Raw genomic sequence first — 244,806 nt, forward strand, 5'->3', positions numbered from 1 at the left:
AGATGTTTCCAGAGGAAAAGAACTCTGCAGAGGATAAAGGAGGAACCTTAAGGGGAAGATTCATAAATTAAAGGCAAACATCGATTAAACTGATGCATAGAATCATAAGAGTCTTTTCAAAAAGTCATCTGTGTCTTAAAAATGTTAAATTCAACTTTTAACACATAGAAATATCTATCATGGCTTTACAACAGATTTTAAAAATATCTGGAGAAAAATGAATTTTTTTTGTGCTTGTGTGTTTCAACATTTGGTAAATGTAGATATTTAAATTAGGGAATCTGGCTCCACTTACATATGCATGCCAGCAGCTGACTGCGGGGGCTGCTCTATCGCTTCCTGCTGTGCAAAAATGACTCTGCTGCACCACAAAATGGCCAGTTTAAATATTACTGTGACCAACTGATACCCAACACTCAAAGCCAGAAACGGAAACACAGACTGATCTCCAAAAAAACATGTACACATTTTTATTTATGATTTAAGAATTTGCTTAATGCCTCATATTTTGTGCAAGCAGATACAGTGAATGAACTCAAATCAAGACTGAGTTACAGAAATATTTCAACACGGAAGCAGACATTTGGAAATAAAGAAAGATAATTCAACAAGCCTTAAACGTACAAAACAGGGGACCCAAAATATAACCAAATAACTCAAAAATGACAGAAATCATTACAATGTAACTCCAAATACCAGTGTAACTAACGAAATGTTAGAAAACCTTTACATTTTCTGGTAAATGGAATGCTTCGCCACTCTCTCATCATCAGACCATGCAGTCGACTGAAATCTGATGGTTTTTTCTGTTTGGTTGAAGCATCCAAACCACGTTTTCAATTCCACAACAAACTCGTTAGATTGTACACCAAACCAAAGGTTTCAGCCTCAGCTGTTCTCAGGCTTGTCACAGCAGGGGGAAAAAAAAATCCAGGTAAACTTCCTGTCCTCTATTACACACACGTCCCTGGAGAACATAGGCACATCTATTCAGTCCACCCACCTCTCTGCATGGAGATAATTCAGCCATAAACATTTGTCAACAACAGGAATCATAAAGAACAAATAGTAATCTATTGCCTCTTACTCAGAGCAGCGTTGTGGTCTTGCCATTTTTGAACAGTCATGAAAAGCAGGAGCAGGTTGAGTTATTAGCCGGTAAGCTAATTCAACATACGAGACTAAACAGGTTTTTAAAAAAGCCTGCTCTCACACTGAAACTAAAAAAGATTTTATTGGTAAAAAACAAACAAAAAAAACCCATCAGTGCTTTTTATGGTGAGCGATTCGTAGCAGAGCACAAGCAAGGTCTCCTTGTGTGCCGACCGGCTACCAGGTTCTTGGGACAGGGCTGGTTCTCTAATGGCTGAGTGGTGAGTCTCTTGGGTCTGTGGTTCTGTCTGTTGGAAGAATCACTTGACTCCACTTGAATGTCAAAAATTGTCATGCACAGAGGGACATAAAACACATCTGGGTTCTGTGTACGTACGTCTCTTTACAAAAACATTCACAAGTTAGTTTTCTGTTGTCATGTTACAGCCAAGGACTTCAGTGTATTTTACTGGGTTTTATGTCAGAGAGACCTGCAAAAAGTGTAAGGAAAATAACATTCAGGTATTTTCTTTTATAATAGGCCGATAAACTGCAAACATAATTATGAAATGCATGTTGCGATTAGCTTCCTCCGTCTTCCCATTACTTATACCTGCTAAACAAAAACAACAAAAAGCTCCCCAAACATCCACAAGGCATGACGCTGCCTTCATCATGTTTGCTGTGCGCAAATGGCTCATGTCAGCCTGTATGCATAACTTCTTCTACCTGTTCCCAACAAAACCTTTCCGCTTTGTGAACTGAATGACTAACAGTTGTCTTTTTGACAGATGTTTCTCAAATGAGCTGTGGATTCCTGCAGCACCTCCAGAATTATGAATATGAACATCATATTTCTGATTAATGTTTTTTTTGGTTGGCCCGTCAACTAAAACTGTACACAAATTGACACCATTAGCTAAATATGTGTATACTCAGGGTGTATACTTTTTTTTTTTTTTTTGCAGATAAATGCGGTGCGAATCGGATTTTAACAGACCATACTTGTACTTTCAGTATTTAGACACCCCCACTGGCTGTCAGAGGAGCAGTAATCGTAGAGTTAATGTTATGTAAAGCTATTGCTGCAAATCAAGACCAGGTCTTAGAAGCTGCACCATTACATTTAAAGAGTTTCCCCTCGAAACATTTCAGGTAATTTGTAGCACAGATTTGATTTGTAATGAGAGGCGATGAGGAGAGAGTTTTAGAGCTGTTAGACAATGATTAACAAAAAAAAAAATCATGCTTGCTCCTCTCTGGTTGATGAAGAAAAGACAATCGTGCATGTAATCTGCTGGATCAACAGCTTAGATACATCCAAAGGATGGATGTACAACCAATCGATATGGACAGAGTCCTTTGTGTCTGTCCCAGCGTTCCTCGCTATCGTCAGTCAAACTTAGCCAAAGACCTTGAGAGAAGAAGTCAGGAAACTGAAGGTCACATCCAGCTGACAACCTTTTCAGTGAGAAGGCCAGAAGCTGCAAAGTGCCATCTGCATCACAGATAGTCTGCAGGAAATTATTGCACTAATTTGGTGCTCAAGTTCATTCACTTAATTCAATTAAACCTACATTGTCTCATTGGCGTCAGCCTGAAAAGTAATGTTTTAAATTTAAAGACGATGCGCTCCACAGTTTAGGATGAATTATTTTATAATCCTACAGGCTGCTGGTGGTTGTCTACTGTGCTAAGAGTCTTGGCTCATCTTGGAGAGGTGGATAGTCTATGACAGAAACACACACTCACACCTAGGGGTAATTCAGCGTGGGCTATTAACCCAACAGGCCTTCAGACAGTGAACTGAAGCCAGAGTGCATACTGATAATTCACATTTGCACATGCAAACTCCACAACCATTAGCCCCAACCAGGAACCACACACAGTATCCGCTCCCTGTGGGTGTGTGTGTGTGTGTGTGTGTGTGTGTGTGTGTGTGTGTATGTCAACAACTACTTGAGTGTGGAGCTCCAACACGTTGTCTCAAATGAAACAATTTGAGACAAACTTCAAGTTTTCTTGAAATACAGCGATGTACCTAAGAGAAACATCTTAATGTCCTTGTTAATCAAGGTTGATATCATGTAAATTTGCTACAATTTAAAGCAAACAGCCAAAAGAACATTAAAATAATTGAATTGTTTGAACTATAATAATGTACCAAATGATCGTGCCCTGTTCACATTCACTCAAATCCATATTTGCTTTTGGCTGAAAGGTGAATTCAAATAAAGTTTTTTTTTTTTTTTCTCCCCATAACGCTCCAGTAAGTAAAACTGTGAAACTATTGTTTTGGCACTCAGACAATAATTTGGATTGCTGTACAGATCAACTGGAGACAGTTAAAGACAATATTATATACAGTATATATATACATATATATATTTAAATCTTTGTCAAGTGCTCCTGACTCCCCTCAGGTTATGCTGCCCTGGACGGTGAGCCATATCATCCCGTACTGTAAACGGTCACTGAGGCTATGCCACTGCTATGTTTGACACAGAGTGACATCCTTAAGAGAAACACTCTGAATGAGGTAGTTCATGATTTTGAATGACAGTATTAGCATTTTTGCTATTTTGATTGCTCTTGCAGGTGGGCACAAAAATACCCAACCTACATTTTGAGATTTTCAAGCCCTTCTACATTTCTCTCGCTTTAGTTCTGTTACACATATCCTGAAGACAGCTTGAAACGGAAAATTGTCTGCATAGCTCCCTAGATTGATCAGTGCGGTGATTTTATTTATTTATTTTTTGCTTTTTTTTATATTTATATAAATATATTTTATATTTTTTATATTTTCAGAATATCCTTGAACAGTTTATTTTTCTTTTGTACAGTAACAGTTAAAAAAAAATAACTTGAAGGGGTTTTCTCTATATTTACAATTACTTTATGTGTGTTTTCTTGTGTGTTCTTTCTTCTGAAGCCTGTATGTAGAACAGCAAGGCTTGTTGTGTCAAAGATCTGTGGTGAACAAAATGTCATGGGAACAAAAAAATATTCCACTTGACATCCCTCCATCATTGTTCTGCCATGAAACGCAGGAACCACAAAAGTTAGCCCCGCCCGCCTGGATCCTTGAGGAATTCAAAGAAAAGCAACATCTCGACCCTCACACACTTTTCATCTTGAAGCGGTCTGAGGTCGGCCTTCCTGTTGTCTAACAAAACCACACGGCGCCTCCTGTCACACAGGTCACCCCCGAGACCCAATGGGTCACTCGCACAAATACATTGCTAACCATGCTGAAAGGAAATTGTGACAAAAGTGAAGAGAAGTGGAGCCACAAAGCACAATGATTTCCTCTCGTTAAAGTTATTACCCAGGAGTAGACAGACCCCAGGTTTTTTTTGACTATGACTGGGACAAATCAACAAACCCTTCTGCTTTGCTGATCACGCCGAGGAAATCAGATCTACGATGCGCATATTAAATCCCATGGAGGTTTCAGTGCCATGGAATCGCTTACATACACTTTGAATTTTTTTTCACATTTTGTCTAGTTGCAAGCACAGCCTTAATTTTTTAAAATTGTATCTGAAGGATTTTTGGAAACTAGATATTATCCCTCCACTTTTTAAATTTGTATTGCGTTGGTTTAATCCAACAGAAACACTCAGAGGTTGTGATTGTAATATGGCGTGGTGTGATAAAGTCCAAGAGACATGCATAGTTTTGCAAAAAAGCACAGTGTGTGTGTGTGTGTGTGTGTACAGTTGCAGCTTTTAGGTGAGTTTCAAATAATCCCAGCACATTAAATGTTTAGAAGCAGCATAATCCACACAAATTCAGTTTTGCGTGTATTGTTTGTTTTGTTTCTGCACATGAGAGGCAAAAAAAAAAGTATTCAATACACCACCGATTTTTCAAGTTTTACCACTTACAAAGAATGGAGAGGTCTAAACTTCAACGGTGAGAAATAAGACAATAAATAATGATAATAAAAAAAGGAATAATCCCATTATGTGATTTTTAAATAACAATTTTAAATTTTATTACATTTTATTGCACTAAATAAGTGTTTGACACAGAAAGAAAAAAAGACGGGATTCTGCAGTGAAATGGACAAACATTTGTGGAGCAGATGCTTTTTTTTAGCAGATGTTTTGGTTGAACAATTTTCTAAATCTCGTTGACGATTTTATTTACACTCGCACAAGAAAATACGGACTTTTGTTTTTGAAGTTTCATTAAAAAAACAGACTGTCCAAATAAAAGAGTCGAGAATAATTGGTAAGTTTGAAATACATGATCAGAAACCTACTGCCAACAACCTGCTGTCCTATACATATGTATTAATGAAAACATACAAACATACAACACGCCGACTTGTGGAATCCAGATGCATGACCACACAAAGAAAAATAAACCAGCTTAGAAAAGATTGCATTTTAAGTGCATTTAATGAAATATTATTATAGATAGTTGTAAAGATAGAACACTGATTCACCATCAGCTTTTAAGCTGAACTTTCTGTGTCAAGTTTGAAACTTACACTGCCCTCATTTTAAAAAAAACCTTAATCTTAGAACTTAATCTACGTACGCCAGTTTTACTGAGCAGAACTTCATTAAGAATATTATTAATAGCATATGAACTGTAATGTTAGCCCGCTCGTTTGGCCTTCTTTATGTATTTAAATGAAATGCTTAATAGACAGAAGTAACTTGTCTATTGTATTTGCAATAAAAATATGAGTCAACAAGAAGTTATCAGTGATTATTAGAGCAGATCTGTTAACTACATGTAAGAGATAATTTGACAGGGCGTACTTTCTAATTTGAAGAGTATACTATCGATCTACCTGCTCTACCGTGACAAAATTGAGACAAGTAAAGTTTGAACTTTTGCATCTGGGGTTACAAAGGTTCAACCTCAAATGAGTGTGGGGGAGGCAAATACGCTCGTCTTGTTTGGTACCTGGATAGCGGCCCGTCCGTCACCAAGCAAGACTCTATCCAACAGTGGTAGAGAGACATGTTGCACGCAGACATGTTGTTTATATATTCTGTTTCTCACAGCTGAGGTATGCCTAGGATAAAAATGACGTAGCTCTCTGTTTTTTTTTAGGTGGGAAAACTTGATGGGGTGTGTTACATTCTTATTGTCCCCCCACCGCTGTATCTGCTTCTGCCTGTCTTGGGTCATTGAAAGGGACAGCTGTTGCAGTGGAGTTTGTTTACCAGCAGTCCCTGTCTCTTTGTGTGACGTCTAAACAGGATGCAGTCACAACACCTGACGGCACCGCCCACACACAAGACCTGAAATTGTCTGCAGCTTAATTTCATGAATGTTGGCGGTCTAATAAGCGGACAGATAAATCCAGTGGAAGAGACAGATTTCATGTCAGGCGTCGATGCTCATGTGGTAGCTGGATGTTTTTAATTGCTGCTGACACGTTGCTGTTCGTAGGTGTGGCATTCATTCTGTCACTTCCACAGCAATGGATGTGGTCCCTGGGGACAAGGCTCCGTTTGAATGTGCTGTGTGAAATTTACACTTTTCTCGCTCAGGGGAAACATTTGTCTGTCCTCTGTAGCACCTTCTTACAGATATTTTCGATGACAAATAAGTAAGTGACAAATCCCCGTGGTGCAGATAATAAGGTGACCCCCTGCTCTTGCCAAAATGATTGCCAATATTTTTCTTTCTACAAGATATTATGTTTCTGTTTATTATGCAGGTGGGTTCCTGCAGAGGGCAACTGTCTTGAAGTACAGCGAAACATTACATTTGAACAGATATTTAATCAACTGCCAAAGTTTGGTTGGCAGAATGAACAGCTGCTTTGTAACGCAGAGTCAAGCATTAATAAATAAGACGAAGTGGGGGATTTAAAAACAGCACTACTGAGATTTATTAAGGCCTTTCTGTTTGAGATGAGTAAAATAGAACAGTTTAGAAAAACTAAACTTTTAATTTTAAACCAGTTAAAGGAGAAACAAAGCGTTAAAACAAATGCTAAATCTTTTGAAGAAACATTGATTACTTCCTGTTTTCCTGGGAAGTAAATATGACGTGACACCAAGGCCCATTTCTCCAAGTCACTCTTCAACAATACAAGAGAACATGCCATTCAAACGAGGCAGATGCATGTTCATTTTCACGAGTCAGAACGTTGCTTTGGAAAACAGCCAGTTACTGAAACTTTCAAAAATAGTGATGAATTTCAAAACAGCTGGAACTGTGACAAATAAAGCTGTAAGGAGAGACAAAAGTCCCGAGACAGAGAGACAGAAGCTCATTGTTGGAGAACAGCAGCAATTACATTTTTTTTTTATTATAACACAATAACGTTAAATTTAAGAAGGAAATAATTCTAAGACCTTTTACACACGCTCCCAACTGTGGTTGAGACTTTTAATGTCATTTTGACATTTACACATATTGACGCACTGGAATATTTTATATCATAGATACCTTCTGGATCACGTTTTAGACCTGGTAGCTACAGTGGGGTGCTAATTTTGAGTATTCTTTTCACTGACATTAACTCTATTAAAGATGTGTAAAAATTCTTACATTTTTTTATTCTAATAGCACAAATCTCACACTCAAAGATTTGGGGAAAAAAATACAAACTTTGATCAAATCCATTATTATTTAGTTGGAAAATACATCTTCAGATCCTGCACCAGATATGAGTTAGTTAGTAGTGGTGTTTCCACATTTTCACTCTTAAATTCATCTCTCTCTCTCTCTCTCTATAAATATATATATACAGTATATATAAATATATATATATATATATGCACCTAATTTAAAGGTTGGAGTTTTTCAAAAGTTTTCAATGTAAGAATTTCCTATTCCACTAAATATTTACTAGACTTTATTCTAATGGATTTTCCACTTACCAAGAAGTTTGCCTGCACCTGTATGTTTTCGTCTCAGCATGGATTTTCCCAACAAGTCATATCCATCTCTCATATTCTACTATCCATCAAAGTGTTTCTGATCTGACTTTCAAACCTCAGCTTCCCGTGATTTATCCCGGTCTTTATTTCCATTAAGGTTTTCTTTCCCCGGCAGACTGTGGCGCACGCTTTCATCACCCCAGTGTTAATTCAGCAGTTCCTTCCTGTACGTCAGCGTATAAAATGAAGCGAATTAGGGCTGTTTTCTGGGCCAGTTGTGTTCAACGACAGACAATTGCGTCATGCACTGTGGGTATTATCGAGGATTTGAAGTCATTCAATGAAACGCGCAATTACAAGTTGAACGTCTTTTTTTGAGTGTGCATCCACTTATTTCTCCCCCTCATCTTTCACCCCTCAACATTATTTGAGGCTAGAATAAAGTGAAAATCTTTTCAACTTTTGTGACCCTGCAGGCTGCTTTCAGTTGCACTAGTTGGAGTCCCTGCTTGTGATGTCTGAAGACATTCAACTGTGAAATTAAGTGGCTCCCTGCTGTTTGCCAGATGACATTCAGTCTTGGCAGAGGTTCATTACAAGTGGCAGTCATACTAAATCCTGCCCATCAGCGGGATCAGGTACTTATAATCAGTATTCTGGGTCTCATGACGGATGAAACAACATTTGAAAATTGGCATTACACTAACTTTTATAAACTTTCAGTAAACATATCCATTATTCTCTGTCCTGTAATAAAATTGCACAATAAGAAATTTAGTGGGCAAACATGTTGCTACCACATGTGGTTATATCAGTGAAGGTTTCATTAACACTTCAGAGACACAGTGAGGAAAACAACAAATAAACGCCAGGGTCAGTCATGAATGATCCATTTCAGTTGTGCAGGAAAAGCGTAAATTAAATATCTCACATTGTTTCAAGCAGGTTAGTGCCAACACAAATTCAAAGTAGCAAACTTTATCTGGAAGGAGAGAAAAAAAATCATGGATAAAAATGATTTAGTTGGAGTTATTGTAATAACATTTTATAAAACAATTGGGAACTTTCCTAAACCAATCAATACTGTAACTGGACTGGAATAAACATGTAGAACGGAAAAGGAGAAATAATTTTAAATGGCTACTGTGGCATCTCAATTACTTCAAGATGTCGCCTTTGAGTTCTTTACAAGTCTTTCCAGTTCCTACTGTTAAGCTGGTTTTTGGTGGGCTTACTGGTATCAATAAAATAGCATGATAGTGATGGAGTCTTGTCTTGTAGTCAAGTTCAGTTGTTGTGATTTTTCTTTCATGTGTCGTGATCTGTGTTTTTCTGTGTCTATTTTGAGTTTCTGTGTCTCTGAGTCTCCGTGTTGTCCTGTCTTCCCCTTGATTGTTCCCAGATGTGTCTCATTCCCTGATTACCTCCTGTGTGTTTATTGTCACCTGTGTCTCTGTGTCTTTGTCGGGTCCTTGTCGTATCTGTCAGCTGTTGTACTGTTGTCCTTTGCTTCACCAGTTGCTACCGGCGTTGAGCCCTGGCTTCCGCTCAGCCGTGCTGGCTGGGATTTTGGACTTTGTATTCCTGGTTCTTCATTAAAATCATAATTTTCTCACACCTACCTGGGTCCCCAGCGTCTGCCTCACCACCTTCCATCACCACTTCATGACATCATGTGTTTCGGTTTGGATCCTTACGTTGGTACCAGACTTTAGCTTCCCATTTAGCAAAGTCCTTCTGTCTCCCTTTCTGACGCTTCTGTGTTCATTTCTATGGTAGTGATTTTCCCTCAGCGCCTCAGTTCAGGTTCCCACCTGGCCGGACTGCACTCTGATTATTAGTCTCGTCTTGTACCAGTAATCACATCCCCGCTGTTAAAAGCCTCTCGCTGTTATTACCTCCTCGCTGGATACCTCTTTTATTGAATCCTCCATGCCTGTGGAGGCTGTCACCATTGCCCCTGTTCTTTCCAGTCAGATGCTTCTCAGATGTTTATTCCTCCAATTTATAAAGAAATAAACCTTTATTTTAGGTGAAGGTTTTAAATAAACCTTTACCTTAGCATACGACTGCCGTCCTCCTCTCTGCACTCGGGTACAAATCCTCCACAAACCATCATGGTGTGTTGCTGCATTAAGTTCCTCTCATATGAAATCAGGGACTTAATGAAACTCCTACAAAAATATTCATACACCACAAACCTGTCTGCACCAAATATTACACCTTACGCAATGCAGGGGGGCAAGTGCCTTTCTTCTGGCAACTGCTACTTCAAGACTTTTAGAAACTGTGGAGTACTCATTACTTTAGATCATTATACTTTTTTAGATGATGTTAGATTATTATCCAGAGAAATTCCTATTAGTGCATGAGGAACCAATACTTTTCTTTTCTATTAGTTTATAAATTGTGGAGTGCTTTTTGTTTTTCTTTTGCTTTTCTTTTTTTATTTTGTTTGTATTTCTTTCTTATTAATGTAAAGCACTTTGAATGGCCTTGTTGCTGCAAATGTGCTATAAAAATAAAATTACTTTTCCTTACCTTACCTGGGTTACATAGTCCTTACCTTGCCTTACCTGGGCAGAAGTTTTGAAGTCTACAACTATTCATTTAACAGCAAAACTGGAAAGCCCTGTGCATTTCTTTGTCAAATCAACAGCTGACCACACTGTGATTCTTATACAGAAGAGTCTGTATAAGAATCTGTTGCTCAAATGATGTGAGCTTGAAAGTAAGCCTAAATCCTTCTCCGATTTAGGCTTACTTTCTAAGCTATTGTGTACAATAGCTTAGAAAAAACACTATTCCTATACTCTTCAATAAAAAAAACAAACTAATTGCGTCTGCTTGTCAGACGGTTTTCATCAGGGTCTGATAAAAGAACAATTGGTCATAAGCTACAGGAGGATGAAAGACCTGGTGAAAATTAGATCTGGCAGAAACGTCCCGTAGTTTAGATGAATGCGCTTTGCTTCTTTCATCTCTGCTACAACAGAGATTGCCTGCTCAGTAGTGCAAAGCATTCCTCTGACAAATGGAAAGTGATATTACTTTGTCTCAGTGAAGAGTTTCCACAAAGCTTTCAAATCATTTTATATAGACAGCCGATATGAGGGAAAGGAAAAAGCTGCATGTGCAGGCTTAAGAAGAGAAACTCTTTTATTTATCCAATATAATAGACTGCTGATGATTATCAGTTAATGCAAGGAGAACATGTTTAAGGCTGGATCTTTATATAAGGAGAGTGTGATGAATAGAGATGGACGTCTTTGCTCCTCTACCAGGAAATAACCTCACGATGTTAGTACTTTACTGAGCTGCTGGGAACATTCTTTGCAGAACAAGAGAAGTCTATTTCTGTATCGCTTTGCAGATTTTCAAAGTCTTACCTACTGAGTCTGGAAGTACGCTTATGCCAGTGACTTTGTTTATTCGTGGGAATAAAAGGGGAGATATAGTGAAGACAAAACGTTGTGCAGGAGCTTGTTGCTGCTTGCTGCAGTGAGTCAGGAGACGTTTTACAGTGGTGCTTTGCTTAATTATTTTTTAATTTCTCTTCTGGATTAGGGCTAAGCTTACACTACAGATGAAAATTTCTTAGGTCAAAAAGTTAATTGCGGTTTTGAACATCAAAAATCGCTAAATTGAAAACCTACGTTTTTTTTTTGTTTTGTTTTTTGTCAACAAGGTAGCTACGTCTTTATATTTTGCTTGAAACAATCTGCAAACGAGTCAGACTGGATCTTCCATGAGTAATAAGCTTGCAGGAGCTTTTACCGACACTTTGAAGTTTCCTGCGTTAATACCAACTAATCCTTTGCTAAGCTTGATGCCTAAAAACGTATTATAGATGCTGTGAAGGTGCTCTCTCTTCCTGGATACCCAGACAGTCTGTGACAAACTAAGCAGGAGTGTGAAAGTTGAACCCTCAGCGGTGTAAGTCCAGGAGTAAGTTGATACACTTTGCTTCTTTTAGGATTTCCAACGTGACCACATTCTTTCCCTTACAACAGCATATTAGACTTTTATACTTACTAGTTGTAAAATATGAAAATTTTACATTTGTGTCAGCTTTTCATACAAAGACCTGCATTATACACAGAATAAGATCAACTATTAGGTTGTTTCTTTGACTTCACCTGGACTAGCCTCAGTTTACATAAAATCAAGAATCCAACTATAAAGGTTCTGATTTGTTTGGAACAAAAACAGGACTGTACGTCATGCTCTGGAGTTTCTTTTCTATGTCCAAGTGGATCCAATCAAGCCGTTTTATTTATTTTTGTTCCATTTGAATTTCACAGACCAAATATCACACATGAAAGTGGAACAAATTTTGAAATGTCATTATTTTGCTGCGCTCAGGGAGTCTGTCACCTCTTGGCTGCTGGGTTCGGCTCCAAGCATCCAGCCAACAAATGAAACAAGTAAAACCGGAAAATATAAAGAAAACAGAGGAACTCGTCTCCCACTGTTGTTGTTAGCAGTCTATTATTAAGTAAGAAGCTAAAGTTAGTCCAAAACCTTTGTGTGAAATGAGACTTTAGCTAATTTACTGTTCTAATTGTATGACTCTTTGCGACTCAACATCTTGTTGGATAAAATATCCTGATATGTACACTTACAGACACAATTATGCTGCTTATGTACTCACCATTGTTAATATGGTCTTGTGTGTTAGTCACAGTCTGGAAAAGAATACAATTTATCCACAAAAGCAGGGACCGGTTTTCCTCCTTTCAACCTCTGATGATGTTATCTCTGTCCCACCCAGGGACTCTGATGTGATGTTCACAGACCCTCTTTTCTGTTTTGCCATCTTGGGCTATTCTTGCTTTCCAAGGCACTATTTTTATTTGAATCCCTTTTGGCTTCTTTCATGTCTGACTCCTCTTGGACTTTAATCCCTTTCACTTTTCTGCGTCTCTAAAGGCTTCTCGGCATTGAGCGCTTTTGATAGCAGTTCCTTTAGTATGTTCACTCCTTGCTGATTTTCTTCTCCTTGACCGTACGCCGCAAGCTTTTCATTCCTCTTGGCCCCTCCTCAAAGCCTGAACATTTTCCAAAGCTTTACAGCCACTTAAGACACTCGCTAATTATATATATATATATATATATATATATATATATATATATATATATATATTTAACCTTATTTCTCACAGCACACCACAAGCCTTTTCCCAATGACTGAAAACCTCTGAGGGCCTCTTTGTGTTTCCTACTTGCGATATGAACTGTAACTAGGAAAACATCTGCCTACTGGTGGCAGCCTCCAGACACTACTACTGCTACTTAGCGACCTAACATGACACCATCTTTGTGCATGAAGGTGAGTGAGTTTGCATGCGCGCTTGAGCTTCGAGTCAAGCGTGAGAACAGGAGCACAGGCCCATGAGAGCAAGTGCAACGTATGTAAACACTTAACGGATCCTGTTTCCACCACCGTCTAATTAGCCGAAGCGTGATCCGTCTCTCAATCGTGCCACAACACTACGTCCTTTACAGCATCGCTATTGTTACAGAAGAATAAATGTCGGTGAGTCTGGGAAGGCAACTAAGGAAGTAGTTGATGGTAATTGTTGAAAAAGTCTTTGTTGTGTAGCTACAGGATTGCAGCATAGAGCCAGCATTAGATCAGCTATGGGTATCAAATCAGATGTTTGTTGGGTTCCAGTGCTACAGGTCGCAATATGTTATTGTAAGACGGCAGGCTTTACAGATACTGGAAAAGCAAACAGCAATAAGACCAGAAAGAAAGAGAAGAACAAAAGAAGAAAGGACACAAAGAATGAAGGGAAGTAAAACACACAACAGAAAGGAAGGAAAGAAGGACACAGAGAAGACAGTCAGGAGGAAGGAAAGAAGGGAAGAGAAACTGAGGGACAGTAGAAAGAAAGATATTCAGACTAAAAATAGGACACGGGAAGAGAAAGAAGCGATGAAGAAAGCACTTTTTTTTCCCCATTTTCTCACACTACAACAACTACATGACATTGGGTTACACAAGAATATTTTTTGGAAGTTGTCTATGTGTTTTTCAACTGAATTAGGACTGTTCTCCACCGCTGAATCCAAAAATGACCTCGATCTGGTTGAGCAAAACCAATGTGATTTTTGGGTGCAGCACATCAAAATGACCCTAAAACAATTGGAAAAACCCCAGGCAATTTTTATTTGGCTGTTGACCAGTGTTATTCTTGAATTTTGGCAACGATGCATTGCAGCAGGTAATATTATAAATGGTATTAGTTTAATAATCTTGTCCATGAATAAAAGACATGCTGAATGTGACCTCTGACCTGTGCTAGAGTGCCACATATGAGGGCCAGTAAAAATAAAAATTGAAAAAAAAAGAGCCACAAACACGACACTAAAACCACGAATGTTTCCAGCCGCTGCACTAACAGACTGACTCACTGGGATGTCAGGCCACATTGTCCCTGTTTCTCAGCTCCCTGCGGTTTGAGTTTTCAGCAACCTGCCACGGCTGTCAGCCTTTCTCCTCTTTTTCCCCACGAGGGAAGATGTTCAGCAGGTTATTGTTGAGGTGGATTCACATTTCGCTCTACGGATGCAGCTACATTTGAAAACAGATACTCTGTTTTTTTTGTTTTTTTTTTTCTTTATTGCTGATGCCGGGTTTTTTCATTTGGTGTATTCTGTCACGCATTGTTTGCTGAAGCCATTTAAGCAAAACACGTCTGTGTGTATCCATTTGAGAACAGATGCCTTTGATGAATTCATCGACTCAGCAACCCAGACCTCATCTGGTTCATCAGCACAAATAAACTTCAAATATGTACAGTAATTTATGTGTGCTGGCATAAACAATTACAAAATCTGTCATGCGTTATTTCCACCTTTGTTTTTTATTACGTTAAGCAGACTCCTGCAATATGGTGCTCAAAGTTTTTTGCAGTCGTTTTTTTAGCGTGTGCATCTTTCTCTTACTAGCTGAAAGTGGGCCACAGGTTTAAGGAGAGCAAGAGGATCCAGAACACCGCGTCTGCGGTCATCATTTCCTCTCCGCGTCCTGCAGCCTTACAGGATTACTGGTAGCAGGCTGCGCTGGACGGTCCACTCGAATTACACTGGCAGAAGCATATTATTTCCCAAAGTCTGCCACAACGATCGGGTGGCATTTAAGTCGACCAAAAAGATCGAGTGAGTAAGCCTGACCCACATGGCTGCTCGGGAGCGATAAGGTTATGCGGCAGGTTCTGCTGTCTGAGACAATGAAGAAGAGGGATGTAGTTCACCTCCTGTGGCTGAATGTATGGATCAATTTTCAAAGTTTATAACAGACACGGGATTAGAACGCTCTCAAACAGATGTGGACTTGGTTCCTACAACTTGTAGGCGTACCCCGTGTTAAGGAAGAAAATACGCTTTTGTGTAACGTTTAAACAGTTTTATATTGTTTTTATGTGGAAGATTCACAAGTTTGTTTGTTTTTTTAAATCCCCCTTATGGAGGTGATAAAGAAAATCTCTTTGACTTGAGAGATGTGCAAACTGAGTTTTTAAAAAATCTGTTTGTATTCTGTAAAGTGACACAAACTGGAAGCAATCAAGAGGAATATCAGTCACCAAGCAAACACCAGGTGGAAGTAAAACCTGCAAATTTGACCTGGGAGAAATAATCGCACCATGCACAACAATCAGGTGCTGCCTTTTCTGGTTGCATTTCTTGGTACTTTGTAGATCTTTCAAATCAGCTATAGAAAATATTTATAATTAATCTTTGTCTCTTTTTACCTAACAAAAGCTAAAGAAAGACTTAAAAACGTAGCTGCAGCAAAACAAGTGTAGTGTTTTAAACAATACAATAGTTGAAAAAGTGTTAGAGTAAAATATTACATGGCAAATAAACACCAGTAAATATATATCAGCCTGACTTGCGTGAGAGTATAATAATCCTTTGCAATTATGAGTGGCTACATAAAATAATTTTAGAGCTTAAGGTAATTAATTCATACAAGAGTTAAACAACAAGCTCAAAAAGTGAACTTACGCAAAATTGAGACAGCAAAGAACAAAGTACTAAACATAATAACCTTTTAGGCCGATGCTAATAGTTCAGATACTCACTGATCAATACATTTCACATTAAATCTAAGAGTTATTATCATGTAATTCTACTGCTTTTAAAAGCAATGTCCAATTTGAATTGGAGTTTTTTTGTGTTTCCTTAGTCACCAAAAGCACATATTGTTGTTTACACTATGATTTGAAAAGATGAAAAATTAACAAATAGCAAATGACAAAGATTGCACTTCTTTTTTTTTTTTTTTTGAATAACAGTTTTGGTTTTACATTTTCCTCATTTGTCAGAATATATGTTTCCCCCCCCCCCACCATTTAGATCTAAAGTTAAAACAAATTTACACTCAGATTTAAGGACCCCCTTCCTTGTACTTAACAGTTTTTGTTTACCTGTAAGACATTTCCCCAGCGCCAGGTGTTTTCATAGAGCGGCTGCACGGTGCAGCCGCTCTGTGGGTGGGCTACACCGTGCAGGGTGGGCAGACTGGGCAGACTGTGGGTGGGCAGACTGGGCTCGTTAGCTTTGGCTAAGACACTGAGAGCTCTGAGAACAAGCTCAGGCTAACGGAGCCCACGAGCTAAGCAGGGATTTTCAACTGGAAGAAAGACTACTTCAAATCCAAATCCCCGTTGTTCCACTGCATCGAGGCGCTAAGACTAAAGGCAGCAAATTCTGTCACTAAATCTTCAGTCGAAGCCCATAGAGAGAAATCTCTGCCATCTCAGTCTCCATCTCTTCTCTCTGAAAACCAAACAGGTGTCAAATCTGTCTTCTTTTACACAACATCTGCGCAGCCAAGAGGCAAAGTCATACATTTGGGAAGCAGAGGATTTCATTGTCCCAGCTTTATGGCCCTGGACAGCTTTTCATGAAAACTTTTGTAGATGATCTCGTGTCGTGTCATTAAATAAATACATTTTTTTTAAAAACGACCACTCTCAGCAAACCAGACGGAGCAGTAATTTGTTTGTTTGCTTTTTTTTCTCAGTGAGTGAGCCAAATGACAGAAAACATACAAGCCTTTCAACTTCCTGTCCAACCAAGACAGGTGAACCATGAGCATGAAAAGACATTTTTTGTGGCCCGAAATATTTTGAAGAAATTATGAACTGACTTTGGGTTTTTGAATAAATTGCAGCCAGAGACTTTGCCATCACTATTTTTAGTTTTGGGGTGCCTGTGGTCTTTGGTTTAAATGACTGGGTTCAGTTTAATATTAATACTGAACTTTTGGCTGCTTGTCTTGTGCTCATCTTTTTATTTTTTTTACACATATCTTGCATTGAAATAAATCTACCATCAGCAAAAGAGGAGCCTGAACAGGAAGTCACTCATTATTGTTTGAACCACTTTAGTTTATTGTGTAATTAAAAAAATTATTGAAGTGCTTGAACCTTCCGCTGACTCTAATTGTCTTCCACTGAGTTATACAAAATTACGTTTAAAATATTACCCGCTGGAAAATGAACCATAGAGTTACATTATTTGTTTGGTACAGAATGAGCAGGATTTCACCGAAAAGCATGGGGTGAGGTTTTAGTGGTACAAAATAAACAAAAAAAAAAAGAAAGGCTTAAGAAAAACAGTTCAACTGCAGAGCGTCGTCCAGCTGAGTGATGAAAAGTCGAGCCGGGAGAGGAGAAATGCACAAACATTTGACTGATGGATGCCGAGTATTTTGGATGTCTCTCTGCAGTAGTGGATGTCTTGAAAACAAAGCAAAAAGAAATGAAAAAGTGAAATTCAGTAACCTCCTTCCTGACAGTCCAGAGACGTTTGCGCTTCCCGGCACGCAGCGCAAAGTGTTGTGCTGCAAATCACAGAAGGCTCTCCTATGGAAGCCCGTTTCCACCTCTGTTAAAAAATAAAAAATAAAATTATCTCATTATGATGAGATAGTAACTCAAAATAATGAGATACTATCTCAAAATAATGAGATAGTAACTCATTATTTTGAGTTACTATCTCATTGTAATGAGATAATTTTTTTTTTTTTTTTTTTAACAGAGTGGCGGAAACGGGCTTCCATACTCTCCTCCTCTTCCAATCTGCAAAATATTTCCCTGAATCCAAAAGAGGGGCTGTAAAGCGAATGTGCTCACCTTGACATTCACTGGAATCTCCTCCTGTTGGTAGAAGAACATTAACTTTCCCATAATCCGGGAAAGCGGCCAAGCATTAAAATGACGAGCGGAAGTGATCCATCTCTTCTCTCTGAGTGCTTTATTACAAAATGTGCTTTTGCCATGAAATAGCTTGGTTTGGTAAGGTGTGGTTGCATGGGATGAAAAAGTATGAAGTCAGAATAAAATTTTAATTGGCTACACTGGTTGTCCTTCACAGTCATTCCAGAGGATCGTGTGGTGACAATTTGCCTTGCAGATCTGGGTGTCTGGTGTTTTTCCTTAACTATCGAGGTCAGTCTCATGTTTGCTGAGCGGCTCGGCGCACCCGGGTGCAAGAAGATAGAAAAAGGGACACTTTAAATTCATTGTACATGCAGGCATTTAGATCAGTGGGACACGCACAGACAAGTAGTCCCAGGTGGTGGGGACAAGAGCATAATGTGCATGTGATGGAGTTCCTCTTCAGGTGACTCCAGAATGTCAGTGCAGGATGTGCTCAGACTGCCAGGAAGAACTCTGCGTTCTATTTAGAGAGGAAGGTATAAGACAGAGAGGCTCTGGTGGACAACTCCCTCATTAAAAAGAAAAAATAAATGCATATTCAAGAGTTCAGATCTAAAAACACTGGCATCACTAATAATAATAATGTGTGAAAAGGGGGACCTGCTCAAATGAGTCACTCTTTAATTCTTTCCGTGAGCAAGCGGTATGTGACGTGCACAAAGGCAACATTATAGATTTCACTCCGCTGTACTCGGATCTGGTGGCTCTGGGCTGTTGTGTAGATGATTCTGCTTGCATTGTTCAGGTCTTAAACTGCGGTGCGGCCGGATTCGTGTGGAAATGGGCAAAATTACTCGCGAGGTGGCCGTCAAGAGAACGCCCGCCTGACGTGAGTGGTTCCGTTTGCTGTGGCCACATCCTCGTCTGCAGCGCCTGAGCTGGAGCGAGTAGGAAGAGAAACGCATGCGTCATCGCGATGCGCTGCTCACAACTTTCAGAGAATCTACTGAAAATCTTAGAGCAATTTGTTGTTCAGATCGTTATTGGTCAAAAATCGAGATTTAGAAAGAATGATCGCCTCTCTTGTGAATATCTAAAAACTTTTAAGGGTTTTAAAACTATCACAAAAGGCTCCATAATACTAATGTTACCAATAATAAATTTAGAGGTGCTGGTTGGATGATGAATTACGTCAACCTGTTGTCTGAGAGTATGAAAGCCCCACCTTTGTTTCTGTTTGGGCCTGTATATGAATACAGCAGATACAGAGACACACTTTTTGTCTTTTGCAGCTCATTGAAGCAACTGCTTGCTTCATCAGAAAAGAAAAGAAACGAATAGCTATTGTCTAATGGACTTGGATGTTTTTGGATTTAACAAATACAGCTGTGAGAAGAACTGATTTGTTATTTATTTAAAAAGAAATGCAATAAAATCAATGGACAAATCTGAGTATTTGAAAATGAGTATGGAATACACAAGAGATAGTTTATTTTATTATTTTTCCCATAGGATTGTATCAACAAATTTCTCCTTTTATTGTGAAATAAGCCTACTTGTTAAAAAAACCCCAAAAAATAACCGAAACCTTTCAGTCTTGGAGTCAATTCCAACATTAAAACAATTTCATAAGCAGATAAAAATGTCCCTGATCTCAGGATTTTTTAATTTAACAATTATATTATTTGTTGAATAAAGTACTTGACTTTAAGGTTGAATTCTGTATATTTGAGAGAAGTGTCTGTGTTTATACCATGCATGATGTGAAGCATTTTTCTGTTCAGATAACGCCAGCGCTGGGCTTATGGATTCATCTGTTATTCATAAAGCTTATCAGGCAGATATTCATAAACAGTAAGTGAGACTGAAACATTTGGCTATTATTTATTTTTGGCGGTCTTGATCCGGTGGTGCCCCCACTTAGTAATTTTGATTTAAATGATTAAAGTTAGTTTTAATTGCCCTTAGCAACTATTAAGCCAAATCTAGACTTCTGTTGCACAACACGAGGAATACCTTGTTATGTTTTCGGTGAAGAAAATTATGCCCAAGAGTTACGCTTTCATAACTGATGCAATTTTCACAGAGGTTGCAGAATAATGAGGCAAACTGCAGCACACGGCTTGGTTTTCTGTTTTTAAAAATCATTTTAAATCAATCAAAAAGTTAGTTTTAGACATATAGCAACCCCACGCCCAAAGGCAGATCTCAGGAAGTTTCACCTTTAGCCTAAAGAAGTTCCAGGCTGACTAATAAAGAGGTGAAATCAGCCGCATACTGTCACGTAACTTCATGCAAGTTTTTAGAAAGACGTCTCTCAGTATCTTTTCCTTTGATTAAGATTGTGTTGACCTATAACTCAGTCAGATCTGGGTTGTTGTTCATTTTTTTGAAGAGCGCTGAGCAAAAGGGAAAGAGAGAGACTTTTTCTGTAAACGTAAAAACTTAGATTTATTTTTTATACCAACATTTTTAAGTTGTCTATCTGTGTTTTTTTTTTTTGTTTTTTTTTTGGTACAGACAGGTGGCATTTAGTTGCAACCCAGATAACCGTGCCCTAAATCCCCGGCTTACCGTCCCTCTGAGACTCAAACACACACGTTAACACACCAACAGGACTCGGCGGCAGAGGCGTTCGGCTCCCCGGATCCAAAAACGGCTCCATCTGATGCCTCTGGAGCAAGTTTGCACGTGTAACAACCTCTTGATGATTGCTTCCTCTTAAAAGAAGGGATCCTCTAATATTTTTTTTTTTACACTTCAGCAGCACGTAGCTAGAAAGCCGAGGGAATTGTGCGCTCTGAACATTTTGTCTGAGTGTACTGCATCAATGTGACAGCTTCTTGGGATGCTGGGGGCGAGTGTGTGTCCTCTTTCCTTCCACTGTAAGCTCTCGGCCGCGCATGGAGAAACATCTCTTCAGAATGGCCCATTTTCTGTTTGTTCTGAGGAATTGGCTTGATGCTCTGTCAAACTAAGTCTCATATTACACGCAGTGTAAGCATCCAATAAATCCCACAGAGATCCCGGGACCTCCTTCCTTCCCCATGTGTTTATTAAGGTATAGGATCAGACTGTTCTGTTATGAATTTGCACGAGCTTTTAATGTTGTATTTAAATCCAGCGATCTAACGTGATGTGTGTATTTTGATATTCGTCTGATGGTCAGTTTTTGATTAGATGGCCATTTGGTTTGAACAGAAAATGACTTGTGAAGGTAATGGTGCCCTTTGGACCTGGTCAGGTGTTCTTCCCCAACAAGATGGCGCCCCGGGCAGATGCCCAAACCGCCGCTGCTCTTCATTAATGAATTTCTGTAAACTCCTCACTCAGTGTCGCTCTCAGCAGCTGACTGAATCACTCTGAAGTTAGGATTTTAGGCTAAGACAGGAGTTCTTTGAAAGGACTCTCAGAAACCTTCAGGACCTGGTTCTCCAGTTTTTCTTTCCTGGTTGTTTCCACTCCTCTGCCTGTAACTCTGTCCATGTTCCACGTCCTGTTCATCTTGGTTCATGTCCTGTAAGTTTTGACTTTCTTTTCAAGTCTTCAAAAACACATTTCTCTAGTGGCTGTCCGTGTCTTTTCCCTGCACGCCTCTTGACAGATCTTATAATTTTTTAGTCCCTGAACGATTGTTGTGAAGTCCTTTACGTCTTGAGATGATAACGGCTGTGTATTTATGGAGTCAAATGCTACTGAGGAAAAGCAAAAAAAGTTCACTGATCAAAACTGCAGCATATGTGGAGGGAAAAATTATGCAAAAAAAAAAAAACAATGGAGATCTTCACAAGGAGAACTTGGTCATAGTGTTGAAAATGTTGGAAGGATCGCTCGTGACAGAGAGAAGTAGATAAAATGCATAATGTAGATAAAACTAAATTTTAAATGTGAGATAAAGTTTGTTTTAGAAGACGACAAGACAACCATAGAAAGACGTTGGAATCAGTAAAGTGAGACGGTGCAAAAGCAGAAACAGTAGATATTTTTATATCAAACTTGTAAACAGTAGCAAAGAGCCAACCATAAACTCAGCAAAACCACCAAGAAAAGAGCCGAAGACAAAGACATATTAAGTATTAAGCATGATTAAGAAAAGATTGACTGAATTACAAGTTCTCACCAAATGTTAAGCTGTTTTATGGCAAAAGGTTCCTGTTTGTACCATACTTTATTGCATTTTCTCAGCAGGCTTGTTTGTCAAAGTGGCATTTCGGACTTTTGATTTACTTTTTCTTCATGAAGTTTCGCTGTGGGCAATTTGGTCCATAAATCTTTTCTTTTATGCTATTTTTTTCTAGACAAGCGGAACAGTGAGATGTGAAATGGCCCCGGTGAATTATTTAACCATTTTGAGAATGTGCCTTTAGAGTAACGGGGGATGAACATCCAGGTCTGCAGATGAAGCACGAAATAACCTCCATCTGCTGGCGATCACAGGGTGCATGAGTGAGGGAACATGAATAGCTTCTTAAGATTAAACAGACCTGAATTTTATTACATGCTTATTATTAAAAGGTAATATAGCATCATTTTTTTCTCTTACAATTTTTCATGTTCTCATTTGTTTGTGGGTTGCAGCTCATGAGAGAATAATTCACAATACATAAAGAAGCATCAGAAAGAAGGCGGGCAAGAAAATGATTGTCAAAATTAATCAATATTTGTATCTTATATATATATATATACATACAGTACTTATTTGGGTCAAAATCAATATATTAAGTCAGTTGGCTCACTAGCAGTGTTACGCTGATGAACAAAGGTGTTTATTGCTCCCATTATTTCCAAAGACTGTTGTGCCGCAACATTTTATATTAGCAGTCTATAGACAGTGAATAGAAGCAGCCAGAAGTCTCTCTTCTCTATACATAGACAGTTCAGTCTTTACTTGTGAGAAATTGAACAGCTCTAAAGTAACATAGCTGTTTATTTTACTCAAATAAAGTAATCTTTCCTTCCACCTAAAGTCAGTTTTCTCGTGAAAAAAATACTTGAAAAGGAAAAAGTGCAAAGTGCAAAAGTGCTTTACAAAACATTAGAAAGATTTAACATGATTTAAGAATGTTATAAGTGACTCCTTCAAGAGGTGTAGGTTTATCTGTCCCTGGAATATGAGAAAATTGCTCTTTAAATAGATTTAAATGTAAAATAAAACAAGCTGAATTGTTATTCTTTTTCTTTTCTTTTTTTTTTTTTTTTTTTACAGATGTAAGATAATTAAGATTAATCTGATTTTGCTGCCATTTTGCTGCCTGTTGTACATAAGATTTAACAGAATATTTCAATTTTTACTGTAATTTCCACCCCAATAATGAGGTGTACGATATACAATATATATTACAATAATCACTATGAAGTTTAATATTTCTTAAGAGTTTAAAAAGCTTTTTAAAACACTTTACGCAAAATAAAAGTGATATACGCTTGAACTGGAAACCCATCCCAGAGGCTACGTAATCTATAACTCAAAAGGTTGCTTGGCATTCTGCAGTCTTGATGGAGCAGAGGCCTTCCTCTGTGTTACTTGTGCTACTTATTCACGGAATATGTATGCTGTGGAGGTTAATGGCGGTCGTCTTTCTGTTCTTTCGGCTCCAGAGCTCCAGAGAGCTGTCGGTCATCCCTTGCCGGACAGAAATCCTGCTGACCCGGCGTTATGAGTTCAGGGAAAGCTTGCAGGCTCAGCAAGGTCTGATTTTCCTCATTACTGTGAAGGATGTGCCCTGCTTTTTGCCACAGTCCTGCACTCCTGTTGACTGTGAACTGTCGATCTAAAGTCGGAAGATGCTTATTGTTGAAAACATCAATGGCAACACATGTTTGTTGTGTTCTCTGTTCGGGGTATTTAGTGGTTTGAGGACTTTGGTTGATGTTGAACAAGGAGAAAAGAAGAGAAGAGATCATAGTTTGGTGAGGTAAGACGGAAACCTTCATAGTTTCAGTAAAAGGTTTGAATTACTTCATCACTGGCAAGAATGCCTTGTTAAATTTGGCCTTTCAATTACTTATTCCAGGTTTTTTTGTTTTTTTTTCTACAGAAGAATAAATTAGGTGTTCAAGCGTTCATTCATTTATTTATTTATTTTTTTATTTCTTTAATCCACACAGACAAGTAATTAGAAAGACAATGTTGCAACAAACAAGCTGCTATTTGGTTAACTATCTTGTAACAAAATCAATAAGTTTTCAGTTCACAGCAGAAGATTTATGCTGACTTCATATGAAAACATAAAAAAAAAAACAAGGCTCACAAACTGAAAGACGTTGAAACATCAGAGTCGCTGACCACAGTAAAGCAAGTTTTACACGACATGGGTTCACCAGGAGCTTAACGTGGTTTAAGAATATTATTAGTGACTCCTTCAAGAGGTTTATATGTTTATTTGTCCCTGAAATATGAGGGATAGAAATCTGAGGGTTCCCTCTGAGCTCCTTCACACTCGACTGAACCCAGTGGTACCAGTGGATTGGAAAAATGCATGGAATAACAAAAACAACATTTTACCTCTGGAGTCTTCACATTCGCCTCAAATCAGCAGCTAAGTGATTCTGACCAAGTTGGATGTTCCAACACAACAACGATCCCAAATTCATAAAAGCTGGTTTTGGGCCAAGTCAAGCAGGCCTACATTAACTATCTGGAATAACCTTCACCGAACCCGATACTGAAGGTATGTGGACTAGTCTTAGAGACCAGTAGCAGGACTGTATTAAAATATTAATGTGTGTAAATTTGAGGCTGTACAAATAATTTTATTCCAGTGTGGGTTAGTGAAAATAATATAATAATAATTTCAAACACAATTCTTGTTTTTTTTATTTTTTATTTTATAGTATTTTATTTGATGTGTTATTTATTCCTAATAGAAGACTGAGCTAAAGTGTTTTTTGTGCTTTTTTTCATTCCCACACTTTATCGCACGCACCGGCCTGATGTCTAATGGGTTTTTTCTCATCTCTGCAAAGCAGCAAACACGTCCTTAACATGCAAAAATTAAATCGCCCTCAAGACGAGTGATCCGTTTAAATCGACATAAAAATCAATTATTCGACCATAAAACTTCTAGCTTTGCGTAAATGTTTCACTTTGCTCAATTGAGTTTAATTTTCTTCCTCGAGGTTTTTATTGAACGGGTCTCAGGTTGTCGCTAGAGCTTGTTTTTACGGACAAAAGACTCCCGGAGAGGTTGAGGAGCTGCTTGGGTCAGCACATCTTCAGGGTTAAAAGAAAAGTCCTTTCCTGTTATAGCTCTGCAGGGAGCGGTGAGGCAGAATTAACTTGAGGAAATCTTTAAATAGGACATTTAGTCCACAGCACGCTCTACTCTACTCTAAATGCTCAACGCTTATTGTTCAGCCCAATGTTTACGACAACAGTGTCTATGTGGCTGAGATGTACAAAGGGAGAAAGCTGCTCCTTTTAGAGGTCCATCTCAATGCCCCTTTAGAGGTCCAAAAAACACTTCGTGAAACTAATAATACAGCTTGACGTGAGATAAGGTGCCTCAATGTTCAGTCGGTGTGTCGGTCGCCCCACCTTACCGCTGGTTGGGAAATAAAATAAATTAACAAAAAAACTGTTTTCTTGCAATCTTTAAAACAATCACCCTGAGAGGCATCATAATTTTGTGTAAACAGCGGCGGCTCGGGTTTCAGAACCGGTGGAGGGCCGCCGCTAAAGGCCACGGCTGTACGCTGAGTCGATCAATACACACTGTTGTTTTTATGACACAACAACACAAACACACACAAATCATCAGAACACAGTTAATAGAGGTCTTAAAGCTACTAGCATGACTTTTCTGTAAAATCAATCTAACTCACAATGGATAGAGTTTATGCCCTATAGAGCTACACTTCATGGCCAGTTTTTAGTTGTAAACGATTATTTATTGGAGATAAAATGCTCCAAACAAAACCTCCATGCACAAATGCCCCTGGTGTCATCAAAGGGCACCTTATCATAGTTCTTCTGCGTATGAATACTCTGTAAAACATTTGAAAGTGGTTTAACTTGCAAGTGAAACTCCGCCTACTGCCTTGAAAATGCAGTTTAAGTCAACAAGAAAATTGAATTGGATTGTAATCTTGAATTGTGAGTTTTGACTTAAAGCTGCCATTTAAAGTAAATATTAATTTCACAACATGCAAGAAAGACAAAGCTCGAGTCTAGTTAAAGAGCCACATTTCTCTATTATTTTCACTCACAATGTCCAGTTAAAGTAACTACTTGTCTTACTTTAGAGTAATTTCAATTCTTGTTTCAGATTGCATGAACCAAATTTCTGATCTGATGATGAATTTTATTGAACATCACAATGAATTCTGCTCAAAAATATTTAGTGTGAACGGAACATTATCCTCAAGATTTGCAATAAAATGAGCTTTTCCCTTAATAAGCACAAGAGTCAGATCAATGTAACGCACTTCCACCTCAGGATACAAAAACATGCCGCTAAGCATTCTGGGAAATAGTTCCCACTCTTGTCTTTTTCTTCTTTCAGTTTTTTTAAGAGCTAACCTGAAAACGCCAGTTTATTCAACTCTTGGAGGTTTGACAATATTAATAAAAAGTTATCACAGCTTAGGAATGTAAGTTTACCTTTCACAAACTCACACATTTAGGTTCAAGATCTAAAACTCGCTAAAACACTCACTCTGACTTAAAAGAGTAGACAATAGTAGACACAACTAAGTATGGCTCCAATATTTTACGGTATATTACTAATTGCGTTTGCACTTTTTTTTTTTTCAAACACGTTTACACTATTCTGTACGGCAGCAGCAAAACATTTGAGCCATACGCGAGATCCCTGTACGCTTTTTGGACAATCGGCCTCATATTTAACTGTCAGGACATAGTGACAATTTTAATTAATATGCAAAAAAAATACATCTTTAGAAAAGTTGACCTACTGCAGCTTTGAAATTGAACAGTTGGGAACATTTTGGGCATTTTAAGCAAAAATAGTTAACAGGAAATGTGATTTAATTTGTGAAAATACTGTCACTGTGGTCACAGATGACAAAGTTCACATCTGCTCTGCAGCTTCTCATCAGCAACAAATGAATGGGTTATTCAAAGTTTTTAAGTCTAGGCTGCATTTACCCAGGTATAGGTCAAAATCCTAAATAACCAAAGATATGTACAAACCTGAACTGGGTAAAGCTACACTGATCAGAGATTCTTTGAAACCAGTTAGAGATCCGTAACACCTGTTCTCTATTTTCTTTTTTTTGTAAAAGGAGAAATGTAACTCTTTTTTTTGTTTGTTTTTTGCTGTTTGGGAATGGGGCAGTAAAAACTCTATGGACAAGTTAAACCTGGAATGAATTACCAAATTATTCTACGCTAATTAGACCTGTGATTTGTGAAATTGAAAATGTAATGAAACAACATGAATTAAAAAGTGTAATTGTCCCGATAATGCTTCATCATCATTGTCATCATGAATGGGGTGTTATTTTTATACCCTCACTTATTAATGCCAACTGATCAGCTCAATTTGTGATGTCAGTGACCCAAATACTTGCACATTTCTGCTTATGATGGTCATTTTCCGCTTACGTCTAATGAAAACTAAACATTTGAGATGAGAATACATCAGACCAATAAACAAAAAAACATTTTAATCCAGAAATGTGTCTGCATATTTAAAAAATGTACTTTTTAGTAAATATCAGAACCATATTTACTGACTGTCACGGTATGTATTGTTTTAAGTTTTATAGAAAATATTTTGTGAGATGTTGTTTTACTTTTTTATCCAACATGTTTGCTTTAGTTGTTAGTTTGCATTTTTCATACAAAAAAATATACACAGCTGAAACAAAACAGCACTTGGCAATACATTGTTTTCCCCCCACAACAACTGATTTGGGATTTTTAAGAAGTTTCCATAGGATTACCATTTGAACGGTTTATAAAAGTACCTTGCAACAGTTGTCTTCAGCTCCTTTGCTGTCTTTCAATAAAGCTTCTGAATATCGTGTTCATACTTTGGGAAACATTGGGAAACCTTTCAAACTTATGGAAAGCTTTCAGGTAGTCAGTTTGCATTAGTCTCTATGGGTTTGACTGGCTGTCATTTTCTGACGTGTTTGTGTTTCTTGATGTGATGAACACACCTGATGCGTTTCTTTGAGGGATTAAAGGTGCAGCATGTGTGTTACTGATCCAGTGAACCAGCATGCATGTTATTCCCACTCTGGCGGTTTTCTGAGGGGAACATGACGAATCATCAATACACAGAAATTCCCCTGTGATTTCTGTTAGTTGGTTTAAACATCTGCTTGAAAAAGATTTCAACTCGCATCATAGTGTGTTTTAGGCTGGCCTAATGGACAAACCATCGGACTGTTTAAAATCAAACATAGTATTTTGGAATAAATTATGTTTGCTGAAATAGGACAGCATTTCCTGTTTGCCTACAAAAACCCACATTGCTGTTGGGACCCTCTGTGTGGAGATGATCACACAAGACCATAGGGAGTAAAACATCAGTCTGAACCAGGGGTCGGGTTAACAGAATATTTATCGTCTTTGACCGTTTTCTTTAAACGGCGATGGAAAGATCTCAAGGCCGCCTTTTGTTTTGACAGATTTAAATTCAAACACCTGACCTCTTGGAGTAGACGCGCCAATGTTTTCAATTTTACACCAAGAGTACATCGAGGAGGTAGTTGAAACATTCAGAAAAGGAGCATTTCCATGTAAGTATCATCTCTGGCCTGGACATTGACGGCAATGCATCTCACTTTCTGGGGGCTGACTGTACACTGAAAAGTTATGGACAAGAGCACGTTTTGTGCAACTTGATAGAAATGCTATTAACTGTGATAAATGAATTATAGAGCCAGCGATTAACTCAATGAAAACAATTTAAACGAGTCCCAACACCAGTAAAAATAGCTTATGACTGGATTTTTTGATTTATTTTTGCCTTGTCAGTCAAAATAACAGGCAAAGTCTTGCGCAGCCTCAGGTCTGAACAGACCATCCTTACTGTGTAGAATAGTGGTGACCACATAATGCTATGGGAACTCTGACCAGAAGAAATGAAAACATGAAAATACATGACAGTACTGGCAATAAACTTATTAAAATCTGCAAAAATTTTAATGCTGTGGCAAACATCCAGCTTCCAGCAAGACCATAAACAAACAGGCAGAGCCACAATGAAATGGTTTGGGTCAACGCATACTTCTGTTGAAAGGGTCCAGTCAAAGTTCCGACCTGCATCCAACTGCTAATCTGTGACAAGACTTGAAATACGGCTAACAGACGTGCTTCATGGCTGACAAAAATGAAACAATTTCCCAAAGCAATGCAGGGAGAATGAAACAGAAACAGCCTCAAACACTTGCAGCACAAATTCTACTGAAACGTAATAATGTTGATTCATGGCGGCTTAATGAAAAATCATGTTCCTCTTTTTATTATTTGCTGTTTTGGTTTATTTACCAAAATCCCTGTAAAACATATTGAAATTAATGTCAAAAAGTTGAAGAGGCAAGGCACTGTGAACTGACGTGTGTTATCCAAACAAACAAATATTAAAACCAGAAGCGCGGGGTCACCACATACTTATATGATATGAAATGAAGCCAGAACCAAGACCTTGAAAACAGCAGAGTAAACCTGACATTTACTGTTCGAACTTCACAGGGAAAAATGCAGCTGGAGCAATTTTATTGCACTTCATCTTGTTGAGGTTGGGATAGCTTTTTCCAGCATATTACTCTGTGGAAGGAACATTTGATCACTGTCATTAAATGCAAAAAGGTAACATATGACGCCTCGCTGCCTGAGGGCCCATAGATTTTGTCGATGAATCCTACCCTCTCTATCCTCCAGGTTCTTATCAAGCCAACTTGACGACAAGTTTTGCTTCGAGGAGAGAAATTAATCCACACAAAGTTGCCAGGAAACTGTTGTGAGGCAAAGTTTCCCAAACGGAAGAAGGGAAACAACTAAAACCTGCAGTCGGCCTTGAGGGAAACACTAGTCTGAGGCATCAGAGATATTGATCAAACACAGAGCTTGTTTGGGTGTTTTTGTTAACGTCTTGCTTTTTATGTTTCACTCAAGTGCAGCGCAGGGACATTTTAAAGCGATGCCTTTTGGTTTATTCTAGTCCTCACAGAGAAAGTTAAGCTCTGTGATTGTCAGAAGTACCAACTGGCTACAGGAACAATTAACATGCTAATCGTATGCCTGGAGAGAAGAAATGTGGGCGGATTTCTTAAGCTGTGAACCTCCGAAGCTTCTCGGAAGAGAGGTGAAGTGCCTTCAAGGATCAAAAAGAACAGTCAGATCAAATGTGGACCCTGAGTTATTCTGAAATAACAAGATCTTTCTATTGCTGCTCTTCAAGAAATTGGGTGCAATTTTTGACTCCTGTCTCACTGAACGCAATCAGCCGGCAGATTGTATGGAAATGCTTACATTTCCTCCTGTATGCCTTTCCGTGATTCCTTGTCAAACGTGGAAAGGAAAATATCTTCACTAATGATTTCTAGGCAGAGAAACTCCCTGAATAACACGGAGCACTAGCCGTGAACCCGTCCGATCAGGTCAAAGAAAATGCGTCACACTTGATTCAAGTTTAAGTTTTTAAAACCGCATGAAAAACGTTACGACTTCTGGCCCTCAGCAGCCGTTCTGGAGACTCGAGGGCCGCCAAGTCTTTTCATTCATGAAGTAACAGATGTAAAATTCAGTTCAGGTTTTATCTAACGCTTCTAAATATTTACTATCTACTCATGATTTACTATTTAATTCTAAAGAAACAAACATCTGTAGCAAGTAGCACATGTTTTATAATATTATTACTCTTTCAGCTAGTAATAGTTTGTATAAGTCCTACCATATATGTTTGATAGTATTGTTATTTGGCATTAGATTTTAGCAGGAAAATACTGTGATGATTGTAGGATTGTGTTTACAGGTTTTTATGATTTTCTGTTTGCTTTTTTAAAGTTTTCTGTTCCTTTAAATAAACAATACAAGAAAGAAAACTGCCTAAAGATGCTTTTTACTTTTTCCATTTGACAGAAGCACATTCTATGAATGCTCACGTTGAACAAATAAATAAGATTGTATGTTGAGAAAGTGCTTTTAGACTGATGGCAGTAAAATCATTCTCGCACCTGTCAGGCATCCTCTGCATCTGTTACACAATTTAAACATATACTGTATATATTTGTTCATATTGTCCATTTTAATTGCTGTGATGTCAGTTTTTTCCTTTGTTAGAAAGAAATACTTTTCAGATGACTGCTGCCTAATTTTCTTCGAGTGAGGGAGACAAGAATCCTGCCATTTCCTTTCAAGAGATAAATGAAAAAAATTATTAATGTTAATATCTTTCCCTTTCAACAAAATGGATTTCCATATCATCGGTCTGTCATTGTGTGCACCTTGTGTGAAGTTACTGGATCAGGAAATTAATCCTTGACTAGATTTGTTTATGAAGGGGAACAGCTTGGAAAACCTATTTGACTTCTAAACAAAGAGTCTGCTGTTGTGTTGGCCGAAGAAGAATCTGAAAACAGTCGGTTGTTTATGCCAGTCAGCATGTTTAAATGTCAAGCGGCGGTGCAGTGACATGGTGGTCTGCACGGTCACACAACTCCGAGAGTTTTTAGGTTGCACTGCAAAAGTGGAGCTGTGTTCATACCGCACTGCGCCGCGCGTTTGCTGAGACCCGGACCGACAGACAATGAGTCCATACAGTAAAAAAATACAAATAAATCAATAAAAGGTTTTGGTTTCTGGAGTGCAAAAACCAAAAACTATATTTTTTTTTTTTGACATGTCATCTTTGATGAGAAAGTCAACAAAAGCAGATAAACCTAATATTTCTTTTACTCTGTTCTATTGTCGAGATGCATTTCTTATTTCCCATTAGAAAATATTTCCCATGTTTCAACAAACATTTTGGTTGAATGAAATTAAAAATTCTAAATTTGCCTGTGCTGGGAAATATTTTGAGCTCAATTGTACATTTTTACCCTCTTATTATCCGTTTTACTCAACAGTAAAGTAAAATCAATGAACCTGCAGCCTTATAGACAACATTTCAACATTTCACCATATTTCAGAGACAGTACATCACAATAATGTAAACATGAACAAATCACCTTTAAACATGTAGGGTTTTTATGAGACATATCTTGATATAACAGGGCTAGATTATATAAAGATTTCATGACTCATATCTTCTCTTTTTCTTAACTTAATAGTTGAAAAGATATTGAGAAGCACTCAATGAAATAGTAAAGCTACAAAAAAAACAGAGTTGTGTCTATCAGCATTCTGACACACTAAGCTAATTCACTTAGGTAGCAAGCCACCTGCCTGACCAGAATGAAGTGGTAATTTCTGAATGCTGGGTCTCTATATGCTACAATGAGGTCATTATAGTAAGGTGCTCAAAATAACCAAACAAAGATTGATGTTAAGAGTCACTTTCAGGCAACTACGCTTCACCATTTGCTGAAGAGAAGAGTGGAACCGCTGCTATTCAAAATGAAAATATGAAAAATAAGACTGTGCTACACAGACCTAAATTTGGATCAGCAGGCCAAGTGACCCAAAAGCAAAGGGGGGATTTGTTGTTTAAACATTATATACATTTATAGTTTTCCTCACCCAGGATGCTGGATCAAACCCAGGATCGGGAACCGGGTGAGCATAACCCATTTAAAGTTTTTTTTTCTTTCTTCCTTTTAACTCAACAGGTTTTTTTTTAGTGCAATCCGGCACGAGAAACATTTGTTCCCATAAGTATTTCAGCAGTGTGCACACCCAGCAGTCAGAGCTGCACATGACTACAGCCACAGATTGTGTGTCTGGTGATGTTATAAAAGGACTAATTTTCTCATTGAATTGTAATCATTTCGGGCACGTTGCATGTTGCAAGGATTTAGTGTGGAGACAAAAGATAATCCGGCGTAATAACCGTGAGAGCTTCCAGTCAGGTGGTGCCCCAGTATGCAAATAATGCTCATCTGGAACAAGTAAATCATTTCAGATAAAAAAAAAAAAAGGAACTCCCAACCCCGAGTATCTGCATGTATGGAAGTGTAAGGTTTTAATTATTCATTTTGGGATTAAGGGGATAAAATGTAAGAGAAAGACTTTCAGCGCCTGGACATCAGCCAGCCTATTTGTGGAGCTGGGAGGTAGGACGTGGCGCCGCTCCACTTTAACCTTCTGTTCTTTGAGGCTGCTGCAATCAGCAGCTGTACAGATGGCGCACTGGCACACTGACACTGGAAACTTTTTCAGGAGATGAACGGTGTTATTCTCTCAAACACCAGCAGACACAGTCTGACCTACATTCATCTGTCTGTCACTGAGAGGTAGTGAAATCCTTAGCTGGTAACTCATCTTTATTTGTAATTAATTTATGTCTGTTGGTCTGTGTACAGACATGTCAGATATGGAGGGGGGGAGGGAAATGCCATTTTTAGTCTTAATAGTATTTCAGCTAAACATGCAACATATTGCAGTGACAGAAAATCTTTCTCACACTACATCAATGTAACTCGGCATCCTTTTAGGAGCCATTTAAAAAGTACTTTTGATACATAAAGCATTTTGCTGCTATTGTCCTGAAACCTGAGGTTGCACTGAAGGTTAGCAAAATTGAATTTTTAAGTAAATAACCAATATCTTGCAACTATGAGGCAAAAATAGCACTTCACATTTATCTTGACAAAAAGAGATATAATCTTCACAGCTAAAAAACAACAACAAACAAACAAACAAAAAAAACCCGTTTCCTGTCAGGACACAATTTAACATCTTTTGATTGCTCAGGCCAAGAACAAAAGCGATCATTAAATCCCATCCGGCCTTCTGGAGGTGCTGTCTTAGTCAAGCTGGTGCATCCTCTGAGCACTATTAGAAGTAAATGGACAATATCCTGGGGTGTTTTATTTTTTTGTTTTTTCTTTTTTTAAAGACTTCAATTACAGGAAAAAGGGGGTGGTATCCGTGACAGATATCTCTTTCACATAGCTCACTTTTCTGTCTTGTAACGTCAAAACCTCAGGTTTTCTGGTTTCATCATCCAGTATCAGTTAGAAAAGGGAAATTGTTTTATCTTTGTTTTTATTTCCCATTTGTCCTTCAGAAGGTTTTACTTTTATTTAGTATGTCTGCACAGGAACACCTGAACCACGTGTTTAGAACTCAGCACAGATTTCCAGATGTTTTAACAACAACAAAAGCATTAAAAAGGCAAAAAGAAAGCGGACAGCTCAACTAAATCCATCAGACGGAGGAATTTCATCACCTGCCACAGCCGAGTTCAGGCTGATACGCTTACTGACGTATTGATGATGGGTCAAAACTGGATGAATATGGAACATGATCCAAAGAATATTTCAGATTACAAATGCTATCGACCTGATTCAGTTATGCACAAGTCACAAAGTTCTCCATTCTGCTGATGCACTTTCTGGTGTGTTCAATCAGAGTGGAGGCTGAATGACTGCCGTCCCATGACAACAGAAGAATAATACGGCGTTCACAAGTTACAAACATTCATGAAAACCAACCGAGGAAAAACCTTGAACAATAATACAAACAGATTCATGCACGGTCTGATATCTGCATCATAGCTTATTTCAGCGTCTTACTGTCATCCTTCCTCATGGATCATAAGTTATGTTCTGGCTCAAACAAATTGTAAATGCAATGATGTTTCCCATGTCTGCGCTGTCTTCCTCCTGCAAAATATGTTCACACTGGATGAAGATACATCGAAAATCTACACTGGCGTTCTCTAAAAGACACCTGTCCAACAGAGTGTTCACTAAAGCCACCAAAAGATCTGTTAGCCAGCCCACCTTGTTTACGATTGTGGTTGAAAACTTTAATTTGTTGGACCTCTGCAGAATCTGTTACCTATTCCAGCAGAACAACAACAGGCGACTGTTTGTCTTCCTTGCTTGCTGACTTTCCCCCTGAGTGACGTACAAATCTGCCTATAGACCATCTGTCTGCCTTTACGACTCCTTGCAGCACTTGCTTATGTTTATTTATTTCAATTTTTTTTAGCAAACTTTTTAAAAACTGCTGCATTGAAAATGTAGAATTTGTTTTTGTTCCCTGCTTTTCTTCAACAATATTTGTTCGGCTACTGAAAAGGAAATTCTGATCCTACCTCAAAAACTTGTGAGAAATAAAATCCTGATTCTGTTTAAACACACCAGCGGACAAAAACTTCACAACATACCATTAATAATATACTGTATGTGCTTATCTTATAAACAAATGAAATGTTTTGTAAAAGTAACACTTTTTATCCTTTTTTTTTTTGGGAAGCTGCTAGATCTGTAAAAAGTTTTGGAAAGGTCAATTGCTGGTGTTTTTGTCATTTTTGAAATACAAAGCATTTCTCGACAATATTGCACTTATATTATTGTGAATTGCATAATTTCTCAATGTTTGATAAAAACCTGCACCACTGCATGCAGCGGCCACAATATTCTTCATAAGTGAAGCAAAGCAGCGTGCTTAGAAAATGACAATTTCTTCAGCTTCTCTGAGAAATGTGTGGATGAGAGCTTTTTGTAAATTGAAGAACCAGAAGTTCGATCAACAGCTTGTTGGGCTAAATAATCCCATAACCAACAGTTTAGTGGTGAAGACACTGTAATCTGTAGCACAATAAACAGACGTGAAGGCTAATGCGTATTCTTAAATCCTGCAGCATAAATTAGGGGACCGAGGTCACGGCCCAAATAGTTCTGGATTTACGAAACAAATACTCTGATGTTCTATTTCAGCCCACGTCTGAGCTGTGTCTGTGTAATCCTCTTCTTTCTTGCACAGTCAGCAGGATCCAACTGCATGAAAAAAAAAAAAAACGTTTTTGCCTGCAGCTGCAAACCACCTGCTAGGGAGAAAGAAAGAAAAAAACAGCATAATGACACACTTCCTGAGAAATCTCTTTAAATCTTCAAATGCCTGTTTTCACTTTGACCTGCTGTTCAGAGATTTGTCTTTGAATGCTTTGTAATCCTGGATCCGATGCTACGAACTCTCCTAAAAGTAGAACTTTATACGAGTTCAGTGGGGAATTATAAAGAATTTAGATTATTTTTGTTTTAAACAAATAATTTTTCAGATAACAACTTTTTTGCTTTTTCAAAAGCAGAAATACGTTGAAGCAGTTCCACTCTTAAGTCCAATTTTCGTGCACTCTGCCCACCTCTTGGTAATGTTCCAAAAAATGCATTTAGTCTCACGGATGCTCTTTCTCACTGAAATTTGGAGTAGATTTGGGGCTGAAAGCATCTCATCGCTTCAACCACAGGCACTAGATCTTTTTTTTTATTTTTTAAACTACCTCCAATGCTTATTTTCTGACATCCTGAAGCTCTGGGACAAGCCTGGCTAATTAAAGTGATTAAGAAATGCAAATCAGAGTCACTTAGTGCAACCGAAGTTGGCATCGAAAAGTGGGAAAACCACCAGATGTATTAAATAAGAGGAGATCGAAGATATAAAGCTTGAGAGTCAGACCAGTGGGAACGGCTCACCTCCGGTTTACGCATAATCACAGGACCCGCATTTATGACCCTGTCGTTACCGAGTCTTTTCTCAGCTATGATACATATTTAAGGATTTTCTCTGTGTTATGGGCCATCACTCAATGATTTGCGAAAGCACCAGCTGTCAGAGCAATATTTTAGAGTCTGCAAACATTTACATGACGTGACAAACAGGTAAACAACCTCCAGCATTTCACCGCAGCCTGAGGTCAGACAGAGTTTAATTACACAGCACTTAGTTACGGGGGGGGGGCTTTACTTTATTAATCATTTCTTGTCCTACTTGCTTTGAATCAAGTGATTAGTTAAGAGCAAACTTAACGAGCCGTCAGCTTTCATTAATAATCAAGTACATTAACCTGCGCAGTGTGAATCTGAAGCTCTCTTTGTACCAACTCGGCACCGGAATCCAAATCAGGTGTCTTCTCTTCCTGTTTCGGCTTCCAAAGGTCACCGTACAAATTGCTCTGGAATGAATTACATCCTTCTCACATTACATGCAATAAGTCACCTTAACTCAAATTCACTGACATTATGACTCCCCTACGTGGGAGAGTGCGACTATTTAAAAGTCAGTTCGAGTCGTTCTAATGAGACGTCTGCGTTGTTTTGTGTGCGCCACTTCTTTCTCACCGTCGGATGAAATTCCAAGATGTGTTTTGAATAAATTCATGGTAACCTTGGCACAGATGCAGTATTAATGATTACCTGTTTTTTTTTTCTTTTCCTCCTTTGTTACCTTGAATTCAACATTTTGGTACCGTCACGGTGGAAAAAATGTGCAGCGCACCCTGCTCTAAAAAATAGAAAAAAATTAATTCAAAGATAAACATAAAGACGTGTAATCTCATTATTTTGCCGTCATTTATACCTTTCTTTTTCCTTAAAGAAGTCTTTGGATGGGAGGTGAAATGTCAGTGAACACGACAAAAGTGGATTTCTTCAAGGCCAAACTGACTGCAGAATAAGATATGGAGGCTGAAGTTCACTGGAGAGAGATAGTAGAAGATCGCTTCGTTTGTTTTAAATGAAAAGGAGATTCTCAAGCAGACTTATTCCGCCCGTATACACAGCCTTTGAAAATGTTCTCATTTTATCGAGTACCAAACTATAATCCTGCATGCAAAAGTGTGCAATGCATTTTATTTGAAATTCATGAAAGATCAGGACAACAAGGTCTATAACTGTAAAGTACAAAAGAAAAAAAGGAGAGAAAAAAGCCATCAGTCGTCGCGTTTCCCAGCAAACGAGCAAAAGAAAAGTACTTTGGTAAGATGAGTGTTTCAGGTGTTTGGAGTCATCTCACAGTAAAACATGGCGGCGTCAAGATCTCACTGTGGCACTGCTTGTTTTTGTTGTTTGTTTGTTTGTTTTTTAGCAGAGACAGGGAAGCTGGATCAGAGCAGATAGACAGACTGATGGAGTTAAACTCAAGGCGAGTCCTGGAAGGAAAACTAAGCATCCAGCCAGAGCTACAGACTTGAGTCCAAATGAGAATCTGTGGCAAGACTTGACATGGATGTTGACAGACACTCAGCATCAGCTCTGACTGAGCCTGAGCTGATCTGCAAAGGAAATAACTAACATTTTTTTTAGCGGTAATTGCAGCACAAAACAAAATAAGAGTCTCCAAAACAATGAATCCAAATCCACATAAACTTATATTTGTAAAAAAAAAAAAACTGTAACCTGATGTATCACCATCATGTTTGTTTTTTTTTGTTTCAGTCTATCACAAATCGTCCACATAAAAACACAATGGCATCAACGACGGCACCATGAATAAATCTGCAAAGGTTTATCAAATATGAATATTTTCTGCAAGGCGTTTCACAAGAAAACATTACCTTTGTGCCAACTGAAAAACTTTGCCTCAGAGCCATGGGAAATCAAACCGAAGGCGTGGTAGAAGGACGTTCTGGCACTCAAACTCTCTGCTCTTATTTGAAACCTCATAGAAACAGTATGCAGACTCTGGGAGGCTGATGTTTTTTTCCTGCAGTGCAACAGAAACCGTCTTCTTTGGGATATTGTGATAGCATATGCTCCTCTCATCTCGTCTGTTATCTCTGATCATATTTGGATTGCAGCTGGATTCTTCTAAAGCACCTTATGCATCCAACTCTGCTTTGTAATTCAGAAAAAAAAAGTGCAGAATCCCCACAGGATCAACGTGCCACATAGCGCAGCAAGCAAAAAGATAGTTGTAAAGAAAATAATGTGGCGTTACAGACTTTCCCGTGTTGTGAAAGACTGAGGCTTGGGAGTCGGTGAATCCCTGTACGGAGAGGGCAGCCGTGCTGGCTGTGAGGAACGCTGTTGAGCTCGACCGGCTCGTCGGTACCATGATCCCCCCTCCTCCTGGTCCCACGATGGTAATGATGATTTGCTGCCTGGCTGCTCTGCCCTTGCTGCACTGTGCAAGGTCAGTCAGACATGAACTGGAGAGCACCGCCTGCCCCTCCCACCACCATCCCCAACCCTGCACACGGTACACCCGTGGAGAGCTGGGATGATGGTAAGTGATGCTTTTCTCATCATTATTTGTGAGTTTGTGTCACTGCAGGAGAGAGAGAGAGAGAGAGAGAGAGAGACGCCTTCAGGGGTTCAGTCTGTCTGTTGTAGCTTATTAGAAGGTGAATCCTTATGTGTCAGAGGCTTTCACCTCCACAGAAAGCATGGGCTTAGTGGAACAACTGGAATGTTGTGGAGCTTTATATGTTTACCTGCAGGACAGAGTTTCATTAAAGTTGCTCCACTCTGGAGAGTGAAGCCACCTATGGAGGCCTGTCAACAGCCAACAACAAGCCTGGATTTTCATTTCTTGCTGATAATGTATTCATGCCAGCTTATGTCAGCCCCTATTAGTAATTATTGCATGATAGTTTCATCTCTCTGACACCATTTCTGCCTAACACGGCCGCAGAAATCCTCTGCACTTTAAAAAAAAATATTTACTGAAAGATGTCGAAAAATATGGACGTTTCTTCTGTTATGTTTTGTTTTTTTTCCATCTTGAAATTAATTTGAATTGTTTAAAAACCGCACAAAAGGTTTGATTTTGTAAATCCTCTTACCTAAAGCCACCCTTCATGCTTTTAATGAAACTACCAATGATGTTCAGGGACGATGACTTTTACTGTAAGAAAATTACACTCAGACTGTAATAAATTTACAGTAGGACTGTAATGACATTACAGCAAGGATTCTTCAGACAGGAAGAAACGGTGCACTGCAAAAACACAAAAAAAGGTCCAAGTGTTTTTGTTGACCCTGAAATGCAAATATTGTAATGCACAAGAAATAAGACAAAAATAACTTAAAAGTAACTTTCAGCAAGCTAAATAAGTTTGTTTTAAGTCAATAGTTTTTTAACATAAATAAATATTATATTATATATACAGTAGGCCTATACTATATACTATATATCAATCAAGGCTCGAGTTAAAAAGACGAAATCCTGGGAAGCCATTGGTTTTTGACTCACTGGTACTGACAGCAGATAGCTTTGAGTTCTCCATTATCAGTAACATCTTCCACACAGAAGAGTGTTGCGGTGCGCTTCGGTCTGGTTCAGTGATCGCAAAAAGATACGATTTTTGAGTTTCCATCCAGCTGGTCACTGGTCGGGGTCAGTCGAGTTGGAATTACCACCTAATTCTTCTGTGAGGACATGCTAGTAAAATAAACCGAAAGAAAAAAGTTTCAATCAAAATGAATCACAGCTGAAAGATTTTCAAATACCGTATACCAGCCGAGCGGAGGCTTCTTCTTTTCTTCGGCAGTTTCGTCTTGTCATTAAACACCCACATTTTCAGACAGTTGTCCTGTCTCAATATTTGCTTGTAGCTGTCCAGAGTGCTGAAGCTCAGAGCGCCACAGAAACCAGAAGAGAAAGCAGGTGCTTCGGAGCACAACAGGCTTCATAATGGAGCTGCAGTAAGAAGAGCCCCGAAGCCAAATCTCTGTTTTCATTAGGAGCAGATGACGGCAGAGATCTTTGGACCTTATATCATCAAAAACACAGCTGAAATGCTCAAATCTTCATTTAAAAAAAGAAAAGAAAAAAAGCTCCCCTAAACCTCTTCTGCTGGGTAGCAGGGTTCAAACAATCAGCTCTCTGGTCAGGAAAGCAGAGAAAGCTCAGAGGAGTTTTACTATGAAGACGCTGAAATTTGCCTCAAGACACTGATGTGGGAGGTTGGCATGCAAGAGGTCAATGCTACTTTGCAAAACTGACTCTTCTTTCTCATTAAATGCCAGTAAACATTTTTAAAATGGTGCAATATGTGCTCACATATACAGTCATTTACAATAATTTGCATTTACATACATGCATTGTGGCAGTGCTACCGACTATGCCACCCACAAGAAAAAATATGCCGCGTCATCCCAAACGCTTAAGAAACACACCTGTTCCATTAGTAACATAGAGGAGCGGGGACGTTATTGCCAACTTACATGAACGTAATACATATTTTGTCACATTATGCACAGAAAATAAAATATGGTTTGTTATGTTGTTTGCTTTGTAGCAAAGCCCAGTGAACATGACGAAAAAGTTGATGCTTTCCAGCAGGAAGACATAAGTGATGTTTCACTTGAACGGCCACCGATTTCTGCCTTATGATGACCTGCAAGGATGTCACAGCTGAGGGGCTGAGTCAGACTATATGGAGGAAGAGAGAAAAAAAAACAAACAAAAAAAAAAACGCTGAATTTATCAGTGAAGTAACAGAGCTCCAGAGTGGAGAGCACTGCTGCTAAGGCAAAGCACCAGGAGTCCACAAATAAACTCTGACGCAGAGTCAGAAAATCACATCTGACCTTAACCCCGTAATCAGCAGAGACTCAGAGACTCAGAGACTTGTTTGCTCTGAGTCAGGAAACAACCGTAACGAATAGGAAAACTTTCTTAAAATCTTTCAAATCGGAGAATTTGTCCACAAAGTACAGCGCAATAACTTGGGTTTTTACCAAAAAGGCCTTCATGCTGATATCATTTCACATACACAAACTTCAGTTCACTTTAACAAGATTTACACGATAAGCCTGAGCAACAGTGCAACGTTGTGAGGTGGAAGGAAAATCCTAAAAATCTTTTCTACTTCTACAAATAGAATCAGAAGCGTTTACCGTCGTCGTATTCATCCCCACTTTACACTACGTTACCGGTAAATAAATCCGGTGCAATCCCATGTAGCCGATGTGATAGTAGTTCAAATTCAGCATAAATAAATCTGTGCTGTGAAGGCCTCAATAAACAAACCTCTCATGAGAACAAAAACGGTATCATTTTGGAAACGGTGATTCACGGTTTGATTAGAAAACAATATTCCATCCCTTGACCATCCGTGCATTTCAGTCTAAGGCATGAAGGAAAAGTGTCTCCACTGTCATCAATTAAACACTGTTATCTATCATGATGGGGCTTTTTTTTTCAGCGGGGACAGAGAAACAGATTAAAGTGGATGGAAATAAATACATGTGAATTCTGAAATAACATTTAGGGAAAAAAATCCAGACATCGTTCGCCATCTGTTGTAGTGCATGAATAAGTGAGGCAAGCTTTATGCATCGTTTAGCAGAGCCACGTTGTTTTTAAAAGTTGGTACGAGGAGAAGAGCTTTTAAGCAGTCAAGGCAGCAGCAATAAACAAAACATCTTTGAAGAACCAGTGACGCGACAAAAGGGAAACTGTGTTCGAACAGACCAGAATGTTTTGACAACTAATGGCTTCGTGTATTGATAAAAGATTTATTTAATAGTGAAGTTTTTATTTTCCCTGGCAGCTAGAGCTGTGAGGGCATTTTCCTATGTGATTCCAGGATAAGAGACAGGAGAAGAAGAAAAAAAACACATTAGAAAGAAAATCAAAGACGAGTCAATATAAGATTTTGGAAGCATAATCCTGTCAGATTAGTGCTGGATCTGTTAGGGATGACAAAGCTTCTCTGTGGTATTTGATTTAAACTAAGAAAGAAAGCAATTGACTGTAAACGGAAGCTGAATTTGATCTGTTCAGGTGAAACTGCGACAGGAGAAACGTCACAGACCACTGAAGTGACCAATCTCAACGGGTACAAGTACCGCTGGATTTACGCCTGAAAAGATGTTTTGTAGTGCAGACAAAACCAGAGATCGTTTTATCAGTTTGTATTAAAAAAAAAGAAAAGAAAAAAAAGAGTGTAAACGTTTCATAGAGGATTTTTAGAATTTAATAATGCAATACTCTAGAGCTGAGAAGTGGATGTTTTAAATTTAATTCATGCTTTTCATCCATTCAAAAAGCAAAAACAATGGTTCTTTTTAACCAGTTTCAAAACTGCTTTGGATAAGAGACATCAAACTGCTTTGATGATGACATTTGAAAATAGCATTTTATTTCCCTCCCCCTGAGGTGTGGTGGAAGGGGACGGGACTTTCTGATAAGTAAAACCCACCCAGCAGAGTCATCTGCAGTATTTACCATGCATCTCTGCCTGCTTTTTGGGGAAACCAATTTATCCCACATCCTGAGAGAATCTGTTAAGAACATGCATGAGAGCAGCAATTAAAGAAGCGCAGCATAACTCCACAGCGCATCATATTCAAAATACAGTGTAGCATTTTTCGCTGCAGATCGACAGCATCATAATTACATCCCCACCAGCAATCTTCGGTCCCTCAATTACCCACCAACTAATGCGTCTGAGGAAAGGACTCTTCAGGAGTAGGATGCTGGAGGAGAGATAAGAGAGACAAAAACCAATTACTATTCGCATCACATCCGTCTGCTTGCCAGCGTGGGAAACGTGAACTGCGGTCCCAGTCCACTGAAAACGATCTGGAGTTAAAATTGAAGCCATAGTGGTGATGAAGATGATGGGCTAAAATTCCTCCACCTTCCTTCCACAACTCGGAGCGTGAACTCAGCCGGCATCGTCGTGGCACGGTAGGCAGCACACACATCTGTGTGGAAGCGAGAGTGTCAGCTCTTAAGGAAGTGGGCTTTAAAATGTTGAGTACACCCAACTGTGGGAGCAAACTGTGAACGCTATCCAATGCCACGCTTGTCTGCTTCTGTTCAGATCAGCTCCTCTGCTGGCTCTTGCCAGCTGGTGGTTAGTAGCCCGGACCCCCTTTAAGAGCTGGAGACCCTCCAGAAAACTGCCTGGTAATCTCCCCCCCCCCCCCCCCCCCCCCCCGTATTCCTCCTTATTACTTGATGTCTTCATTGTAAAGTTAACTCCCCAGAGAACGCTTTTCTACCGACACCAATTTTTCCACAACCTTCACATCCAGTATAGAAAATGACCAAATATGAACCATAGATGTGAACCCAAAAGTTTGTTTTCTTGATTTTATTTCAAGGTACAAGTGTAAAACGGGGCTGAACACACGTTTCAGATTTTTCTTCCATTTCATAAACACTCTGTGTTGGTTTGTCAAGGAAAATCCCAATACAACACGCTGAAGTAATCAGGCTGCAAAGTGACAGAATGTGCCTTAGGAATACCTGAGGCTTAGCGACTTTATATTGTTAAGAGTTCTGACTTTTCCACCAGGCTAATGAGGACCAAACATATGACAACGACAAGTAGCAGTCAAAACGGGCAGCAATTCAAATATTTTTGTGTCCTTCAAAACTTGGCTTTCGAACTCCTCGCAACCAAACTCAAATAAATTAATAGAAATAAATCATTTTTCCCCTCACAATGTCGATGCATGCAACTTTTCTAATAGTATTTCTGCTGTGACGAGGTGATAAACAACAAGCATCATCGACCCTGTTGATGGGATTGTTCATCACTCTCCGCCAACATTTCATGATTTCTTACCAGGACATTTTAAACAGTCATCACTGCGCTCTTTACTGCGGCTCTCTTTCTCTGAAATGTATCAGATGTATTTTTTACATTTCGGATTATTTAGAGGGAGTTTATAAAATGTATGCTTGCTAATGCTGTTTGATTAAAATGTGACTCAGAAAAACGCAATTACATTGAGTTGCAGAAGGTTATTTGTTATTTACCTACATCTTGACCAATCTAAATTTTAGACAGTTTTTTTTCTAATTAAGTTCTCCAAATCAGTTCAAAAACCAAACATTCGTTGACTGTTTCTCAAGAAAACTAAACATTTATTCAATTTCAGACTACACAGCAAATTTATGAAGAGGAACATTCAGACACTTCTTTCTTTAAACAGCCCGATGTTCTTGGTTCCTCCCTTTCTGTAGAAGAGTCTTATACATGTTCCTTCATGTTTTACTTTGGAAGTGAATATGCGATGTCTCCAAATGCACCTGTGTATGGAAATGACAAAATTTGGATGACCTCGTGAATCTTTATCAATAAACAGAAACAGATCATTTGGTCTACCTCGTCTATTAAGATGTAGAAAAAGTTTTGTAATACTGTAGTTTTTTTGAATATCCTAGTCCTACAAAACATACAAACAGTACACATTTCAACTTCATTAAGAAAAACAATCAAATAAATATATGAAAACATTTCCCTCTTATATCCTCTTATATATATATATAAGTTTTTCTGTTATATAAAAAAACTTATATATATATAAGTTTTTTTCTATAATTAGTGTCGCTCGTTAGCTCATAAGGAAATCTCCGTATTTTGGACATCTGCCGCTTTCTCGCTCTCGGGCGCAATGGACAGGACCAGTTCCATCTCCTGGCCAGGTGAAAGCTCTGGCATTTTGTTGATTTTAGCGAAGCTCTGGCTGATGTCCATGAAGGTTTTGTTTTTGGTTTCAGGGAGGACAACGCAGAGGTAGATGGATCCCAGGGTGCAGACAGCCACAAACACCAGGAAGGCAAATGACTGCAGCTTTTCCTGCAGAAACAGAAAAAGATGCACAGATGAGAACAAATCATTTTTAGACTATTTTAGCTCATGAACGACTGCATCAAATCAGTTAAACTTGAGATGAGCCAACTAAATGTGACATGTAGTACAGATTTTAAAAAAAAATTTTTTTTAGGTTTTGCATTTCTTTAAACCACTTCCTTAATTACCATCCACAAAGACAGATCCTGAAACTGCTTGGCTTTTTATGCTCTTTTCAACTCCACAAAGATTATGGTGGTTATCATGCACACCAATTTAGTGGTCTGAAGTTTCAAGCTTTGGAAAACCTAAAAAGAATGACAAATTTACATTTGAAATGACATCAGACTTATACAGCACTAACAGGACACTCAAAGATGCTTTACAATGAAATCAGTCTTTCCCATTCATGCACACTTTCACACATTGATGATGGATTGTAGCCCCAGATGCCCGTGGCAGTCTGTCACAAGCGAAGCACCCATATACCGATGGCATCGGCCCTTCTGACCGCCACCAACCAGCAAGGTGGGCGATGTGCCTTGCCCAAGGACACAACGACAGAGAGCGATTGCAAGTCGAACTCCTATCACGATGACTACCGTGACCCCATATTTAAGTTCATTTTCTATTCAAATTACTTCTTTTTTGCTGATTGTGAAACAATGCATGAAGGCCAGAAGAGGATCAGTGGTTTTTATTGTGGAAAGGTAAACTAGATCTTAGTGAAGTTGGTCCACATGTGTTTAGTGGATCTGGAGAAGGCTCATCACCGTGTCTTTTTAGGAATATTGTGGAGGATCCGTGGGTGTGTGGCTGCTTTCCAGTCCAAGTGTACCCAACGCAGGAGCCGTGCGCACAAAGCTAAATTTGTTCCCAGTGTGTGTTGGACTCCATCAGGGCTGCTTCTTGTCTCCAGTCCTTTTTGTGGTGCTGATAGACAAAATCTCAAGTTTGAGTAGTGGAGAGGAAGGTTTCCGGTTTAAGACCCTTAGGATATCATCAAAGAAATTTGCAGATGACGTTATTTTCAGACTATGACCTTTTGTCATAAAATGGTTTGCAACCATCTGTGATGTCACGGTGAGTTTGCGCTGTCATAGTCGGGAGACAGTTTCATATTTCATACAGCACAGTCTTCCTCTCCAGTAATGGTGGGACAAAGCAGACATGTTGTGGTAAAGAAACAACTTACACAAAAATCTAAGCTATTGATATTTGTCCAGCCATGTTTTGACCCTTGCTGTATCTGTATCTCATGACCTAAAGAATAAAGTATCAAAAACAACTGACTGAAATAAGCTTTTTCTGCAAGCTGGACCCAGCTACCTTGCAGAGGAAGAAGATGTCAATCATCCCAGGAGGAGCTTGAAGTAGCTCTTCGACATCTTAAGGAGTCCTTCCATGTATGTCAGGCATCTCATCAGGATGCCTTCTTGGAAGCCCCCTTTCGAGGTTTTCCACACACCGGAAGGAAACCCTGGGGTAGACCCAGAGCTCGCTTGAGGCACTTTATGAAACTTCTGGCCTGAGCACGGGGTGGGATGAACTGGATAGTGTTGCTCCAGCAAGTGAAAGACAATGTACAGACAGATGAAACACGCAAAAGCTTCACATAAACAAGCACACGAGAAAAAGACCTACTCTTACATTTTTGACAGAGCAGAGCAACATTAATCCAAATAATGTTTGCTTGCCCTGTTTCATAAGTTTTTTTTAATAATGATAAAAAAGGTCAGGTGTATTTTTATGTACAGATATATTTAAATAATCAAACTACTCTCTTAGAACAGATGTGTTAAAAAAATAACACTAAAAATGTGTTATTACCTTTAACGCACATTGTGTGTACATTTTAACACACAATGTGTTAAAATTTACACAACATTATAATGCACTGGATGTGTTGAATATTTAAACACATTTTTGTGTTAACCTGTTTGTCAGGCAGAATTTACTCCCTGCTGACATCAGATTGTGTAGTTACTCTCAATCACAGTTTCCAGCATTTTTTCCCCCTAAAATCGTTTTAAAATTTTTTTGTTTTTTAAACGTTTAGTATTTATAACAATTTTTACTTCATCTAAAAACACAATTATTATTACTGTATTGTGGCAGGATTTAATGACTTTTATAAATGACGCAGTACTAAAATATGTTTGTACTGCATCTGTATACTGATATTTCTATATTTGATAATATAGAAAGAAAAGTAGGTTTGTATATTAACTCATCTTCAAAACTAATATGCATTATACATTTAGATTTTTTTACATAATTTTGTTTGCTAAAAAAAAAAAAACCAGACAACTCTTTAACATTTACAATAAATATAATTAGAAATGGCTACGAGCTACGAAAGTTTAGCTGACAACCTCACATTGGATGATAAGCAAGTTGCAACATCAAGGCACCATAACTGGGTGGGACTCAGCCACCAAATGAAGTCTTCTGATTGGAGGAAGGTTTTCCCGCAGCATGGATCGGAGTTGACAAACGAGGCAAAGATTTGGAATAACTACTTTGGTATGTATATACCTTGTATTCGTTTTAATGAATTGGTATTTTGTTACCCAAGCTAACCTTGTCCAGAGTGTTTCGCCAATAACACAGATTAGTGACAGATTTAAAATTTACACAGTGACTGATTGCCCAGAGAGAGATTTAGAAACAGAGAGAGGATTTTATGCGTGTGCGTGTGTGGGTGTGTGTGTGTGTGTGTGTGTGTTTGGATGAAAGGTTTTAGGAGGGAGGGAATGTCACAGGGATTTTAGATGAGACAGAGCTACTTGACTGCCTCTCAGCAGTGTTTCGCCAAGCTGTAATCCCTTTTCTCATACATCAACAGCCCTCAAATGGTGCAATCAACCTGATAATAGAGATCCAATGTCCGCAGAACCCTAAAATCTACTTACTGCTCTTTTTTTAGTTTCCAGTGTAGTTATTGACAACAAAAAGGGGACTTGTAAAGGGCCTGAAACAGCTGTCCTCAAGGAGGACTTGTTGTGCAAACAAAGCACTTTCCTGTCCGTGATGGTCATCATAATTTGAAAGCCCGGCAGATGGAGGAGAATTAGGCAGACGTTTTGGGTAAACCTTTGATCTGGTGCAGTGAAACAGCTGGGTTCAATTTGAGGCACACGCACAAAATAATTAACCAGGGATGTAAGTATCCATCAGATGCTACACTTATACATTAGTAAAAATCTCTCAATGTATAATCAGCAGTGATGTGAAGTCCAGATTCGATTGTTAAGATTAGGCATTAGCAGATTTACGATGGTTTTAAAATGTTACAGCAACAAAAACCGTATATATTCTATGTATATTCTTTGAACTTTTTGCCATGACCTGCTTGAGAAAATAAAACAAGGCTGCTTAAGTGTCAACATAACGCAGACCTTGATTTTTAAAAGTGCACTGTGCTGATTTTTATTATTTTGGGGTTTAGTTTTGCTCGTCCCACCTGTGCTGCAGAACAGGCATAACTACTGTACTTCACATTATTAAGAAATATTAGCACTGCTGGAACCTTTTCACGTTTTGTCACATTACCAAACATTTTGATACCTTTTTGTGGATATGTTGTGATGAACTAACAAAAAGTACATAATTGTGAAGTGGAAGAAAAATAGCTTTACTTTTTTGTTAATTTAAGACCTTTTGGTAGTTTGTTGGTGCTACTTGTTTCTTTGTGTTCTTTTTTATATCTAAATTTTACTGTTAGGTGAGATATTAAGATAAATGCAACATCCATCATCATGGGTGACTGATGGATTCATGTCAGAAACTACACATTTATTACCTTTAACACAGCCAGCTGATAATTACGTTGGTAGCTGGTAACTAAACTTAGCGCTCGCTTAAGTCACACATTCAAGTAATTTTCGATTACCACCAGTTCTACCCAACCGTCGTTTTTTTTCTGGTAATTCACAGGAAGTCAAACAACGAAACTGATGTGTTACCAGTACCTTCACAACCAGGACAATTCATGTCTTGTACCCAGTAAGCTCAACAAAACCCTTATAAAAGTCTTTGGAAGAAGATCAGGTTTTCAGGCAACAACGTGGCAAAACAAATTAGAACCGGTTGTGAAAATGGACAGAATAAAAGAGATCACATAAGTAAGGAGGAGTGTAAGGAGACTAAGTGTTTGTATCACAGCAGGAGAAGACAGAACTTAAATCTTCTCTACAGACATCCACCTAATGATGACGTTTAAAAATGACCTTGTCTACTACGTGTCCATGCTTGAAAATTTACAGTCACAAGTTTCTGGGGCAACAGTGACTCATCCTCGGTGGATGAGAGCTCTGTGCTGCAGTGGAAGACAGAATGGAGTTGTGTGTGTTTGCGTGGGTGGGTGCTTGTTTGCGTCTGCGTGTGTGTGGGTGGGTGTGTGTGAGTGTCTCTTGTCTATTTCCATCCAGAGCCCTGAACAGTGTCTCGGACAAACAGATTAGATGGAAATACACAAGATTAAAACACCACCATCCAGACAGGACCATTCACTATTTTCATGGATTATCAAATAATTATTTCAAACTGCATACATGACAATAAATTAAACATGTTGTCCTTGGATCATAGTTATGGTGGTTCTTACTCCTCACAAACTCATAAATCTTACAAAATACCCATGAAACCTTGAACAGCTCCTTGGTGTAAGAGCATTTCATTACGGTCTAATTTAATGTGGAGGTGATTTATTAAAGTCTTCATTTAGTCTGATGTTAGAAGGTAACAATTTATTTAGTGTCATTAATTAAATGAAGCTTTCTCTCCTCACTAGCATTTGTACTGTGCACCAACCTTTTCACCAAACCTTTAAGTTTTTAAGTCCAGACTCTCTCGGCCCTCATGCCCATTTCAGCTAACCAGCTGGCATTTTAGACAACATTTACAACAATATATAAAGATAACATACTGCTTGTTTTCTAATGTGTTTCTGTGACTATCAATTTCTATGCCAATATTATGTTTCTGTGTTATGAGGTCAAGCATCTTATTTCCTCTGTTGTTAAAGTAGCTCAGAAATGATCAATTTCAATCTTTGTTTGTTATACTTAAAATTCTCAATGTGAAGCTGCTTCCATCCTCTAATAGAATTATTTGTGTGTATTCTTTGTTTTTTAAAAGTGGAAACATGATTTTTCTTCTTTTTTTTTTTCAGTGAAAGATGCTCAGGCAGATCTACTGAACTCACCGTGACGTCAATCCTCATGTCTAAGTCAGAAGCACACAGAACTAAATGTCTGCCATTTAAACATGGCAAACCTTCTAAATGCTGAGTAAAAATGTCCACATGTCCATATGTGAAATGGCCTTTTTTAATTACATTTTACAAATAAAACTTTAGAAGGTATCTTCTTCAATTTTTACCCATTATTTACAATTCTTGAGTTTGTCAATATTGCCAAACTTCATATTAAATAATAATATGTCAAATACGTTGATAAAATGAATTGCCTCACAGTCCGCTGTACTTTTATTGCAGTAAAAAGTAGCAGTCACATCACAGGCTGCATTGAGTATAACCCGTTTGTATACAGACAGGAATAGTGTACCCGCTGACATGTGTTCCTCTCATTTGTTAAAAATGTACTGCTGTACTAAATAACAGCAGTGTGGTTCCCTGTGAGGTGTTTGTAGTGTCAACCAGTTAGTTTTCATGATTGATGCCTCGCCGCCTGCGCACTGAACTATAATTTGGAACGCTTTCAAAGCCACACATTTAGCTCAGTTCTGGTCCAGTAATCCACCACAGCATAAAGGGCCATCACCTCCATCTTGAGGAAAAAAGAAAAGTGCTTCGCCTGCCTGGTGTTTATATTCTAATTTATATAACCTGTGCAGAAATCGCCCCATTGTTTCTTGCCTCTTTCTTCCAAATGAATATTTGTGTCTGCAGAATGAAACAAAGAGGCATGATTAAATAAAGGAATTAATAAATAATGGGTAAGATCTCTGTGGGACCTTCGGATTAAACTTTCTGTGTGACAAAATGCGCCGAGTTGCTTGGTGCAATAACATCAAAATCTGCCCCAATGAGCAGGAAATAAGGTCTGCTGCTGCACTGCTGCAGATATTGTCGATTTATCATAACCGGAAGAAGCTGAAGGGCTACTAAACCATGAAATTATGTTCACCTCGGATGAAAACACAACCCAAAATTTATTGAACTGAATTTAGATTAATCTCCATACGGGTATTATGTCAGTCTCGCGTAACTGTGTTTGCGTATATTCAATTTACATGAAATGTACATCAATTTACATTATCCATGTCTGGATAATTGTTGTTCTTTTTTTACGATAGACCATTAAAAGTACACTAGAGGTGAACTGACTTTATTTTTAAATTATATTTTTCTTTTTGGAAACATAAAAATAAAAATATGCTTTGAAAAATTACTTGTCTTGTTTTTTCCTTGTCAGTCTAACATGTTTCAGATCATAAAATAATGGTTAAAATCAGGTAAAAATAACTTCATTACGTAAGTAAAAAAAAAACAGGTTTTCAATTTTGATTTTATTTAATTATCAACAAGCAGTGACAATAACTGGCTTTTACTCTTTCACATCACTGTAAAGTAGGTGTGGCACACTCCACTTTGCAGAACTGACTTAATTCATCCACACTTTAGAGTTTTGGAGCATAAACAACCTGATTAAGGTAACAGCACAACATTTTAATTGGATCTAAGTCCCAATTTTGACTAGACCACTCCAAAACATTAATTTTGATTTCTCTTAGACATTTAGAGGGGACTTTATTGGTGTGCTTAGAATCATTGTCCTGATGTTTTCCAAGTGCTCATAAGTTTGAAATCACAAACTACTAATGTCAGGATATTCTCCTTTTAAAGCAGTGGTTCCCAAAGTGTGGGGCACGGAAAGCGGTTTGGATGAATGAACAAAACCACAACAAAAAAACAGTTACACAAAAGTGTTTCACTGTAAAGATGGTTTATAGTGTGTTTTGTTGCAACCTGAAGTGTGAAATAAACTTCAGTGGAGTTTGAAAACAAAATATGTGTAAAGGTTTATGTCTGGTTGAACGATGTGTGTGCCCAGTTGATTCTTTTTTTTCTTTTTTGGGGGGGATTTTATTGTAATCCATATGGGGGCCCACTACCACCATTATCTTTTACTGTAGGTATAGTAGTCTTTCTATAAAATGGCGTGCTAGTTTTATGCCAGATGCAGTGGGATGCACACCTTCCAGTGAGTTTCACTTTAGTCTGAAGAATAGTTTCAAAAGGTGTTGGGGATCATCGAGATATTTTTGGTAAATGTTGTAATTTTTGACAACCGCGCTGATGTCAGAAATTGCCCTGAAGCTCCTCCGCAGATGCCGTCTCATTTGTTTCGCTAAATCATGGACCAGGCGAGTTCTGCAATGTTTGAGATATTTCCTTTTGTGGCCTGGATGAGTATTTGGTGCACTTTTGGTGTAATTTTGGTATCCATTTGGAGGGCAATGGCTCTCACTGTCATTGAGAACCATTCTTTTAAAAAACAATTATATATGTTTTTATTAATTTACTTTGAATAAGCAAATGATACCTTGCTAACACAGGGTTAGAATACTTTGCAAAAGGCCAACAACAAAATCAATCTCTAAGGGTTTATATAGCTCTATATAACTGAGCCTGACAGGAAAAACCAAAACTGATTTTCATCATCGTGTTTCACCTGGGAAGTTTGAACGATGCTAAAACAAAACAAAAAAAGGGGGCGGGGGAAAGGATTAAATAAATCTTTGAGGCAGCAATAAAGAAGTTAATAAGCTTCAAATTATTAATGCCAGCGGCTCCAAGATGAGGATGGGGGTGTTCTTCATCTAACTTTGAGGAACGGCCTCACCAGCATACAGAGGAAAAAACACATTACCATTGTTTTAGAAGTAAGTACAGAAATGGCAAGTAGAAGTTTAAATTGATAAAAAGCATCAAAATATGACCAAGGATGAAAAAGTTCAATATAAATGCAAAAAAAACCCCTCCTTAACCTGCGTACCGCTCATATTTCTATTGGTTTTTCTACGTACTTGAGAGATGTTTCGCTTCATCCCTAGTCTAAACTTTTCAAGGATCCCCTCGAACAAGAAGCCCATGTGACACCTCTGTGGCGTTCTGTCATGTCAGTATAAGGTTGTGAAAGTGCAAGAGCGTGTCGTCTGAACAGGGGTCAGAGCTGGTTTCAGGTGCAAGTCAGGGACCAGTGAGTCACCGCTGTGATCTGGATGCCCGCTCTGTGCCTTGGAGTATAAGCGGGTCCTGAACGAGGCAGACAGCAAAACGAATACTGCAATAACAGCGGCACAGGCGGCCTAAAAATAACCTTCTGTCGCTTCTCGTCTCTCACACTTGTCCACACCTCACCCACTTTGGTCAGCCTTATCTCCCGGGTCCTTCTCTTTGCCTTTGTGACTTTTACTCTTGCAGGTCGTTACTTACATGTACTCAAGCAAACTGTACCGAACGACTGTCAAAGTCAAAGTTATTTGTCTCCCTTGGGAGAAACGTGACGTTCAATTTGACAAACCCATTGAACTCTTTAGAGACATGTCTATTGGTTCAATGATTTTTACAAACAAGATTTGAATGTACAAGTTTGAATTTAGTATTTTTCAAAATTATAAATTGAGGCTCAAATAAATACATTTGACCTGCGCTGATATTTGGGTAAATGTCACTTAGCATGGTGCAGATAGACCACACACTTTTTGTAGTCATCGTGTGGCTGGTATAATTCAGGTTGGGTTGACCACGCTGTTCATCGGCTTCTCTGTGTTTCGCAAGTATTTTGCTTGGTAGGTTGTCTGTGAAAACTGGAGGAGACATCTATTTACTGTTAGACCAACTCAAGAAGTACAGAATTGCTTTTGAAAATTTATATTTGTGCTCATAAATGTGTTTTTCCAATGAGAAGCAGGGGGCTAACCTATCACTACATGAGTGCATATAATTACTGTGGTTGAACAGCACAGCTATGTGTTGTCCTTGTTGGTCTGAACCCGTCTCACTTCAGTTTTATCAGTCTTTTGAAAACGGGAAGGATTAAAATACAAATTACAAAAACCTGAATCAACCCTCTTCTCTAAGAAACCAGAGTCTGAATTTGTTTCTTACACTTTGTTTTTCGGCTATTTTAAGTTCACTTCACTCTTTACCTTCAACACACGACACTCACGGCTGAAGAGACAAAATTAGGTTTAGCTTGAGGGTCTGAAGAGAAAACAGGCAAACAGCCTTTGACAGAAGGTCAAAGCAACATCAGTATCCACTATGTCTTGAGGAAATAGTGGATACTCTCATCTTCAGGTTCTGCTTTGACTTATTTTTCCAACACTTGTTTTTCTTCTATTAAAATGTCCTTCCAGTTAAAAGGGAGTGGGAGTTTATGTTTGTGCATAAATAGCCTTTGACCCTCCAAAAGCTACTTCTTGTTTGCCATTCTCAAACTTCTTTAACCAATTGTTTAATTAATTATAACACAACTAGTTTAATTCACTGTAAATTTGAGAGGCAGTTTTGTGTGAATATAAAAGAACAAAAATGGCAAGTGTTTTGGTGACCAAAACCACACCATGTTCAAAGCAACCTAAAATCCCTTCCTTCCTCATTCTGATGCCTGCAAAATCTCCGCAAGTCGTCTTCCCACATCACGTTCTCTGACTGCTTTGAGTTTCAGCTGATTTGCTATTTGTGACAACAAATGACTAAACAGGTTTACCTAATAAAGTTTAAAGTTTAAACTTTACTATGTATTCCACGAGGTCGTCGTTTTGAATCCATCAGGAAGTAAAGGGAGGACATGATTGATGTCAGGATGCTGGTGGACTGATTGGTGCATCACTAGTTCTAATGCAAGAGCCACCTCTATTTCCCATGAAGCGATGGAAATTGGTATAAACCCCCCCCCCCAACTAATTTTCAATTTCTCAACAACTACAGCAGATTTACTGCTAAACAAAGCTCAACGGCAGATTACTAGATAGCTTAATCTTTATGTCTGTCTCCATAAATTCATGTTGGTCTTACGCTCGTAATCATGGCTGAAACACTGAGTGCTTGTGTTGTTTGTAGTTTACCTCAGTGAGGAGTGAAATGAATCCATATGGCTGAATGCTCTGAGCTAAACGCCTGGAGTGAAATACTTCTCACATCCTCTCTTGATTCATGTGACACTTGCTCAAGGCACCAAGGAGCGCTTGTAAATAAAGGAACTGTCACATTCGCATCGTGTTGGACATTCGGTTCGATGTAACATACGTGACAAACACGTGTACATATAGCTATAAATAAAGATGCACTACACACTGAATTATAAATCAGATTCATCAAGGTATCGATCCTTAAGAATTAACTACTTTTTTGTGGAGGCTTTTTTTTATTTTTTTAGCCTAAGATATTTTCAGGGTAAATAAGTAAATTATATTTGCAAAGCTAAAATCACAAATGCTACACAAGTCACAAAAGAAAAACAGGTCAAAGATAAATTTCACATGACTTAAAAGCCTGTCTGTACAAATATATTGCTAGCTGTGTTTTTAAAATAATAATCAATGGAATCAAAATGAAGTAAAAATTGAGGTGCAATGGCCAGAAACAACGGATTTTAAGCCGAGTCTGTTTAGGTATCAACAGACTCAGTGGACCAGGAGAAGACTGAGGCATAAGCATGTCAGAGACATACTGGGGGCCCGAGCATGAAGGATCCTAAAAGTTAGAACAAGAAGTTGAAGCTAAACTAACTGGTAACGAGTGAATAGAAAATAACTCAGCATGTAAATTTAAGCTCTTGAAACTTGATCAGATTCTGCTTTAACAGCAAACTGTTGCAAATCTTCACAGGACGATTAAAAATACAGAACTTATAAAGGTTTTTATTCTTATTACAAAGGCCAATTATAAGACAAATATTATAAAACCCTATATTCATGTAGAAATTGTACATTCTCATATTTAGAGCCTGACACATTAAGAAGATGCTCTGCTAGCTTCGTTTTTAAGTGGATCTTATTAACACGTAAGTGTGACTATGTTATCTTTGCCTGAAGGTATCACTGAGTATTTCCAGTAATTGGTATCATTTTAGGTCATAACAAATAGTACGCAGCTGAGCCCTGTAGATATGTTTAGCCTAGATCAGTATAAGGACACCATTCATGGCTAACAGAGTAAATTTCCTCAAATACATGTTTGAGAGTTGTTGGTAATGGCAAAATGCATTTTGAACCAAATATGTTCACCTTTAAACCTGGGGAGAGGAAGAAATTAACACTTTCCAGTGGCGCAGAATCAAATGTTTATCAGTTTGGCATGGTTTTAAAAGAACGTTTCACTTGAAAGCATATAAATACAGCTGTGATATGACACCCAAACCATCTGGATAACGTCAGACTGCTGTTTATGGTATACTTTAGGCTGAAATTTGGATCAGTTACAATGTAGCTCCAAAATTACAGTTTTGGGGAAATATTTTGTGTCTTTTGTATATTAGGTGTATAAAAAGTGCTCATTATTATAAAACCAGTAGACTATTGTGATTATTTCATTTAATTTCCTATATACCCTTGTGCAAACATAAAAGATATTTTTCTTAAAATGTACGAGAATTATTTATTACTATATTATACAAAGTTATTATACTTTTTTGTATTTTGTGCAGCACTGTGTCAACTTCACTTACGTCATAAATTAACAATTGACAATAAAATACCAACAATAAATTTTTGGGGGGTTGTTTTTCATTTCATGTTATCTGTAGTGTTGAATAAAAATGATCAAAATCACTCTTTGCAACAACAAAACAGAGGGAAAAAAGGCTCTCCAATATCACTATCAACATTTTTGACAGCAGTAGAAATCTTCACTGTTGAAAACAATCATTGAGGTATTTGTAGATGTTCAAACAAAAAAGAATGAACACCGCAAAATAAAATAAAAAATATGAATAAAAAAAAACCCAAAATAAAAGTTGTAATCAAAACTCCTCAATTGGAATTACAAGCCATTTAACTAACTATTCAAAATTAGATTAGCAAAAGGGAGATTGATGCATTGAAAAAGATCAACTCAACCGGGAATAAATAAACATGCGAAGCAGGTTCACAGGCGTCTGCTAGGAATTTCAATCAGGCTGCAGGCTAAAATCTTTCGCATCCATCCAGAATGATGGATAAAGCCGACTTCAGATTTGACTTTCAGACAAACCTTTGCCAACTTTAACACAAACAAACAAAAATAAAAACAGTATGAATCAACATCTGGATGATGCTCACATTAAGGTCAGGGCATGTGCGAGGACTACACTTGTAAGATTGTGAAATATGAAGAGCATGTTTAACTAAAACACAAACTGCTCCTTTTACTGGATCTACTTTATATTGGAGAATATAGTTCTGTTAAAAAGAAAGGGGAAAGGGCAACAGCAAAAGGAGGAGGGCACAAAGCCATTTTAATGGCGGCTTGAAAATTTAAAAGAGGTGAAGGGAGCAGGACACAGTTGAATCTGCTTAATGAAAAGCTCCCTAGGAGAAAGAATGTCAGTCTACTGCGCAGCAACAAAAGGTAGAGGGTATGACATCAACCTGGAGGAGGAAGAGGAAGAGGCTGACTAATGAGTATGTATGAAGTAGAGCGAATAATTATGTTTGGTTTTCAAATAAAACGAGCTTATTCATCCTATTCGCCAACTCAATAACATCTTTGATGCGTGTCGCATTGCGCAATTACCTTCACGACTTCACAGTTATGGCGTGTTTAATAGGTGGGTCATTTAAGAATGAATAAAAAGGTTAAAATATAGCATATTAAGAGACAATTTATCTGTCGGTTCAGTCTTTTGGATTATCTGGAAAGCTATAGAGCCTATGTTTATAGCCTTCTCCCTGAGATCAAGCAGACATGACACCAATCCATAAAGGATGATTAAAGTAGCTTCAAAGTGCGTCACAGCTACATGGATCCAGCTTGTGAACTTGCGATGAAGAACATGCCCACTAAGGACCCCTGGCAAAACATTAAAGATCACTTTATAGATCAAAGGTAAACGCGAAGGAAGCAAGAGACCAGAAGGAAACTGAGAATATCCACAAACATTATGAGGAGCGTTGTTATCTGGTCTATCTTATAGAACGCTAACATCTACTGGAGAATAGATCCTCTCCACACATTTCCAATGCAGATCAGGAGCAGTGGATGATCCAGGCTCCTAGTTGCTAATCATTCTTACTGTCTCAAAAGTAGCAAACAAGAGCAATATGTATTATTTCTTTTTCGCCAGCAAATGGGTCTTTGTCGTTTCAAACAATTATCTTCATCTCTATGTACCTAATTATATAAATCATTTTTTATTTTGTAATATTCTTCCTGAGCTTCATGATTAAAGGGTGTTACGTTTTTGTTCATTTTTATGTTTTGTTTTACTTTCCTTCTAAAGAGTAGTTTGTCATTGGCTTTTCATTTTCTCTTTCTTTGTTCAGTTAACTATCTATGTTTATCCCAAAATACATTTAAATTAAACAGAAAAGTCTTATCCGTGGTTTTTATCAAATGAGTTTAGCAGTTAAAGCTTTGAAAAACAGACTGGGCATGGACCCAGTATTGAACCACCTGCCTTTCACTTTCTCATTGCTGTTTTCTCCTGTTATAATCCTGCATTTCCAAAAAAAAAAAAAAAAGCACACAAAATGTATCTACTAAATGTGTCTTCTAAGTCTCAGTAAAACATGCTTCTAGGCCCAGTTTTGGCTCAGGGCTCAGCAGAGTTACTTGAGGTCCAGCGTGCTGAAACGCTATTGAAACCATAAACCAAGTTGCCATCTGCTCCTCCGTCAATTATTTAGTTTTTACAAGCTTACTGCAGCAAGTGTTTAAGGAAGAAACGAGTTAATAGCTCGTAAACACTTGCAAGTTTATTTTTTGTCACCTTGGACACGCTTGAAAAAATGTTCTCAGCACACAACTGAGGAGCTGTAATCAGTCTTTGCTGAGGAAATCATCTGAACTCCTGTGGGCATGAGTCAGGTTTGGCAGAGGCAATATCACTCTACGCCACTGTGATGGCTCTTTTACTGCTCTGTGTAACAGAAAATTACACACGGGTGGTACATCAATGGGGATTCCCCCCTCCCTCCACCCTCACTGCTGTTTCTGCACTTACCCCCCAGGCTTAATTCCTCTCCACTGTGGTTGTAACACTGTTGGAAGCTTCCCAAACTCCGCTGAGTTAAGCAGCGTCCACTCACACTGTGCAGCATCTTTGTATACCACAGGCATACAGAAAAATTTAATTCCTCAGCAGGGCAGTGAGCCCTCTGTGCCTGGAGTAAAAAAAAGGACTAAACCAAGAGACTGGTATTCTTCTTCCTGTATTTGGTGCAATGGTAGGAATATCATCTCCTCCCAGTGCTGCTGTGTTGACGTCTTTATTTGTCCTGCTTGACAATAACAAGCTAACAGGGAGCCATACAGGCTAACCCTTTGCTTCTAAGCTTCATTCTCTCATTCTCTGATTTTACTTTTTACAGATATATGTTTGTGTAAAATGAACATTGTTCTTTTATTCTATGAACTACATGTCTGAAATTATAAGCAAAAATGTAGTATTTATTTGCAGAAAATAAGAATTGGTCAAAAAGATCCAGTGCTTTCGGACCTGAAATAATGCAAAGAGAACAAGTTCATATTCATTTAGAAACAACAATACTGATGTTTTAACTCAGGAAGAGTTCAGGAATCAATATTTGGTGGAAAAACCAGGAGGTTTTCAGTGGGGTTCAGTGCAGTGGGTTTTTTCCAGAGCTGTCTAAGGTTAAATGACGGGTGGTCCAGCACTCTTACTGTAATTTCTGGACTGTAATCTTCTACTTTTGTCCCCTGGCTAATATATGGCTTTTTGCCAACATGTTTTGATTTGAAAGGCTGCACTGCTGCGTGTCGAAGCCCAAGAGCAAAAGGAAAGTGAGGTTGTTCAATTCCAACAACAAAGAAGACACGTTTTGGTGGTTTTAGTGAGTAAGAAAGTAACAATTTTATGTCGCTTTCACAGATAAAATCACAAAGTGCTTCACAAAGTGTGCAAGAAAAGCACATCAAACAGAATGTCGAATGTAGTTTGTTTGATGCATTCACTGATTGCAGGAGGAAAATAGCAATCAATGACTTTTCCCTATAGGCTACTGGATTTATTTATTTATTTATTTATTTTTAAAGCAGTCATGTTACAGGTGTTTGGAAAAAGTATTTGGAGTTTTTATTTCATTAAAAGTAAGGAAAAAAAAGTTCTATGTAAATACCTTATGTTACTATACGGACACCTACAACTTACAGACAAGTGCAGTCATTATATGTACCTGTTTTTTCTTTTCCAAAGTTAGAGGGTGGGCTATGTTCAGGTGCGCTTCGCAGTCCTTAAATTACGCTACTTCTTTTGGTTTTACTGGGAAGCTAATATCTGTTTCCTAATCTATAGGTCAAAATCTACAAAGGTCATGAACTTGCTACTTGGTTGGCCATGGATTTGCAGTCATATTGTTCTTGCTTCCTCTTGCTACTGATCAATCTGTTGGTAATTTAGTGAACTGAAACTCTGAATTAAGGTCAAGAGACATTTCATTTAGCAGTTTCTCATTTCATAGCCGTTTTTGTTCTTCTTATGTATGCCCACCTTTTATCTTGGATGATATTCCAAGTTGGGCACAAAGCAGGTGTTATTTCCTTTAGAAATCTTTTTAGACCAAACTAGTATAATCCAGAAAGTATACTCTCCCCAAATCTACAGGCAGAGTTTGGGAAAGGTGTCTAAGGCAGATGAAGAACTGAAATTTGTGCTTTGCTTTGTTGCTGAAATTGATCCATAATCAATGAATATCAGAAATGTTGTCTGATTTAGGATTGTATTGTTCAGAATCTGAATGATACCTCAAATTTTATGTGTTAAGTTCATTAAAATTCCCTGGTAACCTGCTTTTCAAACCCTGCATCATCGTAACTCATCCAGGTTTTGTTTAGATTTTGGTTTATTGGGTTTTTTCTGTGTTTAAAGTTTAGTACATTTGTTATTTGTTCTCCTTAGTTATTCTTATTTTGATTAGATCGGCCTTGTTTCTATTTTAGTTTAGTTCAGTGTGGTCTTAATTATTTTAGTCAGGTTATGCTTATATCCTGTATATATCTTTTACTTGTGGTTAGATTTGATTTTCCAGCTCCCCTGTTTGTGATTACTCCTCACTAGTAATCACAAACGGTGTGTGTGTGTGTGTGCGTAGGCCTGTATGCCACACTCACACACGCACACGCCCTCTTTCTCTCTCGTCTCAGCCTGCCTTCTGCTCTCCCCCCTCACACTTGCAACCTGTTAGTTAATTAGTCCGGGTCCATTGTTCCACCATTCAAACTCCCAGTATTGAACCACCTGCCTTTAACTCTCTCATTGCTGTTTTCTCCTCTTATAATCCTGCATTTGCCTGCTCCCTCAATGTTGCTCACTGTGATCTCATTAGTTTTTGTAAGTTCATGTTTATAATATTTAATTTTTTTTCCTAGTGAATAATTTATATTCACTCACTGCCTGCACCTCTTCTGCATCTTTTGGCTCCTAGTTTAATCTCCAACCATGACATGCAAATATTGGCCCCAAACTAAAGAAATACCTTTTTTGTAACTGTATCATGTTTTGTGTGTATAAATTCATCAAGGAGTATTTTTTTCCCCCCAGTTTTGCTACCCGCTGACATATGAGAGTGTTTCCTTTTTTTGTGTTTTGATTTTGCAGGGGAGAAAAAAAGTCCACAATAAAATGTGAGTAAAAGACGTTCCTGTCATTGCACACATACAGCTATCTTTGTGGGGACTTTCCATTGACTTCCATTCATTTCTACAGCCTAAACCTTACTCTTACCCTTACCCTAACCCTAACCATTACATACCTAACCCTAACCCTAACCAAAACTCAATTCACACCTTATTCTTAAATCTGACCCCTGACCCAAAAACAGCGTTTCCCCTTGTGGGGACCAGGCTTCGGTCCCCACAAGGAGCAGTGTGTCCCCACAACGTAGTATATGTCAGGAAAATGGTCCCCACAAGGTATTAGAAACAAACGCACACACACACATACACATGCAGGCAGGAATCCTTAAGTGAGAAAGCACACCAGCTCATTCTACCTCGTACTTGTAGAGCCCTTTGAGGTGTGACCAATACCTAAGCCTGCCTAAATCCTTTGGATGATATTTAATTTGATCTGGACGTGTCAATGCAGCTCATGGATAGCCGTTTGATTCTCAATTTTCTTCTGAGGATAAATTGTAAAATGAGGTGTCTGTCCAAATTTTCCGCCAGTGACGGTATGGAATTAACGAGGCTTAGCTCTCGTTGGTGACTCACCCGCCGACTTCTGGAGGATATTGATTTGGATTAAAAGGTTAAATGTTCACCTGGGCCACGGATCCGATTCTGCGACGGGTCCCGCTGCATGACGGGCCTCGCTCGAGGGAATGTCAGTTCAGGACATTTGACTCCACAAACTCAGAGAAGATTACCAAGAGTATCTAATCTCTTTACAGCTGTCTGTCCTGACAGTCTGGCCCGGATCTGAGAAAAGCAATACAGCGGCTGAGCTTATCGCTACAGACGATGAATGAGCCGAGAAATAAATCTAATTTCCGCGGCTCAGAGGTTGTCTAAATCTACTTGTTTTATTCTTCGCTCGCTGTCGAGCCGAGTATGAGATAAGACGGCAAGAAACAGACTACAGCATGCTTGAGCTAAAGCAGTTTTCTGTATCTGCTGATAAGAACATTAAACTACGGAGGGACTATCTGCTGTAGTTGATTTAAGTTCCAGGTTCTTTAGACCAAATGGGAACCGGTGCTTTTGTAAATATACTTCAATAAAAGTTCTCTCTATGTATCTGTGCCTCACTGGCTACTGTGTTTATTTATCTATGTAATATCCTACCTATCAAATATGTAGGATTATTCAATTAAATTGCCAAAACAATGTTTCATCTCTTATATTCAAAATTAAGCCCAAAATTATTCAAAGATCTGAACAATTCAGATTTAACTTGACCACCATCTTCCTGCTGACTGGAACAAAAGCTGTGAAAATAGTGCAAAATGCAGAGAGACAATGTATCGACAATGTAGACATGCCTGCAGCAGCAGCCGGTTTTCTGTCTTAAACCCAGATCTTTGCTCTTAAGCACATCTTAAGAGGCTCATTGGGAGAATGTGGAGTGCTTCAAAGAGGACCATAAATTAGAAAGAAAATGATAAATGGGAAGCGGTGACCTTTGGTGCAATCTCATATCGTCTCATATCATTTTATTAAACAGTTACTAAACCGAGACCAAAAGTCTTGCCTTCTTCCCATGCAAAAGAAACTGAAACTTTACTTTCCTGAGCATTGATGTCTAGTGATGTTTGCTGAACTGTCATCGTCTCAAAGCCTTTAAAACACACAGCATTCAACCCACACTTCTTGAGAGAACATTTTAAACCTCGGGTAAAATTAAAAACTACTGACGATTTATATGCAAATGAAAAGAAGGTCTATAAATAGCTGCACAGCAACAAAAATTTTTTAACAGATAAGTTGGCTATTGACAATTAATAGGAATTGCAGCAAAAAAAATTTCTAGGCATATTATTTTAAAAAACTGAAATAACATGGATAGATTATTTTAAGAGATTAATATGGACAAGGAGTAGAAATGTGAAAACATAAAACTTCTTTGTCACTTGGCGATATATAGATGCTAGTACATCTAGTCTGATTCAGAGAGATGAAAGCACCAGAAAAAGTCTCATTCAAGGGTTTTTGTGCATGTTTATGTTGCAGCTGAGTCGTTTCTAAAATCATAATTTGAAGATTAGCATCTGAATTGTTGTGCAGACAGAAAAAAAGCGTTTTTTCTGAAGCAATGATCATATTTATTTATGATCATTGGCAAAACATGACAATATAGCTAACAAAACTCAGAAATGTATTTTTGTGTATTTGGGGTGCACCTGGATCACAAAATGTTTTTGTTTGTTTGTTCTTTAGGTTTGAACATTCTGCTGTTTCTGTCCCAATTTAATTTCACATAGCGATTCAAGCAGATGCCTTCTTGCTGTCCCTCCATTTTTCCTAAAAAGACGTAGGTGGTAAAAAGGTTTAGAGGAAACCCATCGCTTTTAATCCTCTGAGCCAGTTAATCAGAAAGTGTAACAATCATTGGTTTGATTTTGTTTTTCTAAATCTTCTTAGTGATTAATAGTTATATTTTCATTAACGGTAAGTGGGAAATCACTACAATTAATGGACGACAAGGTTTGAAAACATCAGTCTGTGTGTAATTAATCTTTAAGAAGTGCTTCATTTAGTGATGAAGTTAAGGAAATACATAAACTTTTCAATAACACTTAAATTTATCGAATGGGAATTATTGAATTGTGCAGGTTTAGTTTTATCATTCACTGAGATATCAAATCACAAAGGACTAGTTAAACGAAATACTGAGCTGAATATAACAATTCAGGTGCTGATATAAATCTTATTAACTGCAATCAAGCAACTTGGGTAGAGCAGAGGAGTAGTTAGGAACATGTGAGGAAGTTATAATGAAAAGCATTACTGCAGCTGGCCAGAATAACATCCTTATACTATGTTTTTCTTGTGTAGCGCATTCTGAGTGAAGAGTTATCTTTTTATTTGAGCAACATGTTCCTCCTGACTGGAAATAGCATTAACTTTCCCTATGTGCAGAGAGATAAAGACTGGGGTGATGTCAAGGAGGCTTTCCAGCCTCATGGACATGTTTATTGCTATTTTTAAAGCAAAATCACAAACAAAATATAAACCCAGTATGTGTATAGCGCAGTGAAAATAGCAGGTCTCATGTCTAAGTATTAATCATCCTGTCATGTTTCACCTTTCACCTGTTTCACCTTATAAACACTCTGCAGACAAAACAGCAAATCAGCAACATAAAACCCTACAACAGTGTCCTTATTAAAAAAAAAAAAAAAAAACATCTCAGGACAAACATTGCAGCATAAATAAAGTCACAGTGACTCTGATATGAAAATTGGGCGATAATTCGGCCATTACTGATGCTAACATCCAGTAAAAAGGTAACCATTAAGACAAAGCAAACGTAAACACAAATCAGCCTTTGAGATTTGATTCAAGAACTAGTTTCCCTGCGACAATAATGATTTACAGCCTCTTTTACGACACATCTTAAACTCCTCTGACATCTTATTTTTAAAATGTAATCATCTTCCCTGAGCTGTAATATTTATTGCATAACTTATTTCAGCACTTTAAGTCTGGTGCTTTCTTCCATATAATGTGAGACCTCTGATGTTTTCTTCATTAAAAAGGCAAATAAAGTTTGTCCCTTAATCCTGGCTGGGAAATAAAAGCAAACGCCTTACTGAACCCTTGGGCTTGTTTGCTTTACCAGCTGTGCCAGTTAAGGCGGCAGCCACGGTCGCAATAATGGAGAGCTAATGTTTGTGTTTTCTAAGCTCTGGCCAGGTCGTATATTAAACAGCAGAAAAAAACAAACAAACAAACAAAAAAAACAAAGTTGTTGCTGTCTTTTAATGAAGGGTATTCAGAAAGACATCTTTCTCTTATTGTGCTCAGACTATTAAATTCAGTGTTAAGAAATCTTCTATTTGGCACAATACTGAGAGCATCTACTGTGATGTCCAGAGTGAAGTCCTGGCTGTCAAACCCCATCACATTCAGCTGCAGATAATTTCAAGAACTGAAGGTATGAAAAGCTCAGTATATTGATTCATTAACTGATGTTTTTGAAATTATTTAGCAAATTGTTTGTACCTGGTGTGTTTGTAGTTCATAGGCAGGTCAATAGCAGCTACTGTTACACAACGAAACCTTAAAATATCCATCTGAACATGATTTTTTTGTTCTAATACATGCCCCCATTTCCACGTTTTTCTCTGAATACCAATGTCTAGGTTGTCATCAGCGGGTGGGTGATCCAGACCTTGGTCTTTATTCTTCTAATGTATGCTCCATGTAGTTTTGGTACATGCTCAACCTTCCTCCTTTGCTTTCCACTCACTTCTTCTATGGTTCTTATGCAAAGCAGCTGACAGTCCAGGCACTCCCTTGCAGAGCCTTTAGTGTTCAATAAAGTGTCATGCTTGTGTACCACTCAAACAAAGCAGTCTCTTTCAGCCAAACGCCGTAGAAAACTAATGTTAAGGGACTTTTTGTAGCATTTTGAGGCACAGGCAGAAGCAAGGGTGTGTGAAATGATTTAATTTTAATTCCCAGCTTGGAGATGGTGAAACCAGTTCAACCAGCACTTCTAAAACAATAACCTCTGTATTTTCCAGAGAATGTAGATCCTTACTGTGACTCAAAGATTTTCAATAGGCTGTCAATTTTTCCAAATTGGTAACAGAGGTTAAAGGCTCAAAAGATTAAAAATAAAAAACAACAACTTTGCTTTACTCCATTTATGTAATTTTCCCATACATTTAGCCTTCTTGTTATCTGCCTGAAGTCTTGCTCTCTCTCTCTTTTTCTCCTAAATGAACCATGGACATGTTTCTACTTTTGCTGTTAATTAGCTTACACCTATTGAACTTTCTCTGTACTGATTTTTAAACACCTAACTGAACCTGGAACGAAGACTCTTTGCTTAAGTTACTGTTGTCTGCACTATCTGGTGGTGATGTGTTGTGGTGCATTTATTAATTAGTGAAAGATTGGATTTTTTAGTTCCAACATGGAACTCAAATTCTCCTTTTGGACCCATGTGTATCGAGACAAGATGAGTACAGTGGAAAAATGCAGTTAAAGAAGTTATATTTCAGTACTCAATATTTCAAATGTTGTGATTGAAGTTATTGCACTTTAAATTATAGGGTTTGAAATTTGGATAGCTAATTTCAGAGTAACACCTCACATCCTTTCACCAATCCACACACTTTCTTACTGAAAAGTAACTACAGCACATATAAATATATAGTGTGTGTGTAAACTTCACTCCATGGATATATTTTAGTGACTTTTTTGCATTTACTTCAGTCGATTACTGTTCCTTCTCTTGCGACGATTATTTTTTTGAGCATTACTCAAATCTCTGCCAACACCATAAATCATAAACAGTGAGTGCATCTTTTTGTTTAGACAGCAGATCTTACTTGAATGAAGGGGAATAAGAGGCCCACGGCAAAGTTGGACAACCAATTCACAGTACCGGCGATCATGAAAGCAGCAGGTCTGTAGGATTGTTCAAACAGTTCACCAGTCAGGATAAATGGGATGCCACCTGAGAGAGAGAGAGAGAGAAAAAAGATACATGCACCATCAGTTACAACAAAGTGCTGACAGCAACTAACAGAAACAAATGGTTTTAGTTTAGTAAACAAACAAATGCCCTTTAGGTGCTTCATAACTTTTTATTGTTTGCTCTCGCTGCAGATCAAAGACTGGTGCAGGTTATGAATTTGTTCTATATTTTCTAGCATCTGTAAAGGTTCTGCAGCAATTTATGCTGTAGGACTGAATTTTCAGCTGCACAATAAGGCACGTCCCTTAAATTTCCTGACTTTAATTTCAACTGTGCGTTGTTCTGAAACAAACTAAATGAAAACAAATAGTTGCAACTCCGCTAAAATCTTCAGAAATCAGAGCAGATGATAAAAATCCCTCCTTAATTGGCACACAACACGTACGGTTTGTCTAAGAAGGGTCTATCCAAACTGAAAACTCCAGCAGAAGGTATATTTCTGTTTGTTAGATGGCTGCTGTGATGTTTTAACAAAGCGAAAAAAATGGCTGTTTAAATGTAAAGTCATTATGTCAAAAGGTTTTATGAAGCTCAAAACTATGCAAACTCAAATGCATTTATCATTACAGTCGATACAAATTGATACAATTTACTATTTACTTTTTTTTTATTAAGAATAATCGTTCAATCTATGGGTTAACACTAAACACAGAGGAGGCTGTGTGTCTCATTTTTGTGCACCTCATTGCACCGTGCATTCATTACACCTATCAAGTAACCAACAAACCTAATTCCAATGTTGAGGGTACTGTCTGGGTGAAACCCAGACAGTGAGGCATAATTTGTTTACTAATTCAGTTTAAAAAAAAAAAAAAACTTAAGTTGTAAAAAGAGTTCAGAAAGAGAAGTAAAATAAAACACAAACCAAAACAAAAATGCGGTTTCATTATATTAATTATGAGTAAAACATTTCTTGCCAATGTCTTTTTTTTTTTTGCGGTTGGGATACTGTAGTAATAATAATATGAAGGAAATCACTGGTTTGGGTTTTATTTGAGCTCTGCAGCTGGACAGACAACAGATGCTTCCCCGTGAGGCAAGGTCAAGTCAGTGTTTTCTTTAAGAAAAGTGAAAGTTGTTTAGCAAATTTGCAGCTATAACTATTAAATAATGGTTATCAGGATTCTGAATATTTGATGCCAACATGCAGAGTTACCATAGTACAAAGTATTCCTTTGCATTATACGGAGTGATGTGACAAAGTGTCAACAAATAACAAAATTGTATTAGTGAAATAGTTTTTATTCAATAGAAAGCGCATTACAGTAACTATTAAACACGTCAGAAAGCTTTGTAAGTTGAGGTTGTGAGTTTAATACCGGGTCTCTATTAGCTTTTTCTTTGGCTGAAATATGACTCAACTTAAAATGTATAACCCCTTTGCTGGATGACCTGTATATTTCCATTATTCTGCCTTTATTGGGGCAATAGTAACACGAGCAGTCAACCTATTGTTTCTTTCTCATGCGATAAAAGAAGTTCAGCACTTTATCTCTTAGGAACAGTTGCAAAACTTCAAAAGACTAGAATAGTTCAAAGGTTTCCTATGCTACACCTTATACAAAGCTGTTGGGATATTGTCCATACTCAAGGAAAAACAAACAACAGGGGAAGATAAAGAAAAGAAACTAACAAGCTACACAGTTCAAAAGGAGGGCTGGCAACACCTACTCAGGTCTTTGACTGTAGCATCGTATCCATAAAAAAAAATCATTATTCCATTTCTTTGTTCCTTCATTTTCACATTTATCTTTGAAATATTTTAGTACTAAATTTACTTTATGTGAACCTCCATATCAAATTCGGTGTCATGATGTTGTTCCTCATGGATTGCCAAGCCTAATCCTTCATAATCATAACCAGGTCACAACCTAACTCAAAGCTAAAACCCACACCGATGTATTCAGTGAACAAAGATAAAGACAGAGAAACTCAGTGGTGGAGTTTAAAAAAGGGTTTGAGTTATAAAACAACACTCCAAGCTTCAGCCATCTTGTGGAGCACTGTTCAGTCCATCATCCCAACCTGGAAAGAGTACGACTACAAACGTACCAGAGGCATGGCTGACAGGCCTGGCAAAGAGAAACCCATCATAACACAGCAGAGATGAAGAGATCCACTGATGAGGTGGGCCAATGTGTCAACAGGGGGGACTAATAGCAATGCTCTCCAAAAGTCATCATGTGGATTCTTAACTCAAGACCGTGGCACAGCTTCACCCTCCGGTGACCCTGATCATACAGCGATCTACGATCTGCAAGACGAGACGAGGGCAGATTTATTGGTAGGTTTGAGCAAGTGGAGGACTAGAGCTAAATGCAATTTAGAAACTTTAACAAAACTAGAAGCTAGTTTCCATCCAATCTGACTGGGTTTGAGCTATTTTAAGAATACTGGGTTAAAAAAAAAAAATCTTGGCAATGATAAAGCCAAAAAAGCCTAGCAGCTGTAATTGCTGCTTAGTCTATTTCAGAAATAATCTGTTTACATGGTTTGAGGCAGTACAACAGGAAACAAACTTTGAGTCACCTTTTCACTTTTTTTTTTTATATCAGGATTTTATGTTATCTGGTGGGTTTGAAATAAGGCTGGAGAATTTTTGATGTAAGTGATGATAGTGTTTTGTGCAGAGGATTCTAACGCATGCTACGTGGCCACACACATTTTTGCTTCTAGTTGAACTCAATCCTAAATCCAAATGTACTGAATGTGTGTGTACTCACACAAGAATGTTTTATTGGCATGATAATATAAACTGCCTAATTGTAGGCTGGCCTGTAAACATTAAAGAAGCTTACAAAAAAATAAATACAATAAAAATGTATGCTTTAAATCCTGTCAGCAAATAATTTGTTGTCCTTTGTAGCTAAAGAGACAAAAACCACAAAGGCATTTTCAGCGGAACACAAGGAGCTACAATTATGACATAAAGGCTTAGCATCTCCTTGTGAGAAAAAAACACCCCATACTTTGAACAAGATGATGTTTATTAATAGAATAGCATTGAAATAGCCTTTATGGTTCCACCGTGGGGAAACTCAGGTGTAGCAGCAGCATCAAGGGATGTTGATTCTGCTTTGTATAATGGAGCTAATCCATGGTAAACAAAACATCAAAAAATGTTTTCAAAAAAATTAAAAATTGTAAAGAAAAAACAAGATTAACAATAATAATACACCGTACAAGATGATATAAAAAATACTGTGCAGTTATCAGAATAGAAACATCGTAATCACTAACCAAGGGATGTGCAACTGAGCAGGATGACTCTTTAAATTGTACATAATCTGAATGTGAACAATACAAAGACAGCAGTCTTTTTTTTTTTTTTACAATACAGCATATCAGTGTAGTACAGAAAATCAAATATGCAATAGCAGCAGAAATCTTTTTAAAAATTAGTCAAAACAGTGCAAATGCCAGCAGGGATGTAAACACCTTCAGAGTGTAATAACTGCTGGGAGAAAGGATCTGCAATAACGCTCTCTTGAGCACCTGGAAAACAGAAGGTCGGTCGCTGAAGAAACTCTTCAGTTCAGTAACAGCTTCATACAAGACGTTGCGGCTTGCTGATTAAAACCGAACATGTGCTCATTCATGCAGCATGTGCAGATGGCACACAAAAATGGTCAGCATGTCAAACACCCATCGCCTGATTTCAGCTCTTATTGATAACTTATTGATACCTTTCAGTTTTGTATAATGGAGTTAATCCATGGTGATCCAAGTAGGAATATAGGCCTATACAGGTATGTTCTGGGTGGCACAGTTAGAATGCAAATGACTGAATGAAGAGTGGCTTTCAGACAACCCCCAATAATACAGAACAATAAAAGGTAACCAAGGGGGGAAAGGAAAAACGACGAGAAAAACAGGAGGCTTAGAAGTGATATGCAGAAAACAAATGCACCAAAGTTTTCTTGCTAATGGTTGTCCCTTGGATAAAAGCAGGGATTATTCACAGCAGCAAGTAAAGAGAGCTCAATATTTGTTTTCAACAGATTCTTTGCCAGAGCTTCTAAATCTATTTGAAGCCATTAGCGACGCTGGCGGCTGACATTCTTCCATATAGGAGACAAAGTGGTGCTTCTGTTCGGAAACTTACATCCTGAAGTTGTTGCACGTGTCTCAGTGAAAAGCCACAGCATTAATGCAATGCGGTGAAATCTGCCACCGCTTATTGGTCAATGTTTGTTACAATGCAGACTAATTATGGGCTGGTGGACTGACCTTGTAAATTTGAAAGACAAGTTGCTGTGCTGCTCCCCACACAGTTACCTTGTTGATGTTCTGCATCTAACAACAAGAAGCTACTCCACTAAAACTCCTGATATGGGAATTTTTTTTAGACTTAATAAATATTTCAATAGATATTAAATGAAAATTGAATTATTCTGCAAAAAAAGAGTAACACTTTATTGGAAGGGGTGTTCAGACTGACATTATACCGTCATAAACATAACACCTATCATGAACATGACGGAGTCTTCATGAATGTCTGATTGTTGTCATGAAGTGTCATTCAGTAAATAATTTCACTTTTAATGCCCTTTTAATACAACTTTTAATGCAGTTTTGCATTAAAAGTGTTATTTACAGAATGACACTTCATGACAACAGTCATAGACATTCATGAAGACTCCTTCATGTTCATGACACGTGTTATGTCACGTTTTTGCCAGTGTAATGTCAAAGTGATACCAAAAACAAAAATGACCAGAGTATGAAGGTCAAATAAAACCAGGCAAAAAGTTTCAGCTACAGTCAGCTCAGAACTGATAGAACAAGCTTTGTTGTCAAACATTATTCATTGCTGAGCGTTGGAACTAAACACATGCAGATTGACCTTAAAGCTCTAACTTCAAGGTTTAAGCTCCACAGACATTTTAAAGAGGGACAAAAAAGGACATATTAAAAAAAATATGCACTGCACAAAACTAATTACCTTTTTTTTAAAAAAATAAATGGCAATGTTATTTACAAGTCATTTGTTGCTGAGCTGCTTTCTTGTGGATTTCTTCATAATTTCCTTGCTAAACTTGATAGATTTAATCACAACAACCTCTTTTCAAACACACTATCTATCCCTGGATCTTAAAAACATAAGTGTTTTTAATTTCCTCTATTGGTCATGAAAATAAAATTTAAATAAGTTTTGTTGCCTGAAATTCTTGGTTAACTTTTTTATTTGTAATTCAAAGAGAACATTACAAACAACTGACTATAGAAAGTAATGCATCCTGGTAACAGTGCATAAAACCTTTCAGTTAGGAAGGTCCAAAGTAAATCCCACCTCTATGAGCCATTAAGGCTCAAAGCAGGACAGACTGACTAGAAACGGCTCGTATGTGTGACGGGTTTCTCTGCAAAGCCTTCTGTTTCAGCTTGACCTCTTTAGACGCCACATTTTCACACCAACGGTGCCAAAACCATCATCTGTTCTGCCGCAAGCTGGGACCTGCAGACAACTGGAGGGCAAGGAGGAAGTGACCACCAGTAACTAAGTATTTTTTTGTTTGTTTTTTGTAATTGATTTTGACACAGGTTTTACCAGCTTATCTGCATGAGCCAACTTCACTCAGGTAATTCACCAATGTCCATCCATCCATCCATTTTCTGTACACCCTTGTCCCTTAGAGGGGTCGGGAGTAATACAACAACGTTCCAGAAATTCTTCCAATGAGGACAGGAAATGATTTTAACATATAATAGTGAATTTAGTAGAAAAACTTCAGCTCATCAAATACTACAAAGTTCTAGCAGTGACAAATGATGCAGCCGAATTATTTTTCAGTTTCTTTAAAGACGGGATATTATGCAAATTAACTTTTTTTGAGCTTTACATCATGCTATTATGTCATTTCTTCATCAGACACACTTTGACTCATTCATGCATGTTTGACAAATGTTTGAATTTTTCAAACATTTGAACCACCAAATAGGTGGCAGCCATTTGGTGCCACCTGTTTACCCAAAGCACCCACACAGACTAGCAGCAGCAACAATTAGCAAATGCTTAGTGAAATTGCACGTCTGCTGAGGTTATCATTTAAAGTACAACGCTTTTGTAAACGGCATCAATGAATACATCCTAATAACATAATAGAAGATTTATCAGAGCTGAACTTTAACCTCTAATCCTTTAAATATCCCCACCACATTAATGGCAGATTGGGCAGCGTGACAACCATCTGGACACTACAGAGACTATTACAGTACATGTATATTGATACACATTGCATCTATGATAGATGTCCCACTGATTTAGAGGAAACATAAAAAAATAGAAAATAAATAAATAACTTTCTGGGGCTGTAAGGGAAATTTGTTAATTTAGCTTTTCTAGAAACTCTTGCAGGGTGAGAATCATAGTGGTGGCACAATATCAGATGGTGCCATGTGTTGGTTCATTTTAGATTTATTAAAACATTATTTCTCAGTATTGCAATCTTTACAAGTGTCATAAAGCAGAAAAAAAAGAGCAAAACTTAAGTTGTTGGTTTGTTATTAAAGGTTTCTAGGAATAGAAGGACTAAAATTTTTATATTTAAAGTTTTAAATTTTATCAAAAGAATAGGAAAATGAAACTAATAAATTTGCACTCTCGTAGTTTGATGCATGAGTTGTCACACATATTGGACACCATTTACAGATAAACAGCTTTAAAACAAATAACACACCACCTTTAAAATCATCTGTTACTGTAGCTTATGAAAATGGAATTCCAGGTAACAGAAGTCCATGGATTTCTTTGGACATGTCTGCAAACATCAAACAACTTACAGACATTATATTTACCACACAGATACACTACTGTTGATGATTTGTACATGTACTATTCAAAGGCAAAAGTAAAGAAGTCATAATTACTTTACTACTTTACACGTAGGGACACTTTGAGACTACAGAGCGTTAAATATGCATCCTCAGATGGTCAAGTGATTAGTAAGTATGGGGGGAGCAGCCAATCATGGCTTTCTCTTTCACAGAAAGCTACCGTCTTGTGTGCTATTTCTTCACATTTAGTAAAGAAAATAACAATATCAGATATACAGGAATCAAGGCAAGATAAAAAGCCTAAACCTTACCTTGAAGTCATAATCCTGTTGCTTCCCAGTGTGATTTAAATTATGTTCCATGTTCTGGCTTTTATGTTTTGAGTTATTTCAGTTTTTATTTAGCACAATATTTGTTGTGTATTCTTGGAGTCCTAGCAATCCCATTTTTATCAGACATTTCCCTGTGCTTACTTGTATTATTTTTATTGCCATGTGTCCGTTTCCAATTTTGCCAAATCTCCTCTGTCTTTCTTCTCCCCCAGGTGCCATGTATTTTCTCTTGATTATGACTCACTTCATCCTGGTCCCACTAATCACCTCTCCAGCATTTATTAGCCTGTCATTTTCTGTTGCACGCATTTTGCTGGAGAACCTGTTTTTTGACACAAGTGACAGAATCTGTCTTTAAGATTCCTTAATAGTAGAAGTAACATTCAGTACATTGCAAAAACGTACAATTTTTGTGTGTGTGTGTGTGTGACACTGGAGAGAACAGCGCTCCAGAATGTTTAAAGGACAATCGTCTCTTTAAAACCCAAAATGTCTTACACCTACATCTACACCTTTGCTTCATTTAATATGCGAGGATCTATGAATATCAAATCACTTGCTTCTATCTGCACAGCTTGCCAAATCTGCTCACCTTCAGATGTTCTTGAATCGTGTAAAATGACCCTATTCTATACAATTGTGTAGCAGAATGTTGTAATACTGCAGTCACTCCATTTGCTTCCTGTAGACAGAGGTGGGTAGTAACTATTTACATTTACTCAGTTACATTTACTGAAGTAACTTTTTAGAGAAAAGTTAGTAGCCTTACTACACCGTACTTTTTACTTTTACTTGAGTTATATTATTATGAGGTTTTACTCTGAAAAAGCTGAAAAGCATAATTTGCAGAGAAGGAGCTGAATTAAGTTCATAAAAACTTGGTTCATACTTTGTTGACACAGACACCTACCTCTTAAATCTGACTTAATGAAACAATAAAAAAATTTAAAAAAAATCAGATTTACAACAGAGTCACTGGCAGTTTGTCGTGATATACTTAACATGATAAGGGGCCCCTTAATTATATTCCCCTCAAAGCCCCATGCCACCTTTTGCCAGCCCTGCATAACGAGCTAGAGCCACTGTGGTGCACATCTCTCTGCTGGATGAGGAGATTTAATGTATGTATCACGAGCAGGAGCAAGGTTTCTGTTTCGTTACTGCCGAGTTTTTAATAAGGCTAGTTTTTCTATTCCGGGCTTTATGAGGCAGGATTTTCTGATCTCCACTCTTCACCGTCAGCTTGCCTGACCTCTCATTCATATGCTTACAGGTTCACTCCACTCCACAGTTGACTGGAGCAGAGAACATGTAGACGAGACATTTGATACGGCGTTGTATATAAAAGAGTAAGCAGCGTGATTAAGGGGCAAGATCAGTCACGCAGGTCAAACATCTCGCCACTGAAACATCTCTCTGCCTGGATTTCTAACTATACAAACAGACAGTAGTTAATAAAGTAGTGGCAAAAGCACAGGAGGTGGAATAGCAACTCTGCTGTGGAGAGTACTATGTCTTCTCCCATCCCCTGTTTGGGGAAGCATTGGTTACATAAAAATCTCTACAAGCTGATGAAAGCCTTGCTCCGTTCTTGGGAATGCTCTGTTAGCTGATGGATACGATGAAGGCTGTTTTACAAAATGATGAAAACCTTTAGCAGCCTCTTCATGAAGCTGCCATACAACTAAGAAGTGTCTTTAGTCAAAGATTTCCTCAGTATGACAGAAGATCCTGCACACAGCTAACATAATGTTGTTGTTTTTTTGGCTTTATTCTTCACAGTATAAACTAAGACATGCCTTAGCTTTTACAACTACTGAATCAAACTGTTTTTCCCCACTCCAATTTTGCAGTTATCATTTGTACTTATATATAGCGACATAGATATTTGCACATCTAAATGACTTTTATTGTTCTACTTAAAACAAAGGATATGATGTTTGAATTATAAGGTTATTAATGTCAATAGTAACTCCATTATTTTTTCTTTAATGTTTGAAAAATGTTTTGTCATCAAAACAGCTATCTTTTATCACGATAATGTATTCATATAGAAAATTGCATTTGTAGTTTTTATTGAACCCGCAGAAGAAAATCCTATTAAAGTGCATATATCAAAGAATAATTCCATAATCACATAAATCTAACACCTTACTTGCAGCTGTGCTTGCACCATCCTTTACAATTTTTCAGTTTTTTCACCAAAGAGGCATCGCAATCAGATGGCCAAACCACCCTGGCTAACCTTTTTAAATGCAGAAGAGCCACAGCTTTGCACTGAACTCCCCTGAATAATGAAACTCTTCACCTTATGTCTTAAAATGAGCTCTGCCATCCAGAAAAGAAAGAGCGTTTCAATCGTCATTATCTCCGTCATAATGACGTATGGCCATTTTTGGTCATTCTGAGGCAGACTAGAAAACTAAGAGTTTTGCTGTTTGGCTCAGTTTTTCCTCTACAACAGTGGAGCGGAGCAGGGATGGCAATGCTGCAGAATAGGACCCTATCTGCCCATCAATCTCCCCTTCATCCTCCCATCATTGCACAGATGCTTAACCGAGAGTTAAAATAACAATTATGCCTTAACCAAATCAGATGGTAATCCAAAACAATTTGCATAATCAGATGTAAATCATTTGGGGGGTGTAGAGTCTATCCCAGTCTCATTTAAAAAATAAAATGAAATAAAATAATGCCTGCCTCACAACATTATATTTCACATTTCCCGAAATGAGAATCTAATTGTTTTGTTCCTCGCGTCTGCTTGTCAGGAAGTGTCTCCACAACAACTCCAATATCTCTCTATACCAACTAAGTCATTCATTCACACTGCTGGTCATCCAACTCGTTTATTACCAAATTCCCTGGTGTGAGGTGATTCATCTTGTTCAATTGTTTTCTGTCCTATCCACACAAGCCTATCTGTCAGCACGCTCTATCTGTTTCTCTTTGTCCTGGCAACGTCGCCTCTGCATGAGAGATGAATGTATAACACCATCCATATAAAATGAGACTAAAATGTTAAAACACATACCTTCTTATTTTAAAAAAAAAGAAGTTATCTATTTTACGCTCATGATTAATGTGCATAATCTGCTGCGACCTCAGAGAGTTAATATGATGGATTAATCCTGCATTTTCTGTCTACACAGACAAAGCCTTTAACCGTACTGTATTAAAAAACTGTAATTTACAAAAAGGTAACATCAACATTGGGTTTGTCACCTGATAACAGTTTTCAAACTGATCCGTAAAACTTTTACAATTTTAATCTCCCAAGAGTAAAAAATTATTTCTGCGGCCAGCACATCGGTGTGTTGCAGCACTGATTTATAAAACCACTTCTCAAAGCTTCCGTAAGAAGCATCCTCAGTATTTGTCTAGATTTTGTTGCCAAATGAAGCCTAGGCGTAAATTCAAACTGGAAGACTCTATTCATCTCACCTGCTCAACCAAAGACGTCGTCACATGCCTTGATTCCAACCTATCAGTGATGGTCTCCTTCTCCAATCATCAAGCGTCGCTCCCTTGATAAAGTCCAGATGTTCATCTGCTTCCGCTCGTTGGCTGAGCTTCAACCCTCCTCCATCCCTCCTCCACCTTCAGCTCGTGGCTTCTTCAATATCAATTTGGTCTTCGGCATCCTCTCCAACACCTGTGTCCGGGCCCAAGCCGAGGAAGACGTCTCTGATCTTCATACACAGCGGCTCATCCTCTCCGACAGCGGTTACCAGCGCAACGTCTTCCTCCTGGGTCTGAGCGCCAAAGACTTTCATTTGTCAATTAAACTTTCTAATACCACTCTCTCTCTCTGTGTGAGTATTTCCTGGTTGAAATAGGTGTAACTCACTCCAAACGAATGAGTGAGTTCAGTACTTTTATGGCAATATGTAGTACTTAATAAGGAGAAGGGACTATAATGCACTGAACTTATCCAAGAGGATATCAGCCAAATTGTAGGTAAATTATAAATATACCATTTTCTTGGTGAATGCATAGCAGGGATCTGAAGTACACAAAAATTTTTGATGCTTATGGACCTGCGTGTGTATGATGCAAGCAATGTGTAGTGCATCCGTGATTAGATGCAGTTTGAAATCTGCTTGATCATGTGACTCAACTGACATTCGTGTTAGATGTACTTGTTAAAGAGCTAACCAGTCTGCAGGTTTACGTGTGCTATACTGTGTTCACCATAATGTGTTCTGCTCTTATGTTTTATGTCCTGGTTATGAAGATGAGTCCATTTTTGTACGTTTATTCTCAATTTTAGTTTGCTACTCATCTACGGTTAATGTACAGTATCTGAATGTTGACAGTTTTTCCAACATATTTATTGCATCAGCATACTGAAAGTGGTCTACCTTGGTTTAGTCTAAAGCAAGTTTGGTTGAGTTGATTTTGAAATTGAAAGATAAACAAGGTTATAGCTAGAAAGCCCTAACTGTGTAACAAATGATTTTTCTTATGTTTGCTTGCATGATGATCTTTACAAAGCGGTTTTGCAAAAGCCGAGTAATAAGATGTTGGGTTTTTTTTGTCTTTCTGTTTTGTTTAGAAGTTTAATAATGAGCCAATATATGAGGTTTTTCTAATGACAGTGATGTAGTGACAATACTTTTAAAGTTGTCATCAGTTGGCTTCAGGTTCAGCCATCTTGACTTTGGTCCCATTTAGCAGCACATTCTTTTCAAGCGCCATTGTTCTCTAAAATGCCATATAATTGTGTGATTGTTGGGTTGTGGCACAGACAAAAAAAAAGTTTGAAACCCTATTTTCTGTTTTAAAGCTTTAACTTTACAGTGATTCTCAATTTGAAGACTCAACATAAAATAAACGGATAATCAGCTAATTATTTTAGTGTTTCGCCACATTCAGGTGTCAAATACTTCTCTGGGAAATAGATATGGAAGAGAAGCAATTGGAAAACGGCTGGACTTGCCAATACCTGCCTTTCAGTGGTTTGCACTGAGTCATTATCTTTGGTTGAGACTTAATTTCCATCCGGACAATGAGAGGTTCAGCATGATTTGACAAACAGCAACAATATCCCTTTCATCACCAGAGAATGAGTGTCTGTAGTGACTGCCTCAGCTGCTTTTCAATAATCAGCCTCTGGCAGCTTCTCACTGGCCTGCATAAAAGAATGCCATTTACATTTTATCGCAAAAATACATATCAGGGAAATAGAAATAAACAGGTGGGCGACTCTGAAGACACACTCGGTTGCATGTGGGTGAATATTTATTAAAACCGACTGGATATTCGAGTACAGAACATGGCTGGGGAAGGATCATGTAGATTCCTAACAAACTGATGTGTCTCAACCTTTGTGGTCAGTTCATCAGGCAAACGGGGGACTAAACTATTCAGTCAGACGCAACTGAAACTTAATTAATAAAAAGGTCAGCATACAAATGAAGCAGCAAAATATTATTGTGGCCTTTTGCTTCAATTTGGGAAAGGTTGCCGTTGAAGTGTCTGGTCTTTAGCGATGTGTTCTAACCTCCACGGCAAAGGAGGAAAATATGCAGCAATACCCCTTCAATTGGAAAATAACATCTGACTGCTTCCAAAGACGTTACATAATTTTTTTTAATGATATATGCACTAATGGCTGGAGTTCTTCTATGATAATTCACATTTGAAGACTTTTGTTCAAATTCACTGTTTCTGTTGTATCCTAACTAGTTTGTAAACTGCGACCTGAAAACGCAAAAAGAACTGACAAGAACAAAAACCCCAAAAAATCGAGATTGCAATGCAGACAGTTTATTGAAAACCAAATTTAAAATCAAACAAGTTGTTCATCAGCTGATCAAAAGCTGAAGATCATAGCTCCCAAATCACAAAACAGGACATTAAAAAAATACTCTGATGCTAAGTTAAATGAATATCTATTATGAGTTAGTAACATCACCAGCATATTCATCCGTTCCAATTGTTGCACATCTTGGCAGAGCTGCACCCAGACCAATGCTGCTGTCTGTTAGCGTAACACATCAACACTGGCTGACTTTTACACTGAGCTTCTGAAGTCACCAGTGTCACCTTAGCTTAATATTGATTAAATCTTTTTATCTTTGTCATAGCTAAAAATAAAAAAAAGAAGTCTGTTTTCTTCTCTGAAAAGAAATCTGTTCTCATAATACAGCTACAGTACGTACTTTGTCTGAACACAGGTACCCAGCTTACCGTCTGCTGTGCTTTTAATGCTTGTCATTTCCTTACATTCTAAAGAAGAGGAGCGAACAAACAACTACAGCTCAACGGAGCGGACATGTAAGGACGGAAAAAAGCAAGTCATCATGTTTTTGCAAAGGCAAAGATCTTTACATTCAAAGATGAAATCCTTAAGTCGTTTAAAAATAACTCAGCTAATAACTAAAAAGCAAAATATTACCTCACCATAGTTGCATCTAAAAACATGCAGAGTGCATTGTGTTTGGCTCTACGTGTGATTCCACATTTACAGGGAGACCTAGCAAAGTGAATCACAAAACATCCGTGGAAAGAAGAACTACAACAAAAATACATTTAAAACATCCAGAGGAGAATGTGGCTTTTAATTTTTACATGTTTGTGTTTCAATGTGGAAACAGAAACATGGTGGGAAATGGTTATAGGCTTTTATTGCTACTAGTGCCTAGCAACAAATTAAATGGCAAATCTCGCTGTTATCTAATTTGACTTACTCATGTTAATACCTTTTTGTTCAAGAGCAAAATAAAATATTTTAAAAAATCTCTCATAAAAATCAGGTTCTGAATCTTTTCTGTAATTATTCTCAAAAGGAAAAAATACGTTGACCTCGGTCTGTGCTGGTTGTGCTTTAAGTTCAACCCTCTCTTCCCCAAAGCAGTGGGGGTTCCTAATAGGATACACTTCTCTAGCATTACATTAGATTTTCTTTCTCAGCTAACTTTCTTCCTAATATAAAAGTGTGCTCATAAGAGACTTATCTTTGTTAAAATAACGTGTAAATAATGACTAATTCCTTACATGAATCTAATGAACAATAAGACATTTTCCAGATGGAAAATCAAGTAACATGGTTAACTTGATAGACTTTTTGGTAGACTCCTTAGGCTTACATCAAACCTTAATGTTACTCCCAAAAAGTTTATTTGTGTGTGGGTGAAGGTAAAAACGCTCCATTTATGTTTAAAACACAACAAATGAAAAACACAGTAAAAAGGGCTACATGTGGTCCAAAAGAATCGTTCAACTGTGTAAACCACTTTGCTGCTTAATGTTCCATCAAGGAAATAAAAATGAAAACGACTGAAGATTTGTATCTATTTTAAGGATGGAAAACTTTGAAATAAGTTGTAAAAGTCTGATTATGGTTTACCTGCCGCATTCGCATGGTCTTAATATTTTTTTCATTCCATGAGAGTAAGACCTTGCACCACTGCAGGATTTTCATCTAAGGGAAGAAATTGCAGGGATCATATAGAATGTGAAATGATAAAAAGAATAGGCTGAATAGAGATCGTTACAGTGGAGGTTATTATGTTTCAATTCCAGCTCTGCTGTGTGTTACCTTCACTTGAATCAGAAAAAGCCGAATACGATTTAGCAGCCGAGGACGTTTGAATTTATTTTAAACAAGAAACCTCCTGTTTGATTGAATTTCTTTTGTAACAGGGGTGAAGATATCTGCTATATTTCCGCTGTTTGAGATTAAATATATATTGCCGCAGTGGCTGAGAGATTGCAGAAAAAATCTTTTACTTGTTCGTTGTTATTTAGAACGGTCCAAAACGTCCAAGCCTCCCAGATAATGTCGAAACAGATGGTGTGTCCTTTGTGTACACAACCAGTAACGCTCTATATAAAACCTAATATGTAGTCTATACATTAAATTATAAATTACATTTCCATAATTTTCTACCTGTAATATACTGACAATGAAATATTTTGCCAATAAATCATATAATCTGCATGCATATGTAGAGAACTGAAACTAGGAACCAAATGCACAGCAAAATGTCGTGTAGAGTTTTAAAATGCATATAAAATTAGATTGAGCATTCACACATTTCCCATGTTTCACAGTATCACACCTCTAACACACTTATTTTGTGTGTTGTTTCTTTCTGTTGCAGATAAAGACAATCTGATTCATTTATCCAAATAGTCAGGGATTTGATCAACAAAGAGTAAATACAGTGGTAATGCTTTTGTCAGGACTCTGGGTTTTTGGGTTTGGTTTTGATCTTATTTATCATTATGTTTTAGTTCACTTTAGGTTAGCCCTTCATGGTCATTTCAGTTTTATTATTTGAGGTTATTTAGTGTGATTAGTGTTTCTAGTTAGGTTTATTCTTTAGTTAGGTTCTTTTTTTCTTGTATGTCTGAGTCTAGGTCGAGCTTCTTTAGTGATGATAGTTTATTTTTATTTAATCTAGTTCCCTCAGTAGTGTTTCCAGGTATTTTGTCACTTTAGGTTTATTTAGGTAATTCTAATTACCTAACTAGAATTACCTAATTCTTATTATTGATAGGTCATCCTTCTTTCTGTTTAGGTTTGTTTATGTTTTTCCCTCATGTCTTTTTGTTTTCTAGTTTATCAGGTTTTCTTTAGTATTAGTGTTTTCTTTTGTTTTAGGTGTTTTCAGCTCCGTGGTGTTTCCTCCTTGTCTTTCCCCAGTATATCTCCTTAGCTTCCCAGTGTTAAAAACTCGACTATTTTCACTAAGATGGGTCTAAGACTGTAACCTTGCAAACCAAATCAGTCCCATAGACTCTAATAATCAGCTCATCCTGTTTGAACAGTAAATGAATAATAAATGAATGTGAGGAATGTCTTGAATATGTCAATCATTTGCTGTGAAGCATGTCCACTAAACCATTTTAAGTGATTTTGAAGTGAGAATAGCTTAAAAGAAACATGAGTAAAAGTGAAGAAATGCAGTCAAGACCGAAAATTGATCTTACTTTAAATAAAACTGCGGGTGACAGAAAAGAACATGACAGGTATGTAGGCAAAACATCACAGGTCATTTGTGCCTCGCAGTAATTTGGCTTCTGCAGAGAGTTGCAACATTTTCCATTGTTTTAAAACCATCAGGAGCTCTGAAAGGAGGAGGAAGGTGCTGAAGTCAGCTCCTGAAGACGGAGTGAAAACCCCAGTGGGCCCTGTGGCTAATGTCTTTTGACACCTGAATACTTGGAAGTGCACAGGTCCTCACAGCATCAGTGTGTCTATTCGTAGGTAACGAGAAACCAGCCCCGAGTGGCGGTACGGTTCGCAGCATTCACTCGAGATAATAGGTGTCTCCACAGTTAGCAGAAACAAATTGTCTCACAAACCAAGTATAGAATAACTTTTGGCCTGTGAATTTGCCGTCTGTAGCAGTTTATTTAGGGAGAACGTGACTCAAAATGGTTCAGGTGCAGCTAAGAGCACAGTATTCCACAATAAATGCTACTTTTCTGTATTCGGTATGGCTCAGTTTACCCTCGAAAAGATCATTTGCTGATACAATTTTTTTTCCCCAACGATGCTGGTTAAGATCAATAAAACATATGTTTGTCTCTCTCTCCATGTGCTGTGGTTTCTTCCAGTGAGCTTTCCAACATGAGGAACTGGTAAATATAAATCGTCCAGTTAGCAATGCTTCCCGGTCCACTTGGCAGCTTGCTCAACAGCAAAGTTTGTTGGGAGTGAATTTCATCATCCCTACTCTACAGAAATCTCTCTTGAGCCAACCATGTGAAGACCAGATTTTTGTGACTGTGTCAAACGTTTGCATCAGCAACACATACGTCTATTTTATAAGTTGTGCCATATAAACGACCAGGAGAGAAAACCAGGAGCCACAAAAGCAGGAAGAAAAACTACTAAGCTCCTTTTACAAAACTGCTGTGTGACCGATACATAATATCAACACACTGACCAGACATGAGATTATGGCAAATAACCGGTGAAGTGAATAACACTGATTATTTCTTCACCATAGCAACTGTTACTAGGTCTTTTATATTAGACACCAGGTGAATGCCTTGTAATCAAACCCAATGTACTTGAAGCAATAAGAGATTTGTAAACTAATGACTTTATACTTTGCAGTAGCTCTTGAATTGAAAATGGACAAATTATGATTTTGACAACGGGCAAATTATGATGACTGGATTACTGGGTCGAAGTATCCCCAAAGTTACACCTTTTTTGGGAACTTTCTGGTCTGCAGTGTTTTTTCTTCAAAATTGATCCAAGGGAAGATAAGAGCTGACCTGATAACAGGGTCATTCAAGATTAATTTACACATGTTAGGACTGAAGGGTGAGCCATATGGTCCGATATGCTCAGATCATATGGGTCACCATATGATCTGAGCCACTGCAGCTCAGTGTACTGAAGAAATTACTGCATTCCCATTCATGGAAACAGTATTTCCTGATATTTGTGGTCTCTTTCATCATGGCAATGCTCCTGCCACAAAGCAAGAATGGTCCAGGAATGCTTTGGTAAGCACAACCATTTTGAGGCGCTAACTTGTTCTCTGAAATTCCCCAGGGTTCAGTCAGATTCAGCTTGTCAGGAACGTGTTGGACAAACAAGTCCTAAACACGTAATCCCAACTTGCATAACTTCAAGGATCTGCGCTTAAAACGTTGGCGCCAGATACATCAGAACCCCTTTAGAGGTCTAGTGGAGTCCAATCCTCTATGAATCAGGATTCTTCTTTTCTTTTTTTTCCAACAAAAGACGGATCAAAGTTTTATTGGTTTCAGTGGTCATAATGTGATGCCTCATCAATGTATGACTGCATGCTTGTTGACAAAGTCCCAACAGCTTGCAGAAATGGAAAAGTATATCAAATTTCTAAGCATGTGTTCATCTGGTTGTCTAAATCAATATGATGACAGGTTTGTACAAGAACTGGTTCTAAATCTCCTTCAGTCAGTTTAAGAATAAATTCATGTTCATAGTTCACTAGCTTAGAGTTGTGAACACGGCTCCAATTTGAAACAGTTCTCAGTCAACTAATATGTTATCTGAAATAAAGCTTAAAAATGAAAGGCCTGCCAATGAGCACACATACAGACATACAGCGGTTACTCATCGCTCGCCTGAAGGAAAAATGCTGCTGTTTGTTCTGCATAAAATATGCAAAGTCTGTTCCTAAAAACACTTTGTAAATCTTTCTCTCAGGCCCAAATAGAAGGCTACTAAATGACTCCTAGATAAGCTGTGCTTACTTCACATTTGTCACATTAACAAAAAGCATTGTTCAGTTTAAATTTCTGAAAAAATTGACATTCCAGTCATGAATGTATTTATGCACAACACTGTGTCAGTAATGACCCATCCTTAGTTTACCTAACCTCACCAGCAGGGTCAGCTGGGACAAAGTGTGGTCTACCATAATTTGTTTTCCAAATTCGATGCAAAGCATAATCAGCCTGGCACGCAAAACAAGCCTCGCCTTTGTTTTTTTCCCCCCCACCACCATCAATTTGCCCCTCTCAAAACCTCCTTTGGTGCAGAGGCTCTAACAAAACTCAAAGCACTTTTTTACCTCAATCTATAGAATAAACTGAATATTAGGAAGGCATGTTTTGATTCCATTTTTTTCAGAATTACATCTGGAGTGTTTAAGCAGAAACCGCTTTAGAAAAACAACGTCTAGAAAGAAAGATGAAGGACAGACAAGGAGACGTTGGTCCCAAACTAATGAACACTTCCTTACACATTTACGAATGTGTCTTATGACTCGCATAGAGATGGCGTCAAAAAGTATGTTTTTCGCTTTTACACAAGAGGGATAGAATGGCCTTTCCAGTCCTATCACAGACATGCTTTCAAGATATGCCATAGGTATCACAGAGAGAAGACGGCCATATCATGTTCAGATACATTTAACCTTAAATCCTGGGTCCCGTTTTGAGAGTTCTGCTAGACAATGACAGGTCAAAAATAAATTGAAAATAACTGAACTACAAGGTTTCTTTGATTCGTTGTAGCATCAAAATGCAGCTAACACTCCACAGAATATAAACAAAATCAATACTGATGTTATAGAGTGAAAGTAAATGAATGTGGCACACAACGGAAAGTTAGAGAAAAAAAATCTCAGCACAAAAAAATGGCACTCCATCTATATCATAGAAAGTTATTACATCTAAAAATAATTGTTTTGGGAGGTGGGATAAATCTCCAAAACATATTTACCCATTCAACGCAAAAGGAGGTGTTCAAACACAGAGTCCAGTAATCTGTCCTGTCTCAGTGCTTAATGGATGAACTAACTGCTCCAGCTGACGACACGCACCGCGGCGCTCCTTTGCAGCCTGCAGTTTTGATGTCACAGGTCTGTGTCAGCGGGATGTTGTTCTTGTCTCCCATCTTGTTAGTTTGTTGGATGTGGTCTTGTTAGCTTTCATGTACAGACCATTTACACTGGTTGTGGGACAGCTTGGGGGAGGTGGTGTCTTAAGCCAATATTTTTATTGTTTTGACAACGGGGGCAAACTCCACAGTCGTGACAGCAAGAAAATGAGCTACTTAATGAGGTAACTGTGTCAGACTGCTAAAGGAGGGACAAAGAAGGTCAATAAATCTAAAAGTAAATAATGTTTTTTGTTTTGTTTTGTTTAAATTGCACCTTAAGTTTTGGGCATGAAACATAAATGTTTTCTTAGCAAAAGTCTATATGAAAAAATATTTAGGTTATAAGACATTTAAAAACCTGGCACAAAGAAAAGACAAAAGAATACATCTGCTGAACAATATGTCTCTAACCAGTGATGTCAGTAACGCGTTACCTACGTCGGAACACTTTTTTCAGTAACGAGTAATCTAACGCGTTGCTTTTTCAAATCCAGTAGTCTGACTACAGTTACTTATCAAAATCACATTGCGCTACTATTTTCTTTTGTAGTAAAATTTTATTTCCTTTACGCGTCTTGGCGATTGACCAATGTTTCTGTGCGGCAGTATCAGCAGCGACAGAAATGTAAACAATGCAGGGAGGAGGAAAGTGCACATTTTGTTGCTGGAAAAACAGGAACTATATTGAGTTTCGCTCACCAAGTGCGATTATTATGAGCAGCTTTGGGCTTGTTTTTTTTTTTTTCTAAAGTCACTTGAAGATTTAATGAGTTGCGGGTTGCAGTTTTTGGGCTTGCAAATAAGCAGACATAAGCCCCAGAATTTGTCTGACATCCAGTTTTAGCTTTAGTTGTCCCGTTATGTCCATCATTTCCCAGACGATCCGTCCCGCTTTGTCAAGTTAATATAGTACCTGTGAATGACGGCGAGCTTCGCGTTGCGCTCCAGAAAACTGCAGACATCAAGACTAATATGAACAGCGCAATAAATGTGAAAACAGCCACGGGTGAACGAGTCTGTAAAGTTGAGCAACTTAACGCCATTATAATTATTAATATTAAGATAAGTGTCACAAATCTGTGCAGCGGAACGTCTGAGTTGTGGAGCCGCAGGAGGAACGCTGTGAGCTGCGCTCTGACGCCAAACGCAGGGCCGTAAAACACAACCTGGACGCTGGGGCGGAGGGAGGAGAGGTCTAAAATCCTATTTATAGTTTTCCAGACAATACAGGAACACACAAAAATACACATAAATTACTAATGTTTTTTTTTTCTACTGTTGTAACCATTTAATAATCTCTCCCTCAGTTCAACCATATAAGTGGAGACACATTGTTGGTGTTATCATTATAAAATAACTTGCAATTAAGTATTGGCAAAGATCAATGTAATTTTCACAGCTTGTTAGCAGCTGCTGAAAGTAACTAAGAAAGTAACTTTTAATGTAACTTAGTTACTTTCCAAATCAGGTAATCAGTAATCTAAGTTACTTTTTCAAGGAGTAATCAGTAATCCGATTAAAGTTACTTTTTCAAAGTAACTATGCCATCACTGGTCTCTACACAAAAACTTCAAAAGTCTCCACATCTTCCCAGCATTTTCTCCATCGTCTCCGTGGCAATAGTCTCGGGAGTTTAAACAATGATTCCCAGATGCAGCCGAAAGTAATTTAAGGACCCAATTAAATTTGGCCAGATAAATCTGCACCAAGCCAACCTGTCAATGCCTCAGTTTGGCGGAGAAATACATGCTTCAGCAGACAGCAGTTCCACTTGTCAATCATCTGAACAGCCTAAAGTTCAGGTAAGCACATGAAATTTGTCACTTATATATTAACAGTTTTGTAAAGGACCCAAGCACATCTTCTTCTTTTGAATGGTGCTTCTCAACTTGGGCCACACAATTTTAGAAAAATATTTAATATATTATTGCTGGAAGTTGTGAATCCGATAGCAAATAAAATTTACCCTCACATTTGGGACACTGTTTACGAAGTGTCACCATCAATCTCAATGAACTCTAGGATCTCAGCCACCAAGAAAATAAACCAGAGAAGTTAAACTCCATTCAAGTTCCCACATACGTTAAAAATATGCAAAACTTAAACGACTGAACATTGAAATATAGCAACCTAGCAAATATTGTAACTACCAAATAACTCTTTCAAGAGTTCAAATTGGCTAATTATGCCCGTTCATGACTTCCTGTTCCATTATGTGTTTGCCCTCTCTCATTCTGCATGCCTGTATTAAACACCTTTCCATACAGTTTTTAATGTGTATTTGAAAGAAAAAGGCTTTTTGTCTTCTCATTACAGATTCAGCAATTTTCATAATGTTGCTTGTGTCTCTTTTTCGTTTCCCATTCACATTTCTCGTTTTTTCATGATCTACACAAACTGCTTTCATACATACTGTTGCAGAATAACAAGATGACATATAATAAAATCAAATCCAGAAGTTGAATTTGTAATAGGTATACCACGTATCAAGTACAGATGCGCACAGTTTCATTTTTTTGTAGTGTAATTTTAGAACACCCAAGTGCAGAAGAAAGTAAAATGAAGTTCTCATCAAGCTGGATGTTGTCCCCTTTGGCAGCAGACGTAATAAAGCCTGCAAAAAGCCAGGAAGAAACTCCCAAAGGAATCTGATATTTTTATAGGGCAATTCTGCAAACACAAACTTTCACAGTGTCAGCACAACATCCGCTACACACTCACATCAGGGGTAAAGGGAAAGCTCATTTTTAAATATTACAGTATATTTTGAACAGTATTTTATCCATAGGACAAAATATGTGCCTGGGTCACTAACTGGACTCTGCTCTGTAACATTTCTGTAAACCCCAGGAAGAAAACGCATACTTACTGGAAATAACAATTACCAACAAAGGAAAAAGCAGCGAGCTTCAGTTAACAAAGAGAAAATGTAAAGATTGGTTCAGTAGAAAACCCCGAATGTGGTATAACGCAGCCACAAATCTGTGAACATATCGAAGTAGGTCATAGATAATAGATGGGTTCATTATAGAAAAGCAGAATTCAAACAAAAAAAACTCTTTGAAAATCAGTGAAAGAGAGTTAGAAACAGAGAGCGATGTATAGGTAAGAACTTTAAAAAAAAATAAAAATGCTGTGACCATACCCTTTGTTGTACTTAAGAAAAAATCCACACTTTTTCTTACAGAAAGAAACTAACTTCATGTTTCAGAGCATTAGTGAAATATCTGGGCCACAGTTCCCATGCTGAAGCCAATTCAGAGGTAAGGGTGGCTCCTCATTTATCCACTCAAATGCTCGTAGCACAACTGGGGCTTTCCCTCTTGTGAATACGTTCCTTTTCTCTCCCAGTGAGAAGTTTTACTCATTTCAAGGGGCTACAAATTATCTGTGTGCTACACAGCAATCTTTCTCAATGAACACCACACTTTAGCAAGACTCTGGTGACCACAAAGTTTCTCCAGAGTACGGTGGCAGTGTTGTGCTGCCTGCAGCTGAAGGTTTTGCAAGACATTTTACCTTTCTGAGTTTCCTCTCTTTCCCTTATTTGACTAAAGGACATGATCTAATGAGCTTCACCTCCAAATCCATATGTAATGAACAGGAAGACTCTTTCCTCCCATTCTACAGGCACTTTGCTGGACGAACGTTCCCAGGAGACATGAATATTACAGTGAAGGCTTCACCTTGACACAAAGAGTCAACCTCTCACCAAGACCCCACGCTCTCACATTCTTGTATCTGCAGCGTCATGCATATACAGCGCTGTATAGGTCCTGTTTAGTATGCAAATATAGGACACCATCTTTCACTGTGGCATGCTAGTTAGCTGATTATTCAGGATCACAGATGGGAAAGCCCTATTGATTAAGCAACTGCACAGAATAACTGCAGAAAAAAAAAAAATAAATCCGCCCACTCGTTCAGATCTGCACAATACTTATGCAGTTTATCATGTGAGAGCAGTTTGTAGGAAAGAGGTGGTTTTACCTGGTCCCGAGCAAAAGCCTGCGATGACAGCCAGTATGCAGCTGTAACTGAGATATGGCATCCATGAAACCCTGTCCTGGAATGACACAATGTAAATGCTTAATGTCAAATAACTCAAAGATCCTCTGACGCAGTGCAGAAAACATCTTGCTTTGGGGAAAATTCCCTCTAGTAAGAACAGGGAAACTTAAGAGTTAATGTGAAGGTGATTGGACATAAAGCCAAGCTGATCCTAGAAGAAAACCAGTTTTGAGGCAGCAAATGGTTTCAACTGAAGAAGCAATTAATGGTCCAGCAGGTCAATGACCCCAAAACAAGCATCTGTTGTTTTGACTAGGTATAATGGCCTAGTCAAAGTCTAGATTCCCATCTAATTGAAAATCTGTGGCAAGACTTTAAACTGATGTTCACAAATACCCTATCGATCTTGAGCTACACTGAAGAAAAATGTGCAAAGCTGGTAGAAACATACCCCAAAATGCTTAATTGCCAAAAAAGGAAGATCTGGAAAACCTTGACTCAGATGGGCTGACCTGAACCTCACTTTTTATAAATCGATAATTTGAATAATAAAATGTTGATATACAGATTCATATCTTAATGCTTCTTTAAGCTTGATTTTGTCATCGTCCTTTGTTGTGTCCTTCTTGGTTCTGATGATTCTATTTGATCATCAGTATTCTCTAACAAAGCCTCAAATTACTTTATGTAAATTTTCTTTTATTTCACAGCTATCATCTTCTTTTTGTGAGTATCACATAAAATCCCAATAAAAAATTTATGGAAGTCAATGGTTTTAATGTGACAAAGCGTGAGACTTCTTAAGCAAAAAACATATATTTAAGTTTTTAAGTATCTGTACAAACTCCACTCCACTCCTTGTTTCCATTAGCACCTTGATGGTGACAATCAGACTTGAGTGTGTGCGTGCATGTGGTGGTGGGTGCGTGTGTGTATTTGCTGTAATTATACTTCAGATACAATTTAGTTTGCAGAGTAGGAAAAATGGCTCACCTGGAAGTTGAGGAAAATTGTCAGCAGGCTGAAGAATACAGCCATGGAGGAGAAACCAAATATAAGGAGGGGTCTTCTCCCAATCCGCTCAATCACCAGACCCTAAAGATGAGACACGAACAGAAAATAAGGTAATATTTATTAATAACTAATGTGAAATCCAAGGCACGGCAGTTTCAAATGCTTTAAAGATAGGTAGATATTATCTATTTTGCTTCATATTGCTGTTTTTAAGAAGGAAAAGACTGAAAATCTGTTAAAAATGCAGTTTGTTATATATAAAGGAGAAGTTGAACTTTAACATTTGTTTTGTTAATTCAATGTAAAACAAACAAGCTTCTACAGTCTACGCACCTGACTCAGACTTCATAGTAGGAATTAATCTACAAAGCAGCTTTGATATGTCTAACACACAAAGAGGTACTATCATTTAGTTTCATCGAGGTTTAGTTTTAGTCTGCATGGCTGCAGAAAGAGTCTAAACCATGTGTCGAGCATAGCACTAGGTTTTCAGATACCGCTACAATAAAAGACGCCCGGTAAGAGGTCATGAAATTGACCAGGGGTAAACTAGAATGGACAGATTTTACTTTCATTCAGACATTATCCAAAACATGTTTGTCTTGCAACATGAAGACCAAGGTGAGCTGCAGTGAACCAATTACCTGATTCAGTTATGCACAAGCCACAACAGCATGTCGTCTGCTCCAGCTATGGAATTTGCAGAGTGTAAATTTTCTAGAGTTGATTTATATATTATACACTGCCCGGCCAAAAAGAAAGTCGCCACCTGGATTTAACTAAGCAAATAGGTACAAGCCTCCTATTGGATAAGTACTGCATAGGCAATTATCTGTCAGCTGGCAACAAGTTATTTAACCCCAGCTGATGCAATGAGTAACTCCTTATTTCTTAAACAACCATGGCAAAAGACATATCCTGTGGTCGTGGAAAAGACGTTAGTCTGTTTAAGAAGGGTCAAATCATTGGCATGCATCAAGCAGAGAAAACATCTAAGGAGATTGCAGAAACTACTAGAATTGGGTTAAGAACTGTCCAACGTACCATTAAAAACTGGAAGGATGGTGGGGAACCATCGTCTTCCAGGAAGAAATGTGGTCAGAAAAAAATCCTGAATGATCGTGATCGGCGATTACTTAAACGTTTGGTCAAATCAAATCGAAGAAAAACAACAGCAGAACTCAGGAGTATGTTTAATTGTGAACGCAAAAGCATTTCCACACGCACAATGCGAAGGGAACTCAAGGGGTTGGGATTGAACAGCTGTGTAGCCGTAAGAAAACCTCTAATCAGTAAGGCTACCCAGAAAAAAATGCTTCAGTTTGCTAGGGAGCATAAAGATTGGACTCTGGAGGAATGGAAGAGGGTCATGTGATCTGATGAGTCCAGATTTACCCTGTTCCAGAGTGATGGGCGCATCAGGGTAAGAAGAGAGGCAGGTGAAGTGATGCACCCATCATGCCTAGTGCCTACTGTACAAGCCTGTGGGGGCAGTGCTATGATCTGGGGTTGCTGCAGTTGGTCAGGTCTAGGTTCAGCAACATTGTGTGCCCAAAGAATGAGGTCAGCTGACTACCTGAATATACTGAATGACCAGGTTATTCCATCAGTGGATTTTGTCTTCCCAAATGGAACGGGCATATTCCAAGATGACAATGCCAGGATTCATCGGGCTCACATTGTGAAAGAGTGGTTCAGGGAGCATGAGACATCTTTTTCACACATGGATTGGCCACCACAGAGTCCAGACCTTAACCCCATTGAGAATCTTTGGGATGTGCTGGAGAAGGCTTTGTGCAGTGGTCAGACTCTCCCATCATCAATACAAGATCTTGGTGAAAGATTAATGCAACACTGGATGGAAATAAATCTTGTGACACTGCAGAAGCTTATTGAAACAATGCCACAGCGAATGCGGGCTGTAATCAAAGCTAAAGGCGGTCCAACAAAATATTAGAGAGTGTGACCATTTTTTGGTGGCGACTTTTTTTTTGGCCAGGCAGTGTATGTATGACTGCTGTGCTGACATGTCATAACTGAGGTAAAGACAGCAGATTACAAGAGGGTAACAGCTGAGGAAATCAATCAAGTGAAACAAAACAAAATGGACTGGAAATTGATTCGGACCAGAAGATTAAGTTCTGAAGATGACAATTATCTTTGTCACCACTTGTTTCGGCCTTTATTTCCATGTTGTTCTCCGTCATGGTTTGTAGATCAACACAGACTCTTTCTCACATCAGAAAACAGGCCACTAGTGGAAGAAAAACAGCCTGAAACTCAAACCTTTGTGTCTGCCTTCTGCGTTAACAGAAATAATAGCCAAACCTCACAACACCCAATGAGGTGACCCGGATGTTCAGCAAGCCGAAACATTAGTTGTTTTTTTTTTTTTGCATGCTTTCTTAAAATTTCCTATTATTTCAGTATATTGCTTGTATTTTCCTATTTTTATGTAGTAATAGTACAGTTATCACAACTGAAACATACTGTATTTCTGTCCTTTAAGTTGTTTCTCAAGGGTAAGAAGCCTTCTGAGTGAGAGTGGAGTTAATTTCTGGCATCATTATAAACAATACATTTGCTGCTTTCATGTGTGATTTTTTTTTCTTCTTCCTGTCCAATTTTCTGTGGATTTACTCATACACCACACTGTTTCCGTCTCATCAATAATTCTGAGGCCACTCCAGTCATCACCTGGCCTCCTCTCAGGATTTCAGATGAAGCAGTGGGCATGAGGTCGGGGCTTTAGCAGAGCAGAGGCTACAGCTTCTGGCCTCGTTTCATTTCTGCCTGTGAGACGTTAAGAATTTATAGCAGCACTTCAATAGTTCTGAACCTGAGGGATTTCATGAGATTGAAGAGGGAAAAAAAGAAGTCATTGCTCTTTGTATAGAATGTATCCTTCTTCCACCGGGATGGATCAGTTTGAGTGGAGTTTTTTTGGGAGGGGAGGGCATTGCTGATTCATTTCCTCCATGTTTTCCTAACACTTTCCTGCTGGTGTGCCCCAGACTGCGCCTCTGTTCAATTTGGGTTTCCTCTACATGCGATGGAATTTACTCAATTTCCTGAATGTGTACTTGTGTAGCTGTGCTCATCCCGGTGGGCATTGTCCCCGCAGACACAAAACATTTCTCTCCCAGACACTACCCACACCGCAGCGCCACGCGTTCCCGCACAAACATCAACCGCCAGCTAACACACAGCTCATTAGGGGTCCCGGAAGATTTGCGAGAATGGATATTTATGAGGCTGAACACGTGTATGTCTGTGAGAGAGAAACAGAAAGAGAGGGAGAGAGAGAGTTTTATTAGGGAGGCGACAGAAGTTTGTCTATTGTGGACCTAAATAATTTATCACAAGCTTCATACAACACGGTAGGGACAAAAACTACAGTCATCATGTGAATTTCTGCTTCATTTAGTGTTCAATCCTCCATGTACATGAAGCCGGTTGAACATTTGAGATTTCTGTTTGCATGTGTTATCATTAATTATTGTGTTTCCTAAAAGCTCTGTGACAGAAGCGGCTTCCCCTGCTACTAAAACAAAGCAGGAGAGATGACAAACACATCTTGTTCTTATAGTTCTGCTCTATTTTACCAACAAAAATAAGACAATTACAGACACACTCATCACCGGGACTCCGAGCTTTAGGTACGGCGCTGCTCTTTCCCAGCTGATTCAACGGCAACATTATTTTGTAAGCAGAAATAGTAATAGTAATAGAAATAGTCATTTGTAAGCATTATGAGTTTCTCATCATATGATAACTTTGTGTAGAAAAATAACTATGGCATAACACAACAAAAACTAAAATATAATCAAAATGTAAAACAGGATTTCATTGCCTCTTCTTTAATTGTGAAAGAAACAATAGTTGCATTGGTGCTGCTAAACTAATATAAATATTGCAATCCTAAAAATTTTATTTATGATATTTATTTAATGGTATTTTGATTAATGATTTTGTATTTTAAATTGAGTTAATTGCAGGGTTGCAATTACTCAAAATAATGCAGATTTTTATCAACAACTATTGTAGTAGCTGGTGTCATTCATCATTTCTGTTGAATTATTGAAAAAAGACATATAAACCGAACAAAAAAGATATTTATTGTTCTTAATCCGTTATTCACATTACTCAACCATCCGATTGGTGGAAACTGCAAACAGCTATTATACCCATTCAGCTTTCAAGTGTTGTTAGCAACAGTAGCAGGTAGCATGCTCCCCCCATTCAGCTCCTCAAAACTAGCGGCAGCAGGAATTAGCAAACTCCTGGTGGAAATGCCGCCAGCTGAGCTTACAAACACTTGTCCTAAGAATACTCATAAAGGACATAATAAAACGCACCATTGTGATGAGGAACCGGAGGCGAAGTGTCGCAAGGAGCGAGAGCTTCCTAAAAAGACGGAGGCTAATTTAAAGCCATCAGATAATGAAGTTAAGTTTCTGTAACGTTTTGTTTGGTGTATTCAACATTTTTAAAATAATTGAAGGTAACATAGTTACTCGATTGTGCCATGAAATAACACTTTGTTCCTGGAAAACCTGAGAAATCAACCAGATACAGATAAGCAGGTAAGATCTCAGAGAAAACTGGAAACTAATCGGAGATAAAGACTGATTGGTGCATCCCTGCCTACAAGTCAATGCTCCATCCTACTTCTTGACAGACACAACAGTCTGGTGAGTTCAGGCCTCTCAGTTGGAGGGACTAAAATGTGCGGTCACAATTCATCACATCAGGAAGCAGATGAGTCATTTTAAGACAACTGGCTGCAGCTTGAGGGAGCTCCAGCCTTCCATTTATTCCACCCCTTTAGGATTTCAGTCAAAAATCGAGCTTACTAGTGCAGTTGTGGCCATTTTTACACTCAGGTTGCATCACAGGCCAAATGTATAACTAAGTAGCTTTTTACTTTATTGCTAAATTAAGCAGCTTGTCGTTGTTGTTTCATGTCCCACTAGGCCCTGCGGTATCAGCAGAACAGATTATTCAAAACTTCCTTTCCTGCAAAATGAAGATTATTATCCTACTCCTCTCTCACTCTTTTATTTATCAACTCAACACAGATACTTTCAGTAAAATATTTTCACTTATAAGTATTTGTTTCTGAATCGCCTATTGTTTTTGTCCGTCACATAACGTGCGTCACTACCACACCAAGGTCAGTTTTTGCATCCTATTGTTTCCTGTTAGTCTTTAAACTCTGACTTGCCAGCGGGCTCCGGATTGTGACGACATGGCCGGAAGTGTGTGAATTAATGTGGAGTGGCACAAAATCCTCCGCTCTGGTTTATTATCCAGTCGAATAGTGACAAGCGTGCTGCATAGAAAGGGCTTTTGCCCAGTGGGGTATTAGAAAAGAGAGCAGGAGGTCAGTGGATAACATGTTGCATTTAGAGGTTCACAACTGTGTCAGTATTCTTTTTTTCTTGCTTCGCTCTGCTGCCTCACAATACAGCACTTTGCAAAAGTATTTATTCTCCACGTATTATGCTGGAACAAGTTGTTGTTGGAGCCACACAAAGCAGCAATAGTAACAGTTTTGGAAGAGACATCAGGAAAGGTATTAAATGTTTTTTGCAAATGAAAATCAGAAAAGTGTGATTTAGATTTAGCTCCTCTGAGTCAATATTTTGTGGACTTACGTATGCAACCTGTTCAGGGCTCCAGCTATCAGCTTTCTACATAGGGACAATAATGTTTGCTCATTCTTTTTTCGTAAAAATCAGTCAGCAATTTTCAAGGATCGCTACAGATTGCTACTTATATGGACTTAGGTGTGTACTTTGACTGGGCCACTCAAAAGCACGAATATGCTTTACTTAATCCGTTCCAGTATATTTAGAGCAGCGGTATCCGAAGTCAGTTCTCAAATGATGGTTCATTAGTAGACTTCTGCAGAATATTGACAAGGTGAGGAGGTAGTTGGACCATTTGACTCAGGTGTGTTGGAGCAGGAGGATGTTGGCCCTTGATACCTGGAGCTGGACTCTTATAGGGTCCTGCTGGAAGGTTGATCTCTGTCTCAAGTCTTTTGCAGTCTCTACAGGTTTTCTTCCCAGGTTATTCTGCTTTATTATTACCATCTACAAATCCAATATAACCAGTTTTCAATGTTCACACAAACATTGTGTGAACATTGCTGGCACCACCATGTTTCAATGTTATTTATTTTTGAGCCACACAGAGTATTTTGTACAAGGTCACGATTTTGTCACCTTCTTTATTATGTTTCCTGCTGTTTGTAAGAAGTGCCATACTACTGCTGCTGCCAAGGCCATTTTTGTCGACAGATTCTCACACTTGAAGTTTGGTTTCTTGTAGGTCCACCAGAGCTACCCTGGACCTCTGGTAGCTTATTTTATTATTGATCTTCTTCTAAGACCAGTCGTTTCAGGTGAACTGCAATGTCTTGGTGCCATACTCTTTGTATTTTCAGCTGATGAATTGAACAGTGCTAGATGTTCAAATCTTGGGATATTTTTTTCAAAACCCAGTCTGGCTTTAAACTTCTCAACAACTTCATCCCTGACTTGTCTGCTGTGTTCCTTCATCCTTTATGCTTTTATGCACTAAAATTATCTAAGAAATCTCTTAAGACTTTACCGGCAAACTGGATTTATGTTAGATTAAATTGCACACAAATGAACTGTGCTTACTTAAAAGCTGAATGGTTACACTGGGTTTATATGAAGGCTGTTACAGTAGAGGATTGAATAAAAATCTATTAAAAACTGTTGATTTTTGTGAAGTGCTTAGACTTTCTCTTCACCTAACTTTGGATACTTTGAGTTGATCCATCAGAAAATCACAGTATTAAATGTATTCAAATCTGCGACTATAAAATGGAAAAATGGGACATGATTAGTTTTATAAGTCACTGTCAGGTTACAAAAGAAGCTAAGATCCAAATTTCAAACCATAATATGAAAATGATTAACAATATGCGACAGATCCAATAAACCTGATACATGAGATAGAAAGAGCATATAAAGCAAGATTAAATTAAATTGCAGAAGATAAATTTATCTGAAATAGATTTTTTTTTAATTCACATTGTAATGTCTAATGATGTTCACAAGATTTACAAACTCAAAAGGCTGGTTTGTCTTCTTTTCCAGATGCCCAACAGCAAACTGTTTCGCTGTTGAGCTAAAATACTCAACCTTCTCAACGTGTGTCAGGAAGTTTTTACCGTTTCTTTTGTAAGTCCTTCTTACGGATGGCTGTGCTGAAAAACCAAATGTTCCACCTCATTTTGTCCTCCAAGCAGAACATATTCAAATGATCAGAGAGTTAAGAAATACAGCAGGGACAGCCCATTTCAGAGTACAAATGTGTTTTGTGGGGATGGGAAAAAAAAAAACGTTCCTGAGCGCAGAGTGAGGTGACAAGATAAATATGTGTCCTCAATCAGCCTCGAGCCACTGGCTAAAAGAATTAGGCCTCTGTGTTGTGACATATTTATACCCCAGGGAAACACGGAGTAATGGATTACTAGTAAGAGGTTCCTAGAAACGCTGATCAGCTTTGAAAGTAAATAATAAATCATAAAATGCTTCTGTTACACTTGTCTTGTTGTGGGAACAGTCGCAGCTGAATGCAAGCTTTTCTAAATCTGCACTGCATTAGATCCCAGCAAATTTCTCCACGCCCACATAAACATGTTCATGTCAGTCAGATTAACCAAAACAAAAGCAACACAATCGTCTTCAATCTCATCTGCATAACTCAAATGGGAAAGAACACTATTCAAATAGAAGTCTTATATTTATGGCATTTTGGTTCACAAATTGATGCCCATGGAACAGAAATGCTGGCGCCTCAAAATGCTATTTGATATATTTAATAATCTGAAAAGATAAGGCGGTAAAATAACTCGAAGGCAAAAAAAAATTGTATTTCTGGCAGAAGGACAAACATTGCCTACTCATAGCCTGAAAATAGTTTCCTCTTGTTGGGCCAAAACTGGCTTTTAAAAAGTTAGTTTTCTAATGAGCCTTTCCACAAATCAAATCTTATGACAGATTTGTATGGTTGTCTGAGCAAAATCATTAGAACCCATAAAGAAAAAGAACACAAACGCAATGTAAAGATCCAAAGCCTTGGCTTCTATACAAAAAGCTGTCAATGTACCAAATATAAATTTAATAGGAGGGCAATATATTAAATTTATAATTTATTTGCCCTTTATTAAATAATAAAGGGTAATCAAAGCTCACTCAAGGACACAAGAAGAAAGCAAGATAAATACACTGCAGCTAAAAGGTTTTGCTCTATTTTCAAAGACAGTCTGGTGGAAAACAAAAGGAAGCAGCCATATATTATTGTACATGATGGGGGAATACCAGAAAAAGATGGTGTGTTCTGGGTCAGCCCATATGGAGCCAGAGTATTCCCAAAGCTCATTAAATCCAAACTGGAGGATGCCAACAGACTGCTCATGTTTCCTTACAGATTGTTGGCAGTCACATTCGGGCCAAAATAAGTCACCTGACTCAGGAAAGCTTTTCATTTGCCCACAATTTATAAATTTTTTACATTTAAAAAATATTAAATGTGTGAAAGAAGTGTTTGTTGTGAATTGTGGAAGGTTCCTGTTATGGAAAGCCACTGTTTCTGGAAACCAGCAAAAGCTGCAGCCAACCGATTGTTCTGGTGTTCATTTCCAAAATCAAAAATGCACACACTGAATATTGCTATCTAAATTAAACAAAACAGCATCTTGAAACCAAGTGAGAGCTTCTGACTAATGTCATTTGAACCATCTGATGCCACAATTCAAATCATTCTCACCGAAGCTACAAGAAATTCAAGGGTTTCTCAAACAGACGACTTGAGTCAAAGCAACACTCTGCATGTGTTTTATGAGGGATTGACATTTTAACATGATGTAAAGCTAGAAAAAAATTCACAAATTTATTAAAGGGGACTATTGTAATAAATAACATTTCTCATTTTAAGTATTTCTATCTAGTGAATCATCATTTTTAGCAACATAAAGGAGGGCTGTACACATCAAAAGTCAGTCAACCTGCTCTTGAAACCAAGTTACCGTAGGCCTGAGTGACTCAGCTCAGGTTTGATCTTTCAAAGATCAAAGATTGTATCTAATGTGCAAATGTTCGCAAGACTCAAAGAAATTCTGAGAATCCCACACGAGGAGCAGCACACCTATTCAATGAGGGGAGATGACAGGGAACATTTCCCACTGCTTTTCGTTAAGTGCTTCTGTTTGAAAAAAGAAACACTTGCCTTTGGAGGGAAAAGTGCCAAAAGAAATCTGTTATACAATGCCCAACCCGTCTGAGGCCCATAGAGGATAAACTAATATCTAATTTAAAAACCATATGACTCACTTTCATTAGATCTAAATTACATAATTTATTTTGTTTGTTGATTTAATTTATTGTTAAGTGGCTCTGGTTAAAACCTCATGTTTAAAGGAGCTACTTAGTTAGATCTATTTTGTGAGAGACTCCAGTAAGGCTCAGAACCTGCTCCAGGTTCTTTGGACTCATAAAATCAGTTTTAATCCAAAGTCAGGTGTCAGATTTAGTATTTGCCATATTAGGGCTTAATCTTGGAAGAAACTATGATTGAAAATGTGATGTTAACAGCTGTTTAAAGTCACAATATTTAAGGCATTTTGGCAACCTAAAGACTAAAACATATGAATGAGAACAGATTTATTGAAGAGATGGCAGCACTTGGCTAGAGTTGTTTACACTGAGCGTAAGTAATTGGAGACAAGCAAGCAACCAGAAATTAACTGGTCAGGTTTCAGTGTTGGTGCAACCTAATAAATTATTAACCTTTATTTTGGATGAATTTATCCCATAAAGCAAATTCACTTGGTATTGTAAATATACTACCACTATTAATTGTGGTGAACTACAAAAATTAAATATTTAACTTTTTTTAATTGTTTCTTTTGAAGAGTGAATTTGGACAACTCGGTGGGCTACATCAACATGTTTATTAAAAATAATATGGATTTATGGAAGAATCTCCCTTTACCAACCATAGTAGACCTTTGGTACTCAGTTGATGGGACAGCTGAGATCCACATAATAAAAGTACTTTGCACCATGTACTTTATATTTTGCGCTACATATTATAAAAGCATTAAAACCTTGTGAGAATGAGTATTTGAGGAGCATTTGAGGTATTTGTTAGCCGTCATCTGAGAAGAATGTAAAACCTGCCGCATATTGCATTTACATCTGTAGCTCTTACCAATGGCCATTAATGTCAATCTGAAGTAAATTTAAAAAATAAAAGCCAGACGTACACTCTGTGCAATAACACCTCCCCACGCCCTCCCTTCCACTGATCAAATTAAGGTTAAATTGGATAAAAGCGAGAGATAAACTAATGTGATAGAGGATAGGGTGTCATGTGGTTTGTGCTGCAAAGAGTAAAGCAAAGAAAAGCTGTGCATAGAATTACCATGCACTAAATTGTAAAGAAGTGCAATGAGGCTTTGCCATTGTTGTGAAGTTCAATTTATTATAAAACAGCAGCTGGCTAAGAAAGGTTCTGAAGTTGGATAGCTTGTTTGTTGTCAAATGTTTGAGAAGATTCTCTTTAGTTAGATTTACAAAAAAGAGAGAGACATAAAAAAAGAAACGACACCGAAAAATGTCAAGCAAAACTTAATTAATGCAAGCAAGTTATTTTGAAAGCTGCTGAGTTTTTAAGATTTCTTTAATTCTCTGCCCAGTAAAAGGCTTTTCCTTCGCAGAAATCTCCACCTAATGGTTTGGTGAAGTCATTTTGCCGCATATTTAAAAGATTTCTTCTGCGGACTTATCGCGTTATCTTTTTTTGATTAGAACAAGCAGAACTCTCCCCAACATGAGCACATTAAACGATTCAGTGAGTTTACACACTTGGATTAAAAGCATGCTACTCCATCCCTCAGACCATAGGGAATATAAGCCTGTAAATATATAAACTCAAATTAATGTGTTAAGTTTGTACACGTCAGTATTTGCCTAAGATCATTTGCACAGCATTGATGCTAATTGTTAAGAATGGGATTTTCGAGAGATTAGCATTAACCTAGCACCTCAGCATTACCCTTTTCAAGAATTTCAAAAGTTATGTTTTGATAACATAAATAACATGAACAACATGTAGTTGTATGTAGATATGCTTAAATTAAAAGATTATTTTCCTTTTATTGAATTTCTGGATCTGTCAGCCAAACTGTGTAAAGTTGGGCATAATAACAACCTTCGGTTTCTGTAACTATGGGATTATATATTTCGATTGTGACATTAGTAACACTGACATCAATTGGCATTAATTACTTCTTCACTCTGACATCTTTGATGCCTCTTTTATTAACCTTAATATGTGTTATTGTCTAGCCAGAGCATAGAGAACACCAAACCGAATTTCTTCAGACTGTTAAGTGCAGTTTTGAAACTAAAATGATCACATTTGAAGCAGCTTGTGTCTAACTGCTGCATATCTAACAGCAGCACACTGGAGTATTCACTGGAGATGAATAAAAATACACAAGAATCACCTCCTTTCAACCTGAGTCAACTTCTTTTCACCTTGATGTTTCAATTTCAGCAGCATAAAAAGAACTGCGTTGAGTTTAAACAAGTAAAGGCATCAGGCGTACTCACTGAGAAGATGGCGGCCAGAGTCTCTATACCCCCCGTGCTCAGTGTGACGTAAGGGAGCAAGTGCTCTGCAAACCCTGCTTCCCGTAGGATCCCATTAGTATAGTACCAGATCTGCAAGAAAACAAATCAAGTTTTACTGATAGTTTTATTTATTCATCAATAAAGTGTTTGTTTTAAAAAATCATTAAAACATTAACAATGTTTTAATGATTAAAACATCATTAATCTCTACAACATCTTTGTTGTAGAGATTTGCTACAACAATCTCTGTCATGTCTTTAGTCTTAAAGCGTAGAGAATTATTCTCTGTTATGATTTTTATCACCCGTGAGCTAAGTAAAAAGAAAATGGCATAAAACCGGGCCTGGCAATGAGATTAGATCTTGCAGAGACAGATTACTCAGATGGAGACATCAAAACTCCCAGTAACACGATTAACACCGAGATCAGTGAGGTTCGAAATTAAGATAAGATGTTTGAATAGTTAAAAGCTCAAATACTGTAGATAATGCATATGATCAAAAGTGATCATCCTCAAAACTTTTGTTTTTGTTTTTTTGTTGTTGTTTTTTGTGACCTTTTTGGTGAGTTGTTGAAGCACTCTTGGAGTAATTTTCAGGCTTCAAACACATATCCTATTTTTAAAAAATAATGGATTTTTTTCTATAAGCTTTCATCATTTTTCCAAACCAACATTACAAATGATTTCAGTAATGGTTTTTGGAATTAGAAGCACAAACAGGATGAAATACTGATATTGTAGAGAACATCAAGTAGCCGGGACACAGTTAAATTATTCCAGTCTGTAGCATTTACTGGAATTACTGGACATTTATGAATACGGCATCGTGTTTCCAACAAAACCCCGTCAGGAATCTAAATTACATTCCTGTCTCTGCTGAAAGGAAATGTGTGTATATTAGGTCATCTTCTTATCCTTGACTTTTTACATCAGTCTCATCATTTCTTGCTTAAATGGAAATTACTGACATTTCCACCAGCATATCAAATATAGGAATTTGATCCTGTAATATTCAGTTAAGCACCATCCGTTTCCACTCCCACAGATATTCATCCTTCCGGTGATTTCAACAGTTTCATCCTTGATGAGAGCAATTTGGAGAGACACAGAGAGGAACTAAACTGCACCGTTCCAGATTGAACTGGATCTTATGTCCCTGGATTGAAAGGCACATCATCCTTTTATTTAACAAGGTTTTTGATCTGAAATTTTAGCCACATGCGGCGGCTAGGAAAGGTGGAGCCTTTTCACATTTAGCTATGACTAACTTCAACTCTATTGTGTTCTATTTGGATTTTATTTAACAGATTAACACAAGGTGACAAACAATAGTAAATACTTTTTTCTTTTTTTTTTTTACAAAGAAACAGCAAGGAACAAAAGTATCTGAATTTGATCTCACAGCGTTTCTCCTAAAACCCCTGGATGAGAAATTTGGTGTGATTGGCTTCAGGGATTTGGTAGTAAACATTATTGAAACACATCATGAAGATCAAGGAACACAGACAACAGGGATAAGGTGAAATTTAGAGTGGAGTTAGGCTTTTAAAACCATATATGAAGTTTTGAACATTTGGGCTAGTGCCGTTGGTGTCTGGTGTTGTTTATGCTCGGAGTATGCGGTGCGGTGAATTGTCGTACGCAAGCTGAGTTTTGGTTTTTTTGAGTATTCTCCTATCAATAAAGTGGAATGGATTCTTTTAGTGAAGCAATAGTGAAGAGGGAAATAATATTTCATCATGAATGTGGAGAGATCCAACCAAACATTTTTCAAATGTGAGGGGTAAATGTTCCCTTGCACACATAATTATTGCGACACTCATGCAGCATCGTCATGCGGAAGGAGTGCTTTTCTTTAGCAGGGATAGAGAAGCTGTGGAGAGTTTATAGAGAAGACAGATGGCGCTATATAGGGGGCAATCCTGAACTTAGACTTGTTTAGAGGTTGCAAAAGGACAAGCTTCTGCACATTTTTAAAATTTGTAACAAAGAGTTATTGTTGTGATATGAAAGTACCCGGCCTCCACCAGGCAAAAACCTTTACTGCATATCGCCTGATGAAGGTCTAGTGCTGAAAGACTGTTCAGTGCTGAAATGCTGCAGCAATAAATGTTCATTGCCAGCGTGTGGGAGTTTACTTGGCCTCTGTGTGTTTGTTAAAGAGATAAATGTACCGTTATCTTTCAATTCTTTGGGAAACATTCATTATCACTGGACAGCACTGGATCAATAGAAAGCTCATGCTTTCACCAAATTGGATAAGATTATAAACTGCTTGAATTCTGATTCATAATGATCAAACCTGGAGAGAGTACTTCCTCTGGTCAGAGGGAAAAACTGCTCCTTATCTTTCACCCTCTCATGAAAGGAGGCAAACACTTGTTTCCCAAATACACATTTTCATTTATTAACAAAGGTAAAATTAAACTGGATCTTCTTCATTCATGCTACAATTCTCCACCAAATTTCAACTGATTGAGTTTGCGTTTTTACAAAGTCTTCCTGATGGACATTCAAAGAAAATCCATAACCATAACCTATTTTATCCTTGGATTTTATCGTGAGTATAGAGCAGAGAAAGGACATATTTTGGAAGAAATCTCTCATCTGCAGTCACAACTGTGAATGTAGATTTCCCAAGGGAAGGTACGACAAAACGGTGTGCCGCTACACCTGATCCACCCCCTGACGAGAGGTTTCTGATGTTTTTGTCACTTCTAGGACATAAATTGGGCAGCACATCTGAGCAGCTGAGTAGAAAATCGACTGTCATGTCATTCTTTTGTCCAACACAGCATCTCTGGTGAATTATTAAATTGTTTGGAATGCCTATAGAAATATTGGCGCGAATGCATTTGCAATCCTTCAAAGACTGCTAAAAGTGCAACAACAGAGCAAATTATCCCTTAAAAAGAAAACACAATAAAGCTTTCATGAAGTAAAAATACATTATATTAGTCAAAATATTAGGTCACCCCTCCAAATCATTAAATTCTAGCGTTCCAGTCACTTCCATGGCTAAATATATATAAAATTGAGTAACCTGGCATGCAGAAAGTCTCTTTAAATGTCTGTGAAAGATAAATCAGCCTCAGCGATTCCAGGGCACCATGAGAGGATGCTTTCTGTGCAATGAGTCTAGTCATCATATTTCCTTGTTACAAAACACTCCACAGTAAACTGAGATGTTGAGGCTAATGGTGTGCAGGGGTTGCCAACATTCTGCAGAGTCAAAAGCTGCAGACCTTCAAACCTTGCGTGAACTTCCTCGGAGTAGCTCAAGAACATTGTATAGACACCTGCATTCAATCGGTTATCATGGCCAAGCAGCTGGATCCAAGGTTCACATTACCAAGCGCATGCCACCGCTGGACTCTAGAGCAGAGGAAACATGTCGATACAAGTGGCAAATCAGGCCACTCTGTCTTGTAATACATTAGCCGAGTCTGGGTTCAGCAATGGCTAGAAGAACAGCACTGATCTGATTGTATTGTGTCAGACGTAAGGTTTGGTGCCCAACAAGATGAAGCTATTTTACAGCAGTCTGGCTTAGCCTAGTGAAAGAAATGTAAAACTTCATCACACTGAGACATTTTGGCTAAATTCCTCCTTTGTGGGAGCAGTTAGGGATGCTCACCAGTCCGCAAAGCAAGATCCAATTAGACCTGGATGAAGAATCTTAGTTTAGAAAAATCTGATTGGCCTAAACTCCTCATCCTAAACTCAATACAACAACCTTGGGATAAATTAGAACAGAAACTGAGTAAGACCTTCTTACCCTACATCAGTGGCTGACCTCATAAATATGCTCCTGGGGAAAAAAAGGTTAAAAAAAACCCCCGACATAAACGTACTGTTAAAACTTATGGAAAATCTTTTCAGAGGAGCTGAAGCTGTTATAGCTGCAAAGGACTGGCTGACACCCTACTAAACCCTATGGATTAGGATTATGCCCCTCAAACTCATGAGAGTGAAGGCAGATGAGTGAATACTTTTGGCAATATAGTGAATCATTTCTCTTGTCATCCTGTCAGTGGACTGAGTTTTAACCTCCTGAGACCCGGGCTTTTGTTTGATGTGCATTTTTTATGTCTCCTTACTATTTGGGATTAGTATGACCTAATTTTAGTTGAAATTAAATTTTAGCTTTCTATGTGCTCTTGAACTATGTCAAAACCAATGCCCTCATATGAGGACAATGGGTCTGTTTTTGCATATACATTTCTCCTTGTCATTTGGGATCATAAGGACCCAATTGGCCTAAAAATGAAATTTCAGCTTTCTACAATAAGTGGTTTTCTCAAAACCCAATGTCCTCAGACGAGGACATTGGGTCTATCTGTGTGACGATAAGACCATTCAATCAATGTTATTATTTACATCTGTGTTTACAAAAATGTAATGTCCTCATATGAGGATGCAGGGTCTCAGGAGGTTTTAAAGCTTCCTAACATGGTGTGACAAAGTATCTTTCAGAGGTCCAGATAGAGGAAATCTTTTTTTTTTTTTGGTAGATTACACAAACGTGTTACTAATCTTTTTAAATAGCCTGCAGTTTTAGTTCACTATTAAAAATTCAGAATATGGTGCACGAAAACACCTAAATAATGGATATAAAACAGCATTAAACGGAAAACCTGATGAAACATGGGGGCCACGTCTTACAGCGTTGAGTCCGCAGAGCTGATAGCAAGCCATGGTGATGATGATGGTGATGAGCTGCCAGCGAACAGCTGGGCTCCTCAGCAGCTGCAACACAGAGACAGCGTTCACGTTGTCCTGAGCTCGTGCCTCCGCGTGGACTTCTTCCAGCTCCTGGGACACATCCGTCTTCCCCAAAAACTTCTGAAAAGCTGACACACACACGCACGCCCACACAAACATACACGCAGTCATAAACACAGAGTGAGCAAGAACCATCAGTCACAGCCGTCATGCTGGGATTAAAGATAAACGGGAATGAGTTGCACAGCAAGCGAGAACATTGTATATTCTCATAAACAGAGCTGCTTGTTAGAACTTGAACGTCTAATTGGAATACATCAAATGTAAATGTGTTTTCTGCAGCTTCTACATTCAAACATTCAATGCAATGATAGAGGAAATGATTCTTTTTCCATTTTTACAGAGAATTGTGTCAGTTTGTAGCATCTATGTGACACAGCTTTTAGACTTGGTCTGTAAATTTATTCCTCAGACATCCACAAAATTTAAGTCTACTGATGGGTGAATGAGCTACCCAACATGTTGCAGGAACACAAATTTCAATGTTTTAAATCTTCTACTACAGCATATATAAAAACATATCAAAATCCACACCATTTGTATCGGACAACAAAATGGATTCCGAGCTCCAAAATGTGTGGTCGAAATAGTCCAAAGGGTCCAGTAGAAATTAAAGGAAAGAAGACGAAAGTGAAGTTATTCTTTTGCCTTCGTTTAACTTTGAATGTGAACGTCTTCTTTGAACATAGCTGAAGGTAAGCATGTCACAGAAGTGGCAACTACGATTAGAGCAATATCATTAGTCCATCTTTAACTGCAAGCTCATCTTTTAGTACGAGTCCCAAACCAAACCCCTGCTGCACCCTGTCGGGGTTTGACCTATATATGTCATTCTGCATGAGACCATCTCCAATATATTTTACTCCACATCCATCTACTGTGAAAGTGAAAGTGTCTTTGGGTGGGACACTAAACGCCACGTTGCCAACTCATCTGCACATAGATGTATGGACATGAGTGTTGGTGTGTTCAGATAGATGAGTGTGGCATCCCTTATCACTCAGCCCAAGCTAAGACTGTGTAAGGTTGAGAGGATCTGTTCATGAATAAATGTGAATATCAATGAACTCAAAAAAAAAGAAAAAAAGGCCATAAATTCCTCCACAACTATATTACTAATAATGCCAAAAGGGGAAAAAAGGCATAGCTGTTGAGTCCATATTCCATTACATATACTTTGTTCTTAAAAACCCTTATTTATTCATTCATTTATTTATTTATATACACTCACTGGAGCAGCAAATGACAGATCATTGTGTAATTACATAAAAACGCAGTGGGATTTCTTTAAAGTATGAATATCCCGAGGCTGCATTTCACTTCTGTCATGTTCTGTGCTGTAATGCTCCTCTAAAATATCCTCAACACTAAATTAGGTTTTACGGCGGTGCAAATGACTCGGTGCGCTTCCTGCAGCGATTAGTGGAATTTAAATGCTGGGTTATGTTGCAACCCTCAAGTAAAAATCCCCTTTAATATATATATATTTTTTTTTCATATTGGTCAAATCACACATCATCAGCTGCCCTCATTTTGGAGAATGTGTTTGGAATATTTTATCCAACCATTATAAAATTATTATTATTATCATTATCACTCAGTTCCAGCAGGAGGAATAAGCACAAGTAAAAAGCTATAAATCTATTGTTGGTTCTAAATTGTGATCTCCAAGTCTAAATCCATCTGCACGTTTTATAGCCAATCTATGGAAAATGATGATTTTTTTTTTTTTTAAATCTGTGCCCACAGATTTCTGAATGAAATTGTAAATTCCTCCTTTTTTAGAGCTCATTTAAACTGCGACTGCTTAAGGGGGGATTTAATGCCATATTGTTTATTGAACTGTACTCTGAAGTCGATTTAAAGTAGACTTGATACTTGATAGGATGGTTACTTTAAACATGTCCCTAGGTTATATGCTAATCCTCTGGTTAAAATTGCACGGATTATAAACATGTGAGAACAGAATACCAATCCAAAAGCAAATCGCCTAAAGTGAAAAATCTTTTCATTTATGAATTATGTATTTTTTCCCCCCTCTCAGTAAGTCTGGAGAGGTTTCGTTAAGTTATCGACTGGCATTATTTATTATTTGCCAACCCGTTTAAATATTTTCACAGGAAATTTCCAGAAATTAACCCAGCAGATGCTCCTGCAAAATGGTGCATGTTGCTTTTCCTGCAGGATGTTAGCTTAACATACCAAACAAAGTTTTAGGGAAATTTTGTTTTTGATCTGAGTTGTTCTATAGCATTTTATCACATTAAAACAGTCAGATTTATCATATATTAACATCAAAAAATTACTGTCTACAGTTGTGCTCTTTCTAAATCCCAGGGAAAAAACTGAAATACACACTTATTTCTTATTGAGGCAGAGCTGACCAGGTTTCTGGCAGCCATTTTCACCTCAGCACTAGAGAAAAGAAGAGGGTATAAAGGGACCTCTCCCTGCGTTTTTGATCCTTTCGCCCCTATAGGTGAATCCCTGAGGTTGTGGGAAAAACTCAGGTGGACGAAGATTAAGGACACAACCCAGAATAGAAAATCTTTGAGAACAAAAGGGACCAAAAGGCAGGTTCATTGGGATGCGATGGTTTGATGGCAGACGGTGTGGACCCTGACCACACAAGATACAGAGCTGCCAACATGAAACCAGGCTCAAGTTCTCCTGGGATGTCTGGTCCAGTAATTGCAAAGTACAAGGACGGTGTGAGTGTGTGTTTAGAGTCTGACTGAATATATATATATATATATATATATATATATATATATATATATATATATATATATATATATATATATATATATATATATATATATATATATATACTGTATATATATAAAAAATAAACTACTGCAATGAGTTAAGAAAGGAACAATGTATATTTCTGACTAAAAACTATATTTTGTGGGGATTTTATGCCACAAAATATATATGCCAGAACAACACAGGTGTGATGCAACCAGCTTCAATTTTCATTGTTTGTGTTGCATTATTACTGCATATATCGACACTATAAAAGTGTAAAATGATTATAACACACGCTTTGGTGCAGTAGATGCAGATGGTCCTGTAAAGAAAACCTACAGAGGAAATAACCTCTAATCTCTCTTTCAAATGGAGAGTTTTAATCTAAAAATATCCTTTTATCAGTGGTGAATAAAACAGGCTTATGGAAAATCTTTCTTCAATGTGATGATAATCACGCATATACCGATATAATTGCTCTTCCCTGCTGATAGAAAATATGGTAACTTATCTCTACTTATCTCCAGAGTCATGTTGGGGCTGTCCATGTCAATGATGGGATATTGATGTTTGTTGGGCACGGTGTTTTTTTTCCCCTCACAGGAGGACAGTCAGGCTCCACGCTGAATTCATAAGATGAACTGATGTCACTCAACAAAGAGGTTTAAAATAATCCTACAGACTTAACGACCTTCTAATTATCCTGTATTGTAATTTAAATACATAATGAGAAGGTGGAGAAAAGTTCAACAATTTAGACAGTCGGAATAAATTGATTTATGTATTAAGGTGGCGATTGTTTTCAATCAACACCAGTAGCTGGTTAGAATAACAAAGATATTCAAAGTTTCTGGTAACTGATTTTTTTTTTAGCTGGTATAATGAGTTTGTACTTTGAGAAATTAGCAATAGATTAAGAGTGCAGAGTAACATATTAAATATTCACAAATCTAACACAATTAGTATAAAAAGCAGAGCTTCACAATGTACAAAAATATCAGATTGCTTCATTCTACTGGTAGGAATCAATTAGGGTGTAAGGTAATGGTTTGATGGTCTCGTGTTTTCCCCAGAGAAAGGAGAGCCGGCAGTACCCAGCTGTCCAATCTATGATCTTTGTTGCAAAATATGTAGTGGCGCAAGAGAGCCGACTTGGTCAAATTGAGAATTTTCTACCAACCTACAGTACAGACCAAAAGTTTGGACACACCTTCTAATTCAGTGGGTTTTCTTTATTCTCATGACTATTTATAAGGCAAGAAATCCCACTTATTAGCCTGACAGGGCAGGTTGACCTATGAAGTGAAAACCATTTCAGGTGACGACCTCTTGAAGTTCATCAAGAAAATGCAGAGTGTGTGCAAAGCAGTAATCACAGCAAAAGGTTGCTACTTTGAAGAAACTAGAATATAAGGGGTATTTTCAGTTGTTTTACACTTTTTTGTTTAGTGCATATTTCCACATGTGTTATTCATAGTCTTGATGCCTTCAGTGTGTATCTACAATGTCAATAGTCATGAAAATAAAGGAAACCCATTGAATTAAAAGGTTTTTTCAAAACCTTTGGTCTGTACTGTACGTTAAAGATTTGTATCATGCACAAAAAGTCTGTAACCCCAGCAAAAATGCCAGAAAGCGTAAACCGTACAGTTTTGTGTATTGTAGCATAAATCTATTTCTTCCTTTTGTCAGTTGTGATAAGAATGTGTTCCAAGAAAAATACTGCACATATAATCATCTTTAAGGGCTGAAAACTGAAAGAATAATGGCATGTACAGCTCAGAAAGAAATGAAGAGCCCACTGCACTGAACCCCATTGAAAACCTCTTGGCTTTTCCACCAAATATTGATCTCTGAACTCTTCCCGAGTTAAAATATTAGTATTGTTGTTTCTAAATGAATATGAACTTGTTTTCTTATATATTTATTGTAAATATATACATACAGTGTATACATATATACAATAAAAGCCGCTGCTAACAAGTAGCAAGAGTTTCAGGTAGATTGTCCCAGCTGTGCTTCAAGTGCTCACTCATCTCGTGTGATCTGAGTTCGGCATGCTACAGTCATTTATGATGCCGTTCTCAAGATTGATGCTGAGTCTCTTAAAAAACAGGCCGGATAACAGGCTTTATCACAAGGCTTGAAGTTTCTCTTGCTGCGAGCGCCGCCCGGGATGATGGCAGTTTCTTTGGAGGAAGGGAAGTGGACATGGGGTTTGACTGTCCAGCACGGGGTGGCATTATTTGCATCTTTTTTGCTATTTTGACCATTTTGCATTTTTTCCAAATAAATGTTGTCAGTAGTTTATAGAATAAAATAACAATGATCATTTTATTCAAACATATACCTATAAAATGTAAAATCAGAGAAACTGATCGTTTTAAGTGGACTTTTAATTTTTCCCACAGATGTACAGTACAGACCAAAGGTTTGGACACACCTTTCTAATTCAATGGGTTTTCTTTATTTTCATGACTATTTATAAGGCAAGAAATCCCACTTATTAGCCTGACAGGGCAGGTTGACCTATGAAGTGAAAACCATTTCAGGTGACGACCTCTTGAAGCTCATCAAGAAAATGCAGAGTGTGAGCAAAGCAGTAATCACAGCTAAAGGTTGCTACTTTGAAGAAACTAGAATATAAGGGGTATTTTCAGTTGTTTTACACTTTGTTGTTTAGTGCATATTTCCACATGTGTTATTCATAGTTTTGATGCCTTCAGTGTGAATCTACAATGTCAATAGTCATGAAAATAAAGGAAACTCATTGAATTAAAAGGTGTGTCCAAACCTTTGGTCTGTACTGTATGTGACAACATATCTACATTGATTTATTGTATTGGTGAAAATTAATCGAATGTTGAGCAGCATTTTAGCCTGCAGCACTGCTAAACATTCAAACTGAATAAAAAAATTGTCAAAAGTGTAAACACTTTTGCATTGGTAAAACCAAAATATCAGATGGACAAGAAAAAGCAAGCACTGTGAAATTAATTGGGAAAAACAGCGAAGCCAATTTCCTTGACCGACTTTAATGTAGATTTGTACTCGTGTTTAAACTCTGAGAGCATTACTCGGTGGTCAGGACCACGGCAGCTATGTGGCCTGACAGGAAAACAACTTGGGCAGCAAGAGAACATGCTGTTCCTGTCTCGCACTCTGTGATGATAATGGGACACCACGGAGTCCGTCAGCAAGATCTGTGAGCATTGACAACAAGTCCCTCATCCGCGGCGCAGAAACACATGCCAACTACCGCATGGGAATCCAGGCTGGTGCCAGCAAAATGTTGGCTGGTAATGATGATAGGGTGTCAAGCTAGATGTCCTTAAATTATAGATAGCCATTTCCAGTGATAATTTTTTTATGAGACAAAAATAAATCACAACACAGAAGCAAGCTTGAAGGTTTTCTTTTCACACTAGAAGAAAACCTTCGAGCTTGTGTGTTAAGAAAGAAAACTGAAGTATTTCAGTGAGAGCCATCTTCATGTACGGTGTTTCTGGAATTATTTAGTTCTCATTCCAAATTCTTTTTTCTTTTCAAAAGGACAAAGAGCACATTCCTTCAATTCAAATATGCTGAAATAACTCCAGGCTGGAATAATCTATTTGGTGATGGAAGCAATGAAACACAAATGGTGAGGGCGGTATAAATAAACATGCTCCACTGAGTTGCAACCAATGTCATTAATTCCAAGGGAGAAAGGTTTTAGAACGTTCAAAGGATTACACTTTCCAAAGTAAATGGAGGAGCTCTGTCAATAAGATTGCATTATTAATCAACAATTCCTTCCTTATTTCAATTTTTTTTTTTACATAAAAGCCTTGATCGTCTGTTCCAAAGCAGATCTACAGCTACAGGATTTGACTTAGCTCCAGCCCAAAGCAGCCTACACGACTAATTAGACCCAACATGCTTTACTTTTGGTATTGAAGTTTTAGATTGATTTCTAGTAAATGCTAGGATTCATTTTTGTAACACAGAGATGTCATTTTTATCCCAAGTCTAAATCAGATATGCTTTTTCCCCAGTCAGAGTCGACAAATGTAATAAACATTTTCTTATTAAATCAATAACATTAAAAGCACCTCTAACCCTGCATCGATATTAGTTATACTGTTTCCAAACCTGTACCACTTGTCCTTAGGCCTAAATTTAAGCTTTTGGTTTTCCTTGTAGGTTTCAGCTGGGTTCTCTGCCATAGTTCAACGTAGCTACGGCAGAGTTATTTAATTTTTAAAACTCTGAGTTCTTTTACTGACCTGCAAACATGACTAATGGACATTCATACCCTAAGAAAAATAAAAGAATAGATTAAAGTATGTTAATGGTGAATTTCAAAATAAATGAAACTATGTAGTTTTTTTTTTCTGTTTTTTCTTTACTATGTAATGACCAAGTGAATACCTGCTTATTCCTCTCTTTGTATTGTCCATATCTTTGTTATCGGGTTGGGAGCTGAAGAATTCTTATGAATACTGAGAAACATATTCTAAATCCACATTTAAAGTCTTTATTTTTAATTCAATTCTTCCTCAATTCTAAATAGTAGAGATTTTCAAAATGAAGAAATAAATGAGCACATAATGAATGAGTGTAGTAAGTAAATAAAGATGGCAGAAATTGCACTTGATGAACTGCAAAACTACTGAAATAATTCAGCTTACCGTATGTCCTTATGTTAATTCTGAACCTTCAAGATAGGTTTTTTCTCACTGAGATAACCGTATTATTGTTGAAATGACACAACCGTAACGTTCAAAGTTACGAAGAGCGAAGGCGATCCATGCGAGAGTTTCCATTTATAATGTATAGACACGGACATCAAAGAAGGCAAATAACCCAGGAGACAAAACTGATCAAAGTCCCGTTTCCCCTATATGCTTCTGGAGCACATGAGCTGCGAGAAGAAATCATGTGACTGCTTCACTTCAGGACTTTGATAAGTACACATTTAGAAAGCTGGAAATACCTACAAAGAGAAAGATGGACTTTCTGACTTTTAAAAAATCAAAAGTATATAAAACCTAAAACAGATCTCAAGTGCTTAAAAGTTAGAGGAAGTTGCATCAGAAAGCACCGTAAACATTTCATTAGTTTCTGGCGAGGTTGCAGTAGAGTAACAAAAAAAATATGACGTGGCGACAGAGGATCACGGTCAGAGCAAATGAATTATGATATGAATATAACTTAATTTAGTCTATATTTAGCAATGGACATCGCAATAGTTTTGTGCGAAGGGGGATGTATCCCTGTTACATTTTGAAAATTATTTGTTTGCACCCTTGTGCCATAAGATCTGAACAAAAAAAATTTAATTCACAGCACATCTCTGTAAATGTAGTCTCCAGCAGTTCCATGTTCACATTATGTGTTCTTTAATATACATGCACATCGGCATAAGGCATCTCGTCAGAGGCGATAGGCTCCTCAAAGATGTCACTAGAAAATTTTGTATGTACTGTATATAAATGTATGTATATAGACCATAAAACATGTTAAATATTACATGAGATTTTCTGAGAACAGATTTTATTTGCAATATAAATCCAGAAATCCATTTTCAGTAAAGACCTTTCTTAGTAATACCAGAAAAGAAAATTTACTCTTGAAATGGAGAAATTGATTGTACAAAATGAAAACTTGCCACTTAATTTTATGTTAACTGGATAAGCAGCCAGTTATAAAATGTCTTTTGTGAAGCATTTTATTGTTGTGTAAATTATGGTTTCATGTAGACTGACATAAAATGCAGCTTCTGTGTTTTATATTTGCTATTTTTGCTTTTTAGTAGGTTTATATTTGCCTTGCTGTAAATACCAAGTCACTACCCACATGGACATCCTTAGTTTCTGCAGACATTAAGGACATCTGTTTACCACCTGACCAGTCTTACATGAATTTGGGATCATTGTCCTTTGGGGAGTTTTCTTAAAGTGTCAGCTGTTAAACTGTTGATCTGAAAAGAAGTTGGAGTAGGTGATTCTTTTTTTTCTTATTCTGGTAGCTGTATGACCTACCTCAGCATCAGAAAAGACAGCATAATATGGTAAAAGTCACATTTACACGGGTAAACATGGTGTAACTTGAAGTAAAGTCAAGGTTACAGCCTACTTAAGTCTCTATGGCCATGACTTCAACCCAGTTACGAATGTGTATTTTTAAAAGTGGTGCAAAGAAATCAACCAACCCAAATGAACTCTGCCACTTCTGATGTATGGTCAAATATACAGCCAGATTTTAAAGCCAGATGTTTGCTAAGAAATGAAAATTGCATGTAGTCATAGTGCAACTCATATCTGTCAAACTATTAAAGGAGGTGTAAGTGGAACTGTGTTCATAATTTTGACCCCGACTGCACCAGAGAAACTCAATAAATATAATTTTCACCTAATTTTAGCATTTAAAATTCACAGACTAAATGTAAACTTCTGACTGGCACTGAATGCTTTTCACGCTTCCATATGTTTGCTAAACTAAGTCTTTGCTATGGTTCACATGTATGCGTAGAGTGTGAGTCTCTTTTTGCAAAGAATAAAATTAGAAATCTTTCAAATGCACGAGCCAGCTGTGGGGGCGGATGGGGGGATTAGCTCATTCTGGCATTGGTTGAGATTAGGTATATATATAAAATTTAAAAAAGACAATACAACTGGGTTTAAAAAAAAGAAATCACAACTTGGGATGGCTGAAATGAATAGTAATAAAAGTTTTACAATATAAGGTCATTTGTGCCTGAATAGTTCCATAAAATATGAAAAAAAAAAAAAATGAACCTAAAATACAAAGCTAGACTTCAGGAGTCACACGAAGCTCTATGAAAAAAAAATGCATTCTTCAGTGTAGTCATAAAGATATACTGTATGTGAAAGTGAATATTTCACTCTTTTGTCTTCCATCAGTTTTGGAAATAAGGTTGAGAAAAGATCATTTTAGTACATTAAAGCATAATGAGATTGCGATACCTGCTGCTCCCCTTAATGTAATGCTTGTGTGCATCATGTAAATCTATTTGACAGAGTGCTCTCTACCTTTCTCTGCTCCTGCCTCGTCCTTCTTCTCCATCAGCAGGTAGCGGGGACTCTCAGGGAGGAAGGGTAGGACACACAGCTGCAGCACTGCTGGAAACGCCAGGAAGGAAAACAGGTAGTTCCACCTGGACTCCTGCAGTCAGAACATGAACAGAACAGTCACATCAAAGCCTCGGACACGGGAGAGCGACAACAAATTAAACGCAGACATGTTGCAGAACAGCTGGACGTTGCAGCTGTTATATAACACTCCATCGAATGAGTGCGTGCTGTCAAGAAAACTGGCAGGGGGGTGTGAGATCTTTCCAGGTACACGCAGAAAAGGTGCATAAAGGCCTGAGAGAAATACAGCAATCTTGTGCTTTGATTATAATAATAATTGATTGTATATGTATGATATGGGTATAAGTAATCACTAAATAACATTCTGAAATGTATTTCTGAATAATGATCTGAAACAGTAACAACAATGAAATGATTATGTTTGATGATTTATAATATAAGTGAAAGAGGTGATTAATTCTTAAATGAATATCAAAGTTGTGATGATTTGAAAATCGATGTAAATGGTTTTTAATATAGGTTGACTGTGTTTAAGGATTAGTAACAGAAAAAATGGTGAGTAGAAAAAGAAGGGGAATTTGTGAGTTTCTGCTGTCGCAAGCAGTTCTGAACAGATGGCCAGGACGCACAGGATGGGTGGGGCGGTGTGGTTAGCTAAGATCAACACGCTGGAGAAGGACGGTACTTTCCACACTATTCAGCAGACAGGAGGGGCCGTCGGGGTTTTCCGTGAAACTCAGCAGATGTGCAGGAAGTCACGTAGACCAAAACCTTCACATACACACATATGGTGGAGAAGTGTATAAAAACAGGCTGAAAAGAGGAAGCAACCGTTCTTAGTCTGCGGCGCAGGAAGAGAGTCAACACGTAGAAGCAGATCCAGAAACAGCAACGGACCGCACCTCGGAACCACGGGAAAAGTTGAGACTTCACGCCGCCAAGAAGGGACAAGATCCGACCGCCACAGCCCGGGGTTCTGATTCGATCGTCGGTCCTGCCTCACCCAACTTTCTCAACCTCTGCAACAGACTTGGAGGAAAGACAAAGGTCCCTGAGGGATAAAGAGCTGGGTTTTCGAAGGATTTAGATCCACTCTGCTTTGTTCTATTCTAAGGAGGATTTTCCACACAAGGACAAAGACTCTGACCAAGGATTTTGGATATTCTCTGTTGCCAAGATTCACCATCAACTGGGTGTGAGTTGCATCTGCCCCCTAAATATTTATCTTAGAACTTGCGACATAAGTTAGGGAAAGGAGACAGGGTAGTATGATTGTACATGTGAATTCTATTGCACTGTTTTTGAATTATATACTATTGATTATTGATTGTATGTCGTATATCCCTGCTTAAGCTTGCTTAATAAATTTATAATATAAAATTCCACTGAGGTTGGTGGACATTGGAATTAATTGAGTGATTTAATCATTTTTCGTTCTTTTAATTGAGGTAAAACTAATGTACATGATTCTAGAAAATAGGAGGCTTCATAATTTCCTTTGGTGAGTGTAAATAATGACCCTGGGACTTACATCTAAGTCACTAAACTTAATCTAGCCGGTTCCAAGAGCGAGTTATAATTTAGAAAGTGAGCTACCGTTAACAGAAGTGGTTATTGGAATTATGCAGCTGCGAGGGCTACTCAGCTGATTGTTTCTTAACTGTAAAGGGTCGTAACTTCTGGATTGGAGGTAGTTAGAGCTAGACGAATCACTTTCGCCACCAGTTTAAACAGATTATCTCTCATAGAGTACTTTTAGGGTAATACCCAGGTCTCAGAGATTTTCCGGACCTGTTAGACGGAGAACTGGTCAGTAGTCAGCCCAAGGGAGTTGTGATGAAGAGGGCGGGGCTGGCTATTGCGCAATAACAGACAGTGCATGGTGGGCTTTGATTAAAAGACAAAGTTATTTACGGTGTTTCTACTGCATATGTCCTCTAAAATATGTTAATAAAAATGGCTGCATAAAATATGTACTTAAAAGTGTGTGCATTTGTGTCATAGATGTGAAAAGTGAGTGTGGGTTGAATGGTTTCTGCTTTTGTAATTAAGACCAGAGAGCTTTTTAGATGTAGAAGGCCAGCGATAAAAGCCTGCCTGTACATGGAAAAGTCAAGAATGTCAAGAAAATAAAAGGAATAAATGATAAGACTAAAATATCTCAGCAAATCATGGCCAAAGCTTTACATGTTTGTCTTTACATCACACGGAGGTTTGCATTTTTGTTTTATTGATTTCAGTAACTTCATTCATTCTATCTGAAATGTCTAGAGCAGTTAAATTCTGACTTATAGCAACGTTTTTGTTATGCTACGGTTAAATTAACATCTTTTCTTTCTTGCATTAAAATGTTGGTATGAAATTTATCAAAGTGCTAAAGACATATTGCAGCAGCAAAACAAAAATAACCTGACGTAATCTCATGCAGCACAATGCATAGGCCCTGTCTGCACTGATGAAGATTTACTCACCCAGTGGCACACAGGATGTTTGAAACAGGGCTACTACTATCACATTTCTGATTAATGACCAACTTTACAAATGAAATATTCAAACTGGGAGCTTAACAACAGCAGCACATACTTTAAACATGTTAAAGGCCACATTGTTCGACAAAATATACCTTCTTGTTGTTCAAACCTGCAGAATACATATATTGCAATAAGTAAATAATGCAGACCCTATTAAAAGTACTCATTACCCTTTTCTTATTGTTTTTATTAGTCATGACCAACAACAAAATTAGCCATTTCTGACTGAAAATAACCTTTCAATGTCAAAAAAGTATTTCTCCAAAATATTGACAAATACAAATGTTAAACAAAATTCCGTCAGAAACGTAATGTAGCTGAAACGTATATTTAAAACGTGCTTTCGAAATGTACTTGTAGTCTGATAAATGAGCCTCATCAGAATGCATGTCCTAATTCATTGAACAGGACACTGTCCTGCCTTTTCAAACCTCAGGTCAATTTAAAATGATCACAGCTGTAGAACCAGAGATTTGAACCGTGTGACAGAGTAGTGGTAACCACTACATCACTGTATTGCCTGCTAGATGCATACCAGCCTGTTGCCTTCCTTCCAGCACTAATCTGAAAAAAAAGTGAAGTAATTTCACATTTTCCGCCCGCCCTCTCACCATCTCAAAAAAACTAATAGACTGGTACTCTTCACAAACTAACACATAATTCTAAAAACAAAAGCAGGAATGAGAAAATATGTAAATACAAAAAGTAACAAAATACAAAAAGAAGCCTACGACATGGAAAAATATGTTTGTCTCCAGCACAGCCATTAATTATGTTCCTCAATTATGCCCATCTGAGATATTTGGTGAAATATAAAAGAGGATATTTTATTGTCTGACTGAGAAAGTTGGATTGTCTTTATTGGTAATAACACAGCTCCTACCAGTTATTTTGTGCACTTAACTACTTGTGGATGGTATTTATGTTGGCAGAGATGCTGAGGAACAGACCATTTCATACCAGCAGGAGGTGATTAAACATTTGCTGCCCTGCCAGCATTGATTTCTGTGTTAAGTTTCACAGTCAGATATACAGTATGTGATGGATGCATACTTTTTGGTATCCAGTGATACTTTTTAACAGCAGCAGGCTTCATGTGTCCACTTATCAACTCTAATGATAACGTATTCCCTCAAAATATCAGCTGAGACGAGGAGTGAGCATCGCTTTGCAGTGATTTTATGAGCTGGTTGGTTTTTTACTTAGAGGTGTGCGGTTCTTAAAACTTTATTCAAAATACAATAAAAGGATTCAAGGCCTTCTGGTGAGAATAAGCTGGTCGGATTGAAATACTTTCTTGCAGTCATGGCTTCTTTTAAAACGATTTAAAACCCAACTTGCTTAGACAGGGTTAATGAATTTGTCAGGTGGAACACATCTGCTGCGTATCCAATTATTTTAGCTAAAGCGCGCTTTTCCTTCATACTGGGTCAGTCATAATTAAATTACCTTTGCATCGTCTAACTGCGTAATGAGTCTGCTTTGTGACAAACTCCACAAAGTTTTACCCCACAGAATGGAGATAAAGTCTTCCACTCACCCTTACAGTAGCTGTACATCTCTGCACAAGGCATTTCCTTCAGTGTACTAGAAAGTAGATGAAAATAAACTTTCCCTTTATGTGGTATTCTATATGACATGAAATGCAAAAACTTGAATTGATATCTATACGGATGGCTCGTCCGTTTTCCCTTAAGCCTGCTTGTGTAGCTCCCCACAGTCCCATTACCCTGCCTGTTACCTGGGAGATAAACATCTCTGCTGAGCTGTGTTTCTTTAATAACAGCTGGAGAGCACAACTATACGGCAGAACGTCCGCAAAGTGAGAGTCTGGTTAGTAAATGTCTTTGGATGATCTTATGTGTGCATCTGCTGGGATCAGAAGAGAAGCCTATCATCCGTCCGCCCGCAGCTGTTTGTGATGAATGTCACCTTCCCTATAAGCCTATTTTGCTGATGGTCTGTCAGGGGAACAAGCTGACAGCTGGACCTTGCAGATGTGTGATGTGGTCCCATTCTTAGAATCATAAAAGCAGCACAATTTCTATTTGGAAGCAAATATGCTAGGACTCACGCCTTACAGGAGGGGGACGACATCTTGCTATTGTTAATTACAGATGATGTCTATTGTAATTTTGTATTGTTTTTGTCATCTGGAGCATGTCTGTTTAATATGAAGTCACCATCGGCAACAAGAAGAGTAGAAGCAAGAGCAACATGTCTACAAAACATAATCTGATAAGGAAAATAACTGACCTGCTTTTATCATAAGGTTTATGTTTTATCAAACCTAGAGTAAAGGTATGGTATGTTTTAGAGTATTTTCAGTGTGTTTTATGAAACAGGTTTGTTTCCTGATCCACACATAAAAATAACTTTAACCTTTGAACCTCATTTGGGCTCCCCAAAGCACTTTATGTCTTCATCAATCACAGAAAAAACACCCTACAGTTATGAACTGAGTGGAACTAAGAATAAATGTGTCATTTCTGTAGTGTAATTGTACAATCAAAGAATGGTAGGGATAGTTACAATGGATTTTCTTTCTTTTAATGCCACTTTAATGGTCCAACAATAATAACATTATTTAAGGAAAATAACTTAATGGTGATTAGTCTTTTTTTGCCCTCCTGTATAATAAAAATTCTTCATGTACCTTTTTGTCATTGGGGCCCGCTATTCCATTTTATACTATAACATGAAATGCTCTCATATGCTACAGTAATGCATATGAGAGCATTACGCAACGGCTTGCGTGGCTATGCAAGCCATTGAAATGCCTGCAAAGTTCACCAACTGCACAATTCTTGTTAAGTAGTAAGTAGTGTAAGACAAACAGTATTTCAAAGGAGCAGAAGAAATCTTATGTTTTTTGAACAATAACAATATTTGTTGTTAACCTGTTGCTAAGTGATGAGTGGTAGCCAAGTGCCACAAAGTAAACATCTGACTTTTACTTTTGCAAAATTTACCAACTGTAAATTTCTTGTGTCTAAGCAGATAAACAATATTTCAAAATAGCTAAAGTTTTCTAAACAATAATTAGCTTGGTGTTAAGAGATGAGCGTTTTTTTTTTATGGTAACGAACTGTCTGTCAGGAATTGCGGTGGTGAGAGGTGGTGAGGAAGACGCAGATAACCCAGGTGAGATGATTGATGGTTGTTTTAATGATAAATAAAGTCAATTATTTAGTAGTTTTTTGGACTAGTCCAAAACTAGTCCAAAAAACTCAGGCAGCACGACTGAGCGGAAGCCAGGGCTCAACGCCGGTAGCAACTGAATTACGAATGGACACATGAAGGACTGAGCGCACATTAGACAAGGACCCGACAAAGACACAGAGACACAGGTGACACTAAATACACAGGAGGGTAATCACAGAAACAAGACACACCTGGGAAACAATCAAGGGGAAGACAGGAGAACACGAAGACTCAGGGACACAGAAAACTCTAAATACATACACAGAAAAACACAGAACATGACACTGTCATGAAGTATAAATCAGATCTTTTGTGTTGAATGTCTTATAATATATTTACCACTAATGACAAAAGAAAAAAAAATCATTTTCAAATTCTGAAAAAAAATCACCAACAACATAATTCTTGTTATGTAGTTTAAGATAAGTAGTATTTCAAAAGAGCAGAAGAAATCTTATATTTTTTGAACAATAACAATATTTGTTGTTAACCTGTTGCTAAGTGATGAGTGGTAGCCAAGTGCCACTAAGTGAACATCTGACTTTTACTTTTGCATAATTTACCAACTGTAAATTTCTTGTGTCTAAGCTGATAAACAGTATTTCATAAGAACTTATGTTCTATAAACAATAATTAGCTTGGTGTTAAGAGATGAGTTTTTTTCTGGTAACGAACTGCCACGAAGTCCTTTTGTGCTGAATGTCTGTTGTATAATATATTTACCACCAATGATACTAAAAAAAATTGTAAAACACCAAAAAAAATAATAATTAACATTTTTCTGAAAAATTTACCAACTGCACAATTCTTGTTAAGTAGTGTAAGATAAGTAGTTATTTCAAAAGAGCAGAAGAAATCTTACGTTTTTTGAACAATAACAATATTTGTTGTTAATCTGTTGCTAAGAGACAAGCGCATTTTCTGGTAACCAAGTGCCACAAAGTGAACATCTGAGTTTTATTTTTGCAGAAGTAAAAATCAGAAGGCAGTGCATTAACATTAGCACAACCACTAGCAGAGCATTGCCTGCTAGTGGGGGAGTAGGATTTTCCTTAAAATAAGCTTCTTAGCTATTTTCTTTATTTATTAGCCATGTTTAGTACCGTGAATGGACGAAGACAATGTAAGACAACATGCTACTTATACCCCACCTGCTCTATATTTACTCTACATTTCAACAAGGTTATTTTCAACATAAAAATCAGACAAAATTAAAAAGAAAAGCTCTATTCAATATTCTAGTTCCATGAATCAGATTTCAGATCTTTGCAGCAAAGCTTGCTGCAAAGATGATGGATACTGCAGACAACCAATCTCCCAGGATATACACTGGTGTTGTAGAAAGCTTCCACAGGTCTTAACCCAATCAAATCTCACCAGCAGCACTTCTGCACGTCAAAAACTGAGCGATTCATCTCCACTGACGATGTGAGTTTGACAAGAGACAAGAAAGTGTGTGGACACACATACCAATCATCAGAAAATGTAGCTTAGCAAAGCTCTTGTGCCATGTTCAACACCATCCATGTTTCCACAGCCAACAATTTAAAGTTCAGTCACACAAAAAGTGAATCTCACCCTGTTCAATGTATTTCATTGACCTCAATGTGTAAAACCAAGAGTACTGACTATTTAGCGTGAACAAGAATAACAGTTCCCCGATAGGCTAAAACAATCCATCAACCTTTTTTGTCAATTTGCGCAACTCTCTGAAGCTATAGACTGATGGAGAACACAGAGTATAAATAAAGCTCATTAAGGCAGCTAAATTGAACCTTTGTCTTTGTCTGAGGCATGCTGATGGCCTCGGAATCCCATGGGCCATTAGTGACAGACTGGCTAAGGGCCTGCTCCTGCAAAACCTAAATAAACATGCTCTCTACTGGGAAAAGGTCAGACGCTGAGCGCCAAGGTTACATTAATTATCATTTGTCACGGCTTATCACAATTTGGCAGTCGACAACGAATGACATCTTGGACCAGCTCCCATTAACAGAAGCCGTCATGGAGAGGAAGCCTGATGGAGTTCGCGTTCAAAGGCCAACCCAGCATGTTGATGCATTTACCACATATCATCTCTCGCCTAAGTCCGAAATGGCAGAATCCATAGCAGCTTCGGAGAGACACGTGACAGCCATAATATACTGTATTTAGGAAGATAGTTTAAAATGTGACATGGGTCAAATCAATATATATAGATTAAGAATCTAGTCTGTAATGCTTCAGTCGTTTGGTTTCCATTTCTTGCTCGCCTGTGAGGCAGAAATCAGTTTACACAGTCTACCTCTCCCTGCTTGTTATTCTTCTGCCTCTCACCTGTGTTCTGCTCTATTGAGGTTCTGTTTTGTTCAGTCTTTTTCCCGTTAGACTCTACGTTTATTTCTGCTTTCTGGACACGGATTCCGACCTTTGCCCTCAATTCATCCCATCCCTGATCTCTGTGTGTCTGAGCCTTTCCTGCATTCCTACCATGTCTGACACAATACTTTATTGGACATGTGGTGCAGAAAATCTTTGGGAATCACTGATCTAGGGGTTGCTTCTGCACATTTGTGTGAGAAGTCTGTAACTCTGATGAGTTCCACATTTTTATTGCATTTTTTAAAAACAAATCTTCTGTTCTTGGTATTTCTGTCACAATAACAAATTTTGCTGAACAATAAATTGTCTCAGAACTTATTGCAATAAATTCTTCTGAGACCACTGTGAAGTAATATAATGGTAATGGCAAAATAATGCAAGTACACCCACTCAGAGCTCAATAAACCTCTAACAAACATTTAGCATTGAAACTGGAAGACATTTTAAATATCCAAATCAATCAAAAGAACAAATAAAATGCACATTACAGAGACACTAGTCTCTGTAAATTGTCCTTCAAAAAAGGATCAAGTAAAGACCAATGCACCAGACTGAGGTATTTTATCATCCAGTCTTTGGTAGAAAGAGCAAGAGACGCGAGAAAAACAAACCATTCTGTAAATGGAAATTATCGAGCTTGTTTTAATTTATCATGCATTCAATTGATTTATTGTCTATTACGACAAACTTAGTTCTTGGTTGAGTAATAAAGTCCCCTGTCCCAAACTTTAAAGTGTCTTTGATTTGATGAACTTAAAGTCAGACCTTGAATGAACCTATAAATGTGAGATAAAAACCAAATTTTGGAACAGAGCAAAATTTAACCATGTACTTTGCTTGTCATCTAAACTCTTTGTACACATATGGCAAGTGGCCTGGTGGTGCACTGTTTGTTGCCTTGCAGCCAGAAGGATGTGGGTTTTAATCCTGGCTTGAGGGTTTTCTGAATGCGTTAATTTTCTCAGGCTACCCTGACTTTGTCACACAGTCCTAACCCATGACTGTAAGGTTAATTGGTCTCTCTAAATTGCCGTTAGCAATGAATAATGTGCTTGCAACACACATTCCTGTGAGTCTCTGTGTTGCATTGTAATGGATCCAGAGACTGTTAGTCGCCCCCTTATCCGGCAAGGATAAGCGGGTATAGACGACAGATGGATGACATTAAAAAAAAGTAGAAATCAAACCACATAATTTCAGGAAAAAATATATATACTTTAAAAAGCACGTCCTCTGACAAATATGTGGCAGCTATTTTTCTCAGAGAAAAGATCCACAGCAAAATAAGTTCTTTAAAAATCAATATGCTCTGCTGAATGACAGGCAAGGCACAGCCGAGGAAGATATAGCACAAGAAAGAGAAAAAGGGTTATTCACAACCATCAGCCTTCTACATGGGCTGTCCATTGGCATAATGTAAAAAGGTGCGTCATACAAGATTCACTGGCTTGAAAAGGTGTTTGTCACTCCTATTTTAAATGCCTGAATGGGTTCAAATGCTCTGCTGGAAGCGTGCATTACATATATTTGTGGCATAAGGTTAGAAGCCATACAAAACATGAAGCAGAAAGAGGATTTAAAGGCTTATGTTGCCGCGTTCAATTTTCACAAAAATACATCAACTTCAGTTTCAGACAAATAACGAAACAGAGACCTGATATCAAAATATTTGTTCGTAATTTTAATGATGGCAATATTTTTGATCAGACGATGTACACCATGTCCTAATATTTTGTTAATGAACAATTAAGAGTCAAAAACCCCTGAATTAGATTAAAACCAGGCAGGCTAAGAGTAGTTGAGACAATAATATTCAACACACTTTCCCAAATGAATGAATTTCAAGTAGCCAAGAGTCTGACATTATACAGGTACATGGCAGTAAATTGAAATGTGCTCTGATGGCTTGTTTGTAAGATTAAACATAGGTTTTCATCAAGGGTACATTTCTGTATAAAAATGATTTTTTTTTTTGGTCTGATGTAACATTTTATTCTTAAATGTCATGTTTTAATTTGCTCCAAGCGGAAAATTCTAATACTTAATAGAAATAATGGCTTCAAATTCAGTCTGTGTGTAATTAATATGCGCAGTGTGAAAAAAATAAATTAACTTTTCAATAATATTCAACAGTGTTCTTGATAGCACGCATTATTATGTTTTAATATAATAAAACCTAATTATCGTATAAAAGTATCTTCGCTGGGTCATTGGTACCTACAGTCCTGGTCACAAGTTTGCATACAGTCGTCATGCCAACAATGTCATTTATTTTTGGCCTTCAGTGATGCATTTAAAAATGTGTTTCTTTTTTCAGAGTGCAATGATGACACAACAACTTCACTAAATTTTAAAAGGAGGAGTAGATGCACAAGTTTGAATTTATAGTACATCCTTATTTTTTCTAATTGAAAACTCCAAATAGATCTTGGATGAGCAGAAGAAAAGAGATGTACGTATGTATATACATGTACGGATCCAGGTCCAAAACATTTTAAATGTAAATTTCTAGAAATCATGAAAAGCAAAAGCTCTCTGAACTCTTTTGGGGGAACACTTAAATATAAGTTCATTTCAATTTTAGTTTTACTGCATTTTTTAATTTTTTTTTTTTTTTGCAATCATAACTGATCGCAACTGAACATCAACAAGTACCAACAGATATAATTGCAAGCTATAAAAATGGTTAATTAATTTCAGAAGACATATTCCATAGTTAATTTTTTTTTAATACAGTGCCAAAAGTAACTGGTAATCTAAAGTCTACAAAGTGTGCCAAGAGGAGAGCTGTTGATTATTAGCACTCTGTTCTCATGACATAACAGATTGGCTTTCAAAGCTCATGTGCCTTAGGCTCATGTCTGTTTCTGGGCCTAAAAGATAAACTAAGAATGCAGCACGCAAATAACTGAGCGGGCATATGATGGATCCCTGTCATGACAATCTTTCAGTGGCAAGCGGAATCAACACCGACCATACCCAATGTTTTTGCTACAATAGCCAATAAGGTGTGAAGGGACAGAGTAACACTTCCTCTGGGTTAACAAGGTGTGACTGACAATTTCTGGTGCTATCTAAACGAAATAAGACAGACAGATAGACCCAGACACGTACTGTGAAGTGAAGGGTAAAAGTTTTTTTTTTTTTTTAACAGAGGTGCCTGATGGGCGATGTTGGCAGCTAGCCTGGGAAAGTGAAGAAAAATAATTAAGTGTGAGCAGAAATGGGTTTTCTCCCTCTCGCTCTCCCCAGCACCAGCTCGGGCTTGAATGTCAAAGCCAAACTGGAACGATCTGCTGAGAGGCCGCGGAGTTGAAAAAGTCAGAGCAGAGCTGTGAGACCTCATCAGTTAGAAAGACCTTGGCATTTAAACCTTTGTGGCCAACTCTTACATTAATGTCGCAAGGAAGATGTGGAGGGGTAGCCGGCTGACTCGAGAGTCCAGATCATGAAAGTTGTCTGGATGGCCTCATAAGGTAACTCATTAGGCATAATGCCAGGGGGCCAAAAGTGGATAAGAGAAAAGTAAATATGAGTATTCTACCTACAAATAACACATGCGAGTTTCATTAGGGATGTTTAAAAGTCAAATTAAATGCATTTTAAAATAGAAAATAGATATAAAATATTAGAGATCATTTTTTCCTTTTCTTTAATAGAATGAGTTTGTTGTCTTAAATTGTTCAAAGCATTTGTAAGCACAGAATAACTCGAATATGAATCCCCAGCATCATGTAATTCATCCAAGATAGTGTACAATTTCATTTCCTTTAGTAGATTTTCATCCTTTGCATGTTCTGCTGTGTGATAAACCACAAAACAGTCATTTAGTTTTGATGGAGTAAGATTACAACTAAATGTTGTGTATTTTATGAGCAACGTTTTGTGATAGATGAACAGAAAGTAGTGTATTGATGCAGAAGGAAAATAAAATCATTGTGATTATTTTGTAAAAATTGGTCTTCACTTTTACATTAAAGGGGTACTTTTGAATTGTTTTATAATTATTTTTTTTTGTTAATCATTATTGATTTATAAAAACAGCAAAAATGGGAAAATATCCCATGGGATCAGAACTATTGTATTTATTTACTAATGTCTGTAAATACAGAATGTTAAATGCACATTTTCACTCATTGTTGTACAAACAGGATTGTAATAATTCTTGTATGTTTTAGCAGCAAGGGTTTGTGGGGAACACTTAAATATAAGCTTATATGCATTTTCTTAGTATTTGTTAAAATTGTTTTTAAACAGAAACTTCTTCTGGGAATCTTTTCACAAGTTCCTCACAAATCTTTGTTGGAATTTTGTCCCTTACTCCTGACTGAACTGCTTTATAAAATTTGTAGTTTGCTTTGCTCCCACACTGTTGCTCATGTTCTGGGGTTGACACACATTTTTGCACCAAAACACAACTTTTCACAGCTGGACATTTTTCCTGAAATCTCGGCTGATTTCAATGGAAATTTTCATGATGTGTTTGATGTTGCTTTTAAGTTGTTCCAAAGCTTACAAAGTCATGACATTCTCACTGGAGTTTTCCCAAATTGTCTGAAGGTATTATAATATTTCTTTCTGGGAATTTTTGGATTTTTAAGAAAATAAAACAAAAAATTCTTTAGTCCATTTTCTTGGGATTAAGCAAACAGAAGACAAATAGAAACCGCTATCTCAGTTGTTTCATCCCAACTGAGCTAAAAAGGAAAAAATGAGTCTGATTTTGTTTTGAGCTGTTCTGTATCTGGTTTCAACTGCACCTTCTAATGATTATTTGTAGGTGATGAATTATTAAAGCTGATGCTAAAAATAGCCACAGCAACGTGAAGAGTGGTCGTGCATAACGTTAACTCTTCTGGTATCGTGGGAAAAACTTCCTGGTGCTGCACAATTTATGACCGGTGTGCTTTCCCGACTGCAATTCAATATAAGAGATTAGGGAGGAGAGGAAAGCAAGGTCATTTCAATGCATACAAGTGAAGGTGATTTATTAGCAAAGCAGATATCTGGCTCAGCACCAAAGTGGCTGACGCTTATTAAATATAGTTCTTATAGAACAGCTAACTGTACTATAAAACAAACCTGGTTGGTTTCAATGTTAAACCAACCATTAATCCTGACAAAGTTTAGGTATCAAGCTGTGTGTTTGTGTCTTTATTTTGTGTATACTATTGACTCAGACCATTTTGACTAGCAAACGAGAAAAAGTTTGTCTTTCAGGTTTACAGTGACGTGAAAAAGTACTTTTTGTGGTTGCAGACGTCTTTTGAATTTGATTTTGTTGTGGCACTAAAATATTTCAGTAAATTTTTCAGGTTAAACAAACTCTAACATCAGACAATAACTTAAGTAAATGTAAAATACTATTTTCACATGATTTCATTTACCGTCGTGGGGTGACAGTGGATCATTAAGAGCACTTGTCTTAGAGCCCAAAAAGCTGTAGGTTCGATCCCGGCTTCCTCCTTTTACATGTTTATGGGTGAACGTGGCTGCGCTGTAAAGTCATTTGATTAAAAAATCTACAAAGTTGAGTTAATTTATTTACTCTTCTTCATTACAACAATTTCTTATTTTCAAAGTTTTGCATGTTAACACTAAGGGGTAGGGCTGTTCTTAGTGTGAAAGCTAAATGGTAGTAAAGACCTAATCCTTAATTCCTTGAAGTATAAAAGATTAAATTAATTACTACCAGCCTTGCCAATGTTTTTAATTTAAAAAAAGAACATCTCTCTTGAAACAGGAAGTTATTTGTACCATGCATGAAAATAATTTGGAAACCACAGACTCTGATGAACTTTTGTTGTACGTAGGACGTGTTCTGTTTTCTTGAAACAAAACACCTTTTTCATGGGTGTATGCTGACTGATTTGCCGCAAGGCAACCGCAGCTGTTGGTCATCTGGTAGGAAAATCTTATCTTTTACTTTTATGTGCCCTCTGTCAGAGCTAAACATCTGCTGATGTCTGCAGATGACGTTGAGTCAGTAACTGATCTCCCACAAAAGCACAGTTGCATGATTAGCCACAATAATTACCCTGAGTTGCAACAATATTTTACTATGTTTGAGCTAAATGTGTTAGAAAACGTATGCAGCGCCACTCCTTTGTCAGCAGAGATTTAGTCAGTATAACTCATTTTTAGGGACCACCTAAACATCTCCTGCTCAGCCGTGTGTGTTTTCTTTTTCAACCCAGTAGAGCTAAGAGATTTGGAGCAAATGACAAAATCCTGAAAGTGTCACGTTTTGCTGGTGGCATATGAACAAAACAGCAACCGTGTGGAGGTTGTATGAAGAAGCTGAATGTTCGCAGAAGCTGGATGTTTGCTGAAACTTATTTTTACATGAACACCGGACCATGCCTTCAAGCTTTTAACATTTTCTTATTCACACCTTGCCATATACCCTTTCAGTAATCAACTGTGTCACCAGCCGCCCTCAGCATTGTTTTCTACTTGACTTATTCAATAGACTTCAAGGGAAGTGTCTATAGCAAATACAAGAGAATGCAGCAAAATATATAAGGAGTCGTCAGTGAACTGTCAAAGCGGACCTGGAAATTAAACAAATCAACACAAAAAAATAAGAAATCATTATTAAACTAAAAAAAATAAAAAAAAATCTATGTCTCATAGTGGAAGAGGCAATTGGTAATGTTTTTCTCAGCTATAATTTGTCATGGTTCAGGTCAGGCCAGCGTGGAGGGAAAATCATTCACCGGTAAAAGGAGTCCGGAAAAACTGATTATCTGTCAGCGCGATTAAGGTTTATTGTGTTATTAAATGTTGAAAAATTTATATAATAGACTGAGAGAAAAAAAAATACCAGCAGCCACCTGCAAATTAATGCACAGACAGGCGTGTAAATGATCCAGCAGATTTGATAGATATGCTGCTGTGCAGCTGAAATCCAGATGATGTTTAAAAGGCGTTCACACTCTGCCCACTCTGCTTTTATACCATGACATGTTACTAAAGCAGACCATGAAAGGAGCTTCTCCACCTGGATTTGGAAATTACATCAGCCCCTTATCCAATCACAGAACACCGCCGTCATATGTACCACTGTACTTCAAGGATTATGTGATTTCTATGCCTTTTCTTTAATTTTCCAACTTCATCAAAGCAATAACAATCATTCATCAGTGATAAATTGTAAAAATCCACTGCTTACACATGAGGGCACATTATATTTGTTTGCTCACCGACCTGACCCAAGAGCTCGGGCAGACCCAACACTTGTCCTGTGAACACGCCCAAGCAGATCAGGATGGAGTTGAACTGGCCAATGGAGCCTCTGATATGTTTAGGGGAAATCTCTCCCAGGTACATCGGGAGGACACTAAGTGATATACCTAGAGGAAAAAAAAAAAAACAAAGGTCACGTAATAGAATCAAGTGAAAAGGGAGTAGAAACAAGTAAGAAAACAAAAAAGATCACATAATCTACGGAAGAGAATTACCCAATAACATATTGGTCTCTATTGTGTTTAGTAAACTCAGTAAAACTCTGCTCTAAGCCTTATGGGATCTTGACAGGAGCGCTAATAAACCTGTACTGGCACAAGCAGTCAGCTTGGTCTGATTACGTTTGATCTGATGTCATTTTAAATTAGGTTGTTTTGTCCAAAAATGATTGTTTTGTGTCCAAGTTAATTTGTTCTGATGGTGCTTAGTATGTCACGTGGTCCGAGTCTATTTGGTCGACACCTGTTTGGTCCGAATCATTTCACCTGACTCAGTTTGCTCTTAGTCTATTTGAGAATATACCATTAGGTCTGTGTCCCATTATTATCATGCCGGTTTGTCTGAATCCATCTGGTCTTACACCATTTAATCTGTTAACCTGATAGTTACTTTTTGTCAGCTGTCTCTAAGGTCTGAGGTCATTTTGTCTGACGTTTAGAGATGTTTTCCTGAGACCTGAGGATGTCATAAAAATACGCTGCACTAACAGTTTCTATCAAATGGCACACATAAAATCTACAACTTTTAGAAAATCAATACATTTAGTAAAGCCGATGACTTTCAAAATGTCAATTCATTAATCAAATTAAAGCAATTCCATACAAGATAGTCAAGTTTGCAGGTTTAGTTGTGTAAGAAAAAAAGTTCTTCATGATTATCCACTTGAAGTGAGGAGAGCTAGTTTTGTATTTTGTTTGTTTTGTTTTTATTGCAGCTTCAAATATATATTTTGTTTTGTTTAGGTGATGAGAGCATCCGAGCATATAGTTCCCATACTGTTGATAGTGTGAATATGTAAGGAATGGTTGTTGCCAAGGCTGTCCTGGAGTCATTCTCTGATTAAGTGCTGTTTTTTTCCCCTCTGCGGTTTGGGTGCAACTCTCAGAACAGAAGGCAATTAGAGCTTCTCTGCTCTCTGATCACCACCAAATTCATATTTGATAAGCAAGTTATTTTGCACATCTGCCTATCTTTATTGCTTTTGACTCTTGATGAACTCCGAACACTTTCTTGACTAATATAATATTTACCTTTTTTTTTTCCTTCTTTTTCTTTTTTTGTTTGTTTTATTTACGCAGACAAGCAGCCTTAGTCTTTGGAAAGATCACACTTTAAACCTGATTTTTTAAAATTATTATTATTATTTCAGGCTGGAGCATTTTGAAAGAAACAGAAAAGTGTTTCTCTGCAGATGTGTTTGGTCTCTCAGGTTTATACAGTCTGCTGCATTTGTTTACCTGCGATAAAAAGCTGAGCCATTAGGTGTTATTTGGAGGGGTATCAAAATTATCATTTAAATTATTAAATTATTTGTAGGGGTATCAAAATGTTTACATAGTTAATTAAACCTTTTTCCCCCCACTGTTGTTTCACCAAAATAAGCAAAACCTGAAAGATTTGTTGTAGACCAATAACAACAAAACGTGCTTCCTTTAATTGCACACTGACCTGAGTTCACGCCTATAACGATCCGGCCGATGATGAGCATCTCAAAAGATCTTGACATCTCACCCAGTGACAGCAACAAAGCAGCCGTCACAGCAAAGCAGTTATTCAGCAGCAAGGTTCCCTTTCTGGAAAACAGAAAGACAAGACGTGACTCTGTATGACAAAGGAAAGAGGAGAAGATCAGCAGTATAGACATGATGGCAATGAAACCCGAATAGAATTCTAATCCAGTTATTCAAGCCCTTTGTTGAAACGTCTGCAGCGCTTTAATTGTGATAAAAGAAGGAGAACAGCAAGCATATCTGACTTCTGTCAAAACATTTCCGCAAGGCACTCCAAAGCAAGAACAATCAGGAGTGACGGGACTCGAGACAGCCAAAAGAAGAAGAGAATAGCTTCACTTTTTTGTGGCTTTAGATGTTCATAAAAGGGATAAAAACCATTGGATGTGAAGGATTCTTCAAGGCCAGGGAAGCAGAAAAGGGTTTTAATGTAGGAGGCCCCTTGTGTCAAGTGGATGGAGAACAATACATGGAGGATTCATTCAAATTGATTTTCTTTTTCACAGACCAAGAAAAACTGAAAGTTAAACCACTCATTTCTGAACAGATGCTTGAATGTGTCAATGTGTGTAATCATAATCGACCTAATCATCTGCCAGAGGAATGATCCGACTAATAATGGTGTCGGTAGTTTTTTTATTCACAAATGAAATCTGAAAAGAGATCTACACAAACCGTGCATTCAGGCAGCTCTTGCAGACATGTTACAAAATCCACTTTATCAAAGAGTTTTCCAGCTAAAAGGGCCCCAGAAAAATAGTTAAAGCAAAAAGAACTTCAGACAGGCTTTTCAAATTCCCATGTCCTACAAAGCAAGCACAGACTGTCATATTATGCCCCTCCTTTCACACCTAAAATGAAATTGAAATTTCCCTTTGAAACGTCTCGGAGACTTCAAATTTAATCTAGCAGGTGATTCTTTTTGCCCCTTGGGCGACCTCACATCATTACTGAGTAATCTTGAGCTAAATCTACCCGAAGAAGCTGTATTATACTTCAATCTGTCAGCTAGTGTGGACATGGAATTATTTATTTTTGGCATGACTGAGAAGAGATCAAAGTCATATTTTCTGTAGTGGTGAATGAGGCCTGAAAAATTCAACATGTTTTGAAAAACAAAAAAGGCACATCTTTAGATGAAAGGATTTGTACCAATGCAAAATCTCTAAGGAATGTTTCTAAGCCAAGAAGAATTATTGTGGTAAAAGGAAGTCCAACTTGTACTAAAATGGTTTCATCTAGTTATATTCAACAAATTAGAATATGCTCCTGATGAGGCTCCTTAGGCAGATTAAAAATACCAATAACCTTTTATTTTTCCCTTAGTCCACATTGCTATATTAATGTCTTTGAATAGGATGTAATATTCTAATCCGAAATGTCACCTTTTGCATTAAAATGCAATAAAAATAATCATAACTATTACAAATGAAGGCTAGGCATAAATCAGTCAGTGTCTAACAGACTGCTGTATTTTTGCTTTTGACCAGTTTAATAGCGGCTGCACTGTCAGTACCATGCTCCAATCCAGATCACAGAGTAGCTGGAATAATGTACAACCTAAATTCTGATACTGTAATGAATACCTGCATTAAAACACAAAGGGCATAGTACTGATACAAGTATTTGACGCTAGTATTACTCATTGACCAGTGCAACAGCTGGTTACCATGGAGAAGGTGCACAGACTGGTGGAAGGACATTGCTTGACAACATTATTGACTTTAGAAACTGAAGTTAGCTCATTGTATGAGAATTATCTTACTTATTTCTTGCTACTTTACAACATTTTGACCTTCCACACTTGCATTAAATTATTGGCATGGTTAAAAGTTAAAAATAAATAAATAAATAACTTGAACAAATATTATTCTCCTAATGTAAGTCATCTAGGGCGATTTATTGGTATGTCTGATAGTTTTTCTGACTCCCAGCTGCCTCCAGCCCACTCACATATGCATACACCAAACTCAATCATACTGTTCCTATACATATTCAAAATTTAACAGAGGTTTGTTCATATATGATTCATAACCTCATTTATAAAACATCCAATTCTGAAAAACCTCAGAACTGGAACTTTGAAAATTGGTTTTCTTCAAAATGCCCTCCAAGAACACCTCTGAAAGTCAACAAAATGAAACAGGCCTTATGGATATGTATGAATTCATCTGCATGCACACAAGACTGTCTTGTGAAGACATTACCATTTTAAGAATCAAATTCGAAACCCAAACTTTGAACTGAGACTAAACAAGCTGAAAGACTAAAAAATAAATAATAATAATAATTAAAGCTGCAAGCAGCCTCGGGCGGCCCTCGCAGCAAGCGCCGCTCCGGCCTATTGGCCACTGCGGGGGTTCCAGCCACCGCAGAAGCTCTCGCATGGTTTCCAGAGCCGCAGCCCGCTCCCCACTGCAGAAGCTCTGCCGCAGTTTCCAGCACCGCCGCCCGCTAGCCGACGCACTAGCTGTCGCGCATTTTCCCCGCCCGTCCACCGGGCGACATGCGTGAATGTGTTCGGCAGCGCTCCCCGACGACTGTCAAAAAATCTGGTGCAGATCGGTCGATGCATCGAGGAGATACAGCCTATGTATTAACTTAGGGGGCGCAGTGGAGTCAAATTACATTTCAAGCCCGTTGGGCTCTTTAGAGGTGAACAAAGGTCATACATATCCAGTTTGGCGCCAATCGGATGATCTATGTGTGAATTAGAGCCAAACGTATGAATATGGCGAGGGACTGATATTCGCCATTTGGCCACACCCACACGGTTCAGCAGCAGCGAGCATTGACAGAGTTTATCATCCGAATCATCTTGATTAGGTCAAGAGAGCCATAAACGGAGCTTTCCAAGGAAAAAAACAGCACTTCCTGTTCTGGGGGGGGCGGGGCTTAGATGACTTCATAATATGATGACGTAGGATCGACGGGCATCCCACCAGGATCACTCAGGCCAAGTTTGATGCAGCTCGGTCAAAATATGTGGAATGTAGAGGCAAACGTATACGAACGGCGTTGCCGCCATTGAAAACTCTTGGCACTTTAAAGCAAGTGAGACCAACTTCCTATCTGTCATCCAACACAGAATCACCTTGATTAGGTCAAGAGAGCCATAGATGAAAGTTTCCAAGGAAAAAAATAGCACTTCCTGTTGTGAGGGGGCGGGGCTTAGATGACGTCATAATATGATGACGTAGGATCGACGGGCATCCCACCAGCATCACTCAGGCCACGTTTGGTGCAGCTCGGTCGAAACATGTGGAATCTAGAAGCAAACGTATGGCATCGGCGTTACAGGTCACTTTTAGGACACCTAATGATGATCAATAACTGAAAGTTTGGTGTCTCTGTGAGTTTCTGTGCAGGATATATAAGAGTTTCGTGTTTCATGGCGAGTAGGTGAACTTTGACCCCTGGCAACCCCCCTTCAGCAAGCTCATACAGTCACCGTTTTGATAACTTTAAATCAAACATGCCTTATGATCAGACTGACCGGGTTTGAAGCCGATCAATCGAAATCCCTAGGAGGATACGAAGGCTGTAAACGTCAAAATCGAGGTCAAAAATGGACCTTCAATACAAAATGGCCGACTTCCTGTTGGGATTCGACCATGGCTCTATGAGACTTTTTTGTACGTCCTGACAAGATACACATGTGTACCAAGTTTCGTAATTCTAGGTTAAAGCATGGCTTGGGGCTGTTCACTTAAAATACTCTAGGGCAGGGGTGGGCACTCCCGGTCCTCGAGGGCCGGTGTCCTGCAACTCTTAGATGTCTCCCTGGTCCAACACACCTGAATCCAACAGCTGAATCTCCTCCTAAGTGCAGTCAAGTTCTCCAGAGTCCTGTTAACGACCTCATTATTTGACTCAGGTGTGTTGAAGTAGAGATGCATCTAAAAGTTGCAGGACACCGGCCCTCGAGGACCAGGAGTGCCCACCCCTGCTCTAGGGGGTACTATAGAAAAATTAGGCCACGCCCACCAAATTTTGTTATGAATTCCTGTCGGTAGGTGGATAAGGATCCATCCTAGTGAGTTTGGAGGAGCTGAGCCCGAAATTGTGGAATTCAGAGCCAAACGTATGGCAATGGCGTTACAGGTCACTTCGCCACGCCGCCACACCCACCTGCTATCTCAAAGCCGGTCGGGGTTGGAATCCACAACACACCAACATGTCTTCTGTCTCTGGACACAGTTTCATGTTGATTAGGTCAAAGGGCTAAGATAGCGACTGTTCACAGTAAAACATGACACTTCCTGTTCTCAGGGGGCGTGGCCTAAGTGATGTCATCATTTCACCATAGGGTATTTTAGGACACCCGATGACGATCAATCACTGAAAGTTTGGTGCCTCTATGTATTTTTGTATAGGAAATATAAGAGTTTCGTTTTTAATGGCGAGTAGGTGAACTTTGACCCCTGCTAACCCCCCTTCAACATGCTCCAAAACTCACCAATTTGATAACTTTAAATCAAACATGCCTTATGATCAGACTGACCAAGTTTGAAGCCGATCAATCGAAATCCCTAGGAGGAGTTCGATCAAATACGAACGCTGTAAACGTCAAAAACGAGGTCAAAAATGGACCTTCAATACAAAATGGCCGACTTCCTGTGATAGTTGGCTTATAACATTAAATGTAAGTTCTGAGTCTTTTGGTGAGCTCTACAAGTGTACCAAATTTCATGTCTCTATGATGAAGTACGTTCATACCATTGTGTCAACAGAAAATTGCTAGTTGCCGCCGTTGAGCAATTTTTTTTGCAATTTTTGCGACAACCTTAAAATTCAAAATTTTGAAATTTTCTAGTCGCGACCGCCAAGTTTGGTGAGTTTTTGAATATGATAAAGCCCCCAAAAAGCCACGCGAAGAGGGTGGAAGAATCGTAATAATTAAAGCTGCAAGCAGCCTCGGGCGGCCCTCGTAGCAAGCGCCGCTCCGGCCTATTGGCCACCGCGGGGGTTCCAGCCACCGCAGAAGCTCTCGCACAATTTCCAGAGCCGCAGCCAACTCCCCACCGCAGAAGCTCTGCCGCAGTTTCCAGCACCGCCGCCCGCTAGCCACCGCAGAAGCTGTCGCGCATTTTCCACGCCCATCCACCAGGCGACACGCGTGAATGCGTTCGGCAGCGCTCCCCGACGACTGTCAAAAAATCTGGTGCAGATCGGTCGATGCATCGAGGAGACACAGCCGATGTATTAACTTAGGGGGCGCAGTGGAGCCAAATTACATTTCAAACCCGTCGGGCTCTTTAGAGGTGAACAAAGGTCATACATATCCAGTTTGGCGCCAATCGGATGATCTATGTGTGAATTAGAGCCAAACGTATGAATATGGCGAGGGACTGATATTCGCCATTTGGCCACGCCCACAAGGTTCAGCCAGCAGCGAGCATTGACAGAGTTTATCATCCGAATCATCTTGATTAGGTCAAGAGAGCCATAAACGGAGCTTTCCAAGTAAAAAAACGGCACTTCCTGTTCTGAGGGGGCGGGGCTTAGATGACGTCATAATATGATGACATAGGGTCGTCAAGGATCCCACCAGGGTCACTCGTGCAAAGTTTGGTGCAGAAGCTATCGACCGTTCACAGAAAAATACAAGACTTCCTGTTGTCAGAGGGCGTGGCCTACGTGATGTCATCATTTGACCATTGGATATTATTGGACACAAGATAATGATCAATAACTCAAACTTTGGTGTCTCTGTGAGTTTTTGTGTTAGAATTACAAATTATTTAATTTTTTCCTCTTCAATTCAACATTGAACTGTCATTCCGTAGGGCAATGCTGCCCTCTGGTGTCGAATTACTGAAATTACTGAAATAGTTTCATTATTTCAGTAATTCGACACCAGAGGGCAGCATTGCCTTACACATGACAAAATAATCCCCTTTGTAATTGACTGTGTAACATATTACACAGTCAATCACAGGGGATCTTTGAGCCTTGCTAACCCCCCTTCAACATGCTCCAAAACTCACCAATTTGATAACTTTAAATTAAACATGCCTTATGATCAGACTGACCAAGTTTGAAGTCGATCAATCGAAATCCCTAGGAGGAGTTCGATCAAATACGAAGGCTGTAAACGTCAAAATCGAGGTCAAATGAACTTCAATCTAAAATGGCCGACTTCCTGTTGGGTTTAGAGCATGGCTCTAAGAGACTTTTTTGTACGTCCTGACAAGATACACATGTGTACCAAGTTTCGTAATTCTAAGTCAAAGCATGTCTTGGGGCTGATTTTTTAAAATATTCTATGGGGCAATGTAGAAAAATTAGGCCACGCCCACCAAATATCGCTATGGATTCCTGTTCGGGGATGGATAAGGATCCATCCTAGTGAGTTTGGAGCAGCTCACCCCGAAACTGTGGAATTCAGAGCCAAACGAAATTCGATGGCATTCGCAACGCCGCCACGCCCACCTGCTTCATCGCAGCCGGTCGGGGTTGGAATCCACAACACACCAACATGTCTTCTGTCTCTGGGCACAGTTTCATGTTGATTAGGTCAAAGGGCTAAGATAGCGGCCGTTCACAGTAAAACATTACACTTCCTGCTCTCAGGGGGCGTGGCCTACATAAAAAAAAAATTCACTGCAGGGTATTTTAGGACACCGGATGACGATCAATCACTGAAAGTTTGGTCCCTCTATGTGTTTTTGTATAGGAAATATAAGAGGTTTTTGTTTCATGGCGTGTAGGTGAACTTTGACCCCTGCTAACCCCCCTTCAACATGCTCCAAAACTCACCAATTTGATAACTTTAAATCAGACATGCCTTATGATCAGACTGGCCGAGTTTGAAGCCGATCAATCGAAATCCCTAGGAGGAGTTCGATCAAATACGAAGGCTGTAAACGTCAAACTCGAGGTAAAAAATGGACCTTCAATACAAAATGGCCGACTTCCTGCGATACTTGCACTATGACATTACTTGTAAATTCTGAGCGTCTTAGTGAGCTCTACAACTGTACCGAATTTCAAGTCTCTACGATGAAGTAAGTGAATAGCAATGGGTCTTTTGAAAATTGCTAGTTGCTGCCGTTGAGCAATTTCTTTTGCGATTTTTGCGGCGACCTTAAAATTCAAAATTTTTAAACCGCCTAGTCGCTTCCGCCAAGTTTGGTGAGTTTTTGAATATGATAAAGCCCCCAAAAAGGCGCACGAAGAGGGGGGCAGAATCGTTAGAATAATAAGAAACAGTACAGATACAATAGGCCTTCGCAGCGCTTTGCTGCTTGGGCCTAATAATTTTGTTGCAAGAATTAAACAGAGGAGTTTCGTCGCCTAATGTCAAAGGTCAAAGGAGTAGATGCTCATTTTAACTGCTGTTGCAGAAATGCACGTCGTCTCATGGGCAGCCTCATTTACGTGATAGCAGAGCTGGAGAACAAACAACACGCGATGCTGTCTTCATGTCACGTCTTCATTATGACAGAGTGTAAAAAAAAAAAAGCCATTAACCTCAGCTTTACTTGAAAACTTTTAATGAATTCCTTGGTCACTTTTACAGAGTTGCTGTCTATTTGATCTCTGCCTGTGTCTTCTGATGCTTTTCTATATTCACTCTGACATCTGAATGTCAGCCTCTCCCGGATAACCAACTGTGACGCTAATGTCTAGCAGAGAACACAAAAGAAAAATGAGTACCTTCAATCGACACAGCAGAAATCCAGAGGAAGAAAGTCCAGGCGAATCTTAAGAGTATTGTAGTGGACTCAAATAGAAAGAAAGAATCAAAGTATCAGATACATGATTCTTCCTCTGCTTTGACAATGTCATCCTAATAACTAGTGGTTAATAGATTCTTGTGAATCACAATTAGCTTGGAAGCATAGGAGGTGATTGTGTTAAGCTCAAGTCTGTCCCTGAAGGGCACAGGACGCAGAGCTCTGCACACAGAGGATGTGAAACTATCTGACTTGTCTGAACCCTGAGAAACTCATTACACTAGCTGTGAGACTGGATCTCAGCAGGCAGAATAAGTTGTCAAGGCACCACTGCTAGATCAAAAGCAACTCCTTTCTTTTTTTTTTTTTTGCATTCCTCCCTAAACTTAAGTAGTACATCGCTGGCAGTATAATAAGTCACCAAAAAATCTTTTTCACATAATAGCTGTAGTCTTGGGCTGGAGAACACACTTGTGTTCTCCCTGATTCTCCAAACCTGTATAAGTCTTGAAGACCTGCACTTAATAGGACAAGCTGTCTGTCCAACTGAGTGTTAGCAAAAAATGAGGGGAACAAAACTCACCGATGTTGCAGTTGTAGGAGGAAAGTAATATGCTGCGATTTTTTTTTTTTTTACAACTTGCACAACATGATTATACACTAGCACTGATGACTGTAAAACATATAAATAAATGTCTGTTGTTATGGGATAAAAGACATGGAAAACAAATATTGAAACATTGCCTGAAAAGTCAGCCAAAGCAAAAAAAAAAAAAGACAAGTACAGAAAATTTCAGACACATCAAATAAAATTCAACACCAACTGCCAAAAGAATAAACATTTATCTGAAATCTGTCAATGTGAAGTATGAAGAAGCGGTAAAGATCTTTTATTGGCACTGGATGCTTTACATTGTGCTACCTTGTCTAATAAAATCCAAAAACACTGAACCTTGATGGTGCAATGTGACATGTAATGTGAGTTTTGCAGGAGTCCTGCAGTGACCTTGTTGCTGTGAGGCGAGTCTGGAATCACACAAGGCGACACCGTGAGCAGAAAACACTTTTTACATGCCGACGTCTGACGAAAGCCTTCAACATGCCAGTAAGTAGTAAGTACTCTGCAATCCTTTGATCCACTCTGGAGTCTGCTGAATGGTAATTCTGCCTCATCGGTTATGCAATTAATCATTTAACAGGCTTGTTTTTCGCAAATTCTCTAACCAACCTACAGTCTGTCCCTGGGGTGAATTTACTGGGAAGTCCATTACTGGGAAAACTGACATGTGTTCCATGTGTTTCCTTTAAGTGGATGAATGTTTTAACAGCTAAATGATGAAATACGAATTAATAGAAAATGGCTTCATGGCAACATATTTTAATTTTACCAAGACAGTCATCGGTTGTTAACACTGCCATGATAGATCTGAACGAGTATCAATTGGCTGGCAACATTTAAAATTCAACAGAGACGCTCCCCACTAGTGATGCTCAATTAAATGAAGTGCATTTACCAAACGGCACGTTGCTGCAACTTATTATCTTAATTCCTGCAAAAGCCTTAGAGACTCATCTTGTTTTTCACGTCTTATTGAATAACTGATACAACAATCATGCCCTGAAATATAAAACGCTGAAAAAATTATCTTGTGTACTCACCGCCCAGCTACTTTAATAATCAAAGAGACCGACAGAGTTCCAAGAAGGCCTCCGATGGCAAATATGGACACAGTTATGGACCATAAAAGAGTGGATGTTTCTGAAGGAATAGGTTCCCCATATCTCTCCATCCAGGTCTTATTGTAGAACTCTTTAATGTACTGCGAAACACAAGAAAACAAATTCAGCTATAGTTCAGTCAAGACAAATATATCCTAAAAAAAAAAACCAATAGAAAAACGACACTAATAGCTGCAAATGTTATGCATTTTGTTGTAAATTAGTAGGGTTTCATTCGGACTTTATGTTTCATGTTTAAGGTTCTTTTTATAGCAGAAGGAACATTCAATAAGATGCAAATGCACATTGAATTTTTTAAATGTGACATGATGACAATGAGACAGAAGTTTCAAGTGTCTTCTTTCTACAACCATCCCTCTAGTTCCTATATCCACTTATCCTTGCAGGGTTGTGGAAGCACTGGTGCTCATCTCCAGCAGTCACTGGGGGAAGAATTGGGATGCATCCCTGACAGGTCACCAGCCCATGGCATGGCAACACAGAGACACACAGAACAAACAACAGTCAGACCCATTAACCTCATTGTCATCCTTTTGGACTGTGGAAGAAATTCAGAGTGCCCAGAGTGGCAGCGGTACCATATGCATCACTGCACTCAACTTTCTACATAAAGCTGTAAATTGTAAATAAACAATTGCAGCTGTTTTGTTGTCCTTTTTTGAACTTTCTTCACGGGGGTTGGCACTTCATAACACCCACCCCCACTCCATAGCTGTGTGCACACAGACTTGGCAGGTGTTTTACACTGAACAAGATTCTAACCTCCGGGGTCAAAAAAAAAAGGTTTAGCTGTGTATAGTTTTAAAGTGATTTATAAATATCAGCTGAGTTGGTGGATTAGCTAATCGTAAATGCAGCAGGCTGATTCTCAAAAGACTAACTGATCTGGAAAGCAAAGGTCACCTTTGATGCTTCCGCACAACTGACAATCATTTCAGAAAATTACTCCTTTCTCGTGCAGAACTGATGAGACATGGTGGCCAAATCTCATTAGGAGAACTGAAATGGGTCGAGCCTGCTTCATACTCAGGTGCCAAGGTCATGTAGTTATTTGCAAATAATTCTTACAGACTCAATCAGCTGACTGGGCATGTTCATACACCATCGGAAACAAAGAAACCTTCGGGCTACTTTTGACAAAGTGGAAAAGATGGTTGATTTTGTAACAGATTGCTGTGTCATACATATGCACCCATTTTCTGTTTGAATTGTCTTGAATTGCTAATGTTAGCTAAAATTTGGGTCCTTCCATACACTCAGACATTTATTCCCTTTTAAAAATATTTAAGATAACAATATTGTATTAGAAGTAAGTGAAATGAAATGGATAAACAGCTAATTATGCCTTATTATGCCTACCTACAGGCAGAGTTTCCATTCCTATGCAGCCCACGGTTTAAACTTTCACAAAAATGGCAGTAGTTTACCAAAGACATAGTGCTATGTGAGAAATTTGTTTCTAATCACATTTTTCTCCACTTGTAGCTACCGGTCATTGATCACCACTCCTCCAAACAGCTCAGGTTTTTCAGAAAAGTTTTACGACTAAAAAGGAAAAAAGCTTACTTAGATTTGTACTACTGACATAAACTTCCATCTCTGTGTAATGTTCAAGGTTAACAATCCACTACGCTGCACACAGCAAGTTAAACTAAAAAAGAGCATTTCAGGCCAAGAAGATGGGGACTAATTATATATTTAGTTTGAGATGTCTTAACAGAATATTTCTCAAGATCTACTTCATATTTGACTCTTGATTTAAAAAAAAAAAAATCCTTCATTTATTTTAAAAAAGACCAGCTGCTGGAGATGGACCTGCTGTGCATCAAGACAACTGAATGTTGGTTTATGCATGTATGTTGTGCATGCATGCATAAACCATGCATGCGCAAACATGCTGTTTGAAGAGGTTATTGTTGCTTTGATAGATTGTTCCTAAAAAGGCTAATCAAGATCCTTTGTGAGACGGCGTGGTCTGGTGTGTGTGCATAGAGAGGCTTTCTGCTACAGACGTTTTATTGTAATAAATTCCACCACTACCTTTTTCCAGTCACCCTTTTCCAGCTGAGAAACAGATGAGAACAGAGAGTAGGCTCCCTCTGTGAAGATTAGAACCTGGTGTGGTGGGAGAACATAAACTAAAAAGGGAGCTTCATGTATTTTCCATGAGTTTTGTAAAGACAGCGGAAGCATGATGGTTCCCCCTGCAGTGATCGACAGAAGTCAGCAATACATTAATGATCAGCTGCTGTTCCTGGTGGGCAGAGACTATAAAGGAAGATAAACAATGAGCAATTGCTTGACACGCTAAAAAGACGGCGGCTTTCTTGCATCTACAGCAGGACATAACCTACTTTAGTAGCTCGGTGTTTTTGAGAGCAGAGAGCAAATTCAATGTTACAAAGAATTTAAAAAATAAATACCAGAAAATGTCAAAAGATGCTAAGGAAAAGAGTGTTTGAATAGGATTGTCCTTTTTTATTTTTAAATGAGTCCACTTGCTCAAGACAAGATGAAAACTAAAGAAGCTCATTCCACAGGATTTGAGACATCAGTCTTAAAAGAGAAATACTTCAAACTTTATTCCTAGTTCTTAATTACCAACTCTCCCCTTTTATGAAAGTTCTTGAAGACTGTATGGAGACTATATTGATGAGGAGCTGCAGGTACCCCTCTGTAACCAAAGAAGACAATCATATCAAGCACATCTGCTCCTTTTTTACAGCAATCAGTCTGCTAATTAGACTGATAAGTGGGTTCAGGTTTCCTCTTTCACATCTTCACTCAGGATTTTGATGCTAATTAATTTCTTTACAATTATTTCATATGCATCTGCTCAGTCTACATTATCTGAAAATGTGTCAACTTTTACCAAAAACATCACAAGTCACAAAGCATCGCAGAACGTATTTGTGGAACCGTCAAATGTTTTGACAATGATTGCATGTTTTGCTACCTTTCTCTGTTTTCTTAGTCAGATTGCTGGTTTCCATTCAATAAGCGCCCGTCCCAGCAGTGCTTTTTTTTTTTTTTTACAAATGGTCTTTTTATATTGTTATGCTTTGGACTTCTTTTCCCTTTTCCTATTTGTCTGCAAAATTATTTGTAAATAATTGTGCAGATTGATAATTCACCAGAAACCCTCACCAATGTAAAACAAACAAAAAAAAAACTGTTGTTTTTAATATTCTGGGTATATCTCTCCCAAGTTTCAGCTGATTTTTTCTAACTTTTGCCAAACTTCGACTTTGTTTTGTCATATTAACAAAGTATGTAGTTGGTCTCGCTCAACTCTTTCATCTCTTTTATGTGCCGATGGGATTTTTGAGCAATTCATCAAAGTGCTACAAAGGACAGAATGAAAGCACAGTGAACTATTGAACTATTTTGATTTGTTACAAGATACAAGTTTGATATTACCACCAGGAGCAAATGGAGGGTGATACAAACCCTGAGAACACTATATAACGTCACAGCACTGATTCTCAAGATTAAACTTTTAATAATCAGGCTCTGTACATAGTAGGCAGGTTTTCTTCCTTTTTCTAATTCAATCTACACAGCCCCCTTCATTACTATGTTGAATCCATCAATCACAGTTAGCATGGCAATATGTAGTTTAATCAACATATCCAGATAAGATCTAATTAAGTGAACATCACTCTTCAATGAACACATAGTTCATTTTAGACTCCATTGAAGAGCTGATAGAGGTTAAAAGCACCACTTCTAAATCAGCAGATGAAAGCAGCATGTACAGTATGGTGAAACAAACGCCTAAATATGTCTGAGACATCATAGTGGAAATAGGAAAGTTTATGAAATTACAGAGCAGAAATTACAGTGGGACCAATTGCCTAAAGGTATGTTCACAGTTTTGCTACACATCAACCTGTTGAGGCATGTACTCCACTAGACGTGTAGAGAGTAATATCTGGCACCAATATTGTGGTGCCAGATGAAGATTCTTTGGGTTATGTAAGTCCATGAATCAGATTTGTTTGTCTATTTCTATCCTACAAATGCTTGGGTGGCTTGAAATTTATTTGAATTTTAACCACCTGTTTTATTCTTCAAATAAATCATTCTTGCTTTTGGTAGGATGCTGTAGAGACCACGACCGTCAAGCAAAACTGTTTCTGTGAAACGTGGTCTGCAACAATACCTAACAATAACCGTTTGGTTATGTCACAATAACAACCAAACGGATGGCAAACTAGGTTGCTCTGCAGAACATTGGCCAAGCCCAAACAATGCCAAATGCTGTGGACCCTGGTTCCAGGTGTTCTCCAGGAAAGCAAACTACCGTCACCCATGTGATGCAAAACCAAATTTAATACATCAGGCCATGCAACTGTCCTATTGGACAAAGGAACCTGTTGATGGTTCCTTTGGCAGCAGAAAGAGGTCAACATGTGCACTTTTAATGGTGTATGACCATGTATTCCCATATGCAACAAGCGGTGATTCACAGTGTATTCTCACACCTCTTTCTTCCGTCAGAAAAAGCATTAGCTTCTTCAGCAGTATGAGCAACACTAGCTTTGTTTCTTTCGGTATGGATTTCACAGATGATCATTGATGCAGCTCCCCAGGTGCATCCATGATCCTTGACTGTTGCTTCACCCTTTTTCCTTGAACCTCTTTTAATAGACCACTACAGGAAGCATCCCACCAGGGCTGCAGTTTGTGAGATGCTCTGACCCAGGAGTATTAGACTCTTCAGCATCGTCTTAGAGAGCATTTTGACATTGTAGCATAGCACAATTTCATCGCCACATGAATCACTGTCAATGTATCCCCAGTGTAAGAACCACAGCTCTCCCACATTGCTATGAAGAATCTTTACTTACTTATAACTGCTAGATATTTGAAGTTCAAAGTAAAACTGAAGGCATAATCTACTTTCTGATTAATTTGGCTAAAGATTTTCTGACCACTTATGGGACACTGTAGCCCATTGAAATTGTATTCCTAGAAGTTCAATTGATCTGAAAGCGATATAAGAAAAAAAAACTTTTTTCACTGAGAATGTCACTGAGGACGTAATGTGCTTATGACGAAGCAAGTAACTGTGTTATACACATCCCCTGTCATAATGTTATACATGACTGATGTATTTTACCAACTGTGTAAAGGCTTTAGGTATAGTTTTGTTTGTTTGTGCTCAGATTTTTATATGTTGCAATTTGTATTTACAATGAAAAAATGTCTTGTGCCAAATACATTTTAGTACAAGACAGCACTGAATAGCTTTAGCATCACATCTTTTCTGTTCACAGACAAAAGCCATGCATGTACAGTATATGTATATTTTGTAGTTGGTATTATGAGCCTTGTATACTCTCACAACCAGTTTCACAATAACCAGTACAGAAAAATGGTTACATTTTCATCTACAGTCTTTACTACTAAGTGAAACAGCATGCTGTAGTTCTGAGGTTATAACAGACTGAAAAGCCACAACTGAAGGTTCACACACTCATGTGCTTTTAGAAGGTGCGACAAAAAAAAAAGTAATTTTGAGTTATGCACAGCGCTGCCTTTGTCTGTGTGGGCAACCAAAGAGATTAATTAGTAATCTCTGAGTACTAATTAAATGACCTGTGGGGAATCTAATTACCTTTGAACAAACACAAGGCTAAATTAGAAAGTCTAACCTCGGAAAATGCTAGGAATGTTTCTATTTCTTGGACTGGAACAGAAAAGCTCCTGAAAATTGGATTCACCAAAAATAAAAAAGACTATGCAAATATCTTTCCACTCTAAGCAATTTCTAAACATATATTCATACGTGAAAGCATGAAAGGTACCTGTCTTAAATTGAAAAAGTTGGTTTCAGGTAAATACGGAAGTAAATTTGTGTCCTTTAATAGTTTTGACATCTGGGATTAACCTTCTGATACACTGTTTCAAAGACTGCCATGTGTGCTCACTTACTGAAAAAACATGCAAGTTTATGACCTATATTGTACTAATAAGGTGGACTGTGCTCGTATTTAACTCTTATTGTGCTCTTTTCTTAGTCTGACTCAGCATTGAGAGCTGAGTTAATAAAGATAGATGATACTGTTCCTATCTATTGTTTATGTTTCCAGAGGAGAGACAGTCTCACAACAAACTGAATAACATATCACTGGCTGCAGACAGAAGCTCAGCACAAAGTTACTCGCATTTCCTATTCCAAAAGAATGCATTACGTTTTATATTCTAATGGTGATAACATATTATGAATTAGTTATTGTTTATTTTAAAAACTTACTAAGTTCTGCTGGAGCAAAATGAAGTCATTCACATAGGCGATCATCATTTGAAAGGCACTGATGTGCATCTAAATAGTCTGGGTCATTAGAGCTTCAGGGTTATAAATTGCATTGAGACATGGTTTAACGATCTATCGACCTGCATCAGCTGCAGGGTAGAAGAATATTTCAACTCTGCCAAATGTCATGATAAAGGTCTTTTTAACACTCTTGATCAAAAATATGAGAAAAGTCAGATTTTGGAGTGTCAGTATCACTCCAAAATCTGCACTGCATTGATATTTGTTACCATTATCTATGATAGTTTTCACCAGAACTGTCACTGAGTTAGCAATAATCTTTAGACATATGGGGCAAAATTTCATCAATTCATCAATGCAGCTCCCTTCTGTTTAGCTGTGCATCATAAATGGTATTCAGCAAGTTCTGTGTTTCGGCTAAGTTTTTATAGGCGAGTGTAATAAACATTTAAGTTCTATTTTTTCAGCACCATATTAATCTTCGTTCAGCTGAAGTGTTAGCAACGCCTGACTCTGAATGTAAAGCCACATCTAGATTAACATTTATTGATTTCTAGCAGTGCTAACAAGATAAGAAATGAGAAAACAAGATAAATCAATGCTGCTTTCTTTAGATAGCCAACGGGCTATCCAAAGGCAAGCTAATAGTTTAACTTTACTCACCGAAGCAGGTGCATTGACCACAGAGAGGTTATAGCCGTAAAGAAAAGATGAACCCAGTGCCCCGAAGAAGGCTGCGCTGAACAGGCAGGTTGTGAGAGCTTGCTTCTAAGAGAGAGACAGAAGGGACGAAATTCAGATTTTCATGCTACTCAAACAGACAAAAGATTTATCAAAGAAAGTCAAGTCAATGTCAAGACCAAACTCACTACAGGAAGCGTTCTTTAGACAATCAGGTCAGAAAACTGGGTTTTGTCTTTTGAGGCTTTCGTCTGTTTCAGTTTTGCCATGTTGAAAGCTCCAACTTCAGTTGAGTTATTTGAGATTCAGTGTGGTTGGCAAACACAAACTAGTGCATATTTGTGAACCTGAAGGGTCGTGACACAGGGATTTTGAATTTTTATACCAATAAAAATCTAAAAACTGACATATTTAACCTGCTTTATACTGAAATGCCACCAACATCATATTAGATTCTTGTTGGTTTCATTATTGTATTCTTCTTCAGGGATCATAGCTGTAAGCTTGTAGTTGCATTTTACCACTAAGGTTACCAGTAAGTTTTGAGGAAACACACACCAAGATTATTTGTGGGTGAGAATCAATTTGTCTTATTTCATATTTTTGCCGATTGAAATTTGATAGATAGGACATGCATTTGTATTTAGAAATAATCCAGCACAATCAATATCCTTCTGAAGTCACAATTAGTAAAAAAAAAAAAAAAAAGAGTCCCGTGTATTTAATTTGATCCTAGCTGTTGAATAAGAATCTCAACTTATTAAAGAATATTGGTAAACCTAAAATATCTTGAATACCACGAAACATACTACAGACATCAGGGGGGAAAGTTGAGAAGAGGTTTGAAGTTGGGTGAGGTTCAGTGATGTCAGTAACGTGTTATTTAGTGAAGTTTGTGGTAATCAAGTGATAACATGATTAAGCATCAAGAAGAATAAATGCCTTCGTAAGCCACAGTAAAAACCACCTGAACATGAACTCTATTAATGCTATAAACCAGCAGCCCTGAGTTTCTTATGTGAACAAGATGTGATGTTAGATGACTGATCTAATGTTTCAGTTTAGAAGTGAATGAACTCTTATGTTAGACTCAAGTGTAATCCTGTACATTATAGCTCACAAAAACCTCTCAATATCCAATGCAGGAAATCAGAATATTGTCCCACACTCCTGGACATGTTAGATGTTGCAAACCATAAACATCTTAAGATTTATTCAACAGATTAAAAGTTATAAACCGTGCAAAGATAAAAATGAATTGCCACAAAATTCTAATGTTTCTCCTAATGGAGGGTGCAGAAAGAAATGCCACAGCATCATTAGGCCATGTTGCTCTGGAGAATATGAATGTACTGAGCAGATTCATGATGCATTTACATTATCACATATTCAGAATGCAAGAATGGCATTTAGGGAGTAAAACTGTGAAGATGGTGAGGAGTATTAATGAGCATCGTGACTCATACTTTAACACTGATGTGTTAGTTATGGCTAATAGTTATGGCTCGAAAAGGCTCGAGGGATATTTAAATGTTTTAAATCTTCCAGGAACTTCTTCTGAAAAGTATTATACCTTAAATAATACTGTTAAATTGACAAAAATATAACCCTTTGAAGTCTGATATAGGTGCTGTTAGGGTTAGACATATTCTGTGTGTGTTTTTAGGAGGGGTGACCCCAGAAACTAGCAGCATCCGAACCGTCCACCGTCACGCTGTTATTATTGACTCTTCCCATAAGTTTGATTTATTGATAATATGAACACATGAAGATGCTTTATTGTTCCTATACACACATGGAACAATAAAACACACAACCTATTGGTACCTCTCTTTTAATGACCGAAAAGAACACAATGGTGACTGAACCAACTTGAAACTGACAAAAGGCAATAAATAAAAATGTACTGAACATTAACGAATGAAAATCGTTAACATTTGAAATGTGGCTCAACAGAATTATTTTAAGAAAAACAAACTAATGAAACAGACATGGACAAAAATTGGAAAAATGTTAAACAACGTGAGCTCAGGTATGTTTCTGTCATGGTTTGAGTCTTCTGTGTGTTTATTTTTGAGTTTCTTTGTCTCTGAGTCTCCGTGTTGTCCTGTTGTCGTGTTGGGAATAATCCCCTTGATTATTCCAAGGTGTGTCTCATTCCCTGATTACCTCTTGTGTATTTAGTGTCACCTGTGTCTCTGCGTCTTTGTCTCGTCGTGTTCGTCCAGTTACCTGTGGTCTAGTTTGAGAGCTTTTGCATTCGCTCTTTTGTGCTGTCTGGACTTTGTGCTTTGGATTCTCTGGATTACATTTTCATTATTAAATTCATCATCATCCATCCTACCTGGGTCTCAGCGTCTGCCTCCACCACCACTCACCGCACTTCATGACAGTTTCAAGCTTACAATCATCCAGTCAGTCTATTTATAGGTTGACAAGTCATCAGTATGCTGTTTGGTGACATGGTGTAGCCAACCTTCCTGGTTGTGACCGCAGGAGAAAATTGATGTAAACTGATGACAAATTCAAGAGAAGGATAATATGAGTGTTAACCAAAGACCCAAAAAACAGCCTCCAAAGAAAGTAAAGGTAAATCTCAAGGTTAAGATGCATCAGTGCCAGATCGCACCATCTGTTGTCATTAAGCCAAAGCGAACTTCATGGGAGACATCCAAGGAGAAAAGGACTGGACCTAGTTACGAGCCACAAAGCTTCGGAGAGAGTGTCCTTTTGACATATGAGACAAAACTCAGGTTATTGAGGAAGGAGATGAAACATGCCATTTAGAGAAAGCACCCTGAGACAACTGGAGCCCATGAGGAGTGGGCCAAAATATCTGTGGATAGCTGCAGTCTCAGTCTCATTGACAGCTACAGAAAATGGATTACAGTGACTGCCTCAAACGTTTATGTCACAAAATATAAAGTTCTTTTTTGTTCAGGCCTGTTTCATTAGTTTTTTTTAAAAAACGATTTAGTTGAACTACAATTCATAAGAAATGCCTGATTGTCATTGGTTAGTTTTCGGAAGGAAAAAAAAAACATATATTATTACTTTTGTTGGTTTCAATATATTTCAGTGACCATAGTGGGCTTTTTGGGGTACAAACAATTTTGTCCACATTGTTTAAGTCATGCACAAACTAAAAAAAAAAAAGATTTTAAAGAAACAAAACGGAGAGGTAATGAGAGATCTACAAGTGTAATTTTCTTAAAATCTTATGTGGTCGTACAGCTGCATAACATCACGCTCTTTTCTCCATGCCACAATAAACATTAATAGTCCAAGAAACAATTTCAGTATTTCCATACATGAGTTTCTGTTTACGGTTTGATCTGACCATTTTCCATCAGGGGGTCAGAAATCTAAATGGCAAAGGAGAAGTTGATGGTATGCAATTTTCCTTTCAGTCAATTGTCTTGAAACAGAAATTTCTATTTGCATTGTCAGACTCAGTGGCAGGGCAGAAGAAATTATATGTTTTTTAGAGCAAGACTAACCAAGGAACTCTCTGTGGATCATGCTACTTTAGATGAACAGCTGCTGTGGCTGTGATTACTGCCAGTACAGCCCATTCTTTACCCACTTATTACCACTGCAAGTGGGATTCCACATTGTTAGTTCCTCGAACAATTATATACACATGGGGTCGCTGTGCAGACATTCAGTACTGTGGAGAGGGTAGTTTTTAAGTAAAGCTGATTTTATAGCATTCTTGCACTGTTTTGTTTCAAAGGTCATAAACTGTCTAAATTGCTCATCAGTATGTTTAACTTCCTAGCAAATGGATTCTTAGTAAATATATATATATATATATATATATATATATATATATATATATATATATATACAGTACAGATCAAAAGTTTGGACACACCTTCTCATTGAATTCAATTAGAAAGTGTGTCCAAACTTTTGGTCTGTACTGTATATATATATATATACCTGAGAGGCCCAGGTCTGGGCCAGTTCATTGTTTCTATTTGTCTCAGAAATGCTCTCAGTTTGAATTTCAATCCTATAATTCATGGCAGTGTTTATTAGAATGCTGCGCCATCGGTGTAATTACAAGGTCATTGAGTTCTTTGCAATATTAAAGGAAGGGTCTGAATTTTGCACCGACAGACCAAAGGGGTGGTGAAACTAAGCCTGCTAGAATGAAGTAAGGTAATTAGAGATGTGGGATATGTGTGCACACTGCAAAGCAAACACAACACAATGACACACTCTATGCACTGTTGGGCACTGAAAATAAATTAAACCGAAGAGCACCTGCGTACATGGAATAAAGAATGGCTTATGGCCAGTTAGACATAAAAACTACTTATATTTTAACTTAAAAAGTCACTAAATAATCCATGTAAAGTAACATTTATAATATTTAATACCTATTTAATCAAACCAGAATTTTTAAATAAGCACAATGTGTTATATGTTGTGCATGTTTTATTGCATTTTATCCTCATACACCATACACTCTGATCAGGCATAACATTATGACCAGTATGAGACTGACTGGTCTGTGGTTCAACACTCACATACACAGCAAACTCGTCTGCAGTGTGTATTCTGACACTTCTCCAGCAGAACTGGCAATAAGTTCAGCAGCAATTTCAACTACAGTAGTTTGTTGGTTAGCTCAAACCTTCTCCTCGCTCCTCATATCAAAAGCCTTGACCGCCCCCATGACCCTTTCACCAGTTCACAGTTTCTTCTTTGGTCATCCACCTGTGGCAGGTGGATAACCCAGACATCCACCTGCCACAGTTTGTTAAACCCACTCAAATCGTTGAACCTGCCGATTATTCCTGAATCTAACACTTTGATGACATGATGTCAACTTCCTGCCTAATATATGCCACCTTTGAACAGGTGGGATGAGAAGAGATGATGACTGTTATTCACTTCAAAAGTCAGTGTTATATCAAAAGTTATATTACTCCTGACCGGTGTATTTATTCATCGGTTCTATTAATCGTTTGTCAGGCGCTTCATCGACCTCCCTGCTACGCTCACTGCCTGTCCGTGTTGTTTTACCCTTGTTGCTCTCCGTGTTAACTGGTTCGCCTTCTCATTGGGTTTATCCCAGTTTGGAATAGTGTTTCCTGAGGTCAGGAAGATGACCTTTGAGATGTAACTCATTTATCTTGTTTTTTGTGCTAGGGTTGTTGTTTTTTTTTTAATTATCCTTCTTCACGACAACTATGTAGCTTTTCAGTGGGCTGGCTTCTGATAGCAGTCTTTCAGCAAAATGAACCTAATTTAATCCAATGGAAGTAAAGCCCACTCCATATTTATGGGAGTTCGTTTAAGATTTGAATAAAGCCTGCAAATAGATGTATATTTTACTGCAGTAGCAGCATATGGCATTAAAAATGCAGAGAAATTTGGTCTTTTGTTCGAGTACATTGTTATTTGCTAGGTGAGGAAGAAGTGGGTTTTTGTGCATTAATAATGTCTGACCTTAACAATTCATGTGAACTGAATGTAACAGGATAATTTTTTTAATACATATTGAATTTGTTTCAAGGCTGTCTGGATGTTACGAGATATCTAAGATGCATTCCATGGCTGTCAGGATTTGTGATGCCCATTTCGCTTGGACTCTCTCTTTAAATTGGAAAAAAATAACCCTTTTCACTTGAAGTGGACAGTTTTTCAAAGGCCATTTTCTACTACAGGTGAGTTTTGGTGTTAGACTTGTCACTACATTGGATTTTAATGTGTCATTACACAATGCCAACTACAGACATGACCCTCAACAACAATTGCAAGTAGTTCATCAGGTAAATGGATGACATCAGTTCACTACAATGGCAGTTTTGCAGTTTTTCAAAGACTAGATTTGAAAAATCTATGTATTGGCCCATAAAGCAGCCAGTGGCCTAGAACTGAAACACATTTCTGATTTGTTTGTTAAATATGAAGTATCCTCCTTACACTTTTAGAAACCTCAGGACTGAAATTAAACAAGGTGAAGTGGCATTTAGTTTTGATAGACCTCATCTCTGGAACAAACTCCCTTAAAACTTGAGACGTACAGAGATGTTCCTCTAAATCAAGACTTAAAACACCTTTGTTTAAGGGCAATCAAACAATCTGACAACTGAATAGTTCGATAACATGAGATTAAATGTTAGATTTTGATTTAAAGGGGGCATTTAAATATTTATTACAATATTTAGTACTTTTATACAATGCTTTTAATGGTTTGACATTTGACTCTGTTTCAAGAAATGTCTTCTCTTTGCCTTTGGTGTCCTTTAGGGCAACTTGGATTGATTGCCCTCAGTAATAATGGAGCTAATAAATAAAGTTGCCTTGAATCCGTGGTAGGTGGCTTGATGGATGGATAGAATACCGAAAATTTAACTGTGAGATACTTACAGAGTGCAACCAAAAGATTTGAAGGCTGAATTTTAATTAAAATATCGTGAACCAAGTTAACTTAACAAAGGGTGCTCACATTCATCCAGTCAGGTTTCATGAAATATTTCTATTTCTCATGTTTTTCTCTCAAATGTGTCCATTTTCTTCAGATAGGTTGCACAAGACAAATAACACATCAAACTTCTGAAATTATTTATCTTGGTCTCATCTTTTTAAGCTACAAAAACCTGACATTTTAATGGGGTGTGTAGACTTTCCAGATCCAATGCAGCTTAACAGCTCCACTCAGCAACGTCCTTGGAGGAATTAATGAGCGACTGGGTTGAAGTTGTTAATAAAAAAAAGCACAGGATGTGCTCCTAGATCAAAGCTTTAATACTTATAGATGTCACAAGTTTTGGAGGCTAAGATGAAGAGAGCCCTTATGAATAGCAACAGTATTAATGAACAAACACAGATGGTCATAAAGAGAATAATAAACAAGTGTCCTGGATGTGTGATTTAATTTGCCTGAAGCAGAAGTGCATTTTGCCATAACAACAATATAATCTCATTTTGAATATTAATACAAGTCGTCATAAAAATGATCATTTTTATGATTGTGGGACAAACACTGTTCAACTTATAAAGAGCCAAATTGGGGCGAAAATATCGGGCCAAAATATCAAAAGTGCAGTACAAATGCAGAAACGTACAAACATCACTCACTGCCCATGTCAGAGTAGGGTGGCGACACACCTGAAAGATAACAGCAGCAACGGTGACCTACATAGCGCTATAGGTGCCATGCTTGGAGTCCATCAATAATCGAGCAGTAGAACATAATTCTTTGGAAAAAACATCTACCATTTCAGGTCATTTGGCGCTTATCAGAAAAAATAACTTCTACCTGTATCAGGCTCACCTTTTCAGGGGTTTTCTGTGAGTCGTTCATTTTGTGGTCATCCTGTCTGTCCTGCTTGTCCATGATGGAGTTTCAGCAACCTAAAACGAGAAGGTCACAATACATCATATGAGAAACGTCGCTGCTAGGGAACACCCACAGGGGTGCTGGGGTCATTTCACAACAACATTTGGGGAAGTAAGATTTTTTTATTTTTATTTTTTTATGCAAGCTGCTGATGGAAACATCCGCTGCAAAGGAAGTGACTGTGCATGTAGAGCTTGCAGAAAGCAGCTCAGGATTATGGAATCCTGAGTTAGTGCCCGCCGTGTAAAGTTTTAATAAGATTCAAATAAGAGATAAAACCCAACCAGACTACAGCATGAATCACTGCCTGTTTCTAACCTTCAAATAAGAGAAAATTAAAGATTTTGTCAGCAACACAGTGTGGAAAATCCACAGATGTCCAGCGCTTCGGATAACAGAGTGACTCTGCCCCCTACTGGATTTAAGTGCAACAACACTCCAACGCTGAACAGTGGAAGCTGGCCTGTCCACAATTTACAAGTTGATTTCAGTGACTAACAAAAGGCCATTTCTTTCTTTAATTCAATTCCAAGAATAAAATTAACATATTACATAGACTTGGTATGCAGAGAGTGAGATATTTTAAGCATTCATTTCAATAAAAAGGGATTTTTAATACAGAAATGCTGCTCTAATGGAAGTTCGGTTCATAAAAAGTGCTGAATACTTGGTTGGGTTTTACTGCATCAGTGTGTAGTAGCATTGGTTTCTTGCTCCGCTGAGGTCTTAAAAAACAAGGTTGCTATGATGGTAGCCTCCAGCTTGTTTGCATTGAGTTGGACGGATCCCGTCTTTCTCTTCACAATACTCCACAGATTCTTTATGGGGCCAGTTGGCTGATCAATCAAGCCCAGTGGTACCACAGCAATTAATGCAGGTGCTTTTGTTAGTGTGTGCAGATGAAAAAGTCTAGCTGCAGAATTAAAATCGGAATCCCCTAAAGCTTTTCAGCAGAGGAAACCGTGAAGAGCCCTAAAGTTTTCAGCGTTGACTTTGGATTTCATTCTACACAAACAAGCAAGCAAACAAAGACCAGCAGAAGCAATGGTTCCTCAAATCACCAATGGCTGTGAAAACCTCCCACTGGACCTTAACTTCAACTTCATTTCTGTGCCTCTTTGATCCATCCACACTCTGTAACTTTGATTTCCAAATGAAATTCAAAATGTGCTTTCATCAGAAAAGAAGACTTTGGACAATTGAGCAAGACTCCAGTTCATTGTGTCCTCAACCCAGATAAGACACTTTTATGTGGCCTTCTAGACTCTAATGTGACATATAAATAGAACTGTCAAGATAAAGGGAGTGTAAAATATCATTTTATCAATCAAATCAAAGCAGTTTTTATCTATTTACTGCCTCCAGTTTCATTCAAATTATCATGGAAATTCACACAAAACCAACGAATCCCTACACTTTTGTGAACTAATACATAATTGTGAGTTTATTGCAGATTTTTGGATCTAAGTGACTTTTTACTTTTCTTACTTCTACTAAACAGCTCCTTAAGATTTACTTGATGTCAAATTAGAATCCATAATGATACGGTAAGTAATAAAAAGCACAAATATTTCTAAATTAGTACCACAAACGCTTTGATTTTTATTGCAAAAAAAAATCACAAAAACAATCACAAAATTCTTTAGGGACTGAATATTATTCAATTTTAAGGATTTATTTATATTTTAACAACAGGTTTTATCAATACATTCTGACACAGCTGGCCCTTTAAGAACATTCGTGATCTTGATTTGGCCCAAAATGAAAAAAGTTTGACACCCCTGATCTAAAGAATGAGGCCAATATCATTTTCGTGCACCTTTGTCCTTCCACTCAATTTTTTTTTAAATAAATAATACTCGAAAACAACAATTGTAACTAGCGGTATTGTTAGGGAATTGCAATTTGAGGCTTATTCTGTTTGTTGATGGCGTCAGTGACTGTCTTCTGAACATCTGTCAAGTCAAAAGTCTTCGACATAAATGTGTAGGCCAGGGATCTGTAACTTACACATCCTAAAAAAGAATATATTCCAACTTAACAACAAACAAAACAGATCTAAAAACTTATTACTGGTATTTTTATTCTTTGTGGAAATTTAGTGCAAATGTTGCAGGAAATAATTGAAAATGGTTAAAAATATTAACTGATTTTTTTCAACTTTTGCCATTAAGAACCATTGTAGAATGTAAAAGAGGGACATCCGGCTCCAGAGTCGCAGTTTGCAGACCCCTGCAGTAGATCAAAGCAAAGCATTTCTACAGTAAAATTATTTTTTATTAGTGTTTGTAATACTGTGACCTTCAAAAAAGGAGAGTGCGGAGTTCTCATTAGCTGTAAGTGACTCAATATTAATTTAACTTTTTTTTTTATTGAAATGCCTCTGTATTTGTCAGCAGTTATTGCCTCCGTTTGTAATACCCAATTTATTTCTTATACTTGTTGCAGAGGAAATGAATCCAAACATTCCTTAAAATCTACATTTAGGAATCCCTTGCTACTCCTGGAATCCTTTTGTGTGCCAAATTGTATTTAGACACACTCATTCACATCCCTGATGAAATTATATTACATAACAAGTGAGACTTTGAACTTCAGCCATGACCAGAAACCCTCTGCTACAAAGCAGAGCAGTTAAAAGCTCATGATACGTGAGCAGCATTAAGTTTTAATTGTTTGATGAAAAACTATGTCCATAATGTAAGACTAGCCTACATTTCAAGAAGAATACCAGCCATAAGTAAAATGCTGAAACAACCTGAGAGTGTGTAACATGCGTCATTTGGCTAATGTTTGTTTAACATGAAGCGGAAATCAAAAGTCAGGAGTATTGACCTTAGCATTCCCCCTAACCCAGTAACGTCATCATGATGCTGCCAGAAAGAAAATCCATGTGCTTGAAACATAAGTGCAAAGTGACCCATTTTCTGTACACTTTACATGATTTTAATGTTTTATATTAACTTGATGATTTTTTTTTTTTTTAGCTAAACCCTGCTATTTTACATTCTAACTAGTTTACATGCAGTCAGCATGAACTTTAATGCAGTTTTTACATTGGGTTTGTGCTACATTACTGGAGCTGTTGTTTTTGTTTCTGATGAATGATTTAACAGGGAACTTCAGTGGTTGGGCTAACAAGATTTCATTTAACATGGGTTCTCTTAAACCTACAGAGGTCCAGAATTACACATACAAACTCAAATATTAATAAATATCACCACTCTAATGTCTGGATCTGGTCCCAAAGCAAGTCCTAAAGATACCAAACATTAAGCCACCAACACAGTCCTGGAGTAATTTTTGACTACAGAGTTTGCCAACAAATTGAAAAAGTATTTAAAAGGAAGACTCAAATGAATGTGGTATTTATGTCCATGTTGAATTTATCCAAACTTTAGATTAGAGCTGTAGTTTTTCCTTTAAATACAAATTCAGACTACTATACACAATAATTCAAGCTACATCTATATGAGTGCTGCATTGCAGGAGAGTTTCAGTCTCTTTAACAATGTACTAATTTGAGAAAGTAATATTCTCACCAACTCAAGCTGTAAATGCACTACTATGAAATCTCTTTAATCAACTCTTTTTAAAAAAACATCCTTTCAACTCGCTGGAAGCACAGCTGCAGCAAACCTAATTTCTCTACATCTACATTTCTAAATGCCACCTTTTCACTCTCTTTCAAGACAAAGTAAGTGATTTGTTTTCTCCTCTCAGGGGCTCCATTGACTGGGTTTACATTCAATCAAAATACTTGCAAATGAAAGGGCTCCCGCATTGACTGATGGAGTAAACAAACGACAGCGAGTGATTCAAAGTTGCTCTTAGCTTGTGTAACGCTTAGTGTGAGCAGAAACATGAGGGAGTATGAAAATGCAAAGCGCAATTAAATTAGAATTTACTGCCACACAAAAATCACACAACATGAGACATAACACGGCAACAAGAAATAAGTCTCAGTGTTTACATAATATATAAACCAGAACTACAACAGATCTAAATGACGTTAATACTGTAAATGCATCATATGCTTCCTATGCCTTGGGGGGGAAAAAAACACCATCACCTTCTAAATGTGTATTAAGTTAATATATATATAAACACATTTCATTCACTGACTCCACACTATAAAAACACACTTCCTTTGTCTGCATGACAACAGACCAGACAGTAAAAGTAAAAACATGCATAGGGACATTGTGCAGTAGAAAATGACAGAACTTCTGCAGAACAAGAGAATAATTTACCAAACTGGATCACCTCTACATAAAGGTCCCAGCCCAGGAAAGTGACTGCAATAGTTGAGATCCGCTGGGTTTTCTGTACAAATTAGAGACACAAGCCGGTGCAGCGGGTATATTTACATGCGTACAGACTGTGCAGCCAGAGCAGCAACTGAAAGAACTGCCCTCACATTACCTATAACCATGATAACACTGAGAAATGATTAACTCTGGGAATGTTCGTCCCTTTTCGTTGGGTCGTAATTGCAGTCAAGTCAGCTGCATTCCAGATAAGGGCAAAACTAAAAGCAGCATTTCCATCAGTTTACTGTCTATGAACAAATCTCTATCCCATCCTGTATAACAAACACCACGAAGCGAATAAGTAACATAAAATTAAATTCAAAGATAAATGTTGGGATTTTTATAAGATATTACATTTTAAAAATCATTGGTGTATGCTGACCCTTAGTCATAAAAAAATACATGGAACTCATTTAGTCATAGAGTTCACACTGTTAGGACATACTGTATGTGAATAAAATTGTAGAGATGTTCCTGGTTGTAAATTATTTCATTTGGTTAATTTTTTTATGTTTTCTGAGATAAAAAAAAAAATAAAGTTAGACTTGTTTTGATCTAATGAGGCTGATATTCTACTGTGTTTGCTGTTAATCAGCAACGACCAAGGAAATTTCTAAGCAGGTTTACAAGAAGTTTATGTTTTTGTGTGCGACTCCAAACACTTAAAGAAATTAGAATTGCAGTGAACTGTGGTTCTCAAAAAGCGTAGACTCGAGACAGTGAAAACAAATGCACAACACACTTTTCAAAAACTTGCAGGGAAAAAAGACCCCACAGGGAACACGGGGAGCCAGAGCAGAACAAAAACCATAAATCCAAGAAAAATTTCAGCAGGAAAGAAACTGGGAAAATAACAGGAGGAACCAGCGAAGAGTGAGCAGAAGACGGGTTCAAATACTGAGAGTGTGAACCCTGGAACGAAAGACCTGGCCTGATGAGCTAATGGGTTGCAGGTGTGAGAGAGAGAGAGAAATGGCACAGGGGGCGAGGGAGAGCACACAAGGAATTAGGAAATAAAACTGACACTAAAGAATAACTAAACCTAAGAAATATATTTAAACAAGAGAAGCAAAGACTAACCAGACACAAGAAACAAACATAATAAAAAACTAGAATCACTAAGGAAGTATTGACAAAAAACAGAAACAAGATTGATCATAAAAAAAGAAGCTAAGGAATACAAAATGATTAAACTAGAATAAAATAATCAAAACACCAATCAGACAACCCGAGATCCTAACAGTATCCTTGCATAATATTATTAGCGTATGAGCCCTGGAGCAGGCAACCTCTCCAAAAGAAGAAACTTAATGCCCCGTCAGTTATAAAGTCACTATCCAGAAAGCATTTTATTTTCTGTGTGTGACATGTTGCTGTCCAGCTACTTATCAGTTTGACCAGGGACAGACCATTAAGACTTCTTCTCAAAAAAGATAAGCAGACCAGCATAATAATAATCTGGTTTTAGGTCAAATGTATCCATGTGGCAGGCTAAAAGTGGTTACAGAAAGATTTTTTTCACCTATTTGACACTAAATCTTTTTTTAAAACGTGGTAAATTAAAGTCTACAGACACTGGGTAAGGATTAAAAACGGGGTACGTTTGTGCACACTTTGCATTTTGCTTGCAAGTAATACTAAAGCAACATTTCTCCTTTGTCAGAAACTCAGACTTGAAGAAAAAACATGATAAATTCTCTTTAATGCATGCAAACACTGGGGTCGGAAATGAGAACAATTGCTGAATCAAGAGTCACTCTAATTAAGCCCTAGTGCAGATGTCCATGTTCCCTTACCTTGCAAAACATGTGCCAAGAGCATTTTGTCACAGAGGAGAAAAAAAACAATGAGAGCCTAAAGGATGAACGAACAAATGCCATGCTGGTAGAAAGGCTCCTGTTTAGCCTGCAGGAATAATGAAGTCAGATCAGTCACTATGTCAGGAGCAGGAAGAACGGCCCCTTCATTAACACGACCGGCCAAAGTCCAGAGAAGACCCCAGGAGTGATGGCTTGCAGGTCGGAGCGGAGAAACAACAAAAGGATTACATGTCAAGACAACATGCACACCGTCACCCCACCGAAACATTGTTAGAAAATCAGCAGAACAATACGTCTGCGCGAGTGGAGGAGCTACAGAAAAGCAGCAGAACAACTAAAAAAAAAAACTTTCTCCTCTGGCAAAATTTCTCTGATCAATGGCTGCTTTCTTCTCCGTCCGTCCCACAAAGATCAGGTTCTCTGACACACGGCCAAACATGTGAACCACAATTCTCCACTGTGTGAACGCAGCAGGAGAGCGAAAGGTCAGTATCATGCACTGTATGTAGTGTGATGTTCTAAGTCGTTGTTGTCGGTCTCGTCAAGAGCTCTGTAACGAGATGCAGCTCCTCTGGGACGTCTCTGGCGTCTGGGTAACACCAGTCTTGGGTTACACTCAGAGTGATTGCAAGACTTTGAGCGAGAAGGCGGCTCACGTGACCTAATTCTGCTTTATTTTATACACGGCATTGGGAAAATATTCACATCCTTAAAGTTCCTTCACATTTTGTCACGGTACATCAAATTTCAATGTATTTTAAAGAATCTAAGATGAGTAGAAGTAGCCTAAAATTACTAAGTGGAAGGAAAAAAACGGCTTGATAGACCTAAATAAGACATGAACAACTGCAAAATCTACTGAGGGACGGTTATCTACTTCCATCAGACAAGCAGCCAAGAGACGCAGAATCTGTTGACTAGACAACTCTCGGTCCTCAAATCTGGAGAAGTGGGAAGAAGGATATAATTTTTTTTTATTTAAGTCCTGTTTGCAGTTTCCCACAAGAAAAAGCAAACATTTGAAAGAAGTTCTTTTGACTAACTTTGCCTGCCTCAGTGTTGTTGTTTTGTTTGTTTTTTTGTTCTAAGACCGCAAACACTGAATTTCTTTCCACAGCGCAAGTCTTTCATCACAGACATCATTACTGTCTGCAGCAGCGGACAGTAATGATGAAGTCCAACGCTGGGAGTTAAACATCGACTTCCCTGGGACGGCCAGAGCTCCCCTGGCTCCTCCCAGTCACCAGAAACAAAGTTTTGGTGAATTGTAGGACAAAGGCATTTGACAACAGACTCGTTGACCGTGGAACAAAACTAGATTTGAATAAAAGACAATATGAAAAAAAAAAAGGTATAAAACAAGAAAAAGGAAGCTTACCTTCCGCCGCCTGGACTCTCCCTGTCCCGTAGAAACCCCAAACAAAAACCACTGTAGGCATCTAATTAAGCAGGCAGCATTTATCACATGACAACTAGCTGGCTAACTTAATTTACTGACTCTGGATTTGAAGCAAATGTGATTGGAGACACGGTGTAACCAGAGTGCAGCAGAGGGAGCCCACCTATGTAACATTTAAGTCAATCATTTCCCCTGTTAGCACTATGCAGGCTACTGCTGCTAGCATATGAAACATAACTGAGGGCTAAAAAACCCCATTAAGCAGCACAGACCGCTGTCCAATTCCTGATTGATAGTTGCGATGTTAGCGTAACTGTTTAATTCAACCCCTTCTCAAAATGGTACATTTTTACTTGTAAAATAAAATTTTACATGTAAAAATGTTACTTCCAATTCAGTCGCAGAATACAGTTAGAGCAAAATCCTACACTCCAGCAGCACAAATGTACATTTTCTACTTGCATTTTATATGTTTGCAGGATGCAGGAGGAATCCCAGGGTGTGCATCTCCTGGTTGGAGTCAACTCTTTTATTTCAGGGAACTGTGGGAACATCCGGGTTTCAGAGAACTGTGGGAACATCCGGGTTTCAGAGAACTGTGGGAACATCCGGGTTTCAGAAAACTGTGGGAACATCCGGGTTTCAGAAAACTGTGGGAACATCCGGGTTTCAGAAAACTGTGGGAACATCCGGGTTTCAGAGAACTGTGGGAACATCCGGGTTTCAGAGAACTGTGGGAACATCCGGGTTTGACCCAAAAGAGATGCTCACACGCTGCGCTTCTCGGATTGTTTTACTGGGTCTCCTCTGGCAGCAAACTGAGCAACAATATTATTAAGATAAATAATAGGTTACAACCCTTTTGGCAAACTTGAAGCTACTTTCCACCTTGAGCAACAAAGAACCACTGCGCTGGTATTGAAAGGTTTGTTTCGTTAATGAACATGAATCTGTTACTGACCAGTGCTAAGTAAGAGATAACACAATTTGTCAGGATCATAATTTAGCATTTTTGGGATATTTTAACAGGTTATATTTTCTGTACTGATTTCTGATTGTTATTTATCACCAGTTCACTGTTGTCTCGCAGCTTACAGTCCGAAAACATGACTGCTGCTAGGTTAATTAGTCTCTATAAAAAAAAATAAATACCCTTAGGTGTGTGTTTGCGTGTGAGGTTGTACTGTGTGTGTCCAGGCTGCACCTCCAGAGTCAGGCGCCAACCTGCAACTCTGCAAAGATAAACAGGTAAAAACAAATTATTCCTAATTATTCTCATTTTTTTCCAGTAGAAATGTGTTTTTCAAACTGCACAATGCACACAAAATTCCAAGTTTTCCAGCATACTTCCGTGAGGCATGTTGTGCATTAAATATTAGTCTGTGCCTGTTGATCAGAGCATCACCACTTCAGTCAAACGCTGTTTTTGCCAGAGTCCTGAATAGAATCTGTGTGGCGGGAGCTTAAAATGACAATCCTATAGTTTAAAAAAAATGTAAGGAAAGAAAATTGATCAATATTACAATTTTATTTTAATATCATAGTAGATGTGTGTCTCGTTTGCCTTCAGTGACAACTTTCTTGGTTGAACTGAAATAAGTTTGAATGTAAAACTTTGGAAATCTTGACTGTTCTTGCTTATTCTTGCCTGCATTTTAATATTTATTGCAGCAGCTCTAGGCTGAATCCTGTGACGAAGGTAAAGTTGTTTTGAGTATTTCTAAAGCTTCCAGCTGCATTTGTTGACAGTTTTGACAGCAGAAATCTGTCGAGATACTAAGACTTTCACATTATCCTCTTGTTTTAAAAATCCTCAATTCTACAGAAGAAAAATCCCAAACTAATGAATCATTCTTTAAATGCATTTCCTTCCACAATTACAGATCAAAGATCAGTCTAAAATTACTTTGATCCCGTATTGTGCATGAATATAATAAAACTCTAGACTAAATGAACATGATGTATCCAGTTTACAGCACAGAGAGCAGCAATCGTGTTGAAAGACAGTTTCGATTCCACGAACATCTTATCACAGAGCATTGTAAAATTTAGACTGGGGTGGAAATTTATGCTGCAATGATAAAAGGTGTCTACCGTGCACCTTTCACTGTGCTTACTACTGAGTTTGGAATGAGAGCTCCTGCTGGCGTTTTTAATGAGAGCGGCGTAAATACAGAGTCACTGGGTTAAATGTCAATGATAGGTGCCGTAAATGTGAGATAATCATTTGTTTCCTCTCGATCGGGTAGGGATCGTGCCAATACAAGTTCATGAGGCTTTTCAAATCAACTGAGCCATTAAATCCCTTCATCTATATAGTTTTATCAGGCACCTCGGGTAAACAAACAAAGATAAAGGATGTCATTGATACGATATCTAATGTTCAGTTGAATAAGACAACCCCACCCTCCAAAAAAAAATAAAGAACACTGTCTTCTAGCAAAAGTAAACCTGGCGTGAAAGCAATTCAACAATAAAATATTCAGGCATTGTTACTCGTATAACAAAACATGGAAGATCCAATTGAAATTCTTCCTCTCCCCATCACTAAGTTAGCATTCCTAAAACATCTGCACAAATCTGGGTTTACAAATAAAGATGTTGGGGGCAGAGGGTCATATTGGAAAGTTGAACGGAAGAAAAACACTAGAAAATGTGTTTTGAGAGGATTCAAAACCAAATCTCTTGTAAAAGGCATGAACTTCAGCCTTCAGTACGTCCGGAGCCACCTCACAGAGGATCAAAGACATGCTTTTTGAACTAAAGTTTTCACCAGTAGCTCATAGCTTTAAGACAAAAGGGATTTTCTGCAGTTAGCAAAATGCTATGGCAGGAAGTACATGTGTATGTTGTCTGCCTTAAAGTGTTGAGAGTAATGCGTGAGAAGATGAATGCATAAAAAGTTACCTTTTATTATAATTAACCAAGTTCCTCTTTAGACACCAATTCATAAAGACATTAAAAAAAAATGAGACAAGCTACACACTAACAAGACCCAACAGAAAAGACAGCATTCTGATTGTATTCTTTGTTCTCTCATTTCCTTAATGCTTCCGATCCCAAAGATCAGAGTCAAAGTCTGAATGTTGACAAAAAAACAAAACTGTAAAATATTGTTAAAAAAAAAAAAGCACATTTGCTGCAGAGACCAATTCATTTCAGGAATGTAACCAAAAGGTTTTATTTCATTGAAACATGTTCTGCTCTGGTAAAAAGCTAATTGTTCCTCCTTAAAGGGCCCAATGCACAGAAAAGGATTTTAGTAAACTATGGAATGATTACAAACATGTTTGCGTCCATGAAGAGCTGTAAAAGCACTCATGGTTACATTTCATAATTCAACATTTCACCTGCGTGTAGACTTGCGTTAATTGTGTTAAAACTGTTTTCTGGACGCCATCACTAGCATAACCATTTACAATTCAGATGTTACAGACAGCATAGACCAAAGTTTCAATGCTTAACAGTACATTAACGGGAAAAAGAAAAAAAAAAAAAAAGAAGAAAAGCTTGATTTCTACAGTAGTCCTTGTCCCTGGAGATGTGAATGTTTTGCTTGCAGCTCAGTATTTAATTGTCCACTGCTTGACAGTGGCATCATGGGAGGTGGTGACTAGAGTGTGAGCGTCGATCCAGGCCAGGCTGCTGACATGGTGCAAGCGGTGAGCATCTGCAGATATCGGTGCAAGAAAAACTCATTACAAAAAAGGCCAGTGTAACAAAGAAACATGTTTAGTAAATCTTTTTTTTTTTTATTTATTCAGTCTGATCAGTGATGAGTTGCTATTACCTACACTGGTGTAGGTAATAGCAGCATCTTGATCCTGTGAGTTCTACAGAAAATACTACATTTTGTGGTGTTATAGCTCCATAATAAAGACTTTAAAAAACATGATTAAATTAATCTGACTAAATGTCCAAGAAGAGTTCCCTTTTAGAACCTGGGGGAAAAAATGCAAGCTTTCTTCCACCTTTAGGAGAAGATCATTTTACACCCAGGTGAATATTTGTCCTGGGTCGGGTTTAATGCTGCAGGTCGGACGCAATAATTGTATAAACAAAAAAAGAACAAACATCATTGTTTATTTTTCCAAATTCTTCCATGTCTCCAACAAATTAGATTTCATCTCCATCTGATGTTATATATAAAAATAATTCTTTTAAAGTCTTAGTTCAAGGAATTCTGAATCAAACAGGTTTTAATTGGGGAAAAACAACTAGTTCCTTCAGTGACTACATGCAGCTTTATAGATACGTGTGAGCTTGCAGAATTTACTCTGCAGGTTATTTTGCTTGCCAAGCACTCCTTGTGCTATTCACAGGCTGGAGCCGCAAAACATCAAGGTAATATGACACTATGCTATCATTTGTCATGCAAACTCAATTTTTGATGCTAATTAATTCACCTTTGACAAAGTTGTTGCAAGCAATAAGATCCGTTGTCTGACCATAAAGATCAGCTTTGTACTTGCAGGACATCTGAATACAAATTTGCGATGTAAACCCGCAGAATAAGACTAGGCAAATAATGTGGCACAACTAAATCATTGAAACACAGCTTGTAAAAAGTGCAGCAAGAAATCTGAGCAGAGTAATCATTTGAATTCTTATTTGTTTTGCAGTAAAATACGCAACAGTGGTTCCAATTAGGGATCTACTTGTTTAGTCCTTTACTGCAATGCGAAACAGCAAATGTTCATAGGTGTGCAAATAACTAGAAAAGCCTCCAAACTAAATTAAGTGTGCAGCTTAAAGTTAGCCAAAAAAAAAAAACACAAACAAACGTGAAAACGGTATTAAAAAAAATACCGCACGCATGCATGAGACTGGCATGCTTAGGTTTGCAGGTTTATCACTAACCGGGAAGTTTGATCCTTGTGTCTGCATCACCAACTGTCCAGATGTAAACCATCATGTCCATCCCACCGGTTGCAAAGTGCTCATTGTCAGGTGACCAGGCCAGACTCACTGGTTTGGCATGATGCCCATAAAACTCATTTTTTACCTGGAGGGAGAAAAAAAAAAGTATTAAAATTAACATCCCATACCGAAAGACCAACTCAGCTTTGCAGGACAAAACTAGTTTTACCGAGTAGCCGTCTGCCACAGAGTAGGCCGTAGCGACCTTCTTATCGTCGATGACAGCCAAGTAGGCTCCGTCACTGGAGTAGGCCATGTCGGTTATGGACCCTTTATTCTCAAGAGTTTTACCCTCGTCCTTCAGAGTGTTGCCTTGAATTGAGTAGAGGTGGACTTTTCCATCCTAAAGATAGGAAACATTTTAAAAAGTATTGACAAGATCTGATAAAATGGTACAGTGATTAAAACTACACAAGTCTGAAAGCATTCTCAAAAGCAGCAAAGCGTCTCTTCTAAGAAGATTTCCACTCACATTTCCACCAACAGCAGCAGTGGTGCCACCAGGATGGATGACCCCAACCTCTGCTTCATAGCCAAGATTGTCCAATGTGAAGACTTTCTTCTTGTCCTTCAGCAAGACCAGCTAAGAAGAAAAAGTAAAATGTAATCACCCTAGTCCTAAAGGTAACTGAAACAATGAGTTTGGAGGTAACCACAACCAAAAGCAGAGGACATTACCTGACCGATGCACACAGCCAGAGTGAACCCTCCTGATACGGAGACACTTTTAGGCTGGGAGTCCATCTTCACCACATCAGAGGCACTGCAAAGCCAGCAGACGGGGTTGTTACAGAGGGAAACCGGCTCTGACAGCTACACCCAACATTGGCGTACAAACACGATCCAAACAAGAGATGCGTTTCCCTTAAATGCATGCTACTGTCTGTATATCCAACACAGTTAAGGAAGATGCTAAAAACTGCAGGGGACCTTCAAAAAACAAACAAAAAACCCCCCAAAAGAAACAAACTAAATTTTAGAATCTCTTACAGAAAAACGGTCCATACCTGTACTCTTTCTTGCTGAGGCTTGTGTAGCGGAGCGTATCATCCATGCTGCACGTCACCAGGTCATTGGCTTCATCCACCTGCATCTTGCTCACCTGGTTACTGTGGCCTTTCCCTGAGAAACTGTCATTCTCACCAGTTTCTGCATCCCAGTAATGTGAAGCAGGAGTTAAAGAAATCACACTGATATTTTTGACCCTTTTAAATGAAAGTCGATGTGCATCCTGCAGCACACTTTAACCAAATCTCTGGTTCCTGTTTTGACAAACAGAAAAAATCTGCTTGCAAGTGACTTGATCCATAGTCCACATTACCAACAAGGGAGCAATTCAAGGAGTAAGACGTAGTTGCTGAAGCCATCATCACTGAAAGTATCAAATTCATCAGAGTGTGAAAATGCTTTGGAAACGAGAGCTCAGATTTTACTTCTTGCATTGTGAAGGAAAGAAACGGCTTTAAATTTAGCATAATCCTTTGAAAACAATTAACTTACTTTGACCAAAACTGGCTACAATGTCTGCCATATTTACCAGTTGATTATTTCTATCAAATCCACCATAGTGAGCTACTAAAGTCTCCTAAAAGCAATCAAACAACTCAAACAGGACGTTTATGGGCAGATTAGTTAAACCAGATTAGTTTTAAAATTAAATTTACAGCATGCTAATGTCAGCATATAATTAGCAAGGCAAGTCTTCAACCAAGTGTAAGAGCTGAAAGATGAAATGAGAAGGCAAGGTGGAAAGTAGCTGCAGTATTGAAAGCAGACTTCCTAGTTAGAAAAACGAACCAGCCTGAGCCAACATGCAACAGCAAAGCTATGAGATCATATGAAGGAAGCAGCATGTAAAATTACCATGAAGCAATGCATGACTATTTTTGACTGAATATGTAAATTTCCATTTTAGAAGACGCTCAGAACTGACGTCCAGACCGAAAACTTTCCACTGCTGAGCCACCGAATTACATCCTCATGATCAACACATAATCCAGTTGTACATGATTAAAAAAAAACTTTTCAAATTCATATGGATTTGGAACTTGAAATAAAAACTAAGAATTAACAGCAGCTCTTACAGTACAGTTTAGTGTTTTAAGAAACCTCTTCAAACAACTTATCACCAATGATTCACAAACTTGTTCGGTCCAGTGAATTAGAACTTATTTAAAGAAAAGTATGATTTCCATCTTAAAGTTTCTGATTGAAGAATTCATTTACAAGTTCATGTGGAAAGCTGGATGTTCAGATGAATCAAACCTCAGTCAAAAACTACAAGACATGACTGCTGCCAGCACATTTCTTAAAAACTACAATTGTAAATACTTAGAATACGTAGCAATAAACCAACTGCATTTCAAAATCTTACGCCAAGATTAAAGTAAAATCTCTTACGACCCTGCAGAAACCCAAATGTTTACCAGAGTCACCTTCACAATAACAGACTATGTAAGGATATTGATGTGTCCATCATGACTCCCAGAGTAGATGTATGATCGACCATCGCCTTTATGAACCGTCAGACACTGGATGGACTTTGTGTGACCCTGCAAACAGAGATATACTTTAGAGCATACACTAAATTAACTTGGCACAAATTTACCCTGGAAGGTAATTCCAGAGTTTATGGAAAACATTTCAGACTGGATCAGGCAGCTAAATTCTTAAATTAGTTTTAGCCACTCTGTACAACAATTACACAACTTAGATCAAGATATCTATTAAAATCAACAACGATTGGCAATATGGAGTCCCTACTTATTAAAAAAGAAAAATCTTAGCCTCTTTGCTACCACTTACTGAATTGGCACTGTAAAAAAAGAAAAATATATATATATTTTTTTCAGAACCTCACTATCTAGACAACATTCATAAACTCTGTAGTCTGACCTTGATGGTGCGAATGGGCCGGTCAGGGTTGTTCTTGTCCAGGTAGTTGATGTATCCTGACAGAGAGATGCTGAGGAGGTGGTTATTCTGCCACAAGCAGCCCAGCTGCTGGTCGCTCACATCGGAGCCCATATTGAAGGTGGTGACGGCCGTGCCTGCGCCAACGTCCCAGAGCTTCACGGTTTTATCCCCTGAGGCAGAGATCAGCTGGGAGCTGTCAGGGCTCCAGCTGAGCTGCACGACATGAAGCAAAGGTTAAGAAAAGACTATTTTTATTGAAAATGTTAACAGTGTTCTTGTGATCCGTCACTAGGAAAGCACATTTCCTAGTCGTTGGGGCAGAGGGAATAACAAACATTGACTTTGAAGAGGAAGAGGGGCAGTTTAAGGAAACATGTTCATAATTTGACTAGGAAATGAGCCATTCATGTTTCAAACACTTGGTGTACAGAACGGCAGGCCTGGAACACCAGCTTTGACAAAAAGCTTACACATCTAATCAAATTAATGCAAGTCAGGTGACAGGCTTACAATATAAACATCATATTTCTCATTTTGTGTTGCTACAGTAGTTTGGTTCAAAATTTCAAGTACTTACAGCGTAGATTCCTCCTTTGTGAGCCTTCTCTCCACCCAGTGAGCTGACCCGTTCACCAGTTGTTCCATCGTAGACGAATATCTGCAGGTAAGCAAGAGGTCAAAGCATCCTTTTATTTTTTAAATCAAGTTTGAATTTTGTACAAGTTATTCTATGAAGAACTCAGTTACAATAGTTTAGAACAAAGAAAGTTGAGCTTAATATTTACTGTACAGACCAAAAGTTTGGACACACCTTCTAATTCAATGGGTTTTCTTTATTTTCATGACTATTTATAAGGCAATAAATCCCACGTATTAACCTGACAGGGCAGGTTGACCTATGAAGTGAAAACCATTTCAGGTGACGACCTCTTGAAGCTCATCAAGAAAATGCAGAGTGTGTGCAAAGCAGTAATCACAGCAAAAGGTTGCTACTTTGAAGAAACTAGAATATAAGGGGTATTTTCAGTTGTTTTACACTTTTTTTGTTTAGTGCATATTTCCACATGTGTTATTCATAGTTTTGATGCCTTCAGTGTGAATCTACAATGTCAATAGTCATGAAAATAAAGGAAACTCATTGAATTAAAAGGTGTGTCCAAATTCTTGGTCTGTACTGTACATCATGATAATTTATTAACACCTAAACCATTTACTACTGCAAGCAAGTAGCAAAGCCTGAAGCCAGATAGTGGCCACATGGCTGGGAACTAACGTAGCTTTGTCTCCTTCAGGGCAGCAAAAATGTGATAAGTTATGTGAATCAGAACACAAAGAAAAACTGGGGTTACTTTAAAAGAAAAAAAAAGAAAAATAATCAGAACCACAATTGATAAACTCTGGAATTTAACTCTTCATGATGCCAGCCATCACAGACTATTTAACCAGATCAGCGTGGCAGTATATCCCTCAGGTTTACTGCCACGCTAAGGAAACACATTAAAAAGAAAACGCCACAGAACTGCTTAGATTAAGAGTGATTGTGTTCTCCAGATGCCTTTTTAATATTCCTTAGGCATTTCAGAAAACATCTTTTGCTTGACACGCTTACTGGCCTGACCGCTTCTTTAAAACTGCCCTTTCACGTGTCTAAACTTCCTTCCTCAGTTTTATATGCAGAAACATGAGAATTTTTCACTTTAATTTTAAACTTTCAATTCTTTAACTATTGCCACGAGTTTATTATTTGCACAAAGGTATGATTATTGGTTTAAGCTTAATAAAGCAGTCATGTTTGAAGTCAATTAAAATGTATTCTCTGCAAGATTCTACAGTTTGGCAAAATATCTACAGCTTAAGTCGTTTGATTAGACCGACTGCAGTACACTCCATGAAGCCTTTCTACACGGGAAAAACAAAACAGTTTTGTACTTTGATGAAATGATAATCTCAGTTTTAGCATTCAGATTTGCCTTTATGTAATTGCATGCCCACAGTCTGCACTTTGCCACCGACCTGGCCATCAGCTCCAGCTGTGACTAGTCGACTTCCATCTGGAGAGAAACGAATGCAGTTGACGAACTGGCTGTGGTCCTTCAGTCACAGGGGAGACCGGAGTGGGAAGAAGAGAAAAAAGAAAAAAAGACTCATTACTTAAATAGCAAATTGAACAAGGTTGAATGCACAAAAATATTTTGAAAATATAAAAAAAAATTCTAAAAATTGTGCTGTCTAAAGTGGGCTACATTACTTTGACCTTATGTACATAGTTAATACTTAAACATTTAAACTTTGTAAGGAATAAATCACAGAATGTGGACAAATGTAAATCTTTTCTCTCAAGTCCCCTTTACAAAAGTCCACTAACATTTTAAGAGTTCTGACTAGAGATGTTCTAGTAAAATTGATGGTTGAAATTAGACATTTATTTTGATCTTCCTTGAGCAGTAATTAGATTGTTAATTTCAAATTCCCCATCTTTTTCTGATCTGTGAACACACCATATATAAGCACTACAGAGTTGTGCTGACAAAATATATTCTGTAGTCCTCACTGAAAGAAAAGCAGACCCCCCCCCCACCAGCATCAGCGAGTCATTTCAAATTAAGTCAGGAAGCAGAGAGATACCATTTAAAAAAAAAAGAAATCCATTTCCTTAAACATTGAGACAGGTCTGCTTTTTAGTTGCAGCTACAGATTTTTCAGAAGGCCAAATAGATTAACACACTGCAAAAACACAAAATCTTAAATACTTTTGGTCTAGTTTCTAGTGCAAATATCTTATTAAATTTGAAATAAGACAAAAGTAACTTACAAGTAACTTTCCAGCAAGATATAGAGGCTTGTTTTGAGTAAATAAATCCTTAATATTGATGAAAACTATTCGATCCATTGGCAGATAGATTAACTTATAACATGAGAAAAATATCTTGTTATAAGTTAAATAATTTACAAATTCTTCATCAATATTAAGGAATTATTTACTTAAAACAAGCTCATATTTCACTAAAATGTTACTTATAAGTTGGGATGCACTTAAAAGTTGTAGGATAATAGGACATGGGCACCCCTGCATTAGAGCTTTGACCCTCTGTCAGAAAAGAGTGGGCATCCTTTGGAAAGTTTCTCCTTCTCTAGAATATGTAAGCAGTATACTTTTTGTAATGATCACATTTCTTGCATCACATTTAGTTTTTTGACCATTTACAGCAGGAAAGTCTATTCTGATCAATGAACCTCAATTTCTCACAGTTACATCCACTTCATGGCAGGGTGTTCTGAGAAGCTCGAGCACAGCATTTAACATCGACCCTTGCTTTTAATCTGTCATTTATGGCTACAGACATTACAGAAGTTAGTTTGTTGGAGTGTTTTTGCAAAGAGTCAGGAACAGCTATGCATTCTCCTACGCGGTTGCCGGCAAGCATCTATGGGCAAAAAAAAAAAAAGGCCCAAAACATTCAAAACAATGCATTTGTAAAATTGCATGCATGCATGAAGCCGTCTTCCTCATGGCAAGCAGCAAGTTGGTTCTTCCTTATTTAGGTTCACGTTTGCTGGTGAAAACTTGGGTTTCATATGACGGTAGGAAACTGAGGCCAGTGTGAAAGTAAATTATGAGGAAGACCATCCCAATCCAAAGTAGCTTCCTGTGGCTGGCATTTAGACTGATAAGAAAACCATGGGAGGAGCATGACTGGAAGACCAATTACCTGCATAATCTGAATTCAATACAGTTTAAGCAAATAACACGTATATAATTTGGGGAAAAAAGCTATTCAGATTGCAAATTTAAGACAGGAAATAATTATTCTAGGAAAAGAAGACAGAATGCTGAAACAAATGAGAGGCCTGAATGAATTTGGCCAAACACGCCCCAAGCATTTGAGTGGGATGGACGTTATATAATGTGGAAGCAGCAACACAAGGCAACACTGTTAAAAGCCACCAGGGTGTGACAGCTTTTAGATGAGTAAGCAGCACTAAATAACCAGCAGCTTAAAGTTACTGAAAGCATAAAACAAAGCTAACCGATGAGAATTCAGGTTGAGGAAGTTTTCAGAGACTTGCCTATTTCTAGAGTTTAATGTAAAAAAAAAAAAAAAAAAAAAAACCTCAATTACCCCAAATGCTGTGTTAAGCACAAATATCCCTTCACAAAAAATTCATTCAAATACTGAAGATTAAAAGAAAAAAAACATACCCTTAGCGTGAATTTAAACTTGAAGGGAGGTCCCTCAAAGAAAGAGGCGCAGGTGTCGTCGCTGGCAGTGGCAAGGCGGTATGGGCGTTTCTGTCTTATGTCTACACTGTTGATTAATTTTGCATGGCCAGAAACCTCTCCCACTGATGAGCCCGAGTCCCACAAGAACACTGCACCAAACCTACAACAGAAGACATACACACTCAGCTTTTCTGACAGAGAGGTTGTTTGGCTGGATGGTTTCCATATTTCACACAACAGCATAATAAACATTTGAAGACATCTTTAACTATCGCATTATAAATGCACTGGTACAAAACTTTTGACTCTTACTTCTCTCGTCCGTCGCCTACAACCGCAATCCTCTTGCTGTCCTCTGTCCAGGCGATGTCCTTGACTTTCCCTGAAATGGGGGTGTACTCGTACTTGAGCATGTGTTCCTTCTGGGTGGTGTCCCAGATACGGATCTTCCCTGATACATCTGAGAGGCCAGAAAAAGTTTTTGTTAAAAACAGCTAATTCACAGTACAAAATAGATTTGTAGACAGAAGTGTCTAAAAGGGATCTATACCTCCAGATGCAATGTAGAAGCCACTGGGGGCGTACTTGGCGACAGTAACTTGATGAGCATGCTCAGTGTAAATGTCCGCAATTGCTGGATTCTTCAATAAAAAAACAAACATAATATCACATAGTTTGACAGTTGGACAGACGATGCTTCTTAATAAAAAGGTCGATCTAACCCACTAACAGAATGACAAGAACATGCAATAAATGTGGTTTGATGAATAGAGGAAACTGAGGTTATTTTTATTTTATTGTACTCTGTTTAATACACACTGGGGTCAGTCTTGAGCAAAACTAAGTCAAAACAAACTTAGTTTTTTTGACTCAGTTTTAACCACTTATTTTTGGTTAAACCAGTGTGCAAGAGCACCATGGGAAAGGAGAGTGATTAAACAGAGCAGGATTTTAGAGTACAAGCAACTGCAGCATCACGTTGTAGAGGGAAAACAAACCAAACTTAAAGATACTTCTGATTTACTTCACAACTTAAAACAGACTCATGCAATGCACAAACGGTGAATAGAACAGCATCGTTTATTAGTAAGGCTTAATGAGAAAAGTAATTACCTCGATGTTTCGTATGACGACACACTTGCCGTTGGTGTAGAGGAAGTTGTTTCCTTTGGGATCGCCACCAATTACTTTCGCAACTCCCCTCTCCATCTGGGGGAGGCTGGCAAAAACATGCTCTGAAAAAAAATAAAAATAAAAGTTACAAGTGCACAAGAGATTGGTTGGGAACTTCCCCTTTGTGGTCTTCATTTTATATTTTGGGAACTGTCTGTAACTGGAAAGCGCTGGATTTGGAAATGCTGACAGCGTTTTGGAAATCTTGGATTTCAGATAAGGATCTACCTCATCAAGTGAATAAAGTACATGCAGAAACTAGTGTTTTAGTATAGCCAAGCACCAAAAGAACTAGCTAAAGACAGTTTAAAATGTCTAGTTGGTCATTTTTAATCTTAGTAAAACCCTTATGCACAGACACTGCTGTCCCATGTAGGTTTAATGACACTACTTCCATTATAAATAATTCACTACAAGAAAAAGATATTTTAATCCTATATTCTCTTATCTTCATAAAAAAAACTCACATCTTAAGTTTACTGTAGAAAGTACATCCAACTTCTCTCTAATAACTTGAAGATGGAGAATTATGGAAAAAATGCATAAAAGTGTAAAGCTACTAGAACGAGGATACGTTTTAGACATATAGGTAAACAAAAGTCCGAGTTGTCTTAGTAGGATTGAATTGCATGTTTCAAGTTAGCACAGGGTTAAACCACAACACGAGAAAGAAAACTATTTTTTTGCATTCCTAAACACGTTTATCATACTATCAGAACAAGAAATACCACTGGTCATTAAAACTGCATTAATTTCTGATCAATTTTTGGTTGCTGTAGCTCTAAATTAAAAGCTCGCAACGTCATAAATCAATAACTGGGCAGAGAGAGTTATCGGATGTCAGCATCTGAGAACAGGCTGGTGCACCCATTAGGTTTTCGCAAGCCACAATCACAATTTTAGATACGTTTCTTTTGGTTCGCACCAGTAAAATGTGACATTTGTGTGCGAAACGGTGTGTGTTCAAGCAGCCACGTCTCGTCTGACAGCTGCTGTCTGAACATGTCACAACAACACGACGGGAGCTGAACTATTTCCTATTTGTGACGTTAAAGCTCCGCTAGCTGACGCTAACTTTCACTAAAACAACCCATAACAGGCTGAAAACACAGCCAGAATACATTTCCAAGAAGTCACGATAGTCAGACGTGGCTTTCACTTTAACAAGTCGTGGCTGTTTTATTTTCACCCGGAAAATCTTAAATGTCAAAAAAAAAAAAAAAAAAGAAAACACACAAGAATGGGCGAGGCTAGCTAGCTGGGAACTACCTGGACGACTAGCCGAGACGGCGCACTAGATTTAGCTTCAAAGCAAATTTGTTTCGCTCTGTTTAACTCAGCATTTGTCATAAGGCGACGCAGACTTACTCAGTTCAAACGGCATTATTCCTGTTGGCCTTAAGCTTATCGTTAGTCTTTCCAATGAATGAATCTGTGGAGACAGAGACGCTCCTCCGGCTGTGTGCAATGCCCTGCCTGATCACACAAACACGGAAGCGGCCCCAGCTCGCGCTCTGCCTGGCTTTGCCCATATATGGTAAACTTAGATCATGCGCTGCAGCTGTCAGCCAGTAGCGGTGCGCTGCAGCGATTTGGATCAATTTCACCTAAATATGGTCTTTTAGGCTCCACGGCAATTTATGACCAACGTTGATAAAGCACAGGTAAAAGGTTATTCTCAATAGCAGCTTCCTCTGTCCTAATTTCTGATAACAGAACAATTTAATATGATATAACAGAATTTAATATGTATTGTAGAAAACAAAGAAATCAACTCCTTTGAGAATCCAAGAGAGTAGAAAAACTCTAACTACAAAAGATTAATGATAAAAAAAAAAAACGATTAAATTCATACACAACACAGTATGCGACAGAATTTTCCCTTCAAAAATGATTACTCAGAGCTAAGGAATATTGACATTGGGTTACTGCAAAAAAAAAACAAAAAAAAAAAACAATAAATTACGAAGAGCTTAACACTTGACCTATAGTTATATGCCTGAACTACATTTTCAGGAGAGGGTTTTTAAAGTCTATAATGTCATTCTGTCAGTAGAAAGCATCACCAGCCTGGAATAGGACTGGTAATCCCCCTGACCTATATGGTCAGGGGGATCATTTCAGAGTGAGCATCAACGGAAGCAAATATATTGTTACAATGATGATATACAATTTGAAGACAAAAGTAACTAGTTTAAAGTTCTGCTCATTGTGTTGTAACTGCACAATATTTTCTTTCCATAGCAAACAAAAACAGTGCACAGTATGCATAAACACTGGACAAATACGCACATATATTCACACATATAAATTAATTATGCGCACACATGGATTGACAAGTACACATGTACCAGCTATGTACCACACATGTACCATCAAAATGCACACACATCTACCATGCCAAGCAAATGGGACACACAAAGAAAATTACAGAAAAATATATTAGGAGAATCTTAAAATGACAGATGTTTATCTCTCAGACACACTCAAGTGCTACAACTGTATCCAGAGACAGAATTAATGTATTTTAAAAATAAATATAATATTTTTACATATATATATATATATATATATATATATATATATATATATATATATATATATATATATATATATATATATATATATTTATAAGTTGTACATACAATTTAATGAGAAATAATTTAGTGTGATTGTGAGAAACAAATTAATTAATACTACTACTAATAATAATAATAATAATATAAATAATAATAAATAATAATTATATAATAATACAACTTTCTTCAACATTATCTTCTTTGTCCTAAAATACGTCATTCAGTGCGTGTCCTGAAGGGGGAGGTGTTGTCTCGTGGTTTGGGGCATTGCGCCAGTAATCTGCCACAGAAGAAGTCATCCAGCTTCTCGAGGAACTATGGCGGCCGCCTTGAGAGGAACGGCATTAGCGCTGGCCAAGGTGAGTGCTGAGAGGATGCTGACAGGATAACAGGGTTATTACACCTGTTAGAACGGAGAAGTGAGGTTTGTCAAACTCAGGCAAAGGGTTTTTTTTCAGCTGTCACAGAAACGGCAGAAAACTTCAACTTGTGGCATATGTCTAATCAAGAGCCCTCCTCGGAAAATTGACAGACACACCTTAGCAAAGTTTAACAAAAAATAAATAAATAAAACGTTTTCTTCTAACTTTGGTGGTCAATAGAGCAGAGTTATCTTCCTGTATTGTATCTGTTAGTTATTAAAAGTATCTCGGCCGTTCTGGGATATCCTGTTAGCTTTATTTATTTGCTAATTGCTATATAACTGGAGAACATCAAAGTAACGGATCAATCTAATTTTCAACAGTCGAAGGTTTTCTTACCTGTTTCAAGGTTGGACTTCAAAGTCACACCCACGGCCACACCCTTCATCCCTCCTAGCATCCAGCTAACCTACCCGGTCACCCACCGAGGCTTTTTTGGATGATGATGCATCTCATAAATGACTTAAAACACTAACATTTGTGTAATTAGCACATTTGCTTGAATATGACACGTCAGAATCAGATTTATTGGACAAGATTGTGTGCACAAGCAAGGAATTAATTAGAGTTTGTTTGTTTTTTTTTTGTGGGAGAAGATGATCCCCAGTTTCACCGTCAGTTGTATTTAGTTGTTAGTACCGTAATATAAAACAGCAACGTTTTTCTATGCAAACAGAGAATTTGTGCAAGTATCCTGCAATCATATGTAAATCATTCTTTACATCTTGATGTTTCTGAACATGTTAAGTCACATTAGAGCTTCATATATTTAAAATGAAACGCAGAAAGGTTAGAATTGTTGGAGTTGCTCACTTTGGAAACAACCCTCCTGGGATTTGAGTAATTCATTGTAGGGGAAACAAAAAGGAAAATCCCTGCTTTCCCCCCCCCCTTTTTTATGCTTTGAAATTTGCGTCTGTGATAGTGGAAAAATGTAAACTATTGTTGACATTTCTTAGGGCCTGGGAGGCGCCCGCTTGCATCAGCTGGTCTCTAGACCTTTAAGTGTTTCTGCAAGTCTTTGTGGATCCGAAGCCCCACCTGCCCGTGCTGATAGTACCTTCAAAGTCACTATGATTCCAGGTGATGGAGTGGGACCTGAGCTGATGACTGCAGTCAAGGATGTCTTTAAGGTACAGCACTGGAGTAACGGCCTCCTCTCTCCTGTTTCCATATAATGTGCAGTCAGAGTCAGTTTGAAGACAAAAATTCCACAGTTTCATAGGTTCATACTGGTGTGTCTTTAATACAAATTTTATTTGTCCTTATCTTTAGGCAGGCGACATCCCTGTTGAATTCGATGAGTTCTATATCAGTGAAGTGCAGAACAGGGCGTCTGACGAAAGACTAGAGAAATTATTGGACTCGATGAAAAGCAATAGAGTGGCTATTAAAGGTAAGGTCTATTTTCTGCGGCACCGCAGTCACTAAGAATATGTGATTTGAAATGTGTAATAAAGTAGGTTCCTACGGGTCTGATAGAGCATGAAATGTCATCCACATATATTTCAAGTCTGGATCAGTATAGAAAATCTGTTTGTAGACTTTAAAAAGATTCATCCATCCAATCACACTTGTTCCAAACTCTTGCCATGAATAAAACAAGGAATAGAGTTGACATCCAAATCATGTTCACTTTATTGTGAAACGCAACAGATTTTGAATTGTTTTCCTTTCATTTTACGGGGGAGTGTAGTAAATATGTTTGAACTCTGACAATATGTTCTGTTACCTCTACCTAAGGATATTGTTGCTCTTTTAACTCTTGTCTTTGCGAAAGCTTCTTCAAGATCTAGATCCGCTCAGTTGTCTTTGAAACATCCTATAGTCTCCGATCTAGCAGCTGGCGCGGTTGTAACACTTAACACATTGTCTCAGACATATTGTGATCCACTTGAGCAGAAGGGAGGGAAAGCAAGGCAGGGATATTTAAAGCACCTGTAAGACCAGCGTTCTCCTTCAGCTGCCACTGCGCTGCCTGGCGGCTAATGGTGAGCTGGTTTACATTTAACTGGGTGTTTGCACTCTTCGTGACGTTACTAGCATGTCATTTTTATTGGACTGCCAGCATTTTATCTGAGACTGCGATTACACAGGGCAGCTAAAACAGTGACACCTTGGTCAACAAAACAGAAGCCTTTTTCATGTATAAAGCGCTCTGAACTACAAATAGCATAAATCTAATAAACACTGCTTACAACATATTCTGCTCTAAAATATTGTCTGAATTCATGTGTGTGATTAAGTTGCACAAAATAATCATGATACAAAATGTTCATACCGTTACATAGCAAAAGTGAACTTTAGCTGAACCTTATTAGGTTTTTATTGTTTTAGATTTTTTTTTTTTTGCACTACTAGCCTTTAGTAGATAGTAATCCAACAGGATTGTGATTATGATTTTACTTGCATGATTGGATTTTTTTTGTCATATCCATCCATCCAAATATCTGCTGTAACTTTATAATGCATAATAAACTTTAGCATATCTGCTTTTTATGTTTGTTTGTTGTTGTTTTTTTTTTTTGTCAACTAGGAAAGATTCACTCACCAATGGAGAACAAAGGGGAGTTGGAGTCTTTTGAAATGAAACTAAGGTAATTACATAGACACTCTTAAAAAAATTGTATCTGCTGTGTTTAAAAATTATCGTACGTCTCGGTTGTTTCCCCAGGCGCACACTGGACCTGTTTGCTAACGTGGTCCGTGTGAGCAGCCTGCCCGGCTACAGCACTCGCCATAACAACCTGGACCTCGTCATCATTCGCGAGCAGACCGAGGGGGAGTACAGCTCCCTGGAGCACGAGGTAAACTGTTCCCCTTAAGTCTACTGCTGCCAGACAATCTGAAAAATTCTAACAGAAAGGCTGGATTTAATATCTGTCATAAAATGTTTGATTCCTCTATTTCAGTGTTTTAGTTTTCTTTTCTCTTTCTCCAATTAAAACCATCACCGTGTAACTGTTCGTAGAGTGTGCCCGGTGTGATCGAATGTTTGAAGATCATCACCAGAGAGAAGTCACGACGCATCGCCAAGTTTGCCTTTGACTACGCCACTAAGACAGGTCGAAGCAAGGTCACAGCAGTTCACAAAGCGAACATCATGTGAGGGCATCTTTAGGACAAATTCATTCAAAATTTGAATTAATTTTTTTGTCTGTTGATTTTTAAAACTTTGTCAATTGCAGTGATAATTTGTGCCACAGTTATAGCAATGTCCATCCTTTTCTGTTGTGTTATTCCAGGAAACTAGGCGATGGGCTGTTTCTGCAGAGTTGTGCAGAGGTGGCGGAACTTTACCCCAAAATCAAACATGAGAACATAATCATCGATAACTGTTGCATGCAGGTATTTACAGCCTTAATATTTCACCCTGCTGTTTTTATGTGCGTTATTTCTCTCTACCTCGCCACACTACAGTATTGCCATGGTCTTTGGTGTTGTATTTTCTTTCATTTTTTTTCCAACTTTAATTTAAGATTTACTTGTTTCATTCTTACAGCTGGTTCAGAACCCCTACCAGTTTGACGTACTGGTCATGCCCAACCTGTATGGAAATATCATCGATAACTTGGCAGCAGGACTGGTTGGAGGAGCCGGAGTCGTTCCAGGGGAAAGTTACAGTGCAGAATATGCTGTTTTTGAAACTGTGAGTTTCTTGAATAAATCAATTCCTTCTGTTTGAGTCAAAGTTCAGTGAGTCTGTGACGCATCTGTCACATACACTGTAAGGGCAGAAGCTAAACATTCAAGAGTTAAAGTAACAAATTAACCTGCGCTGTTTTTAGATCAATTAAATTCCATCATTAACATAGAAGTAATATGCAGGAAACTATCCTAATTATTTTCAAAAGCAGCGACACACAGAAATGACACAGGTTCACCTTCATAACAGAAATGCAGCTGGTTTTACGTCGCAAAATATCTAGCAAAAGCAATAGATGAGAGTACATTTACTGTGGCACGTTTTATTGACACTATAGACCAAGAGCTGGAGAGATTTGATGTGAGACACATTCCACATTCTTGGATGAAAATCTTTCTAAACAATAGATATTATATTTGAATAAACAATTTTAAATCTGGTTTAATGAAGGCTCCTAGTGGTGAACCACAAGGTCCTATGCTGGGCCCTACAGATTAAAGTGTAAATGTATGAGCCTAAAGTTGTCGACTTAAAGTTTATCTGCTTGTTATCAAACTTTTATTTTCTACTCATTTGCTTTGACTCTACAAATCCTGAATCAAAAATAATTATCACGCTATTCATTCTTGCTTAAGGGTCAAAATTTGTTTGACGAAAGGGGAAAACGTGGCATTAGGGACGGTTTGGATTACTGCATTTTCATTGGTTGCTTCATTTCCTGCCTTTTTTTTTTCCTCCAGGGAGCTCGCCACCCCTTTGCGCAAGCAGTGGGCAGGAACATCGCCAACCCCACAGCAATGCTCCTCAGTGCTGCTAACATGCTGAGGCACCTCAAGTGAGCTTCCTAATCTATTTATGAACAGCCACAGGACACGTTGTTTCCTGGCCTGCCTTTTAACTTTTCCTGTATTCTGCTGCAGTCTGGAGTACCACTCCCAAATGGTGTCAGAAGCTGTCAAGAAAGTCATCAAACAGGGAAAGGTAACATAGTTGTTTGTGGTACTCGCTGAGTTTGAAGACTTCATGCTTATTAATGAAACTCATGCTCTTTAAATAACATACTTTTATGCTCCAATTTGCAGGTCAATAACTGAAAATGTTATCTTTCCAAGCATCCTGTGCATGTAGAATACCATAAGAATCAAATTCCAGCCTATGTTTTGATTGAGCAAGTCTGAACAGTTTTTTTTTTCTCTGATCAGTTTGTGGTGTAACATTAGCAGTTTTTGGCCTGCAAATTTAACAACCTGACTAACAACCTGTGTGTTGGAGAGCCTTTGATTCACTAACATCTGTGTCAGGCCTGCTGGATTTCTATTATGCTTTATTTTTCTAACATTTTTATTCTCTGCTGTTCGTAATTATTATCCTCTTTCAGGTCATATTTTCTGTCCATGACCTACAGGTTTAAGATACAAAGTAAAGTGCAAACAAAACACCCATAATGACCCAATAACACAAAATAAAGTAGTGAATAATAAAACACATACCAGTAAATTAAATAAATGTTGGTGGTGATAATTCATATCTATATATGTAGTTTGTTTTTCTAACGGTATAATTTAGATTTAAATATATTGCTTGTTAGACTTGTTTTATAATTACTTTAATATTTGTAAATGTAAATTAATAACCTCCACAAAAATTGTGCCATTTGGGAAAACAAACTGCAATCGTCTCCAAATATTGAGCTTCATTTCTTGAAACAGAAACTAAGATGTTACCAGACAAATTGGTCCGTATTATTTGAAAAGAAACAGGCCAAGAATCTAACCCTGGGGTGTACCTGGATTAATCTAAAAATATATATATATATGTTCAGTAAAACATCCTCCAGGTATAATGTGAACAAAACTTGAATTGGCATTAATTTAAATTCACTGAGTGCCTTACTAAAGGCCACAACTTTCTACAAAACATTACAAAAAGTTGGTGAAATACTTTTTCGCGGCCCAATATTTTAGCTGCCCCACATTTGGTTATTAATGTGTGCTGAATGCAAGAAGCATGCTACTGTGACGGGTACAGCATGTTGATACTGACTCCCGACAGCATTGCTCGTATTTGATGCATTCATTGCAGCTGTGCAACCTCCTCCAACACCAATTCCCACCACCCCAACCAGCTGTTTTTTTGTGAAGCTATTGGCAAATATCAAAATCCTTAAAAAGCTGACCTTATGTCATCTGTTTGCTCCTCCGCTTCTTTTCCTGTCACTCCCGTCTGTCCCTGCACCCCGCTGACCTCTGTGTGTCTGCTGTTTGCATACATGTGTTTTGTGCACATCCTAGGTTCGAACACGAGACCTTGGCGGGTACTCTACCACTGGCGACTTTGTGCAAGCAGTAGTGGAGAACCTGCGACACCCACCCACCTAATAAGATCCCACCTTCCTCATGTTGCCTTAAATGTGGACCTTGATCCTAACATGACCTGAAGGCATGTTAAGACTGAAAACCCTCCCCACTTCCATATTGTGTTCCATATGTGTTACTCTGCTTTGACATTAGTGGCCTCCAATGTTTATGTTTAATGTATGTGCGATCGAGCCGATGTAAAAGCAGTGATTTGTGACACTTTGTGGAAAAAACAAATACAGTTTATGCAGATTTCCATCCCATATTTTTTGTCTTCTGTTTCCTCTCCCTGCCTGCAGTCCCTTTACCTCCATAATCACTCTCAACTTTAGCATTTCCATTATTTGGGGTTATATTAATAGGTAAACTTATGTTACAGGTTTAATCTAGTCAGTTCCTTGCGATTTTTTTCTAAATGGACATAATCTAAGCTGCTATATAAAGGTTGCCTCTTTATTATTTTCCCAAGCCCGTGGTAGAAAAGTATTTTTATTTTCAGACTTTATTCCAGTTTCTAAAGGATTAAAATAAAGGGTTTTTTTGCCACGTCATAACTATATTTTAACATTGTGACTTTCAGTACTCTGTTTTTTCAGTTCTGTTTGAGAATCGGCACAAACACATTCCAAAATAAAATGACAATTTTAGAGGGTTTTTTTTCCATCTCTAATCTATGGTGGTTTAAACATTGATATTTTCATTTGTTTTTACAAACAGTATAAAAGCATCAGTTTACACTAAATGTTTAAAAAAACCCAAAACATTTTAATTTTAATTAATTAGAATTAGAATTCAACTTTATTGTCATCGCACGTCACAAGTACAAAGCAACAAAATGGCAAGAATCTTAGATTTTGAAATGAAACAGATCTACTTTAGTTCACATGCCATCAAAAGGAATCAATGTTATGTTATCCAAGCATTTTATTCAAATAGTTTGCACTCAGATGTTCTAAACATAGTTAAAAAACATTTTTTTAAAATTCTGAAATTTGGTATATAAAAAGTACGGAGTTTTGATGTGGAAAATGAATAGGAAGCCTTTGAGTGTCGCTACATTCATGGTAACATATGGGATATGTTTGTGCTTTTGTAGACTTTTCACTTTAGGTTTATTCATTATGTTGTAGCTTAGAAGGGCAAAACTTCCCATCAGTAATGAAGTACACATAACTTAGTAAAAAACCAAATAAAGTTCAAATTGATGTAAGGGAGATGCACCTTATGCAAAAATCCATGCTTCCATCATGTTTCTATTTCTACTGTCATGAGCTACATTTTAACTTTGCCTACTGATAAGAAATCTTTTTGTGAAGCAGCTAGATTATTACATATAATGTCATATCATTGCATTATATATAATAATTATTATATGTAAAGTACACACACACATATATATAGATATATACATTTATATATATGTCTACATAAAGTGCATTATTTGTAATGTGCTCTGTTCACAGAAACTTTACAAAAACTGACTTAATTCACTGTATTTTTATTCAGGCTATTGGTGCTTCCAACATTTCTACTCTGATGTAATTTTGCCCGATGAAAGCACCATAGGCTGAAGAAAAAGCACTGAATTAGTGTCAAGATCCATGGAGACAGCATTCCCCTGATGTAAGATTCCCTTGAGATTTTATTTGTCAGCGTTCATCGTTCTCTGTACAAAAGGCACCTCTCTGGCAGGTGATATTTTAACGTTCTTAAAATATCACTTCCATAAAACTAATTTATAAGAATACATAACCTTGACTTGTCAACATGTTGACGTATAACAGAAATGTAAAAGCAGAACGAAAAGATATCATGGCATTTCTCCATCGGCACTTGACTAGCCATGTTTTGGGTTTTTTTTCCTAAACAGAACTCGCAGAACAATATATGTCTGTATGCACATTCTCATTTTGACGAGTGACAGATTTCAAGTTTATATCTGTCGGCTTGTGTTTGGTGACTGCAGCTTACAACAGAAGAAAGCCCCACATTCAGGTCCTCTGGATGGCAAAGTATCACTAAGAATGATTTTAAATGCAAAAATGTTTTGTCAAGGCCTACAGAATCATGGGAAACTGCTGACTTCACTGTAAAACAAGCAGCGTCATTGAAACCACACGTAGGGTAAGTCACAAAAGTCCCTCGATAAAGCAGTTAACCACTCATGGTCAGCTGTTTCCAGCTTTGTCAACGGCAAGTTAAGTGGAAGGAAATAAAGGCTTGCAAGAAATGCACTGCAACGTAGCCCAGAGCAGGGAGATGTACACCACAAATATCTAAGCCAACAGGAACACTTGAAAGGCATTGCTCTGTTTCACAGCTTTGATGGACAGACGCGTTTCCAACTTATCAAAAAATTGAAGAGCGGATGTTTTCCCTGCAGCGACATTTACTCACTCGTCCTGTTCGGCTTGCTCTGCGAGTACAGTTACTGTATCAAAGGCTCTCCGACATGCAGGCCACGACACTGCAACGTGGACATGTGCTGCAGCAGCTGTGCACATGGTAACACGCTGTCCTTATGTTTGTGGCAGGTGCGCACCGGAGACCTGGGGGGCTACTCGACATGCGATGAATTCACCCGGGCCGTCATTGCTAACCTGCCAGTCATAGCTTTGTAAATGCAAATCTGTCAGCTGCTGAGACACACGCACACATTCAGTTTTTTTCTTTGCCTTCTGTCATGGACTGTGCACTGTCTCAGCAATGTACTACAAAACACAGAAAATCTGCACCGTTATGTTCACAAAACATCGTTTAAAGTGGCATTTTGAAGAAAAACAATAACAGTTGCAAGCATACATCATCTACGCCAACCTTTTGCTTTCTCAAAACTGTAAAATTCTGCCTAATGGCTTTATTTCAGGTCACTTAGCAGCAGTCAAAACGTGATGGATTTATACATCTGATTATTTATTAACGGCGGTTTTTAGCATATCGCTTCACTTATGGCGAAATGTGAATAAAAAATGAGATGTAACAGCAAGAGTGTGAAGCAGTCTCATGACTCTTAATGGAAACCTGATGCAGTATTTAGTGGTATTAAAGGTTCATCACAGCCGTGGGTGGCTTCGGTCAGCATGTGTTTCCTTGGAGCAACTAGAACTTACTTATTCCTCTTTTCCTGACACATGCCGATCAGGTGGAGCTGGAAAGTCTGCCGTGTAGGAGTCATATGAGGATCTTTGTGTTAGTCACATGTGAACTATGGCTGATGTTGCTGTCGCCCAGCAGGATTGCAGAAGTACAACACCGGACAACAGAGCTGGAGAGATTCACACGGATTACGCTGTACTGTATTGCAAGCATATTGATCGCCAGTTTTCAGAATGTCTTCAATAGTTTGTTAAATCTTTTTACCTACTGAAATAGTAAGACTAACCCAAACTCAACTTAGATAATCAGCTTTTAAAGACTTCCTTAAATATACTTTTTTCTGTATGTTTTATCACCTGGAAATTACTCATACTGTATAGGTTTGAATCCCGAAAGCTTTTAATAGAAGATGCATTAAACGTAGATTCATACAAAGGGTGTCTTTTAAGGCATTTAATGTTGTTGTTTTTTTACCATGGTTTTATTCAGTAAAACACATAGAATATTTGACAATTAGACAACATTTTACTTACTCTTTAGCAAGTATTCATTCTTCTAAAGCAGGACTGTCAAACTCCAGTCCTGCAACCTTTAGATGTTCCTCTGCTGCACCACACCTGAATAGAATAATTAGGTCATTAAGGCTCTGGAGAACTGATCTACACAAGGAGGAGGTAATTAAGTCATTTCATTCCAGTGTTTTGTACCTGTGGCACATCTAAAAACTGCAGGACAGCGGCCCTTGAGGACTGGAATTTGACATCTGTGATCTAAGGCATTAAAGCAGAAGAACACGAATAAGAGTCTGGCTCTCAAACACATTCCATTCAAAATCCTGTAATATAAACTACTTAACTACATTTATGTATACTTTTTATGTTACTAAATGTAAAGGCTTTGGGGGAAAAAAAGAACATTCCTAAGCAAAAGTAATCAACTCCAATAATCTAATACAAAATGCTGATATACTGGGCATCTCAAAAGTGTAACATCCTTGTTGCAATTATAGGCTTTTGCGAGATAAAGACATAAGATCATAATAAATTAATTATTTTTATTGTGTCGTATATGTTGAAAATTTAACTGACAAAGAGGGAAGTGTAAAATGGACAAAAAAAAAAACCCTCTGACTTCTGGGTTGCAAAAGTGTGCATGCCCTTTTAATTCAAATAAAGCACCTGTGATTCAATTTTAGTCTCATTTGGTTGAGTAAATCAGAAGGCTGTGTCTTTATCAAATTGTTGCCCTCACTTTCCCAATCTGGTCGATTTATTGCTCAGATTTTCTGTCAGATTTAGTTCTGGACTTCTGTAGTTTCTTGGGTTATGATTAGTTGATCTGAATGTATGCTTGCACTTAAATAAACTAGTTATCTTTACTTTAGCACACATTTGAAAGTTTTGGCTCAAAAATGACTGAGTTCTTTGACAAAAACCTGCTCCATTTCAAGAAAAGAGGCCTAACAAATGTTATTTTTACTGCCATTTTTATTTTATTTTTTTACCTGGGCACGGTTTATTTTGGTGATGTGAAGTTTTTTTTGTACCAAACTTGTGTAAATATTGTCAGCCTGGTTTACCACTGAGCCATGTGACACCCAGTTTGGTGACATTTGCAGGAAATGATGATGATTGCAGTTTAAAGAAACCAGACCCTGGCAGTTTAATAGTTTATTCATTCAACAAACAGCCTGGCACCTTCTCCTTCTGCTGGTCACCAGCTGTTGGGGAATGACATCTTAATCTTCAACCAACATTTGCAGCAGCCAGTCAGAAATGTTGGCAGTGTTGGATCATGCTGGCTTGAACAGCAGTTCTAGCTGGGGTTGAGATCAAGACTGCAAGCAGATCAGCCCATCTTCTCCTCTCCCAAATTCTGGGGATGTTCCCCAAATAACCCCAGAGCAAGCTCAGCCATCTTGGACGATATACAGTAGTTCAGGCCCTAAAAATGGATAGATATCTGTTTGCTACTGCTTCCAGAAACCTTTGTTGATGTCTCTCTGCACTGAGATTGCCTCAGGTGATGACGTCTTGTTGTTCCACTACTGGAAATGCTGCCCCCACATCATCATACTGCCTCCACCAAAAGATGTGTCACCATTTAATAAACGGGAAATAAACAGAAACAGAATAAACGATTAATTTCAAGCCATATATATATATATATATATGTATATATATATATATGTACGGTAATATATGGTATGTGGTAATGGTGAACCAACCAGACATTGTCGTAGTGGATAAACAACAGAGGAAAGCCGTTGTGGTAGATGTAGCAATACCAAGCAACTGCAACATCAGGAAAAAGGAGCACGAGAAACTAGAGAAATACCAGGGCCTCAGGGAGGAACTGGAGAGGGCCTGGAAGGTGAAGACCACAGTGGTGCCTGTGGTCATCGGGGCCCTCGGGGCAGTCACCCCCAAACTGGACCAATGGCTACAACAGATCCCAGGAACAACATCAGACATCTCAGTCCAGAAATGTGCAGTCCTTGGCACAGCCAAGATACTGCGCAGAACCCTCAAGCTCCCAGGCCTCTGGTAGAGGACCCGAGCTCAGAGGATAAGAACCACCCGCGGTGGGTGAGAAGGGAATTTATATACACTGCTCAAAAAAATAAAGGGAACACTTAAACAACACAATATAACTCCAAGTAAATCAAACTTCTGTGAAATCAAACTGTCCACTTAGGAAGCAACACTGATTGACTATCAATTTCACCTGCTGTTGTGCAAATGGAACTTTGTACAGAACAAAGTATTCAATGAGAATATTTCTTTCATTCAGATCTAGGATGTGTTATTTGAGTGTTCCCTTTATTTTTTTGAGCAGTATATATATATATATATATATATATATATATATATATATATATATATATATATATATATATATATATATAGTCTCAAGTTATAATTACTGGTATCCTTCTGCGTGAATAAATACAGGAAAAAAATCTTGCTAGATGTGCAATAAATGTTCTGGGACATGCCCCTGCTGAGCGCTGCAGTGTGTTGCGTCCAAAATGAAGCTCTACCAGCAGGGGGCGCTGCCTGGTATGGAGAAACAGATTGGAGAGGAGTCGGGGCCTGGCCTGGGAATTTTTTTTCTTTTTTTTTGCTCTCCTTCCCATTCTTCCTATGCAGACAGACACACAACATGGCGGACTAGAATAGTCGACCGACGCGCCCGGATACAGCGGATAAACTGTGGGGGGTTTTACCATCCAAGGAGGCAAACAAAGGAACCTCCGACCGGACAGCAGATCCTGGAGAACTGGTGCGCTTTTCAGGGGGAGCCATCTTTATCTGGATTTAGCAGGAAAAACTGACTGCGAAGTGTTGGCAGTGTGTCCCAGGTTGCGCTTCCCCCCCCCCAACCCCGCTCACACTCCTCTCTGTTCCCGGGGTGTGGAGACAGGGGCCGGGTTGGAAAAACGTGGAAAGAGAAGGAGCGGATAAAATCCTCTCCCCTCTTTTGGCCATCTTTTCTCCAGGTACGGGTTCCCATCTGTGCGCCGCAGGACTTGTGGTGAGTTAACTTGTTTTTGTTGCGCAAAAAAAAAAAAAAAAAGCCGAATCCCCACTTGTTACAATGTCGCTGTGTACGAGCATGTTTCCTCTCGCTGTAACACTGTATCACCCCACAAACAAGCACTTTGTGCCCCCCTCCCTCCCCAATCCTCCTCCTTTCGGGCTCACAGAGAGCCCCTTATATGTCAGTGGAAATGGACAAGAAGCGGGCTTGAGTTTAATGGTTGCAAACCGTGAACGTTTCAGAAGTAGCTCGGAGGCAGGGAGGGATTTATTTATTTATTTATTTTAGCAAAGGGGGCTCTCAGAAAGGGGGGGGGGCTCAACTCTTGAGTGCGACAAGCTATATAGGAAAAGAGAGGCAGAAGTGGGGTTGTTGTGCCAACACGGATGCGGTTGCGGTGGCACGGGAACAAAGAGGAGGAGGGGGGGGGGGGGGGGGGTCTCTGGACTGGCTCACTGGAAAGTCCGCTGTATTGATCAATGCTTTGTTATTACACATGTAGAGATTGAGGGTGGGGAGCTTAGCTGGGGGTCCGTGAGTGGAGGACCTATGGGTCCCCTTTGTGAGGTTAGGTCGTCACTAGCGTTCAAATGTGTTCTCCATCAAATCACTGACGCTTCTTCCGATGCTGGCTGAAACACTCCGCCTCCCTCCCACCCCCCCCCTTCTTACTGCCTCTCCCAAAAGTTTTAGTAATGATTAATACCCTCCTCTCTGTCAGAGTACTGGGTGTAACCGAGCAAATCATATCAGTTTTATTTTTATGAATTACTTTGCTTTCAGTTTGCAGAAGCTCCGGGTACAGATTATGTGGGAGAAGGAAAGAAAAAGAAAACAAAACAAAACAGTCACCAGTAATGGCAAGTCAAACTTTTTTTTTTTTTTTTTTGCCTCGCAAAAGTATTCACGCCCCTTGAACGTTTCCACGTTTTGTCGCGTTAAAAGCACACCCGTCACTGTATTTAATGTGGATTTTACGTAGTAGACCAATATAAAGAAAATTAATGCATGCTGTGCATTCAGCTAAATAAAATCCAGCTGTTCAGTGAAGGCCTCAGAGGTTTAGACCAAGGAGAAAGTTGTGGAGAGCTTTAAGGAAACCTTAAGTTGCAAGAGCAAACCTAGCTAAACCTGCCCGTCCACGTAAACTGGCAAGTAACTCACAACTATCATCTTGTCACTCTTTACGGAAGAGTTGAAGGACGTCACCAAGACGGTTTCTTTGCAGTTCTCCACAAGCCAAGTAGGCAGCACAACAAACACGTCAAAGAGTGTGCGTTGGTCTTGCAGGACACTGAAATGAACTCTGCACCCTGATGAGGCCGTCTTCGTGGCAGACATGGTGGTGGCAGCATCAGCATCATGCTGTGTGCATGCTCTCCTTCAGAAGTTACAGTGAAACCGGGTTACCGTGGAAGACAGTCGGTTTGACGATGCAAAACATTTGAGCGAGATTTCAGCTTACAGTGAGGAAAGCGATCCTAAATGTACAGCCGGAGCTCCAATGAAACGGCTTGGATCACAAGATATTCAAGTGTTTGAAAGGTTCAGTCAAAGTCCAGACCTTGCTCTCTCGGCAGGACTGGATAAGAATATCAGTGTGTAACGGTGAAACGCTAGTACAGACGTATCTAAATGGACATGTAGCTGGAATTGCAAAAAACAAGTGGTTCTACAGAGTATTCCTCTGGGAGTCTGGTTACAAATGAATGGCACGTTTTGTCAGATTTTTATTTGTATAAAATAGTCGAAAACCACTTATTTCCCTCACACGTCCACTACAAAATACGCTCTCCTTTTTTGTGTTGGTTTATCTCATAACGTCTCAATGAAATAAATTCAAGTAGATGTAAGATCGAGACAAAATGTGTAAAAGTTCAAGCCGATGGTGCGGAAGTTCCCAGCAGAATCGTTGCATCGATGCCAGGAGGAATCCCTGACTTGTCATATCTGCCGCCCGGATCTCAAACCCCCAACATCTGGTTCGGTTCAACGCACTGCAGCTCATTTATGCGATTCCTCGCTCTGCCTTTTTGTCCACACCAGCTTCACGGAGGTCGTGTCGTCTTTGCGGCTTCCAGTCGCAAAACTCGCAGCCGCACGCCCTCCCGACCCGTGTGACTCCATTTTTCAGACCCGTATCTTGACCTCTGCTCGTCAGGCCCGAACACGTTCGCTGCTTTCCCATAGAAGCTGTTGCGCCACGTCCACTTGTCACACAGCACCTTGTCATCGGCACTAAATTGCAGAACCGAGAGAAGTGCGCCTTGCCCGTATGACACAGGGAAACAGGGCTGTCATCATCTACTCGGCTATTTTAAGGAAACCTGAGTTATTTCTGACTTAGGAAGCTGAAAGCCTTTCAGTGGAGGACTGACTGATACTCGCATCACACTTTACAATTGTCCTAGTTTCTAAAAATAAGAAGTGTAGCTCGGAAAAAAACTGCCTCGTGGGATTTCTGTGGGAGATTTCAGTATGTAGATTACTTCGGTGTTGTGAAATGTCACAGTTTCAGGTTTGTGGCACAATATTGTGAGCTGGCTCTTTGGGTGGGGCTGGAGGGATGTTTTTGTTTCCACCAATAGGCCAACAGGTTTTTTAGTATGAAGCAGCACTGCAATTCTGCTTTTTACGCAGGTACAAGAAATTGATGCGTGTTCATTAGTGATTGATCGACGATGAACAGAATCAAATGCATGGAAGGAATTTATCCAGGATGATTCAGCTTTGCTCTGTCTGCAGTTGTTGTCATGTTGTTCCTTCACACGATGAAGCAAATCTTCATACTTTTGATATGGCGGGAGTTTCATGTGATCTAGTTAAAGTATCAAATTCTGGTTTTCGTCCTTCTTTCAGGGCTTTGTTTAGAGCAGCGCTGATTGACTTTTACCATATATTGACTATAAAGGAAAATTAGTTGTGTTACTCCTCACCTCTTAAACCAAGCAGTTCACAGTTGGTGCCAGACTTCACTTGATTTCAATCATTTTTGAGAGCCATAGTTGGAGAATATTTATATTTCCCTATGGCGTGAGTGTTGTCTTTTAAAAAATGGTCCGATAAGAATTTACCCTACTGGAACCTTTTTTCTTTTAAGTCTAACTAGAAGACACTGGGTTATGAAACGCTGCCAAGACGTGTTTTTTAAAGTTGAGCTTCTGATTCTTGTCTTTTTGATTAGTTTTCCTTATCTTCCTGAGGAAAATGAGGGGACATGTGCAGTGGGATGTTCACGTCTGACATCATCACTGTCACTTTTGGGTGATTTTCCCTTTTTATACAAAACCTAGGCTTGCTGAATTACTACAGCAAGCCCAAGTTAAACGGCTTCTTCTGCTCCCCGTTTAACTGTTAATTAAAATGTTTGCTCATTGCTTTTATTAATCTTAACAAATGCTTGTTTTTGCCCGTTCTGAACCTGCAGCAAAACATTTTTCTTCCAGATTTTCTTCCTTTTTCTTAATGAGATCTTCAACTTTTAATTAGGATTTTAAGTGACATGTTGAAGTTGCAAAAGGGCAGCAGTGATTAGACAGCAACAAGTTATTCAGGGCTTTTACTGAGTCAGTACGTAGCTTTTGATTCCTTTAAATACCATCTCACACGGGAGAACAATGCCAGGAATCCGCTCCAAATTATGAATGAGAGCTTCATTGAGCATGAGGCATTGTTTTTAAATGTAGAGTTCAGACGCAGTGAGTCACAGGGGCTGCGATAACTTTTGGAATCTGCTGAAGAAAACTTAAAACAGCAGTTTTACTCCACCATTTTTCTTTTTGTATTCCTGCAAAGAAATAACTGTTGGAGACAATATGACCTTTAATAATAGTAGAACTGTACCATTGCCACTTTGTGTAGCAATAAACACTGAAATGTACTTACATTAAGTTATTATCTATTTATTTATTCAAGTTTTCCTCCAGAAAACTTGCATAAAGCACGGTGGTTGGGTGCTAGGGCAGTCGTTCGTTCAGCGGCTCGCCGTGTTTTTGATTTAAAAAATGTTTAAAGTTGACAGGAAATTTGAAAATGTCACTTGATAATTATGTGTTGTTAAAAGTTTGGAAGAAGAATACCTGAACACCAACTATAAATCCTTAAAATGCAAACATTTAAAAAGACTTCAAAAAATAAGCAATACTTACCCTGGTGGAGGCGCAAGTAAAGCCTGGTGACCCGCCAGGCTTATAATGCTTATAATAATGGCTTATTAAAGGCTTTTAGGCTTATAATAATAATGTTATATTATTAACAGCAAAAGTTTGCAGAAAACAGAAATGCAGCAAGCAGGACTTCCAAAGTTTGTTTTTCTGTGTCTGTGCTTTGTCCCGCCCCCATTATTTCTATCCAGTGGGAGCAATGATCATTACCCACATAGCTTCGTTTACAAATTATAGTCCGTATGCTAAACAGTTCACAATGTGAAAGCGAACTGCACCAAATGGAAAAAAAAAAGTTTGCTTTTGGGCCGGACCAAAGGACTTTCCTGGTGAGTATACAACGCAAATGATTGAGTCCAGGACAAAATTCATTTACTAAAACCTTTTTCTTTGGTTTTAGGGATACTAAAAAGAGGTTTTAGTAAATGGGAACAAATGAAACTCAAAATTTGAATGAATTTTGGCTACAGTCACTCTGCAGGCAAAAGTAGCCCAAATCTGGCTTTCTAGGCCACGTGTGACCCATTTCATCAGACTTTTCTGTCACTTTGTGTGACAGAAAAGTCACACACTATACACTGGAGGAGGCAGGAAGCGGCATAATCAAGTGTAAACAGTGGACAAAACAAGCCTGGCAGACATTGGGACTGCTTCTCTATTTAATCGTGTCCAACAATGCTAAGTACAAGCTAATTACAGCAGGAGTCCGGTGGTGTTCGCATTAAAATCATAATGTAAACATCCACACAAAGAAAATCGGATCTCGGCCAAAAACAAAACCAAGCATGAGGTTCTGCAGTGTGAAACCAGGCAAAGAGTTTTTCACGCTCGCAAACAGTGAAAGTGAGACTCTGTTGGCTCCCACAGTTTTCTGTCTGTCACAATCTGACTGACGCGTGATTAACCGGAAATACTTTGCAGCATGCCGGAATTCAAATTACCAACAAGTCCTATCAAAGCAAAGAGAAAATATGCGACATGGTTGTCCTGCAGAAATTTCTGTTGTTTTCTGTTAGCTTGGGCTAACTCTTACTCTACACAGGGACAGCTGTTAGAAATGCTACCAATGCTAAGCACACCAATTGTGCTTAGCGTTAGCATAAAATGCTAAAGATTGCCTAAAATGTGAACTCTGGCATGCTTTCATGTTCGTTGTGAAATATGAAAGTCCTGTTTAACAGTAAGGCTGTGTGATGACTTTTGCTTTCACATCACATAGTGTGACACTGCCTCCGGTCCTTTGACAGGCTTCGCAAGGATCCCAACTAATTAAGATAAAAGGTCGCTGTAAATCAGAACCTCACAGCAGTTATTATTTCTCTTTTTAATGGGTCCTGTAGAAAAATTTATTTTCTATTGATATGATGGACTTTTATTATGTTTTATGGTGTTCACAAAGAGAAAAATTTAAAAAAAAAGTGATGCAGTTTGTCTTGACATTCATATAGAAAACTGTTTCATAACATAAAGGGTTTTGCTGTATTTATCGGTTTTTAGAGACGTAGACAGATACTGATCTGTAACACTCTGCTGTGTTGCGGCGGGACGGGGGGAGTCTTAGTTCTCTCTGAATATTTTATTGTCAGAGACCAAGTTTTCGGCTTATCCAGAAAGTAGAAAGAGTATTTTGTCATTTCTATTTCTGAAAGAGGAATTCAAAACCTCATCAGCTAGTCAAAGCTTTACAAAATCAGCCATCAGAGGTCAACTATGAATCTTTTACCTGTACATCTCTAGCTGGTTTTAAAATGACGATGCACATTTAAAGGACTGCGCATGGATTTCAAACAGGTTTGAGTTAATATAAAGATCCTGAACAGAGAAGAAGCCAGTATTTAAAAAAAAGAAAACAGTATTAATAAAGCCACCTAAAGTTGCCATGTTGGGACTGCATTCGGAGAGCCGTGTGTTTCGGAACCCGCACATTTTGTTCATTGTATGAAGTAAAATGAGATCCAACATCCGGTTTGAGCTGCATCTAGAAATCGGTTCTGGTGCTTGAGTTTCAAAGAGCAGAGGTGATTGTGAATCAAGTTTCATTGTGGCCCGGGAGCCATCGTTTTGGCTTGGAAACCCAGTTGAAGGTCACAGTGGCTTTTGTGGGGAGGCCATGGGTTTGCGCCTTTAGATCCTCTCTGTGTCCAATGTGGGAAAGCTTGAGAGGCCCCTGGCATCTCCTGTGAGAAACCCCACAAAGCAGCAGACACGGAGCAGAGCTTCAATGACTCACCAGTCTCGCTCATTAAAACAAGTGAGTTTTCTTGATCCATTCATTCAGCCTGATGGGCCAGAATCATCATCACAGGCTTAATAAGAGACAGCGCGGTCACTCTCGCCCTTGTAATTAGCCGGAATAGCAACCCCACGCTTTTCGTCATCTTTTTTATCAACTCCGCCAGCTCGTGAATGAAGCCAGCGGGAACACAAACCGCACCAGCAGGGAGTAGTATCCCTCAGAAAGGGAAGTCCAGAGGATTGTGGCTGTTGTATGTGGCACCAGGGACATATAATCTGTGGTCTGTTTCGGAGCAGGAGTCCTCGCAGGCCTGAGTTAGTCGTACTTCGGTCTCCCCTGAAGAGAAGCATTCACAGCGATCCTGTTGCCTTAGACCCCCCCCCCTCTCAGTGAAGACATAGAAACAGTATTAATATGCCATGAATGGAGACAGACAGACGGGCATTATCCAGCACTGCAGCAGCCAGTGGAGCAGGATGCCTTGTAAGAAAGCCAGAGGAAATATTTCTCTGCATGAATGGTAAGTCCCTTTGATAAGAACTGCTTGTGTCATATCGGTGAGGCGATGGAGTCAGCCCAGCCTCCATCTCTCCTGAGGACTTTCAGTACATTGTACTTTGTCTTCCAAGTGATCTTAATGTAGATCGAAAACCCTCAAATTTTCAAACGCAGGATTTTGTAAAGTTTCGACTTCGACTACTGCCTGATTTCTGTTTGAGACGATGCAATATGAAGATATGAGGATCGTCTTAAACACTTTTCTAATCTTCCTGCTGTAAGCAGTGAAAAGTTATTCATTTTATGAGCAGGGGTAACATCACATTGCTTTTCTGTCCACAATAATATTTCTCTCTGAGCCTGTTTAAACGGAAGACATGGCTCAAAATCCAGTTTCCGTTGAGCTTTTTTCATGTTTGAACTTGATTTTACTTTTTTTTTTTTTAGCTCTGAACTGAACTATGATAAAATGGGTAGAGTAAAAAAAAATCAGCTTCCTTTTGTGACAACATCTATACTGAAGAGTATTGTTGTTTGTGAAGTCTGGTAGTTCATGGTGGGCTGTGATTGGGAATAATGAGTAGTGTTGGGCTATATTTTTCTCATTTAAAACATGACCAAATGTAATCATAAGCAACAAGAAGTCTTGTCTCCAGAGATCCGTAGAACACTTTAGGACTCTAATCCCTTCAAATATAAATTTTAACCAAATTTCACATACGGTACTTAAGTTATTTACTGCATTGCAGATTTTGTCACAGTGGGGTCTAAGGTGACAAATAAATCCACAGCAACCAAAATCACCACATTTTGAGTGCGGCCACCATATCAAAAAGCATCCTATGCTGATCCCAATGTCGTGGCCTTTTTGTTGTCATGGAGATGTAATTGGACTTCCTTTATATTCGTCCTTTAAATGTTCCTTTTACTGCGTGAATGAAATGGGACGGGAAGAGCCAGGCCCTTTCACAACTGTGTGATTGCGCTCCAAAGAGCCAGAGGAGGATTTTCATCAGCCAGCGGAGCTCATTAAGCACGAGAACCCCCACAGCAGCGTGAACCTGCCGCAGACCGTTCTCTGTGTCGTTGATGAAATTACCATGATACAGGAAATCTTAAGTTTTTTGCTACTTTTAGAAGATGTGAACATCAACTGTGTTATCTCACATGGCTCATAATATGCAAAAAACATAAATTCTTCCTGAGAATTTATGATTATTGCATATTTTCTGATCCCCATAGGAACAATTGTGGGACATGAGTAAATTTGCACATTAGAATTTACCAACCATTTTGGAACATGTTTTAATTTGAAAGGTTGATCTGGACATAGCAAGATGAAAGAAATTCAAAGCTCACATGTTTTCTGACTGACAGGCGGTGGAGGAATTTTTTTCAGGAGTCACAAAAAGAAGTTAAGCATTTTAAGCTCACGCTCCGATTCACTAAATCCGTGTCGGGCCATTAAACTCCCTTTCACAATACAAAATAAGCCTATAAACATCTACTTCTTACAACTGAGAAAACCTTCAAATAAACTGAAAAGACTTTTAATTGTTTTACTTTGTGTTGCTATCAAGGTGTGAAGAAAAATCGTAACTCAAGTAAGCAAAAAATTGGACAAGGATGCATCTCTGCATTTTAAATTGCAAACAATGATTTTTTTATTTTATTTTTGCAAACAAAAGGGTTTGATAAATGGCACTCCCTTTAGCAGATGTCTAAAATTAATAATGTTGATGGCAGAGATGGGAGAAAACAGCATGCATTATATAAATCACTCTGCTAGTGACCGGAATCAGTTGATTTTCAGATTAGTTTGACTTTTTTTGTTCTTTCGGAAACTCCTCCAACCGGAGACCACTGACTGAGCTCTAACCTGCTAATACTGCCTTCACCTAATAACTAAAAATAATAATAATAACATAAAACAAATGCTCTCCTGTACTTTCTTTGTTGTAAATGTCTTAAAACTATCACGCTCTTGACATTTTTATGAATTTACAATTGCTGTAAAATCATATAGATTGTAAGATGCAAGTATCTGTACAAATAAAACCCTGAAGAAAATTACGGAACTGCTCATTTACCCCTTATCAGATGACAGCGTAATAACTTTTGTCCTTTTATTTTACAGCTCAACAAAATGCAATATACTCCGAGATATATTTTTCTTTAAGATTATTTAAAAATAAATATTTCCATGTTGGTATACTGCCATGATTGAAAATTAGTACACCGTGGAAATGATTGTGTGTTTTTCAAGCACAGCTTAACACATGAATGTTTAAAATAACTTTATAAAATATTTAAAAAAATGTAACGCATTTCAAATCTTAAAGCGATTTAACTTCTGGTGAGCAACAAATAATTTCTTCTTTATGTGCCTGAACCTCTCCGCAGGCGCCAGTGATGGGAACGCCGTCAGTCAGTATTTTGATCAAACGTCAGATGTTTAGCTTGGCGTACCTGACTGTTAAAGTGAAACTCAACATTTTGGTGATAAAAGATTAAAAAAGATCTCAAAATAAAAAATAAAAAAAATTGTTTAAAACTAATTGTCAAAAATAACCTAAAAGGTTAAAATAAAGTAACCGTTTGTTGTAACACATTCATGTTTAAAAGTGGCTCGGCTTTTTCCTTCCTCCTCTTCTCTGCAACCTCTCACTGATGCTGAAAATGACAGACATTTCTTCTGCCCAAGCAAATCCTGCCCCAAAGCATAGAAACTTGTGTTATTGTCAGCATTGCTTGTTGGCACTTATGTGCTCAGTGATCGGGAAAAAGATTGGATTTGTAATTTATGAGGGTCTAGTCACCGATCAGAGCCGGTCAATCATAACATCAGCCAATGTCCAGGTGATATCTCTGTATGCGCGTCTCATTTCAGTTCATGAAACTCCGAGTTGGACTCAGTCATATATGGCTTCTTAAAACTTTTTTTTAAATGAAGCATCTTCACAGCAAGACGGAAAGATGCAAAAACTGAATTTTAAAAAAATGCCGCAAAAATGACAAAAACTTTTTTCAGCAGTTCTGGTGGAATTAGCAGGAATTATCTGTAAATACTTAAAATTGCATAAGAAGTAGCACCTCACGCAACAGCTCTAAAATATTCTGATTAATACACGTCGCTTAAAATTATTCCCTTAAACAGACTTGAAAAATCAGGTTTTTTCTTTCTTACCCATTAAAGCCATGAACGTTTGTAGCTTAATAAGGTATATCATTTAATGCATAAATTAAGATAATCTTGTAAATCCTTGCTGTGGTATTCAATCAGCTTCCTCTGTTTAAAAAAAACCTCCAGTAGTATCTCTTTTGCATTATGTATTCTTTAGGAATTGAAAATCTAAATCAGTCAAAATCAGAATTAGCTGGTCGGACCGCAAAACCTCTTTCAAGCCTCTTTGCTGCCTATGCACAGTGCTGCACATGAAATCTGCTGCAGAAGTCTCTATTATTTTTACATCGGTAACAGCGGATAAATCCCCTGTAGTGACTTAGTTGTTGGCTGTGCAAAATGCTTTAAAATAATAATAATAAATTAAGGACAAAGCTCTGGAAAGTTGCATGGAGCTAGCTAGTGTAGTTAAATAAATGCAGACAGTTCTGTTATTCTAAAATGTTCTCTCTTATTATCTTTCTACCGTCTGCGGTACCATTAGTTACGCATCAACTATGGATTAAAAAGAGTAACTCAGTGAATAAGTATACAAACATCCATTTAATCAATGCTTTTATTTACTGCCCACCCTCCGTGTGAATTGCACAAACACCAAGAGTGCACCAGAACCTAAAAGTGTCCCAGATAGAAGCACTTCCCCAATCCCTAATAAATAAATGATGTCCTCCATCAACGTATAAGACGGCTGAAAAAAGATTGCCTGCATTTACGCTCACACAAACTGGAATATGACATCTTCTAAAGAGACCACAGCACATTAAGATTCATCTCTGGGGAGAGATACTCTTGGCGCTACACAAGCTTCTAGATGGGAGGGGGAAACAAAAAAAACAACAAAAAACAGAAACCCTCCTGGGTCCGAGCAGCATCTGGGATATAGAAGTTAGCAACAGGATTGGCACATACCTTTTAACACCAACGCATCTCTCAGCCTCAGCACATTGCACACCAGAAACAATGACTCATGGTCCCTTATGAAAAGGTGACTGGAAAAAAAGCTCGGTGGCGACAACACCCATCTGTGAGATTGAGTTTATCCTGACACTCTATAATGCTAATTTGATGAGAGGTCAGTTTGTAGAGACGGATAGTAAGAGTTGAGCTTTAGAAAACTTGTTATGAAGTACATTATTTGTCTTTCAGGGACAGTACCTCCTCTACAGGGCTTCTTTTTAAACAATTCTTATAAATGCTTTTGTTTAGTTAAAATATTTGCAAAGTTTTATACATTTTGCTGGTTCATTTTAAGCTAAAAAGAGTCAACAAGTATGTCAGCATAGAGCAGATTTACAGTGGTATTCATTCATATTCATTTTATAAGACCAAGTTTAGTGGACATGCTGATGAAGTATCCAACCAGTTTTGCTAAATCTACTTTAACTTTAAAAATAATAGTCAGACTCAAACTAAAGAGTTAGGAAAAATAAATTTTCAATTTGAGGACATGTATTCAGTGGAGGATAGAAAACCCTCAGTTCAGAAATGCATCCCTGTTGCCACATTTATTTGGCGCCCTTAAATATATTTGTAGAATGTGGTTGAAACTGGTTTCCATGGCTACTCTATTAAAGTTCTTATGGTTAGTAATAGCTCTTTAAAATGAAAATACTATTAAAACAGCATGTCATAGCTGTGAATATTTGAACTGTTTTTTTGTGAACTAATTTGGTTTCTTTGTGCAAAGCAACTTAGTGTAATCATCCAAAATAAAACTAGAATGCCTGGAAAACGTACTAATTTTTTTCCCTATTTATGTCAGAAGGCGTCCCTAAAAAAGTTTCATATTAAGAAGTATGATCCGCCGTCCAACGCTGCTGTTCTTGAATTTCTAATCCACAGTTTCAAATGCATGAGGGGTTGAATTGTTTTCTGGAGGCAGACAATTGTCGGCTAAGTGGAGGCATGGGTTAGTGATGGAGAATTGGAGAGCAGCAATTGGATTTGTAGGTTAATAGCATCCTCATTGACCACATAACTTGCTCAGCAGGCCCAATTGGTAGCTCCAAACAGAGGGGGGGGAAAAAAACACACAAAAAAACAAAAAAAAACAAAGTGTAAGCAGCACCATGAATGAGCTCAGTTCCAAACGGCAGAGCCTCAGATTCTGGCAGCGTTGGAGCTTTTAGCGCCCAGTTCATCCTCTGCCCACTGATGCCATAATCCTAGATGTAAAGCGTCGGTTTGTTTGTGTGCGGCAGCCCTGCGGTGTTTGGCTCAGCTCAGTGTCGAAAAAGCTGTTTTTAAGCATCACTGTAAGCAACGGCGGGCAGGCTGAATTATTCCAGGGTCAAGACCGATTAGATCCAGGGATTATTGCAATGCAGTTGGCCTCTGGGATAAAAAAAAAAAGAAAAAAGACTTGACAGTTTCCTAAACTGTTCAAGTCTCTCTGTCCCCCGCTGGCTGAGCCGCATATGAGCGTTGAATGGTTGAATAGATCCTCTGTTATAGAAGGAATCTTAGGGTGACACTAATTCTGGTTTTGGGCATGCTGTGAGCAAATAAAGCTCAGCAATGGGTAAATATTAATGGAGTAATGATGAAACATGAGCAGGAATTAAGATCACAGCGATGTTGTTTTTAGATATTATATCAGTTCTTGTAGTTTGTAGATTATGATGTTTGGTGAAGGGGACTTTCTTCTGTGCCAAGCTGTTGCTAATGCAGAATAAAATCTGTAGATTTTCATCATGACAAGCTTATACGTTTTATTGTTTCTGTTGGTTTTCAGGACCAAGTTGTGCGAATGAGTGACTGATGCCAACTTCGCTTCTTCAGGTAAACCAAAGCTAACCCTGTGATCTCATGTTTTTTTCCTTCTTTCTTCTTAAAGTTATCTTTCTTTAGATTTATATATAAGATATGAAATATTTCCTTGTGAAAAATATTTTATCATCAAAATTTTGGTTTGATTTTAATGCATTTTCAGTCACCGTTAAAATATTTTTCGAAGAGTTTTTTGGGGTTTTTTTCTTAAAATTTAAGGTTTTACTAATATTTGAAAACAAACAGCTGCATGATTGGTATTTGTAGCACTAAACAGGGTTGCTGAAAATGTTTAAAGCAATTATTGAAGTCACCTGTAATAATCAGTTGTCTGTCTTAATTACTGTCAAAAAGGTCCCGGGAATAAAAGTCTTTAAAAAGTCAAAGTTTTCCCAAACATACACAAACAGCAACAAGATGGAAATAAACAATGGTTATCAATATCTTCCCAGTTTACTTATCAGATTTATACTGACGTTAATGCCGATATGTTGCACTTCTGTGCCATTTTGTATTTCAAAGTGCTAAGTTTTGAGCTGCAAATTTGCAGTAGAACAAAAATGTGAACATTTATTGGGGAAAGTGTTTTGTAGAAAATATCGTCATTAGTAGAAAATTGCAGCACTCTGTGCATGTTCCCATAGAATGTAGATAATTGTCTTAAGTCTGAGATTTCCCAAAGGCTGCCATCTTTTCCAAATCAGGCATATTCGAGGTTGAAATCTCAAAAAGATTCAAAAGAACAACTTTGCTCTGAATCGTGCAGCGTTCCTGTTACCTGCACGATTCAGTTTGATACCTGTTTGAACAGCTAGCATTCCTCTGTAGAGAATTTAGCTTCCCTTAGCTTCTTAAATCTTTGTCTTTAACCACTTCTAAATACTTTAACAAATTTCGCACTGAAGTGTAGTTTGTACAAACCGCTAATGATTAAGCATGATGAGATTGACTAGTTTTGGGCAGTCAGACATAATCAAACTTAGAATTGTCTGATTTCTGTCACCACCTGATTTTTAATTACATCTTTGTTTTTATTGTAGTTTTTATTGATCGACTCGTGTCTTTTCTGTGTGCCCTCTCTGCAGGGCAGAATGGGTGTGTGTCCCCTGCTCCTGCTTCTTGCTGTAGCCCTCGGGGCCGCAGCCCAGGATCCACAAAGCATCACAGGTATGAACGCCGTCCACCAAAAGCCCACTTACATGGTGTTTGATGGCTCACACTTACACACTTGGTCCTTTTGTTTTGTTTTATGCTCTTTCAGCTGCTCCTGCCTCACCAGCTCCCACAATTAAACAATCCAACTCGTATGGAACAACCATCCAAGGACCCACTACAGCCAATCAATCAGCAACAAATTCACCAGTAAAAGAAGGGAGCAGTGCGACAAAAACACCTGAAAACAATGATTCCTCCAAAGACACACCGACAGCAGTTCCTACTAATTCTTCAACAGCTACTGAGTTGAATGAGGCCTCGATTGGGTCTATTGCCAACTCAACATCGACAGTAAATTCAACCACCACAAGCATCACAAGCACCACTATTACTACCACAACCACCACAACCACCACAACCAAAATCGAAGACAATAACGATAATGGTAAGTGCTTGCCACTTTGTATTTTTTTGTCCCATCAGAGTCAGGTTTGTCTTTCAAAGATCCAGCTGAAAGCGATCACTCAAACTTTATTGCAGCCTGATGTTTCCAGATACCCAAAGGTATAAAAATAAGACCAATAATATTTCGAAAACTACTTCAACTCTCGCATCACTGTTTCCAACACACACATTTGGGTTGATCTGTGCATCTGAGAGCTCACACCTTTTTTTAAAATTAATTTTTATTTTACAGTGTTTCTTTTGGTTGCTTTTCTCCCTTTTTGTTTTTCTCATCTGTGTAAACGTCAACTTGTATCAGCGTTTTCCAACTTTGTGGTTCAAGGATAGGCTTGTGATGTACGGTAGTTAAACATTTCTTTTTAACTGTGGACCTGTTACAGCTTACAGATGGAGCTTCACGCACATTACTACATAAATAAAATGTACTTATCAAAAACACTGCAGGCCTAATTAATCCTTCTGAATAAGACACAATAATAGTCTACAGTCATATTTTGTAGCATAGAGCAAGAAGAAGTTAGAAATGAATCAAACAGACCAGTGGCAATCTACAGTTTTGGATGTTTGTGAGCACAGTCAAGATAGATAATCCTTAATGCAGACTTTTTTCTTTCTTTTGCTGCTTGCTATCTGATAAAACATTTGTATCACCCATCTCTAGCATATAATCTATGCAACCAGCCTGCTAAAGGATTTAAAGGGGGAGTGTTATGTAAAATCGACGCACAAGGCAACCTTCTCCTATAACTCCCCCAATCAGCTCCTCCAGACCAGCAATTAGAAAACACCTGGAAGTAGCTCATCATGCAATCTACTTCTCAGCGCAGCACTCCTGTTAATACCATAATGAGAAGCATTGTTGTGACGGCGTGCTGTAGGCAGAATGTCAGAAGCTTCTTAAAGAGACAGAGACCCAATTTCAAGGTGTCAAATTTCTTTTAAGTCATGTTTGATACACACAGCATTTAACAACGGAAGGTAACATAGTAACTTGATTGTGCTATAAAATGGCAGTGTATGGCTGTAAAATATATACCATCCATTTAATACAAAAACTCTACAGGGTCGCCGTGTCCTGACATTTGAAGTGCATCTGAACACTGAACCGGCCGCTCTGACAGAACAGACAACTGGATTTTTTTTTTTTTTTTTTTTGACATCATGAAATGATTGGTATCCAGCTGCCAGAACCATCTTGTGTCTGAAGTTGTTTTGTTTTTTTTAAATAATAGAGGCATGTTGTTTTTTCCGTCTATGTCACGGATCACAGATGTTTCATCCTTGAGAACAGCAGATGTCAAACACATTTCATGCACCGTTCTCTAAATCAGTCCTCTTCAGAACATCTCCGTGCCTCCAGTGGTTCCTCAACGCCTGCTCAATTTGTGAAAGTTCACATCTGAAATCAAGTCTGATCAACTTGAATGATGATTTGAAATTGACTAGAGGCAGTTTAAAGATGGGTAAAGTGAACAAGGCTTTAAGTATTTAAGCAGATCGATAAAGGCTTTTTAAAAACTAAAAGCAGATCGTCTACGCTCATTGCTTGTGACATTGCTTGCGACCGTATGTCGCTGCTAATTTGTTTGATTGTGTGACTTAATTTTTACTTATTGTTTTTTGAAATAAGACCAAGTGATTAACCAAGTTTGGGTAATTGTACTTTATCTTCAGGTGATTTAACCACATCTGAATAAAGCACCTGAGCACACCCTGGTTTTAAAAGTTGATACTGTTTCGGCTGGATTTGGTTGAAGATTCTGATAAACCTTTTAGTTTTTAAAAAGCCTTTAATTATTAATGTTGTGTTTATATTGCTCAGATGCATTTTAATGTCTGAAAGCCTTTCTCAAAAAAGGTTTTCACAAGCAGACGAGGTTAGAGAAATTTCATATAAAATCCTGAGTGGTTTCTGTGTTATTCATGCGGTATGGCGCTGCCAAGAGCAAGTGAGTGAGGCAAGCGAGCTCTGTGGTCAAGATTCAACCTTCAATATTTTATATAGGTGAAGATTTTTCTGCTTTTAGCCTCCGTTGTTTCCGTTCCGGAAATACCCTTACGTGATATTGCTTCATTTGGTCATTCATCCACAGAAACACCACGTTAACGGAGCCCTCCGCCATCCGGAGAGCAGGCAGTCAAGGCCACAGCTTCACAAATGTATTTGTATCTCCCAAGTTTTCTAAACTTTGTCGTTTGCCACCACAATCTGTCATTAGGATTATTTTTTTGTAGTTGTAGCACGTAACTGTGACATGAAAGGAAAGTTCATGCATCTCAAAACCATTTATTAAATAAAAATCAGCAAAGTGTGATGCATATTTGTACTTTACCCCTTTTTACTCGATATCCAATAATTAAAATGTAAAGCAAACAATTGAATTCACAATAACCAAATTTGCAATTTCTCAGCTGATCTTTTGAAACTAAATGTGTTAGCGAACATTATCCAAGGAACAGCAGAAGGTTAGGGACTAATTGGTGTATATAGTAATGACCATATGAGTTGTAATAAATTCCCAATTGTTATCTCATCTGTTTTCTGTGAGCTTTAGCATCATCAGCGCCGTCCTCCATGTCATGTGCTGCTTCGTCCAGCAGACAGAAAAACCCCAAACATACAGCCAGAGCTGTTTATGTCGAAGTATATTCATGTATTAGAATGGCTCAGTCAAAGTTGGGTTTTTTTGTGAGGAAAATTCTCAGAAACAACCTCCAGATCTAAATGTACAAATCTGGAGGTGACATAGCTCACCAACATACACCTGCAATTACAACAACAGGCGGGTGTGGAGGTTCCTCCATCTTTTTCCCAATGTTAGTATTTATTTAAATGTTTTCACACAATATATTTTATACAGTATATTGTAACAGTGGGGTTATCCCAAAATATTTGCCGTTTGGTTTTAAAATAGCCATTTTTAACCCACTTCACACCTGTTCACTTTTTTTGTGTTGTTCTAACACAAAATCCGAATAAAAAAAGCTAAATTTCATGGGTGTAGTGCAAGAAAAAGGCAAAATGTTGGAGTGTTTAAATTAAGCTAGCAGTTTATGGACCTGAAATATTTGCACAGTTTTGACTCGAGTGTTGTAAACGTGAGGAAAATATTTTGAAGTTTTTAGTGACGATGCTTCATATAAGATGTGACTCACCCACCCTGCTCTTTCACATTAATTATTAATGCTCGATCTATGAAAAGTTCCAAAATCACCCAATTGATTCAAGGTATACAAAAGCACTTAGTTTAGTTTGAATTTTTGTATAAATGAAAGATTTTTTTTTTTTTTTTTGCGGCATTGAGCCTGGGAACTTATCCAAGGATTTCATCAATGCTAAGCATCAACTAATCGGCATTATCCAGTCGCTTTGAATAAGACGTATGTGACTCGACTATATAATACCCCTATTATATAACGTGATCGCTTTCCTTTCCGTAGGTATTATGTAATTGCTCCATTGTTTCTCTCTGGACATCCTTGAGCCTGGAGTGGAGCGCAGCGAGCCGCTCTAAATGCCATTAGATCCGTCAAGGCTGTCAGTTCCACATGACACTCGCAGCGCTTTGTTCTCACACTCTCCTCAATGCACATATTGTCCGACGGAGAACACTGAAACGTCCTGCGACTTGTGCGTGAAAAAATGCACCGTTTCTGCTGCTGCTGTTCCTAAACAAACAAAGTCCCAGAAAGGGCAGATGGAGCATGAAGTCAAATGATGCTTTCTGCTCAACACGCAGAAAGCATCATTGCCACAAAGGAACTTTCTCAAAATCAGGCGACGATCTCGTTCTGACTACGTGACGCTTGCCAGGAGTAGAGCTAAACGGATTTATTGCGATTATTTGATTGTTAAAATAATCATCAACTAATTTAGTAATCGATTACGATTGACTGGAGTATACAGACTCAAAAAAAAAGAGATAATTTACTGATAAATAAACAACATGTTCAAAGTAGTAATTAAGCCAAAACTTGTGTCCGCATAAATGCCAATGTGTTTTACACAAAACTTCTCAAGGAGTAATTTTTTAAAATCCTCACCCAGTTTAAATTCACCAAAGGAAGGTTATGTTATTGCATTTTAGGCAATAAAATATTTATTTGCATCTTTTAATGTATTTCCAATATTGTATAGAAAAGGAATAAGTAGTTTTATGAAAAATCTTAAGAATGTGCCAACTTTCTTTGTCTGATTTATGAATTAATTGTCAGAATAATCAATGGATTAATTGATTAAAACAGTGCTTAGATGCAGTCCTGGCAAGGACGTTTTTTTCTTCGGCGATGTGTCTTACTGAATCACCAACAGCACACAAAGAGCAGGTGGGTTTTTTACCCCAAACCCCTGTTATTGTTCAATCAGATCTCATCTTTTGTTCTAATTGTGGCACGTGGTAGAAATGCGTACAAATAAGTGACCCATTGTTATCTGACTGAGAGGCAAAATGGAGGATATATATATATATATATATATATATATATATATGCTGTGCTGTCGAATCTGTAATCATTCTTTAGCACCAACCTCAATCTAAACAGAATACTTTTCTTATTTTGATATGCAGAAAGGCTTGTATACCAAAACTTTGAAATAATTGAAATAAAATTGACAGCTCCTTGTATCTGCTGTCATCGTGGATACAGGTTGTTACTGAGGTGAATGGTTCACCTTCTTGGTTAAAATGTGATTTATCTGTTTACTCTGAGAGAAACCGGGTCATTTCTCAACTTGTTTAGTGTTTTTTTTTTTTTCTAAAGCAGTAATATATTGACATAATGGATATCCCAATACGGTTTATTTTTTTGTTCCAGATACCAAAGGGTCTTTAAATGATAAGCATTTGCAGATAACAAAATCCCATCAAGGGCTACACAGTGGAGCAGTTGGTAGCACTTTTGCCTTGCAGCAAGAAGGTCCTGGGTTCGATTCCTGGCCCGGGGTCTTTCTGCACAGAGTTTGTATGTTCTCCCTGTGCATGCGTGGGTTCTCTCCGGGTACTCAGGCTTCTTCCCACAGTCCAAAAACATGACTGTTAGGTTAATTGGTCTCTCTAAATGAGTGTGTGTGTGCATGGTTGTTTGTCCCGTCTGTCTCTGTGTTGCCCTGCGACAGACTGGCGACCTGTCCAGGGTGACCCTGCCTCTCGTCCAGAACGTTAGCTGGAGATAGGAACCTGCACCTCTCCCATCACCTCTAAGGACAAGGATGTTAGAAAATGGATGGATGGAAAATCCCATCAAATACTTCATTGTCGATGCCAGCTTTCATTCTTCATAACTTGGTAGCTTCAAGGTGCTGTACTGTCGTACTCTACATTTCATCAGTATTGCACCAACGGCATTGTTTGGCCAACGGCATTGTGATTGACTCATCAATAACATTTCCAGACAGTCTATGGTTTTTGACAGCCACTGGTATTTTCTCCCTACTGGAGTTTAAGCAACAATATACTTCCTGCAGCAGAACAATTAAACCAGGAGACTGACTAATGTTCAAACAATGTGTTGCCCAACACTGGTGTTACTTTATTACATGTTTGTAAAAACAACTTTAAATGTTGTTCCCCTGCTACTAATTGTTTTGACTGTGAACTTTTTGCTGAAGCTTTCTCTCTGTTTTAATATGGCTCTGTAATTTATCTTGTAACAGATGATACATGGACAAAACCTAAAGAGAAATAGTTCTCCTGCTTTATTAACTTAAGTCTTTGCTTTGAAGATTTAACATTTTAGTGAACGGAGCAGCTTTCAATAACACTGAGGGTAACATTTAGATACGCAACGACCGATACAGTTTCTCTGTCACCGTTGGCATCATTCCAATCACCAAAACAATGTGTAAGGCCTTTATTCCAGCTTTCACAAAGGTGATCACATGGTTACAGGGGTCACGATCACTGACCGTACAACCACAACATGTATGAAGAATTAAGTTCTGTCAGACTCAGGGATGTTGATACCAATCAATTAAAATGATCTGGATCCAAGCCCATACCCGGGATTGAACTGGGACGTAGCTAATTGACATCGATACCAGTAATGGAACAGAAGGATACGGGCCAGTCTTGCAAAAGGCAGACGGCACAACAGAGACTTTCAATGTGATATGCAAGTCTTTTAAGTCTCTCGAAAGCTAAAAGAACGCTGAGAGCTTGCAGGTATTCAGTCTGCAGGACTGGACTAAATGGTGAATGTGAAGGTTGTTGAACTAAATTCGGGACGCTGAAATAATTTCTCGCAGGTAAATATTAACTCAATTGTAGCGTCATTTTAGGCTTTATAATTAAAGAAATGGAACGTCGAGAGATATGTTGGCCTGCAAAATTGTCTGCATAAGGACGGCTAATAAACTTATTATTGCTATTAGTTGACATGATCCACATAAGTTTTCATATAATAAACTTGGTAAAAAAAAATTACCATAAAATGTGTTTTTATTCAAAGACAAAAAAACATTAATTAATGCCTGCTGCTATTAAAATAATAAAACGGTTACAAAAATAGTATCAGTAACATTTTTTTTATTCTTTTTTGATACAAAACTTTAAAAAAACAACAACAACAAAAACATCACTGAATTTAATAATTTTCAAGCACTTGAGGAGTGGAACATTAACTACAAGGTTTCCCCCAGAAAACTTGCTGAGCCTGGTGGTTGGTCATTCATCCAGCAGCCAGTTGTGTTTTTCAGTGAAAAAATGTTTAAAGTTGACAGGAAATTTGAAAATATCACTTGATAATTATATGTTATCGAAAGATTGGAAGATTAATATCTGAACACCATTTATAAAGTCCTAAAATATACAAACATTTAAAAAATATCTAAGTAAATAAGCAATGCTTTGCCTTGTGGGAGCACAAGTAAAGCCTGGTGGCCCGCCAGGCTTGTAAAACACTGGGGGAAACCCTGAACTATTTACCATTGGCCTCATTTTATTAAGAGAGCTCAGAAGACATGCTCATTGTAGATTGGCTGCTATAGTGTCAAAACAATGCTATCTTAAGAAGAGTGATCCTTTGGGGTTAATACTTCGACTCTCTGGGTTTTTTGTTTGGGAGGGTGCAGGACTTTGAAGTAAATGGCGATTAATAACCAGGTGGTTCCAAGTCCAGTCCTCTAGAGCTACTATCTTGTAGCTTGTAGATGCATCCCTTTGTCAGCACACCATTACTCTAATGAAAGACCTGCAGTTGCAGAGCTGAATGACATTCTGGGGAATTTTGCTTTTGGATTCAAATGTATCAAAGCAGCAACGCACCTCAAAGTTTTGTGATAGCAGTTCTTGAGGATGGGATTTTGCTGGTGTTTCCTGCTTTTTTTTTTTTTTCCCAGATCTAGTACCATCGAACTAATATAATATGACTGTTTTTAAAACCTTTTCTGTCCCAGGAGTAGCAGTAATTGCTGTGATGGTGGCCCTGTCATCGCTGCTGGTCATCATCTTCATCATCATTATCCTCTACATGCTCAGGTCAGTGAAAGTCTGTTTTTTTCTTTTTTGGGGGGGAGAGAGGAGGGACCTGTGTTAACAGCTGGAAATGCTGCCGTTACCATGACAATGCCTTATTGGCCTGCTGCGACAGAAGCAGACAGACAAAATTTGTTGTTCTTTTTAATAATGAATAATTAAAAAACCCTAATTGATTATATGCTTTGATTTTGACAGATTTAAGAAGTACAAGCAAGCAGGAAGCCATTCAAATGCCTTCAGATTGACCAACGGCAGATCAGATGATACAGGTGAAACGTCCACATGTACATGTTGCTGTTTGGAGTCGTATTCACCAGCAGCTGGATCAAAGTTGTTGATCTTGTTTTTAACCCTGATTTGATTTTGTTCCCTCAACTGATAACATTTCTAAGGGTTTTAAGAGGCTTTTCTTTGTTGTGATTACCTAATCAACAGGGCTACCATAGACCCCTTTTTTGCTGGATTGTTGCCTCACATCGCCCTCTGCTGGGCTTTTTTACAAGCTGCCGCTGAAATGTCTGAGCGAGGTTTCCATGTGGGCTGTTGCATTCTCGTGTTCTTCTACATTATCTCATGTCTTTATCTCGTGTCTCCTCCCAATCTGCCCGCCCTCCTCTCTTCACTCTCACCCTCCTTCCTTCCCGACCCTCGGAGCAGAACTCCAGAGCGTGCCGCTATTGGCTCGGTCTCCCAGCACAAACAGGAAGTACCCACCCATTCCCATAGACAAACTCGAGGAAGAAATGAACCGTCGCATGGCTGATGACAACAAGCTCTTCAGGGAGGAGTTTAATGTACGGCACACTCAAGCAAACATCCTCTGATTACACACCGCAGTCTGGAGCTTAAAGTAGTTTTTCTCAACTGACAGCTTGGAAAGTCTTTTAGCTTCTCCTGATGAAATTATAAAATTATAAATTGTGATATGCTAAAGCACTGCTGTTAATCAAAAGCCATTTATTACCTGGTTATAAGCAGACATGAGTCTTTCAGAAACCAGATTGCTTAATTAATTCCAGCAACCTTTTACTAACTAAACTAAATCTGAGTGGGAAAAGAATCCTTCTACAATATTTTAAACTCATCTTTACTCAAAAGAAAGTATGAAAAACATTTTTAGGAGATTGTGAATTTATAAAACATTCCACTACGGCTTAATAGCTGTCATTTACATAATGTATGTCGACAAAACATCATCAGGAATCCTCTTAAGATGTGAGATGGATGTCTGGTTTGCATCATATGCTTGTTTTTGTTTTGGTTTAGGCGCTGCCAGTTTGCCCCATTCAGGCATCATGTGACGCAGCTTCCAAAGAGGAGAACAAAGAAAAGAACCGATACATCAACATCCTGCCTTGTAAGGATCACAGAATGCTGAGTCGGGCTTTGACTGTGTTTATATTGAACTACAGTCAGGAGTTCAAGTTGGTTCGAGGTTCCTGACCAAGAGTTAGAAATATTTTGGAGCGTCTTGATTTAACATCCAGAACAAATGATTATTTTAGCTCTTTTTCTTTCTTTTGCCTCTACTCCTTCATAATCCTTCGTCTGTTTCAGATGATCACTCCAGGGTTCATCTCTCCTCTCTGGAAGGAGTCCCCGACTCTGATTTTATCAACGCTTCTTTTATAAATGTTTGTATCTGTTTGACATTTTTACTATGAGAAACAATTCCTCTTTCATCACATATTGCACATCCTGCAAGTAACTCCCTAATTTCTCTTTATGGTCTCCTTCTGTCGCAGGGGTACCAGGAGAAGAATAAGTTTATTGCAGCTCAAGGTGAGGTTGGTCGCAGAAACTGTGCCGCCGCAGTTCAGTGATGAACTTTAAGATCCTTCTGTGCTGATTTCTGCGTTTCTCCTCGTCTTCTAGGGCCAAAGGAGGAAACGGTAAATGACTTTTGGAGGATGATTTGGGAGCAGAATACAGCCACCATTGTGATGGTTACCAATCTAAAGGAGAGAAAAGAGGTAAGAGAGGAAGAAAATGGCAGCCTTATAATAATAAAATTGAAATGATCAAACTTTTATTTAAATATACAAACAGTTAAAAATGCCGATAAGAAGTAAGTCTTAGCATTTTTAAATAATGCAAAGATGGGAGGAAAGAATGAATAAATGTTTTCTTGAAATCTATGTTTGCGGTGGAAAAGCGTGAACCGCGTTGTTTTTGTTTTATTTTAAATCAACTGTTATGTTTTTAGTGTAAGTGTGCGCAGTACTGGCCGGACCAGGGCTGCTGGACTTACGGGAACATCCGCGTGTCTGTTGACGACGCAGTGGTTCTGGTGGACTACACCGTCCGCAAGTTCTGCATCCAACAGGTATCACAGCAAACCTGACTGCAACTGTTCAACACTTTTACTTTATAAGAAACCATTACAGTGATTGATGCCACGTTGGACGTGATGTTATGTGTTTCATGTTCTTTCAGATCTGGACAAATGTATTGTCACTAATGCCAGTAACGCTCCATCATTAGATGGTTGGACTTTTTATCAGCATTTTTTTGGTTGGAATATTTAATTGCATTTTGGTTCAAAGCCTCTTCATCTGCTAAAACTACTCAATTAAACGGGGTTGTGCAACATTAGGATATATTGTACAGGTGATAATTGTGATAAATTTTCAATGACCTTACCAGTTGTGACATAGACCTACTTTCTTCTTGTACTCCGTGACCTTTCACCTCACTGCTAATTATCTGCTTTTGCATGAAGAGATTCATGTCCACCCCTCAGTTTTGGGTTCTTGCTTCTGCTGAAGATCTTTTTTTTTTTTTTATAATCTTGTGGTAAAAATATTTCTAACAGTGTTTTTGTTAGTGAGGAGAAATACTGCCGCCACTACCTGCTTCACCTTTTCTAGATAGTCAAACATTTGACTCTTTCACTTTTTAATGTTGTCACTAAGCGGTTACACATCGCTTAGTGACATTTCTGTTAAAATTGTCTTTTTATACAGAAAACAATGTGTTTTTTAAATTTTTTATTCTGCAGTGCCAGACGAACACATCATCCATATTTAGTAAAGCCTTTACATTTCAGAGGGATGTGACTCTGAATGTCCTCTTTACAGCAGAAACGATTGTCTGAAAATATTTGCATGCCTTAAAATTTGAAAGGCTGGTAGTGATTTATTTGGTTTTCCATTTGTTAAAAATCTTTAGGTTTTGACTCAAACATATATTTGCTTCTTATTACAGCAATTAACTCTGGTTTAATGAGAGAAATCAATATGTGTGTGTGTTTTTTAGTTCATCTTGTATGCTCAAAACACACTAGATAGAGGACTTTGAGTTTGTGGTTTGCTCTCTGATCTGAAGTCTTCTGTGTCCCAGGTGGGCGACGTGTCTGGGAAGAAACCTCAGAGACTCGTCACTCAGTTCCACTTCACCAGCTGGCCGGACTTCGGGGTTCCCTTCACTCCGATTGGCATGCTGAAGTTCCTCAAGAAAGTCAAGAACTGCAATCCTCCTTATGCAGGCCCCATTGTTGTTCACTGCAGGTAAGTGTGTGGCTTTGTTTGGTTTGTTTGTTTTTTAAGTGAATCATTAGATTGATTCATACCACTTACAAGATGACATGCCTGTCTGACAGTGCTGGTGTAGGAAGGACAGGTACCTTTATAGTGATTGATGCCATGTTGGACATGATGAATGCAGAGAGGAAGGTGGACGTGTTTGGCTTTGTCACCCGGATAAGAGCCCAGCGCAGTCAGATGGTCCAGACTGATGTGAGTTCAGTGTCACCGCTTGCTTCATACAGCGAGTGTTTTGCAAAGCGACATCAATCATGAGCCATCTCTCTCTCTCTTACTCCCACAGATGCAGTATGTTTTCATCTTCCAAGCGTTGTTAGAGCACTACCTGTTTGGAGACACGGAACTAGAGGTGACCTCGCTAGAGTGCCACTTAGCTAAACTCGGTGCTAACTCCCCCGGAGCCGGCTGCAGCGGCCTGGAGGCTGAATTTAAGGTACGCATGTGTGCTGTGATTCTTCACCTATCGGTTAAACTGGATCTTCCTGCAGAAAATGTTAGCATCTAATAAAGAAGTATGTTTGTAATAAGCATTTTTGCAATCTCCAGAAACTAACATCCATCAAGATTCAGAATGACAAGATGAGAACGGGGAACCTGCCTGATAACATGAAGAAGAACAGAGTGCTGCAGATCATTCCTTGTGAGTTAAGCAGCTTCTCCTTTGTGGTGTGGGGTATTATTGATGCGCGTTGCTAATTCTGTTACAGTGAGCAATTAATCACATAATAAATTAAAACGAGCTCAATAATTTCTGGGTACATCATAATATTATTATATTTTGGTTTTAGAGTGTGTGGATTTTTTCCCCTGTTTTATTTACTTTTTTTTATTTGTCGTGTTTTATTTTGGATGTTTAAAATATCTCCCAGTTCTGGTGTGAAGTGCTCTTTGCAAAAGTAAAGTTTGTTGGTGTTTGAGGCAGTGAACTTGCATTATTATTTCATCATCAATATGACACACTTGAAAATGGTCGCAAAACATCATTGTCGTTTATCGTGATAACTACAATTTATCATCCAGGAAAATCGTAACAGGCCTACTTGCCTGTTACAGTAATGAAATCTTTCCAGCTTTCTCATTCAGGATAAATACATCTGTGCTCTTTTGTTGACAGATGAGTTTAACAGAGTAATCATTCCAGTCAAACGAGGAGAGGAGAACACAGACTACGTCAACGCCTCCTTCATTGATGTGAGTGTTTAAGAAAAACTTGTTTTACGTCTTCAGAGTTTGAACTTATCCTCCCCACTCTGGACATTTGAATTCCCTTTTGCTTCTCTCTGGTCAATCACAGGGTTACCGTCAGAAAGACGCCTACATAGCGAGTCAGGGGCCCCTCATGCACACCATAGAAGACTTCTGGAGGATGATCTGGGAGTGGAGGAGCTGCTCTATTGTGATGCTCACAGAGCTGGAAGAGAGAGGACAGGTGTGTGTGTAAGAACTGCGATATGCATCTAGGTATTAACTGGGGTTTTCATCAGAATAACGGCTCAGGAATGGGTTCATTAGCACAGGGAGAGGTTTGAGCTGCTGACTTGACCTCCAAATTTCCCATTTCAAACGGGTGTTTGTGTTACAAGCTGGACAAACGGGTCCAATCTATACATTGAAGCTTACAGGACTTAAAGGATTTGCTGCTAACACATTGGTGCCAAATGCCGCTGCATACTTTTGTAGGTCTGTTGAAATCACTGCTTCAAAAGGCCGTGGCTGTTTTGACTTATTGACGCTATTAGACAGGTGGTCATAATATTATGGCTGATCAGGTCATGTCTCATTTAAACTGTCAGATTTAGACTGCATAGATAGTAGGGGTGCAAGTAATCAATTAATGACTTAAGATCAATCTAAAGTTGATTTATTGGCTGAAACACAATTAGTTGATAAGCAGCCATTTTCTTAAAAACTGGAGTTTTCTCTTTTATGAAGAAAAAACTCCAGCTACTCATCTTTTCATAACATAATGGAGAATATTTTTCATAATACACTAATAAATAAATAAAAAAAGTAAATAAAGTTTAATATTTTGTATTCATTATTTTAAGTGCTGACTGAATAAACAGAAAATTGTGGTTTTCTCAACTTCTTAAACTTAGACTTGTTTGTAAAATGTAACAAGAAACGAACCTCTTAAGTTGCTGAATAGAAAAATATATGAATAGAACAGAATAAAATAAAATAGAATAGAATATGTGAAACACTTAATTCCCCATAAACCGAGAGATATTCATCCAGAATACTCTCTGTGGTTGCTCTACAAGGAATGCGGAAACTTCGCTCCATGGAGCGCATTAACTCACTGCAGTCCTCAAAATTGACCTTGCTTAATGGCGTCATGGTTTTTTTTTTCCTATCATGTAACAATTTTTCAGCATCATTCCCTCCGCTTTCCTATCATCACATCCTCGCCTTCGTAGTACGGCAGTGACCTTTGGTTGAGAGGTCAACGCTGCTCCATTATGAAGTTCGGCTGAACGAGCGCTACTAACGCGCAGCTTGTCAAGTGTGTTTATTTCAGAACAGGACAACGTAAAGTAAATTTTTAACCCCACTACAGGCTCTGTTTGGACCGAAGAAACTATCACAACAAATAATAATAAAAAAGACTCTGTTTGTACTATTAACTATTAATAGTTTCTGTATCAACAGCTGCTCTTAGGGATGACCAGTGGCGCCCTTTTTTTTAGGTGGCGTCCAAACTACAACACTAACAGAAGATCGAAGCGGATGTCGCTAGTTAATCGATTGGAACTAATTTGAACCTAATAAACCATAAATAGAAAATTATTTGTAAGTTGATTAATTGTTTGCATCCCTAATACATACAGTTAAAATTACAAAACATGCCTAAATATTTAAGTTACCAGGACGTTTTTGTGAATTCCATGATATTTGCATCTCCACTGTGTCCTTCAGGATAAGTGTGCTCAGTATTGGCCCAGTGACGGGGTGGTGTCCCACGGGGACATCATCGTCGAGCTTAAAAGGGAGGAGGAGAACGAGAGCTACACGGTGCGCGACCTCCTGGTCACCAACAGCAGGGTAAGGAAGGATGCTAAAATGCCAAACAGAAGACTTCTTCCTTGGTAACTTTGAATGAGTGCATTCAGCTAACATCTTAAACTCTGTTTGAATTAGAGGTAGTTCAACAGTGTCTTGGCCTTGTACCATATTGGAAAGTTGTTGTTTTTTTCAGTCAGTTTTTGCCAATCATTATACAGGAGAACAAGGCTCGACTTGTGCGCCAGTTTCATTTCCACGGCTGGCCAGAGGTGGGCATCCCTGCAGACGGTAAAGGCATGATCAACATAATTGCGGCGGTGCAGAAACAGCAGCAGCAGTCTGGCAACCATCCCATCACTGTGCACTGCAGGTATGAATATAAAACACACATGTATTTTATTCTCATTTTTAGGAACTTTGGAGAAATGGTTCTGAAATCAAAAGGTCAATTTTTCAGATGCTAGCAGCAATGATCCTGTGTGCCATGATAATGCCTGTGGTCTTAGAAGTTATTTTTTATTATTTATTACAGAGAGGCTAGTCAAGCTGCTATCTTTGACCCGTGATATTTGTTCGCAGTGCCGGTGCGGGCCGGACAGGGACTTTCTGTGCTCTTAGTACAGTTCTGGAGAGGGTGAAAGCAGAGGGGATCCTGGATGTCTTCCAGACCGTGAAGAGCCTCAGACTGCAGAGACCGCACATGGTGCAGACACTGGTAAGAGCCTGTCAATCATCCATATACCTAAACCCCACAGAGAGCCTATGGAGTGCTGTCAAGAGGAAGATGAGAGACACCAGACTGACAATGAAGATGAGATAAATGCTGCTATTAAAGCCACCAGGACTTCCTTAACAGAGAAACAGGCTGAACAAGTACATGGGATTACTTTTGGAAAGGCCAATTTCTAATTATTTTAATATTCAGTTCAGTCAGCCATCTATTGCCTTTACCCACTTATATAAGCATTTTTCTGTACCTGCAAGTCATAATCATCAAAATTAAGAGAAATAGACTTGAAATCTATCACTCTGTAATGAGCCTGTATGTGGGAGTTATACCTTTACTAAGCCAAGTCATGCTTTAATCAAATTACTCAAATTATTTCCAGTTAAGACTTTTTTTTTTTACATATATTTGCATGCACTACTGCTTTGTGCACAAACAACCTCAGGAACATCACTTTATGTTTTGTAAACCTTTTTAAATGCAATCTGAGCACATTGTGTTGGTGCTTGTAGCTGACATTTCCTCTCCCACCGTCTCCTCAGGAGCAGTACGAGTTCTGCTACAAAGTGGTCCAGGAATACATTGACGCATTTTCTGACTACGCCAACTTCAAGTAGGGCCTTGCCATGGACGGATTAACGGATGGATATCCACATACACCTATTACAAGTATAAGCGTGTACCAGAACACACACAAATGTCTTGCAGCAACTGCATTCTCCCAATCTCGTGGATGATGAAGACGGACTGATTACGCAATCAGCGGATCGGAGTTACCACCCGCCGGAACAGGAAACCGACGTCTACGCCTGGAGGACAGGGCAGTGCAGATGGACACAAAATTACTGAGATGCCTTCTTGAATCTTTTGTAAGGATGTTGATAACAACCCATCACCCTTTTCTTGCTTTACATCGTCATCCCCCCTCCAACCAACAAACATGTATATATACTTACTGTGTTGCATTTTATCACTATGTTTTCAGACACAGTTTTGAGTTTGGCTGCATTTTTCAAGTGGCACCTGTATTGTATTTTATTGGTATATACAGATATATAAAAATATAAATATATATGAATACAAACCAAATGTTTTTGGTGGCTAATGTGCAACATCAAGCGTCAAGATAATGATGTTTGGATTTATTTTTTTATTTTTATTTTTTTTAGTTTTATTTTTATTTTTTAGGGACAAAGACTTAAGATTATTTTTGACTTCGCCTGAGCCTCACTGTAGCAACAGGTAGCAGACGTTTCAACATCTCCCAGTAAAACCCTGACCTGTTTTCTGCTCCCACATGTTGCTACACAAACACACAGGGTAAAAGCCATTTCTCTGCACCTGCCTGCACCATCTAATTTGGCAAATCGAGACCTCCGCGACTCTTTTTTCCTTCTTTCTTTTTCTTTTTTCAGGGGTGGGAAGCTGATTCACTATTGCAGATCTGAGTTTCCTTGACGTAGCTCATAATCTCAGGTTTTTCACGCACCCATCAAATATCGGGAGAATTTGCGTGAGTTTGTGTGTTTTACGCTGACGTATAAGCTGGCAGAACAGATCCACTGTGTTTTCCCATTACTGTCTGCTGTGTGCCAAAGTCCTTCACTCACTCATGTAGCTCTGAAGTCTGAGAAACTACCGACCTCCTTTCGACTTTCAGAACAAAGTGGCGCGGTGGAGACGCATCCATCCACAATCTAGTCTGGTTATTGTAAAGCTTTGACCTGCCGATACCGATTTTAGCTGAGTCAGTTATTCCTGTAAGAACTGTGACGTAAGAACATCATTGAAGACATTTTTGCAGCCTTCCTGCAGTGAGCAGTCAATAATTAGTTGGAAAAGAAGAAGAGGCGAAGTCACACTCACGGGAGAGCAGTTACTGTAAAACAGGGCTTTACTATTTCAAAACTAAGGCAAAACGATTACAGAGTTTAGCATCTTATGTTGGCAATTAGGATTTTGTTACTAAAACAGCACTCAAAATGTGTGTTGCTTATAATGTAGATGCCCTACCTTAAGTCTGATATTTGAAAGCTCAGAAGAATAAAACAGATTTTTTGTTTTCTCTTTAAGTTTTTCTCACTCTCTCGTAGCCTGAATGAGCCGCAGACATGTCTCAAAACTTCATAGGAAGTACAGTTTCCTACTTTTGTGTGTCTTCTGACTTCACTGGAGCTAAACATAGCAAAGTTCAGTTCTCCTTCCTTTATTTGCTATGTCTACACCAAAGAGCGGTGTTGTTACAAATTAGGTATGATGCGTTTATCAATCAAGAAAGGTCAGATTTTTGAGTTTCCGATCGCCCGGTCAACAGGTTCTCTAATTAATAAGTTGAACGAGTAATATGGTCTATGGTCTAAAATGCGTTTAGCATCAGCACCTTGTTTGTGAAATGAGCAAAGCCACAACTTTATTGTGTTATTGGATTCAGTAAGTTTTAAATATTCAGCTTCGTTCTTTTTTCTTTTATCTTCAGAAACATTCACACTACACTTATCACTTCTTTAGAGGATAACTCCCACTCATTTCTTACAAAAAGAGCTGCACCCTTCTCGTTTGCTCAGATTTTGAGATTCACTTTTTGTTTTGTTTGGTTTTAAATATTATTTTACTTGAGCTGCAGTGACTTTACAACTGAGGTCACTGTTGAGGCTCTTCCCTTTGTGATTGTAATGCAAGACAAATGATGTCAATTCAAACCATGAGGATGTTCCTAATCTCACTTGAGCTCGCTTTGGAAATGGCCGACATGAGCATTGTTTGAATTAACTGGTAGTACAATTCAGAGTTTCTCTTCCTCTCTGACTGAACTGGAGGTACTGAGATAATATTCCTCAATGGGAGTCTCTTTTTTTTAAAGTTATTTTAGATCTGTTTCACACCAAGCACAGCCAATTGTCATGCACAATCTACAAAACATGAACCCCACTGATGTTCGATGACCTTTGTAAAAGGAATTAGCACAATCATATTATCTTCCTGCGATTGGAAAGTGCATGCCTAAGTCTGAGAACGGGTGAATGCGTCATGTTGATTGCCTGAGCACTCCCGCAATAGTTGCACTAAAATGTAAAGCCCTTATTAAATCGACGAATCAAACAAGAGGTAGAGAGAGAGAAAATGTGGTCTTGCCATTCGAAGACGGAGGCCGTCTTTAAATTTTTCCGAAGCTCCTTCAGGTCTCAGGGCTCCCCTCTTAAGAGCCATATGTGGATCCAAAAGTAGCAGATAGTTTGACCGTTCACTGAAACTGTGCATCCTCGTATTTTCTGTTTTAAAGGTGTAAAATGTGCACTCGTCTCTTAAGTGCCGTGCTCCTCCTTCATTTGTGCTGCCGTTTACTGGGGCTGTTATTTGATAGAAAAGTGGATGTTTTTTGGTTGTTGTTTTTTTTTTTTAAATCTGTGTTTAAGTTACACGGGTTTGTCGCATAGTTTGGAATTGCTTGGAAGCCAATCATGACACTGTGCCAACCCACATATGATCTAACGTTAAAACCGAATTAAAAAGTGCCTCAATGGTAGGTTTATAAAGAAGGTAGTTGAATCTCCAGGCTTTACCCTCACAAGTGGAAGCAATGACTTTTATTTTTCTCCACATGCACCTCCCGAGCCACCGCCTGTCCAACCGATGGGGGATCCTCTGTGAGGCATATCGACGGGGAGCCACAATCCAAGACTGTGTCGATCATTCTTTTCTTCACATTCCCTTCGGTTGCATCCCTTTGTATGAATAGATGAGGCTAACCCTTAGATGCTTTTGTGATTGATTTAATTTGAATTGTTCTGGCTTCCTTTCCATATCTGCTGAATATGGGTCCATGACAGCTAATCAGTTGTGGGTTTCTATGAGTAAATATGTATAGTTTTTTTGTTTTCCCTTGTAAGAAATACAGTTGCTTCTTTTATCATAATGAAATGGCTTTGATATGTCCAACGTGGGCATTTTGGGCGCCTCGACAGAATCAAAGAGAAGCAGCTGAGAGCATATAATCCATCTTCTCATCACCCTCATGTGTCTTTTATCTAACTATTCCCCTCTGATCCACTTATTCCTCCAACTTTGTCTTTGGGACAGTTTAAATGGTCCACTTTCACCCTTCTTTTGTACATAATGTAAGGTTATTTATATGTCATTGTTGTCTGCTGCCTCGCTGTTTGATTTCTCTCGTTCCCTCAACCCTTTTTTGTTTTCTATCAAGGTGTTAACTGAACTGTATCGGGACCATTTTGAAATGTTAGACGTTTTGGCCATTTTTAATTTGGTATAAAAGTCTTAAGCAAATCTTTTTTTTTTATTTTATTTGCTCAAGTTTGTTACTAGTGTTTCTGTTATTCATATATGTATATATATAATTATATATATGATAAAATTATATATAATTATATAATGCCAAATGGCCTTTATAAGCAAGATACTGTTCAAACCTAATAAAGTGCTTGAAATTTTAACATTTGTTCTGAGTTCATTGCCCAAAATATATGCATGCCTCTTTAAATGAATGTGTTGACAAATTGCTTTTAGCTTGGCTAATTTACTCAATGAATTAGACATTAGTTTTTGTTATGAGACGTGATTTATCCAGACTACAAACGTATGGGAGCAGGTGATTATTTTTTGTTCTGCTGAATTATATTGGCTATGTTGCATCACAGGGGGACAGTTTTGAAAAAAAGTTCAGAATCTTATTTTACACTACCATTCTTTTATTTGTTGTAAATATGATTAGATGCTTTTGTGTAGAACAATTGCTGTTTTATTCCTAATTAGGATTTTTGAATTAAAGTTGCTTTTTTTGTTGTTGGTTTAAAAAAAAGAGAAAAGTATGTGTCAACTTTAGGGTAAATTAGTATAATTTCAGCTCTGAATCCCATGACTAGAATGTGGATCTTCATTAATACAAGTTTTAGCCACTAGAGGTCAGCGTTGTTTAGTTTTCAAATGATCAGGTTAATTGCTGCTCAGCACAAGAAAATCCTTAAAATATACAGTATATATACGTATATTTTAAGGATATATTTATATATATTTATGTATATATTTTAGGGATATATATATATATATATATATATATATATATATATATATATATATATATATATAATTTTAGGAAATAAACAGATTTTTTTTTTCTTGAGAATAATAATGTTAATGATAAGTAGTAGGTTTTCTTGTAAATGTGTATATTGTGAATAGTTTATACAAAAGAGTATTTACAAATAGTGTAATTATACGTGGTGTTCATCAGAGTGGCAGCCTGGGGGAAAAACAGTCTCTTATGGTTGGTTTTTATGTAGCCATCTATAGTGCCGACCTGAAAGTAAAAGTCTAATCGGGGTGTGAACCTGTCTTATTTCATGACTGAACCAAACCACAAAGTGACGGGTGAATAGTGGCCATGTAGCAGATAGTCAGCAGCACTTTTTGAGTTGACGACATCTACATTACATGATAGGTAAACATTTTAAACTGCTTTATTTAATTATCCTTTGGAGGAAAATGATTGAAAGATGAGGAAGAGGGTTTGAGCTAATTCTAATATTTTAGAAAAATGCCACAAAGTATAATCTAGCTTTGTCCATATTTGTTTTTTGTTTTTTTTGTTTGTTTTTGTTTTTTTTAGAAGACCAGGGATTGCACTTGACCATTTCCTTACCGGGTCACACAGAATCACTTTGCATCAAGAGCCTTAAGAGATTCTGCTAAAAAGTAAATATAACCCTGAGCAGGAATCCTTCTTGTTTGTTCCCCTTGCCATCACATAGCCCAGACTTTTTCCATCACTGAGAGGTCAGTAGGGTCTGAGAGATCATGTGTGATGAGAATAAAAAAAAAGAGTAAACACTTGAAATTGGTTGCTTCCTGGCTTTATGTCCTCCTGTGGAAATAGTAAGCCATGTTAAATTATATCAGTGTTCATGAACCAATCTGTCAACGGATTAATCCTAATGTTCCATGGTAAATGGACTGAACTTATATAGCCACTCGTTTTGACCACTCAAAGCGCTTTACACTAGAGTCACATTCACCCAGTCGCACTCACAAACACACATTTATACACCGATACGCAGATCGGTAGGCAATCTGGGGTTAAGTGCCTTGCCCAGAGGCACATTGACATGTGGAATCAAACCTACAACCTTCCGATCGCTAGTCGACTACTCTACCAAAGCGCCACAGTCGCCCCCATGGAACAACCTCTGTAGCAAAACAATTTGGATTTATTTTAAATCAGTGCTAACATATAAGAAAAATCTATGAGAGCTAGTAATCAGTCAAATCAAGAATGAAATGTGTTGTGAATTCCCCAAATGTCTCACTAACGACTAAGTGAAGGGAACAAAATGAACAGAAACTAACAAAGATGAGCACTAGATAAAAATGAACACAAATTATAATCTGTCTCTGAATACGAAGGAAAATGTGTGATGTTGAACTGAAAGTTCAAATTATTGTGATCTAAACTGATTAAAACCTGAAATGAGTCAAAAATGACTCTCAGGCATGTCTCTTTATGGCCTGCTTTTAAGTTGTTGTACTTTATATCTATGACCATGAAGGTTACCAACTGTGTGGACTGCTTATGAAAATAAATTGGATTTGAAGAGAAAAGCGCTTCAGGAAAATTATTAAGTGAGCACCTTCTCGATTATGTGTTTCCAGGAAGAATTCGTCACACGGGATTGCTCAGCCAGTCAGATGTCGGTTAACGTTAAAGCTGTGCTACATTAGCAATCCAATGAAGAATTTATTTCGCCGTTCAAGAATTCTCTTCGTTTCTAAAATGTGAAACAGGACATAACTTTTTCATGGTCGTTGCTGTTTTCACATTCAACTTTAAAGAACAGAAATGTAATCATTCTGCTGAATATAATGAGTTTGCATTCAAAGAAAATTAAACTCACAGCGAATCAACTAATTCAAAGATGTCTTGATTTCTCAATGAGCAACAGTAGCTCATGAACGTTAACAAGGCTTGTTTTCGGTCACATTTCAGACGAGCATTAGCAGGTGGCGCCTCGCATTTCAGTTAAACATCTTCATCATAACAACCCAGCAAGATCAGACACGCAATCCCAGTCCAATTCTACAGGAATGAGAAATTGTTTTGACTAGACCAGTGGTTCTGCGAGGACTTACGAATGAACGAAATAGATAATTTAAAAAAAAATAAATAAATGATACAGATTGATCCTTTTTTTTTGGTGAAAAAACAGAATGTACCCAATATTCAATGAAAATCAAACATTGTATGGGTAAAGTTTGTGTGAGTCACATCCCTGGATGAGCACCTCAGGACGTTCAGGACTGTTTGCAGGGGATAATTGGATTCGGTCAGGTCTTGTGGACCTACTGTCCTCAAGGACCCTTCATTTTAATTGTAGGGGCATAGCAAGCCAAAGGGGTCAGTAATGGACCTGGCCAGGGTTTTGGAAATGGGGTATATATACTAAAGAGGAGGAAGAAGCTGGAGAGAAACATAAAAGTATCTGTGAAAATTGTAGGATATTGAGAATCAAAGCACCGTTTTAGCTCCACAACCAGGCCGGACCCTCCGAGCGACTATAGAAACGTCGTTATAGAACATCTACGGATCTAGTTGTGAGAGATCCAGGTAAGGATATTTTCATTCTGGCTTATTGTGACTGAAATCTTTTGGTCAAGCTAATCTGATTTTATCTTTCAACTCAAATGTTGTTTCCTAAAGTCAACTTGAGAGCTTGAGAATGCTGCTGATGTGGCAAAAAAAAAAAGGAAGATAAAATGAGGAAAGCAAATACCCGTTGTTCCAAATATTACAAATTGCAGTATTGTTATATCATATTTTGGGATTACTTTATAACAGTTTGGAGTTTGTAAGCGGACAAATAAAAACAAAAAAAAAACTTGAACATATAGCTTTCGATAAAACATTTTAGTGTTAATAATTCCTTTCGAATTTAATTATCTATTTTCTTTTATGTGTCAGTGTCATGTCTCGACTAGTTTTGCTGCTCGTGCTTCTTATGTGTGTTAGCGCTCAGCTCTCAGATGCTCAGCACTGGTCCCACGGCTGGTATCCTGGAGGAAAAAGGGAGCTGGACTCTTTCGGAGCATCAGAGGTTTTTTATATTTATATACATATCTAACAAATTTGATAATTTAGTCATTCATTGAGACTACTTAACTTTCCACCCTTTTTCTCCTTGTGGTTATACCGTCTGTTTTTTGTTTGTTTTTGTCTTGTTTGTCTTCTTCAGATGTCAGAGGAAATTAAGTTGTGTGAGGCAGGGGAATGCAGTTATCTGAGACCCCAGCGGAGGAATACCCTGAGAAACATTGTGGTAAGTTAACATAGAGAGATCAGATTATCAGTGATTTCATTTAAATATCAACAGCATTGTATTTGAATTTATAAAATGTAATTAGTGCCTCAGTAACGTCTTGTTAATTTACTCTCTTCACAGTTGGATGCGCTGGCCAGAGAGCTCCAGAAGAGAAAGTAACAGCTTCCTGTCTCCAGCATGCTTTTCTACCTGGTGACCATGTTCTCCTGTGTCTTTATCTTGGAACAATTCTGCGTAGTTTTGTCTGATGTGTTTTTTCTCAGTGGCAACTCAAAATGAAAAGTGTATAGCCCAAAATAAAGTGTCTATTTTGATACTAACCTCTTTGTGATGCCTATTTTTAAAGTACTCCGAACTCTGAACATCTACAAAAGGTAGAGTTTTGCGGGCTAGTAAATAAAATTGAAATAACACACTCATATTTTTTCTTTTGTGAGGATATTTTTTTCAAGCATTACCACAGATTCTTAGCTGGAGTGTGATCGGGTCTTTCTAACAAATGAGTTTGCTTTAATGTACGGTCATTTTTTAAACACTGGCTGGTCTGAAGTCATCGGTTGGCAGCCTTGTCTAGCAGGTTTTCTCCAGGACTGATTTGGCTCCATCCATCTCCCCACTAACTCCTTCTCTCTGCTGAAAATGCAGCCACATGATTAATGGTTAATTAACTAAAGCAGGAACACAAGTGTTTGACATTTTTCAGATTGTTATTTTTAAAAGACTTTGAAAAAGGCGCTGTACCGAAACCAAAAACATTGACGTTTTTTGACTGGATATGACCCTATTTGGAAACGGTTTAAAAAAAACAACAACAAAAAACGTTAATAAAGAAATGGGCCATTATTACAACTACATCCTCCCAAACGGGCAATAATGTAAGCATAGGTTCAAAATCGTGGCCAAGATTTAAATATACATCCCGTCCGGTTAAAGGTTGCTTAGCAAATATATATATATATATATATATATATATATATATATATATATAGGATATTGTCCAGCAGTTTTCAGCAGTTAGGCAACCCAGTTTTTCGTTTTTCTTTCTGTGGTATTAACATATATTAATATTAACATATTAACATACCACAGAAAGAAAAAAGAAAAACTGGATTTATTGTATTGCAAGTGTCAACTTCTGTTGTTTGTACGTCAATATTTAGATGCTGGAATGATGCTTAAGATAAAAAAATACCTGACAAAAACACAATGAGCGCTGAGTTTTCTGCCCGTTGTGACTCCGGGTTATTTCAACTGCGCATGTTCAAAGCAGCAGGGGACAAAGATGGAGGCCTCAGCTGTCTGTGCTCTGCAGTCTGCGGAGTCAGACGCTAAAAATAACACTTCTGGTTCCCTTAGTGAGGCTTCAGTCACAGATTCTGAAACAGTAATAAACAGTAAAACTGATAGTACCATGGTTAAAGGTGAGTTGTGTCTGGAATGTAAACATTGAGCCGGCTTATGCCCTTTCTTTCCTAGCCAACGTTAGCTTCTTCGGCGAGCTGGCTAGCATTCGAGCTAGTTAGCTCCTGTTTGCTAAAGAGGCTAACGTCCGCTGCAGGGAAGATTCAGTGTTTTAATGAGGCCTGTTGTAGGAGTGTTTAAGGCGTTTCCCAATTAAATGACTTAATTTATTCACAAATTAATTTTTTTTCCACGGACGGATATCAGAAGGGGCTAATATCTTGCTTTGATTCCCTAAAAATAACTTAATAAGCCAATGTTTTGCAGTGACGAGGTAAACTCTAATGTGAAAGAGTACATCAGCTGGTTTTCTGTGAATTTTCTGTGAAGGCCAGAAAGTTGCTGTGGGTATGACAACAGGAGCAAAACAAACAAACTCTAATCAGGATCTTATTTGAAAGTGTTTATATTCAAACGCTCGACACAGAATACTCTGGAATAGTCATTTTTATTTTTAAGTTCAATGACTCTTGTGCCTCACCTCCAGCAATATCAAAGCAGTCTTCTGAGATTACTGTATGCTGTTGTACTAAGGTCAGTATATTTCAATGGCACTTGCCAAAATTGGCATGTAAACCAGGCTATCTGCTCACTGATGCGTTGTTGTTTTTTAAAGGTTTATGTTTTTAAGAGACATCAGTGCTACTCTTGATTATGTGTATTACTAGAAAATAATCCAAGAAGCCACCTCTGTCTTTCTTGAAAAAGCAAAAATGTAAGAAGTGCACACCTCCGGATGACCGGTGATCTGCAGCAACAGACGGGGGAGGGGGAACGGCATTACTCTGCTCTCTCTTTGGCACCGTTTAAGAAGACCTGCTGTGTTGTAGAAACAACATGGCAGAACGTCTGTGGGTTTGATTTATTTGTTTTCAATCTTGTTGAACCTTGACACAAGCCCATACCTACTTGATTACTACTGACGTTATGAGCAGCTTTGCTTTTGAACATTTACCTGAAAAGTTCACCATTACAGCTTCAGTGACGCAGTGTTCATCTTGGCCCCAGTATGTATCCGTCATGTTCTAAAGGCCATACATACACCATATCATTTAGTCTATCAAATTTAAATTATTTTCAATATTTTTGGACATTTGCTTTAAAATAGCCCGTTATGAACAGCTTTTGCATAAAAGCTGTGTAAAAGACTAGAAAAATAATCATGGATTGCACAATTTGTTAGACAATAATAGTGACACCAAACACCCATGTTTTATGCAACCAAAGCCATTTATTTTTTAAATGACACAAAAAAATATATTCTTTTGACCATGCTCATTATTAATTGGAGTTGTACAGAAATGCTATTACAGTAACAGTAGCATCGACAACAGCAACAAATTAACATAAAATATGAGAAAACAATATAAACAATTAGTTTCATGCGTGGTAAATCGAATGTTTCAGTAACCTTAATGAACTGATAATTATTGTATTTATTTCTGAGTGGGAACAAGTTATAGAAATTCAGACATCCTGTGATGCCAATAAATGATTAGTTATTTTCTTCTATGTGCAGTACAATCGCACAACTTACTGTAAGTAATCTTAATAGGTAAGTTTTGATTTTAAAGCAGTATTTGTATGTAGGGATACATTTGCGGTCCAGATTTATGGATTTGTATTATAAATCACACAAAGTAATTAATATAAATAAACCATATTTTACTGGTATTCTAGCCAAAGTGTTAATTCAGGTTGGTTATATTGAATTGTTCTCTGAATACTTTTTAAATGTAGAAATATTATTGTTTTAAATTTTCAAAGTAGAAAATATTTTATAGACTTTTATGTGAAATTTATGGTGAGATAAAATCGATCAGAAGCCAGAGAAGCAGGTGGATTCTGACAGAGTTAATTTAATTCGTCCTCACAATGTTCTTAAACTTTCTTTTCTATGAAACATCTGAGGGGAGCCGTGGCAAAACTTCAGAACAAAGCGTTTCATAAGGCATTGCTTGAGTTTTTTGGTCGTCATGATTAATTGTATTTTAATTCGTTTTTGTCGTGTAGAACAAAAGAGTGACGAAGAGCTGCTACAGGGTCTCCTCACTGACTATTATTGCCACATTTGCTCTTCTAACCTGATGTTTGAAGCCAATCGGGTGGCCCATTATGAGGTGAGCAGCGATGTCCAAGTCGTAGTTGTGGATTTTTGGCCTGAATGTGCTGTTGTAACAGACCACATGACTGTGTTTGGTAATGTCTGCTATGTACTCCAACTGCAGGGAAAACAACACTCTCAAAAAGTCAAAACTTATCTGAATGCTATGAGAGCAGATCTGGGCAGAGGTTGCCAGGTTGGTACCTATTCCGTTTTTTAGAATTGTACTCTGGGGCCTCATCTACTGAACAGTAGATGAGGCAAAGAAAGGAGGATTTACATGAAACTTGTTTCCATGCACAGTTGCGTGCAAAAGTGTTGATACTCCTTGAAGTTTTTCTGCCATTGTTCTGCCTCATGACTCTTGGCTTTTTGCAACAGAACATGTCCCGCGATAAAAACAGTTTCTGTGAGCTGTGCTACGTGATGTTCAGTTCACACGTGGTCGCAAAGTCGCACTACGAAGGCAAAATCCACGCAAAAAATCTGCGTAAACGAAGTCTTCTTGTGTCAGGCAAGTACTTTTTGTTTGATTAAATAGGAATCTGTTGAGGTTATTTCCATATTTATTGCCAATGAATATTGTTCATACTCTTTGTGTTCTCAGAAATGTTGAAGTACAGCCACAAATTAACCTGAACTTTGTTTCCCACTGAACTCACAGTCAAGGACACAGCAGTGCATAATTCACCAGCTGTCACCCAGGATCCCGTCAACTCCGACCAGAACTCGTCCCAGGAGGACGACCCGGAGTGCCACCATGAGCCAACACCCACTTCAAACATCTCAGCTTTCTCGAACACTGGGGTTGATCTCAAAGATCCCAACAAGTACTGCGCCCTGTGTGTTGCCTCTTTCAACAACCCTCAGATGGCCTTGCAGCACTACAACGGACGCAAACACCAGAAAAAAATGGCCAGACAGGAGCTCCTCAAAGCACATGGAAAAGATGCACAGCAAGGTATTGCAAGACAATGGATTCATGTCACAATACATAAAATCTACCCAACTTTAAATAAATTCATTTTAGCTTCTTCTTTGCCTTGACTACTTAAAATGAAGACATACGTGTGTATCTATGGATCACTTTTCTTTATTTATTGTAAAGTGGCAAAACAAAAACTATATTAAGATGGAAGGAATGAGATGAGCCTCAAACACAAGATTCTTATTTACAGCCTCTGTGAATTAGATGTTTCCTGTTTGAGGTAGCAGGTTGAAGTGAACCGTCTTCTATCTTGTCCTAATGCCTTTGCACTACTTTGTGATATTCTTGTGATATATGCCATTTGTTTTGTCTTCAGGGAGCTCTTTCATGTGCCAGATGTGTGGCGTGTCAACCAACTCCCTAAAGATGTACCAGGCTCACATGCAGGGAAACAAACACCAGATCAGGTGAGATCAAGACTTTTTTGTTCAATTCAGTTTATCGATAGAGCATAAATTCACAACAAATATTGTCTGAGTCAGATTCCAAGTCAACTAGTTGTTAAGCAATTCACTCAAGTTTAGTTTATTACTCAAATTGGTAAAATAAAAAAGTTTTCCATCTTAGGAAAACCATCGGATAGCACGGAATCACTGACTTGCAGCATTCACTAATGTCAGACGAAGATGGGAGCGAAAGTGGATTGCGTTGATTAACTTTGCTGAAATTGTTGGTCTTTCACATAACATTTGGAAAAGCACATTAGAATTTGTGGAGCCAAGAGGTATTCACAATCCTGTGAATACCCCAAAGAACTGTGTGGGAAGTAAAATCCAGCCAGAAGAGAAAAAAGAACAGGGGTTTTATTTGATTCATGCTGATTTAGTCAGAATGCTGGGTAAGTTGCTAACTTGTAAGCAACTGCAGATGTTTTCACACCGGTTTTGAATATTGTTGGCTCGACCTGACCAGATCTATGCGCCCCTCTACCTTCTCCAATAGTTTGTTTGGATTTTCAAACGGCGTATAAACTACCGGAACTCCTTTTTGCCTGCTTAATGCTGGGTGCTTTGATAAACTGAGCGAAATGAACATGATATGTTTAATATAAATTCACGTGACAGAAAATAAGCCCAACTTTTGTTTGTCTGTTGTTGGATCAGGGAGAAGAAGTTGAGGATCCTTTTTAAATCCCAGCCAAAAGTCTACAGCACGTTCGCCGATGAGCTGGCCGATTACATCCAAGTGCAAAAGGTCAGAGGAATCACCCCCAAGACCAGTGAGGTTCTCCCTGAAGAAAACACACAGAACGACAATTACAAAGAAGAAGAGGAAGTGCAGCACAAAGATGTAAATCAGTGCGATTTGACTGCAGTGCCTGTGTTTCTGCCTCACTTCCCTCAAATTTCCCTCCCTCCTCCTCAGCCTAATCCTGGGCCGCGGTTTGCTTTCGCTCCAGCTCCATCCTGGCCTCCTATTGGCTGGCCCTACAGCATTCCTCCTCCTCATCCTCTCCTCCCCTCCCCAAGTTCCACGCAGTTTATCAGCCGGCCCACAGATACTGGACCGCAAAGAAGACTCTCTACCTCCTCCACGTGCACCACATCATCCTCCTTCTCTTCTCACAGCTCAGACGGAAGTGAAGGCGACGAATGTGAAAGCAGGAACACAGAAAGGAGAAGAACAAAAAGACATAGGGAATATGAGGAGTCTGATGCAGCGGAGAGGAGGACGAAGAGGCAGAGGATGGAGAGGAGTTATGACTCTGAGGACAGGAGACGGGAGCAGTTTGGGGAATCGGGGGAGGAGAGGAGCGGGAAAAAGCTTAAAGCTCACCGCAAGCGGACACGGAAACAAAAAACATGTCAGCAGGAGGACTTTGAGGCGGACCAGGGAGGAAACACGACTGACAGCTCACATTCACAGACTAAAACCAATGCTGAATGCAGCAAGAGTGGACACAGCAAGTCAGGCAAACCCAGGAAAGAGAAGAAAAGAGCTAAGGAAGTGGTTGACACAAGGACAGAGGAGGAGAAGCTGTGGGACGACTCGATTCTGGGTTGTTAAGACTAATAAATCACACTAATATTATTACTTTTCTCCGAATACGTTTGTCAAAAATGTCACTTTATAACGCCTAAATTGATCATATCAAACAGAGCAGTATAACTTTATTTATGTATTGTTATTAGCAGCAGTTTTAAAAAGGAAATCAGATCACTTCTGAAGGTCTAATGTGATGTTGCATTGTGCTAGCTGGCTAGCCTTAAGTCTGGGGTTTTAAGGAAATGTGTGTGAGTGTTAATAATCACTCACAATCCCTGTCAATTATTGAATATAGCTGAAAAGTTTATATTTATTTATATTATGTTTTGCTAACCATGCCACAGTAACCTTGAAACAAATTGCTTTGATTGTGATCGCCCCCCCCCCCTCTAATCTAGAACTGACTGTAGTGCCTTTGGTGTCCTCCAGTTGGCGATATTGAGCTTCAGTCAGAACCTCAGTGGAGGAAATAAAAGCCCATGGATGCTGAAAGCTTAGTCATTTCTTTCCTTTCTAGCTTCTCTGAGTTTTCGCTCGAAGATGCGAAGACAGGAGGAACGCTGCCGTGCGTGGCGAGGCGTCCGGTGTGTTTGGAACGCGTGCCGCAGAATATTTTCAAGTCAATCCTGACTTGTTGCGCCGCATAAAATGTCAGAAGAAGAGCAAGAAACTGGATGCTGAGGCAGTTTTAACTCCGCACTGCACCGCGTGCATCAGCATGTGATGTGGATGTATTTGCACACACGTTTGGGGTCGTGCAGGTGCAAGGGTTCAAATGAGAACAACTCTTGGCAAACCTCAGTTGTATGTTCAAAACGGCATGCGACGAGTTCAAATGAGGCAGCTCACACTGCTTAAGGCTAGAAGAGGATTGTATCATTTATTGTTGCAATAGAAAATATTTGTTCTTTTTTTACACAAAGATGAATTAGGTGTTCAGAATAGTGCGTTAGTTCGACTGGAATCCACTGGTTTAACATAATTCCTGAAAAATGGGTTTTCAGGAATTATTATACAGATCCAGCTCAACATGTCAGTTTATTTCAATAACTCAGTACGCTGCTGTTTCCATGTTGTCCCTTCGTCTTCTCCTACTACAGCTTTTCCTTCCAGTCAACTTTTCATTCAAATTTTAAACAGCCTTCTGAACAACAAGCTTCTTTACCAGTGAACTTTTGTAACCTAACTTCCTTGTGTTGTAGAGCAGAGGTGTCAAATTAATTTTTATTTTGAGCCATATGAAGGTCATAAATGTCATGGACAGGTTATGACAATTTGTTTTTGATAAAACCCATCAACAAACTTAAAATATTAACAAATGGCTGTCTCTGCAGTTCAGTAAGTACTTCTTAAAATAAAATATTGAATTTTCTTTTCAAATTGATGTAATTTGCCAGTGTACTGATAAAAACTGCTTTGATTTGACTGATACGTTTTACCACAACTTGTTTTTTAAGGTGCTTTTTACGCGTCCCTCTGCAGGCGAGGGGGCCACATAGAAAGCTATGAAGGGCCGGATTTGGCCCCCAGGCCTTGAGTTTGACATCGTCTTGTTGAGGGTGTTAATGACTGTCTGTCAGGACTCTTCCGCGTCCTTCTTTAAGCGTTTACAAGGTCGATACATTTAAGTATTAAAATTACTTTTTTTTTAATCAATCTTATGCAATGCTTCCATTTTCTCATAATCATCAAAATCAACAGAAATAAATACATGAAATAGGCCGGTGTGTAGGTGTCACTGTTAGACTCAGATTATGGAAGTAAATGTCTCAATTAATGTGAATGTCATATATATATATATATATATATGGAAGTTAGGTTGTATATATATTAGTTTATAAGTTGTGTTAGGATCTGACAAGATTGGAAGTTCAATCAACACAATTCACTGAAGACATTTTGGAGAAGAATTGAATCTGGACTATTCATTTATATTGATGAGGGGAAATCGATTTCAGACAAATAATCTGGCATTCTGTTTGGTCGTGATCACTTCCTGGAGGGGAGCGCCGGCTGAGACAATGCTACGACACAACGCTCTCACTCTTCTATTGCTTTTTTTACTTTTCATTAACGTAGAAAGAAACTCCTGCATGCTGTATCCTTTTTGTGTCTCTACTCTGTAATTTGGAAAATGAACTGAACTTAAAGCGTTGTTTAATCACTAGCATCAGTTGATGTGTGATTGAAATGAAATTACTTTTTCTTTTTTTTTCCGTAAAGTTCCTCAAAATGACAAGTCATGAATTGGCAATATTTAAATAAACCAAACTGAATTGAATTACTGGACTCTAGTACCATTTAGCCTTTTAATGTTTTTCCAACATTAAAAGCAACAATTCAAGAACAAATGCCAGACTATTCCCAGAACATCATGTTCTGCCAATAAACCGTCTGATCCTTTAAACTAAGTAGTGCTTGTGCTGTTGGGGCGGCCTGGCGGGGGTCTTAGAGTGAGAGGATGTGGGCAGCTTACAGTTCTACGGGGGTCGAAGTTCAGAGCGAGACGGGGAACGAGACCACAGGATTCTTTGAAAACAGGAGATCTCAGGGGGCTTCAGAGGTGCGTTCAACGCGCCGCGGAGCTCTGAAGTCTTTGTTGGTCTCCGTCGCTATACGCTTTGAGTAGAAGACGACAGAGCTGAACCTCTAAATTCACTTTTCTACTCCATGCAGTTGAGTTTTACACAATTTCTGTATCTGCAAAATCTCCGAGTCACTTTATTCACACTTCTTAGCGTATTTGCACCAATAGCTTTAAGCGGCACTCATTCACAATAGGGAACATTCATTCAGAATTTGGATTTGAAGGAGTTTTACTTATAAAAACTTTTATAATTCGTCTGAAGCGGAGTTTATTTTATCTTTTTAATAACAACTAAAAGCACAGGGAAGCTGAGTTGTATGAATTCCTATTTTAAATTAATCTCTTAACAATAACTCACTCAGATGCAATAAACGTGTATATATATATATATATATATATATATATATATATATATATATATATATATATATATATATATATATATATATATATATATATTGTTAAATAGGAAATTCAACCTGAAAATAATATAAAACCTGAAATAGGAAGTCCAAGCATCCTGTTTGTTTGTTTTTTTCTCACTATACCTGACCTGATAAAGAAATTGGAAAACATTTGGGAACTGAAATGTCAGGCTTCTCAGTGTTGAGTGTACAATCATCACAAGCTGAAATGCTGTCACCATGGCTCAGATTAACCCCACTAGCACTTTCTGACAATGGGCTAATTTATAATCACTGAAGAATAGACTGCTGGTAAATCCCAATATCTGGTAAATCTGATATTTGTCAGAGGCGGTGGCGGTTCCCATGGAAATGGTGCTCCGTCATCCCACCCGACCCACACACACACTCCCCCAACAAAATCTGCAAAATGTAGTAACCCTTTCACTGTGCAACTCACCTGTATCAAACTCGAGGCCTGTTTGGAAAGTTGGAAAAGTTAAGAAGAAGTTAAGGGTGTTCTTTATGCCACTCATAGCTGATTAGTTTTAGTCTTTGAGCTTCTTCTAATTGTAATTTCCCCAAATCGGTTTGATTTGTGATCAGTTCTAAAAATTCAGGTTGACCAGTAAAGTTGTCCTTTGGTGGTTTGGCTAATATGAACCGTGTGAGCGATCTAAGATTCCCGTTCCATCCAAAGGACAACGGGGACGTGGACGAAATACGAGGACATGCTGTACTGTAAAGCTGCAGTGTTCTGAGTAAAAACTGAGACGTTTCAGCAAGACATGAGGAGGCTGCTTTACTTTGGTAAAAAGGATGAATAATGCGTCTCATGTAGATATTATTCATATAGATCACAAAGAAATGAAGTCAGTGCTGTGCAGAGAAATACCTTAGGGTTTCATATTTGGACACAAATGATGCAGCAATATCCTGCTTTTAGTACTGAGCTATATAAAGATTATCAGCAACAAAACCACACAGGTTGTTATTAGTTACGCTCTACTGGAGGATGACCCCAGTAAATTCCTCTGCTTTGCTGTTTTTTACACCTTCATCCTCTTGTTAAATAGGAAATTCAACTATACTAAAAATGCTTTGTTCAGTTAAAGACCTAAAAACCTAAAAATGCGGATGCGTTACAAAACTGCACAGCGAGACAGCAGCAGAAATCCCAGCCAGAGGCAGCTCTGATGGACTGTTTACCAATCGAATTCTGGATTTCAATGCTGAAATTAAAGGCGACGTTTATTTGAAATCAGTTTGGTTTTCACAGCTGATCTCTTTAACAGAAAAAAACCCAACAAAACATGTGCTGCGACGCGGTTTGAAATAGTTTCTTTAAACCAGATGTAAAGAGGCTCTACATAATTTACAAACACTGTCACTTTGTCTCAGATGTTAATTTCTATTTGCCAAACAAAAAAAGAAAGAATAATCTTTACATTAAATCATATCAGTTTTCTCAAAGTAAAACTGGGCTGAGAAAACTAAAAGCGTGCAGTTTTCGTCTTAGTCCCACCCCTTTATGCTTGTTCCACATGGCCTTAAGCGAAGAAATACAACAAATAAATGCACAAAGCAACTATTAAAAACTATTTTATATTCTGATCACTAATTGATAGATATCCCAGCTCTGTTGGTCGCGGTTCCCTCTCCATTTGGTGCACTGAGCTCCTGAAGCTGCACACAGGGCTCTGCTAGACTCTAGGTCACACACCTGGGTCCAGACCACAGCGCTGCAAGCTGCTGCTCTGGCAATACAGATGTTTGCTTTGTTTTGTTTTTTCACTGTTTGACATGCGGTATCATGCCAGCTCTT

The 244,806-nt window shown here is 38.2% G+C and overlaps 6 protein-coding genes across 14 annotated transcripts; 4 read left to right on the top strand and 2 right to left on the bottom strand.

Moving 5' to 3' along the window:
• Positions 1-45,208: 45,208 nt before the first annotated feature.
• Positions 45,209-163,904, bottom strand: slc2a9 (solute carrier family 2 member 9). 4 transcript variants are annotated; one of them, XM_023324771.1, is made up of 13 exons: positions 163,749-163,904; positions 159,430-159,509; positions 152,118-152,219; positions 145,091-145,251; positions 135,688-135,812; positions 133,981-134,126; positions 118,613-118,745; positions 108,705-108,892; positions 104,018-104,128; positions 92,337-92,438; positions 91,323-91,398; positions 67,732-67,859; positions 45,209-45,543 (listed from the first exon to the last, which is right to left on the bottom strand). In XM_023324771.1, exons 2-13 carry the CDS (start codon positions 159,490-159,492, stop codon positions 45,304-45,306), a joined length of 1,575 nt encoding a protein of 524 aa, XP_023180539.1. In that variant the 5' UTR covers positions 159,493-159,509; positions 163,749-163,904; the 3' UTR covers positions 45,209-45,303. The 4 variants fall into 4 exon arrangements, with proteins under 4 accessions (XP_023180539.1, XP_023180538.1, XP_023180537.1 ...); XM_023324770.1 differs by having other exon boundaries at positions 152,118-152,222; positions 163,762-163,903; XM_023324769.1 differs by having other exon boundaries at positions 152,118-152,222; positions 163,749-163,903.
• Positions 163,905-169,919: 6,015 nt separating this feature from the next.
• wdr1 (WD repeat domain 1) lies at positions 169,920-181,766 on the bottom strand. Its single transcript, XM_005808458.3, has 15 exons — positions 181,627-181,766; positions 180,199-180,320; positions 179,636-179,726; positions 179,398-179,545; positions 179,065-179,245; positions 176,877-176,954; positions 175,441-175,521; positions 174,843-175,076; positions 174,412-174,499; positions 172,955-173,111; positions 172,626-172,710; positions 172,420-172,530; positions 172,117-172,290; positions 171,888-172,032; positions 169,920-170,697 (listed from the first exon to the last, which is right to left on the bottom strand). Exons 1-15 carry the CDS (start codon positions 181,640-181,642, stop codon positions 170,591-170,593), a joined length of 1,818 nt encoding a protein of 605 aa, XP_005808515.1. The 5' UTR covers positions 181,643-181,766; the 3' UTR covers positions 169,920-170,590.
• A 1,339-nt stretch (positions 181,767-183,105) lies between these two features.
• idh3b (isocitrate dehydrogenase 3 (NAD(+)) beta) lies at positions 183,106-192,793 on the top strand. Of its 2 annotated transcripts, none has more exons than XM_005808461.2 (11): positions 183,106-183,196; positions 184,219-184,392; positions 184,535-184,655; positions 185,796-185,856; positions 185,934-186,066; positions 186,231-186,364; positions 186,505-186,607; positions 186,762-186,908; positions 187,646-187,740; positions 187,826-187,886; positions 191,797-192,793. In XM_005808461.2, exons 1-11 carry the CDS (start codon positions 183,155-183,157, stop codon positions 191,881-191,883), a joined length of 1,158 nt encoding a protein of 385 aa, XP_005808518.1. In that variant the 5' UTR covers positions 183,106-183,154; the 3' UTR covers positions 191,884-192,793. The 2 variants fall into 2 exon arrangements, with proteins under 2 accessions (XP_005808518.1, XP_005808517.1); XM_005808460.3 differs by lacking the exon at positions 191,797-192,793 and adding an exon at positions 189,197-189,821.
• A 2,631-nt stretch (positions 192,794-195,424) lies between these two features.
• On the top strand, positions 195,425-229,575 carry ptpra (protein tyrosine phosphatase, receptor type A). 3 transcript variants are annotated; one of them, XM_014472294.2, is made up of 22 exons: positions 195,437-195,895; positions 208,717-208,763; positions 209,837-209,918; positions 210,013-210,351; positions 217,765-217,846; positions 218,042-218,115; positions 218,504-218,640; positions 219,113-219,203; positions 219,404-219,480; positions 219,592-219,628; positions 219,722-219,819; positions 220,053-220,172; positions 221,189-221,355; positions 221,448-221,583; positions 221,675-221,824; positions 221,938-222,031; positions 222,506-222,582; positions 222,686-222,820; positions 224,311-224,436; positions 224,616-224,767; positions 224,977-225,112; positions 225,667-229,575. In XM_014472294.2, exons 2-22 carry the CDS (start codon positions 208,743-208,745, stop codon positions 225,739-225,741), a joined length of 2,406 nt encoding a protein of 801 aa, XP_014327780.1. In that variant the 5' UTR covers positions 195,437-195,895; positions 208,717-208,742; the 3' UTR covers positions 225,742-229,575. The 3 variants fall into 3 exon arrangements, 2 of the variants coding, with proteins under 2 accessions (XP_014327780.1, XP_023180496.1); XM_023324728.1 differs by having other exon boundaries at positions 195,437-195,860; XR_002751850.1 differs by lacking the exons at positions 224,616-224,767; positions 224,977-225,112; positions 225,667-229,575 and having other exon boundaries at positions 195,425-195,895; positions 222,686-224,184; positions 224,311-224,402.
• A 3,046-nt stretch (positions 229,576-232,621) lies between these two features.
• Positions 232,622-233,756, top strand: gnrh2 (gonadotropin releasing hormone 2). The gene is made up of 4 exons (XM_005808463.2): positions 232,622-232,739; positions 233,094-233,226; positions 233,365-233,448; positions 233,572-233,756. Exons 2-4 carry the CDS (start codon positions 233,098-233,100, stop codon positions 233,608-233,610), a joined length of 252 nt encoding a protein of 83 aa, XP_005808520.1. The 5' UTR covers positions 232,622-232,739; positions 233,094-233,097; the 3' UTR covers positions 233,611-233,756.
• A 973-nt stretch (positions 233,757-234,729) lies between these two features.
• LOC102231192 (zinc finger matrin-type protein 1-like) lies at positions 234,730-240,482 on the top strand. Of its 3 annotated transcripts, none has more exons than XM_023353475.1 (7): positions 234,730-234,872; positions 236,926-237,032; positions 237,141-237,212; positions 237,398-237,530; positions 237,681-237,977; positions 238,321-238,411; positions 239,108-240,482. In XM_023353475.1, the coding sequence occupies exons 1-7, from the start codon at positions 234,734-234,736 to the stop codon at positions 240,009-240,011; spliced, it is 1,743 nt and encodes a 580-aa protein (XP_023209243.1). In that variant the 5' UTR covers positions 234,730-234,733; the 3' UTR covers positions 240,012-240,482. The 3 variants fall into 3 exon arrangements, with proteins under 3 accessions (XP_023209243.1, XP_023209245.1, XP_023209244.1); XM_023353477.1 differs by having other exon boundaries at positions 234,779-235,763; XM_023353476.1 differs by having other exon boundaries at positions 234,807-234,872; positions 235,621-237,032.
• The last annotated feature ends 4,324 nt before the right edge of the window (positions 240,483-244,806 follow it).

The sequence above is a fragment of the Xiphophorus maculatus genome, chromosome 20 (genome assembly GCF_002775205.1).
Source record: "Xiphophorus maculatus strain JP 163 A chromosome 20, X_maculatus-5.0-male, whole genome shotgun sequence".
Taxonomy (NCBI): domain Eukaryota; kingdom Metazoa; phylum Chordata; class Actinopteri; order Cyprinodontiformes; family Poeciliidae; genus Xiphophorus; species Xiphophorus maculatus.

Bases quoted from the DNA above. Each gene is read 5' to 3' on its own strand.
- idh3b (XM_005808461.2), top strand. From the start codon at position 183,155: ATGGCGGCCGCCTTGAGAGGAACGGCATTAGCGCTGGCCAAG. The intron at 185,857-185,933 runs GTAATTACATAG...TTGTTTCCCCAG, and splicing joins TCTTTTGAAATGAAACTAAG to GCGCACACTGGACCTGTTTG. The intron at 186,365-186,504 runs GTGAGGGCATCT...GTGTTATTCCAG, and splicing joins GTTCACAAAGCGAACATCAT to GAAACTAGGCGATGGGCTGT.
- wdr1 (XM_005808458.3), bottom strand. The intron at 179,727-180,198 runs GTAATTACTTTT...TTTTTATTGAAG, and splicing joins TCGTCATACGAAACATCGAG to AATCCAGCAATTGCGGACAT. The intron at 172,711-172,954 runs GTATGGACCGTT...CTGGCTTTGCAG, and splicing joins CTCAGCAAGAAAGAGTACAG to TGCCTCTGATGTGGTGAAGA.
- LOC102231192 (XM_023353475.1), top strand. From the start codon at position 234,734: ATGGAGGCCTCAGCTGTCTGTGCTCTGCAGTCTGCGGAGTCAGACGCT. The intron at 234,873-236,925 runs GTGAGTTGTGTC...TTTGTCGTGTAG, and splicing joins TGATAGTACCATGGTTAAAG to AACAAAAGAGTGACGAAGAG. The intron at 238,412-239,107 runs GTGAGATCAAGA...TTGTTGGATCAG, and splicing joins GGAAACAAACACCAGATCAG to GGAGAAGAAGTTGAGGATCC.
- slc2a9 (XM_023324770.1), bottom strand. From the start codon at position 159,492: ATGGACAAGCAGGACAGACAGGATGACCACAAAATGAACGACTCACAG. The intron at 104,129-108,704 runs GTAAGACGTGGC...GTTTTCTTGCAG, and splicing joins AGCTCTGCGGACTCAACGCT to ATCTGGTACTATACTAATGG. The intron at 92,439-104,017 runs GTGAGTACGCCT...TCTCATCTTTAG, and splicing joins CTCTGGCCGCCATCTTCTCA to GGTCTGGTGATTGAGCGGAT.
- ptpra (XM_014472294.2), top strand. From the start codon at position 208,743: ATGCCAACTTCGCTTCTTCAG. The intron at 222,032-222,505 runs GTGAGTTAAGCA...TTTTGTTGACAG, and splicing joins AGTGCTGCAGATCATTCCTT to ATGAGTTTAACAGAGTAATC. The intron at 224,768-224,976 runs GTATGAATATAA...ATTTGTTCGCAG, and splicing joins CCCATCACTGTGCACTGCAG to TGCCGGTGCGGGCCGGACAG.
- gnrh2 (XM_005808463.2), top strand. From the start codon at position 233,098: ATGTCTCGACTAGTTTTGCTGCTCGTGCTTCTTATGTGTGTTAGCGCT. The intron at 233,227-233,364 runs GTTTTTTATATT...TGTCTTCTTCAG, and splicing joins ACTCTTTCGGAGCATCAGAG to ATGTCAGAGGAAATTAAGTT. The intron at 233,449-233,571 runs GTAAGTTAACAT...CTCTCTTCACAG, and splicing joins ATACCCTGAGAAACATTGTG to TTGGATGCGCTGGCCAGAGA.